This window comes from Nycticebus coucang, chromosome 1, assembly GCF_027406575.1.
Source record: "Nycticebus coucang isolate mNycCou1 chromosome 1, mNycCou1.pri, whole genome shotgun sequence".
NCBI lineage: Eukaryota > Metazoa > Chordata > Mammalia > Primates > Lorisidae > Nycticebus > Nycticebus coucang.
In genome coordinates, this window is record NC_069780.1 from 133629126 (window position 1) to 133876258 (window position 247133).

The 247133-nt window shown below is 38.5% G+C and overlaps 1 protein-coding gene, 1 non-coding gene and 1 pseudogene across 4 annotated transcripts; 2 read left to right on the forward strand and 1 right to left on the reverse strand.

The window, feature by feature from the left end:
• Positions 1-13300: 13300 nt before the first annotated feature.
• Positions 13301-229326, forward strand: ANKRD31 (ankyrin repeat domain 31). 2 transcript variants are annotated; one of them, XM_053596250.1, is made up of 26 exons: positions 13301-13404; positions 30251-30324; positions 35965-36074; positions 54599-54639; positions 59649-59725; positions 65173-65216; positions 67623-68192; positions 70652-70929; positions 71477-71586; positions 77075-77230; positions 86299-86441; positions 129955-130099; positions 140521-140573; positions 141440-142967; positions 143503-143670; positions 148058-148195; positions 149037-149179; positions 165862-166024; positions 167547-167662; positions 169987-170074; positions 181934-182030; positions 185549-186533; positions 201055-201195; positions 208291-208393; positions 220017-220082; positions 229161-229326. In XM_053596250.1, the coding sequence occupies exons 1-26, from the start codon at positions 13301-13303 to the stop codon at positions 229304-229306; spliced, it is 5787 nt and encodes a 1928-aa protein (XP_053452225.1). In that variant the 3' UTR covers positions 229307-229326. The 2 variants fall into 2 exon arrangements, with proteins under 2 accessions (XP_053452225.1, XP_053452227.1); XM_053596252.1 differs by lacking the exon at positions 143503-143670.
• On the forward strand, positions 30556-30694 carry LOC128591836 (U4 spliceosomal RNA). The gene has a single exon (XR_008381676.1). It is a non-coding gene; the product is annotated as a U4 spliceosomal RNA (small nuclear RNA).
• Positions 98454-100593, reverse strand: LOC128589313 (stromal membrane-associated protein 1-like; annotated as a pseudogene). Its single transcript, XR_008380913.1, has one exon. The product of XR_008380913.1 is annotated as a stromal membrane-associated protein 1-like (transcript).
• Positions 229327-247133: the final 17807 nt, after the last annotated feature.

Sequence of the window (247133 nt, forward strand, 5' to 3'; positions counted from 1 at the left end):
GGAGCAGAGGAGGTCAAACTCTCCCTCTTTGCTGACGACATGATCTTATACTTAAGAGAACCCCAAAGACTCAACCACAAGACTCCTAGAAGTCATCAAAAAATACAATAACGTTTCAGGATATAAAATCAATGTCCACAAGTCAGTAGCCTTTGTATATACCAATAACAGTCAAGATGAGAAGCTAATTAAGGACACAACTCCCTTCACCATAGTCTCAAAGAAAATGAAATACCTAGGAATATACCTAACGAAGGAGGTGAAGGACCTCTATAAAGAAAACTATGAAATCCTCAGAAAGGAAATAGCAGAGGATATTAACAAATGGAAGAACATACCATGCTCATGGATGGGAAGAATCAACATTGTTAAAATGTCTATACTTCCCAAAGCAATCTACCTATTCAATGCCATTCCTATCAAAGTACCAACATCGTACTTTCAAGATTTGGAAAAAATGATTCTGTGTTTTGTATGGAACCGGAAAAAACCCCGTATAGCTAAGGCAGTTGTCTGTAACAAAAATAAAGCTGGGGGCATCAGCATACCAGATTTTAGTCTGTGCTACAAAGCCACCCAGCTATTTTTTTTGTTGTTGCAGTTCGGCTGGGGCCGGGTTTGAACCCGCCACCCTCGGTATATGGGGCCAGCGCCTTACCGACTGAGCCACAGGTACTGCCCACTATTTTTAAATCTATTTTATCCTGGCTCAGCACCCGTAGCACAGTGTAACTGAGCCTGGTGGGTTTGAACCAGGCCTGGGCCAGTTAAACAATGACAACTGCCACAAAAAATACCCAGGCCTTGTGGTGGGTGCCTGTAGTCCCAGCTACTTGGGAGGCTGAGGCAAGAGAATTGCTTTAACTCAAGAGTTTGAGGTTGCTGTGAGCTGTGGCATCACAGCACTTTACCGAGGGTGACATAATGAGACTGTCTCAAAAAAAAAAAAAAATCTGTTTTATCCCATTTCAAAGTAAAATTGAGCTTTTCTCTTAAATCCTGCACTAAGAAGGGACATAGCTTTTATCGGTTGCAGTTGGTATACATATGAATCAACTATAAGGATCAATAAAAGCAAATTTAGGTGCTGAGTCAACACCTAATCATGTGTAAAGCTGCTTTTGTGTGTGTCTAACATTTTGGAGTTTTTGAGAAAGGATTTCACGTACCCTAATTATTCAGCAACATATTTATTCCGATTCTTTTTTTAGTTCACATAACAGTTTTAATTTGTTCTGAACACCACATGAATTGCTTGGGTTAAAAGAGCAGCAACTTTTTTTTTTTTGTAATAAAAAGTCTAAATCTGAGGAAATGAAGGCTTTTTGGGAAAGTGTCAAACTTACTCTCTTTGGGAGTCATGTTGTGTTATATATAAATCGAATCTTCCTTGAAAGATCTAAAGTAATCTGGAGAGGGTATAAATAATACAAAACTATAGGTAGGGAAAAATCTTAATTATAAAAGCAAAATATATTGTGTAACCACAAAATAACGAGACCTTTTTCAAAGTCCATACTTGCAAACAAGTCTCACAACATGACACCTTGTACACAACGTACTTCCTGCTTCATGCTTGCGCCTACTCTCCTCCCACTCTTCTCCTTACTTCCCCAGCTCCAGGCACATAGACTTCCTTCTCATTCTTCTAGGATGTCTTAGAGTCTTTGTACTTACGACCGTGCTTTAAACTTTGGGTCAAATGTCACCTCCTCTGAGAAGTGTCCTCTGACCACGTCCTTTATCTCAGCAACCTATTTATTTCTTCCAGGCACGCATCACTCTCTGACTTAACTCATTAATTCATTTATATGTGTATTGTCTGCCTTGTCCACCAGAAGGTAAAGCCAACCTGGTAAGACTCTTACTCTCAGCCCCGAGTCAGGGCGCTGAGCCTCACTGGTCTTTTTGGTTTAGCATCCATGCTATTGGCCCTGATTTTGTAATTTTTCTTTCCAATGAATCTGAGGTAGCAGAGCTGATACTCTATTTTTAATCGACCCTTACCATGAGTAAAGAATTCCCAAATAGGACCTTTTTCTTATAAGACTTATAGCCTAAGTGGAATCAAGCAATTAAAACTTAATTGTAGTCCTTAAAGATTACTTGGTTTAATTTTATGAATTTAGTGCACAACACTATTTCTCAAAGATTCAAATTTTGATATGATATAAATTTGTTTTATTCTGCCTTGTATTATTTAATTTTTTTATAACATTTATCGGTGTAAAAAGGTTAGGTGCCCAAAGTTTTAGGAGTAATGTACTCCAAATTAGTATTTATCTTTTTTTTTTTCTTTTTTTTTTTTTTGTAGAGACAGAGTCTCACTTTCTGGCCCTCGGTAGAGTGCCGTGGCCTCACACAGCTCACAGCAACCTCCAACTCCTGGGCTTAAGCGATTCTCTTGCCTCAGCCTCCCAAGTAGCTGGGACTACAGGCACCCACCACAATGCCCGGCTATTTTTTGGTTGCAGTTTTAGCCGGGGCCGGGTTTGAACCCGCCACCCTCGGTATATGGGGCCGGCGCCTTACCGACTGAGCCACAGGTGCCATTAGTATTTATCTTAACAATCAAGTTTCCTTTTAACAACTTGAATGTTTTTTCCTTCTTTAGTCTTTTTAAATCTAAAATAGTTCCTATTCACTCCTTTTGATCATATAATATTTAATTGTTGAAAGAAACCAAGTCATTTGTCCTATGCAATTTCCCATATTCTAAATTTGGCCAATTCTATCCTTTTCATGTTGTTTAACAGATTGTTCTACCTAATTCAAGTTTTTGACGTATTTTTTGCCTAGAATACTTCGTAGGTAGTGCTATGTATTCCTATTGCATTATGCCAGGAGGAGTATATCTGGTTGTCCTTTGAGTGATGTTAAAATTGATTGGTGGATTGAAGTACTAGGCAGGGCCTCTTGGCATGAGAGAGGGTCCTGTTCCTTGTCTGTAGTGAATGTATCATGCTCTTGTTCTATAAATCTGACTTGCTTGTGCTAAAAAAAAAAAAAAAAAAAAAAAGTTGTCAGCCTACTCATTGTAAAATTCCCCATCATCCTTTTAACCAATGACTTAGCAATTATAATAATCCTTTTCTAGAGACCACTAAGGTGGTCACTAGGGTGGTCTCTAGAAAATGGGTTATAAATAGTGATTTTCCAATTCTATCATATCTCCTGTATTTGTTAGCTATGATTTTTCTATAAAGAAAAAAAAATTTTTTTTTTTTGTAGTTTTTGGCCAGGGCTGGGTTTGAACCTGCCATCTCCAGCATATGAGGCTGGCATCCTACTCCTTTGAGCCACAGGCGCTGCCCTATAAAGAAAAAATTTTTAAGATTATACTTTCAAAGATCATTTCTATAGTTTCTCTAAATGGGTAGAGCACCGAAAATTAAAATCTTATATTGAAAAAAAAAAAAGAAATTTTTTCCCTTACAACTCTAGTTATCCTGAACATAGACTGTGTAGGAAAGGCAGGACAAATACTTTATTTCCCCTCCTTTATTAATTTTAGTATAATAAATGGTGCCTAGCAACCTCCCAAAGTAGCCAATTATTATTTTTTAATGAAGTCCTAGATTTTTGTATGTATGATACATTTTAATCTATCTAAAAAAATTGTTTTTGAGACAGAGTCGCCCTGGGTAGAGTACCGTGATGTCACAGCTCACAGCAACCTCAAACTCTTGGGCTTAAGCGATTCTCTTGCCTCAGCTTCCCAAGTAGCTGGGACTAAAATTGCGTGCCACAGTGCCTGGCCTTTTTTTTGGTTGTAGTTGTCATTATTGTTTGGCAGGCCTGGGCTGGATTAGAACCTGCCAGCTCCAGTGTATGTGGCTGGCGCCCTATCCACTGAGCTACAGGCGCTGAGCCTATTTTAAACATTTTAATTAAGACAAACTCAAAAAACTCTGAGCTCTTTTTTCTTTCAAACACTTGTAAGTGGAACACCAGAACCAAAAGCAAGAGCCAAACACTCATGTGGGTTATGTTGTCCTTTATTACTAAGATTCAGAATCCTACGAAGACAAGATCATTCTGAAAGCCTGCCTTACTTTTAGAGAACTTCACAGAGTTCTTAGACCCTCCCCCAAAGTTATCATTTTTAGCTATACATCATCCTGCCCTCTAATCTCTAGCTGAAGGACTCTGTGTTTGTTACTTTCCCAAGCTGTCTATCTGCTGTTTTCTTTCTTCAACCCAGGGTCCTGATGGGCCTTCATGGTGTCAGAACCAGGCAGGATTGGCAGATGTGACTGACCTATAACTAGTCAGATCATTAAGTAACTTTTACAGTTGAGCAGGAGGTTTGAGGTATTTCTCTTCTTACGTTCCCTGTTCTTATTTCTAGATCTCACATCTATGAGATTTGTTTTAAATTTTTACGGCAAGTGGGTTGTCATAGTGTAGCAGCCCATATAGCCTATGGCTAGGAGGAGTGAGAGTTATAAGAAATACCTGTATAGCTCAATAATGGAACACCTTGGTGAAAATGGCATGGAGAGGGATTTAGCTCTCCTAACAAGCATGAGAGCTCGCGAGATGAGAGCAGTGGTGAAGTGGCCGTCTCTACACCTGTGGTGGTGAGAGGCATGAGATCAGCCTTATATTAGGCTGGAGGAGAAGGCAGTCGGGAGCATGCGCATTCTATCACAAACCTGCTTACTCTGACTGTCTCCTCTCCTGCCTGCAGAATGCCAGCATGGAGTCTCTCTGTTGAAGATTACCAAGCTCTACTCAAGACTAAGATCAATCTATTCTAAGACTGCTTCAATCTAAGACACACTCTCTCTGCTACTGAAGTAGATTGCCCTCAGGTACCTAAGAGAAATTGTTCCTGAGCAAGGTAGCTTAGCAATTCAAGTCCGGAACCTAGTTAAGCCGGCCGAGATCTGGCCAGTCCTGAGCCCTGACATCAGGGTACTTGTAAACTGTCATGGCATTGGTGGGTGTGATTTTTGTATGTTATTGAGGGTAGTTCATTTAGGGACATGTTATCTCAACTGTGTGCATCCCCCAAGACCCTCTATGGAAGCCTTGACGATATCTTTACTTTGTGGTTCCTCTACTTCTTTTTCATTGGTCAGCGCTTAGAGACCCTTTATTATAGACCAAACATCTGGTCAGTCCTTGGGGAGCCCCTTGACACATCATCTGTTCTTTCTTAGGAGCCCCATCCATAGGATCCTGATCAAGCTGTTCCCAGAACAACCCATGTCAGTATGACAACATCTGCCTGTCAGAAAGTCCTGGAACACTGATTAGCCTTTATCTCAAGGCAACCCACCAACAAGTTCCTGTACCTGCAGGCTCTTTATTAGCCCCATTCCTATGGCAACCCAGTGTGACATTTCAGGCCAGTCTAAAATAGCCAAAATCACCTAACTGTATCTGCCACCTATCCTGCTTGTGTCTAACTAACTACCTAACCTAACGTTTTCCCCTCTGATTTGCAGAGCCCAATTCCTTGGAAAATGGGCCACTCACCACTCTGACTGCTTCCGGCTGAAAAGCGGCGTGAGTAGAGGGGGCTCTGCAATCAGCTCTGTCACGGCAGGAGTGGATGCCTGTCCAGAGGGCTGCAGTTGCTCAGAAGTGTGGTAGTTTTCATACAGGTGGGTGTCTGGTTGTTGTCATAAATGTTGATACCTGGTGCTGACTAGCATCTTAGAGGATAGCCTCTAAGTGGGAAAAAAATAAACCTTATTATATAGCTGAAAATACAGGGGCAGAAAATTAGAATTGGTCAATGTTTAGTCATTGCTCCCCCCCTGACCACAGTCTAGTAAAAATGGAAGAGTAGAAATCAAATCCTGGAATACAGTGTAAAATCAAAAGAAGCCAATCGCTAAGAATATGCCCAGCTACTCTACTAGACACAGTTGTGCCAATTAAAGATTTTCACTCATACTGTTAAGCACCTGGAAAAAGCGGCTGAAGTTTCAAAGAGTAAAGAGGACCCTTTTCTTATTTTTGAGTTTCAAATGAGTAAATGGTTGTTTATATTGTTGTTTGCATTTGCTGGTTCCATGTCCTCGAGTTCTCCTCTGAGTTTTATCTCAAAAGCCATAACTTAGCAACCACAGTTTTTAGCAGGCAAAGAGACAGCTTAACAAACTTTGTATTAACTCTATAGTGGTAGATTGACCCTTTTGAGTTCTGAACTTTTTTTTTTTTTGCAGTTTTTGGCTGGGGCTGGGTTTGAACCTGCCACCTCCAGCATATGGGGCCGGCACCCTACTCCTTTGAGCTACAGGTACCGCCTTGAGTTCTGAACTTTTGATATATTTACTCGTTAGTTTACCAGAACAGAAATCCAAGAGGTTTCAAACATACGACTTATAAACTGAGAACACAAAACTATGTTGTTTTTACTAGAGAGTCCACTTTCACTGTAGGCAACCCAATCACATACAAAATTCCTTCTAAATTCATGAACCTTCACAATTTACATGAACAATCTTTGATGTGCTTACCCCCTTATGTTTTTGCCTTAAATTTTCTTTCTTAAACCACTGATTATTGTAGGACACAAATTATTTTACACAAGATTTCTTCTTATACAAAATTATTTTATTTCCTGTTATCCTTCTTTACCAAAAATATATCTTTATACCAATGTCTTTTGACATCTCTCTCTGTCGTTCCCCCCTATTTACTGGTTCCTTTTAACACCAAGTTTAGAAAAACGGAAAAAGAGGTTGTATATAGTCTCAGCTGAGCTTCTCCAACAAGAGTCTGAAAGAAGCCTGTGTTTTTAAAGAAGTTAAGTATTTAGTTTAACCTTAAGACTTCATTCAAATAGTGGGGTAGGGCAATTGGACTTGATTTCCCAGTAGGCAGAGATGCTTTAGAATACACAGGGAGTAGTATTTTTACTTTTTATTCTGATGATGGAGAGGGAAACAGATATCCTAAAAATTCAGGAAGAGCAGAGGAAGTGACTCCAGTGTTATCAAAATCAGTTTGCTTACCTGTAACAGAGAGATAGTTAGCTGAGGCTCAGCCATCCTGGTGTGAAATGTTGTGAGCTGGGGTCTGTTCATCGGAGTGAAGTAGTCCTAAAGGGTCTGTGGGTGTGGAGGATGCCAGCTCAGAGGGTGCTCTGCTAGTTTCAGCTTGAGCTCTGCTGCCTGTGGCATTTCTCTCCAGGGACCCAGATGGCTATCGAGGAAGCAGGGTGCGGCCCCCAGAGCAGGGAGCATTCTTGATGTCTTCTTGCTTTAGCCTCTGAAGGATTTCTACCATAATGTTAGCCACCATTTGAAAAGCTTCTTCTGGTCATGACGCCTGCTGCTGGCACTTCTCTGTCTTCATCTGGTTATCAAAAGACTTTGCTTTTGGAGTTTTTGCCCAATATTGGGGGCTGAATGGGAGGTTAAGTACACCACCAGGATAGGTCTCCCCCTAAAGCCAGGATCTAAATTGAGAAGGAGGGAGTTGAAAGAGACACCTTATCTGAAAAGTGAAGACAGTGAGAGCAGGCAGAATGTAGACCAGAAAGCCCAGCAAACTTAAAACCTTAGCAGGACATAAAGCAAAAAGAAAGAATTAAAACATATGCCTTCTGGCTGGCTCACGGCCAAATTGAGTTCTCTGATGGTTTTTAGATGGGGATGCCATCTCCAGGTCCCCTGTCATCAGGTAAGGTGGGGGTTGACTCTCCAGAGAGTTCCCTTCTGGAACCATTGGGAGCACAGGAGTTTTGACCAGACAAACCTCATTTATCTCACTTGCCAGTTTGCAGTGATCATTCTCATCCTGAACTTATAACCTTTTTCTCCCAAGTAGCTGACTTTACTCCCTCTTTTCTCAGAATCATCAAAAGACTCCCTTCTTTTCATGTATCTGTATTATATAAAGATATAAAAAGCGGTGCATATAGAATTTCACACCATTTTCCTGATCATTGACAAAACAATTCAAGCTGTAAAATCGTATAGTAATATAAAGAATGATTCAAGGGCCATTCTTCCTCAGGGCCCAGAACGTACATAGGCCAAACAGTGTTATGTTACAACAGAATTTTAATTTCCTTTTAGTCAGATGGTAGTACCCATAAGTGGCCCAATCAGACAGGATTCACCCCAGTGCTCTTTTCTTCAGGTATATACACAGAGACAAATATCAGGTATATTTGTCTGGTATACAGTTAAGCAGAATGAGTAGTCATGTAATTAAACCACCTCTTACCTGAATCAGATAAGAGGTGCGTACTCAAGTGGAGACAGGGAGTACCCTGGTAACTATGTGCATGAACAAACAGAAACAGAAGGTGCGCTCGTGATCAGACTGCCCCTATAACTACGTGTGTACACAAACAGAAACAGGTGTGCACTTATTACCAGACCAAAATAAAGGACAGATTTTTCCTTAGGGATGAGGGATGTTGATTTGACCTTCCGAGGAGTCCTCAGGACAAACATTTCATGATGCCAAGTCAGGTTTCTCAAGGTCCTTCTGTCCCTATCACCTGGAGAGTTATGGCAACAAGGGAAAATTTTGATATTTACTCCAAGCCTCCAGGCATCATCCCACATTTGGGCACCAGGTATGTAACTGGGGCACCAGAACCAGGAGCAAAAGCCAAACACTCATGAGGGTTAAAGTTGTCCTTTATTACTAAGATTCAGAATCCTACGAAGACAAGAAGATCATTCTCAAAGCCTGTCTCTGAGAGAACTTCACAGAGTTCTTAGACCCTTCCCCAAAGTTATCATTTTTAGCTATACATCATCTTGCCCTGTAATCTCTAGCTGAAGGACTCTGTGTTTGTTACTTTCCCAAGCTGTCTATCTGCTGTTTTCTTTCTTCAACCCAGGGTCCTGATGGCCTTCATTGTGTCAGAACTGGGGAGGATTGGCAGATGTGACTGACCTATAACTAGTTAATCATTAAGTAACTTTTACAGCTAATGGGGTGGTTTGAGGCTGTTTCACCTCTTACACACTGAGTATCTAATTTCTGTCATAAGTTGGTACCCCTCGTTGGTTTAGTTACATGATTACTCATTCTGCTTAACACAGTTTGAATTGCATTGCAGCCTAGACTCCTAATACAGATCTCCTGTCCATTCTTCAACTTCTGTCTTGCGTTAAAACTTTGGATTTTACAAAACAAACAAAAAAAAGCTTTCTTTAAAATCACTGGCATTTTTGAGACCCATCTCTGCTATTCCGTTATGCTTTGAATCTTACCAACTCTCTTAAATAAGAGACAAATAGAAGATTCCAAACTAACTTTTTTTCCACCAAAGGAAAAAATATTTTAGTAATAAATTTGAATTTGAGGCCTAGAAGTTTTCTCTACAGCAGATCTTCAATTCATATTTCATTGTAACATTGATGAGGAAACATTTTCTCATGTTCAGATACTCGTTTCCTCCTATATCCTAAAACTGTACACTTTAGGTCCCAGTCTGAGTGTGAGGGTGTGTGGTGCACCCTGCCATGGCATGGCCTCTTATCCAGGGCTGGTTCCTGCCTTATGTCCTAAGTTGCTAGGACAGGCTCTGGCCACCTGCCATCCTAAACTGGGCAATTACATTGTTTTTATTAATATTTCTCAAATGTATGTTATAGCTCACATTCATTTCAATATTAATATTAGAAGTGTTTTAGTATTTAAAGTTTGGTGATGTTATCATGACCAGAAATGTGCTATAGGAACTTAACTTCTGTTTATATCAATTAGCCTATGGTAACTGGTTTCTTTATATATTATTTTGATTAAAGTTGCTGTTTCCTGTTGAGAAAGGAAATAGCAGAAGATGTCAACAAATGGAAGAACATACCATTCTCATGGCTGGGAAGAATCAACATTGTTAAAATGTCCATACTATCCAAAGCAATCTATAGATTTAATGCAATCCCCATTAAAGCACTGATGTCATACTTTAGAGAACTGGAAAAAATAGTACTTTGATTTATATGGTTGGAGCCAGAAAAAACCCTGAATAGCAAATACAGTTCTTAGTCATAAAAAAAATCTGGAGGCATCATGTTGCCATATTTCTGGTTATACTAGAAGACTATGGTGGTCAAAACAGCATGGTACTGGCAGTAAAACAGAGATGTAAATCTATGGAATAGGATAGAGAATCTAGAGATGAACCCAACCACTTATTGTCATTTGATCTTTGATATGCCTAACAAAAACATGTAAAAAATAATCTTTATCTAATAATAGTACTGGGAAAAATGGTTATCCACATGTAGAAGACTGAAACTAGACCCACATTTCTCACCATGACAAAAATTGATTCTTGTTGGATAAAAGATTTAAATTTAAGACACAAAACAATAAAAATTCTAGAAGAGAGTGTGGGGAAAATGCTTGAAGATGTTGCCCTGGGAAAATACTTTATGAGGAAGACCTCCCCCCTAGCAATTACAGCAACACCAAAAATAAATAACTGAGATTTGATCACGCTAAAAAGCTTTTGCACAGCTAAGAGTACCACAAACAAAGCATACAGACAGCCTTCAGAATGGGAGATTTTTGCATGTTATGAATCTGACAAAGGCCTGATAACTAGAATCTAAAGAGAACTCAAATTAAACAAGAAAAGCACAATCAATCCTCTCCATAAGTGGGCAAGAGATTTGAACAGAAACTTTTCCAAGGATGACAGACAAATGGCCAAAAAACACATGAAAAAAAGCTCATTGTCTTTAACCATCAGAGAAATGCAAATCAAAACCCCTCTAAGATATCACCTAACCCCAGCAAGATTAGCCCACATTACAAAATCACAAAACATCAAATGCTGGCATGATGTGGACAGAAGGGAACACTTCTACATTACTGGTGGGAATGCAAACTAATACAGCTTTTTTGGAGAGAAGTATGAAGAATCCTCAAAGATCTAAAAGTAGACCTTCCATTTGATCTTGCAATCCCATTACTAGGTATCTACCCAGAAGAATAAAAATCATTTTACCACAAAGACATTTGCACCAGAATGTTTACTGTGGCTCAATTTCTAATTGCCAACTTGTGGAAGCAACCTAAGTGCCCATCTACCCATGAATGTATCAACAAACTGTGGTAATGTATACCGTGTAATATATTATTCAGCTGTTAAAAAAAGATGGAGATGGCTTGGCACCTGTGGCTCAAGCGGCTAAGGCTCCAGCCACATACACTTTAGCTGGCAGGTTTGAATCCAGCCCAGGCCTGCCAAACAACAATGATGGCTGCAACCAAGAAAATAGCCAGGCGTTGTGGTGGGCACCTGTAGTCCCAGCTACTTGGGAGGTGGAGGCAGGAAAATTGCTTTAGCCCAAGAGTTGGAGGTTGCTGTGAGCTGTGATGCCACAGCACTCTACCGAGGGCAACAGCTTGAGACTCTGTCTCAAAAAAAAAAAAAAAAAGATGGAGACTTTACATCTGCATTTACCTGGATGGAGGTGAAACACATTCTTCTTAGTAAAGTATTGCAAGAATGGAAAAATAAATATCCAATGTACTCTGTACTAATATAAAATCAATATGTAAACAATTATATGCTCATAGGAACAATAAAACACAAATATAGTCTAGTTTGGGGGTAGTGGGAGAGGGTGGAGGATGATTGGCAGGAGGGAGGGCATGAGGTTGGATCTCACCTTATGTACATATTGTGAGGGTGAATAACATGCCCCTAGGTGAGGGCTCTTTTACAAATGGAACTTTACCCTGGAGGTGAGAACAACATAACCTAAAACTTTGTAACCTCACATTAATTTGAAATAAAAAATAAATTTAAAAAATTGTGCATAAAAAAAGTTGCTTGGACCTAGCCATATTGTTCTTAAGTCACCAGCTGCCCAAAGCAAGTGCCTTTTGGTGTTGGGCATCTGGAGACACCAACCGTCACACCTCAATTGCTGTGAAAGCAGAAGTAGATGGTCAAAAGAGAGTGTGTGAGCAGGTGAGTGGATAGAAATTTGGGTCTGACTTGAACATGAAAGATACAGATGGACAGATGGGGGCAGGGAAGTTCTTTGCATATGCATTACTGTTCTGTCTGACTTAAGAGCTGAGGTGAGAAATAGTTAAGTTTAAAAAACCACTGGTGTTTTAAACAGCAGTGGCTTAAATATAATCTATGTATTAAAAGCAAAAAGAAAAACAATAATAGTAACATTGGCAAAATCACTCCATGTACTGCAAAGGGCGATGACTAAGAGTCAGGAAACTTTAGCTCCATCCATTTATGCCACAACTCTTTTAAATAGATTTCTTGGGTGCTAGAAGATGGTGACTCCAAGGTGAATACTAAACAGTTGCCCAGGAAAGGACCTCAGTCTTGCTCGGAATCATCTTGTCACTTGGCAAGTGGAAGCTCATTTTGTTTTGAAGTAGTTTGAATTAAAAACTCAAATAGATTGAAACACATCAAATATGTAAAGTTCTCGTCCTTCATTAAAAATAATAATATACTACTTTTGGAGGTTATTTAAAAATTGATAAAGGTTGGGGAAAATAAAGTGTTTTATCCTGCCTTTTTCTGCACAATTCTTTATTTTAGTGCAATCAGTTACTGAAGATAACAATACAAATAAATATATGAATTAGATTAACAATCTAAAAACTTCTGATAAACATATCTGCTTTACCTACCTCGGGGACCTTTGATAAAGGAGTGTCAAAGGGATTAAAGGGAAAGGAAGGTTCAATGGACCGGGTCTAAGGCCACATTCTGGCTACAAAATGCATGATAGCAGGGGCTGCGGGAGCAGGCAAGAGTGGACAGCTCATTTTAGGCGCACTGCAGGTGATTTGATTCAGAACACTCTCCCAGCTGGTGGTGATACGCAGGCTCAGTCTGAGGTCTGAAAGCCGCACGGTACCCTTTGTAGTCCCGCGGCAGCACCCCCACAGCACTCTGCGCTCAGCTAACTAGGATGGGAAACGTTAGCGGCGGCTGGCCACGCCGAGGCTGCTGGGAAATCAGAGCACACCAGCGCGCTCCATCCACCGCTTCCGGCCGCGAGCGCCGGGGCGGGGCCACACGCGGCGTGCGTGCCTGACGTGCGGCGCGCCGCTGCCCCCTGCTGGTGGCGTTCGGCTAGACCGCTGAACCGGGCTTTTTCCCCGACGACGACCCGCGCGGCGTCTGTGGTCTCGGGGCGTCCTCGTCAGCAACCCTGGGAGGCCCGGCTCCCGCTACAAATTTTATTCTTACTATAAAGAATATAGTAAGAATAAAATGAGTTATTCTTAACTCACATTTCTCCTTGCCCTCAAAACGTCCTTTTATTTGGAGGAAACGGGGAGTTAGAGAAGGAGGGTAAAAACCGAATGCGAGGCAAAGATGGAGGAAGGCGGCCAGGCCCCAGACTGGGACAGTGATGAAACCGTGATAGAGGGGTCAGTGACAGACAGCGACCTGGAAGAAGAGGAGCTGCCCTGGAGAAGGTGACCCCTTTAGGCCAGAGCACCTGTAGCCTGAGCCTCGGGCCAGGCCCGCACATCCGCAGCCCGGGCCCCCTCAGAGGCCTTCAGAGTTTAAAGATGAAATTGTGACCATCGGAACGCAGGCCTGTGGGGCTGGCGGGCCTGAGCCAAGAGCTTGTAGTTCCCATCTGTGCCACCTACTCCCACCCCAGCAGGGAAAGGATGGCGGTTTACTTATTGTGGGTGGCTTTATAGCATTTTTAGAAAGCCTTTCCTCTCTCACTGGGGTTTTAAACAACTTTTGGCGGGCAAAAAAGCCCAGGGTCGTAGCTCTGCTCTGGGAGATGGTTAACAATATCTGGAAAAGAAGGTGCGTTGTTCTTTGCTGTCTGTCAAAGCCTTGAGTGTGGTCCCTCTAGACAGCAGGGATGAGGCTACTGTGTTTGAGAAACGTTCAGGCTAGGGAAAACACATTAAGCAGATAATTGCGATGTAATGTCGGAAATCCAGAGATGGAAGTGTATCCAAGGTGGTTTAGAAGCCAAAAGACTCTTACTACAACCTAGGTGAGCATCAGAGTTTGCAAGGGCACATTCCGTACAGAGCCCTGAATACTGGTTAGAATTTAGCCAGATGAAGAAGAGGAGGTATTGTATTCTAGTCCAAGGGAAGTGCATGGGTGAAGGTGTAAAGGTGGGACATAGCATTGTGTTATGTGTTAGAATGTGCACACAGTAACTTATTAAAATATAAAATGTGAGGTGGGGAGTGAAAGATGAGCCTGGAGAGGAAAGCAGGGTGAGGGCACAGTAAAGGACTCATACATAGATCTTGCATATGTCCTTGTAGGGTGCTTGTAAGGTTTTAAGTGGAAGAGCACCGTCATTAGATTTTCATTCACTGGTATGTCGTAGAGTAGGAGTTTCAAATTTTAATATGCTTCTGAATCCCTCCAGATCCTACTGAAATGTGAATTCCAATTCAGGAGTTTTGGGGTGGGGTGTGAGATTCTGTATTTCTAAGAAACTTCCAGATTAAAGCTGGTAATATTAGAGCCAGGATCCCCTCTTGCAAGCAAGGCTGAAGAGGTTAGTTTGGATCAAAGTGTAACAAACTAAGATGATGAGGGTGTAGTGAGAATGGAGCAAAAGGGTCAAATTTGAGAAATCTTTAGAAAGTAAATTTGGTAGCACATGGGGATCAATTAGGGAGGGTAAGGAAGCGCAGCAATTAAGGATGATATCCAAGTTTCTGGTTCTTTTATGAGATACATACATTAGTATTTGCTCTTGTTCGTTTACTGGGAGCATTATGACAAGTGCATGGAATCTTGTAACAACCATCACAATCAAGATCTGGAACAGTTCTAGCACCCCAACAAAACTCCCTTGTAATTAATCCCTCTTTTCCACCATTTGAATATCTGTGTTCTCTCGTGTAATGTAACTTTTTTTTCTGCTTTCAAATTTTTCTTATTTTTGATTCTCAGCAATTTGATTATGATGTATCTGGGCATGATTTTTCTTTGTGTTTTTCCTGCTTAGTTTATTGAACATGAAAAGTCTTTCATCAGCTTTATTAAGTTTTCTATCGTGGTTTCTTTGAATATTTTTTTCTGTACTAACATTTTCTCCTTTCCAGACCTTGTGATACTATCTCTGAGCCTCTATTTTTTCTTTCAATTATTTTTTGTCAATTCTTCAGACTATGTAATTCTCATGCTGTATCTTCAGATTTACTTACTCTTTCCTTTGTCATCTCCATTCTGTTTTTGAGCCAGAATTTTTTTAAAGATTATGCTTTTTTATTTCAAGATGATAATTTTTTCTTTTAAAATTTCCATTTGTTTCTTTATAGTTTTGTTCTGCTGAGAAAATCATTTTTTTCATCCTTTTGATGAGCATTCACATTTATTTCATGGGAAATGGTTATAATAACTGCTTCAGAGTCTTTTAATTCCAACATTTGGATCATTGGGTGGGAGTTCTTTGCATGTTAAGCAATTCTGAATTGTATTCTGGACATTTTGAGTATTATGTTATGGAATCCTGCTCCTGTTAAAATCTAGAGTGTTTTTTTGTTTGTTTGTTTAACAAGCCGTCATACTGATTAGGTTCTGACTGCACATACCGTTTTGCTTTTGCGTGTGGTAGCTACATCAGCCTTTTCCGTGTTATTTGAGTTTGCTGGATACTTGTACCACTCAGCGATTAATCTGAGACTTTGCTTCTTTGGGGCTGCTCCACATGTGGGCAGCTCAATGTTGTGCCTGGGACTTAAATTGGATCATATACAAAAAGTGATTCTCCTTTCCCCATGATGTCAGCCTAGCTCCCAGCAACCTCCTGGGCTTAAGCCATTCTCCCATCTCAGCCTCTCAAAGTGCTAGGGATTGCAGGTGTAAGCCACTGTACTCAGCCTGTTCTAGTACTTTCTATTTCACTTTTTTAAACATTTACATCTTCAGTTCATGCGGAATTTGTTTTTGGAGTACAATGTGAAGTATGGATTCAACTAAACTCTTCTAGATAAGTTTTTCATTGTCCAATGTAATTTTTTGAAAAATTTCATCATTTCCTCATAGTGTGAGATGTCACCTCTTTAATATACTAGATTGCTATACATATGTGTTCCTTCTGATTATTGATTTGTCACTTTATGTGCTGGTATCACATTAAAAAGTAATTTATAAGGCCAGGCTGCCACTAATCCTGGCATTTTGCGGAGGCAGGCGGAACTGTTGAGGTCACAAGTTCGAGACCAGTTGAGCAAGAGTGAGACCCCATCTCTAAAAATTAGCTGGGTATTGTGGCAGATGCCTGTAGTTCCAGCTACCCAGCTGAGACAAGAGGATCTCTTGAGCCCAAGAGTTTGAGGTTGCTGTGAGCTATGATGCCACAGCCTTCAACCAAGGGCAACAAAGTGAGACTCTCAAAAACTCCTTTAGAATCAATTGTTCACTTCAATAAAAAAGTCTTGGTACTTTTATTGGGATAATGTTAAATTTGTATGGTTTCATATGGAATGTCAACATCTTTACATTACAGTGATACCTTGGAATCCAAACTTAATCCATTCCAGAACCCCATTCTGAGAGAGGATACCCGAGAAGTTTGAGGTCTAGGAGAACAGGTCTTCTCAAGGAGACCACAAGGATACACTTGCAGAGTCTTCTCCATGTGATTCAGCTCTTGGGAATTTGTATACTTCCTGGAACTTGGAAGTTCCAAGTTCTGTGAAATCCTATGGTTCTGTAGGGGCTGGAATAGCATCTCACACTTGATTCAAACTGGCCAATGAGAAGGGTACCTGTGGGGTGGAACTTTTTGACTGTCAATAAAAAGGGAAAGACCAAGCCAGTTGGGAGAATTCAGCCATTTGGAATTCTATGCCATAAGCTCCCTGCTGGTGAATAAAGCCCTTCCTCTTACAAACGTGGTGTTTGGGTGTTCTTTCTCTCCATTGGGCCTCATCTTCCTGCAACATTTTTGTTTCCCTGACTGGGAAGCGAGATCACTCTTGGAGAGAACATGCATCTGGTAGTTGCTGCCAATCCTCTGGACACCCACGTGGGGGCCCCTGATCTGCCTGGGTGACGTGAACCAATGAATGTGCCATGGAGGCAATTTGGCCTCCCTGTGTGGATGCCTCAGCTTGGCTAAGAAAGGACCTCCTCGGTGGGTCTTTAAGGAGTCAAACACCAGGAAGAACTGGCATGTAGGAACAGGTGTCTCTACAGGGAGATAGCTAAGGCAAGGTATGATCGATCTGGGGATCCCACTACAGTTTTAGTGGAAGAAGGAGCCTGATCAACTCCTTGGGCATTGGATTGCTGGCAGATTTGTTGAGAGTTGTGATTGAGAGAACTCTGAGGGTGGAGTTGGACCTCCGTTCACAGAGCCTCGGGGAGTGTTGGTTTGCCTCCTATGGCTAAGTGGCAGCTCAAGTGGGAAATGGAGGCTGCCCAGGTTAAAAAATGGGTTGGAATTGTGTGCATGTGAGTGCTTGGAGAATGACTGAGATGGGTAACAAAAAGTGGGGTTTTGCCCCTACCCCCCCCCCCATTCACAGGGTGAAATGTGTGAGTGTGCCCTTCCCTGCTCCAACTTTGCCCCATGGCTATTCTGAGAGAAACTGTAAGTTCCAGGTTTTCCATTTTCTGTTTTTGGAGGTGGCCACTTGGCCATGTGGGTCTTGGGAGAAAATGAAAAGACATTAGAAAGGATGTTGTAGTTTTGTTACTGGAATTTCTTCAGTGTGTGTTTGGTTTCAGGAATTTGAGAATTGAGCCCTTGGGTCACAGATCAGTGATAAAATGGGATTTTGTTGGACTGAAGGGCATGCAGAGGGAGTAGAGAGTGCCAGAACTGTTGGCAGAGGGGACGTGCCTTGGAAAGTGTTGTGGTTCAGGCAGTCCTGGTGAGCTCTGGATGGCCCTCGAAAATCTGGGGGAAGAGAGTGTAAATCTTGTGCCGTGCAGGGCAGCCCGTCCCCGATGTGAACAGCCTCTTGAAGGGAGTAGGAAGCTCAGCTCGAAGATTTCCTGCATGAGTCCTTTGTCTAACAGTAAATGATTGGCCCTGAGAGGTATTTTGGCCAGGACTTGGTAGATGGAAAAATACCTTTACAAATTGAATGGGTGTTCTAGCAAATGAATGAATGCAACCCCTCCCCTTGGACAAGGTTATTAGGTCTTTGCAGTGGTTTTTGTCTGAGGAGGGGATTAGGGTGTGTGCTCCTTAGGGAGGAGCCATACAAAATGTTTCAAGCTGCTTTGTTCATGACCTTGCTGAGGCTCAGAGGGTTTGTACCTGGTGATGGGAGTCTGATGTCTGAGCTCACCTGAGCCTGAGAAATGGGGGTTCTCTGTTCAGCCCTGAGTGGGAAAGTCCTGTTACATCTCATAAAGATGTCATGAAATCAGTGTTATATCTCATAAAATGTCTCTCATTTGTAAAATGTTATAATTTGGTTGTTTAAATTGTTGGGGAATCTGAGTGTTTGTCAAAGGATAAGATTCTTGCCTTTTAAACCTTCTAATTATCAGTTTTGCTGAGTGAATGGGTGTCTTCATAGTAAACTGGGATCCTGTTTTGTGGGAAGTAAGTTTTTGAGAGTAAGAGAAATTAGGCAGAAAGGAGAATGGCATTGTGTAAAGAAAGAATCTTGTGTGATAAATTTTGTCCTGAAACAGAGTGATTGTGTAAGAAAATTAAAGGCAGGGCAAAAATTAAAGAACGTTTAGAATGTTTGTAGATTGTCTGTGCAGGTTAAATGAAGCTCATAAAAGAGAATTTGTGAAAGAATTTACATGTGATCCAGTTGACTATGTATTTCCTTTAAAATCTTTTGGCTTGTAATTTTGTTTAAACAAATGTTTTAGGCCTTTGATATTTAACAGACCTTCTGAATTCAAAACTCTAAATTTGGGGCTTTGTGCCCATAGCACAGTAGGTGCAGCTCTGGCCACATGCACCCAGACTGTCAGTCCAGGCCAACAACAACAACAACAACAACAACAACAACAAAAACCCCAAAAAGCACACCTATAAATTTGGTCTTCTTAAAATATTAAGACCACTGAAAGTCATAAGAAAACAAATTAAACTTATTTGATTTCTTAAAAATGTGTAGGAAACATTGCCAAATATGAAATGGTGATTAATTTGGTATGAGTTATGGTTATATATATGTTCCAATATTATAAAGCATTTGTTGTCCTAATGTATAAAGCATTGGTCTGTTCTCACCTATATAGCATTGGTCTATCCTAACGTATAAGACATTGGTCTGTCCTAACATATACTGTTGGTAATAATTTTAATTCATCTAAAAAAAAGCAAGTGTTTTTTTTATGTAAGTGGCTGAGTCCAAAGTTTGTCCTAAAAAGAAAAAAAAAATATTAAGAGAGGCTAATGAATTCCCTCGAATTCAAATTTCTGATGTCTTTGGAAATTGAATACCTTTGGACTAAAAGCAGATTTTTAGAACTTTCATTGGAAAGTTAACATGTCTATGAGTATTGCTAACCTAACTTCAAACAGAACAGGAATCACTTATGTGGAACTGGGCTAGTTTGTTATGGCTTTTTGTTTGAAATATTGTTGATTCTGTCTATTTTCTGTTTTCCAGAAGTCAAGAAAACCGGTTTCTTTTTTCTTTTCTTTTTTTCTTTTTTTTGTCTTTTGAGCTATTTGTAGCTTTTCAAGCAATGCATGTACTTATGAGCAGGATTTGAAACAATTTTTTTTCTTTCTCCTTGATTTCTCTGGAATTTGAAAGCCATTTGTAAGTATTCTTAATTTCTGACAATATAGTTATTTGCATAAGTTCAATAAGAATCTGTTTTGTTCTATAGGACATGATGAAGGCACTGGTTATTTTACCAAGGCTTTGGCTGGAATAGCATTTACAGAGGTGTCCAGACTGTATTAAGGAATTAAGTTTGACTTTATAAGGCCAATAAAAAAAAAAAAGCCCTTTGGAAAACTGGCCAGATACCCATCAGTAACATTTCCTAATCTGTAGTAAGTAACGAAGGTTGCTTGCTGACGGGTCCTGGAATCGAAATGTGCTTGGGGACCTCAAGAGAAGAGAAATTTACCCAATACATACAGGTATCTAATGGCACAGATGAAACCTAGGCTCATGAAAGGCTTTCAAGAAAGTCCAGCCTGAGATTCCTTATAAAAGGTTCCAGCAAAGCCAATTTTAAAGGAAAGAAGAGCCTAGATGGCTAATAATTAATTATTCTTACTGCACTTTATGCAAATCATCAGACTCAGTATACTGAAGGTATAGTTTATTTTGGCAAATAAGTTAGTTCTACTATAATTTGTTTTTAGTAAAGAGAGAAATTGGAGAGAGAAAAATGATTCAAAGAGAAAAGAGGTTGTGGCCCACCTGTATTAAATCCCAGCCTTGTCTATACTGTCAACTCATAAAATGAGACATAACTATTTTATTAAACTGATCTGTTAAATGGGACTAAGAGACTAGCCAAAGAGTATAGAATTATATACAGTAGTTATATTTGCGCTGAAGCCTTAAGACTCAACAAAGGTCACCTGTTGGTTACACTGGAAAAATGTGTGCAGTATTAAATATTATCTACTGTGTCTATACAGATGCCTCAGGAAAAATTAAAACCTAAAATGAGAATTTCCCAGTAAATGGTGTAACTGTAACACTGCATACTACTGTGCCTAATCTGTATACTCTGCTGAGTCTGCTGCCAGCAGAAGCCAAGTGGCCCACTTGCCTGGACTTAAAAGTTGCCTTTTTCAGTATAAGGCTGGCTCTGGGAAGCTGGAGGCTGTTTTCTCTCCTGGGAGAGACCAGGCATGGAAACTGCGATCAGTACACATGGAACAGGTTGCCACAGGGGTTCAAAACACCCACGATTTTCGGAGAAGCGCTGGCTTGTGACCTCCAGAAATTCCTTGCTGAGGAATTAGAATGTGTGCTGCTCCAATATGTTGATGACCTCCTTTTAGGGCACCCTACCCAAGAGGGCTGTGCCTGAGACATGGACCGTCTTTTATGACATCTGGAGGTATGTGGCTATAAAGTGTCCAAATGAAAGGCCCAGATTTGCCAGTGGCAAATACTTTATCTAGGATTTACTATTCAGCAGGTGTAGAGGTATCTAGGCATGAAATGGAGGCAGGTCATTAATTGCCTCCCCACCCCCACGAGCTCAAAGCAGGTTTGGGAATTCTTAGGTGTAGTCAGCTTTTGTGGTCTTTGGATCCCCACCTTTGCCCTCTAGGCTAAGCCCTTGTATGAGGCAACTAAAGGAGAGGAAGGAGAGCCCTTAGAATGGGCTAGAACAGGAATGTGCCTTATCTGAGCTAAAGATGAAGCTGATAAATGTACCTGCTTTGGGGCTACCAGACTTGGCCAAGCCCTTCACTCTATATATTTCAGAAGAAAGATGTCTTTAGGTGTGTTAACCCAGCTGGTTAGGTCCTGGCCCAGGCCTGTAGCTTACCTCTCTAAGCAGCTGGATAGAGTGGCAAAAGGATTGCCACCATGCTTACAGGCTCTAGCAGCTACGGCTCTCCTTGTGCAAGAAGCTGATAAGCTGACTCTAGGGCAGAATCTCAGAGTGAAAGTACCTCACTCTGTGGTCACTTTAATGGACACTAAGGGACATTTTTGGTTCTCTAATGTAAGAACACCCTGAACCAAGCCACGCTCCTTCTAGTTGGTGGAAGAGAGACTCAGCATGACTGTACAGAAGTTATAGATAATGTATATTCTAACAGACCTGACTTGCGTGACCAGCCTTGGACATTTGCAAACTGGGACTTGTGTGTAGACTGAAGCAGTTATATGATGGCACAAGGTGAGTGGCGGGCAGGGTATGCAATAGTTACCTTAACAGAGACTGTAGAGGCTAAGCCCCTACCCCAAGGAAAATTGGCTCAGAAGGCTGAGTTAATTGCCTTGACTCGAGCCTTATAACAAAGTCAAGGGAAAAATGTGAATGCTTTTCCGACTCTCCCAAGTACGTGGGGCATTGTACAAGGAGAAGGGACTATTAAATTCTGGGGAAAGAACATTAAATATCAGTAGGAGATACTTCAGTTGCTAGAGGCAGTATGGAAACCCTGGAAGGTAGCAGCGATGAACTGTTGTGGACATCAAGGAGATGCTTCCACCAGCACTAAAGGGAACACTAGGGTCGGTACTGAGGCAAAAAGGGCTGCATCTAAATCATACCAGGTGTCACAAGTGGCTCTCCTCATCCTGTGGGTTCTCTCACCTGTCTACTCCCAGGAAGAGAAGTAACAGTTGGCAGTGTAGAGGAGCCAGGAAATGGAGGGAGAATGGATAAAGATGCTACATGGATCTAGCAGTCCCCTAGGTTCTTGGAGCCACCATGGTGACAGGAGTATTTGATGAAGTTGCTGGGCTAGTACCTCTATATCTCCTACCTGGCAGCCCTGGCCAAAACTGTCAGTCTACAGTGTGTCACCTGCAGCCTGTTCAACACACACCAAGGACTGACGGTATCCCCAGGAATCCAGTCGTATGGAGCAGTGCCCTTTGAGGACTTCCAGGTAGACTTTACTGAAATGCCCAGGTTTAGTGGGAACAAGTAGTTGCTGGTGATGGTCTATCAGACTTGGAATAGCATCTCCCACTTGATTCAAACTGGCCAATGAGAAGGGTTCCTGTGGGGTGGAACTTTTTGACTGTCAATAAAAAGGGAAAGACCTAGCCAGTTGGGGGAATGAGCCATTTGGAATTCTTCTATGCCATAAGCTCCCAGCTGGTGAATAAAGCCCTTCCTCTTATAAACATGGTGTTTGGGTGCTTTCTCTGTTGGGCCTCGTCTTCTGCAAAAATTTGAGTTTCAAATCATTTGAGTTCCAAGACAATTTGTCCCCTTTAAAGTAATAGAAACTGGATTAATCCATTCCTGGGTCCCACAAACTCAAATTTTCAAAATGATTTTAATAGAAAATACACTAGATTTTAAGGTAAAAATATTAACAAATACTTGAATAAAGGTGTAAATTAATAAAATTAAAAATATAAAAAACTAAAAATACAAAAAGGCTTGTTTCATCACAATTAAACCCTTGGTTCGAAATATGTCCTTCACTGTTTGCAAACTCCTTAAACTCATTTTCAAACTTTTCTGCTGCTTCTGAATTAGTAGTGGCAGCCTCTCCATGTATAACAACACTACGGATCCTAGTCATTTTCTTAAAGTCTCCAACCACCCACCACTGGTTTTCAGCTCCTCCTTTTGAGCACTAGTGTCAGGCATGCCTTTCACTAAATCATCCTGGAGGATCTTGGCTTTCTCACAAATTATTATCACAGAAATCACCAGCCAGCTGTTTTTCATTAATCCAAACTAAGAGGTGTTTTTCCCATTTCTTCCATACCTTTCGATGCAGGGGTCCTCAAACTGCAGGCCGCGGGCCACAGAGGCAGTGTGATTGTATTTGTTCCCATTTTGTTTTTTTACTTCAAAATAAGATATGTGCAGTGTACATAGGAATTTGTTCATAGTTTTTTTTTTTTTTTTTGTAGAGACAGAGTCTCACTGTACCGCCCTCGGGTAGAGTGCCGTGACGTCACACGGCTCACAGCAACCTCTTAACTCTTGGGCTTACGCGATTCTCTTGCCTCAGCCTCCCGAGCAGCTGGGACTACAGGCGCCCGCCACAACGCCCGGCTATTTTTTGGTTGCAGTTTGGCCGGGTCTGGGTTTGAACCCACCACCCTCGGCATATGGGGCTGGCGCCCTACTCACTGAGCCACAGGCGTCTGGCCCTCCAACGGTCTGAGGGACAGTGAACTGGCCCCTGTTTAAAAAGTTTGAGGACCAGTGTACCCCTTTTGCCACATCAGCTGCTTTGATAGCTTTTTTATTTTTCAAAATTGCATGAACAATTGATTAAGGCATCCTGAACATAGTAGCAAGTTCAGCCACACGTGTACCACTTTCATGCTTAGCAATAAGATCTTTCTTAAATATAATTGTAGCTCTAACAGCTTAATTCTTACTTTCCTCACTACACTTTCTAGGACGCATGGCAATACTCTTAGTTGTTATTATATAAAAACACAAAATGGGCTCAAAAGCATAAAATTAGCAGCAAAAATTACATGACATGCTTTCATTTCAGCTTCCTACAATGAACTGAATGACAGGAAACATAACGCACAAAAGCACAAACAACTGTGCTGGGTGTATTGCTTTGGATTCCAAAGCAGCGTTTGGATTTTGGGCAAAATTTGCTTGAATTTTTTTGTTCAGATGCCAAGTTGTTTTGAGTTCTGGGGCATTTGGATTCCGGGGGCAATACTGTTGTTGTTGTTGTTTTTTTTTTTCATTTTTTAATTAAAATTGTAATGGGGTCAGAAATTCTACTTCTGCCCTCTTAGGGTCCCACCGAAGCCTAAGAGTTAAATGGACTTGAAATAGATTAACAGAGATAAGTTTTATGTGATAGGGGAGCCCTCAAAAGGAAATGAAGACCCAAAGAAATAGTAAAAACTTTGTGATTTATGTGTAGATTGAACAAAGACAGTTGTAGAAAAGTAAATTAATAGGGAGTGTAAAGGAAGATAATTATTTTTACAAGATGTGTTTGTACAGAATTCCCTAGGCTGCGGAAGAATGTTTCTTCTGCTATAGGCAGGATACCTATTATATAGGAGTTTTTATTTTTCATTTTCAGGAGGAAAAGGGGAAGATTAGACTATCCTTCTTGCAACTGCTGTTTTTCAAGTTGTCTTTAGCTCAGAGTAATCCTTATGTCAAAGTGGCATATTTTGGGATGGCATAGTTTGCTGTGAATTTTGACAAGCACGGTTTTGTGCCACAATCATACAGAATAGCTTCATTACACCACATACACTGTATTCTTCCATGTTCTTTCTGTGTAATTTTAAAAATAAAACTAAAAAATTTTTAAGAGGTAAAATAACCCTGATTTTAGGAACGTTAAGATTAATGGATTGGTTTTCTTCTTGGAAAAATATACTACAGTACATATGGTATTATTCTAAAATGAATTTTTCATCTTTGGTAATGGCAAATAGAAATGAACAAAGAAAATGTTTTGTTTTTTTTTGTTTGTTTTTTAATCAGGAGGCTGTACTGCAGTTTTTTTGTTGTTAATTTTGCTGGTGTTGAGAACTATTGTCCTCATAGAGTGCTGTGGTGTCACAGCTCACAGCAACCTCAAACTCCTGGGCTTACGCAACTTTCTTCACTCAGCCTCCCGAGGAGCTGGGACTACAGGCACCCGCCACAATGCCCAGCTAATTTTTGGTTGTAGTTGTTATTGTTCAGCAGGCCCTGGCTGAGCTCGAACCTGCCAGCTTCGGTGTATGTGTCCGGCGCCCTACTCACTGAGCCCCGGGCACTGAGCCAGGATGTTTTGAGTTTTTAAAATGATTATTTTTTCCCCTGGGGTAACCTTTTTTTTTGGTAATGTATGTGAGATTTATGTATGTTATGTATATTTGTAATAGGGAATGGAAAACAAGTAATAGTTTTGTATATTTTCTAAGAGTTTTTTTTACTTCTAAAATCTTTTAAAACTGTCTAAGGATGCACATAATGGGCTTCTATGAATTAGTAAAAAGGAATAAGGGGTATCTCTATCTGTAGAATGATTAATTTAGATATATTAAGGGAAAAAGAAAATAGAGAAAAATATGTATAGAATGCTACTGCTTATTTAAGGGATGAAGGGATGTGTGTGAGCACACATATTTCTTTTTTTTAAAGAAACAAGTGACATTAAATTTAATAATATATTTTCATTAACTCAATAAATGCCAAACATCATTTAAACACTTAAAAATAGAAAAATTATCAAGACTGTCATATTTCTTATATTTTAAAAAAAGTGGAAGGATAAACCATAAAATTTTTAAAAATGAGGGAGAGAAAAGGTAGGTGAAGGGACAGGGATAGAAGCTAGACATCTTAAATCTTGTTTTCTTCATTTCTCATTGGAATGATGTAAATTTTACATAATTATAAAAAAATTAAATGAACATGGAAAAAAATTGCTAAAAAACAAATTAATGAATGAAAGAAAGAAACCTAATTATTGATTTGGTATAATATTTACATGAAAGGGAATTATTTTATGTGTTTTTCATAGAATTTATCTCTACATGCCAAACAAGATTTATGTTAAGAACATAACTTTCTTCAGTAATCACATTGTTAATGACACTATTAGTATTGTGGACTCTAAATATAGTATCCCATTAAAAGGAACCAGGGCTTCATGAGAAATGATGGGTTCTAGGTCTGAAGTAGGAGATGTATAAAAAGATAACATAAGCTATTTAAAAATTTTTAATAATTGTGGATGTGTAATTGTTACATATCTTTATAGAGTACATGTGATGTTTTGATACAGGCATACAATGTGAATTAATTTAATAAGGGTAATTGAGGTATCTATTACCTAGGTATTTAACATTTCTTTCTGTGAGGAACACTCCAACTCCAGTTTTTTATCAGGAGCTAATTTAGAGGCTGCTTACTATAGACTCTAAATCTATTAGGAATGATACACTTTTTCAGGTGTGATAATTATGGTTATTTATTTATTTATTTTTGAGACAGAGTCTAGCTAGCTCTGTTACCTGGGCTAAAGTGCCATGGCCTCAGGCTAGCTCACAGGAATCTCAAACTCCTGAGTTCAAGCAATCCTCCTGCCTCTGCCTCCCAAATAGCTGGAACTACACATGCATACCACCATGCCCAGCTGATTTTTTAAAAAATTATTAGTATTCTTGTAATCCCAGCACTTTGGGAGGCTGAGGTAGGTGGATCGCCTGAGCTCATGAGTTAGAGGTTGCTGTGAGCTATGATGCTAGGGCACTCTGCCAATGGCAACAAAGTAAGACTCAAAAAAATTATTATTTTTATGTTGGATTAATACGAGGGTACAGTGATTAGGTTACATTGTTTGTGATCATTAGGTAGAGTTCAAGTTGTAGTGTCCTTAATTGTAGTGTCCTTAACTGTCCTCACCTTACAGGAGGTTTGCCGTATACCCTTACATTGTGTCCATTAGGTGAGAGCACAACAATCTCCCACCTCTACCCTCTCCCTACTTGAGTTTAATTGTGTTTGTGTGTGTCTGTGTCTGGGTATTCATCTACAAGTTTCATATTAGTTTTGAGTACTTTGGATTCTTTCTTTTCCATTCTTGTGATACTTTACTAGAGTAGAATGTTCTCCAACTCCATCCAGGTCAATGCAAAAGATGTGAAGTCTCCATTTTTATGGCTGACTAGTATTCCCTGGTATACATATACCACAGTTTATTAATGCATTCATGTATAGAGAGGCACTTGGGTTGATTCCATTTCTTGGAGATTATGAATTGAGCTGTGATAAACATTCTGGTGCATATGTCCTTATGGTAAAATGATTTTTTTTTTCTTCTGGGTAGACACTTAGTAATGGAATTGGGGGATCAAATGGAAGATTTATTTTTAGTTTTTCGAGAATGCTCCATACTTCTTTCCAAAGAGGCTGCATTAGTTTGCAATCCTACCAACAGTGTTTAATTGTTCCCGTTTCTCCACACCCTTGCCAGCATCTGCAGCTTTGGGACTTTGTGATGTGGGCTATTTTTTTTGTCCAGGGCTGGGTTTGAACCCGCCACCTCCAGCATATGAGGCTGGCGCCCTACTCTTTTTGAGCCACAGGCGCTACCCTATGTGGGCTATTCTTACTGGGGTTAGGTGATATCTCAAGATGATTTTGATTTGCATTTCTCTCATAATTAAGGACAATGAGCATTTTTTCATGTGTTTGTTGGCCATTAATTTGTCGTTTTCAGAGAAGGTTCTGTTTTTTTCTATTTTTAGTAGAGATAGAGTATTGCTTTGCCTCAGGCTGATCTTGAGCTCCTGACCTCAAGGGATCCTCCCACCCTGGCCTCCCAGAGTGGTAGGATTATAGGCATAAGTCACCACACCAACCAGCCATTATGGCTATTCTTAAAGGTGTGATTATTATGGTTATCTTTGAAAAGAGTTCTCTTAAAATATTTCCACATGAATTGAATTAAGACATCCCTGATTACCTTCAAAATGCATTAAGAGACCAGCAGGGAGCAGAGGCAGAGACAGTAGAAAAGAATCAACATTGATTTTAAACTGATAATTGTTGCACCTAGATAACAGAAACACTATTATTGCTTTTTTTGTTGATGTTCAAAACTTCCCATTAAAAAATGTAAAAAAAAAAAAGAGAACCTTCCTTTGTTTACAAGGAAGTAAACAAATACCCCCTCACCCCCCAATATCTTAATAACAAACTACATATACACACTTCAGTACAAATGATTCCCTGTTGAATCCTAAGATTCTGGAAAGTTTGTAATTTTAATTTTTTTACTGTGATAAAATATAACAAATTTTAACTATTTTTACATGGATAGTTCAGTGGCAACAAGTGCTTTCACATTGTTCTGTAACCATCACCACTATCTGTAGAACTTTTTCATCATTTCAAACTGACATTCTGTACCCATTAAGAAATAACTCCATATTCCCCTCTTCTCCCACCCACAACACCCACCTTTCTGCTTTCTGTCTCTATGAATTTGACTATTCTAGGTATCTCATGTAATTTGGACCATGAAATATTTATCCTTTTGTGCTTATTTCACTTAGCATACTTTCTTCCAGGTTTATCCATCCATGTTATAGCATGTGTCAGAACTTCCTTCCTTTTTAAGGCCCAATAATATTCCATTGCATGCGAAAACTATTTATCCATTCATCCATCAATGGATGTTTAGTTTGTTTCTACCTTTTGGCTGTTGTGAATAATGCTTCCGTGAGTATAAGTATACAAAGGTTTATTCAAGTCCCTGCTTTCCATTCTTTTGTGTGTATATCAAGGAGTGGAATTGCTGGAAGAAACAGTAGTTCTATGTCTAATTTTTTGAGGAACTGTCATGTGTTTTCCACAGTAGCTATACCATTTTACATTCCCACCAGCATATGAACTCCAATTTACCCACATCCTCACCAATACTTGCTATTTTCTGGGTTTTTAAATTAAAATTTTCACTTTTTAGAGCAGCTATTGTAATGAGTATGAAGTGCTTTGATTTGCATTTCTCTATAAATTAGTGATATCGAACATCTTTTTGTGTACTTGGCATTTGTATTTCCTTTTTGCAGAAATGTCTGTTAAAGTCTTTTGCCCAGTTTTGAATTCCAAAACCAGAAAAGATAAATACTTATATATGTGTAGTAACATACTGACTGTGGTATATCATTACTATTAGATCTGTATCCCTTACTAGATTTAGAGCTTCTTGGAAGCAAGGATTATGTGTCTTCTGTCTTTGTTACCAGGGTTCTGCCTTGAACAGCTAAGAAATAAATCTGGGCACCCATAGTTCAGTGGTTAGGGCACCAGCCACATGCTCTGGGGCTGGTGGGTTTGAACCCAGCCCAGGCCTGCTAAACAACAACAACAACAAAATAGCTGGGCATTGTGGCAGGTGCCTGTAGTCCCAGCTACTAGGGAGGCTAAGGCAAAATAATCACTTGAGCCCAAGAGTTGGAGGTTGCTGTGAGCTATGACTGCACAGCACTCTATGGAGGATGACAAAGTGAGACTCTGTCTCAGTAAAAAAAAAAAAAAAATCCAAAAATTAAAGGAATTTTGTTACCATATATTATGAAAATAGACACTCAGATTTCTGGGATTTTAATCTCAGGTTCTGTGTGTTAAAGAGAAATGTGAAGGAAAAAACCACCAGTATTAGCTCTTCAAACAATTGCCTCATTTCATCTCTGTTCAAAACTGTAGTGATATTTGTCCTTTACCCCCAAATATTCAAAAGTTATAACAGAATATTTGTAAAAATGATCATGACCATATGCATGAATCTTTATTTTTCATCTTCAACAATTTTTTTCTTTTTTGTAGAGACAGAGTCTCACTGTACCGCCCTCGGGTAGAGTGCCGTGGCGTCACACGGCTCACAGCAACCTCCAACTCCTGGGCTTACGCGATTCTCTTGCCTCAGCCTCCCGAGCAGCTGGGACTACAGGCGCCCGCCACAACGCCTGGCTATTTTTTTGTTGCACTTTGGCTGGGGCTGGGTTTGAACCCGCCACCCTCGGCATATGGGGCCAGCGCCCTACTCACTGAGCCACAGGCGCCGCCCTCAAGAAGTTTTTAATTAAAGTGTACATTTCTGAAATAACACTTTGGAATAGAAATATGAGTGGTGGTGTAACTAAAACTTTCATTAAGTTTAAAAATGAGTTAAAATGTTAGTCTTTGTTTAAGAAACATGATAATAATTTTTGCCTTCTTTTTTGGATTTGAAAGTTTACTCTTTGATGAAGACACATCTCTTGGATCTGGGTTCAGTCTGCATCCTGATACAAGTGGAACATACAAAGGTGAGAATCATTCTTTTCACTAAGTAATCTCTTTAATTTCCCAAACACTGTAAGTCCTCACTTAATATCATTGCTAGGTTCTTGGAAACTATGACTCGCAAGTTTTGCTATGGGCTAATTGATATAAATAAGAGTTATGTTCCTATAGTGTATTTCTGGTCACAAAAACAAAAACATCATCAGACTTCTAAATAAAGACCAAAATACTTCAAATATTAAAACATGGAAATAAACTTTGTGCAGTGGCAGTATTGTAGCCAATGAGGTTTATCTGAGGTGTGATTATTGCTAATTGAAAACTTCCCAATACCCTGCTGTGATGACTTACAATATAGTCGGCACTGGCAATTTTTGATGGTCTCTACAGAGACTGAATGTGAAAAAAAAAAAAGGAAATAAATGTGAGCTGTACATACATTTAAATTTAAGAAAGGTTAACCAAAACAAGTAAGATAATTTTTCATTCCATTATTCTAGTTCTGAGTCATGGGTGGCCAGTGCCTATCACAGCAGCACTGGGCAGAGGCCATCTGGATGCAGAGCACACTCACACCTATACCCATACTTGAATGGCTCAAGTAGGTCAATTGGGACATGCCAGTGAACGTGATGTGTACATCTTTGGAATGTGGGAGGAAACCAGGATACATGGAGAAACCCCATGCAGACATGAAAAGAACAGACATATTCCACAGATGGTGGCTGTGAATTGACTTTTTTCTTATCAACATTGAAACTGTTTTTGAAGACTTTCTATATTATCATTCTGATTAACTTCTCTTTTTATATTTAGTCTTATTTTCTAATTTTACACATGGTTAGTTTCTTATAGGTATCTGTAGTAGACCATAAGATCTATTAAGGTCTATGACACCAGGGATAACAGTGGAGATTAAAGCTTCCAGAAGATGTTTAAGACTCCTAGAAAGGACCACAGAGGTATTGAAGTGGCACCCAGATAGTTTTTACCTTGAAAATCTCCAGCCTAACCCGAGAACCTATTGGTAAAAATAAATAATAATTTTTAAGCCTGGTGCAGTGGCTCACATGTATAATCCTAATACTCTGGGAGGCCAAGGTGGGAAGGTCATTTGAGCTCAGGAGTTCAGGGCCAACCTGAGCAAGAGTGAGACCCTGTCTCTACTAAAAATAGAAAAATTAGCTGGATTTTGTAGTTGGTGTCTGTAGTGCCAGCTTCTTGGGAAGTTGAGGCAGGAGGCTTGCGTGAGCCCAGGAGTTTCAGGTTGCTGTGAGGTAGGCTGATGCCATGGCACTCTAGCCTGGGCAACAGAGTGAAACTGTGTCTCAAAAATAAATAAATAAATAAATAAATAAATAAAATAATAGTTTTTTGGGAGGCTGAGACAAGAGAATCACTTAAACTTAAGATTTTGAGTTGCTGTGAGCTGTGATGCCATAGCACTCTACTGAAGTTGACATAGTGAGACTATGTCTCAAAAAAAAAAAAAGTCAATCGATAAATAAATAATAGTTTTTAATATCCAGGGTTTAGGGTATGCACATCCTTGGTATGTTTATTATATAGGGGTATCCAATCTTTTCTCTCTTCTACCACACACTGGAAGAATAAGAGTTGTCTTGAGCCACGCAGTAAAGACACTGTAAATACACAAACACTAACAAAAGCTAATGAGCAAAGGAAAAGATCCATGCTTACTTTTCATGATATCCAGCACCACTGGTAAGCAAATTAGGCCTCAGATAATCTGCATGCCGCCCACGGGCCACAGGTTGGACAACCTTGTTTAAAAAAAAAAAAAGTATATATATATATGTGTATATATACATGCACACACATATATGTATATTTTTTACTATATATATATTTTAAAGGTGTCTTTCATCTACCAATTCTCCATACTTCCTGACCCTACCTTTAGGCTGATTTAAACATTTCTAGAAAAATTTAGTACTGATAGTCACTATTCAGAAACATTAATTCTGCAGTAGCTATTTAAATGGTCGGTTATTTGCTTTTATGGTTTTTTTCCTGTGGAGCCCTCTCCCCCTCTTTTTTTTTTTTGCAGTTTTTGGCCAGGGCTGGGTTTGAACCTGCCACCTCCGGCATATGGGGCCGGTGCCCTACCCCTTTGAGCCACAGGCACTGCCCTCCCCCTCTTTTTAATAATTTTGGAGGATGTCTGGCAATAAATTGTAAAATAGAAGAAAAAATTTCTAAAAATAATATGAAGGTCTTCTAACTTTTCTATGTAGTTTTATAGTTCACAACTCCTTTTCATTGTACATCATCTCAGCTGATAACCCCAGTGAAAAGCTTCGGTTTCATTTGGAGTAGTTTTTATTACGTGTAATTGAAAAGCATAACGTGTAGTATTTTCTCTAGAATACCTTCTTCTGATGTATTAAGTGCCACTAGAAAGGAGTTAGAGGTCTGTTTTAATATTCTACCAATGTTTGTTTTTCTTCTTTTCTTTTTCCAAATGATAGATTTTTACTATTTTTGCTGATATGGAAAGTATAAAATGTTTTTAAAATACAGAAGTATATAATATAGAAAGTGAAAGGTCCAAAGCCCCTATTCTTTTCTTTTTTTTTTTTTTTGAGACAGAGTCTCATGTCACCCTCTGTAGAGTGCTATGGTGTCACTGCTCACAGCAACCTCGAAGTATTGGGCTTAAGCGATGCTCTTGCCTCGGGCTCCCAAGTAGCTGAGACTATAGGTGACCACCACAACGCCTGGTTATTTTTTGTTGCAGTTGCCATTGTTGCTTAGCTGGCCTGGGCCAGGTTCGAACCCATCAGCCTGAACTACAGTGAGACCCTGTCTCTAAAAAATAGCCAGCCATAGGCGGTACCTATGGCTCAACGGAGTAGTTGAGATGGGAAAAATACTGTTTCTATGTAAATATCCCTTCTACTAGAATAGAGATAAGAGCTGAGTGAGCATGCTACCAATGCAGAAGGGGTATTTACATAGAAACAGTATTTTTCCCATCTCAACTCGGATATATGGGGCTGGCGCCCTACTCCTTTGAGCCACAGGTACCGCCTATGGCTGGCTATTTTTTAGAGACAGGGTCTCGCTGTAGTTCAGGCTGGTCTCGAACTTGTGAGCTCAGGCATTCCACCTGCCTTGGCCTCCCATAGTGTTGGGATTATAGGGCTAAGGCACCACACCAGCCATCTACATTTATATTTTTAATCTGTTTGGGATATTTTGGCATATGGGAAAGGAACGGCTCTAACTTTATTTTTTCAAATTGCTTACTGGTTGTCCCAATATTATTTATTGAATAATCCTTCTTGTTGCCACTATTTAGTAATGCCATTTTTGCCATATATTAATTACCAGATATTTATAGTTCTATTTCATACTTTTTGTTTCATTGATCTATTTGGACTATTTCTATTTCATCACTGCATTATTTTATCATCCTTGGCTTTTATCACATTTACATATCTGGTAGGGAAAAATGTCCCCCCACATAGAGTAGCTGGTTAGTGCAGTCATCCTAATCTTCTTTGGTACAAATAGCAAGTTCATTGCAGTATGGGAGTTTAACCACCGTGCCCTCTTCCAACTCGTGTTGGTAGGATTTGCTTGGTGTTCCTGGGTGGTTTTTGGAATTCTGAGAGAAGAAATCCATGGGTACTTCTGAGGGAGCCTGTTCCTTTTCCTGTGTTGAATGACAAGATGTGTCTTTCTTAGCTTGGGGTACTATAACAAAATTATTATTATTTTTTAATTAATTTATTTTTTATTGTTAAATCATAGCTTTGTACATTTGTGCAATCAAGGGGTACAATGTGCTGATTTCATATACAATCTGAAATATTCTCATCAAACTGTTCAACATAGCCTTCATGGCATTTTCTTAGTTATTGTATGTAGACATTTGTATTCTGCATTTAGTAGGTTTAGCCTGTACCCATTCTAAGATGCACTGTAGGTGTGGCCTCACCCATTACCCTTCCTCCACCTTGACTTCCCTCCTCCCTTCCCCTCCCTTGGTCCTTTCCCCATATTCTTGTGCTATAGTTGGGTTATAGCCTTCATATGAAAGCTATAAATTAGCTTCATAGTAGGGCTGAGTACATTGGATACTTTTTCTTCCATTCTTGAGATACTCTGCTAAGAAGAATATGTTCCAGCTCCATCCATGTAAGCATGAAAGAGGTAAAGTCTCCATCTTTCTTTTCTTTTCTTTTTTTTTTTTTTTTGAGATAGAATCTCACTGTGTTGACCTCGGTAGAGTGCCGTGGCATCACAGCTCGTAGCATCCTCAAACTCCTGGGCTTAAGCGATTCTCTTGCCTTGGCCCCCTAAGTAGCTGTGACTACAGGTACCCACCACAGCACCTGCTTGACTATTTTTTTGTTGTAGTAGTCGTTGTTTAGCAGGCATGGGCCGAGTTTGAACCTACCAGCCCTGGTGTATGTGGCCGGCACCCTAGCCACTGAGCTACGGGTACAGAGCCTATAACAGAATTCTATAAACCTAATAATTTATTTATTTATTTATTTATTTATTATTATTACTTTTTGAGACAGAGCCTCAAGCTGTTACCCTGGGTAGAGTGCTGTGACAGGTGCCTGCCACAATGCCCGGCTAAGTTGTCATTGTTTGGCGGGCTTGGGCTGGATTCGAACCCGTCAGCTCAGGTGTATGTGGCTGGTGCCTTAGCCGCATGAGCCACAGGCGCCGACCCCAAACATAATAATTTATTTGGATATTTTTCTAGGAACTTGGAAGGGAAGGAAAGTTAAGGCTTCAATTTGTCATTTTGAAAACAAACTATGGTATTTTGGGAATTATATACTAGTGTTAATGTGTCTTAAAAAGTGGCCTAAACTGTTAAAAACAGAAAGTATTGGGGGGCGCCTGTGGCTCAGTTAGTAGGGTGCTGGCCCCATATACCAAGGGTGGCAGGTTCGAACCTGGCCCCGGCCAAACTGTAACAAAAAAATAGCTGGGCATTGTGGCGGGCACCTGTAGTCCTAGCTACTAGGGAGGCTGAGGCAAGAGAATTGCCTAAGCCCAAGAGCTGGAGTTTGCTATGAGCTGTAATGTCACAGCACTCTACTGAGGGCGACAAAGTGAGACTCTGTCTCTAAAAAAAAAAAAGAAAAGGCCTGTCTGTGGCTCAGGCAGCTAAGGTGCCAGCCACATACACCTGAGCTGGTAGGTTCAAATCCAGCCCGGACCCTGCCAAACAACAATGACGGCTGCAACCAAAAAAAAAAAAAATGCCCGGCATCGAGGCGGGCGCTTGTAGTGCCAGCTACTTAGGAGGCAGAGGCAGGACAATCACTTGAGCCCAGGAGTTGGAGGTTTCTGTGAGCTGTGATGTCACATCACTCTACCCAAGGCAACAGCTTGAGGCTCTGTCAGGAAAAAAAAAAAAAGTATTAGTGATGCTTAAATCTATATTATTTTCTATACATATTCTTTGCCTTCATTCATTCTGAGAAAAAGAAATATCAAGTATTGTTTAATGTTTCTTCTTAATTAATTTGAAAACATTAACACATAAAAGTAGTAGTTAAGAAATTATTATTATATGCAAGATGATTTTTAATAACATTTTGCAGTATCTGTAAAATCCTTGGGTCATTTGTCAAAGCAGAATAATGATTTATGATTATATTTTATTCTAGGCATGTCTTCTCCCGAGATTCAACTTGGTTTCAAATTCAGAAAGGATCTGCAAGAGCAAATGAGTGAAAATAAAATGATGTGTGTTCTTAGTGAGGATACATTATTAGAGGTGTGTAACTTGTTGACTGAATACATACTTGTTAAAAATTGGAATTACTATGTCTTAGAGTACCAGATTACTAATGATAATTCTTTCTATTATTTTGCGTGTTTCCTCTTCCCTTATAATTAAAGAGGTTTTTACCTCTTTCTTTTTTTTTTTTTTTTTTTATTGTTGGGGATTCATTGAGGGTACAATAAGCCAGGTTACACTGATTGCAATTGTTAGGTAAAGTCCCTCTTGCAATCACGTCTTGCCCCCATAAAGTGTGACATACACCAAGGCCCCACCCACCTCCCTCCTTCCCTCTTTCTGTCCCCCCCATAACCATAATTGTCATTAATTGTCCTCATATCAAAATTGAGTACATAGGATTCATGCTTCTCCATTCTTGTCATGCTTTACTAAGAATAATGTCTTCCACGTCCATCCAGGTTAATACAAAGGATGTAAAGTCTCCATTTTTTTTAATGGCTGAATAGTATTCCATGGTATACATATACCACAGCTTGTTAATCCATTCCTGGGTTGGTGGGCATTTAGGCTGTTTCCACATTTTGGCGATTGTAAATTGAGCGGCAATAAACAGTCTAGTACAAGTGTCCTTATGATAAAAGGATTTCTTTCCTTCTGGGTAGATGCCCAGTAATGGGATTGCAGGATCAAATGGGAGGTCTAGCTTGAGTGCTTTGAGGTTTCTCCATACTTCCTTCCAGAAAGATTGTACTAGTTTGCAGTCCCACCAGCAGTGTAAAAGTGTTCCCTTCTCTCCACATCCACACCAGCATCTGCAGTTTTGAGATTGTGATGTGGGCCATTCTCACTGGGGTTAGATGATATCTCAGGGTTGTTTTGATTTGCATTTCTCTAATATATAGAGATGATGAACATTTTTTCATGTGTTTGTTAGCCATTCGTCTGTCGTCTTTAGAGAAAGTTCTATTCATGTCTCTTGCCCATTGATATAAGGGATTGTTGGCTTTTTTCATGTGGATTAATTTGAGTTCTCTATAGATCCTAGTTATCAAGCTTTTGTCTGATTGAAAATATGCAAATATCCTTTCCCATTCTGTAGGTTGTATCTTTGCTTTGGTTATTGTCTCCTTAGCTGTACAGAAGCTTTTCAGTTTAATGAAGTCCCATTTGTTTATTTTTGTTGTTGTTGCAATTGCCATGGCAGTCTTCTTCATGAAGTCTTTCCCCAGGCCAATATCTTCCAGTGTTTGTCCTATGCTTTCTTGGAGGATTTTTATTGTTTCATGCCTTAAGTTTCAGTCCTTTATCCATCTTGAATCAATTTTTGTGAGTGGGGAAAGGTGTGGGTCCAGTTTCAGTCTTTTACATGTAGACATCCAGTTCTCCCAACACCATTTATTGAATAGGGAGTCTTTCCCCCAAGGTATGTTCTTGTTTGGTTTATCGAAGATTAGGTGGTTGTAAAATGTTAGTTTCATTTCTTGGTTTTCAATTCGATTCCAAGTGTCTATGTCTCTGTTTTTGTGCCAGTACCATGCTGTCTTGAGCACTATGGCTTTGTAGTACAGACTAAAATCTGGTATGCTGATGCCCCCAGCTTTATTTTTGTTACAGAGAACTGCCTTAGCTATACGGGTTTTTTCCGATTCCATACAAAACGCGGAATCATTTTTTCCAAATCTTGAAAGTACGATGTTGGTATTTTGATAGGAATGGCATTGAATAGGTAGATTGCTTTGGGAAGTATAGACATTTTAACAATGTTGATTCTTCCCATCCATGAGCATGGTATGTTCTTCCATTTGTTAATATCCTCTGCTATTTCCTTTCTGAGGATTTCATAGTTTTCTTTATAGAGGTCCTTCACCTCCTTCGTTAGGTATATTCCTAGGTATTTCATTTTCTTTGAGACTATGGTGAAGGGAGTTGTGTCCTTAATTAGCTTCTCATCTTGACTGTTATTGGTGTACACAAAGGCTACTGACTTGTGGACATTGATTTTATATCCTGAAACATTACTGTATTTTTTGATGACTTCTAGGAGTCTTGTGGTTGAGTCTTTGGGGTTCTCTAAGTATAGGATCATGTCGTCAGCAAAGAGGGAGAGTTTGACCTCCTCTGCTCCCATTTGGATTCCCTTTATTTCCTTGTCTTGCCTAATGGTATTGGCTAGAACTTCCAGCACTACGTTGAATAGTAAAGGTGACAGAGGACAACCTTGTCTGGTTCCAGTTCTAAGAGGAAAAGCTTTGAGTTTTACTCCATTCAGTAAAATATTGGCTGTGGGTTTGTCATAGATAGCGTCAATCAGTTTTAGAAATGTGCCACCTATGCCTATACTCTTCAGTGTTCTAATTAGAAAAGGATGCTGGATTTTATCAAATGCTTTTTCTGCATCTATTGAGAGGATCATGTGATCTTTATTTTTGCCTCTGTTAATATGGTGGATAACGTTTATAGACTTGCGTATGTTAAACCAGCCTTGTATCCCTGGGATGAAGCCTACTTGATCATGATGAATGACTTTTTTGATGATAAGCTGTAATCTATTGGCTAGGATTTTGTTGAGAATTTTTGCGTCTATGTTCATGAGTGAGATTGGTGTGAAATTCTCCTTTTTGTTTGGGTCTTTTCCTGGTTTTGGTATCAGGGTGATGTTTGCTTCATAGAATGTGTTGGGGAAGATTCCTTCTTCCTCAATTTTTTGGAATAATTTCTGCAGTACAGGAATAAGCTCTTCCTTGAAGGTTTGATAGAATTCTGGTGTGAAGCCATCTGGACCAGGGCATTTTTTGGTTGGAAGATTTTTTATTGTTTCTTTGATGTCAGTGCTTGAAATTGGTCTTTTCAGGAGCTCTATTTCTTCCTGGCTGAGTCTAGGGAGAGGGTGTGATTCCAAACATTGATCCATTTCTTTCACATTGTCAAATTTCTGGGCATAGAGTTTCTGGTAGTATTCAGAGATGATCTCTTGTATCTCTGTGGGATCAGTTGTTATTTCCTCTTTATCATTTCTGATTGAGGTTACTAGAGATTTTACTTTTCTATTCCTCGTTAGTCTGGCCAATGGTTTATCTATTTTATTTATTTTTTCAAAAAACCAACTCCTTGTTTCATTAATTTTCTGAATGATTCTTTTGTTTTCAATTTCATTGATCTTTGATTTGATTTTGGATATTTCTTTTCTTCTACTGAGTTTAGGCTTAGATTGTTCTTCTTTTTCCAATTCCATAAGATCTCTTGTGAGATTGTTGATGTGCTCTCTTTCTGTTTTTCGAATGTAGGCATCTAAAGCGATGAATTTTCCTCTCAAAACTGCTTTTGCAGTATCCCACAGGTTTTGGTAGCTTGTGTCTTCATTGTTGTTATGCTCAAGGAAGTTAATGATTTCCTGTTTTATTTCTTCCTTCACCCATCTGTTATTCAACAGAAGATTGTTTAATTTCCATGCCTTTGGGTGGGGTCGAGCATTTTTGTTAGAGTTGAGTTCCACCTTTAGTGCCTTATGGTCTGAGAAGATACAAGGTAAAATTTCAATTCTTTTGATTCTGTTGATATTTGTTTTGTGTCCCAGGATATGATCAATTTTGGAGAATGTTCCATGGGGTGATGAGAAGAATGTATATTCTTTATCTTTGGGATGGAGTGTTCTATATGTGTCTATCAAGCACAGTTGTTCTAGGGTCTCATTTAAGTCTCTTGTTTAATTTCTGTTTAGAGGATCTGTCCAGCTCTGTAAGAGGAGTGTTAAGGTCCCCTGTTATGATGGTATTATCAGATATCATATTGCTCAGACTGAGTAAGGTCTGTTTCAAGAATCTGGGAGCATTTAAATTGGGTGCATAGATATTCAGAATTGAAATGTCTTCTTGTTGTATTTTTCCCTTGACCAATATAAAGTGACCATCTTTGTCTTTTTTGACTTTAGTTGCTTTAAATCCACATGTATCTGAAAATAAGATTGCAACTCCTCTTTTCTTCTGAATGCCATTTGCCTGAAAAATTGTCTTCCAACCCTTGACTCGGAGCTTTAATTTGTCTTTTGAAGCCAGGTGTGTTTCTTGCAGACAGCAAGATGGATGGCTTGTGTTTTTTAATCCAGTCAACCAATCTATGTCTCTTCAGTGGGGAATTCAAGCCATTAACATTTATTGAGATAATTGATAAGTGTGGTAGTATTCTATTCGTCTTATTTTGTGAGAGTCCATTGCTTAGTTTTATCTTTTGCATCAGTGTGGAGGTTTGGTTCTGTCCTTTGATTTCTGAGTTCTTACTTTGCTGCTGATCCGTTGTGGTGGTCAGTGTGCAGAACAGGTTGAAGTATTTCCTGTAGAGCTGGTCTTGTTGTGGTGAATTTCCTCAATGTTTGTATATCCGTAAATGATTTGATTTCTCCGTCAATTTTGAAGCTTAGCTTAGCAGCGTACAGAATTCTGGGCTGGAAATTGTTCTGTTTAAGTAGATTAAAGGTAGATGACCATTGTCTTCTTGCTTGGAAAGTTTCATTAGAGAAGTCTGCGGTCAATCTGATGGATTTGCCCCTGTAGGTCAACTGGCGCTTACTCCTGGCAGCTTGCAGAATCTTTTCTTTTGTCTTGACTTTGGACAGGTTCATCACAATGTGTCTTAGAGAAGCTGGGTTAGAGTTGAGGCGACCTGGGGTCTGATATCCCTCTGAAAGCAGTGTGTCAGAATCTTTGGTGATATTTGGGAAATTTTCTTTTATAATATTCTCTAGTATGGCTTCCATTCCTCTGGGCATTCTTCTTCCCCTTCTGGAATTCCTATAACTCGTATGTTGGAACGCTTCATAAAGTCCCATAATTCTGACAGTGACCGTTCTGCTTTCTCTCTCTTCTTTTCTGCCTCTTTTACTATCTGAGTTATCTCAAAGACTTTGTCTTCTACCTCTGAAATTCTTTCTTCTGCATGGTCTAACCTGTTGCTGATACTTTCCATTGCATCTTTAAGTTCCCTGATTGTTTCATTTCCTTCAGCTCTGCTATATCCTTTTTATATTCTTCATATCGTTCATCTCTTATTTGATTCTGTTTTTGAATTTCCTTTTGGTTATTTTCCACTTTATTAGCAGTTTCCTTCATTGTTTCCATCATTTCTTTCATTGTTTTCAACATGTGTATTCTAAATTCCCTTTCTGTCATTCCTAACATTTCTGTATAGGTGGAATCCTCTGCATTAGCTACCTCATGGTCCCTTGGCGGGGTTGTTCCGGACTGGTTCTTCATGTTGCCTGGAGTTTTCTGCTGATTCTTCCTCATGGGTGATTTCTTTTATCTGTTTCCTTGCCCTAATTTTCCTTTCACTTCCTCTTGCTCTTTAAGTTCTCGTGCCTGTGGACTTGTCAGTTGTGTTTGTATTAGTTTTTCCTTCTCGTGTCTTTTGTTAGGAGGTCTGAGTGCGGAATGGCAGCTCCTCTCCGAGCCCCACAGGTGTGCGGGCTGCTCTCGTGTCTCTCCCACTTTTGAACATGAGGGCCGAGAAACCGGTTTTTACCTCTTTCAACCAGTCATGCTATTTTCTTTGTTGCAACTTTGATGAATGCCAGCTGTTTTAGGAAGATTTAAAATACAGTTGACCCTTGAGCAACTTGAAGGTTAGGGGCACAGGGCACTTAACTACTAATAGCCTATGTTGACTGGAAGTCTTACTGAAAATATAAACAGTTAATTAAAACACATTTTGTATGTTATATATATTGTATACTATATTCTTAAAGTAAGATAAGGAAAAGAAAATGTTATTAAAAACATCATAAGGGCCGGGCGCGGTGGCTCACGCCTGTAATCCCAACACTGTGGGAGGCTGAGGCGGGAGGATTGCTTGAGCTCAGGAGTTCGAGGCTTGTCTGAGTGAGAGTGAGACCCCAACTCGTGAAAAAAATGGCAAAACCCAGCCGGGCGCAGCGACCAGCGCCTGTAATCCCAGCGGCCCCGGAGGCTGAGGCAGCAGGGTGCCCAGAGCCGGAGTCCTAGGTTGCGGTGAGCTCCGACGCCACTGCCCTCTGCTCAGGGCATAGGGTAGAACTCTGCCTCAACAACAACAACAAAAAAAAGAACATCATAAGGAAGAGAAATTAATATGCTAGCTATTCATTAAATGGAAGTGGATTATCATGAAGCTTTTCATCCTCATCATCTTCACATTGAATAGGCTGGGGAGGAAAGAATACGGGTTGGCTTTGGTTTCTCAGGGTTGACAGAGGTGGAAGAAAATCTGTTATCTTAAGTGAACCTGCACCGTTTAAACCTGTGTTCAAGAGTCAACCGCATTTCTTGTTTTCCTCTCTTATAACTTTTACGTAATATATTTCTCTTCCTGATAGAGATGTGGAAGTGAGAAGAACAGAAGTTAAAATAGAGTATAATCATTACAATTTTCATCTTCATTTCATGTCAGAGATTATTTTAAACTTGTGAAGAAGATACTTGTTCGTATGGTGTAATTTGATATGTAGGCCAAAAAAGACTTCTGTTTTCTTGTGTGTGAGGGTATGTGTGTGTTTACGTATTCTAAGAATTTTTATTTATTTGTTTCTATTTGTTTCTTTTTAATGCAAACATCATGGGGAAAAGTAAAGGATGATTCAGTTAGTACCTTGGCACAAATAAGTTAGCTAACTAGGCCAGGTACAGTGGCTCATGCCTGTAATTCTAGCTCTTTGAGGGGGCTGAGGCTAGAGGACTGCTTGAGCCCAGATGTAGTTTGAGACTAGCCTGAGCAACATAGTAAACGTGCATCTAAAAAAACAAAAAAATTGGCTTGGTGCCTGTAGTACACCCAGGCTGGCTGGTTTGAACCCAGCCCGGGCCAGCTAAACAACAATGACTACTGCAACAAAAAAAATAACCAGATGGGCATTGTGGCAGGAGCCTATAGTCCCAGCTACTTGGGAGCTTGAGGCAAGAGAATCCCTTAAGCCCAAGAGTTTGAGGTTGCTGTAAGCTATAATGCCATGGCACTCTACTGAGGGGACATAGTGAGACTGTCTCAAAAAAAAAAAAAAACAAACAAAAAAAACCAGGCATGGCATCATGTACCTGTAGTCCTAGCTCCTCAGAGGCTGGGGCAGGAGGATTGCTTGAACCCAAGAGTTTAAGGTTGAGATGAACTGTGATTGTGCCACCACACTCCAGCCTGGGCAACAAAGTGAGACCCTGTCTCAAAAAACAAAAAATAAGAAAAAAAATCCCTAAATTTGAGTACTTCAGTCTGAGAGAAAGATATTTTAAACACATATTCTCAGCAGTTCATCAATATTATGTACTATATTCTTACATAGTATGAAGATTCATACTAAGATTCTTACACAGTATGAAGTATGAATATTCTTACATATTTTTACTATGTAGGATATAGTATATAATACATATAACGTACAAAATGTTTTAATTAACTGTTTATATTTTACTTATGAATGCCAGTAATGGGTGTTCTGTTCTACCGAATGCGAGGTAGTTTGTGTGAGACATCCTGATGTGTCCTGGAGATCTAGGGTTGGTTGAGCTGATTTGCTTGGCCAGAATCCTTCCACTCCACTCTCAGTAATATGTGATTCAGTGAAAGAGAGAGATCTCATATAGTAAGTAGAAGATTGTTTTTGGTTCAGGATATATTAATAGATTTGTTCCTCTTCCAGATGCTAACACAATTAACCTGTCTTTCACCTCTCATACTCTACCCCAGAAAATGAAACAATAGGAAAACTCTACAGTTTAATGCCCTGGTCAAAATGTTGGGGGATAAGGTCAGGAGAAAAATGCAGTTATATGTATCAAAAAGATACAAAGTAATGTGTGTCCCGTATGAAATAATTTGTTGACGTATGCCCTTGCATATTTTGTTAATTAACAAATGAAGAACTCCAGCCCCCACTGTATTCAGTCACATTAGCTCTTGGGTTGTAGTTTGTATAGAGGAGGAAATAAACTCAGCTGTCAGGAGCAACCTTCCCTCTTACTTACTTCCTTATCTTTTCCATTTACCTTATATTGATATGGTGAAGTGAATAATTTGCCCTCAGTAGGAAAAGTTACTATTCTTTAGTAAGGTAAATGAAATGAATATTATAGGTATTTGAAAGAATTGCTTTGTGGAGGCACAGAAATACATAGTAAGTGTATAAGCAAGCATTAAACTCTTTTGAATTAATTTTTGGAAGTTTCTAGGTTTATCTCTTGAAATTCTTTCTCTCTGGGCCTCTGAGCTTTATGTACATGTGGAGCCAATATAACCTTACATATGTAGCAAAGTATTATCAACAAATAACAGTGACCATTAATTGGAGAAGATAAAGTTCTCAGAGTGATTTATTATTTTGTTATATGACTGTATTAGTGAACACTAAAATGCTTGAAAGTTTACGCTAATGGCTTTATTTTCAGAAAGCTTTTTTATTGATCATAGAAACAAACAGAGGCCTCCCAAAGAGAGGTTTTTTTCCTAAACATCTTCGATGTTAACATATTTAAGGTAAGGATTCCTTTTAAAGTGATGAAAGTGAGTATGCTATGAAATTTTAAAGTGGGGTGGCGCGTGTGGCTCCGTGAGTAGGATGCCAGCCCTATATACCTAGGATGGAGGGTTTGGACCTGGCCCGGCCAAACAGCAATGAAAAAAAAAAAACAGCCAGGTGTTGTGGTGAGTGCCTGTAGTCCCAGCTACTCAGGAGGCTGAGGCAAGAGAATCACCTAAGCCTAAGAGCTGGAGGTTGCTGGGAGCTATTATGCCATGCACTCTACTGAGAGTGATAAAGTGAGACTCTGTCTCAAAAAAAAAAAAAAAAGAAGAAGAAGAAATTTTAAAGTGGAAGCATTTTATCTTTTTAGAAAATGGAAAGGATAATAAAAATCTCAGGACCCCTAACTCCCAAATGTTTATGCAAAAAAATGGAAGGCAAGCTTGGAGGCCGAGTCATGCAAAACCTCTTTACAAATGAATAGCTATGGATAACATTATGCGTTAGTCATATCTCTACTGAAAAGGTAAAAGGCCATAGGCATCTATGAAGGACTGCCCCTGTTGATGGAATTTCTTTCTACAGTAGGTCCTTTGTCTCAGAGATTCAAAGAAGGAACCAATGGACCACAAAGATCAATGAGAAGATAGGCTTTATTAGATAGATAGGAATAGAAGGAATGAAAGGTACCAGAGCCTCTGGCAGAGTAGGGGAGATCCAAGTGGAAAGTCCTATGTGGGTCTTTTTTTTGTCAAGGGATTAATTGTTACACCCGAGATTCGGGGTTCCCAATGACCATATGAGAGAGCCAGACACCAGTGCAACCACACGAGGGCGTTTATTCAAGCTTGAGCTGGGGCTGTCGGCACTCCCAGACACAGTTGGGACGTGGGGTTTTTTATGAGGGGTATATGGGGTGAGGGGCGCGGGAAGCAAACTGTGGCCCTTGGATTGGTTATTTCTTGTGCCTATACTAGAGTTTAAAGCTGATAGGGTCACGGGAGATAGGGAGGGGTGTGGTTTACTAGGAAATGAAACTAGGAACTTTCAGGTTTTCCAAAAATGGAGGATGAAAGCCCAAAAGTCCAAAATGGCATCACGGCATCACTGGGTCCTTCATTCCCCACTTCTTGTAACTAAGAGGACCCAATCATGGGACCTCAGTGGTGGGTCTGGGATCGTCAGGGGAGCTTAAGGGCTGATACTTGGCTCTGAGAGCCATGAGTTGCACTGCCCCAACTCGTTCTTTTATAAAATTTATAGGTCTGTTAATTACACATGGTCCTATTGTTAAGGCTAGTAAGAACAGGATTAAGGGTCCAGCTATGGTAGAAATAAGGGTGTTAAGCCACGAGGGACCAATTAAACATAGCCTCATACCAGCTCTGGGCTTGCTCTCTTTCTTGTCTGTGTCTCTGTAGTCCTTCCCGTACTAAGATCATGGATTCTTTAACTATCCCAGAATGATCAGCATAAAAACAGCATTTCTCGCCTAGAGCAGCACACAATCCTCCTTGGTGCAAAAACAGCAAGTTGAGCCCCCTTCAGAAAGGGAAAGTGAGGGAGTCTTGAAGTAGAATAATGGATTTTTCTATCCTTTCTATATCTAGATCAATGGCCGCTCGTAGTGCCCCATAGTTTTTTTTTTTGTAGAGACAGAGTTTCACTTTATTGCCCTCGGTAGAGTGCCGTGGCATCACACGGCTCACAGCAACCTCCAACTCCTGGGCTTAGGCGATTCTCCTGCCTCAGCCTCCCGAGTAGCTGGGACTACAGGCGCCTGCCACAACGCCCGGCTATTTTTTGGTTGCAGTTTGGCCGGGGCTGGGTTTGAACCCACCACCCTCAGCATATGGGGCCGGCACCCTGCTCACTGAGCCACAGGCGCCGCCCAAGTTGGACTAGAGCTGAGATTCTGGTGCCCGCCCCTGCTAACCCCAGTCCTAACAGGGCAGAGATGGTGAGCGCTGTCATAGGTTCCCTTTTGAAATGAAGGCCTTTGCTTTCAAATCTCTGAAAAACAGTTTCTTGCTTATGGTAAATTAGTGTAGGTATCAGTTGCATAAGGACACAGTAATCTTTGGTTGCATTTAAGATTCCTGACTGTATGCGTGGTGCCAGGCCCATGGAGCAAGCCCACCAGGTGTCTTCAGGGGGCAGTAAATACCTGATTCCGTTCCACTGGTAGATATTATTATATAGGTGCCTGTAGGAGGTGGGCACCCGTCCTACGCAAGTTTCCTTCCCTGAGACAGATTGGAGGGTAAGGAGAGGGTGACCATGTTGATGCCTGCAGCAAGCTGCAGTCTCACCAGGAGTAAAGCTATCTTGGAGGGCTATGCCCTCATAGGACGGGGGTTTCACATCAAGACAAAGCCAGCATGCGTTAGTTAACTCTGGCCGTGATTGATTAAGTACCCGATAGGTGCTGACGAGAAGGTCCCAAATAGGATCTGGGGGCCTGGTGAGGTTAATTGGTGAGGGACTGAGAAAGGAGTTAGGAGAGAAGGGGAGCAGAGGATGTAGAGGGGGAGTAGGGGCGGAGTAGCCAGAACCGGTTGGCGCAGTTGCAAAACCATGTTAGGACCTAAACTAGGTAAAGAGGGGCCTGAGTTTGGGGCAGTATAAATAACTTTTAAGGTGAACGTACCCCGTTTGTCCGTGTAGGGCTTCCGAATACAGGCAAATTCCCCAAGTCTTTCCCCATTCCCATCCTGCTGCCTTTCTCCCTGCTGCCGTGAATCTGATGAAGACGGGGTTGCAAAGTTGATCTGGAGGGCTCTGCGCTCCTGGTCGCTGGCAAGATGGTGGGGCCGCCATGGCTTGCCATACTGTAATGAGGTCCCCTTTGTAAGGGGGATTCCACAAGATTTGGCCCATGGAGACGCAACTCCAAGCTTGGCAGTGCTCAGCTGCGCCACACTTGTCTACCCCGTAACCAGGGCACACATAATAGTGACTGGTATCCCATTCAATGGTTCCAATTAAATCGTCTAAGTCTACTTGTAGATCTGGATACCAGTCGCCCTGAGGGTGTAAGCCCCAGGTCTGGTTTAGAATTCCTCCCTTGGCTCCTCCAGGATCTGCCAGGTGATGTTAAAAGGTTGGTGTGGGCTGCTGAGGACTTGGCATGAGCTTGAGCAAGGGGCACATACAGTTAACAAGAGTGTCAGGACTGTCATCAGGGTGACTGTGTTGGACACTTGAATTTGAGCTTGGGTTGGCAGGGTCTTCCTTGAGCTTCCATTGTGGGATATAATCCTCCTTGATGGCAAACGGGTCTGCCAACCGGACATGGGTGTGATGGTCCCATGCAGTGATGCCGTTGACCTTGAGTGCAGTGGGGGTGGTCAGGATCACAGTGTAAGGCCCTTTCCACCATGGTTCGAGAGTTTCCTGCTGTGTCTCTTGACATAGACCCAGTCCCCTGGCCAGAACTTGTGAGGCTCTGGGATCAGGCCTGCCGCGTAGGCGGCACTCAGGCAGTTCCAATTCTCTTTCTGAACCTGCTGGTGACAGCAGAGGGGAAGGAGAAAATCCTCATCATTTGCCTCTGTTAAAAGATCTATGCAGTTATTTGGAATAATGGGAGGTGGTCTCCCATAGAGAATTTCATAGGGAGAGAGACCTAGAGTATAGGGGGAGTTTCTGACCCTATGTAAGGCAAAGGGAAGGAGAGCCACCCAGTCCTTGCCGGACACCAGGGTTAATTTGGGTAAGGTCTCTTTTAAAGTTCTATTCATTCTTTCTACCTGTCCTGAGCTCTGGGGCCTGTACGCACAATGTAATTTCCAGGTTGTTCCCAGTGCTGTGGCTACTCCCTGAGTTATTTGAGATATAAAGGCTGGCCCATTGTCTGAGCCAATTATAGCCGACAGTCCATACCTGGGAAGAATGGACTGTCGGCAGCTAGCAGCTTTTTCTCCATGGTTTAAGCAGTTTCATGTTTTGTGGGGAAGGCTTCTACCCACCCTGAGAAGGTATCTACAAAGACTAAGAGATATTTGTACCCATACTGACCAGGCTTAATTTCCGTGAAGTCCACTTCCCAATATGCACCAGGCTTGGTGCCCCTTGTGCGGGTGCCTTGAGTAGTAGGTCCGGCTCGGGCATTAGTGAGCTGGCAAGCTTTGCAAGTGTTAACTGTCCGGTCCACTTTTGCATCCATTTGCTTGATCTTAATCCGTGCATGTCGGATTAGATCTCTTAACTTCATGTTGCCCGTATGGGTTGCTTGGTGCATGCGCTGCAAAATGTCTAGCCCCAGCTATGCAGGGAGGATGATTTTCCCTTTGGCTGTGCGCCACCAGCCATTGTACTGGGAGGGATTATGTGCCTGAGGGATGGTGCAGATCCAGGCCAAGTCCTCAGGGGTGTATTTGGGCTCTTCTGGCAGGACTGGAGGCCCAGTGTCAGGTAGATTAACTGCCAGGGCCTGTGTGGCTCTGAGGGATGCATTTCTGGCGGCCTTGTCCGCCTAATGATTGCCCTTTGCCACTGGGGTAGTGGGCTTTTGATGTCCTGGGCAATGGGTGATGGCTAGTTTTTTTGGTAGCCACACGGAGGCTAGTAAGTCTAGTATTTCTTGTTTATTTCTAACAGTCCTACCCTCTGCTGTCAGCAATCCCCTCTCCCGGTAGATGGCCCCGTGTATGTGGCAAATGTGTATTGGCTGTCAGTATAGATATTAAGCTTTTTTCCAGGTGGTCCACAAGTATTATTTCATCCCAGTGGTGCCCTGCACCCAGGATTTCTTGGAGGCTAATTTGCTTCCACTTTTAACTAGGACTGAGTGTTGTTGTGCGCCTGTGTTGACTAAGAAGTCTATTGGCACCCCCTCCACTTTGAGGTTTACCCAGGGCTTGGGGAGGGGATCCAAACTCCATCCTCTCTAGTCACTGAGTTCCCCAAGTTCTAGGATGTGGGCTCGGTTATGAGGGAGATCCTCATTGTTCCATTTTTTGGGACATTCTCTGGTCCAGTGGCCAGTCTCCCTGCAGTATGCACACTGATCTCTCTGTAGCTGAGGTCGATTCCCCCCAGGGCAACTCCCTACCTCCTCCGGTGGCCAATTTCTGCAGTCTCCGCTCTTCTTCTTTGGAGCCGCTTACCGTGGCAGCGAGCAGGATCTTAATGAGGTCGTTGGTTTGCTTGTTGCTGGCACGCATCTTTTTTTCCTCTGGGCTCTCTCAGTTGTTGTATACTCATTCAGCTACCACCAGCAAGTCCTGTGGGGACTTCTCTGCCAACCTGTCTATTCTCTGAAGTTTTCTCTTACTGTCTGGAGCTGACTGATTAACAAAAGCCATCATAACCACTGCCTTACTATTCTCCGCCTCTGGATCCATGGGTGTGTAAGTGCGGAACGCCTCCATGATCCACTCTAGGAAGGCGGAGGGGGACTGATCTTTCTCTTGCTGTACATTACCTACTTTGGCCAAATTAGTTAGCTTCCTTGCCGCTTTACGGAGACCCCCAACCCCCATTAGAGTCTGCCAATAAACTCAGAGACTCACCTTACTGTCTGCCGTATTGAAATCCCAATCTGGCCAGGTCAGTGGGAACGTGGCCTCAATTAATGCTGGGTTTGTGGTAGGCCACCCATTGTCATCCAGGACGGACTTCTGTGCCTCTGCCAAGATTCGGTCCCTCTCCTTGTAGTGAAGAGGACCTGTAGCAGCTGCTGGCAGTCGTCCCAAGTGGGCTGATGGGTGAAAAGGATAGAATCTAATAGGTCAATAAGGGCAGTGGGTTTTTCTGAGAACTTAGGGTTTTGCATTTTCCAGTTGTATAGGTCACTCATGGCGAAAGGCCAGTAGTGCAGGGTTCTCTCCTCAGGAGGGCCCACCACCTGGAGCAGTAAGGCCGTAGAATTGGCTACAGCCCACCCAGGCTGTCCAGATGCATCCCATAAGACCCTCCTGTGGGTAGGCAGTGGACTACCGATAGGTGGCGCTGCCACCGCTTCAGCCTCTCCTGGGGACTAGCTGGGCACTGGCATGCCTGGATCAAGGGAAGGTAGGGCGGGGGGGAAAGTTCTTCCAGGCTCGCCTCGCTCGGCAACACAGGATACGGGGGGTGGGGGGTGGGGGTGCGGAGGTGGGGAGGTTCAGTCTCTTTGGGCTTAGGCTTTTCCTGCAGGACAAGCACTGTGCTGGCCTCGATTTTTTCCAACCGGGGTGGTAAGATACTTTTCAGCCAGGGAGGGGGGTCCTCAACCAGATCCTGTCAGGTGGTAATATATGGGACCTGATCAGGATGGCCCGTCTTAGGCCTATAGGCAATATCCTTAACCTGGAGAATAAAGGGGAGGTGAAAGTTTCCTTCAGGTGGCCATCCAACGTTGAAGGTCGGCCATTCACTCCTGCAAAAGGTCTCAAGTTTATTTTTCTTCACCACTAAATCCAGTTTCTGGGCTTGGGCCCAGAAGTCCTGGAAGGGTCAAGGATAAGTGAAATGGGAGTTGTCTGAGTCTGTCCCACCGTCAGAATCACCCAGCCAACACATAACACAACACACACTATACAAAAACAAAGGCAGACATGGCTGTGGGCTGAATTGAAGCAAAACTGAAAGTGAATGGACGGCCAGCACTTGTCCACAGGCGTAGCCTGCTCCTACTCCAAAGCCCTAAGGGGATAGATTCCATGTGATCCCCACTGTAGGAGGCTGGGGATTCCATGTCCCAGCCTTCCCCCAGGGAGGTGGGAATGTCTTCCGCTACCTCTGGTCGGTAGCCCTCCAATGCGTCCACCTAGGCCGTCTTCCAACCACAACCCAAAACCTGCACAGTACAGAAAGAATCCACATAGACAAAGACACGTACACTTACCAGCCCTCCAGGTTGGGGCTCTTGGGATCTTGGGGAATCCCGGACGAGCCCCCAAAGGTTACACCTGAGATTTGACCACAAATTGTGGTCACAATGACCACACGAGAGAGCCAGACACCAATGCAATCGCATGAGGGCGTTTTATTCAAGCTCGAGCCTGGGCTGTCGTCACTCCCAGATACAGCTGGGAGCACGGGGTTTTTATGAGGGAGATATGGGGTTAGGGGTGTGGCAAGCAAAGTGTGGCCCTTGGATTGGTTATTTCTTGTGCCTATACTAGAGTTTAAAGCTGATTGGGTCCCACCAATCTTAACGGCTGGGGGATGGGGGGAGGAGGCAGACACTCTCCAGGAGATAGGTAGGGGTGTGGTTTACTAGGAAACGAAACTAGGAGAAACTAAACTAGGAACTTTGGTTTTCCAAAAATGGAGGATGAAAGCCCAAAAGCCCAAAATGGCATTACGGCATTACTGGGTCCTTCAATATACTGTTTTGTAAATAGGGAGATCTTGAGAATTATATTTGGCCAGGATTTGGCAGACTTCAATGTTCTTTAGTGAATGAATGAGTGTATTAACAAATGTAGTCCTTCCAGCTCTGGGCAAAATGACAAGGAGTCCACTGTAGAAAAGGCCCAGCTTACGTGTAATACTAGAAAAAATTCTTTTCTCACTTCTTGCTTGTATTCAGAGAGTGCAGTGTGGAGAGAAAAAGTCTGTTTGCTTCGGCCTAGAAAACAGGGACTCTTGTCCAGTCCTGAATGGCAGGAACCTTGTATCATTTATACATATCACTCATAAGGAAATTCTTTGCTGTCATAATTGATTCTTCCTTTACTCCCTTTTTCTCTTCAAACATTTACTTTATGTAAAATATAGATTTCCTGGACCTCACAAGAACGGAACCATTTGCTTCATTAACCACCCCTCTTCTTCTTTTTTTTTTTTAAATGCCCTCTCCCTTTAAATACTGAGGTCCTAAATCCCTCTTTGGAAAAAAAAAAAGTCACAGATGTATGTGTGGCTTGTGTTTTTCCAAGGTGAGTCCTCAAACTTTGGCATAATAAACCTCCATTCATTGAGATCTTTGCCTTAATCATTTAAGGAACACAACTGTTAGGGTGGAGAGCTAGTGCATGCAGGTTTGGGAAAGATTTCTCCAGACAAAGATTGGGATATAAAAGTGTAAAGTAAAATTTATTTTATCTTAGAAGGAGAGGGAGTGAAAGTGAAAGATAGTGGGGAGAGAGAAGGAAAAAGACAGCAGGGAGATGACATGGCATCCCAAAGAAAGAAAAGAGAAATTCCAGCAATGAAGAAAGAGGCTTATTGTATTTATAGGACAAAGAGAAAGAAAAATAGTGATTGCAGTCAAATTAATAAAGTACTATGAAACTGTGATAAAGATAACTCCTTTATCTTGATGGTGGTTGGATGATAAGCAGCTGCCTTGCAGTTGGAGCTGGACTTATCACAGGTGGTTTTGATCCTGTTGGTGATTCTGTCCTCAAGATATGGCTAAGGCCTAAAACTTACACTTTTATTTGTTCATCCAGGCCCTCCTCAGGTACTCCTTGACACTATAAACAGATTCTAAAGGGCAGTGAGCTGGTGAATGTAAAAGAAAGATTTACATTTCCTTTGTCTGTTTAACTCTTTTCAGATGCTGTGAAAATAGAGCTCCAAAGGGTGTCTGCCAGCTAGAGAGAGAGAACAGAAAGAAAGCTCATGACTGATTTTAGCCCTTACTAAAAAACTATGAATTAATAGATTTTTTGCTATTAAGATCAACCATACTATCAACAACTTCAGATTTTCTGGTCTGATTGAGAATCAGACCAAATCTGTTTAGAATTTAACACTAATAGAGATATCATATAATTTCTGGTTCTTGGGAAATATTAAATTAGAACTTGACAAGAATGGCTCCTCAGAATCATTGCAGATGAATGAAAAGGATAAAAACCTAGGAATAAAAAAAAGGAACACTTCCCTTTCTCTTCACTTAAGTTTCACAAATTTTTTTATAGAAATTAGTTATAACAAAGACATAAGTCCAAAGCTATAAAACTCTTAGAAGAAAACAAAAAGGAAAAATATTGTAACGTATTTTGGCAATGATTTAGCAATGATTTCTTGGATATAACACGAAAAGCACAGACAACAAAAAATAAGTTAGATTTCATGAAAATTAAAATTTTTGAACATCAAAAGGCAATATCAACACAGTGGAAAAGCAGCTCTTGGAATGGCTAGAAAATAATATCAAATGAGTTGATATCCAGAATATATAAAGAATTCTTACAACTCAACTGCAAAAAGAAAAAAACTGAAATGAAAAATGTGCCAAGGACTTGAATAAACCTCTCACTAAAAGAGAGAGACAAATGGCCAATGAGCATGTGAAAAGATGATCACTGTCACTAATCATTAGCGAAATGTAAATCGAAATCACAATGACATACTACTTCATACTTAATAGGATGATTATTAGTAAAAAAAAACAAAAAAAAACAGAAAATAGCAAACATTGGCAAGGATGTAGAGAAAGTGGAGGCCCCATGGTTTGCAACTGGGAATATGAAATAGTGCAGCTGCAGTGGAAAATGAAATGACGATTCTTCAAAAATTATTACCATATGATCTAGCAATTACACTTCTAAATATATACCCAAAAGAAGTGAAAGCATGGACTTGAAAAGATATTGGTACGCTCATGTTCATAGCAGCATTGTTCCCAATAGCCAAAAAGGTGGAAGCAGTGCCAAAGTCCATTGGCAGATGAATGGATAAACAAAATGTGGTTTTGAGACATATATACAATGAAATACGATACAGCCTTAAAAGGAAGGAAATATAGATACATGCTACAACATGGTCACAAAGTGATAAATATTGTATGATTATTCTTATACGATGTTTCCACAGTAGTCAATAAGAGACAGGAAGTGAAATGATGGCTGCCATGGGTGAGAAAGAGGGGAATGAGGAATTCATGTTTAATTGGCATAGAGTTTCACTTTGGGAAAATGAAATAATTCTGCATGTGAATTCATCAGTGTGAATATACTTAGTACTACAGAACTGTACATTTAAAAATAAATAAAAGTAAATTTTATGTGTATTTTACCACAGTTTTGTAAAAGAGGTGAAGAAAGAGTAACACCCTGATTATCTTAAATGTTAATTTTTTTCCTTGTTGCATTGGATTAATACTTATCAGTTAGAAAAAAACTGTTTTTCTTCCTAGCAACCTCAAGATGAATCAGAACAAGATGAATCTCTGTTACAGTAAGTATAGTAATTTTTGGCTTCCTTATATTGGTGGGGTTTTTTTTTTTTTGGCTATTTTGCACATCTAAGATGAATATTCATTTTTTAGGAGTTTTAGAATTATGTATATTTTTGAATAATTGTCCTGTTAGCAGCATAAAAATTATTTTACAAACATTCTAGATCAGTGTTTTTTAACCTTTTTTATTTCATGGCATACTTAAACCTACAGTTAAACTTCTGTAGCACACAAATTATGTTGATCAAAAAAAAAAAAAAAGACTAAAATAAAGAATATACTTACTGTGCTTTGAACTTCTTTCGAAAATAATTTAGTTAATGATCTTTAGAAATTTTCATAGCTGTTGAATCCCGTTGAAAATCACTGTTCTAGATGTTTAATTTCATAAGAGTTATTGAATCAGATTAAGGTAAGCTGATTCTCTATAATATTATTTAAAAAACAAATTTAAAGCATAGCATGAAGGAGGATTTCTACTCCTCCTCCTCCTCCAACTCGTCCTCCCCCCCTCCCTTTTCTCTCCTCCTAAGATAAAAATACAAAGGACATAGTTGTCACGACTCCTAAGGCCCTGGTCTCAGTTGGTCCACTGCAGGAAGGAACCAGGTGTGACACGGATTAGAAATACAAGCTTGCAGAAGGCAGGCTAACCTTAAGTTCAGGGTAGCCCCGAGCTCCCTTCGCAATGGCTATTTATTAAGGTTATACACAACAGGTGTGGAGAGTTAAGGTAATGACATATGAGGGCTACATGCATAAGGATTGCCACATGCTCTTTCCTCACATGTTCTTTCCCCAGGTGTTCTTTCCCCACAAGCCTCGTGAAGAAGTACTAAGCATCAGTGTTTAACACATGCTTACTAGTGAGTGACTGATCTTATCTCATTCTGGAACACTGAGTTACTGTGACTTGGGGATTGCCCCCAAGTCACAGAACGTCCGTAGGCTTGCCAGGAGATTGTCCTGTTCTCAGTGTTTCCTTTTAATGTGATAAGAATCAGTAACTGTTCTTTGCTTTGCAAGCATGGTGTCCATTGCTCTACACATAGTTAGCCCACCCCTGAAGTTCACACCAAAGAACCCTAATTCACTAAAGCCTTCTGGGAAAACTGTGGAATTTGCTTACTCCCTATAGCCCCATATAAAAGGAGTCTCTGACTAACCCTGGGTGCAGATACCTCCTTTGTACTGCCCAGGCAGTTTATACTCCCTTTCAGAAAGCCTGGCCCAAACCTGCACCACTGCACACCTTTCACATGGTGCTGAAAACCTGGGACTGACAGCTGATTGGAGGCTAGCTGTCAGCCTCCCTAGTCACCCTAGTTTTCTCAGATCCTAGTCAGATTGTGCCCAAACCCAACTCTGCTGACATGTTAGAGAACCCTAGAGGATTTTGCCTCAACTGCCACGTAAGGGTGAACAAGTTCCCTAAATAGTTTCAAACAGAACCTCCCTTGGCTCGTTCTTTGGATTGCTCCATACCTTTATGTCCTCATGTGCCCCTCTCTGCTTCTTCCTTCATTCATTCGTGCCTAACTAGAGGGTTGTATTTTAGCATGGTGCTTTCTTCTTGAGTCCCAGGAACCTCAAATCATTTCAGTTTTCACTTCAGGCCCAAAGCTGGACTCTAGTTTAGGCTTCTAGCTGCTTCTTCGATCATTCATTCGCTACTGACTAGAGTGTTGTATTTCAGCTCTGTGCTCTCTTCTGGGGTCCTAGGGACCCTCAAATTATTTCATTTTTCACTTTGGGCCCAGCATTGGACCCTCATTTAGGCTTCTAAAGTCCCAGGGACTTCAAATTTTCTGAGAAAAAAATAGGGATGCCTGACTTTTCTCACTCTTTCTTTGTTTTTGGCTCCACCATGCCCTGGGTCTTAGAAAACCAGAGACACTTTCTTTTCTCCCCAGGTAGGGGAAAGAAATCTGAGATATAGGAGCTGACACTTCTATCCCCCTCAGCGACATCCCATGGCTGTCTCCTTTGAGCTCAATACAAATTAGAAAATGGGGCCTTTCAATATCTTAAAGAACTTAATTTCCTCCAAAAAAAAAAAAAAATGGCACATAGAACAAAATCCCCTATCTTCAGGCCTTTTCTCTCCCTCTGCTCTTACCCTCCCTATATTTGCTGGAACACCTTCCCCTCTATCTTCCCTGATCTTTTTCCCTATCTTCCTTCCTCCAGGGATTCCTCCAACTCCTACCCTCCTCTACCTCCTAGCCCACCCTGAAGCTTCAAGGCCCTTCCCCTCCTCCACCCCACCAATCCTTTCATGCTCCCTCCATTGCAGACTTCTCACAACTTCCTCCCCTGCCCAATAGCCCCAAGCCCTTCCCTCCAGTGCAGGCAAGACTATGGGTGCAAGATTCGGAACCAGGGGGCTGCAGATCTGGCAACCGGGGTAGGAGGCCATATGCACTCCCCAGGCTGCGGCTGGCATGGGCATGTGAGCCGGGGCAGGGCAGAGTGAGCTCACAGACCCGGCAACTGCCTTGCTGCCCCCACTTCACCCAACTTCTCTCTGCCCAGCTGGCTTCTCTTTGCACCCCCTGCCCGCTTCCCTCCAGCTGCTGGCTTTGGGTGGTGACAGGATGGAGAAAGAGAAATGGGACTGATAGCAGCTCTGAAATCAGTAAAGTTTTTTTTAATAGTGGCTACCACTTTAATTCTTCTCCAGAGTTAGTTACTCAGAAGGCCCAAGTAAGAAGGCCACACTCTTCTACAGAACAGTCCTGTCCCCACTACAACTCTGGCTCCCTAAAATAAATGCCCCAGAGCCATCTTTTGCTAGAACCTCAGAACTGTGTCCTCTCAACAAAGAAGAAAGGCATTAGAAGGGAGAGTATAATCTCCTTAACACAGGAGATTACATTCACGTCTAGAACTGATGGTCCCCTAAATCAACATCCTCTATACCCATGGACTCATGGGAATGGCTTTCAAATGACTGACATGGGCTCGGCACCTGTGGCTCAAGCGGCTAAGGCGCCAGCCACATACACCTGAGCTGGTGGGTTTGAATCCAGCCCTGGCCCGCCAAACAATAAATGACGTCTGTAACCAAAAAATAGCTGGGCGTTGTGGCAGGCTCCTGTAGTCCCAGTTACTTGGGAGGCGGAGGCAGGAGAATTGCTTGAGCCCAGGAGTTGGAGGTTGCTGTGAGCTGTGATGCCATGGCACTCTACCTAGGGTGACAGCTTGAGGCTCTGTCTCAAAAAATAAAAGTTCAAATGATTGACATGTGTGACTTGAAAATGGGATCAACTTCATCACATGAGGATGGCCTTAAGTAACTTACTCTCTAACACAGGTAAGTAAATTAACAAAGCTACCCTCCTGTGATATCAAAATGAGGGACCCTGGTTCATCAGCCCATGAGAACACTGGATCTTACTCCTTTTGGGTCCCCTCACTGTAATACTCCTGTTATTAACCATTGCCCCTTAGGTCATCCAATTCCTGTTGTCATTTATTCAGGACAGGGTAAAAAAGATGTCAGCCACAGTTGCCACCTAATTTCTACCACTCCCAAACCCTCCCCAATGTGTCCCAAACTGACACAGTCCTGCCAACACCCAACTCATCCCACTGAGGACAATGATGACCCTGTTCAGCCAGAAGCAATTTTGGAAGACGATCATCATTCCCATCACCCCTTTAACAAGAGTTGGGAATGTTGGGGGGCCTAATACAGCCACACACAAACTATTTCCCTTCCTCCTCTCTCCTTCTAAGAAAAAGACACAAAGGACCTAGTTAGCTCCATCCCTGAAGTTCATACCAAAGAACCCTAACTTACCAAAGCCTTCCCGTGAAGCTGTGAAATTTGCCCATCCCCTACAGCCCCTTATAAAAGGAGTCTCTAACTGACCCCAGGTGCAGACGCCACCTTTGCACTGCCCAGGTGGGTTAACCTCCCCTTACAACAAACCTGGCCTGCGTCTCTCCACTCCAGTCTTGTCTCTGCTTATGCCTTTCATTGCCAAATGTAAATAAATATTTGTAATAATTCAGATGGAACTCTACTGTATTTTTTGACTTAGGTCTTAAATACTCTTTTGCAATCAGGGAAAATGTCCTGTTAAAGTAGATTTTATTTTGTTTTCAGTCAGTCTGTTCTTTCTGAAGAATCACATTTGAGGGAAAAAATCAGCATTCATCTCTATTTGCCTTATAGTACTTGTCATTCTATACGAGCAGTTTCATGTCCATTTTCAAGACAGCACATACTGATTTCTTTTTGCACAGGAAAGAATGCACAATTTATGCTTGCTTAGGATTCAAATAGCTATACCTGTTGCATAAAAACTGCTCTTAAAACAGCTAAAACAAGAGGCTTTTTTTTTTTAAAGGAAGATATCTTGATTGCATTTGTGCAGTAAATTAGGCTGAGAAAAAAATAGCTGATTGCCTTTCTTCAATCAATTTTTAATTATCAAAGGGCAGATGATCAAAATTGCAGATTAGTCATGGCCCTTATTTTGCATTCAATGTCTTCTCTTCAGTATTTCTTACCTTTTCGTTGCCTATTGTCAAATACAAGTATGACAAGTAATGTGTGAGGGACTTCCAGTTAATGACTTTCATTTACATCTAAAACTATAATGACAAACTCTCAGTGTATTTGAGAATGTACATAGTCAAACAACATAATTTTTTCCCTGACCCTTCCACCCTCTTTGCAAACAGTCCCTTCCAAAGTTGCTTTCAGATTTAAGCGTACGCTCCTTAATTCATCCATTAATTTTTCAGCTCTCTTCTTCATTTTTACAATTACTTGAAATGTTAACGAATTGTAATAATTATAAAAATAATTAGGATGATGTAGTAAAAATATATCCTACTTGGAAAGTCTTTTGAAAGGTAAAATATTTATACAGTCTGAAGGGAAAAGAGTTTGGAAAGTCTTTTAAAAGTGAAAAACAGTTTAAATTGTATTTGAGAAACACTGTTTTTTTCTTTCATTTCAAAATTTATTTTAATTCATTCATTCATTTTTTAGGACTAAAAATAATTATCTAACATTTACTGGGCCATTTCCCCAGGCTGGACTTCCACTGAACCACCAAAACTTTAAAGGTATGTTTCATGGGTAGAATCATATAAAGAAAATTTGTCTTTGCCTAGAAGTAGAAGGCTTAGTTAGATATGAATTTTTTTACAACTAGGCAATCTATTATACTTTTTTTTTTCTTTTTAAGAGGCGGGTTCTTGCCATGTTGCTTAGGCTGGCCTTGAACTCCTGGGCTAAGGAGTTATCCTGCCTCAGCCTCCTGCATAACTGAGACTAATGCTTACGATACATTTTTAAATGTAAAATCAGTTTACTCTTGACCTTGGATCATGGTACATAGAATTGCCTATGGGAGCAGCAGCTCAGGTACAATCAGTACCTACTACTTCAAATGTGACTTGGGGGCTCAAATTTGAAAACAATGTTTGTTTCCTCTGTTCATAACATTTGAAATACATATTGTGAAGGCTTTCTTTACTGGCCTTCTTGACAAGGCCAGTTTTGCCTTCCTGTCAACTATACTAGAGGATGGGTCTTTTTCTTCGAGGTATCTCTTAGTAACTGATCCAAAGTGAATGTCATGTATGTTGTGTCATAGTGTAGTTAATTATTCATAGTGTTCAACAAAACCTTGTATTATAAGACAAGGGCGTGATAAAAAATTAGAAAAGATACATTTAAAAATCTTGATCTTCTCTTGATTTGTTGCTGCTATGATAGGCAGTACCACTTTTGCCCACCATGAGCTCTTATGTTTGTTTTTAGTGCATAGAGTTTAGTCTGTATTATTTTCTTCCTTTAGCAACTATTTGTTGAGCAGGTATATGGGTGCTACGAATGTAGGAATGCTAAATAAATCAGAGATTCTTAAAGGATAGCTGATCCATCTTGGAGTATGAAGATAATCATGACGAGTTTGAACATCCTGTCATTGCTAAAAAGACAGGATATTTTCAAGGTTGTCAGCGGCATTGCTGAAAGAATAAAGGACTAGCTCAGTAATGCTTCCATTGGACAAACTGTGCCAAATTCAGTAGGGAAAAAACCCCAATAATTTATAGTTTGTGGAAATAACTTTGAAAGGACCACAAGTTAATATTGATATTTTAAAAATGTTAAGCATGTACAGAACATTGTCTCAAGCGTTGGTACCTATAGCTCAATGGGTAGGGCGCCAGCTATATACACCGAGGCTGGAGGGTTCGAACCTGGCCCAGGCCTGCTAAACAATGACAACTATAACAAAAAAAATAGCTGGGCATTGTGGTAGGTACCTATGGTCCTGAAGCAAAAGAATCACTTAAACCCAAGTCTTTGAGCTTGCTGTGAGCTGTGACTACACAGCACTCTGCCGAGGGCACCATAGTGAGACTCTGTCTTACACACACAAAAAAAAAAACAAAAAAGAAAATATTATCTTTGGCTTGGCACCTGTAGCTCAGTGGCTAGGGCGCTAGCCACATACATCGAATGTGGTGGTTTCGGATCCAGCCCACGTCTGCCAAACAACAATGACAACTACAACCAAAAAATAGCCAGGTGTTATATTGGGCGCCTGTAGTCCCAGCTACTTGGGAGGCTGAGGCAAGAGAATCACTTAAGCTCAAAGATTTGAGGTTGCTGTGAGCTGTGATGCCGTGGCACTCTACCGAGGGTGACAGCTTGAGACTCTGTCTCAAAAAATAAAAACAAAACAAAAAACAAAAACCCAACACATTATCTCTGTACAAAAAGTGTCTATAGTAGGATGTTTAAAAGTTTTGATGATGTTATGAAATACATGTGCATTTTGGTTTTTAAATTAAATATATGTCTGTTTAAAAAACCTAGGATATTTTTGTTTGTCACTTATTAGTAGAGAAAGAAGACAACAGAGAACTATGAGTGAGTCAAGTAATCCTGGAACAAGTAAGAATTGTACCCAGGAAAGGAAGGCCTACTTACAAAGTATAAGTAGAGAGCCATAAAGACATGTAAGAAGTGGGATCTAACCAGTCCCCAGATAACAAATTAATCTGATACCAAATTAGGGAGACTTTTCTGCAGAGACTAGATCCTTATTTCTCTTGTCTCTTAGGAAATAAAAGCCTTAGATGGCCCTGCTTATCATGATAATATAGTAAATGGCTGGCATAAGTTTCCACTAATACTAACAGAACAAATCAGTATATAATAATGACAAGACAAAAACTTTTGTTACACTGACCAAGTACAACTTAAAGCATTCTGGGGCAAAACATTAGGTTACGAAGAAGAACCTTTGTAAAGTTTAAGGTGTTTTCTTATGACGGTAAAGCCAGATAATTCACTGTTCGGGTTTGAATCATCTTAAGAGAAATAGTCCCATACCCCAACAAAAAATCTGATTGTCCCTAACCTAGATCCTGTCATCTAGGTTGGTCAAAGAAGTTATTTGTTTTCTTTTGGCTCTGATAGAATTTCTGTATTCCCAGGAAGATATCACAATAAGTATTACTTTAATCTTAAAGGCTTAGCGCCTGTAGTTCAGTGGTTAGGGCACCAGCCACATGTACCTGGGCTGGTGGGTTCAATCCCAGCTCGGGCCTGCTAAACAATAATGACAACAACAAAAATAGCCGGGCGTTGTGGTGGGCGCCTGTAGTCCCAGCTACTTGGGAGGCTGAGGCAAGAGAATTGCTTAAGCCCAAGAGTTTGAGGTTGCTGCGAGCTGTGATGCCACAGCAGTCTACTGAGGGCGATATAGTGAGACTCTGTCTCAAAAAAAAGGAAGGTATAGGAACAAGTATAGAAATAAAGAATGAATTGTACCAAACGTACTGTTATTTTAGAATTAGTTTAGGTAATAAATTTTATAACTATTATATTTATGTGTCCATGTCTTTTATATAAGATATTAAAAGTGGTAAAAATTAACCATGTCAAAATTAGACTAAAATTTAGTTTAGATTGTTTGAGGGAATTTAAGTTTGTAATCAATGCTAAAGAAACAGTAATTTTCAAGTTTCCATGTATTATATGTAGAATTCGTGTCTCCGGTCATGCAACAATTATATATATATGTTTATTAAATTGACCATTAAACAAATGTAAGTATAAATAGTAACTAATGTTCCTCTCCAAATACAAAAGATTTTATGATTTTAAGAAAGATTAATGTCGGGCGGCGCCTGTGGCTTAGTGAGTAGGGCGCCGGCCCCATATGCCGAGGGTGGTGGGTTCAAACCCAGCCCTGGCCAAACTGCAACAACAAAAAAATAGCCGGGTGTTGTGGCGGACGCCTGTAGTCCCAGCTACTCAGGAGGCTGAGGCAAGAGAATCACATAAGCCCAAGAGCTGGAGGTTGCTGTGAGTCGTGTGACGCCATGGCACTCTACCGAGGGCAGTAAAGTGAGACTCTGTCTCTACAAAAAAAAAAAAAAAAAAGAAAGAAAGAAAGATTAATGTCAAACAGCCTAATAAATTCAGACAGTGACAAAAAAATGCTCAAAATTTAGTAAACACCTATTTAGCACCTTTTATAACATATAGTGATAGATAAACTGAAAGAATCATGTTTATAAAGCTATAGAGTTGCCATCATAGAGGCTGAGTCCTTTTTTGTAAGGATGTCTTGATCAGTTTGAGACAGAGGTATTATGTGTGATACCATGCCTTGGGCATTCCTTATTCTCCATTGGGTTTTGACTATGCTAACCCATGTCATTGATAGTTATACAAATGATCTATTTCCATTTTTCTCATATCTAATTCTACTATGTATGAAAAACAGGGTTTCACTATGTCTTATATTTACCATAACTCCAGCCTCTTGCCCATTTGGCCTTCTGATCGCCATTGATCCCTTGTGATGCTATTGGTATCTGTGTACTATTATCACCACCTTCCTTGAATTTCTGAGTTACATGTCTTAGTGGCCTTTCCTTTAAAAGTGCCACATGCACAAGGATTATTGCTTTGTGGTGTTTCTTGCTGCCCTAAAGCTGCTGTACTAGAGACCCGTAGATTTGGTATTTCACTGTAGTTGCCTCCTTTTAGACTGTTCATTTTTAACAAGAAGCTCATTTTATTATAATCCCAGAATGTAGGTTAAATCACATATAAGTAAACTATTCAATTGTTAGCTTTTATAGCTGACTTTGTTGTAGAACAGTCTTCTCTCTCCCAATTCAAAGAATGGTTGTAACCAGATTGTAGAAAGATAGAAATAAGCAAACTATCTTAAACTAACATAATAGCATTGTCCTTAAAATGCTTGTGTATAAATTAAACATTATGTGTAGGTTCAAACTTAGGTCTTCTGTCCAGTTCATTGTGTTTGACACGTTAGAATTATTTCTCATATATACCACTACATTTTGTCTTTCTCAGGTACTAAGTAGAAAATGTACAAAACCTTTTAATAATTTATTAAAGGATAGAGAAGACTTCAAGAAGAATTCTTTCTGTATTTGTAAACACTCTTAAGTTAAATTTATAGTTAGAAAAAATAATTCCTTCCAATTACTATAAAATATTTTGTTAATATATCAAATTTTAGAAATAGTAAGTTGAAAAACAAAGTAAATAAAAATAGTAAGTTGGGGCTGAGAGAGGTGGCTCATGCCTGTAATCCCAGCACTCTGGGAGGCCGAGGCTGGTGTATTGCCTGAGCTCAGGAGTTCGAGACCAACCTGAGCAAGAATGACCCCATTTCTGAAAATAGCTGGGTGTTGTGGCATCACCTGTAGTCTCAGCTATGTCAGAATACCTAGGTCTTGATGGTAAAAGTAAGAAGGCAAAAGGAGTAGAGAAGGAGAAATATTTGTATCTTTTTTTCCAGATCTTTTGTAGCCTAACTTGATGTGAATTGCTTTCTACCAGTTCATCTCAGAGGGGGCAGGTTTAGAGTAGACGGTGAAGTTGAAGTCACAAAGGCAAAGAAGCAGTCCTCCATATTCTCTACAGTGTTCTGCTGATTCCTTTTGGCCCATACACTGGGTGTCCCTTTTCATACCTCACTTTGGGCAGCATCAATTCATTTGATCTTCTTACCTATAAAAGAGGAGAATAGTGACACTGAGAAAGTAGATACAATTTTTTCTTATGTAGTTACAAAAACTACACTTAGGGGCGGCGCCTGTGGCTCAAGGAGTAGGGCGCCGGTCCCATATGCCAGAGGTGGCGGGTTCAAACCCAGCCCCGGCCAAAAACCACAAAAAATAAAAAAATAAAAACAAACAAACAACAACAAAAAACTACACTTAGCATAATTCAATCAAAATAGTTATATTGATTTTTAGTTAAAACAATTTTAAATAATTACAGATTATTTGGGTCAATGTAAAATTTTTTTAAGAAATGGAGGAATTTTATAATTTCAATCCCCAAATAGTAATACTGTTGTGTTAATACATTTGTGTAATATCAATGCAGTACTTGATGTGTCATTTGGTATTTGAGGGAGTTCAAGTTATATGATTATGAATATTGGATAATAGGATATGTTTCAGTCCTTTAATAAAACTAGAATTAAAACATTGTTCTTTTCCAGAGCCTGAGGCTGAAAATCCTGAAGTTTTGTCAGACATAGAAAAGGTTGGTTTTTATAAGAGAGATTAACTATGTAAATCATGGATTTAGATTTTTTAAATTATGTTGATAAAAAGTATCAAGCTTGTTTAAACTTTCTCTTAGGCAGGAATATGACTAAATCATTTCAATAGAGAGAAATCTGTTCTTGTTTGGTCACTTCTTCCAGTATTTATTCCTCCTTATATCTAATAAGTATTTATTGATTCATGTTTCTTATCCAGTATAATAAGTCTCTTATTCTTTATCTAGAGTAGAAATATATATATATATGTATATATGACTTGTTATAAAAATAGTCCCTGAGATGATATTACAAAATTTCTTCTTTTGATTTGTCTGTTACCCTAGTTCCTTTAATATTTTGTGCTTTTCCATGTTCTAGTTGCTAATCAATATCAGGTGACTACTTTGGTTTTGCTTTCTGTTTGTTGCTATGGGGAAACAGAGGACTAAAGACTGGCTGTGCACAGCGGACTGACACTCTCCTTAGGGATACCAAGAAATCAAAGACCTTCCCAGGCCAGCCCTACCGTAATGATGGTGTACGATATCGTGGCATAAAATGTGGAACCAGATGGGACGAGGTGCCAAGGATAATTCTTGTTTACATCTATAAAATACCAACAGCGATATACATTTCACAGAGTTATTTGGAGGACTGAGTAGTAATGATGTTTGGCATCTACTTGGTGCTTAATAGACAAGTGTTCCTCCTTTAACTCTTCTGCAATCTTTAGTATCTGGCTAATGTCCCTTCTCTTCTGTGTATCTGTTTCAGATGATTCTAGTGATCTTCATCAAAGTAATTGTTCTCTTTCTAACATTCATTGTTCATTGATTATATAAGCATTTCCTAACCATTTGCACCCTATGACATTTAGATCTTCTAAGAAAGAAGACTTCTTGGACAAAAAAAGTTGGGAGAACACTGTGTCCTAAAGTCTCCTCAGAGATTTACAGTGCATGTACTTTGAAAAATCCTATGCTGAAGTAACCTGTTTAACTTTGTTTAACTAAGCATTTTTCAAACAACTGTGAAAATCATTCCTTACATTTCCCCACTTCCCAGAAAATTTTGATTCTTGGAAGACACTAGGCTCTATGGAACTGCTTCATATATACTGGTTTATGCTATACATTTGATTTCATAATTGTTCTGTGTCATTATTTGTATTCTGTTTAATGTCTTAGGCATTTATACCTTGAATCATCAGTTAGACATTAAGTACCATTAGCACAGAGCCTAATGTACATACACCTAGAGTCTTGAATTTAGTAGATATAAAGAATTCAACTGGGAACAAAGCTTTGAACTGCGACTTCCAGAATGAGTAGGATGTGGTTCTTGAATTTCTTTCAAATCCTATTATCTTTCTGAGCAAATTATAGTTAGCATTACTAATAAGCAAATATATCTTCTTAAGTTCTGTATGCTATATAGAGAATTATAGATAAATGGTGGCAGGTAGAAAACACAGGAGGAAGAATAAAATGGTTTTCGCTTCTCTGATTCAAATCAGATCAGAATGTTAGAAGGCTTACAAATTATAGACTATCCTGTCAAAAAGGAGGTGGATTTGATTTTTGGAAAAAACAAGTCAATGAAACCTATTTACTTAAGGCCAATCAAATTAACAGTTTGTTAGTGTTGAAAAAAATATCAGTAACTTTAAAGCACATTATTTTCTTCAATGGCTTATAAACTGATTTTGAAAGCAATTTCAAAAAGAGGGATTCTAAAAATATTTTGAGCATTGGAAACATTGTAAGAATAGGTATAAACTATTAAGGTGATATTGGTGAAAAGTAATATTCAGAAACGTTAAGTTTTGTGTTTTTTGTTTAAAATAACCACAATACAGAGAGCCATTAATTTATTGCCAGGGCTTATAATCACTGAACTGTGCCCTCATTTCTCCTCATTTTCTTCCTCCTTGGCTTTTTTGTTTAACATTTACTTATTCATACACAGATGGGGAATAAAAAGAATGACACCAATTTTATTCCTAGTTAATAATTTTTATAAAATGACATAGAATTTTTTTGCAAGGGAAAATTTTATAACCATTATTTGCTGTGAAGTTTTGAGATCATCTGTTAATTTAACTATTTGTCCATCTCTGCCTCTTTAGTTAGATAATTTAAACATAGTGGAACAATTTACCACTTGTAATTATGGTCCAGCCAGTTTTACCCTTGGTTCATTATTCAGTGTTTAACCATGTATTCAGTAATTAGTGATTTGTTATAGGAAAGTAGTAAAGAGTGTTTGTTGTTTTATTTATTAAAGAGGAAGAATGTTGATAAAACTTTGGGGGGGTAACGATAAACTATGAAACTGTAAAGTTTTCATTTTAAATACTTTATTGTATATGCTATAATGATGTAGTTTCTATTTGGAATACACAGGATCTAAATGAAGAGAGAGACTCCCCTGAAGCTAGCCTTCTTTCAGGTACTGCTACTACAGTATCTGATATGGTTGCTATCAAGGAGAAATCATTAATAACACCAGAGACAATCTTAGCAGTACCAAATACATTTTCTGAGCCTGGAAAGGAAGTCCCATTGACCTTGAGTTCTGAAGAAACTAAGGATGAAGAAAGTTCTCTTGAAACTTTTGTGTCTGCCTTAGAAAGGTTACTGACATCACCAGAAAGCACCCAGGAGGAAAGATTGTTTGAAATAATGAATGATTTTGATCCTAGAGAATTGATGAACCCATTGAGTGATTCTCAGAGTTCTGTATCAATACCTTTGAATGCCTTGTCAGCATATCATAGAGATTTATTAGAAAATACAAAAGATGATGCATTGCCAGCTGAATTATTGGCAGCTCTCAACACATTGTCAGAAGACAAGACGGCACCTGTCTCTCATAGAAAAGAGGGAGGCAGTCTTATCAATGCTGGAAATGAATGTTTAGAAATGGAGTTCAATACATCTCAGACTAATGAAGATTGTACACAAATAGCAAAGGTGAATTTTTATCTATGTGTTCTACTCCACCATTTGAGCAGGGTTCCATGTGAGCTGAACTTCAGGACAAACATCTATCAGTGGAGCAAATTGGTACAAATATGAGTCTATGGTTTTGCCTTTTACCTTTATCATATTTTCATTGTGTTAAAATCTGCTACCCAAATATAAATACCCAGAAGATACTTTGTGACTTTAAAACAGACAGTGATCTTTTTAGAAATTACTGAGGTAGAGTTTTCAAGTAGTTAGGAAGTTAAAATGCATAGTTTTTTTCTGCAACAGACCTGAGAAGGGAAGACATACCAGTAGGCTGCTGGTATATAGGAAGAAAAGAATTCTTTACTAGAATTTTCTCTTAGCTCAGAAAATCACTATGTCTACCTGGAAGTACAGTAGAGGTGGGATACCCCATATGCATTATAATTGGACATACATTATATGCAATTAAGCTATTTGGGGAGGTAAAACTTATGCCAAGCTTAAGCAGAACCTTGCCTCATTCGAAATACTGATCAGATTGCTTAGCTCTTGGGGTTTAGACTTCCTATAATATTATTGTTAAAGGTTCTGTAATGGCCTACCATTCACCAAGTTCCTTTTTCATGTTGACATAATCCTTGTTTGTTTATTTTTTTCCTAATCACAATAGTAATGCATTCTCATTATTAAAAAATTTCAACAATTACAGAATTACATAATAATATAGTGACAAAAAGCTCTCCACAATTCCACTCTGTATCTGTATAGAGTATATCTGTCTCCAATTATTTCTGTCATATTCAATATAAGTTTATTTCATACAAATGAGATATTATCCATAATTACAAACAAATGAGATTATATTATACATAATGTTTTGCAACTTATTTTCTAAATTCATATGTATAATCTTATACATATTATACATAATATTTTGCATCTTATTTTCTAAATTCCATAATATAGTTTATCTTTCAATGTCAATAAATATAGCACTACTTAAATCCTTTAACCTGCTGAGTGGTATTCCACTGTATAAACATATTGTAATTTTTAACCAGTTCACTATTGATGGTCATTTGGGTTGTTTTCTTTCTTTTCTTTTGGCCATTACCAAAATGCTCTTATGAACACCTTGGGAAGATTAGATAACATAATGCTGAGCTCATGTTGCATTATGTACACCTGGAATAATACTGCATACAGTACTGATCAACACATCTAAAAACTGACAAATATGAGTAATAAAATCCAGAAAAAGAGAAACTAATCATGGAGATGGGACACAAAGATTAAACATTCCATTGTTTTAATCTGAAAGGAGGGAATATGAGTAAAATGTAGGAAATTATGACTGGTATTGATAAAGTGAGTATAAACTCAGCAAGTTTTCAAAAGGAAAGGAAAAAGAACCCCCTTTAAAAGTAGAAATGAGACTTATTTAGAATAGATCGAATCAAATGCTCTTTTACTTGGCTGTAATAAAATATGGAACTTGTTACCTTAAAAAGCTTTGCAAACTAGATATGTAAATAAGTTCAATAAAGGTTTAGAGGATATGTGTAAAAATATCCTCATGGAAGTTAAATCTATAATGAATTATTGAGGGACAGGTAGCACAATTCATGATATACCTTTTAGAATCAATGTGATGGAGGTTATGTACCCTGTTCCACAAAATATCATTTAACTGCTATTGTCAGATAACAAAATACTAGGCTGAATAGACCTTTGATCTGGCCTAGTGTGATATTTCTAATATTGTATGGGTGTCTCATTCTAGGTTCCCCATTTCCTGCAAAATTAAAGTGCTGAGAGTGACCATAATCTTGCCCTTAAATTTTAAGCATAAATTTCGATCAAATCATTTTTATCTATGTTGTTCTTGAACTTTTAAATCTGCATTGTCCATTATTAAATTATTATAAAAATTTTCATTATGTTCACATATGCCTATGAATTTTTTTTGCAGTTTTTGGCCAGAGCTGGGTTTGAATCTGCCACCTCTGCTAAATGGGGCCAGCACCCTACTCCTTTGAGCCACAGGTGCCGCCCATGTCTATGAATTCTTACACTTTCTTCCTATAAGAGATAGTTTAATCAAAGGACAAGATAAGCTGGGCATGATGGCTCGCATTTGTAATCCTAGCACTCTGGGAGGCTGAGGCGTGTGAATTGCCTGAGCTCAGGAGTTCAAGACCAACCTGAGCAAGCGCAACCCTATCTCTGAAAATAGCCAGGTCTTGTGGCAGGCTCCTGTAGTCCTAGATACTTAGGAGGCTGAAGCAAGAGGATCGTTTGAGCCCAAAAGTTTGAGGTTGCTGTGAAGGTATGATGTCACAGTATTCTACCCAAGGGTGACAGAGTAAGACTCTGTCTCAAAAAAAAAAAGAAAAAGACAAGATGAAATTTAATTTCTTCTAATTTTATTTTTTGTTACGTTGTAATTATTTGCAGGTGTATTTATATCTTTGCAGGTCCTAGAAGACCCAGATTCATTTAGATCACAAACTTTGGTTCATCAGAGTGTCACCTCTTGTGAACCACTAAATAATAAAGGAAATTCAAATTTAGTGGAAAATAGCTCTGACCAGGGAACTGCATGTGTGTTAAGGAGATCATCCAGACTGGAAAAACGGAAAGTAAGCCAAGGTGCAAAGCACACAGAGGACATGTTTAGTATGCCAGAAAAGAATTTACCAAAAATCCTTGGCTGTGAAGATCTAACAAATAATAACTCAACTAAGAATTTCAGGTATGCTACCAAGTTATGTCCCTTCCTAAGTATGCTTCAGACCTTTTAGATGATTATATGGTTGGGGACATTAGAGTCAGTAAACAGATACCCCAAAGTAAAAAGCTTTATTTTTTTATTTTGCTGCTCTTTTTGTTTGTTTGTTTTTGCAGTTTTTGGTCAGTGCTATATCACACAGCAAGCTCATTTTCCTTACAGAGATCATGCCTCTCTTTCACTAGGTGGTGGATAGAGTGGATAGTGGCATACCAATTTGGGGATTAAGGGGCAGGAGACTCAGAGTACTTATACACTTGTAGGTAACCACCTCTAGAGAAGAAAAACCCACAAATGCCACAAAGAAATGGCTAGAACCTAAATCACTGACATGCTTGTCACAGAATTATCTGTAGTTTACTCAGGAGCCATCTCCATATTTAAAACTGCCATGCCATTTGGGAACATTTCAGTAAAATAGCCTTGAGTTATAAAATTTTAATCAAAATTTTGTATTCTCTATGAATGCTTATAGAAAACATAGTAATTTCAGAATACATTATTTTTCAAGAATACAGGATCGTGCTTTAATGATTGAAGCTAAAAGGAAGAATATGCATTCATCCAGATTCAAGAGTGGGAAACAAATCAGGAAAAACAAAAAACTTAAGAGAAAAAATGGTGAGGCATTTTTTAAGTATTTCTTTATTTCTTTAATTTACAGAAACATATAATTTGGGTAGAAAGGGTTCAGAGATTATCTATCTCAACTTTTTCATTTTACTAATGAGAAAACTGAAGTTCAGAGAGGTTAAGGATTTTTCCTGGCATCAAGTAACTGATTATTAGCATAACAGATTTGATCCTGATTCATAGTCTGGTATTTTTCCTGTGTTTATACTCTGAGGAGAGTAATTACAAGGACTAGGTGCCTATAATCCTAGCACTCTGGAAGGCTTAGTTCAATCCCTTAAACTCAGGAGCTCAAGAGTGAGACCTCATTTCTACTAAAAACAGAAAAAAAAAAAAAAAAATTAGCCAGGTGTTTTCCTGCGTGCCTGTAGTCTCAGCTATGTAGGAGGCTGAGGCAGGAAGATCCCCTTAAACCCAGGAGTGTGAGGTTCTGTGAGTTAGGCTGAGGCCCTGACATTCCAGCATGGGGCAACAGAGTAAGACTGTCTCAAAAAAAAAAAAAAAAAAAAGGCAGAGAGAAAGAGTAGTTGCAGAACTCTTGACCAACCTAGCATACGGCTAAAGAAAGCATACAAAGAGGAAAGGACAAGGGAAAATTATTATTCTTAGATCTTATTGCTGTATTTTTTAATCCAAAAAATTAAACTAAAAAACTCTCGGAAACAGTAGGAGAATTTTGAAACACTGGTTAAAAAATGATAGTGGAGAAACTGGCAAAATTGAAATGTGGATTATAGATAAATAATACTGTATCACATTAAGTTGTCTCAATTTGATGATAATACTGTAGTTATGTAAGAGTATGTTCTGGTTCTTAGAAATATGCACCGAAGTATTAGAGAGTAATAGAACATGATGTATAATATAAAAGTCTTGTGTATTATGTGCCTAGGTGTATATGTATGTATATATGGGGTCTAACAATTAAGTTTACAAATTTATCATAGAAGTGCTACATAACTGCTGAATATCACTAAGGTCACCTTTGAAGTACTCCCCTTGGGAAGCTATGCACTGATGCCAGTGCCTAGTCCACCTTTCAAAATAATTTTGGAACTCTTTTTCTGGAATGGCCATCAGGACTTGTTATTCTATTACCCTGATGTCCTGGATGTCATCAAAATATCTTCTTTCAAAATTTTCTTTATCAGAGGATAATTTAAAAAGTCACTGGGGGCCAGATCAGGTGAGTTAGGAGGGTGTTTCATTAAATACCAGTTTATGTCATAACAATTACAGTTATTTCTTTACTGGCTAAAAACTCCCTCACAGACAGTGCCATGTAAGATGCTGTATTGTTGTGATACAAGAGCCATGAGTTATTGGTGAAAAGTTCAGATGATTATTATTTTGAGAGCCTCAAGCTGTCACCCTGGGTAGAGTGCCATGGCATCACAGCTCACAGCAACCTCCAACTCTTGAGCTCAAGTGATTCTCCTGCCTCTGCCTCCCAAGTAGCTGGGACTACAGGCGCCGCCACAACGCCCGGCTATTTTTTGGTTGCAGCCGTCATTGTTATTTGGCGGACCCAGGCTGAATTTGAACCCGCCCACTCAGGTGTATGTGGCTGGTGCCTTAGCCACTTGAGCCACAGGTGCCAAGCCAGATTATTTTTATCTAACTTTTTTTGTGCAATCTTTTCAGCCCTTCCAAATAGTAAACTTAGTTAACTATGAACTAAATTTGGTTAACCAACTGCTTTGTCCAGTTGGTATAAATTCATAATGAATTATCCCTATGATATCAAAAAAGGTTAGCAACATCATTTTGACTCTTTCTTTAGACCGATGGAAATTTTTTGATTGTGAAATTGGTTGACTTCCATTTTGCATTTTGATGCTTTGTTTCAGGATCATATTGGTATACCCATGTTTCATCACCAGTGATAACATGGCCCAAAACATCATTTTGCCTCTCCTAAGGGTCTTGGCAAACTCTGACTTTCCTCTGCTTTTGTTCATTGGTGAGCTCCTTTGGGACTGTTTTTTGGGGAGTTGATTTTGCACACAACTTTCTCATGCAAAGATTTTCAGTTAAGATTTTCCTGTTTCTCTATCAATGTTTACTTGGTCTGCTATGCTTCTCACAGTCAGCCAACAATTTTGATACACAATTCAATGAATGTTTGCGATGCTTTTGTCAGTTCTGCTCATTACTGGCTGCACTGATCTCTCTTCCTCAGTGATGCTTTCTCTCCCCTCAGAAAAACATTTAACCCATTTGTACACTGCCGTTTTCTTCATGGCATTATACCCATAAACTAGGTCTAACATGACCCTGATTTCACTTCTACTCTTGCCAAGTTTAACAAGAAATTTACAAATGTTTGTTCATTACTTAATTTTTATGTTTGTTTAAGATTTTATACAAGCTCTGACATTATCATGACAGCACACAAAAACACACAACAGCAATAATGAATGTCACCCAGCAAGAGACTGCCACAGGACCACAACTGTGAGACACTGATATACTAAGGTTATGAAATCTTACCAAGTCATTTGTATACTGATAGAACGTAAGTGCACAGTGGCAAATTCACAAACTTAGTTGTCAGACCTCGTATAAAGAGGGAGAAGGAATAATTTAAAGCCATGACAAAATGTAATAAGGGATGACTCCTTTGGTCTATTTTTACAGCTTTTCTATAGGTATGAAATTATTTTAAAACAAAAGGTTTTACAAGTTTAATAAATTGAAGACAAAAATTAATACCTTTCATATATATTTAAGCATTAACTTGTTAGAAAATATAAGAGATGATTTCACTTGTAATTGTTATAAAAGTGAGAAAATAACCAACTTACATAACTAATAAGAAATATACACACATAAGAAGAGAGCTTAAAAATTCTTCTGACACATTAAAAAAAGATAAAAAGAAGAACCTTCTTCTTGAAGAAAGATTTAGCAGTGTGGAAAACTTTTCCCTAAAATTACTCTACTAATGCATGAGATCTCAATCAAAAACAGATTTTCTTAATTTGTTAATTGTTACTGTTTTATTTTGTTTTGCTTTATAGGGCTAAAAGATAACTATAAGAATGTTACAAAATGACTAGCCAAGAAAATTCTGAAAAATAAAAAGCAAATAGAGGATAGAGTGGCAGGATTCTGTTCTATATAATATGAAAGCATGTTAAGAAGCTATTGAAATTAAATTCATTTGGCACTGGCATAGGAATAGATAGATATATTGAGGAAACAGAATAGAGAGTTTAGATGTAGAAGCCAGACATGATAGGAATATGGGACAGGTATATTATAAAGATGACATCTCAAATTGGGGGTCAAAAAAACTAAGCAATAAATAGTGAAAAGTACAAAATACAAAATTAGATTCCTATAACATTGTATCCATTAAGTAAGTGTAGCTTTTTACATGCCATATAATAATAATAAATTAAAAGTTCTTGGGCTTAGGTGATTCTCCTGCCTCAGCCTCCCGAGTAGCTGGGACTACTATAGGCACCCGCCATAATGTCCGGCTATGTTTTGCTGTTGCAGTTGGCTGGGACTGGGGCTGGGTTCAAACCGCCACCTTCAGTATATGGGGCCGGTGCCCTACTCACTGAGCTACAGGCGCTGCCTCGTTTGTCTTACATTTGAAAGCCAATCACTATAATTCACTACAATAACAAGCTAAAAAATTAAAAAAAAAAATGTTCATCTCAGTAGTTGCAGAGAAGGCATTTGACAATACCTAACCTCTATTCCTGGTGAAAAATCAGCGAACTAGGAATAGAGGGGGAACTTCCTCAACCTAAAAAAGGGCGTCTGCAAAAAACATACAGCTCTTATATTTAATGGTGAAAGACTAAATTGATCTTTCCCTCAATATCAATTACAGTGGCAGGTGTGTTTGGCACAGCCAGATTTGGAGTAAAACCTACTGCTTCTTGGTAAGCATACAACTTATTTGGTAGGAGAATGCTCTGTAATCTAGTGTGTAGCAAGGCAGGCTAAAATGTTAAGCAATTTGATTTTTTTTTTGTTTGGACTGAATAGAGTTAGTCAAAAAGCAACATACTTAAATTGTGGTCCATTAAGAACACAGGTGTAGGGGCAGCACCTGTGGCTCAAAGGAGTAGGGCGCCGGCCCCATATACTAGAGGTGGCAGGTTCAAACCCGGTTCGGCCAAAAAGAAAAGAATGTAGGTGCAGTACTCAGTTGCCTTTGTGTGGTTTAGGGTGGGGTAGCTTAACTAGATCAAAATTGGAAAACCTGTTCTTAAAGCTGTTCTGAAATTCAGAAAATCCAAATGAGTGTTGCCCCCCAAATTGACAGAATTTGAGAGAAAATACTCATCTAAATGAGATGCTTCAGAGTTTTAAGAGACACGGTGGAGAACTGATACTTGGTATTCATCATCTGGAAAATTATTTGTCTTTTGAGACAGGGTCTTGCTCTATTGCCCAGTCTAGAGTCCAGTGGCATTATCATAGCTCACTGCAATGTCAAACTCCTGAGCTCAAATGACCCTCCTGTCTCAGCCTTCTGAGGCAGTGCCAGTACACTCAACTAATTTTTCTATTTCCTGTATAGATGGGGTCTCCCTGTTGCTCAGGCTGGTCTTGAGCTCCTGGCCTCAAGCAGTCCCTCTGCCTTGGCCTTCCAAAGTGCTAGGATTACAGGTGTGCACCACTGGCCCCAGGAAAATTATTTTAATCGTGCATTTTCTGGCTTAGCAAATCAAAACTATTACACAGATCAAGGCTGTGATTCTTTTCTTACTGTCAATACAGTTATTTTTAGCAAAGAAAGAAAATCTAGCATTCCTTTTTCTGAACTCACTGGGATTGCCCTTCTTCCTCCCTCCCTCCCTCCTTTTCTTCTTTGTCTTTTTTTTTTTTTTTTGAGGCAAAGGTGTCATTCTGTAACTGCTGCCCTCACCCTCACCCTCCCCCACCCCACTAGAGAGCAGTGGCATTGTCATACCTCACTGGTACATCAGACGCCTGGGCTCAAGTGATCCTCCAGCGTCAGCCTCCCAGTTGCTGGGACTATAGGTGCGAGCCACTGGGCCCAGCCTAGTTGTAGCTTTCTTACGTGCTTCTGAGATTTTTCTCCTCATGGTTTAAGACATGGTATTATAATATTTTATCAAATTTGATGGTACACAGTTCTAAATGTAAATAATCCTTTTCACCAAACTTTTAAAGAAAATCGTCTTCTCATATATGCACTTTTCCTGGGTTTCAATTGACATATACTGGTTATCATGATTTATAATGAACTACAAATATTTTTAAACTAATGACATGTGTCTCTTTTTTCTTTTTATATGTAAATAGCATTGTTGGATTAATGGATGAAATCCTCTTTTGTACTATATATACCTCACTTCCAGACTGTTGATTAAATTAATCAATTTAATATCTACATTGATGAAGTTTGTAGCTTCAAGTCTATAGTTTCTATTATTCCTGATATTCAAATAAGGATTTTTTTCTTTTGTTCATTCCCTTATTCCAGAAAAAATGAAGATAAATAAAATATCTCTTTCTAACATTAACCGGAGAAATGTTTTTGGGGAAAACTTACTGTATAAGGCTGCCCTGCACGATGATGCTGATCTTGTACGTCATTATATAAAAAAAGGTGGAAATGTTAATCAGCCAAGTTATGCTGGTAAGTTAGGTTTAACTACTGACAGTCATCTTGAAAGTAGTTTATAGTTTTAGCTGAATCACTCCTATGAAAGTATAGCAAAGTGGCCTTGAGGCAAATCCTAAACAAGAAGGCTTTTAAGTAATTTTCTTATTAAGTAGCTATTCACCATTATCTTCTTGGGATGAGGGTAAGGTGAGAGGAGTAGATAGCAAAAGAGGAACATTTTATTTTTTCTTGACAAATTATGACAGGTAGGTCACTTGCAGTTCCATACAGAAGGATGGGTCCTGGAGATGGCTTTGCATGGTCATTGTTACTAAGAGACTCACCCGTTAATGGAGGTGAACTGAGGTCAAAAGCTGGAAGAAGCTGATGGTACACAACAATAGGAGAAAATTTATAATGAAACGGTAGAGCAGTGGCCAGGGGAATGGAGAGAATAGAGTATGGAAGAGCAGAAGGTGGGAAGAGCAGTCTTTTTGCGAGGCTAGTTCTCTGGTGCAGTCTTCTTATGGGGAGAATCTGACATGTTCTCTTGGACAGGAGTGATTCCTTAAAGGTAGTTAAGGACAACGCTGGACTAGCCTGGCTGTTGCTTGTGGGTGTCCATATTTTTCCTATTATTTCTAGGTTTGTTTAGTTTATAAAATAGTGCAAAAAGTCTTATGCACAGAAATGGCACAGCAAAATTCATGGACAAGCAGGTGATTACAAGTACACCCCCAGTAATTGATTTATCAAGGTCTAGGTTTACACCATAATCAGCGTGTTATTTTAAATCTCATATGCAGGTCATCCATCATGGTCCTATATCCCTCAACCTTAGATCCTTATTTGCTAGCCAAAGCATGTGGTCTTTTGATTTCAAGTGATATGTGGTTCTTTCTGTTCGTACTCTTTGCCAGTTGAATTTAAATGCAGCCAATTTGACTGTATGGATTTCCCAAAAGTCTCTTACTACATTTTTTATTGAACATTTTCTTTTCTGTGCCAGCATTAAGGTTTGCAGTGGCTGTGTTACCAGATGAAGAAGGTCTGGCCACCTGTCACTGTCAGCCAAATTCAGAGATGGGGATTAAGTCTAATAAGCTTTATTGTCAGAAAGACAGCAAGAGAACAGCAAGAGTAGTCTCTCAATTCTGTTAGTTACAATTCTAATAATTTTTATAATGAAATACAAGCAAACAAGCATAGAAAATTTAATTTTATCTGATAGAAAACAACATCAGAACGGTCTTCACTCTAACAGTGTGACATGTTTAAACAATATAAAAGTAACCTTTGGTCCAGATGGAGTGTGGCTCATGTCTGTAATCCTAGAACTCTGAGATGCCGAGGTGGATGGATTGCTTGAGATCAGGAGTTCGAGACTAGCCTGAGCAAGAGTGAGACTCCATCTCTACTAAAAATAGAAGAACTAGCAGGACGTCTTGGTGGGTGCTTATAGTCCTAGTTACTAGGGAAGTTGCTGTGAGCTGTGATCTCATAGCACTGTACTCAGGGCAGCATAGTGAGACTCTGTCTCAAAATAAATAAATAAAAGTAAGTAAAAGTAACCTTCATCTTAACAATATAGTAATAAAAATAACCTTTATACCCTAACAAAATATCTAAGAGAATCATCAAGGAAAACAACATCAAAACAATTTTTATGAACTTTTGCTTTAACAGTATAATAATACTGAATTGTTCATGTGTGACTATCTCCCTCAAAGTCTTTTGAAATAAACATCCTCACAATCATGGTGAAACCTTAACTAAATAATTATGGAAGGTATGTGGGGAAAGCTAAGCAGACTAGGTCAGCTATACTGCTTCAAGTTAGCTTCTCAGACCCTATCTTGTACGACATTTGCTGACTTTAGCTGTGCCCTGCTTGTTTTCAGCCAGTTAACATATGTTTCCTAACTGCCCCAGGCACTTCTGTGACTTTCATGAATTCTTTACCATATTTCCCGTGCTTTTTGAACTCTTGTTTTCTACTTTTTCTTCTCAGTTTGCAACTTAGCTCTCTCTTTATTTCTGGGTACCATATCCCACAGAATTACAGAGGGCAGTGTTTCCACAGGGTTGCCTGCAAACCATTTTCAATGCAATGTACATTTAAAATGTAACTATCACTTCACCTCCCCAAACACATTTTTTTCTCTCTCTCTCTAATCCCCCCTCCTCCTCCCATCCACAACTGTTGGCAAGAGATACATGGTCTCCATTTAACATGTCAGTTCAATTCAGTGTGCTTTTACAGTATGCCTCCTATGTGTCAGATACTGTGAAACTAAAATGATTAATGATTCTACTAAGAAGATTTAAATATATTTATTTTGTGATTTTTTTTTTTTTTTGAGACACAGTCTCACTTCGTCACCCTCGGTACAGTGCCCTGGCATCATAGCTTACAGCAACCTCAAACTCTTGGGCTTAAGTAATTAACTCTTGCCTCAGCCTCCCAAGTAGCTGGGACTACCTGCTACAGAACCTGGCTATTTTTTTGTTGTAGTTGTCATTGTTGTTTTGGCAGCTCTGATGTATGTGGCTGGCGCCCTAGCCGCTGAGCCATAGGTGCCACACCTATTTTTTACTTTTAATTAAAACAATAATTATGCATATTTATGGAGTAAGGTTTTGATACATGTATATATTATGTAATGATCAAATCTGCATTATTAGCTTATTATTTACCTCAACATTTATCATTTATTTGTGGTGGGAATCCTTTCTTCTAACTATTTTGAGGTATACAATACCTTGTTGAATCTAGTCACTCAGCTGTATAATGGGACACAAGCACTTATTCTTTCTTTGTAATTGTAACTTTGTATCAGTTGACCATCCCTTTCTGATTTCCCCTCCCTTGCCAGGTTGTGGTAACCACTGTTCTGTTCATGATTTCTTTATTTTTTTTTTAATTTCAAAGTATTAAGGGGTGTGCACTATTTTTATGAGGTAAACTTACTTTAGATTCTGCATATAAGTGAGAACAGTATGTATCTTTTTGTGTCTGGCTTATTATACTTAATATAATGCTCTCCAGATTCTTTGATGTTGTTATGAATGACAGAATTTCATTCTTTTATATGACTGAATAGTATTCTGTTGTGTATGTATACCATATTTGTTTCATTCATTCATCTGTTCATTAATGCTTAAGTTGACCATATCTTGGCTGTTGTCAATAGTGCTATGATGGGGATGGGAATGCATTGATTTCATTCAGATTAATGTGGGGGTTTGCATTTGTAAGGTTAAACTCCAATTTGTAGGTGTGTCCCATACCCAGGTAGTGTGCCATATATCTTGCAATGTATCTATTAGGTGGGAATTTACCCAACCCTTTCTCCCCACCCTGCTTAAGTTTCATTGACTTTTTCTTTCAGGTGAGCATATAGGTGTAATCTCTAAGTTCCAATTTAGTACTGGGTACGTGTGATGTTTGTTTTTCCATTCTTGAGATACTCTGCTTAGGAGAATAGTCTCAGATTCCATCCAGTTGTTGGAAAAGATACATAATCTCTATCTTTTTATGGGTGAACAATATTCCATAGTGTATGTACCCAACAATGTATTAATCCATTCCTGTGTTGAAGGGCTCTTGGGTTGTTTCCATATCTTTGCAATTGTATGAATTGTGTTGCTATAAACATTCAAGTGCAGAAGTCTTTATGATAGAATGCCTTTTTTTTCCTTTGGGCAAATGCCTTGTAATAGGATTACAGGATCAAATAGTAGGTCTACTTTTAGCTATTTGAGGAATTGCTATACTGCCTCCCATAGAAGCTGTACATCTCTGCAGTCTTACCAACACTGTATATGTAAGTATTCCTTTCTCTCTACATCCATGCTAGCATCTGTTGTTTTGGGACTTCATGATATAAGCCATTCTCTCTAGGGTTAGATGACATCTCAGTGTGGTTTTGAATTGCATTTCTCTGATGATTAGAGATGGTGAGCATTTTTTATATGTTTGTTGGCCATTATTAGTCTATTTTCATAAGAAAAGTTCCTGTTCATGTCTCTTGCCCACTTTTTATTTATATTTCATGTTAATATATGGTACAACTGATTAGGTTACATTTTTTCACATTTGTTAGGTAAAGTCCAAGTTGTAGTTGAACCCAGGAAGTATACCATATTCCCCTACATTGTACTCATTAGGTGAGAGCTTACCAAACACCCTCTCTTCTTTTTTCTCCCCCTCCTTCTTCCTCTTCCCTTCCTACTTGAATTTAGTTGTGTTTTTCTTGTGTGGGCATGTAGTTGTTCATATTCTAGTTTCATATTAGTGTTGAGTCTGCTGGGTGCTTACTTTTCCATTCTTGTGATGCATTACTTAGGAAGATGTTTTCCAAATTCATCCAGGTAAATACAAAAGATGTAAAGTCTCCAACTTTTTTATGGCTGCATAGTATTCCATGATATACACATACCATCATTTATTTATCCGTTTGTGAGTTAATGGGCACTTGGGTTGTTTCCAAATCTTGGTCTTGCCCACTTTTTCATGGGTCTGTTTGATTTTTTTTTTTTTCTTCTTGATGATTTGCTTGAGTTCTTTATAGATTCTGGTTATCAGCCTTTTGTCAGATGAGTACTATGCAAATATCTTCTCCCATTCTATAGGTCATCTTTTTTGCTTTGCTGATTGTGTCCTTCACTGCACAGAAACTCTTTAACTTGATTAGGTCCTATTTATTGATTTTTATCATTGCTGTGATTACTAGTGGGGTCTTCTTCATAAATTCTTTCCCTAGACCAATAAAAGTTTTTCCCACACTTTCTCCTAGGGTCTTTATAGTTTCATGTCTTAGATTTAAATCTTTTATCTATTGTGAGTTAACCTTTATAAATGGTGAGAGATGTGGGTCCAGTTTCAGTCTTTTACATGTGACTAACCAGTTCTCCCAGCACCATTTGCTGAATTAGGCATCTTTTCCCCAGTATGTGCTTTTGTTGGCTTTGTCCACTTAGCCTCATATCAGATGGCCATATGAGGCTAAGTTTTAACTCTAGATTCTCTGTTCTGTTCCATAGGTCTAAATCTTTATTTTTATGCCAATACCAGTATGGCGATACATTTTTGATCACTATAAACTTGTAGGATAGTTTGAAATCTGGTAAAGTGATGCCTCCAAATTTGTTCTTGTTTCATAGAATTTCCATGGTTATTTGTGTTTTTTTCCAATTCCACAAAAATCACAGAACTATTTTTTCTGGATCTGTAAAGTATGATGCTGACATTTTAATGGGAACTGCATTGCATGTGTAGATCACTTTGGGTATTATAGACATTTTAACAAAATTAATTCTGCTGAGCTATGATCATGGTATGGTCTTCCATTGGTTGACATCCTTTGCAATTTCTTAGAGTTTCTCTCCATAGAAATCCATCCATCCTTTGTCTTTATCAGTTCCAAGAGATTCTTGGTTGAATCTTTGCAGTTTTCTAGGTATAAGATCATGTCATCTGTGAACAGTGATAGTTTAACCTCCTCTGTCTCCCTATTTGGATCCCTTTAGTATCTCTCTCTTGTCTGGTTACTTTGGCTAGGAGTTCCAGCACTATGTTGAATAGCAGTGGTGATAGTAGACAACCTTGTCTGGTTCCTGTTCTAAGCGGAAATGCTTTCAGTTTTTCTTCATTTAGATGATGTTGGGTGTGGATTTGTCATGGATGGCTTCTATCAATTTTAGGAATGTCCCATCTATGTCAATTTTCTTAAGTGTTCTTATCAAAAAAGGCATTGAATTTTTTCACATGCTCTTTCTGCATCTTTTGAGAGGATCATGTGGTTTTTGTTTTTGCCTCTAATTGTGTGGTGTACACTGAATACAAATATACAAATCTGTACATTTACAGATTTGTGTACACTGAATCAGCCTTGCATCCCTGGGATGAATTCCACTTGGTTGTGATGAATTTTTTTTTTAATGTGTAGCTGAATTCTGTTTGCTAAGATTTTATTGAGCATTTTTGTATTTATAGTCATTAAAGATAATTGGTCTGTAGATTTCTTTTTTTGTTGTGTCCTTTCCTGGCTTAAGTATTAGGGTGATACATGTATTAGTTTCAAAGAAGGATTTGGGAAGGGTTCCTTCCTTCTCAATGTTTTGGAATAGATTCTTTAATATAGGTACCAGCTCTTTTTTGAAGGTCTGATAGAATTCTGGTGTGAAACAATCTGGTTTAGGCTTTTTGTTGTTGTTGAAAGACACTATGGACTTCCTCTAACACAGAGTGTCATCAGATTGTGGAGGAAACAAGAAGAAAAGTTTCTTCAGTCGCTGAGAGAGAGAAAATCAATGTGAGGGAAACCTCCAAAGTAGCTGGAGGTTAGCAAACTGGGATCTCTGTTTTGACCAAAATAATACAAGAAGAGGGTAAAAAGATTGCATGCGAAAAAAACATTGGTGATTTCTCAGGGACATCTAAATGGTGGTTTAACTTTATGAGGAGAGAAGCTTTGTGCATGACAACACAAACAAAACTTGCCCCCAAACTTCTAGCAGCCTATGAGAATTGAGTTTTGGAATTTCATTGTTATGTTATCAATCTTTGAAAGACTACTTTGAGCTGTCCCAAATCACCAGTATGGATGAGGTCCCACTCACATTTGATAGACCACCCAACAGAACTGTGGACATCAAAGGAGCAAAGATGACGGCTATTAAAATTAGTGGACATGAGAAAACATTTTACTGTTGTTCTAGCCTACCATGCAGGTGGGACAAAGCTACCACCTATGATCATCTTTAAAAGAAACACATTTTCAAAAGAAAATATTCCAAGTGGAGTTATTGTCCTCATGAATGGAAAAGGATGGATGAAGCAGAAAGGCATGAAGATCTAGTTTAACACAAAGACCTGTAGGATTACTTTAAAAATCAGCTTTGCTTGTTTTTGAAAGTGCAAAAGCAACTGCAGTGGACCTGACAACCCAACTTGCTGTGATACCTGGTAGGCTAACGGGCCAAATGCAACCTCTTGATGTGTCACTAAAGAAGCCTTTTAAAGGCCCTAAGGAAGAAAGAGAGGATGTCCTGGATGCAGTCAGCTGGTGATGATTTAACACCTACGATCAGAATTAAGAAAGCATACATTGCCCAGGTTTGTGATTGGATCCTAAGATCGTGGAACAGAGTCAAGAACAAAGTGGTTAACCAGGCACGGTGGCTCACACATGTAATCCTAGCCCTATGTGAGCATGAAGCGGGTAGATTGCTTGAGCTCAGGAGTTTGAGACCCCATCCACTAAAAATGAAAAACTGAGGCAAAAGGATCACTTTAGCCCAAGAGTTTGTGGTTGCTGTGAGCTATGACGCCATGGCACTCTACCAAGGGCAATAAAGTGAGACTCTGTCTCAAAAAAACAAAAGTGGTTGTGAAATCATTTTAAAAATGTGGCATCAGTAATGCTATGGGTGGAACTAAGGACAATGAAACTTACTGGGATAAAGAAAGTGACTGTTGACAAAACACCACTAATATAAAAATTGAAGATCATATGTCTGATAGTGACAGTGACAAGGAACTGTTGGCTTCTAATATATATAAATACTGTAAATATGTTACTGGTACATAAAATTTCTCATACCTTGTATCTGTTCTCATGTTTTATAATTATTTGTGACATAAATTTTCTTATACTAAGGTATGTTAAAAAAAAAAGCTAAAATTCCCTTAAATTCAAGAACAAGTACCCAAATATAAACAAATAAAAATTTGAATTAAAAAATTAAAATAAATTTTTTTTTCCTGAAAGTATGGGCCAAAAATGTGTGTGCACATTGTATATTGGAGTGCACTATACACAGCAAAATACGGTAGCTATCAGATGTATCACTTCTATTTACTCTATAAATACCAAAACATAATAACAGGTTCGAGATCAGCCTGAGCAAGAGCGAGGTCCCACCTCTAAAAATAGCCAGGCATTGTGGCGGGGGGCTGAGATGAGAGAATCACTTGAGCCCAAGAGTTTGAGGTTACTATGAGCTATGATACCACAGCACTCTATCAGGGACAAAAATGTGAGACTCTATCTCTAAATAAATAAATAAATAAGTATTTGCATTTTATGGAATTGTATAGGGAAAAACTCTTATTAACTATTTATCATTTTTGGTGCTCTTCATTTCTTCTTAAGATTTTATGGGCAGCGCCTGTGGTTCAAGGGTGGCACCTGTGGCTCAAGGAGTAGGGCGCCAGTCCCATATGCCGGAGGTGGCGGGTTCAAACCTAACCGCGGCCAAAAACAAAAACAAACAAACAAAAGATTTTATGATTAATACTGTAGGAGAAACATTTTATGGTAGTGGTTCTGAACTTCCACTTTTTGGAAGTTTAGGGGAAAGTGTTTAGTTGTACAACTAGGATGGAAGTTGCCATTGGTATCTGATAGGTTGAGGCCAGGGTACTGCTAAACAGTCTATGATGCTTAGAACAACAAAGAAACATCAAGCCCGGCATATCATTGCTGAGATTGAGAAACCCTGGTTTATAGAGAATGCTTTGAAAAGCATTTTAATATGCAACCTTTAGGTTTCCTTACATCTATAATATGATTTATTAGGATTTAATAAGTATCTGTAACTTATGCCATTTGTCTTTGGCTAACAAAGAAAAAGGGCGTTTGTCTATATGACAGGTTGTAAATGAGGAGAAAAGAAGTACTCTATGTACTTTAGAACTGACTGGCATGTAATCTAGCTAAATGGATTATTTTAAGGGAAGTACCTTGAAATAGAAATAAAGCATTTTTCCCTTTATGTCTGCAGAAAAGTAGCCTATAACCAGAATTCTCTGAGTTGATAATGACCTGTGTACAACATTTTTATTTGGAGAGGTCAGGATTACTTTCAAATATTTCACTTCTTTTCCACAAGCAAGGTGAGGTAGGAATTTGACTTGCCCCTCAGATTTATTGAACCCACTGAATAATATAGTATACTTTCACAGTGATATTATCTTGCCTTACATAATCAAAATATTTTTAAAGAAAGCTAGAATTAGAGTTGGTTTTTAAGTACAAGCATAAAATACTAAGATGCTGAATGTAAACAAATGCCATATTGTTTTCGTGTAACAGGTTGGACAGCACTTCATGAAGCTAGTGTAGGAGGATTTTATTGGACAGCAAGTGAACTGTTGAAAGGTGGAGCAGATGTAAATGTCAAAGGACTGTACCAGATTACTCCCCTTCATGATGCTGTGATGAATGGACACTATAAGGTAATTTGTTGCTTTTGCTTGCAGAGTAAATAATATAGTCTGCAAATATTAAATATCTCTGGGACCATGCAGCAGAAAAACATACAAGAATTTCAGTTGCAGTTCATTCTGCTAATGGAAACTCAGAAATTATAATTGAATTTTACTGTGTGGTGGGTTTGTTGTGTGTGATATGGTAGATTTAATTTTGTATATTACTTTTAAGAATTATACAGATATTGGTTACACATGATATGTTTTCAACTTGCTCTCTTTTAGTACACTTTTCCTTTGGTGCTTTATAAGCAATAGAAGCACGTTTTCTTCTTATAGAGCATTACACAATGATGTTGAGTCCTGATCGGAGGTTTATAGCTTTATGGAGTCTAGTGCCACTGTCAGAAGCAGCATAAGACATGAGAATCTCCCAGAGTTAACAGCTGGTACACATGAGCATGGCTGTACTACTGGTTAAAATATCAGAATACTGTAACTGTACCTGTTGGTTATGGTAACTGCAATCGATGGTAACATTAAGGTTATGAATTCTAGTATACCCAGTTTATCTCATAAATCACATATAAAAGCTTCCTACATACTTTATTTTGGTCTAGGTGCAACATTGCAGGGCTGAGGCACTTGCTGAAATATTTTGTCATTTATTTCAGTTATTGGAAATTGCTTCTGGGATCAAAAACTCCTAGGGTGGGGGATTAGTCAGCTGGATTCAGGAAGATTAGCTGTATGTATTTCTAGAAAAAATGTCTAACAGAAGCAGAGGTGGGGAAGGCTGCTGAGAGCCATGAGCATAAACAGCATATTTTTCATAGTGTAACAGTACTTCAGGAGAGTTTAGGCAGTTTTACTTTTTTTGATAGTGTGTTGTTTGGTGGAAGATGGTTGTTTCTATACATTGTATAGAGTGAAAAGGGGAGGATATTCTACCTGGACCCAAATTAATGGCCAGGAGAGTGCAGGCTTGGACAAGAGACAGTGTGAACCCTTTCTTTCTCTCTCTTTTTTTCACCTTTCCTTTAAAGCTGGCCTTGAGCAGAGAAACCTCATGTCAAAGCACTTCTCTCTAGTCTAGCCCGATGGACCATTTGTTCCTCACTTCCTAGAGCTGACTTTTCCTGGTAAGAGTCTTTTCTTCCAGTGGAAGATGAGAGCCTTGAGCACTTTACTTTTTTTTTCTTTCCTTTCTCAGTTCTTCCTTTGCCCCATTTGATAAATTGACTTCAATCAATTTCCGCTTCATAGGCTAGGACTGGCTATCTCCTTTTTGGGCTTTGTAGATATGTAGTCATCTCTCTCTGATTCCCGCAGTGAAGTAAAAGGAACCAAAGATTCAGGCCACCAGCTCCAGAATCTAGTTTGCTACTTACCACACTCCTTCTTCTCAACCTCCAGTCTTCCTACAGCTCGTGGTCTCCTGGCACCAGGGCATATCTTGACCCAGTCCAAGATAGATTGATGTAACTCCAGGTTAGTACTTGACTGACTCAGCAACTAGCCTTGAGAATGGAAGTGGGATAAGTCATGGTTTTAGAGGATGGGGTAGGGATGGTGAGAACATCAAGGGAGGATCTATTCCTGCCTTGGGAAATCTCTTGCACGAGGCAAGGGTAGAAAAATGGCCTAGACCCTGGATATTGGATTGCTCTGATGCTTTAAGTGTCACATGACTAAAGATGTCAAATAGGGAAGACTTGGAAACCTGATGCTCATCCTGGTACCTGGAGAGTGTGAGCTTCTTTAAACATTCCAGAGAGTTGAAGGAACTTTATATTGTCTTACAGCCATTGAAAGTTATGTTGGAGAGATGCTAAATGATAATATTCTAATTTTCTAAAAAGTCAGAAAACACATATATGATTCCATTTATTTGAAATATCTATAATAGTCAAATCTATACAGACAGAAGGTTAGAGATGGAAAGTAGAGAGTGGGGAATGGGGAATGACAGCTAATGGTTAAAAGGGTTTCTTTCTGTGGGAATGAAAATGTATCAAAATTAGATGGTAGTAGTATTTATACAATCATCAACATACTAAAAAACAGTGACTTATAGTCTTTAAATAGGTGGATTGTGTGGCATGTGAATTGTATATTTTTTATTTTTTATTTTTAGAGACAGAGTCTCACCTTATCGCCCTTGGTAGAGTGCTGTGGTGTCACAGCTCACAGCAACCTCTAACTCCTGGGCTTAGGCGATTCTCTTGCCTCAGCCTCCGGAGCAGCTGGGACTACAGGCACCCACCACAATGCCCGGCTGTTTTTTTATTGCAGTTTGGCTGGGGCTGGGTTTGAACCCACCACCCTCAGTATATGGAGCCAGTGCCCTACCAACTGAGCCACAGGTGCTGCCCTATAGCAAGGTTTTATTTGAATCAGGATCCATCAAGGTCCATACATCATATGTGTTCATTACTTTTGTCTCTTAAATATTTTTTAGGTTTGGCGCCTGTAGCACAGTGGTTACAGCACCAGCCACATACATTGAGGCTGGCAGGTTTGAACCCGACCTGGGCCAGCTAAACAACAATGACAACTGCAACAAAAAATAGCCAGGCATTGTGGCAGTCACCTGTAGCCCCAGCTACTTGGGAGGGTGAGGCAAGAGAATTGCTTAAACCCAAGTGAGGTTGCTGTTGTGATGTCACGGCCCTCTACCCAGGGTGACAGAGTGAGACTCTGCCTCAAAAAAAATAAATAAATAAATAAAAATAAATAAATATTTTTAAATCTAACATTTCTACCTATATTTTACAAGGTCAGACAATTAAGTTTGCAAACTCATCCTAAAAAAAGTTCTTCTAGTATGAGTCGTGAATTTAATTGTCTGACCTCATATATAGGAAGGGTTAGTTTTTTAATCTCCCATTTGTTGAAGAAACTGGGTTTTTTGTCTTATGGAATTGCCCGAATTTTGGATTTGGCTGATTTTATATTCGTGGTGTTACTTAGCTTGCTTCTTCCTACATCTTCTGTAAATGTTATGTTTTAATGGGAAATAATGCTTAGAGACCACAGTCAACTGAGTACTAGGTATGCTTATTGCTATTATTCTTAGGCATTTTCAGTGAAACATATACTTAAGAAAGAAAAATCATTAGCTCATGCTGCTTTTCTATTTCAGACTTAATAGTATAGATTTATGCTTCACTTTGGTTCTCTATTTCTGTCTCATTTGTGTGTTAAACTGTTAGGTTTTTTTTTTTTTTTTTTGGAGACCGAGTCTCACTTTGTCGCTGTTGGTTGGGTGCCGTGGCATCACAGCACACAGCAACTTCAAACTCTTGGGCTCAAGTGATTCTCTTGCCTTAGCCTCCTAAGTGGCTGGAACTATAGGTGCTCATCACAAAGCCTGGTTATTTTTAGAAATGAGGTCTCATTCTGGCTCAGGCATTCTCGAACCTGTGAGCTCAGGCAATCCACCTGCCTCTGCCTCACAGAGTGCTAGGATTATACGCATGAGCCACTGCGCCCAGGGACTACTAGATATTTTTTTTTATTGTTAAATCATAGCTGTGTACATTAGTGCAATCACCTGTACCCATTCAAAGATGCACCATAGATGTGGCCCCATGCATTACCCTCCCTCCACCAAAACCTCCCCCCTCCTTTCCCCTTCCTTGGCCCTTTCCCCATAGTCTTGTGCTATAGTTGGGTTATAGTCTTCATGTGAAAGCTATAATTTAGCTTCATAGTAGGGCTGAGTACATTGGATACTTTTTCTTCCATTCCTGAGATACTTTGCTAAGAAGAGTATGTTTCAGCTCCATCCATGTAAACATGAACGAGGTAAAGTCTCCATCTTTCTTTAAGGGTGCATAATATTCCATGGTATACATGTACCGCAATTTGCTAGTCCATTCGTGGGTCGATGGGCACTTGGGCTTCTTCCATGATTAGCAATTGTGAATTGGGCTGCAATAAACATTCTGGTACAGATGTCTTTGTTATATTGTGACTTTTGGTCTTCTGGGTATAAACCTAGTAAAGGAATTACAGGATCGAATGGCAGGTCTATTTTTAGGTCTCTAAGTGTTCTCCAAACGTCCTTCCAGAAGGAACGTATTAGTGGGCATTCCCACCAGCAGCGTAGAAGTGTGCCCGTTCCTCCACATCCACGCCAACATCTCTGGTTTTGGGATTTTGTTATGTGGGCTACTCTTACTGGGGTTAGGTGATATCTCAGAGTAGTTTTGATTTGCATTTCTCTGATGATTAAGGATGATGAGCTTTTTTTCATGTGTTTGTAGATCTTGCGTCGGTCTTCTTTAGAGAAGTTTCTCTTCAAGTCCCTTGCCCACCCTGAGATGGGGTCACGCGTTCTTTTCATGTTAATACGTTGAGTTCTCTGTGGATTCTGGTTATTAAATCTTTATCGGAGGTATAACCTGCAAATATTTTCTCCCATTCTGAGGGCTGTCTGCTTGCTTTAGTCACTATGTTCTTGGCTGTGAAGAAGCTTTTTAGTTTGATCAGGTCCCAGTAGTGTATTTTTGATACTGCTTCAGTTGCCTGGGGAGTCCTCCTTATAAAATATTCACCCAGGCCGATTCCTTCAAGAGTTTTCCCTGCACTTTCTTCAAGTATTTTTATAGTTTCATGTCTTAAGTTTAAATCTTTTATCCAGTGAGAGTCTGTCTTAGTTAATGGCGAAAGGTGTGGGTCCAGTTTCAATCTTCTACAGGTTGCCAGCCAGTTCACCCAGCACCATTTGTTAAATTGCCAGCCAGTTCACCCAGCACCATTTGTTAAATAGGGAATCTTTTCCCCACTGAATGTTTTTAATTGGCTTGTCAAAGATCAAATAACGGTAAGTAGCTGGATCTCTTGGTTCTCTATTCTGTTCCAGACGTCTACTGCTCTGCTTTTGTGCCAGTACCATGCTGTTTTGATCACTATGGATTTATGGTACAGTCTCAGGTCTGGTAGCGTGATTCCTCCTGCTTTGTTTTTATTGCTCAGTAATGTTTTGGCTATTCAAGGTTTTTTCTGATTCCATATAAAACGAAGTATTATTTTTTCAAGATCTTTAAAGTATGACAATGGAGCTTTAATAGGAATTGTATTAAAATTATATATTGCTTTGGGCAGTATGGACATTTTACCAATGTTGATTCTTCCCAGCCGTGAGCATGGTATGTTTTTCCATCTGTTAACATCTTCGGCTATTTCTTTTCTTAGAGTTTCATAGTTATCTTTGTAGAGATCTTTCACGTCCTTTGTTAGGTATACTCCCAAATATTTCATCTTCTTTGGCACTACTGTGAAAGGACTAGAGTCTTTGATTATTGGTTATTGTTCGGCTTGGTTATTGTTGGTATATATAAAGGCTACAGATTTATGGGTGTTGATTTTGTAGCCTGAGACATTGCTATATTCCTTGATCACTTCTAAAAGTTTTGTAGTAGAATCCCTAGTGTTTTCCAGATATATGATCATATCATCTGCGAAGAGTGAAAGTTTGATCTCTTCTGACCCTATGTGGATACCCTTGATTGCCTTTTCTTCCCTAATTGCAATGGCTAAAACTTCCATTACAATGTTAAAGAGCAATGGAGACCATGGGCAACCTTGCCTGGTTCCTGATCTAAGTGGAAATGATTTCAATTTAACTCCATTCAATATGATATTGGCTGTGGGTTTGCTGTAGATGGCCTCTATTAGTTTAAGAAATGTCCCTTCTATACCAATTTTCTTTGTTTTTTTTTTTTTTTTTTTTTTTGTAGAGACAGAGTTTCACTTTATGGCCCTAGGTAGAGTGCCATGGCATCACACAGCTCACAGCAACCTCCAACTCCTGGGCTTAAGCGATTCTCTTGCCTCAGCCTCCCGAGTAGCTGGGACTACAGGCGCCCGCCACAATGTCCAGCTATTTTTTGGTTGCAGTTCAGCCGGGGCCGGGTTTGAACCCACCACCCTCGGTATATGGGGCCGGCGCCTTACCAACTGAGCCACAGGCGCCGCCCTATACCAATTTTCTTAAGTGCTCTGATCATGAAGGGATGCTGGATATTATCAAAAGGTTTTTCTGCATCAATTGAAAGAATCATATGGTCTTTAGTTTTAAGTTTGTTTATGTGTTGAATTACATTTATAGATTTATGTATATTGAACCAGCCTTGAAACCCTGGGATAAATCCGACATGGTCATGGTGTATAATTTTTTTGATGTGTTGTTGAATTCTGTTTGTTAGGATCTTATTGAGTATTTTAGCATCTATATTCATTAGTGATATTGGTCTATAATTTTCTTTTCTTGTTGGGTCTTTCCCTGGTTTGGGGATCAAGGTGATGTTTGCTTCGTAGAATGTGCTGGGTAATATTCCTTCTTTTTCTATATTTTGGAAGAGGTTTAGTAGTATAGGTACTAGTTCTTCTTTAAATGTTTGGTAGAATTCTGACGTAAAGCCATCTGGTCCTGGGCTTTTCTTTTTAGGGAGATTTTGTATAGTTGATGCTATTTGAGAACTTGATATAGGCCTGTTCAACATTTCCACTTCATTCTGGCTAAGTCTTGGTAGGTGGCGTGCTTCCAGGTATTGGTCAATTTCTTTCAGATTTTCATATTTCTGAGAGTAGAGTTTCTTGTAGTATTCGTTAAGGATTTTTTGAATTTGTAAGGGGTCTGTTCTTATTTCATCATTACCATTTCTGATTGATGAAATTAGAGATTTTACTCTTTTTTTCCTGGTTAGATTGGCCAAAGGTTTATCTATTTTATTGATCTTTTCAAAAAACCAGCTTTTGGATTTATTGATCTGTTGTATAATTCTTTTGTTTTCAATTTCATTTAGCTCTGTTCTGATTTTGGTTATTTCTTTTCTTCTGCTGGGTTTGGGGTTGGAGTGTTCTTCCTTCTCCAGTTGCTTGACTACTAGATATTTTTATTATATTTTATAAAATTTTTAAGATGCGGGCTGATGTTACATTTTTTGGAAAAATCCAGTGAAACCAAAGTCTAAGCTGTTGTTGGTTGTTTGGGGGGAGAGGGGTTTAAGGAACATTTTAATCTTTTCCATAAATTTTGTATACATACGTAATTTACCATCTTTACCAATTTTAAGTATACTGTTTGGTAGTAATAAATACATTTATATTCTTTTTCCCTCCTTTGTTTCCCTGTTTCCCCTTCCCCTTCCTGATCTCTGGTAATCTATTCTCTCTCTTCATCCCCCACTATATAAACATGTAATACTTGTTTTTCTGTGCTTGGCTTATTTCACTTAACATAACTTCCGATTCTATCCATTTTGCTGCAAATGACAGGATTTCATGTTTTCGTGTTTTTTATGGCTGAGTAATATTCCATTGTTTATCTACCACTTTTTAAAATCCATTTGTCTATTGATGGATACTTAGGTTGATTCCATATTTTGGCTATTGTGAACAGTACTGCGATAAACATGGGAGTGCAGATATCTCTTTGATATATTGATTTCCTTTTTAGGGGATATTTATCCACTAGTGGATTACTAGATTATATAAAAGTTCTATTTTTAGTTTTTTTAGGAACTTCCATATTATTCTCTATAGTAGCTATACTAATAATTTATATTCATCCCTTTCAACAGGGTATGAGGGTTCCCTTTTCTCTACATCCTCACTAGTATCTGATTTTTTTTTGTTGTTGTTGTTTGTTTTTTTGATACAAGCCATTTTAACTGGGGAAAGATGGTATCTCATTTTGATGTTGATTTGCATTTGTCTGATGATTAGTGATGTTGAGCTTTTATTTATGTATCTGATGACCATTTATTGTCTTCTTTTGAGAAATGTCTATTCAGATCCTTTGCCCCTTTGATAATCAGATTATTGTTTAGTTGAGCTATTGAGTTACATAAGCTTCTTATGTAATCTGGTTATCTATTATCAGCTAGATAATTTTCAAATATGTTCTATCATTCTGTGGGTTGTCTTTTCACTGTGTTGACTGTTTCCTTTGCTGTACAGAAGCTTTGTAGCTTAATGTAATCCCAATTGTCTATTTTTGCTTTGGTTGTCTGTGCTTTTGATGTCTTAAACACAATTTTTTGCCCAGACCAGTGTCTTGGAGCATTTCACCCAAAGTTTTCTTCTAGTAGTTTCAGGGCTTACATTCAAGTTTTTAATCCAATTTTACTTTGATTTGTGTGTATATGGACCCCTCCATATGGTAGAGAATCCAGTTTCATTCTTCTGAACGTAAGATATCCAATTTCTCTAGCGCCATTTACTAGAGAGATGGCCCTTTACCCCTTGTAAGTTATTGGTACCTTTGTTGAAGATGAATTGGTTCTAAATATGTGGATTTATATCTTGATTCTCTATTCTTTTCCATTGATCTCTGTGTCTGTTTTTAATGTCAGTACCATGCTGTTTGATTACTATAGCAGGTAGTATGATGTCTCCCCCTATGTTCTTTTTGTTCAGGAACACTCTGGCTAGTGGGAATCTTCTGTTGTTCCACATAAATTTTAGGATAATTTTTTTTCTATTTCTGTGAAGAATGTCATTGGTATTTTGATAGAGATTGCATTGAATTTGTAAATTGCTTTGGATAGTACTGTCATTTTAACAATATTAATTCTTCCAATCCCTGAGCATAGAATATCTTTCCATGATAGAAAATAGAATATACCTTTTATTTTTTTCATCAGAGTTTTCCTTGTATAGATCTTTTACTTCTGTGGTTAAAGTGATTCCTAGGTATTTTATATTTTTTGTAGCAATTATAAGTGGGATTGCTTTCTTGATTTATTTTTCAGATTGTTTGCTATTGATTTTTTTTATGTTGATTTTGAATCACACGACTTTACAGAATTCATTTATCAGTTATCAGCTTTTTGGTGGAATTTTTAGGGTTTTCTAGATATGAGACTATGTCATCTGTGAGCAAGGCCCATTTAACTTCTTTCTTTTCAATTTAGATGCTCTTTATTTCCTCCTAATTGCTCTGGCCATGATTTCTAGTATTGTCTTAAATAATAGAGGTGAAAGTAGGTATCCTGGTTTTCTTCCAATGTTTAGGGACAGGCCTTCAAATTTTCTCCATTCAGTATGAAATTAGCTATGGGTTCATCATAGATGACTTTTATTTTTTGTATTTTGAGATATGTTCCTATACCATACCCATTTTGATTGAGGGTTCTTGTCAGAAAGAGATGTTACATTTTATCAAATGCTTTTTTGGCATATGACATACTTATATACTTTTTGTTCTTGATTCTATTAATGTGGTACATCACATTTGTTGATTTGCATATGTTGAACCATCCTTACATCTGTGAGGTGAATCCCACTTTATCTAGGTGAATGATCTTTTTAATGCGGTGGTTCTCTACCTTCCTAATGCTGCAACCCTTTAATACATTTCCTCATGTCGTGGTGACTCCCAATCATAAAATTATTTTTGTTGCTACTTCATAACTATGATTTTGCTACTGTTATGAATCATAATGTAAATATCTGATATGCAGGACGTATTTTCATTGTTATAAAGTCACTACCCACTGGTTGAGAACCACTGTTTTAATATGTTTGTTAGTATTTTGTTGAGGATTTTTCCATATATGGAACAACATTCCATATATGTTCCTCAGTGATACCGGCCTGTAGTTTTCTTTTTATGTTGTATCCTTGTCTGGTTTGGGGATCAGGGTAATGCTGGCCTTGTAGAATGAGTTTGGAAGCGTTCTTTCCTTTTTAATTTTTTGAAAAGCGTTTGAGTAGGATTGGTGTTAGTTCTTTTTTAAAATGTTTGGTAGAATTCAGCAGTAAATTCATGAGGCCCTAGGCTTTTCTTTGATGGGAAACTTTTTATCATGACTTTCACCTCATTATTCATTATTGGTTTGTTGAAGTTTTATTTCTTCAGTGTTCAATCTTGGTAGATTGTATGTATCCAGGAACTAATCCATTCTTCTGAGTTTTCCAATTTGTTGGTGTGTAGTTGTTGATAATAATCTCCGATAATTCTTTGTCTCATAGGTTTGAGTTGTTATATCTTCTTTTTCATTTCTGATTTTATTTATTTGGGTCTTTTTTGTTCTTAATCTGGCTAAAGGTTTATCAGTTTTGTTTATCCTTTCAAAAGAACAGATTGTTGGTCTTCTGTGTTTTTTTAAGTCTCAATTTATTTCTGCTCTGATTATTATTCTTATTTTGACACCCTGGTTAGAGTGCCATGGCATCATAGCTCAAAGCAACCTCAAACTCTTGGGCTCAAGTAATTCTCTTGCCTTAGCCTCTCTAGTAGCTGGGACTACAGGTGCCTGCAACAACACCTGGCTATTTTTAGAGATGGATCTTACTCTTGGTCAGGCTGGCCTTTAACTCCTGAGCTCAGTCAATCCACTTGCCTTGGCTTCCAGAGTGTTAGGATTACATCCATGAGCCACCATTTCCAGCCCTGCTCTGATTATTATTATTTCTGCCCTTCTACTTATTATTATTTTGCCTTTCTGGTTTCTTGAGGTGCATTGTTAGTTTTTTTATTTGAAGTCTTTCTACTTTTTTTGATATCAACATTTACTGCTATAAACTTTACTGTTAGTACTGCTTGTGCCATATCCCAGAGATTTTGGCATGCTGTATTCTCATTTGATCTTTTTCAAGAATTTTTTAAATTTCCTTCTTAATTTTTTCATAAACCCATTGGCTAATGGGTTAATGGTCATTCAATGGTGTGTTAATTTTCATGTGTTTGTGCATTTTCCTAGGTTCTACTTGTTATTGATTTCTAGTTTTATTTCATTGTGGTCAGAGAAAATACTTGATATGATTTCTGTTTTTTTCCATGTACAGAGGCTTGTTCTGTGGCCTAAGATATTCCATATGCTAATAAAAAGAATATGAATTTTGCAGTGGGTGAGATATTCTATAAATGTCAGTTTAATACCACTCTTTCTTTCTTTTCTTTCTTTTATTTTTTTGAGACAGAGTCTCACTCTGACGCCCTGCGTAGAGTGCCGTGGCATTATACCTCACAGCAACCTCAAACTCTTGAGCTCAAGCAATCTTCTTGCCTCAGCCTCCCAAGTAACTGAGACTACAGGCACCGCCACAACAACTGGCTGTTTTTTAGAGACAGGGTCTCCCTCTTGCTCAGGCTGGTCTCAAACTTGTGAACTTAAGCAATCTACTGTTTCTTTGTTGAGTTTTTGTCTGGATGATTACGTCCATTACTGAGAGCAAGGTGTTAAAATCACCCTACTTTGATTGTGTTGACTGTAGACTGTCTCTCCCTTTAGGTCTGTTAATGTTTGCTTTATATGTTTAGGAGCACTGGTGTTTGTTGCACAGATATTTATAATTGTTATACATAGTATCCTCTTGCTGAATTGATCCCTTTATCATTATATAGTGGTTCTCTCTGTTATTTTTTCCAGTCTTTGATTTGTAATCTATTCTATCTGACATAAATACAGCTATACTTGCTCTTTTTTGGTTTCTGGTTGCATGGAATATCTTTTTCCATTCCTTCATTTTCAGTCTATGTGTGTCTTGATAAGTGAAGTAGGTTTTCTTGAAGGCAGTAAATTGGGTTTACTTTCTTTCCCCATTCAACCACTCTATGACTTTTCATTGGGTCATTGAGACCATTTATATTCACTATTACTATTGATAAAAGTAAGGACGTCCTCCTACTGCCATTTCTTTCGCTTTTTTCTGGTGTTTAAAGACTCTTTTCTTCCTTTTTTATTGTCTTCTTTTGTGGTTAAGTGATTATCTCTGACAGTATGTTCTAATTTGTTGTTTTTTATTTTTAGTGAATCTATTATAGGTCTCTGTGCTGTGGTTACCATGAGGCTTACCATAAACATTTTATACATATAGCAAATTGTTTTTAAGAGATGATAACTTACCTTAGATAACAAATAAAAGGATAAAAAGAAACAAAGGCAAAAAATGCACACAAAAAATTCTGCATGTTAACTTCTTCCCCTTGTGTTTTGACTTTTAATTGCCTCAATTTACATATATTCATGTTACCTCTTCTCTTAATAGGTTGGTGTAGGTATTATTGTTCTTTATTTTTCCCTATGGATTCATCTGTTTAATATAGAGAAATAATATTTTGTCAATACTAGGCACCATAAAATGTAAACGCAATTACTGTCGTAAACCTGGATATACCTTCAAGGATTCAAAGTGGCTTTGTTTTAGTTACCCTGTGCACATATAGTGCAGAAAAAGGTCTTCATGTTAGCACTATTTACATAAGAGAAGATCCAAATTTTGAGAGGCAGATAAAATTTGAATTATTCAAACATTCATTAAACTAAGTTTCGTAGTAATATCCAGGTTTATCTTGCTTTCACTAACCACGTTCCCTGTTAAGCACATCATAACAACAGCACAGTGAAGTGAATGATGAAATAAAAGAATTTTGATACACTAGAAAACAGTGCTCAGTGATACATTTACATTCTATTTAAATGATTAAACATTTGATCATACAGTACCTTCCTACAGGATTACTGGCTAATTTGGGGGTGGGGTTTATACCGTTAGAGGTATTACTAACATGATAACTACTTCCCTTATATGCAAACATTAGAGCTTTAATTTTATTGAGAGTAAAACTAATTATGCAAGTTGACTGAGCAGCTTCTCAAATAATGGTCATTTATGAAATCGTGGGAAATATGAGCAAAGCTGCCTTTGACATAAAATGGTTTACCAACTTGCTTTTACCACATCAAATTTAATCAGTACAGACCAACACGGTCAATCAGGTAATTTGTAATATGAACAAATGGGTAAAAAGAAAAAATATATATGTACATGAATAAACAGGGGAACTAGATGCGTTTTAGCAAGGAATGTCAGGTAGTCATTCTGGATGAAACTTGTATCTCAGTTTTCACTTCCACAGTTGTGTGCTCAGAGTCTGACCTGATGAGCTTCCAGACCATCCTGCTGTGGTGGTGGGGGGCTAGCCAAAGCCTGCCGCGGGGTTTGCACTACTGACACTCATGCTGGCCATTTGCTGATTCATCTGTGAAAGGCTCCAATGGGACTGTTGTGCTTGTGGCAGGCCAAACTTACTCTGGGGTATGCCCATTTGTCCCACCATTCCTCCTTGTGGACCAACAACATTCTGAGGAAGTGGCATCACACCAGTCTGTGCATTTCCCATAAACCCATTGGGCATGGGCATGCCTACCATCATGCTTGTACTCTGTCCCATCACATTTCCTATAAGGCCAGGAGCTGCAGGCACAGGCACACCCCTTGATGGGAAACCTTGAAATGCAGTCGGTACTTGTGAGGTAAATGGTGTATTTGTGGGTCCCATTAAAACACCAAGAGTACTTTGCTGTTGAATGGTTCCTGTACCATACAGAGGTAAGATGGAGTCTTTGGAGAGCTGTTTCTTTGCCCCTTCGTCCGATTTTGTAGTTTGCTTGTGAATAGATCTAGATCCCCAGATGTTACTGTAGAAAGCATAGCAGCTGCTATTACAGAGGATGTCCCCTGAGCTGGAGGCATGACAGTTGCAGGTAAGGGATTAGAAATCATCCGTCCAAATTTGTCCAGATCATCATTCAGGGCTGGCACTGTTGTGTTTCCATTGGTCACTGCTGCCTCAGAAGGGCCATCAAGCCCTAAAAGATCAACCTGGGCTCTGCAGCTTTTTTAGGGCTGGTACTTTTTTTAGGCTCCAGTTGCCGATCTTCCTTCTTCTGTAGCTTTTCAGTTATAAGTGGTTTTGCAGGCTTTTCTGGCTCCTTTTCTCTCTTTTTCTCTCTCCCCCCCCTTTTCTTTATTTGTAATAGCTATAACATTTTTATCATAGTATTTCTTCTTTTCATATTTATATCTGATGAAAAATTCCACTGCTTGATCTGTCTGTGGTCTTGGAAAGTTGTCTGGAAGATTCGCTTCATGGAGTAGTCTTGCCTTAGTATTTCCCGTATCTTGCATGCACGGTATCTGTTCTGGTGTCCATTGGTCTAGGTAGACTGATTTGACCTGGATATGTGAACCCCAAGATTTCTATGAATTCCAGCACATCTGATGCAAATAAACACAACGATATTCCAGGAAGCCAATCGGGGACCTTTGGCCTCGCAGTCCGCACAGTACTTGTCCTCCTCCCTCAGCAGCTTGGACAGGATGAGCTGGTGCTGCTCGTTCAGCTTCTGAGACTTTTCCCGCAGGAGCGTGTGGCCATCTCAGCAGCGGGGCCAGGGCGGCGGAGGCCGCGGATGCTGGCGGCAGCTGGGTGAGATGAACGCACCTGGCGCCGCTGGGACCGCGGGCGGACTCAGCCCAGGAAGAGGCGGCCGGGGCGGCAGGTGGAACAGCGGTATTATTATTCTTGATAGATTTGTCTTTCGAGTGTCATACTAGCATGGATAACACACCACAAATAGTAATAGGGTAGTCTGGGTTTGTCTGTGTACTTAATTTTAGCAATGTTTTTTTTTTTTCTTTTAGAGACAGAGTCTTACTTTGTAGCCCTTGGTAGAGAACTGTGGCGTCACAGCTCACAGCAACCTCCAATTCCTGGGCTTAGGCGATTCTCTTGCCTCAGCCTCCCAAGTAGCTGGTACTACAGGCACCCGCCACAACGCCTGGCTATTTTGTTGTTGCAGTTTGGCTGGTTCGAAACCGCCACCCTCAGTATATGGGGCCGGCGCCCTTACCCACTGAGCCACAGGTACTGCCCTACCAATGGGTTTTATACTTCGAGAAGTTTTCTTTTCCACATTAGTATTTTTTTCCTTGAAACCGAAAAATTTCCTTTAGAATTTTTTGTAAAACAAGTCTGGTTGTAGTGAGTTCTCTCAGCTTTTTGTCTTTCTCTGTATTTCACATTTGAATTAAAATTTTGTTGGATACAATATGCTTGGGTGATAATTTTTATTCTTGGAGCACTTTGAATATGTTATTCTACTCCCTTTTGGCTTGTATGGTTTTAGTTGCAAAATTTGTTACCAGGTAAATTGGAGCTCCTTTATTTGTTATTTGCTCCTTATGTCTCACTGCTTTATCCTTGACCTTTGAGAGATTGATTATTAAATGCCCTAACAGTCTTATTTGTTGTTGTTGTTGTTTGGTTTGGTTATTTTTTTTTTTTTTGAGACAGAGTCTTTCTCAAGCTATTGCCCTGGATAGAGTGCTGTAGTTTCACAGCTCATAGCAACCTCAAACTCTTGGGCTTAAGTGATTCTCTTGCCTCAGCCTCCCAAGTATCTGGGACCACAGGCACCCACCATAATGCCCTGCTATTATTTTTTGTTGTAGTTGTTGTTTCAGCTAGCCCTGGCTAGGTTCGAACCCTCCAGCCACAGTGTATGTGGCCAACACCCTGCCCACTGAGCTACGGGCATCATCTCACAGTCTTAATTTGGTTGAATCTGGTGTTGTAAGACCTTCCTACACATGAATGTTTATATCCTTCTTAAGTTTAGAAATGTTTTATGTTAGTTCTTTGAATAAGCTTTCTACTCCTTGTTCTTGCTCAGCTCCTCAAATACCAATAATTCTTAGATTTTGTCTTTTGTGGGAATTATCTACATACTATGGGTGGTCTTTGTTCCTTTTTTTCCTTCTCTAAATTTGTAATTTTGAATAGCCAGTTTTCAACCTCATTGGTTTTGTTTTCTGATTGGATCTCTTTGCAGCCTTTTAGACAGCATCTAAAGAATTCTTCAGTTTAGCAAATGTACTTCTCAGTTTTGAGATTTCCATTTCAACTTTTAAAAATGATTTCAATCTCTGTTAAATGATCTAATAAATTTGTGAATTGCTTTTCTATGTTATCTTGGAGATGACTGAGTTTCCTTAAAACTGCTACCTGGAATTTTTTTATTTTAGCATTTTTTCATTGGTTATGAAATCATAACTGTGAACATTAATGCATTTATGGGGTACAGTGTGCTGATTTGATATACAAATGTGGAATGCTTACATCCAGCTCATTGACATAACCATCTCTTCACCTACTTATTTGTTGTGGAAAGACAATTATACTCCATTCTTAATAGTTACGAGATAGATGTACCATTGCATTATGCACACCATGTGAGGTTCCACCAAATACCCTCCCTCATCCCAGCCTCCCCCACCTTTCTTCTCTCTCTCTGCTTCCCTCCTTCTTTCTGGACTATAGTTATGTTTTACCATTCTGTGAATGTGTAGGTGATTATATATTGATTTCATAGTAGTATTGAATACATTGGATACTTTTTCTTCCATTCTTGAGATACTTTACTAAAAAGAATATGTTCCAGCTCCATCCAGGTAATGTAAAAGATGTGATGTCTCTATCGTTTTATGGCTGCACAGTATTCCATGGGATACATATACCACAATTTGTAATTCATTCATGGGTTGATGGGCATTTGGGTTGCTTCCATGACTTGTCAATTATGAATTGGGCTGCAATAAACATTCTGGTGTAAATGTCGTTGTTGTAAAATGATTTTTGATCATCTGGGTATATACCTAGTAGAGGAATTGTAGGATCAAATGGTAGGTCTACTTTTAGTTCCTTGAGTATTTTCCTAACTTCTTTCCAAAAAGGCCGTATTAGCTTGCATCTGACCAGCAGTGTAGAAGTGTTCCCTTCTCTCCTCATCCACACCAACATCTGTAGTTTTGGGATTTTCTGATGTGGGCTAATCTTACTGGAGTTAGATGATATCTCAAAGTGGTTTTGATTTGCATTTCTCTTGATGATTAAATATGATGAGCATTTTTTCATGTGTTTGTAGGCCATGCACCTGTCTTTTCTTCTTCTTTTTTTTTTTTTGCAGTTTTTGGCCGGGGCTGGGTTTGAACCTACCACCTCCGGTATATGGGGCCAGCGCCCTACTCCTTTGAGCCACAGGTGCTGCTCCATGTACCTGTTTTCTTCAGAGAAGTTTCTGTTCAAGTCTCTTGCCCATATAGAAATGAGGTTATTTGTTCTTATTGATTAGTTTGAGTTCTCTGTGGATTCTAGTTATCAGACCTTTGACAGAAGCGTAACCTGCAAAAATCTTCTCACATTCTGAAGGATGTCTGTTTGCTTTACTTACTGTACTCTTTCTTGGCTGTGCAGAAGCTTTTTAGTTTGATTAGATCCCAGTAATGTATTTTTGGTGTTTTTTCTTTTTTTTTTTTTTTTTGTAGAGACAGAGTCTCACTCTATGGCCCTCGGTAGAATGCCGTGGCCTCACACAGCTCACAGCAACCTCCAACTCCTGGGCTTAAGTGATTCTCCTGCCTCAGCCTCCCGAGTAGCTGGGACTACAGGCGCCCGCCACAACACCCGGCTATTTTTTGGTTGCAGTTTGGCCGGGGTGGGTTTGAACCCGTCACCCTCGGTACATGGGGCTGGCGCCTTACCAACTGAGCCACAGGCGCAGCCCCGTTTTGGTGTTTTTTCAATTGCCAGGGGCGAGCTCCTCATAAAATATTCTCCCTGGCCAATTTCTTCAAGTGTTTCCCCTGTACTCTCTTCTACTATTTTTATAGTTTCATGTCTTAAGTTTAAATCTTTTATCCAGTGAGAATCAATTTTTGTTAATGGCAAGAAATGAGGGTCTAGTTTCACTCTTCTACAGATTGCCAGCTAGTTCACTCATCACCATTTGTTAGGGAATCTTTCCCTCAATGAATGTTTTTGATAGGCTTATAAAAGATCAAATGACAATAAGTGGCTGGGTTCATCTCTTGGTGTTCTGTTCTGTTCCATAAATCTACCTCTCTTTTTTTGTGCCAGTACCAAGCTGTTTTGGTCACCATAGATTTATAGTATAGCCTGAAGTCTGGTAATGTGATACCTCCTGATTTGTTTTTATTTCTGAGTAATATGTTTGCTATTCAAGGTTTCTTCTGATTCCATATAAGTCAAAGTATTATTTTTTTCAAGCTCTTTAAAGCATAACAATGGTGCTTTAATAGGGATTGCATTAAATCTCTAGATTGCTTTGGGTAGTATTGACATTTTAACAATGTCGATTCTTCCCAGCCATGAGCACAGTATGTTTTTTCATTTGTTAACAACTTCAGCTATTTCTTTTCTCAGGGTTTCATAATTCTCTTTATAGAGATCTTTCACATCCTTTGTTAGGTAAATTCCCAGATATTTCATCTTCTTTGGCACTACTGTAAAAGGAATATAGTCCTTGACTATATTTTCAGCTTGACTATTGTTGGCATATTTAAAAGCTACTGATTTGTAAGTATTGATGTTGTATCCTGAGACACTGCCGTATTCTTTGATCACTAGTAAGAATTTTGTAGTTGAGTCCCTGGGGTTTTCCAGGTATACGATCATATCTGCCAAGAGTTAGAGTTGGTTCTCCTCTGGCCCCATTTCGATACCCTTGATCACCTTCTCTTGCCTGATCGTGATGGCTTAAGACTTCCATTACTATGTTGAATGGGAGTGGAAACAATGGGCATCCTTGCCTCGTTCCTGATCTGAGTGGAAATGTTTTCAATTTTACTCCATTCAGTATGATATTGGCTATGGGTTTGCTGTATATGGCCTCTATCAGTTTCAGAAATGACCTTTCTAAGCCTATTTTCTTAAGTGTTCTGATCATGAAAGGGTGCTGGATACTATCAAAAGCTTTTTCTGCATGAATTAGGAGAATAATACAGTCTTTGTTTTTTTATTTTATTTATGTGATATATTGTATTTATGGATTTATGTATGTTGAACCAACCTTATAACCCTGGGATAAAACCAACTTGATCATGGTATACAATTTTTTTGATGTGTTGTTGAATTCTGTTTGCTAGGATCTTACTGAATAGTTTTGCATTGATATTCATTGATGATATTGGTCTATAGTTTTCTTTCTTTGTTGGGTCCTTTCCTGCTTTGGGGATCAGGGTGATATTTGCCTCATAGAATGTGTTGGGAAGTATTCCTTCTTTTTCTCTGTTTTGCAAAAGTTATATTATATAGTTACTAGTTACTATGTTTTGGAAAAGGTTATGTAATTTATTATTAAATCATAGCTGTGTACATTAATGCAATCGTGGGGCACCATACACTGGTTTTATATTCCATTTGACATATTTTCATCACACTGGTTAACATAGCCTTCCTGGCATTTTCTTAGTTATTTTTTGAGACATTTACATTCTACGTTTAGTAAGTTTCACATGTACCCTTGTAAGATGCACAGTAAGTGTGGTCCCACGAATCACCCTCCCTCCGCCCATCCTTCCCCCTTCCCTCTCCCCCTTCCGCATATTCTTAGGTTATAAGTTTCATAGTAGGGCTGAGTACATTGGATACATTTTATTCCATTCTTGAGATACTTTACTAAGAAGAATATGTTCCAGCTCTATCCATGTAAACATGAAAGAGGTAAAGTCTCCATCTTTCTTTAAGGCTACATAATATTCCATGGTGTACATATACCACAATTTATTAATCGGTTTGTGGATCGATGGGCACTTGGGCTTTTTCCATGACTTAGCAATTATTAATTGGGCTGCAATAAACATTCTGGTACAAATATCTTTGTTATAATGTGATTTTTGGTCTTCTGGATATATACCTAGTAGAGGAACTGTAGGATTGAATGGCAAGTCTATTTTTAGATCTCTAAGAGTTCTCCAAACATCTTTCCAAAAGGAATGTATTAATTTTCATTCCCACCAGCAGTGTAGAAGTGTTCCCTTTTCTCCACATCCACGCCAACATCTCTGGCCTTGGAATTTTGTGATATGGGCTAATCTTACTGGAGTTAGATGATATCTCAAAGCAGTTTTGATTTTCATTTCTCTGATGATTAAGGATGATGAGTATTTTTTCATATGTCTGTAGGCCATGCACCTGTCTTCTTCAGAGAAGTTTCTCTTCAAGTCCCTTGCCCAGCCTGAGATGGGATCACTTGTTCTTTCTTGCTAATACCCTGTTTGAGTTCTCTGTGGATTCTGGGTTTTTAAACCTTTGTCAGAGACATAACCTGCAAATATCTTCTCCCATTCTAAGGGTTGTCTGCTTGCTTTACTTACTGTGTTCTTGGCTGTGCAGAAACTTTTTAGTTTGATCAGGACTCAGTAGTGTATTTTTAATGCTGCTTCAATTGCCTGGGGGGTCCTCCTTATAAAATATTCACCAAGGCCGATTTCTTCAAGAGTTTTTCCTGCACTTTCTTCTAGTATTTTTATAGTTTCATGTCTTAAGTTTAAATCTTTAATCCAGCGAGAGTCTATCTTAGTTGATGGTGAAAGGTGTGGGTCCAGTTTCAGTCTTCTACATGTTACCTGGAATTCTTGACCTGAAAATTGCTATCTCTTTGGGATTAGTCACTGGATTTTTGCTTTGTCTTTTTGAGATCATGATTCCCTGTTTGCTGTTGTTTCTTATGGGCATATGTCTTTGCACTAAAGATTATTTATTCCAGTTTTCTCTGTCTGGCTTACATTAGTTTTTATTGAATGTATTTGCTTAGAAAATCTTCTCTGCTAGGTCATTGCCTCCTCTCTTTTTCATCTGTAAATGGTACCTAAGCCCAGTCTCAACATTGGCTATAGTAAATGGAGGGAGCGCTGTCCCAAATGGAGGAGTTCCAAAACTGATTATCTTGACATTGTGGGAAGGCTGACTAGGTGTTTGTGCCAGGGGATCTAGGGACTATGCCTCTTATAGCATTCTGATTTGGTAGCTCCTTTGGCTAAGTTATTGGGCAGGGTTTCTGGGCTGGGGATAGTAGTCCCACCCCCTGACCCCCATTTGTATCTGCCTGTTCTCAGGGATATTTCTCCCTTCAGGCAGTTATGATACTACTGGTGGCTTAAGGCAAGAACAGGTCTCTCATAGGGGAACCCAGGAAGGTGAGGAAGCTGGTTGACCACCTCAGTTTCATTTTTCCACTGTAAAAAACATGAGAGATTATTTTCTGCCCGGTTGGTTCCTGGCAGAATAGGGGGAGGGATATCATGGATGTGGAAGTCTTGTTTTCTTCCATCTCCTTGGAGTTTTTCTTCTTTTCTGTGTCCCTGGGAGCTGTCTGATCCTCATACATGAGCTCTGGATTGTTGGTGGTGAAGATCTCAGTACTGTATATTTGGTTTTGGTGTTTTGCTGTGGAAAGAGAAGCCAGCTTACTTCTACACCATCATTTTAGAACCAGAATTCTCCACAGTCTTTGTTTTATTGATCAATATCTCTTTTTATTTCTTATGTTAAATATACAGCAATTATCACATAACATATATACAATATTACCGCTAACAATGCAAGTATTACTATTAACAGTGAAAAACTAGTAAAGTTTTTTTGGAAGCTCTTTTTATTTTTAGAATATATCCCATTAGGGATGAATAATCAGAATACTGTCTTTCTTAGAGTAGTTTGAGTATCCTTTACTGAAATGCTTGGGACCAATGGTGTTTAGGATTTTGGATTTTTAAAAAATTTTGGATATTTGCATTACACTGTATTCATGCAGGGCTTTTTGACATTTTCAATAATATCTTTACACCACAGAGTAGAGAATAAGCAAAAATAATTAGTAATACAAATAGGTCTTAGTCCCATGTGAGGCATTGTGGGTAACTTGTTCGTGTGTCTGGTCTGCACATGTACCATTGTAGGTGTGCTTGCATGGAGGACTCTGGGCATGTGCATAAAAGCTATATTGTACCTGAAGGAGGCTGGGAGGGTCTTTTTTCCCTTGTGTTTACTAGATAAACTGTATGTGTCGGTGTTCTGACTACAAGCCCTTTACATGACATCAGGTATGGAATTTTCCACTTGTAGCATCATGTCAGTGCTCAAAATTTTTCATATTTTGCAGCATTTTGGATTTTAGATTTGGGGATTAGGAATTCTCAACCTGTACTAGAAAAAATTCACCCCCTGTCCTATTGGGTGATTCTAGAGGAAAGAAAGCACTTGAATGAATAGTATGACCAAAGGTGAAAATTTACAGTAAGGTTTAAATAGAACTGTATTTCCTTAAGGAACCTACTGTTTGAGCTGAATAAATGAGGATTTTGATGCCAGGCACCTAGTGAAATTGCTCTGCTTGTTCTGTTTAAGATCCTATGGTAGCTTTAAAATATGTCCAGAAATTTTTTTAACATTCCTCCTTTCCAAAAGTAAATAGAGGCTGATTCCCCTCCTTAGGAGTATTGGTTGGAGTTTTAGTGACTTGCTTATAATAAATAGGATATGGAGAATTACCAGAATGTGACTTCTAAGGCTAGGTTAATAGGTATTGTAGTTTCGTCCTTGTTTTCTATCTTGGATCATTAGCTCTGAGAGAAGCCGGGCAGCTACTCAAGCAGCTTTATGAAAAGGTCCACATGGCAGTGAGCCTGGCTCTTGCCTATAGCATATTAGTGAGCCATCTTACAAACAGATCATCTAGCCCTAGTCAAGTTTTTAGATGATTGTATTCCCAGCCAACACCTTGACTATAATAACCTCATGAGAGATCTACTCTCCTATGTCACTCTCAAATTCCTGATTCACAGAAACTGTGAGGTTATACATGTTTATTATTGTTTCAAGCCACTAAGCTTTTGGGTAATTTGTTAGTTTGCAATAGATAACCAGTATAGAACCTAAATGTAGGCTTAAAGTGTGGGGGGGAGAAACCTCAATTAAAGTCATTTACTTCTTACTTTTTGGTTAAAAGAGAGTTTTTTTTTCTTTTTTTAAGTTAGAGGCTTTAGAATTTCTAGTAACAGGCCATAGAAGGAATTGGTGAATGTAGATAGTCACAAATCCACAAAACTTTGGACTGCCAAAGTTTTAGCTGTTGGCAAAGTAATAATTTGCTCTCTTGGGATCACCAGCCTGGATTATGCTCCTTACCAGAAGAGTAAGGCTGTCACCTCTGTCTTCTCCCTTCTATTCCTCTTTCTCATGCTTCTTCGTCCTGAATCACTCTCATACTGCATGGTTTATTATATGACACAAAACTTCTGGTGATAAACACCACAACCCTTTTTGGCAACTTTCTTGTAAAACCACTTTTCCTAAAAGAAAGCAATGTATTCTTTATTTTCTTTTCTGAACAAAATGTAGAGACCCAGGTATAAATTCTTTATCTTTTCCTGTATATGCCTTGTTATACAAATTATAGATTTTATTGTGTCTACTGTTGCTCTTAGTTTTCCTATATAGCATTATATTCCCATTGTAAAGTAGCTTCAAAAGCAGAATTATCAGTTGCTGAGTCTTATAATTGTTAAAGCATTTGCATCATATTGTCCCTTGATATGGTATGGCATTTTGGACATTTTGTAGCTTTTCCAATTACATAGTGTCCTCTGTTATGACTCAATATCTTACACTTTCACAGCTGTAATTTTTTGTACCTCTTCCATGATATGGATCATTTGATCATAAGGGTTGAGATGATAAAAACAGTAGGAATGAATAGACAGTAGCATTTGGAGTTACCATAGAGTTTCCAGTGCAGTTTTCTCTAGTAAACCACATTGTTTGTGTTTTTTGTTTATGAAAATTGGTAGGAGTGATAATACTGCCATCATTTCTATCACCTGCGGCACATATGTACATGTGATGATACCATTATTTAAAAATAAAATATGTCTTTGTATAGGCTATACAGAGAGAATCTTTTCTTTTTAGTTGGGTCGGATACTGTGCATCTTTATCTCCCTTCATAAATCAAAGGACCAGGGGTTTATAAGTTTTTCCTATGGCAGAAGACAAAAGTGAAAAACGTATCAAATATTAGTTATAGATCAAATCTCTTACACCATTCTGACCTAACTTCCATTTGTAGGAAATAATGGAATAAGTAATGTCCCCAGAAATAGTCAATGTATCCAGAATGCAGGTTATTCTATAAGAAAAACTGACTTAGACTTTACAAAAAAGTTAAAACTTAAGAAATGAAAAAAATAAAAGTAGTATATAATATATAAACTATGATTTAATACTATTTCATCAAAAAAGATATTGCATGTTTATGGGGTAATTGGGGAAATATGAATATGGACTAGTTACTGAAAGATATTATAGAACTGTAGTTAATAGTCTAAGTTGTGGTAGTGGTATTATGGTTGTGTTAAGAATATGTGCTTAGGATTTTGAAACCAAGAACAAGCCCTCACCAGACACTGTATCTGCTACGTCTGGATATTGGACCTCTCAGCCTCCAGAATTGTGAGCAGGTGAAAAGTGCTTTAAAGAAGCAGTGAGGGCACCCGCGGGACCTCTGGAAGGGCTGCACCATGACCTGCGATCACTCCCCGACCAGACCTCTGGAAGAGCTGGGCCGCAACCCGCAATCAGCGTCTGCCTGGACCTCCAGAAGAAATCTGCCTCGACCTGCGATCAGTGCCCGACGGACCTCCATAAGAGCTGCACCGAGACCTGTGATCGGAGTCTGCAGGACATCCAGAAGAGCTGCTCTGCGACCCGCCACCTGCCATCGGCACCAGCCTGGACCCAGTAAGAGCTGCACTGTGACCCAAGACTGCCACCTTCCTGGATGTCTGAATGAGTGGTGCCGCAACCCGCGATTGGACCCCAGTAAGAGCTACACTGCAACCTGTGACCCGCACCTACCCAGACTTTCCTACAAGTGACGCTACAATCCATGACCGGCGCCTGCAGGGCCTCTGCATGCCGTGACCAGGAACTCCGGGAGCTGCGTCCTCCCTCCTATACCCTCCCTGCCTCCACACCAGCCCACTTGTCTGGCCAAGGACTCTGATAGCCCCGTGCCCTCCGGAGCCCTCCCTGCCTCTGCACGGAGCCCTTCTCCTGGCCAGAGACTGCTGGAGCCTTGGGCCCTCTGTGCCAAAGTCACTGGGTACCAGGCACTCCCAGAACTGTGTGCACCACCCCACCCCACCCCCGCCCTGTTGCTGAATCCGAGTGTGTCACACTCTGGAGCTGCTCCCACAACCAGAACTCCCTGGCTGGGGCAGCCCCAGAGGAGCTACAAAGAGTCACTCTCTACAAAGATCCAGCAACAATAGAGTGATCCCACTGGGATCTAATCTTGGAGAGACACCTCCCCAACTCTGAGGACAGCCAGAGGCAACGGTGAAAAACAATCATGAGGCGAAATCAACAGAAATATTCTGGCAATATGAATAATCAGAGTAGATCAACTCCCCCAAGGAACAATGGGGCAAACATAGCACAAGATCCCATGCACAAACAAATAGCTGAGATGTCAGAAATCGCATTCAGAATCTGATTGCAAATAAGATCGAATTAGAATTCCAAGCAATAACCCAACAGATGTCTCAAGAATTCAATGAATTCAAAGACCAAATGACAAAGATTTTGATACATTGAGACAAGAAGTTGTAGCCCTCAAAGATCTGAGAAACACAGTAGAATCCCTCAGTAACAGAATGTAGGAAGAGGAAGAAAGGATTTCTGACATTGAAGACAAAGCTTTCAGATGCTCTCAAACTCTCAAACAGGAAGAGCAATGGGAGGGCAAAAACAGATCACTCTCTCGAGAGCTCTGGGATAATTCTAAGAAAACTAATATTCGTCTTATAGGGATCCCCAAAAGCAATGAAGTGGCTTCACAAGGCACAGAGTCTCTTCTTCATGAGATTATGAAAGAACTTTCCAGACATGCCAAGAGATTCTGAAATTCAGATAGCAGTTTCAGAAATCCAGCATGACTCAACCCGAATAAGACATCCCCTAGACACATCATAATCAATTTCACTAAAGTTAATATGAAGGAGAAAATTCTGAATGCAGCCAGACGAAAGAAAACCATTACCTACAAGGGGAAGAATATTAGAATAACTGCAGATCTCTCTGCTGAAACCTTTCAAGCTAGAAGAGGATGGTCATCGACTCTTAATCTCCTAAAACAAAATAACTTTCAACCCAGGATCCTGTACCCAGATAAACTGAGTTTCATTTATGATGGAGAAATTAAATACTTTAATGACATTTACATGTTGAAGAAATTTGCCATAACCAAACCAGCTCTCTAGGATATTCTCAGACCTATCCTCCATAAAGACCAGCGTAATCCTCCACCACAAAATTAAACCCACCCAGAAAATTTTGATCAAATTCCAACTTCCATAGTCGCAAAAGGATTAAAAATGTCCACCTAACTCTCAAAAGGCTTATCAATATTCTCAATATGAATGGTTTAAATTGTCCTCTAAAGAGGCACAGGTTGGCTGAATAGATACAAAAACTCAAGCCAGATATCTGCTGCATACAAGAATCTCACTTTACATTAAAAGACAAATGTAGACTCAAGGTGAAGGGATTGTCATCTATACTCCAGGCAAATGGAAAGCAGAAAAAAGCAGGCATTGCAATCCTATTTGCAGTTGTAATAGGCTTTGAACCAATCAAAATAAGGAAGGATAAGGATGGACACTTCATATTTGTTAAAGATAATACTCAATATGATGAGATTTCAATTATTAATATTTATGCACCCAACCAGAACGCACCTCAATTTATAAGAGAAACTCTAACAGATGTGAGCAACTCGATTTCCTCCAGTTCCATAGTAGTTGGAGATTTTAACACCCCTTTAGCAGTGCTGGATAGATCCTCCAAAAAGAAGCTAAGCAAAGAAATTTTAGATTGAAACTTAACCATTCAACATCTGGACTTAACAGACATCTACAGAACATTTCATCCCAACACAACTAAATACATATTCTTCTCATCAGCCCACGGAACATACTCCAAAATCGACCACATCCTAGGCCACAAATCTAACCTCAGCAACTTTAAAAACATAGAAATTATTACTTGCATCTTTTCAGACCTTCTTAGAATAAAAGTTGAACTCTAACAACAGGAATCTGCATACCCATACAAAAACATGGAAGCTAAATAACCTTATGCTGAAGGATAGATGGGTTATAGACGAGATTAAGAAGGAAATCGCCAAATTTTTGGAACACACCAACAATCAAGACACAAATTACCAGAACCTCTGGGATACTGCAAAGGCAGTCCTAAGAGGCAAATTTATAGCACTGCAGGCCTTCCTCAAGAAAATGGAAAGAGAGGAAGTTAATAACTTAATGGGACATCTCAAGCAACTGGAGAAGGAAGAACATTCCAACCCCAAACCCAGCAGAAGAAAAGAAATAACCAAAATCAGAGCAGAATTAAATGAAATTGAAAACAAAAGAATTATATAACAGATCAATAAATCCAAAAGTTGTTTTTTTGAAAAGATCAATAAAATAGATAAACCTTTGGCCAACCTAACCAGGAAAAAAAGAGTAAAATCTCTAATTTCATCAATCAGGAATGGTAAAGATGAAATAACAACAGACCCCTCAGAAATTCAAAAAATCCTTAATGAATATTACAAGAAACTTTACTCTCAGAAATATGAAAATCTGAAACAAATCAACCAGTACCTGGAAGTACACCACCTACCAAGACTTAGCCAGAACAAAGTGAAAATGTTGAACAGGCCTATCTCCAGTTCTGAAATAGCATCAACTATACAAAATCTCCCTAAAAAGAAAAGCCCAGGACTAGATGACTTTATGACCCGGCCCGTGGGTCAGTCGACAGGGATACCTAAGGAGGGGGTGAGAATGGGAAGGAGCAAGGGGCGCGAAGAATGGAGACAAGACAGGAGTCTGATCAAGTCTCGTTTATTACAATGTTGTCTCAGGGTATATAAGGGTGGGTGAAGGATGAGGTTTGCGTCACTGGGTATCCAAGCAACCTGGCCACAGCACCTGGCCACACAGAAAATTCTCACCGGCAAGTTTCCAAGTTTTGCTCACATGATTTATGAGAAGAGGCCTAGCGTTTGCAGGAAAATAGAAACATAAGTCTGTTAGTATGGGAAATGGCACTTGGCCTACAAAATAGATGCTGTGGTGTCAGCCTTCCACAACTTTACATCAGAATTCTACTAAACCTTTAAAGAAGAACTAGTACCTATATTATTAAACCTCTTCCAAAATATAGAAAAAGAAGGAATATTACCCAACATATTCTATGAAGCAAACATCACCTTGGTTCCTAAACCAGGGAAAGACCCAACAATAAAAGAAAATTATAGACCAATATCACTAATGAATATTGATGCAAAAATACTCAGTAAGATTATAACAAACAGAATCCAACAGCACATCAAAAAACTTATACACCATGACCAAGTGGCATTTATCCCAGGGTCTCAAGGCTGGTTCAATATACGGAAATCTATAAATGTAATTCAGCACATAAACTAAAAAATAAGGACCATATAATTCTTTCAATTGATACAGAAAAAGCTTTTGATAATATCCAGCATCCCTTCATGATCAGAACACTTAAGAAAATTGGTATAGAAGGGACATTTCTTAAACTCATAGAGGCCATCTACAGCAAACTCACAGCCAATATCATATTGAATGGAGTTAAATTGAAATCATTTCCACTTAGATCAGGAACCAGGCAAGGTTGTCCATTGTCTCCATTGCTCTTTAACATTGTAATGGAAGTTTTAGCCATTGCAATTAGGAAAGAAAAGGCGATCAAGCGTATCCACATAGGGTCAGAAGAGATCAAACTTTCACTCTTTGCAGATGATATGATTGTATATCTGGAAAACACTAGGGATTCTACTACAAAACTTTTAGAAGTGATCAAGGAATACAGCAATGTCTCAGGCTACAAAATCAACACCCATAAATTTGTAGCCTTTATATATACCAACAATAGCCAAGCCAAGAAAATAGTCAAGGACTTTATTCTTTTCACAGTAGTGCCAGAGAAGATGAAATATTGGGGAGTTTATCTAACAAAGGACGTTAAAGATCTCTATAAAGAGAACTATGAAACTTTAAGAAAAGAAATAGCTGAAGATGTTAACAAATGGAAAAACATACCATGCTCATGGCTGGGAAGAATCAACAATGTTAAAATGTCTATACTACCCAAAGCAATATATAATTTTAATGCAATTCCTATTAAAGCTCCATTGTCATACTTTAAAGATCTTGAAAAAATAATACTTCGTTTTATATGGAATCAGAAAAAACCTCGAATAGCTAAAACATTATTCAGCAATAAAAACACAGCAGGAGGAATCACGCTACCAGACCTGAGACTGTACTATAAATCAATAGTGATCAAAACAGCATGGTACTGGCACAAAAACAGAGAGGTAGATGTATAGAACAAAATAGATAACCAAGAGTTGAACCCTGCTACTTGCCGTTATTTGATCTTTGACAAGCCAATTAAAAACATTCAGTGGGGAAAAGATTCCCTAATATTTAACAAATGGTGCTGGGTGAACTGGCTGGCAATCTGTAAAAGACTGAAACTGGACCCACACCTTTCACCATCACCTATGATAGACTCTCACTGGATAAAAGATTTAAACTTAAGACATGAAACTATAAAAATACCAGAAGAAAGTGCAGGGAAAACTCTAGAAGAAATAGGCCTGGGTGAATATTTTATGAGGAGGACTCCCCAGGCAATTTAAGCAGTATCAAAAATACATTACTGGGACCTGATCAAACTAAAAAGCTTCTGCACAGCCAAGAACATAGTAAGTAAAGCAAGCAGACCACCCTCAGAATGGGAGAAAATATTTGCAGGTTATACCTCCGATAAAGGTTTTAAAAACCAGAATCCACAGAGAACTCAAATATATTAGCAAGAAAAGAACAAGTGATCGCATCTCAGGGTGGGCAAAGGACTTGAAGAGAAACTTCTCTAAAGAAGACAGACACATGATCTACAAACACACGAGAAAAAGCTCATCATCCTAATCATCAGAGAAATGCAAATCAAAACTACTTTGAGATATCACCTAACCCCAGTAAGAGTAGCCCACATAGCAAAATCCCAAAACCAGAGATGTTGGTGTGGATGTGGAGAAAAGGGCACACTTCTACACTGCTGGTGGGAATGCACACTAATATGTTCCTCTGGAAGGATGTTTGGAGAATACTTAGAGATCTAAAAATAGACCTGCCATTCGATCCTGTAATTCCTTTACTATGTATATACCCAGAAGACCAAAAATCACAATATAACAAAGACATCTGTACCAGAATGTTTATTGCAGCCCAATTCATAATTGCTAAGTCATGGAAGAAGCCCAAGTGCCCATCAACCCACGAATGGACTAGCAAATTGTGGTACATGTATACCATGGAATATTATTCAGCTTTAAAGAAAGATGGAGACTTTACCTCTTTCATGTTTACATGGATGGAGCTGGAACATACTCTTCTTAGCAAAGTATCTCAGGAATGGAAGAAAAAGTATCCAATGTACTCAGCCCTACTATGAAGCTAATTTATAGCTTTCATATGAAGGCTATAATCCAACTATAGCACAAGAATATGCGGAAAGGGCCAAGTGTGGGGAAGGGAGGGCGGAGAGCAGGTTGGAGGGAGGGTAAACGGTGGGGCTGCACGTACGGTGCATCGTAGAATGGGTACAACTGAAACCTACTAAATGCAGAATACAAATGTCTACATACAATAACTAAGAAAATGCCATGAAGGCTACGTTGAACAGTTTGATAAGAATATTTCAAATTGTATATGAAACCAGCACATTGTACCCCTTGATTGCCCTAATGTACACAGCTATGATTTAACAATAAAAGAAAAAAAGTAAGTGCTTAGGAAGTGCATACCGAAGTATTTAGAGATAAAATGTCATTGTATTTATAGGTTATTTTCAAATAGGTTGCCGTTTTTATGTATATATTTATGTATTCACACATGTAGATAAGTGTATGCATATATGTTTATAGGGGAGAAAACTAAATGTTAATTGTTGACTCCAAGTGGAGAGTATATAGGTGTCCATTGTATTGTTCTTTCAGCCTTTTATGTGTTTGAAACTTTTCAAAGTAAAGATTTGGGGAAACAAGATTAGGTATGGAGAAAAGCTATTAGAATTCATTCACCTTTTGAAAATGTATTTATTATTATATAATTCACATATCATAAAATTCACCCATTTGAAGTAAAAGTCTGACAATTAAGTTCATGAACTTGTCCTCGAAAAAGTGCTACATACCTCTTGTTAAATAACACCTCCAATGTACTCTCCTTGGGAAGCAATGCACTGACACCAGTTCCTAGTTCATCCTTCAAAGCAATTTTGGAACTCTTTCTGGAAAGGCCATCAGAGCTGTGGTCAAATTACCCTTGATGTCCTGAATTTCATCAAAATGCCTTCCTTTTTTAGGAATGAGTATGATGACTCATGCCTGTAATCGTAGCCTTCTGGGAGGCTGAGGCTGGTGGATTGCCTGAGCTCACAGGTTTGAGACCAGCCTAAGCCAGAGCAAGACCCCATCCATCTGTAAAAGTAGCTGGACATTGTGGCAGACACCTGTAATCCCAGCTACTTGGGAGGGCTGAAGCAAGAGAATCACTTTAGCACAAGAGTTTCAGAATGCTGTGAGCTATGACACCACAGTACTCTACTGAGGGCAAGAAAGTGAGACTCTGTCTCAAAAAAAAGGTGTTCCTTTTTGGCTAGGTGCAGTGCCTCACACCTGTAATCCTAGTACTCTGGAAGGCTGAGATGGGCAGATTGCTTGAGCTCAGGAGTTTGAGACCAGCTTGAGCAAGAGCGACACTTTGTCTCTACTAAAATTAGAAAAAACTACTCAGGGATTTTGTGGGCACTTGTAGTCCCAGCTGCTCGGCAGGCTGGGACAAGAAGATTGCTCAAGGCTAAGAGTTTGAGGTTGCTGTGAGCTATGATGGTACAGCACTCTACCCAGGGGGACAGAGTGAAACTTTGTAAAAAAAAAAAAAAAAGTCTTCCTTTTAATAATTCCTTTATCTTCAGATAAAGAAAAACTCATTGGGAGGAGGGGGCAGATCAGGTGAGTAGGGAGAGTGTTTCAGTATTTGTTTTTTTACTGGCTGAAAACTTCCTCACAGACAGTGCCATATGAACTGGTGCATTGTCATGATTCAACCACACCTTTCTTGTGCTGTTGCAGGATACAAGACCTGATGGAGTGAAAGAAACACCCATGTTTAAAAGAGGAAGGGATTTATTTCAGCTGGCAGAGTCCGAAAATGACTGAGCTCCCCAACAGACTATCTCTGTCCTTTCCTTTCTACAGGGTTCCTTGTCCACGGGTACCCTTCTCATTGGTCAGTTTGAATCAAGCTGAAGAAGGCAGGTGCAGGCTTTTACAGGATCGTAGGCTTCTTCAGAAGTGAAAGCAAGCATCAGTTTCAAGGTCCTAGGAAGTGAAGTTTCTGCAGATTCCTAAGAGCAGAGTCACCAGAGAGAGGACTTTGCAGGAGTGTCTTTGGGCTCCTGTGAGAAGCCTTTTGTTCTTTCAGACCTTACTTTTTCTGGGTATCCTCTCTCAGTGCCAGAATTTTCAGTCAAGATTTTTAAAACTGTTTTTCTATTGGTGTTTACTTGATCTACTTTACTCTTGAAAGGGGTTCAGCAGTGCATCCGGAGATGAGACTAGGAGAGGTTCAGGACAAGTTTCATGAAAGAGGACGGAGGCCCACCTGGGCAAAGATGGCAGTTATACCGAGAATATTTGGGGGCTTGTCTTTATACTGAGCATAGGGGGAAGGAGATCCCACGGGTTGCTGGAAGGCTTTGGTGAGCTAGGGTCTTTTCTGGCAGAACTCTTGGGGCAGGGCCGGGTAAGCCTTTTGTTCTGGGAGGGGAAGTTTGGGAAGAGTTTCAGCACCTAATACTTTACACAGTCAGCCAATGGTTTTGATGCACAATTTGATGAATTTTTGCAATGTTTTCATCAGTTCTGTTTGTTACTGTCCACTCTGACCTCTCGTAATCAGTAATGGTTTTTTTCCCCTCAGAAAAACATTTAATCCATTTGTACACTAATACTTTCTTCATGGCATTATCCCCATAAACTTGGACTAACATGTCCCTGGTTTTACTTTCACTCTTGTCAAGTTTAACAAGAAATTAAATGTTTGTTGTTTTAATTCAGGTTTCAACATTTTCATGATAGCACAAAAAAGCACACAATAATAATAATAAATGCCACTCAGTAAGACACCACCACATGTTGTATGCAGTGAGATGTATGAATGCACCAAGGTTATGAAACCTTATGGAGCTGTTTGTGTAGTGCTGCCAATGTAAGCTCACAGTGGCAAGTTCATGAACTTAATTGTCAGGCCTTGAAAGCAATTTGGTTGTTTTCGTGTATGCACAGAGTTGTACAGCCATCACCACAATCTAAATTATAACATTTTTATTATCTCTGAAAGAAAACCCATATTTTTATGCCATTTTTTAAATTGGTTAAGGGAGTTAGGGAAAATAAATATGTAATCATTTTGTCTTACATAATTACCTTTATTGGTGTGCTTTGTTTTTTCCCTTTTTTTTTCTTTTTTTATAGACAAAGTTTCATTATGTCGCCCTTCGTAGAGTGCCGTGGCATCACAGCTCATAGCAACCTCAAACTCTTGGGCTGAAGTGATTCTCTTGCTTCAGCCTCCCAAGTAGCTGGAACTACAGGCACCCGCCACAACACCTGGGTATTTTTTTGGTTGTAGTTGTCATTGTTGTTTAGCTGACCTGGGCTGGGCTCGAACCTGCCACCTCCAGTATATGTGGCTGGTGCCCTAGCCGCTGAGCTACAAGCTACAAGCACAAAACAAAGTGCTTTGTTTTTTTTCATGAGGATTTGAACTATCATTACTTGCTTTCAACCCAAACAGTTACCTATATTATTTCTTTTTTAAAAAATTTCAGACTATTATAGGATGCACAAATGTTTTAGTTATATGGACTGCTTTTGTACTGCTTGAGTCAAAGTTATAAGTGTTTCCATCACCCAGATACTGTACATTGTATCCATTAGGCATGATTTCACTCATTCCTTCCTCCCTCTCCTCTCCACCTACTTGATTTCCATTGACTTTTACTTCCATCTGTGCACCTGAGTGCTAATCAGTTAGTTCCAATTTAATAGTGAGTATATGTGGTGTTTTTTTTTTTTTTCCATTCTTGCAATACTTCACTTAGGAGAATGGTCTGCAGGTCTACCCAGATTGTTGCAAAAAGTATAAATTCATTTTTAATGGCTGAATAGTACTCCATGGCACACTACATACATATATCACATTTTATTAATCCATTTATGACTTAAGGAAAAACTTGGGTTGATTCTATATCTTTATGATTGTGAATTGTGCTGCAATAAACATTGAAGCGCAAGTGTATCAAGATGTTACTGACTTCATAGAACAAGTTGGGAAGGAGTTCTTTCTTCTTGATGTTATGAAATCATTTCTATAAGTATGGGTACCAGTTCTTCTTTGCAGGTCTGATAAAATTCAGCTGTGATGCCCTTTTGTCCAGGGCTTTTTTTAGTTGGAAGAGGTTTTATTGCTGCTTCAATTTTGCTCCTTGTTATTTGTTCAGGAGTTCTATGTGTTCCTGATTGAGTCTTGGCAGTTAGTGTAGTTACAGGAATTTATTCATTTCCTCAATATTTTTGAGTTTATGTGCCTAGAGATTTTTTTTTTTTGTCTTTTGAAACAGTCTCACTCTGGCCGTGGGTGGAGTGCTGTGATGTCATAGATCATGGCAAGCTCAAACTTTTGGGCTCAAGTGATCCTCTTGCTTTACCCTTTCAAATAGCTGGGACTATTGGTGCTCACCACCACACCCCGGTAGTTTTCTATTTTTAGTAGAAACAGGGTCTTGCTTTCTCTTGGGCTGGTCTCAAACTCCTGAGCTCAGGCAATCCATCCACCATGGCCTCCAAGAGTGCTAGGATTGTAGGCATTAGACACTGCACCCAACCTGTGCCTAGAGATAGTTATAGTATTCACAGACAATTCTTTGTATTTCTGTGCTATCAGTTGTAATATCTCCATCTTCATTTCTGGTTGAACTTATTTGGGTCCTTTGTTTTCTGTTTGTGGTTAATCAAACAAGGGGTCTATCAGTTTATCTTTTCAAAGAACCAACTTTTTGTTTCATTAATCTCCAGGGGGTTTTTGTTTTTAATTTCATTTGGTTCTGCTCTGACTTTCGTTATTTCTGTTTGGTGAGTTTTGGGTAAGTTTGCTCTTCTTTTTCTAGTTCCTTGAGACAGTTCTTTAGATTGTTTGTGATCTTTCTGTCTTTTTGATATAGGCATTTAAGGCTATGATTTTTTCTAGGACTGCTTTTGCAGAATCCCATTAATTTTAATAACTTGTGTGCCCATTGTCATTTAGTTCAAGAAATCTTTTCATTTTCATCTTAATTTACTCTTTGATCCCCAAATCATTCAGCAATAGTGTTTTTGTTTTTTTTTTTTTTTGAGACAGAGTCTGACCATGTCACCCTCGGTAGAGTGCTGTAGCATCGCAGCTCACAGCAACCTCCAACTCTTGGGCTTAAGTGATTCTCTTGCCTCAGCCTACCAAGTAGCTGGGACTATAGGCACCCACCATGAATGTCTGGCTATTTTTTTTTTGTTGCAATTGATTAGCTGGCCCAGGCCGGGTTCGAACCCACCACCCTCATTGTATGTGGCTGGTGGTGTAACCACTTTGCTAAGGGTGCTGAGCCATTCATTCAGCAATAGTTTAATTTTTGTGACTTTGCATAGAATTGAGTGTTTCTGTTGGAGTTATTTCTAATCTTATTCCACTGTGATCTGAGATTATGTTTGGATGCATATCTCTGTGTTTATCCTATTTGGAGCATGTTGAGCTTCTTAGATGTTTAGATTGATGCTTTGCATCAAATTTGGGACATTTTGAGCCATTATTTTTTCAAATATTTTTCTGTTTTTTTTTTTCTCTTTCTTGTCTTTCTGGAATTTCCATTATGTCTATGTTGGTATGCTTTATGCTGTCACATATTTCTCTAATTTTATTCATTATCCTTAATTATTTAGTCTGTTCTCCTAATTGTTTAATTTTCATTAATCTATCTCCGAGTTCACTAATTCTTCCGTGAGCTCAGACCTACTATTGAAACCCTCCTGAGGACAGGCATGGTGGCTCACTCCTGTAATCCTAGCACTCCCAGAGGCCGAGCTAGGTGGATTGCCTGAGCTTACAGGTTCGATTCCAGCCTAAGCTAGAGTGAGACCTCGTCTGTAAAAATAGCTGGGCTTTGTGGCAAGCACCTGTAGTCCCCGCTACTTGGGAGGCTGAGGCATGAGAATCACTTGAGCCCAAGAGTTTGAGGTTTCTTTGCGCTATGACACCATGGCACTGTATAGAGGGCAACAAAATGAAACTCTGTCTCAAAAAAAAGAAAAATAAAAAGAAAGAAAGAAAGAAACCCTACAGTGAATTTTTCATTTTTGTTATTACACCTTTCAACTCCAGAATTTCTATTTGGTTCTTTTAAATTTCTATTTCTTTACTAATATTCTCTTTTTTATATATCATTGTTGTCCTACCTTTCTTTAACTCTTTAAACATGGTTTTCTTTAGTTCTTTGGATATATTTATAATAGCTATTTTGGAGTGTTTATAAATATAGGCCCTTTCAAAGAAGTTTCTATTACTGCTTTTTATCCTGGGTCACACTTTACTCTTTCTTTGCATGTCTATTTTTTTTTCCTGAAAACTTGACATTTTAGATAACATAGCAACTCTTATGCTTATTCCCCCACAACCCATATTCCCAAATAGGCCTGTTGTTTGTTTCCTTTTTTTTAGTGACTGTCTGAACTAAGTCAGTGAAGTTTGTTTATCCAACAGTGTGCAGACTTGTGACCCTGTTCAGAATTGTTTTTTCTTGTTTTTATCTTTAAATTGGTTTCATATGGAATACTCTTGGTTCAAGACTATTTCATGGTTAATTATTGAGTGGTCAGATGTTGTGTTTAACCTTCTTGAACCAGGTTTTTCACTCTTGGATTTGGTGTGGCTTCTGGACTATGTGCACTATTTGTGGAATTTTTGAGTTTCACCTGCATTCAGCCAGGGACTAATAATTGGGGTGTTTACAGTCTGTCCTCAGATGATACACCTTTGAGCATACACATAGATAGTCTTCCTGACCACTAGGAAGACTGTAGTTTTAGCTGGGCTCTCTTTGACTATCTTATTCCCTGATCTTCCTATTACATTTCTGGCTAGTCAGCCTTTGTTAAGTCATAGTCAGCTGTTTCCCTCCACTTATTGCTAACTCTCAGCATGAGATTCTGCTCTTAGGATGATCCTTCTTTTTCTTTTGAAAGGTAGCACATATTTGCAGGTGAGATGTTTTTTAATAACCAGTTTCCTGCCTTTAGAATTTTGGTAGTCTTTCATTTCATCCTGTCTCTTCCAGTCCATGTGTGCAGTGTTTCTGCTGACCTAGCATTTTCGAAATCCTTATAAACCTTGTGAGTTTCCTGTGTATGTCAGGAGGAGACAAGGGGGCCTTTCACAGATCTTTCCACAGCCCCATCTATATTCCTGCCTTGCTAGTGCCTACTTTCTTCAGCACTAGCAAAAACTTTCTAGCTACATCCTTGGCCTCCTCTCCAGAGCTCACTTTTCTTACAGTGAATCTCTAATTTTGTCATCTTTTCCAGTGTGGACAGACTGAGAATTTCGCAAATCATTGAGTTCTAGTTCCTTTTTGCCTAACAGTTTTCTTCCTCAATTTCTCTCTTTCTTCTCACATTTTACTACAATCCCCAAGAAGAAACCAGGTTGCATCCTCAATGCTTTACTTGGACATCACCAAAACTACATATCCAAGTTTATTACTTATAAGTTCTCCTTTTATTCAACTTGTTAGACACATCTAGAATTTTTTTTTTTTTATTGTTGGGGATTCATTGAGGGTACAATAAGCCAGGTTACACTGATTGCAATTGTTAGGTAAAGTCCCTCTTGCAATCATGTCTTGCCCCCATAAAGTGTGACACACACCAAGGCCCCACCCACCTCCCTCCTTCCCTCTTTCTGCTTTTCCTTCCCCCCCAGTAACCTTAATTGTCATTAATTGTCCTCATATCAAAATTGAGTACATAGGATTCATGCTTCTCCATTCTTGTGACACATCTAGAATTTTTATTTTGTGATGTAACAAGGGATATCCTTTCCTCTAGTTTCTAAAAATGTGTTTTAGATTTCCTTCTGAGCCCTTGCCAACAGTGCCTTTAGTGTTCATTTTCTTGCCAACATTCTATTTATGATGATATCTGTAATCTCTATATGATACAGGGTTTTTCTACTGTATTCAATGTGAGCCCTCGCTGCTAGAGCCTTTAAAGGGTTTTTCTACTGTATTCATTGTGAGCCCTCGCTACTAGAGCCTTTAAAAATCCGTATTTCTACCAAGTATCTGTTTAAGGTGGTTGAGGCTTTTCTTTAATTTGCCTTTAAGTTCTTTTAACTCTATCCGTCTTGCAGTTCCAAACCACTCCCACATTTTTAGGTATTTGTTGCAACAGCACTTCACTTCCTGGTGAAATCAAAATCTGTATTGGTTTCCTGTGACTACTATAGTATCACTGGGCTAAAGTCAAAGTGTTTAATGGGACTTCATTCCTTGCAGAGGCTGGAAGGAAGTTTTTGCTAGTTGCCTCTTTCAGCTTTTGATGGCTGAGGGCATTCTTGACTTGAGGCTGCATCACTTCAGCTCTTCCTTTGTCTTTACATTGCCTTTTTCTCTGTGTGTGCGTGTAAAATCTCCTCACTGTGTGACCTGATGAAGAGAGTCAAGGTCCGGCTGCTTGTTACTGTCAGTCAAATGTAGAGACGGGGATTAGGTCCAACAAGCTTTATTATCAGAAGGCCAGCAGTTCTGGAAAATAGTGAGAAAAATCTCTCTTTTTTTTTTTTTTTTTTTTGAGACAGAATTTCACTATGTCGCCCAGTGGAGTACCACGTTGTCACAGTTCACAGCAACCTCCAACTCTTGGGCTTACGCAATTCTCTTGTCTCAGCCTCCCAAGTAGCTGGGACTACAGGTGCCCGCCACAATACTTAGCTTTTTTTTGGTTGTAGTTGTCATTTTTGGTTGGCAGGCCCGGGCTAGGTTTGAACCCACCAGCTCCAGTGTATGTGGCTGGCACCCTTGCCACTAAGCTATAGGCACCAAGCCAGAAAATCTCTTCTAGGCTGTTCTGTCCTCGTTACAATTTTAATAGTTTTTATAATGAGATACAAGGAAATAAACCTAAAAATGTAAACTTTATCTAAAAGAATTATCAAATAAAACTAAAGTAGCCTTTACTCTAACAATGTAATAATATTTAAACAAAATAAAAGTAATCTTTACATTAATTAATATAACAACACTTAGGTGGCGCTTATGGCTCAGTGGATAGGACGCCGGCCCTATATACCGAGGATGGCGGGTTCAAACCCGGCCCTGGCCAAACTGCAACAAAAAGATAGCTGGGCGTTGTGCTGGGCACTCCCATAGTCCCAGCTATTCGGGAGTCTGAGGCAAGAGAATCACCTAAGCCCAGGATTTGGAGGTTGCTGTGACTACCATGGGCGATAAAGTGCGACTCTGTCTCTACCAAAAAAAAAAAAGTATGTGTGTGTGTGTGTATATATATATATATATATATATATATATATATATATATATATATATATATATAAAACAACACTTATCTCTAAGTGTTACTACTTCCCCAAAGTCTTTTGAGATAAACATTTGTGGTGAAAACTTAACTAAATAAACATGAAAGGTATGTGGGAAAAGTATGTGGGCTGAGCAAACTAGGTCAGCTATACTGACTGCTTCAGCTTAGTTTCTTAGATCCATTTTATAGATCTAATGTAAACATTTTTCTGGCTTCATTTCCCCACTGAAATTAAATGTAATAATAATAATGTAATAAAATCTATGAAATAGATTTTAATTGGAAATAATTATTATGATTTACCCTATTTGTCTGGTTATAAAACTTAGGGAAGGGATAGGTTCAAAGTTACACTCAGAACAACATGCAGCACGCAAATAGACCAGGGGCACACTGAATACAACAACAAACAAAGATATCTAAAAGTAATATACTTCCTATCTCTATAGCTAAAGCTCTTTTTTTTTTTTAAGACAGAGTCTCGCTTTATAGTCCTTGATAAGAGTGCTGTGGCGTCACAGCTCACAGCAACCTCAAACTCTTGGGCTTAAGCGATTCTCTTGCCTTAGCCTCCCAAGTAGTAGGATTACAAGCACCTGCCAGAACACCCGGCTATTTTTAGGGATGAGGTCTCGCTGTGGCTCAGGCTGGTCTCAAACCTGTGAGCTCAGGCAATCTATCCATCTCAGCCTCCCAAGTGCTGGGATTACAGGCATGAGTCACCATGCCCTGCTACAGCTAAATCTCTTAACCATCATCTCTGCACAGTTCTGTTGTCTGCTGGTCAGGCTCAGATTTGTTGGTTTTCTTCAGGTGTGAGGCTTGATGTGGGAATGATATAATCTAGCCAACTTGATAGCCATAGGGAATAGTCAGGATATCCCAGAGGCCAGTCTGCTGTCCCTTGAGTTGTTCATCAAGTCTTCCCTCTAAGTCTTGAGGAACCTGGTCACGGGCTGAAATGTCTGCAGATTTCACAAAGCAAGGCAAGGAATCTCTTTTTAAGCAATTCAGAGTGTGGCAAAAATGTAGCTCAGGTGGTGTTGGGACGTGCCGTGACAGAGATCAAGGGTCATCTGCTGGAATCCTTGTAAAAGGCAGGAGGGCTGTCTCTCGGGTGGAAGGTCCAAGACCAATTGAGTAAGTTCCTTATTCTGGAATGTAGGACCGGGAAGATACCTCAAAAACTACTCCATGGTAAAGAAGCAAACAGAAGCAACAGTGATTATTATCGAGCAAATGAGGGGACAATGGCTGATTTCTGTCATTACTTTAAGCCTACTCCGTTGTAGAGTTCTGTGGGCCCTTACTCCATTTTTCACCTTGTACCCCTTCATCAATTTGTAAGGGCGGTTTTAACTGCCTCTTGTAAGGACACTTGTGGCGGTGTTTAGGTTCTACCCAAATAATTGGAGATAAGTGCTTCATCTCCAAATCTTTAATTTAATCACATTGATAAAGATCCAGCTTCCAAAGAAGGTAACATTTACAGGTTCTAGAAGGGAGGACATGGATGCCTTTAGGGGTGGGAAGACATTTTCAGCCTACCATGGTAAGTATGAGAGGGACCTTTACTTTCCACTAAATACCTTTCTGCAATTTAAATTTTTTTTGCAAAATGGAACTACTAACACATTTATGATTTCAAACATTAGATTAACACTACCATGATAAAGGGACATGGGCACAGACACATACACATTCCTCAGAATACAAAAGTGATTAAAAAGTAGCCTCAAGGGGCGGCGCCTGTGGCTCAGTGAGTAGGGCGCCGGCCCCATATGCCGAGGGTGGCGGGTTCAAACCCGGCCCTGGCCAAAACTGCAACAACAAAAAAATAGCCGGGCATTGTGGCGGGCGCCTGTAGTCCCAGCTACTCGGGAGGCTGAGGCAAGAGAATCGCGTAAGCCCAGGAGTTGGAGGTTGCTGTGAGCTGTGTGAGGCCACGGCACTCTACCGAGGGCCATAAAGTGAGACTCTGTCTCTACAAAAAAAAAAAAAAAAAAAAAAAGTAGCCTCAAAAGAGATGTGATATATTATAAATCAATTGGTCATATGAAAAACATTTATCTGGGGGCAGCTCCTGTGGCTCAAGGAGTAGGGCACTGGCCCCATATACCAGAGGTGGTAGGTTCAAACCCAGCCCCGGCCAAAAAAAAAAAAAAAAAAGGAAAAAAGAAAAACGTTTATCTTCCAATAATTAAATAAATGTAAATTCACACACACACAAAAGAGATGTCATATACCTGAGACCACCTATTTATTATCTCAAAAGAGAGATGATAACTTATTTAAAAGGATGACATAATATACATTTATGATAGTCATTTTATTATGGGAAGATAGAGAAAGGATACATGTTGTGAATAGCACAAACTTGGAAGGTTATCTAATATTAGAGGTGAGAGAAAAGGATTCAAACTATTTTAGTAGGCTAGGATGCTTTCTTATAAAGGCAGATATGTATATATTTTTAACTTTTAGGTACATACAATATACAGAAATTCAGGTCCTTCCTTTCATTTCAGACACTAATACGGTAATTTAGGATTCTTTTAGTGTAATGTTACTTAAAGACTACTCCCCACATCCTCCCTGGCTATATTCATTCTTTTATTAAACAACAGTTTTAAATATTTACTTTATGCCAGATACTAAGATAGTCGCTGATAAAGACAGTTATGAGATATATCTATAGCAAAAGCTTTGAAGCAACTTAAACATTCATTAATAAAGTTAAATAAATTATATATTCATTTAGGAAACCATCACTCAGCTGCTGAAAAGGATAAGGAAGTGCATTCTACACTGACATGGAATAATCTCTAGACCAGTGGTTCTCAACCTTCCTAATGCCTCCTAATGCCGCGACCCTTTAATATAGTTCCTCATGTTGTGGTGACTCCCAACCATAAAATTATTTTCGTTACTACTTCATAACTGTAATTTTGCTACTGTTAGGAATCGTAATATAAATATCTGATATGCAGGAATATATTTTCAGTGTTACAAAGGGGTCATGACCCACAGGTTGAGAATGGCTTCTCTAGACTATTGTCGATACAGTGGGAGAAAGAAGGCAAAATACAGTATATATAATATATGGCCACTTGTGTAAAACACACACACATACACACACATATGTGTGTATATATGTGATGTGTACATACATACATACTTACTGGATTAGACGAGTGCTTGGAAAAGTTCAGAACAAACTAGTGCTCATTCAGGAAACAGTAGATGACTAGAGGACGGGGTAGAAGAATACTTACTTTGTATTGAATACTTTTCTGAGCATTCTGTATTTTGAACCATATTCATTAATTTCCTTTAAAAATTTTTTAAGTTAATTTTAAAAGAAAAACATGCCATCCTCAAGAAACTTAGAATACAGTAAGGGAAACAGATATATAAGAGCTATAAATAAGTACATGTATAATACAGAGTGTATCTGGCAGTATGATAAAATACATACATGAGAGGAGGGAGAGGTCATTTTTCTCTGGGGCAGCAGGTGTGTGTTGGGGGTGGGGTGGGCAGGGATAGTGCATAGAGTATTGTACTTGAGGAGTAGTAACCAATTAAGGATTGACTAATTTTTTCTTGACAATCTGAAGAGAGGCAACAGCAACACAGGTATAGATGGGAAGATGTTGACTATCTCCTAGAACCTGTTCAAATTACATTTACTACTACAGAATTCAATGCTAATTCTTGGTATATTTGCTAGTTTCATTTCACTAGCAGCTGACCCACAGAAATTTCTGCCCCAACTTCTTCTCTGCCTGCCTACCTTCTCACCTTCTTTCTTCCTTTCCTCTCTCTCCCCTCCCTTCCTTCTTTTCTTCTCTTTTCCTTCCTTTTCTTTTTTTTCAGTCTTTTTAAATAAGAGATTTGAATACCTATAAATTATGATTTAATAACAACTACATTCATTCTTTTTTTATTGACAAAAATGTGACAGACCCAAATTCTGTGTTGTTGAAAAAAATATTTAATCTTAATTAAGATTTGTATACTGGCACACAGTTACAGTAATATACCCTTAATCTGAGTTTCCTTACATGAAAATTGTTTTTTAGGTGGCACAATTACTTCTTTTGAATGGAGCCGATCCATTATTTAGAAGTGACAGTGGAAAGTGTGCTTTGGATGAAGCCAAGGATTCACGTATGAGGCGTCTCCTTGAGAAACACATTCCTAAACATCTAAAATATCTTATATCAGGTAAGATCAAACAGCCCTGTTACAGCTATTCATCATACCAGTAAAAAGTTATAGAAATTTAATTTAAAATTAAAGAAATAAAATTTTTCCCTACAGTTTTTTTTTTTTTAGGACACATTAAAATTTGCTTTAATACTTTTGGGAAAAATGTCATATTTTTAGTGAATGAACAAGAAACATTTTTACAGTAGCAGTTGGCTATTATTTTTATCTACCATGTCATGAATTCATAGGGAAGAAGTTCCAGTAGCTCAGGGAGGCACCTTGCCATTGAATGTGACAAAGTGTTGATTAACTTTTGAATTCATGGAAAATAGGTTCCAGCACCTGTATCACTGTTACATGGGGGCTATTGGTTATTCTGTGTGCTATGCTGTACACCTATTATGCCATGAGCTCATGAGGAATACATATGTTCTTGCACCTAAAAACATGGGTCCACTGGTTCTCCTGTGTGCTATGTTATATGCTTATTATGCCATGAATTCATAGGGAATGGGTTCCAGGAGCTCAGGCTCCTTTCTGTTGGTTCTCACAAAGTGGGCTTCTCTGGGTGGAGCAGGCTGACACTTGAGTTGAACCCACGTACCTTTCTCTTTGTGTTCCTTCTTTTTCTGAACATTTTCTTTTTTTTTTTTTGGCTGGGTTTGAACCCGCCACCTCCGGCATATGGGACCGGTGCCCTACTCCTTGAGCCACAGGCGCCGCCCTTTCTTCTGAACATTTTCTTTCACACATTTCAGGAAGCTATCGTGGCTCTTAGATTGCTTAATATGCTCAATATGAACATTATTCCTCTTGGCAAGGATCTTGCCCTTAACTTGTTTGTTTACAACAATGCCAATAGCATGCTGGGTAACATTGTAGACTCTTCCAGTTTGCCATGGTAACATTTGTGTGGAATGCCTTTTTGAACAGTACCCATTCCCTTGATTTCTACAATATCACCTTTCTTGTAGATTCACATATATTTGGCCAAAGGAACAACTCCATGTTTTCTAAAAGGCGTAGAGAACATGTATTGGGTGCCTCTCCTCTTTCCCTTTGTGTTTGTCATTTTGGTGAATTACTGGAAGATGGCGTCTTCCTCCCTACAAGTTTCGAGAAAATCCATCCACTGTTATCTTTGCTCCATTCTTTTAATAAAAGAAAGATAATACTTTTCTCCAGGTTTTACATTGCCAACACTTAAGAAATCTATGAATTTCTGTTTTTTTCCCCATTGTCATTTTTTTAATAACATGATGTGATATAAATTATATTTTTTTGTATCTTTTTCAGGGAATGTGGCCAGGATTGGTTATATCAGTTGCCTGAGAATCTTTCCTTTTTTTTTTTTTTTTTTTTTGTAGAGACAGAGTCTCACTTTATGGCCCTCGGTATAGTGCCATGGCCTCACACAGCTCACAGCAACCTCCAACTCCTGGGCTTAAGCGATTCTCTTGCCTCAGCCTCCCAAGTAGCTGGGACTACAGGCGCCCACCACAATGCCCAGCTATTTTTTGGTTGCAGTTTGGCCGGGGCCGGTTTGAACCCGCCACCCTCGGTATATGGGGCCGGCGCCTTACCGACTGAGCCACAAACGCCGCCCAAGAATCTTTCCTTACAGCTATACTCTAGCCCAGCGGTTCTCAACCTGTGTAACACTGAAAATACATTCTGCACATCAGATATTTACATTACGATTCCTAACAGTAGCAAAATTACAGTTATGAAGTAATAATGAAAATAATTTTACGGTTGGGGGTCACTACAATATGAGGAACTGTATTAAAGGGGCGGCATTAGGAGGCATTAGGAAGGCATTAGGAACCCATCCATCCATAGCTCTATTAAACTGAAATACAAAATAACTTGATCTATAGTTGTCAATAAAAAATGTTACATACAGATAACTTAATACATGGTGTAGTCTTCATACTCACTTTAATACGTGTGTTAGAATTTTTGGCAACATCACATTACTCTGCCCAGAGCCCTACAATGGCTTTACCTTTAAACTCCTTATAATGGGCCTATAAGTTCTTCTATCGGCTGGTTAACCCCTTCTCCTACCACTTTCTAATTTCCATTAACTCAACTTCAGATATGCTGGCCTCGTTATTGTTTTTCAGATATTCCTCCTGGACCTTCTGAAGTCTAAGTTTGAATGTCACCTCAGTGAGACCTAGACCACCCTATTTAATACTGCAGCTTCCCCTTTCCCTCTCTCACCTATGTTAGTTATCTTTCACTCTATAACAATTACCCTAATATTTTGCAGCTTTTGGCACCAAGAGGCAATTAATTAATGGTTCTTAGAGACAGATGGTAGCCAGATCACATCAGAAGAGAGCTGACGGTAACTTGTTGAGGCCAGGTATATAAAAGTGCATTGAGATAAATTATTAAAACAATCATGTTATATTTCAGACCATCTGAAAAATAGGAAATAAAGTATCCAGTTGGAGGCAACTGTATATTATATATAAAAGTGCATGTGTGTTTGAAGATCTCCTTAATTGCTTGCTTTCTCATTAAATAATCATGGCATACATTGTTTTGCTCTTTTGGGAATGCTTTCTCCAGCATTCTAGCCCTTTTTCAAAACGTAGAATCTCCTGTTCACCAATGCCCACTTCTATACCTACCCAAGGGAAATTCTTTCATAAAAAAAAAATCCCAAACTTTTCTACTTAGGGCTTTGCTCCACTCTTTCTTTGTGAGAGCTTTACTAAGCTCATTGCATTATCATGCTTCATCAGATGGTTTGGATATTTCTTAAGTTTAAACATTCAAATTCTATCATTTACTATCGACTACTTTTCTTTCTTTTTTTTTTTTTTGTAGAGACAGAGTCTCACTATACCGCCCTTGGGTAGAGTGCCGTGGCGTCACACGGCTCACAGCAACCTCTTAACTCCTGGGCTTACGCGATTCTCTTGCCTCAGCCTCCCGAGCAGCTGGGACTACAGGCACCAGCCACAATGCCCAGCTATTTTTGGGTTGCAGTTTGGCCGGGGCTGGGTTTGAACCCACCACCCTCAGCATATGGGGCCGGCGCCCTACTCACTGAGCCACAGGCGCCGCCTACTATCGACTACTTTTCAATATAAATGCAAAATTAGTTTACCTAAAAGATATCTACACACTTATGCAAACAGTATTCATTTTTAAATCTAGATGAAGAGCTTTTAATTATGGAAATGATAAAGAATTCCTCAAAATAATATATTTTCACTTTTTTATCTGAGAGTAAAATATGTTAACATTGGTGTAGGACAAGATTTTATTCATACTAACTTTATAGTCTTACAGACTGTAAAGCCTGTAGAATAAATTAACAGCCCTAATTTTCTTTTTTTCTTTTTTTTTTTTTTTTACTTGAGTAAAGTCAATCAGGTGAGCCTTTATTTCTGGGCACATTCCACAATCATGGTTTTTAATTTTTTTTTTTTACTGTTGGGGATTCATTGAGGGTACAATAAGCCAGTTTACACTGATTGCAATTGTTAGATAAAGTCCCTCTTGCAATCATGTCTTGCCCCCATAAAGTGTGACACACACCAAGGCCCCACCCACCTCCCTCCTTCCCTCTTTCTGTTTCCCCCCCCATAACCATAATTGTCATTAATTGTCCTCATATCAAAATTGAGTACATAGGATTCATGCTTCTCCATTCTTGTGATGCTTTACTAAGAATAATGTCTTCCACTTCCATCCAGGTTAATACGAAGGATGTAAAGTCTCCATTTTTTTTAATGGCTGAATAGTATTCCATGGTATACATATACCACAGCTTGTTAATCCATTCCTGGGTTGGTGGGCATTTAGGCTGTTTCCACATTTTGGCGATTGTAAATTGAGCGGCAATAAACAGTCTAGTACAAGTGTCCTTATGATAAAAGGATTTCTTTCCTTCTGGGTAGATGCCCAATAATGGGATTGCAGGATCAAATGGGAGGTCTAGCTTGAGTGCTTTGAGGTTTCTCCATACTTCCTTCCAGAAAGGTTGTACTAGTTTGCAGTCCCACCAGCAGTGTAAAAGTGTTCCCTTCTCTCCACATCCACGCCAGCATCTGCAGTTTTGAGATTTTGTGATGTGGGCCATTCTCACTGGGGTTAGATGATATCTCAGAGTTGTTTTGATTTGCATTTCTCTAATATATAGAGATGATGAACATTTTTTCATGTGTTTGTTAGCCATTCGTCTGTCGTCTTTAGAGAAAGTTCTATTCATGTCTCTTGCCCATTGATATAAGGGATTGTTGGCTTTTTTCATGTGGATTAATTTGAGTTCTCTATAGATCCTTGTTATCAAGCTTTTGTCTGATTGAAAATATGCAAATATCCTTTCCCATTGTGTAGGTTGTCTGTTTGCTTTGGTTATTGTCTCCTTAGCTGTACAGAAGCTTTTCAGTTCCATGAAGTCCCATTTGTTTATTTTTGTTGTTGTTGCAATTGCCATGGCAGTCTTCTTCATGAAGTCTTTCCCCAGGCCAGTATCTTCCAGTGTTTTTCCTATGCTTTCTTGGAGGATTTTTATTGTTTCATGCCTTAAGTTTAAGTCCTTTATCCATCTTGAATCAATTTTTGTGAGTGGGGAAAGGTGTGGGTCCAGTTTCAGTCTTTTACATGTAGACATCCAGTTCTCCCAACACCATTTATTGAATAGGGAGTCTTTCCCCCAAGGTATGTTCTTGTTTGGTTTATCGAAGATTAGGTGGTTGTAAAATGTTAGTTTCATTTCTTGGTTTTCAATTCAATTCCAAGTGTCTATGTCTCTGTTTTTGTGCCAGTACCATGCTGTCTTGAGCACTATGGCTTTGTAGTACAGACTAAAATCTGGTATGCTGATGCCCCCAGCTTTATTTTTGTTACAGAGAACTGCCTTAGCTATACGGGTTTTTTCCGATTCCATACAAAACGCAGAATCATTTTTTCCAAATCTTGAAAGTACGATGTTGGTATTTTGATAGGAATGGCATTGAATAGGTAGATTGCTTTGGGAAGTGTAGACATTTTAACAATGTTGATTCTTCCCATCCATGAGCATTGTATGTTCTTCCATTTATTAATATCCTCTGCTATTTCCTTTCTGAGGATTTCATACTTTTCTTTATAGAGGTCCTTCACCTCCTTCATTAGGTATATTCCTAGGTATTTCATTTTCTTTGAGACTATGGTGAAGGGAGTTGTGTCCTTAATTAGCTTCTCATCTTGACTGTTATTGGTGTACACAAAGGCTACTGACTTGTGGACATTGATTTTATATCCTGAAACATTACTGTATTTTTTGATGACTTCTAGGAGTCTTGTGGTTGAGTCTTTGGGGTTCTCTAAGTATAAGATCATGTCGTCAGCAAAGAGGGAGAGTTTGACCTCCTCTGCTCCCATTTGGATTCCCTTTATTTCCTTGTCTTGCCTAATTGTATTGGCTAGAACTTCCAGCACTACGTTGAATAGTAAAGGTGACAGAGGACAACCTTGTCTGGTTCCAGTTCTAAGAGGAAAAGCTTTGAGTTTTACTCCATTCAGTAAAATATTGGCTGTGGGTTTGTCATAGATAGTTTCAATCAGGTTTAGAAATGTGCCACCTATGCCTATACTCTTCAGTGTTCTAATTAGTAAAGGATGCTGGATTTTATCAAATGCTTTTTCTGCATCTATTGAGAGGATCATGTGATCTTTATTTTTGCCTCTGTTAATATGGTGGATAACGTTTATAGACTTGCGTATGTTAAACCAGCCTTGCATTCCTGGGATGAAGCCTACTTGATCATGATGAATGACTTTTTTGATGATAAGCTGTAATCTATTGGCTAGGATTTTGTTGAGAATTTTTGCGTCTATGTTCATGAGTGAGATTGGTCTGAAATTCTCCTTTTTGTTTGGGTCTTTTCCTGGTTTTGGTATCAGGGTGATGTTTGCTTCATAGAATGTGTTGGGGAAGATTCCTTCTTCCTCAATTTTTTTGGAATAATTTCTGCAGTACAGGAATCAGCTCTTCCTTGAAGGTTTGATAGAATTCTGGAGTGAAGCCATCTGGACCAGGGCATTTTTTGGTTGGAAGATTTTTTATTGTTTCTTTGATCTCAGTGCTTGAAATTGGTCTGTTCAGGAGCTCTATTTCTTCCTGGCTGAGTCTAGGTAGAGGGTGTGATTCCAAATATTGATCCATTTCTTTCACATTGTCAAATTTCTGGGCATAGAGTTTCTGGTAGTATTCAGAGATGATCTTTTGTATCTCTGTGGGATCAGTTGTTATTTCCCCTTTATCATTTCTGATTGAGGTTACTAGAGATTTTACTTTTCTATTCCTCGTTAGTCTGGCCAATGGTTTATCTATTTTATTATTTTTTTTTTTCAAAAAACCAACTCCTTGTTTCATTAATTTTCTGAATGATTCTTTTGTTTTCAATTTCATTGATCTCTGATTTGATTTTGGATATTTCTTTTCTTCTATTGAGTTTAGGCTTAGATTGTTCTTCTTTTTCCAATTCCATAAGATCTCTTGTGAGATTGTTGATGTGCTCTCTTTCTGTTTTTCGAATGTAGGCATCTAAAGCGATGAATTTTCCTCTCAAAACTGCTTTTGCAGTATCCCACAGGTTTTGGTAGCTTGTGTCTTCATTGTTGTTATGCTCAAGGAAGTTAATGATTTCCTGTTTTATTTCTTCCTTCACCCATCTGTTATTCAACAGAAGATTGTTTAATTTCCATGCCTTTGGGTGGGGTCGAGCATTTTTGTTAGAGTTGAGTTCCACCTTTAGTGCCTTACGGTCTGAGAAGATACAAGGTAAAATTTCAATTCTTTTGATTCTGTTGATATTTGTTTTTTGTCCCAGGATATGATCAATTTTGGAGAATGTTCCTTGGGGTGATGAGAAGAATGTATATTCTTTATCTTTGGGATGGAGTGTTCTATATGCATCTATCAAGCACAGTTGTTCTAGGGTCTCATTTAAGTCTCTTATATCCTTGTTTAATTTCTGTTTAGAGGATCTGTCCAGCTCTGTAAGAGGAGTGTTAAGGTCCCCTGTTATTATGGTATTATCATATATCATATTGCTCAGACTGAGTAAGGTCTGTTTCAAGAATCTGGGAGCATTTAAATTGGGTGCATAGATATTTAGGATTGAAATGTCTTCTTGTTGTATTTTTCCCTTGACCAATATAAAGTGACCATCTTTGTCTTTTTTGACTTTAGTTGCTTTAAATCCACATGTATCTGAAAATAAGATTGCAACTCCTCTTTTCTTCTGAATTCCATTTGCCTGAAAAATTGTCTTCCAGCCCTTGACTCGGAGCTTTAATTTGTCTTTTGAAGCCAGGTGTGTTTCTTGCAGACAGCAAATGGATGGCTTGTGTTTTTTAATCCAGTCAACCAATCTATGTCTCTTCAGTGGGGAATTCAAGCCATTAACATTTATTGAGATAATTGATAAGTGTGGTAGTATTCTATTCGTCTTATTTTGTGAGAGTCCATTGCTTAGTTTTATCTTTTGCATCAGTGTGGAGGTTTGGTTCTGTCCTTTAATTTCTGAGTTCTTACTTTGCTGCTGATCCATTGTGGTGGTCAGTGTGCAGAACAGGTTGAAGTATTTCCTGTAGAGCTGGTCTTGTTGTGGCGAAATTTCCTCAATGTTTTTATATCCGTAAATGATTTGATTTCTCCGTCAATTTTGAAGCTTAGCTTAGCAGCGTACAGAATTCTGGGCTGGAAATTGTTCTGTTTAAGTAGATTAAAGGTAGATGACCATTGTCTTCTTGCTTGGAAAGTTTCATTAGAGAAGTCTGCGTTCAATCTGATGGATTTGCCCCTGTAGGTCAACTGGCGCTTACTCCTGGCAGCTTGCAGAATCTTTTCTTTTGTCTTGACTTTGGACAGGTTCATCACAATGTGTCTTGGAGACGCTGGGTTAGAATTGAGGCGACCTGGGGTCCGATAGCCCTCTGAAAGCAGTGTGTCAGAATGTTTGGTGATATTTGGGAAATTTTCTTTTATAATATTCTCTAGTATGGCTTCCATTCCTCTGGGGCATTCTTCTTCCCCTTCGGGAATTCCTGTAACTCGTATGTTGGAACGCTTCATAAAGTCCCATAATTCTGACAGTGACCGTTCTGCTTTCTCTCTCTTCTTTTCTGCCTCTTTTACTATCTGAGTTATCTCAAAGACTTTGTCTTCTACCTCTGAAATTCTTTCTTCTGCATGGTCTAACCTGTTGCTGATACTTTCCATTGCATCTTTAAGTTCCCTGTGACTGTTTCATTTCCTTCAGCTCTGCTATATCCTTTTTATATTCTTCATATCGTTCATCTCTTATTTGATTCTGTTTTTGGATTTCCTTTTGGTTATTTTCCACTTTATTAGCAGTTTCTTTCATTGTTTCCATCATTTCTTTCATTGTTTTCAACATGTGCATTCTAAATTCCCTGTCTGTCATTCCTAACATTTCTGTATAGGTGGAATCCTCTGCATTAGCTACCTCATGGTCCCTTGGCGGGGTTGTTCTGGACTGGTTCTTCATGTTGCCTGGAGTTTTCTGCTGATTCTTCCTCATGGGTGATTTCTTTTATCTGTTTCCTTGCCCTAATTTTCCTTTCACTTCCTCTTGCTCTTTAAGTTCTCGTGCCTGTGGAAGTTGCGGGCGGGTTTAGACGGATTGAACATACGCGACCACTTGCCGGTTTTCCACTGTTTTAGTCCTCCACTTGGGGTCCAGAAGTCTCTCGCTGACTCCCTGTATCCTCTCAGGGGTGATGATAGGCAGATCCTACCAGCCAGAGATGCCTGGAGTCCTATATCCCCAGACTCACAGTGCCCAGATGCAAGGAAGCTGTTACTCGGCTGCCATCTTGCTCCTCCTCCGGTTTTTAATTTTTTAAATGTGGTCTAGTTGTTGTTTCCTGAGATCTCATGCCCACCTTAGTCTCACACCCGCCGCTCCCGGAGTCAGCCCTAATTTTCTTATTTGTAAATTTGGGTTCATAATATCTACTCATTTACCTGCGTGTCTGTGGTATTTTTAGTGTGAAGATTGTTATTAATACATGTAAAATTCCAGTACCTGGTACATTGTGGGAGCCCAGAGTAGCAGGGGGAAAAAAATACAGCTGTTATCACCAAAATTCACCACCTCAGAATTTTGTATCTGGGTGTTAAGTTGGTTATATATACTAGAGGATGTAAAGTCTCTTAGGAACTATGTCTAACAGTGATGTCTGAAAAGTATTGGTTTTCTCCTTATTTAAGAACAAAAGTTTGGAGAAGGCATAGTGTCTTTTACGATCTTAGAAAATAACAATAACAAACAATAATAATGAAGCACTTTCTCTGTGCCCAGGAAGTCCTCTAAATTCTTTACATGGATTATATCATTTAATCTTCACAACAATTCTGTAAGGTTGGGACTATTATTAACTTTCATTTTCTGAAGGCAGAGACACTAAGTAACTTACCCAAGGTCACCCAGCTGGTAAACATATGAGTCAGGCCTAAAACTCAGAGCTGTTTCCTTAGACTGTGCCCCTAGCCCCTTTGCTTGATAGAAGGATATTCCATGTGCTTTTCCTCACCTGAACAAGGTGAATGGGTAAATGTCAGGATTCATCATGTGCATCATAATTTGATTACTATCATGAAAATTAGTCCCAAGAAATAAATTAAATTGCTCTCTTTTCCAATTATATCTTTATTGAAATATTTTACATTTCTATCTTATAATATATTTAAGGAAATTTTTATTCATTATCACATCTAAGATGTTCATTCATAAATTCCTTCCTCTATCAAATTCATTAAATATCTCCTATGTGGATTCCATTATTTCTAGTTTTTTTGTGTGGCCAAATGCATATATAGGTAACTATAATTCAACCTTCAGTATTTAAAGGAAGCAATGAAAGAAACACTAATGTACTTAACTTTTATTCTCAACATAGGTGTTTTTTTCACATCAATTTCCCCCCCCATGCCTTCACAAGATGTTGACCTTTTGCATGTGTCTATGTTTCACTTTGAAGAGAATGCAGCATTCAAACTAGGACTTATTAAGCATATGTATTAGGAGATGATAACATAATTAATTATGAAAGAATGTCTTGCCTTATAAAAGTTATCTTACATATAGTTATGTAATCTACTAAATGAAGAGGGCATACTGGATATATCAGTGGGGAAAATAAAAAGTACTGAGGTCAAACAATTCTTGTTATTAGTTATTTTGTTAGGTCTGTTTTGCTTTTTCTACAGAGATGTTTTTAGCTCTCTTAAGATAATATTTGGTTTCTAATATGGAAGTTATAAATTATAGGCATATTATATGTGCCAATTTTAACATAAAATGTTTGCATAATCATCTTACTCCATTTGGTTTTCTCGTGGTGAAGGACTTACGGGTTTTAGAAGTCTGGAGTTGATTTTCTCTTTTTGTTTACAGGTCAGAGGAATACCACTGATCCATTAGATGCAGAGGATGTACACCAGCACAAGGTATATCTGTGCTTAGTAATAAACATTTTTATGAGATGTAACTGCTGGTTATTGTATAGCCATTAGAAGGAAAAGAAAGACTTCTGGAATATTAGCAATAGCGATTTCACATTTGCTTCTAAGCAAATAATTACATGAGATCAAAGAGTTTTGGGCTGTTAGCTTGGGAAGCAGTTGAGTAAATGTAGCATATCTGGGCACACTAATCTACTGGTAGCCATTTCCTTTCTCATCCTCTTTATGGAGCCTGAGGTTTTTCAACCATGTCACATTTCCTGTGGCCTAAATATAGTGCCACCATCAAAGGTGTCAGTCCATCCCGTTAGACTTTACATGGTACGCAGTTACTCTTTATCTGGTGCTTAAGTTGTGGTGAGTCAAAGGAAGCAATGTTCCTGTTTTAATCTTAGCAGCCCACAATAATCCTTTCATGCCAATTTAGGAGCATATTTGTGTTCTTATATTTAAATCCCTTTACTACTGAGGAAGAAATCTTCCTAATTCTAGGTTTAGCTACATAACAACTGGGAAGAGTTTCTCTAAATCATTTTCTTGTAAAGAAACTTTGATTAGTTTAAAAACCTATACAGTTTAAGTAGATTTTGTATTATGTATAAGATTAATAAAAAAGGAATTAAAATGTACATTAGGAAATAAAGATTAGTGTACATACTGACTCTAAATCTATTACATTTATCTTTCTTCTATTAGTCTACTTTTTTGAAATAATGGGTTAGCTATATCACTGCAGGTCCCGTGGTCAGATATAAAATTGAATGGAATAATAATTTATCAATAATATACATTGAATTGAGTATAGAACTGCAAATGAAAATTAAAGCTAACTATATATTTTCTTTCTTTAGAAACCAAAATTCAGTTCTAAAAATTGCATTTGGTTTGTTCATAATGAAAATTCCAACAGACAGAAGCCAGAACACATAAAAGTCAATAAAGAAAACAAAGAGGATTTATTTATAAAAAAAGAAGATGTATATGAACATTACCACAAAGATTCCAAAAACACAATATTGTATAAATCCAAGCATAAACAATCAACTGTTAACCAGATATACTCTACAGGACCCAGAAAAGGCAATTTTTGTAACATCAAAGATCTCAGCACAAAATTATCTAAAGGTAAAGGAAGAAGAAACACACAACATAAAAGGACTCAAGTAGATGATGGAGACAGCAGTCCAAGAAAAACACTAGCTGTCTCTTCTTCCAGGAGAATAACCAGGGGAAGAAGCAGATTGGTTACTTGTCAGCAGCGTATTCACCAAACTCTTGATGGCCTTTCAGAAGAGGCAAGTAAACATTCCAGCCCAACTCCGTCAAGCTTGAAAAATAAATTAGATAATGATATTGAGGCTTGTTCAATTTCCAAAGAGACACATACTCACAGTATAGATTTATCAGATAATCAAGAAACACAGTTCTTGGAATTAGAACCCATTGATCAAACTGAAGCTATTTCTCTCTCAGGACTTTCATTACATAAAGAAATCAAGTTACCAGTTGTTACTACAGATCAGCCACCTTATACTCTCCAAGAACAACACAGTAGCCCTTATAAATCTCATGAAAACAGTAACTCATTTCAAAAAGATAAGAGACTTAATAAATGGGAAAGTTCTTTCCCATCATTTAGAAAGAGAAATTTTCATGATGACAATGATGGTGATGATGATGATAGTGATTGCTCTATTTCTGAGAAGACTGTAACATTTAAAAAACTGATATGTTCTACAGATTACAAAAACCCCTGTAATGACAAAAAGAATGTAAAAAATAGAGAAGAAACAGCTTTACAACAATTTTCGCCTTCTGAAGACCATTTTTCACAGGAAAATGAGTTAAAAGCAGACAGCCTAACCACACTTCCACACCAGGAAGCTGTTGATTTTTCTGATTCAGATAATACAGTCATTTCTGGGCATGTAACAAATTTTGAAGAATGCATGTATGAAATTTCTCTTGATCACTCAAACAGCAATCCTAAGCAAACTCAGATGAGAACACTTTCAACACATGAGGTTTCAGAGTTGACTAGTCATGTGGATTTATTCAAAAAGACTCAGGATTACAGCCTCAGAACACCAACTGCTTTAATGAATCAAACAGATACACATATTGTGGAAAAGGTGACAAAAAGACTAATTACTAAAAGGAATTGCATTGAAAAAGGCCAGAAAACAAGTTCTTCAAATGGGCCTTTATCCACAATTGTTCACTTAGAAACAACTAAAGTTGAAAAGGGGAGACAAAATCTTCCAGAAAGGGAGATGATGCATAATATAGATTTTCATTCTACTGATAGTATGAATAAAGAATTGACAAGCATAATACAACTTGATCAAAGAGAAGAGAAAGAATCTTCTCACAAACCAGGTATAAGAAGTATTACTCAATTTGTACAATTTCCTATAGATTTACTTATTTTTATAGACATTTTTAACTGAATTTTACTTAACCTATGTCCAAACCAAGAAAAATGAGGATATGTGGGCCATTATTGGTGATGCTGCTATGGCTAATAGTTAAGTGATAGTGTTTACTTTGAAAATCAGATCATTATTAGAAAGATGGCTACTAAACTGATATTGATAAGTTAATAAACAATATTTCTACCAATTTTATATTTCCTTTTAATATAGCACTTATTTGTTATCGGGAAACAACATTTTAATAGCAGGAAATTGTTAGTGCTATTGATTTAAACTATTTACTGAATTCCCATCAGAATTGTAGTCAGCAAAGTTTACACTTTTTATATAAAAACATTTTTAATAGCTTCCATTCGCTTAAACAATCTAGCTTGTTCACAGAATAGAAACTCTAAAAAATGTGCATTTTCTCTTCTAGTTATATAACCAACTGTTAAGGAGAACTACAACACTGATATTGTAAAATGTTTGTGTTTCAGATGAGAAATTAACTAATACCAATGGAGGTGAAAGTTCTATAAGAAATTGTAAGGAGAAAGAAGAAGGAACAGAGTCAGAAATTCACATGCCTACTGATATCCAAGAACACAAGAAAGTTCAGAGTTTCAGAAAAAGACAAAGGTTTTTGAAAGCTCCCTACAACCAAGGTTTGTATTCCTGTAATTATAGAGGTAAAAGTTTACATAATCAAACCCAGCAGTCCACTCTACTCATAGAATTTCTAAACTTTCAGATATACTGTGTTTGTTTTTTTAGGTACTCACTAAGTTATAAGATTATTTCAGAGATATTTATTGTTAAGGCGCCGCTTGAGAATACTTTAGTCTTCAGATATATTCTTGCTTTCAGATGTATTTCTGCCTATGACTTCTAGTTCTCTATATTAGAGGAGATAAGGAAAATAGCAGAGACGTTAGCAATATTCAGTGGTGGCAGCAGGGATACATTGTGCCAGATCCCCACTTCTATTCAGCCCTTGCAACATAAGGGGACTTAAAGAAGCATAGCCACTAGTTTCTTTGTATTGGATGAATGAACTATGTGTGTTTGGCAATATGGACAAGCTAACTATCATTTGATAGTTCTTGGAGATAGTTCTGTGATGACCAATAGGCAGGTCCACTTCAGCTTAAATGGTAAGCACTAAAAGTTGATTTATCTACTGTCTGTTAAGGTGGGAAGGATACTGGATTAGTCATTCTCTATGATTTTCTAAGATTCTCTATGAATCTTCTATTCTCTCCCTCTCCTATAAACTGAAGCCCATCTTTATACTGAACTTCCTAGGCTGGGTTGAATGGTGGCCCTCCAAAACATGTCCTGTCCTAATCTCTGGAACTTGTAAATACTCTCTTGCTTTTGAAAAAGAATCTTTGCATATGTAATCAAGTTAAAGACCCTGAAATAAGGAGATCATAGAGGATTATCCAGGTAGCCCCTAAATGTAAGATAAATAGGAGAAGAGATGATGATCTGAAGATACAGGCAAAGGAGCAATGTAGCCAACTAGCCAAAGAAGCCAAGAAGTTGCTGACAGCCATCAAAAGCTGAAAAAGGGCGGTGCCTGTAGCTCAAAGGGGTAGGGCGCGGGCCCCGTATGCCAGAGGTGGCAGGTTCAAACCCAGCCCGGGCCAGAAACTGCAAAAAAAAAAAAAGCTGAAAGAGGCAAGAAAGGATTCTGCCATAGAGCTTCTGAGGGAGTGTAGTCCTTCTGACCCTTGGTTTTGTCTGATCTCTAAATCATGACAGAATAAATTGTTTTAAGCCGCCCAGTTTATGGTAATTTGTTACAGCTACCACAGGAAACTATATACCTCCCTAGCAGCACCTAATCATTTTTAAATGTACTTTTTTTAATATGTCTGTAACTCCAGTAGACTGTGAACCACTTGAGCAGAAAATTGAACTGCCCCAGAAGTAAGAATTGCAGATATTCACATCTATTTAGCAACACGAACACAGGCTTACCTCCTGATCATCCAACAGTGAATTTAACGAGGCTAAGAGTTCAGCCCCCTTCTCTCACCCTCCATAGATTTCCACTCAGAATTTTAGTTCCTTTCATTTAAATACGAAAGTATAGCCAAAGATTAATAAGTATTTGCAGAAAGCCCTTGTCAAATTAAACAGACCAAAGGACCTCAAAAGTAACAGAAACAAAGTATAATAAGAATCAAAATATCGAAAATGTAAAAAAAAGAAAAATAGAAAAGGACAGAGAACAATACAGAGCTCTGAGATATTAAAAACATAATGGCAGAAATTAAAAAAAAAAAAACAGTAGATGAAGCTCTAAAAGTCTCCTACAAAGGACAAAAGAAGAAAAAGCTAGAAAATAGAGAAAAGATAAGCAAATTGGAAGATCACGCCAAGAAATCCAGGGAGAACAGTGATCAAAAATCATCAAAGTAATAATACAAGCAATGAAAAGACACGAGTTTCCACATTGAAAGGCCCAGTAAGTGTCCAGTACAATGAGCAAGGCCCCTCACTGTGAAATTTCAGAACAGGGATAAAAAGAACATCCTAAAAGTTTCCAGAGAGTAAAAAACTGGTTATATACAAAGGAGCAGAAATCTGAATATTTCTTATTTCAGATTTCACTTTGTACTTATTGATAGTAACACCAGATTCCAAACTATGGTGAACTTTGTAAAGAGATTTAGTGTAAGTGCTGTTTGCTTCCTTTGAACTTCTGCCAGATTTTGTTTTAAATTTTCAATTAAATGCTGTAGAGATGACAGTAGCATTGAGTTATTTTTGAGTTTTTGCTCCACAATGTTTTATCACATGGCTACCTTCTTTGTTATAAACATATCAGGGACATTCACAGAAAGAAATAATAATTGGGGGAGGCGCCTGTGGCTCAAAGGAGTAGGGCACCAGAGGTGGCAGGTTCAAACCTGGCCCTGGCCAAAACTGCAAAAAAAAAAAAGAAAAGAAATAATAATTGGGAGGGGGTTTTAAATTCAAACTTGTAATCTGCAGGCCCACCATCTTAGATATTTTATGACTTTGAAATATATTTGCCCTCTCTCTGTTTTTATACACACACACACACACATGCATGCACATGTCTTTAATTCTTCCAGTAAAGAATTTTTGAGTGCCAGTCTCTAATGAGCAGTATGTTTTTGGTGGATTTGAGTGGATACTACTATCAATCTTCCCTATGATTCATATGAATCTATTTTTAGAGAATAATCCCCTAAGTTTTTATGTCTTGCCCTGAAATTATATGCATGGTTGACAACATTTAGGAAATAAAGGGCTAGAAGAGTCTCAAAGTTTAATGCAGTGGCTCTCAATCCTTAGTTTGCATCAGAATCTCTTGAAAAGCTTGTTAACACATAGATTGCTAGACCTTACCTTCAAAGGATCTAATTAGTAGGTTTATTAGTTGTCTGTGTTGCTGCATAACAAATTACCACAAACATAATACCATGATTTAAAACAATACACATTTATTATCTCATAGCTTCTGTAGATTAGGAATTGGGCATGACTTAGCCAAGTCCTCTGACAGGAACTTTCATAGTCTGCAGTCAAGGTGTTGGCCACGACTAGGGTGTCATCTGAAGATTGGACCAAGGGAAGATCCACTGTCAACCTTATGTGGTTGTTGGGAGAATTCACTTCCTTGAGGCTAGTTGGACTGAGGGCCCCATTTCCTAGCCAGCTATTGGCTGGTGGCCCTCCTCAGTTTCTTGCTGCCCTGGCTTCTCCAGAATGACTTCTTGCATCATCAAAGTATAGAGACTGAAGAAAGGACAGAAAACATTTCAATCTCTTATAAACTAATCAAGGAAGTGAAATACCCTCAGTGTTGAAGTATTCTATTGGTCAGAAGTAAATTATTCAAGAAGAGGGGAGTACAAAGCCATAAATAGCAGAATATGAGGATCATTAGGAGCCATTTTAGAGTCTGCCTTCCAGAGTAGGTTTGGGGTAGACTGGAGAATTTGCAATTCTAACAGGTTTCCTCAGTGGTACTGATACTACTGATTTAATGAATATTCTTTTCCATTTCATCTTCCTAACCCTTTATTTTGCCTTGCTTCTTAAGTTCAAAGTTTCTCTGATACAATTTTTACAGAAAATAAACTTCAGATTTCTGGTTTTAGATTGGTGAACTGGGATAAGAGAAATCAATTCAGGGGTGGGGAAGGTAACTTGGAGTCCCAACTTTTCTATATGTAAATGTTTTGATCATTCTCCCTATTTCCTGCCCCAGTCTATACACCTGCCTTTCATGGTACCTGATGCCCCAAGTTCAGAGTGCCTAGATTCAGACTGGTCCTATTTATAATGCTCGTTGTAGGTACTTTGGGTGGGACATTCCCTACTCTGCCAAGTTCATTCACTTTTCTCCATTAGTGACTTTACAATTTCCCCAAATTTATTGACGTCTTTGTTCTCTGTTGTTTCCTCTTCTATTTTCTATATATAGTACTTTTAAAATTCATTTCAGCATGGTTTGGGCAGGAAACAGGAAAAACACAGAATTATATGTTTTTTAGTCTTGCCAACTTTTCATCGCAAAGAAAAGATTAAATAAAAAAAAGAATCCTTGGACAATGGATCCAAATCCTTGTACTTTTTTATGAAAGAAAAACAGAAAACCCAATAGGCCATAGATTGCATTTGTTACCTGGGTAATTAGGAATACACCTATTGACATACAGAACAGGATTTTATAATACCACAATTCATTTTAAGAAACATTTTAGCCATTGCTAAACGACTGAGAGTGAGATAAGCGTAGAATGAAAGCAAGTGTGTTTTAATCAAGTGTTTGATAGAATGACTAAACACTAGAGTGAATGCAAGTAATGTGCTGAGATGCTCTATAATTTCTTCACAAGTTATACTTTAAAACAATAACAGCAATAATAATATTAATTGATTGATGTTTCTGTGTAGTCCACTCTGCTTATGATATTTTGAGAAAATTGTTATGTATTTTCTAAGATCCTTTATAGTAATCAGAATTTGGTAGAAAAGACGCCTCTATTTTGCTTGTCAAATTTACAGGAATGAAAACAGCTGGGATCAATAAGAGGCATGCCAAAGGGGAAAGTCAGCTTCATTTGGCTGCCAGAAGAGGAAATTTGTCTATGGTAAAATCTCTAATAGAATCTGGAGCAGATGTGAATCTTAAAGACAATGCAGGTTTGGATCCTTTTAGTTTGTTTCTATAATCTGAGCTCACTAAAATACACATTTCAAAACCTCCTCCCAAATTTGAGCCTAACTAGTGTATAACTGATAACTTTGAACAATCTTTTTTATATTATAATTTAGTTGAATAGTGAGATTTATCATTGCTAAAGTAACTTTCTCCTTTGGAAAAGTTTTTAACATCCATTTGGGAGCATTCAGTGAGGTCATACAGAGTAAGGAATTTTCCTTGAAAACTTTAATTCTATCCCCTAACCTTGGAGAAATTGCAACATTTCTCATTTTACTGTCCTTTCTTCTCTTTTGTTTTTTCTTTATAATGTTCCTGTTTCTGATTTCCCTTATTTTCATTTTAAACCTCCATTTAAAAAAATTATCTTCTTACATTTTGCTGAAGCACAAAAGAATCTTGTGTGAAGAATTCCACAGGGAAATACTCAAAGGTTTATCACATCAGATGTCATTTTAAAAGAGAAGTGTGATGATGATGCAAATATACAAAGATGAATGTCAGATATTTTAATATTTGAGTTAAAACAAATTGAAACGATTAGTATTTACTGTGGTGTCATTATGTTTTACATTCCAAGAGTCTTCTGCTTTGGTACTTATTTCAAGTATTTGTGATGAGATCAATCTGTTTTCAAAAATGAAACTTACATATTTTAAACCCATAGTTTTTAGCATTATTTCTTATTCAATGCTTAGTATGTACATATGAATCAGCATAGATATTAATTCAACAAAACCTAGTACAAAGATACTACATGAATGTTGATTTGTAAGGAGCAGATTGGTCTTGGTTTTGTTTTGTTTTTTTTTCCTTTTTTAGGTTGGACACCACTTCATGAAGCATCTAATAAAGGATCTAATGATATAATTGTGGAATTATTAAAAGCTGGTGCTAATGTTAATTGTGAAAATTTAGATGGAATTCTGCCCTTACATGATGCTGTTGCAAACAATCATTTAAAGGTATAGTGCACATCAGATTAGATTTCTATTGCTTTTCTTAGGAAAATGAGTGAAGAAAATGAATATATTTTAAGCTGAAAACTAAAATAATCTAAAAACCTATTTAAAATTATAAATGAACATCCAATATTGTATATGGATTGGAAAAACAACATATATTGCTATCATTTTTCCATTGTTTCTTCATTACATAATTCATGTAAGTTAGAAGAAAGAGTAAGCACAGGCTATAAGTCTAATACATTCCATTTTAACATGGTCAAAGATGATATGCTGTCATACACAGACTCTAATTATAGTGATGATACATGTTACAGATAGACTTTTTTTTAACTCAGAATTTCTCAATGGGTTTAGAGCAACAACATGAGTTGTTTGTTTCCTGGATGTTTGTTGTATCCTTTTCTCCCTTATTTTTCATTATTCAAGCAGCTGTGGTAAAATTATCACAAGAGAAGATCTCTAGGGTCATTATTTTAGGGCACTGAATTTCAAATCTAGACCTTAAAACTCTTCTCATATTTAAGCTCATCTTTTTATTTGACAAATCTTGGGAGGAAATTTTTATTATTATCAATAGGCAATATATACTTTTGAGGAATAATTTATTGGTTTTGGAAATTAGTAAAGGAAACCACTACCAACAACAAGAATAATGTCCATAGTGACTACTTTTGACTGAAAAAGCCCTTCGGCTTTTAAGTATTTAAATTTATAAAGAGTAGACAAATTCTCAAAGCTTGGGAGAGAATTTATAAAGAATAGACAAAATTCTTAGGGTTACAAGATGAAGAAAGCAAACAGACTCATTAAAGTGATGAACCTACTGGTTATTTGTATGGGGAAAAGGCCACTTAAATGAAACCACTTAAAGGTCAAATTTTCATAGTGGGAAAATCATGTTTTGGGACATTATCCCAAAAATGTCTCATAAAACAAGAGAAAATTAATTCTCTTTTTTGTATTGGTGTTGGGAGTCACCAGTATTACCCCTTCATTTGGAGATTTGTTAGGACTTTTAGAACTTAGTATATAGTTGTGCTATGGCCAAGATTTATTATACCAGTGTAGACCAGGGTTTTGTAACCTTCACATTATTGACATTTGTGGCTGGATATGTCTTTACTGTGGTGTACTGTCCTCTACATTGTAGAATGTTTAGCTTAGCAGTATATCTTACCTCTACCCACTATTTGCTAGTGGCACCCACATTTTCCAGTTATGACAACAAAAAATGTTTCCAAAAATTGCTGTTTATATATGGGGGACAAAATCATTCCCAACTGAGAACCACTGAGTTTTATATATAGGACATTGAACAGAATAAAGCATCTAGAAATAGACTCTCACATATGTAGTCAGTTGATTTTTGATAATAGTGCTAGGCAGTTCAATAGAGAAAGCATACTCTTTCAACATATAGAGTTGGAACCTTTGCATTTCCATTCGCAAAAAAGAAATAAATCTCAAAAAACTGAATACTTGGTTTTTACCACATATAAAAATTAATTTAAAATGGATTACATCCACTTGGCCTGGTTCTACATACCCTCTGTGCTATCTGGAGGCCTGGAAATTACTCTGCCCTAGTCCCCACAATTTGCACCTGTGTACTTCTCCTGGAGGCCTGAGGACAGGCCCACCCAATCTGCAGCTACCAGCACAGCTGGGACCCACCCATACATGCTGCCTGTGTGCCTGGGAACTGCTCTGTTTTAGCCCATTGCAGTAATACCAGTGTGGACTGCTTAGGAGCCAGAAGATTGTTCCATAATTGTTATTGCCATTGTCTACACCACACCCAATACACAGGGGCTTAAGGAATCTCCACCTGCCTAGTTTACTGCTGTCACTAGAAGCATGCGAAAAAGCCCCAAATTCAATCTCCCTGGATCTGTTAACACTAGCTCCAGCAGTACCACCTGAGGTCCGCAAAAAAGGCATGTTCGATGTACCACCGCCACCACTGGAGACCAAGAACTTGGCCTACCTGGCATCCCCATCCTCAACAAAACTTAAGCACAGCCTCTATCCTAAGCAACAGAGGAAATCCCAGATACCACTGAGGATGTTTCAGCCAAAGAAATTATGGAGAGATTAACACTACTACCTATACCTAGAATCAAAGCCAAAATCCCCTACTCAAACAATGCCATAGATAACATCTTCAGAAAAAAGTCCTCCCCATAAAAACAAATTCAAAATATTAAAAGAAGCAACTCTTATACCAGATGTGCAGATATCAAGGTAAGGACATGAGAAATATAAAAAAGCAAGGAAGGAGGCAGCGCCCATAGCTCAGTGGGTAGGGCATTGGCCACATATACCTAGAGTGGCAGGTTTGAACCCAGCCCAGGCAAGCTAAAATAACAGTGACAACTGCAACAAAAAAAAAATAGCCGGGCGTTGTGGCAGGCACCCGTAGTCCCAGCTACGTGGGAGGCTGAGGCAAGAGAATTGCTTAACCCCAAGAGTTAGAGGTGGCTATGAGCTGTGATACCATGGCACTCTACCCAAGGCGACAGCTTGAGACTCTTGTCTCAAAAAAAAAAAGCAAGGAAGGAAACATGACACCAAAGGAACACAATTAATTCTTCAGCAACAGATTCCAATGAAAAAGAAATTTAGAAAATCTTCAAAATGATATTAAAGAAGCTCAGTGAGATACAAGAGAATACCGATAAACAATACAAAGAAATTAGAAAAACATTTGGAATGAGAAATTTACTAACAATAGCTATTATTATAAAGAAGAACTAAATAGAAATTCTGGAAATAAAGAACTTATTGTATAAAATAAAAAATATACTTGAAAGCTTTGATAGACTAGATCAAATAGAAGAAAAAATTTAAGAACTTGAAAATCAATTATCTTGAAGTAACCCAGTCAGACAAAACAAAACAAAAAAGAGTGGGGAGGATAAAAAAGAATAAACAAAGCCTACATGACATATTGAACATCATACTTGACCAAATATTCAAATTTTCAGTGTCCTTGAGGTAAAGAAAAGACAAAAAGGATAGAAAACTTATATTATGAAAATAACAGCTGACAACCTCTGATGTCTGGGAAGAGATTTAATCCAACATAGGAAGCTCAGAAATCTCCAAATAGATCCAATTCAGAAAAGTCTTCTTGATGGGACATTATCATCAAAGTGTCTAAAGTTAAAGAAACAAGAGAAAAAGCATCTAGTCACCTATAACAGAACCCCCATCAGACTATCAGTAAATTTCTTAACAGAAACCTTATAGGCCAGAAGAGAATGAGATTATATATTTAAGGTATTGTAAGGAAAAAAACCTTGCTATCCAAGGGTACTATACCCAGCATTGTGATCCTTTATAAATGAAGGAGAAATAAATTCTTTCCTAAACAAGCAAAATTTTGAGGGAATTCATTACCACTAAGCCAGCCCTACAAGAAATGCTTAAGGGAGTCCTACATGTGGAAGTAAAGAATAATATCTACTGTCATAAAAACATAGTGAAAGTATAAACCCACTGGTTGAGCAAATACACAACTGAGAAAGAGAAGGTCCTTAAATGTTACAACTATAGAAAACCACCAACCGCAATGATACACAATAAGTGATAAGGAAACAAAGAATATACAGAACAATCAAAAATCAGTTAATAAAGTGATAGAAATAAGTCCTCACATATCAGTAATAACCAGGAATGTAAGTAGATTAAACTTTCTACTTAGAAGATACACTCTGGCTGATGAGATTACAACAACAAAAATAACCCAACTGCCTACAAAAAATCCATCTCACCTAGGAAGGCACATACAGACTGGAAGTAAAGGGATAGAAAAGAATATTGCAGGCAAATGGAAACCAAGAGTAAGTAGGAGTAGCTATACTAAGATAGACTATAAGTCTAAAACAGTAAAAAGAGACAAAAAAGGTCATTATGTGATGATAAAGGTATCAATTCAACAAGAGGACATAGTAATTCTAAACATATATGCACCAAGCACTGGGGCACCCAGATATATTAAGCAAATAGTGGATCTAAAAGGGTAGATGCCGATGCAGTAATAGCAGGAGATTTGATAGACCACTCTCAGCATTAGATATATCATCTAGATGAAAAATTACAAAAAAAAATTTTTTTAACTTAAATTGCATTTTAGACCACATAAACCTAACAGATATTTATATAGCATTTCATCCAACAGATATAAAATATACATTCTTTTCATCTGCACACAGAACATTCTCCAGAATAGACCACACATTAGGATGTAAAACAAGCCTTAACAATTTTTTTAAAATTCAAAATTAAGTATCTTCTCAGACTACAGTGGGCTAAAACTAGTAATCAATTAACAAGAGAAACTGTGGAAACGTACAAATAAATGGAAATTAAGCAACATGCTCTTGAATGAAATTGGGTCAAAGAAGAAATGAAGGAGGATATAAAAAATGTTCTTGGGACAAATGAAAATCAAAATAAAACATACCAAAACTTAAAGGATACAGCAAAGGAAGTGCTAAGAGTGAAGTTTGTGGCAATAAATGCCTACATACAAAAAGTAAAAGGATTCCAGATAAAAAAAATCTAAAGATGCACCTCAAGGATCAAACCAAACCCACAATCAGGAGAAGGAAAAAAATAATGAAGACCAAACTAGAACTAAAAAAAAAACAAAAGAGAATTAAAAAGCATGCAAAGGATTGTCACTTGAAAAGGTGGTTTTTTTAAAAAGATAAAATATATAAAAGCTAGGCTAACCAAGAAAAAAATAAGACCCAAATAAACAAAATCAGAAATGAAAAAGGAGACATTAAAAGTGATATCACAGCAATACAGATCATTAAAGACTATTATAAACAACTTTACACTAACAAACTAGAAAACCTGTAGGAAATGGATGAATTCCTAGTCACATATAACCTAACAAGGTTGAATCAGGAAGAAATAGAAAACTTGAGCAATCCAATAACAAGTAATGAGATTGAATTAGTAATAAAAATTCTTCCAATAAATAAAAGGTCAGAACTTAATGGCTTCACTGCTGAATTCTAACAAATTTACAAGGAACAAACATCAATTGTCCTCAAACTATTCTAGAATAGTTTAGAATATTCTAGAATATTCTCTCTAACTCACTTACCTGTGCCAGCTAAACCATGATACCAAAACCAGAGAAAGACAAAGAAAGAAGAAAAGAAAAGTATAGGACAATATCCCTGAAAAAACACAAAAATCTTCATCAAAATACTGGTAAACCAAATCAAATAGCACACAAAGCAGATAATATACATCACAGCAACAGCATGAAGGAAAAAAAATCATATAATCATATCAATGTACTCAGAAATAAGCGTTTGATAAAATTCAGCATACCTTCATGATAAAAAAAACCTCTAAACAAACTAGGCATAGAAGGAATACTCCTTAACATGATGAAGGCCATATGTGACAGATCCACAGCCATCATCATACCAAGTGAAGAAAAGCTGAAAACCTTTCCTTTAAGAACTGGAAGAAGACAAGGATGCTTACATTCACAACCTCTATTCAGCATGGCACTAGAAGTCCTTGCCGAGCAGTGAAGCAAAAGAAAGAATTAAAAGGCATCCAAATTAGAAAAGAGGAAGTCAAATTGTGCTGTTTTGTAGATGATATGTTCTAGAAGAACCTAGAGCAGAGGTCCTCAAATGTTTTAAATGGGGCCAGTTCACTGTCCCTCAGACCGTCAAAGGGCGGACTATAGTTTAAAAAGAAAACTATGAACAAATTCCTATGCACACTGCACATATCTTATTTTGAAGTAAAAAAACAAAATGGGAACAAATACAATATTTAAAATGAAGAACAAGTAAAGTTAAATCAACAAATTTACCAGTATTTCAATGGGAACTATGGGCCTGCTTTTGGCTAATGAGATGGTCAATGTTCGGTTCCTTATTTGTTACTGCTAGTCGTAACAAGTGATGCAAGTGTGCATCAGTTAGTCTAGATCTGGTTGGAGATTTCAGATGTTTCATTCTGGAAAAAGTCTGTTCACAGACATAAGTGCTGCCGAAGATGGTTGCCATTTGGAGTGCATGGTTCCTGAGATTAGGATATGTCTCAGAGGGGAGAGATGCATAGAAATTAGGAAGGCTGCTTGACTTGAATGCATCTTTCAGAGAGTCACAATTCTGCAGTTCAGCCAGTTCCATTTGGTAAATTCTATCCACATTTTCAATGTCAATAGAAAATGGGTTACGGAAAAGCTGTATGTCCTGTTCATGGAGATGAAGCTCTTTAAATCTAAATTGGAACTCCTTTTGCAACTTTTCCAGTGAATCCACACATGTTTTGTTTGGGAATGCAACCAATGGTATTTCTGCTAACAGATTTTGAGTTATGGGGAGACGGCAGAATTTTTCCTCCTTCACTTGTTTGATGAGGAGGCCTAATTTTACTTCAAATGCTTTCACATGTGATTGCATATCACAGATGAGCTTCCCCTTTCCTTGAAGTTGCACGTTGAAACTGTTGAGTAGCTCTGTTACATCAGTCAGAAAGACAAGGTGCCGTTTCCATTCTGCATCATTGAGTTCTGGTACTTCTTTGTTTTTTGAAAGCAGAAAAGCTGTAATCTGTGGAAGTAAGTCATAGAAATGTTTCAAAACTCTCCCTCAACTCAGCCAACAGACTTCTGTGTAGTACAGAACATCTTCATAGGCAACATTTAGCTCAGACTGAAATTGTCTGTGGTTTAGTGCATTAGCTCTAATGAAGTTAACACAAGATACCACAGTTTTCATAACAGAGTCACACTTCAGTGATTTACTACACAGCGCTTGTTGGTGGATGAGGCAGTGTATGGCTGTTGGATGAGAGTGGTTATGTTTGTCCATCTCTTGGTTAATGTGAGCAATTACTCCTTTCTTAGACCCCACCATGCTGGGAGCACCATCAGTTGTCACACTGGCTAGTTTAGCCCAGTCCAGCTCCAAACCCTTCACAGTTTGACAAACCTTTTCATCGATATCCTCTCCTGTACTTGTTCCTTTGATGCTTTGCAGTGAAGCAAGCTCTTCTGTGACTTTAAAATAGTCATTCATCCCACAAATAAAAATTAGAAGTTGTGCAGAATCACGAATATCATTACTTTCGTCGAGTGCCAAGGAAAAATGGGAGTTTTTTTGCGGAGTTTTGCAAATGCTGATGGCAGTTGTCTCCCATTTCTTCAATTCTTCGTGTAATTGTAGGTCCTGAAAGATTTACTGTACTAAATAAATCAGCCTTCTCTGGACACATCTCTTTGGCAACAGAAAGAAGGCATTCTTTAACAAATTCTCCCTCCACAAATGGTCTGCCAGTGCACGCTATTAGCTTGGCAACTTGAAAACTTGCTCACAGTGATGAAATATTTAGCTGCTTCTGCTTCACAAAAGTATTTTGCTGAGTTGTCGATGTATTTTTCAGTTTTAATATTTTATCTTTTCTCACTTCTCCGACCAAACAATCATATTCATCTTTATGTTGAGTTTGATAGTGTTGACGCAAATTGTATTCTTTGAACACAGACACTATATTCTGGCACATCAAACACACAGCTCTTTCCTTGTACTGCATGAAAAACTAATGATAAGTCCACTGTTCTTTGAATATCCTATACTCTGACTCAATTTTTCTCTTTCTTGATATCATTGTTTTCTAGGGATTCCAAATTGCTATTAGTAAAATCATACATATATATATACAGCACTACAAAAACAATATACCAGCAATAACTTTGCCCACACAGAGACATATAAACTGCACTGCCCATCAATGCAGTCTGATCAATGTCCATCAATGCAGCCTTGCCAGTCCACATCATTTCAGCCTCACCAGTGCCCATATTGGTAGAAGTCCGCTTTTACCTCAGGCTCACACTGGTGCAGTGCAGGAACTGGCACGATTATAGAGCCGGTTCCTCCATCACCTTTTCAGTTCACACTACCCTGTGTGAACTGCACTGCGATTTGTGAACTCACACAGAATCTGATTGCATGGGTTAGAAGACCCACGCGATCAGATTCCACTGCAGGAAAAAAGAAGGCATGTATGCCTTTTTTCTTCCTAATCTAAAGCGAGTTCAGCAATACAAGCATATGGCTGAACTCGCACTGCTCAGAGATCACAACAGTGTGAACTGGGGCTTACACAGCACACAACATACAATATCATACACAACTGAATAACAATCAGAATATAAATTCACTTACTGTCAATTAAATTGGATTTCCTACTCCTTGGCTGTCTGCAGAGCCGGATTAAGTTCCCATGGGGCTCTAGGCAGATTACCAGTTTGGGGCCCCCATGCAGTAACACTAAGACTGACCATTTCTGATAACACTGACGGCTGACAGTTTGCATTAATACTGAGCACTGACCATTTGCATTAACACTGAGCATTTACAATTATCATTAACACTGAGCACTGACTATTTGCATTACCTCTGAGCGCTGACCATTTGCATTACCTCTGAGCACTGACAATTTGTGTTATCACTGTGATGCAACCCCCCCAGAAACCACCCCCAGTCAACTAACCAACTTTAAAAAAAGGCTCTCCTAACTTCAGAATACAAAGGCCCCCCTTAACCGCAAAAAAAGGCCCTACTAATTGCAAAATAAAAAAAAATAGACCTCCTAACTTCAAAAAATAAATAAATAAATCCTATCTTGTTCTTACCTCGGTCCTCAGACAGCAGCAGGCTCTGCACAGGCAAACTCGTGACTCATCCAATCACTCCTGAGACTGAGAGGAGTTGAGAGACTTGAGAGAAGGAGGGGTCGGAGAGTGCGGGCACATTCCACACATATGCACTGCAGCCCAGGACGAGTCCTGGCTGCTAAGCAGGACAGGCAGCAGTCCTAAGCAGGACAGGCAGCAGTGGCAAAAACACCCGGCGGGCCAGATAAATGTCCTCAGTGGGCCGCATGTAGACTGCGGGCCATAGTTTGAGGGCCCCTGACCTAGAGACTACCAAAACACTCCCAGATATGATAAATTTAGGAAAGTTGCAGTGTTTCTATACACCAATTATGAACTACCTGAAAAGCAATCAAGAAGGCTGTGTCATTTACAGTAACACCCCAAAAATCAAAAACGACAACAACAACAACAGAAACCCACCAAGGAATAAATTTAGCCAAGGATGTGACCTTTATAGGTAAAACCATAAAACACTGATGAAAGAACTTGAAGAGGACACAAAGTCTTCCAACAAAGGTCAGGACTGGATGGCTTCACTGCTAAATTCTACCAAACTTACAAGGAATAAACATCAGTTGCCCTCAAACTATTCTAGAAAATTAATGGTCGGAATTTATTGTGTAAAATAAAAAATATACGTGAAAATATATTGTGTAAAATAAAAAACATACCAGACACCACTGAGGATGTTTAGAGCCAAAGAAATTATGGCAAGATTACACTACTACCTGAACCTAGAATCAAAGCCAAAATGCCCAACCCAAACAATGCCATAGATAACACCTACGTATTATGGATTGGAAGAATTAATAACATTAAAATAATCATACTACCCAAAGCAACCTATAGATTGAATGCAGTCCCTATCAAATTACCAATGTCATTTTTCACAGAAATAGAAAAAACACTCCTAAAATTCATATGGAACCAAAAAAGAGCCTGAATAGCTAACATAATTTTAGCAAAAAGAACACAACTTAGAGGTATATCAGACTATCTTACTCAATAATATATTACAGGTCTGTTGCAACAAAAAGAGCCTGGTATTATTCTAAAAAATAGACACATAGACCAATGGAACAGAATAAAGAAACAAGAAATTAGTCCACATATCTGTATCCAACTGATTTTCCACAAAGGTACTGTGAACATACAGTGGGGAAAGGATACTCTCTTCAATAAATGGTGCTAGAAAAGTTGAGAGTTCATATGCAGAAGAATGAAACTGGACTGTTTGTTTTTCACCAAAAGTCAACTGAAGAGGAATTAAAGATGTAAGTGTAGTACCTAAAACTATGAAACTACTGGAAGAAAATGTAGGGGAAATACTTTACAAGTATTTTATGGCTAAGATCTCAAAAGCACAGGCCACAAAATCAAAAATAGACAAATGTACCATATTAAATTAAAAACCTTCTACACAACAAAAGAAATAATTGACAAAATGAAAAGACAGTCTATTGAATAGGGGAAAATATTTGCAAACTTTTCATTCAGCTATAGGCTACCCAGAATATACAAGGAACTCAAAACTCAACCATAAAAAAATTGCATTTAAGAGTGGAGGACATTTTTCTCAAAAGTAGACATAACAATGGCCATCAGGTATATGAACAAGTGCTCTTTGTCACTAATAGGCAGAGACATTCTGATCAAAATCATCTTGTCCTAATTAGAGTGGTTATCATTACAAAGACAAAAAAATAACAGATTTTTGTGAGGATGTAGAAAAAAAGAACTCTTATACACTGTTGGTGGGAATGTAAATTAGTATAGCCACTCTGGAGAACAGTATGGAGTTTTCTCAAAAAACTAAAAATAGAACTACCACAACTCAGTAATTCCACTACTGGGTATTAATCCAAAGGAAATTAGTATATCAGGAATACTTGTACCGTCATGTTTATTGCAGCACTGCAACAAGAGCAAAGATAGGGAATCAGTGTAACTGTCTTTTCAGTGGATGGGTGGATAAGAAAATGTGGGGTGCACGCGCGCACGCACACACTGGAATACTATGCAGCTTTAGAAAAGCACAAAATCTTATCATTTTCAGCAATATGGATGGAACTGGAAGACATTATGGTAAGTGAAATAAGCCAGGCACAGAAAAACAAATATTTCATGTGAAATAAAGAACACAAAGACAAATATTACATGTTTTCACTTGCATATGGGAAATAAAATAGTTGACCTCACGGAGATAAGAGAATAGACTTATAGATACCAGAGGCAGGGAAAAGTGTGTGGGGGAGACTGAGAGAGGTTGGTTAGTAGACACAAATACATAGCCAAATAGCAGAAATAATCCTATTGAATAGCAGAGTAGGGTGACTACAGTTAGCACCAATGTATTACATATATCAAAATAGCTATTAGAGAGCACTTGAAATGTTCCCAACTCAGAAATGATAAATACTCAAGGAGATGGATAGCCTATGTAGGCAAAAATTTCTTTTAAAAAACATAAGAGGTAAGAACTCTAAGTGAAAAATATTAATAAATTAGACTTCCTAAAAATTAAAAAGCTGTTCTTTAAAAACAGTATTCAGAATACGTAAAAACAGAAACTTGTGGTTCCGAAATGGTGACATAAAAGCAAGTTGGCTTCCCCACAGACAATCAAAACCAATTATTTACAGTTCTGAGATTATCACCAGCAACATCCCAGAACTCAGATATGAGGATGAAAAAGTTTCTGTGGCCACAGAGGGTGAAAAAAACTCCAAGCAGACATTAAAAGCTGACCTTTCGCTTAGTATGCCTGGCAATAAGTGAGCAGAAAATTTCCTCCCACCTCATGGTTTCTATACTGGCGAAAGTGAACCCAAGTTAGGCTACCAGTTTACCCACCCTTTTAGGTTTCTTGGCAGGAGAACTGTCTGTACCTCAACCCACGGTAAGTGTTGAAAGTGCCTAAAGGGAGAAATATCCCAGAATCTAGCCAGTAACGAGGAGAAATGAGACCACCAGCCACAGCCCTGGAAACTCTACTCTTGTTATTCAGCTAAAAGAGACACCAAGTAATTGTTGTTTAGCAGCACCACACTGTAAGAGATTCATCCCACAGGTCTCCTAGGCAGGAATACCTAGCCAGCCTTCCCACACTGCCAGGGTATCTCATTTGGGAACTACCCTATCCAGGACAGGTAACACTCTGATTGCTTACTGGAACCAAGGCAAACCTGGGCATATCGAGTCCATTGAGTCCCCGAGAGGAGGCAATGACTTACTGGGAGAAAAAAAGAAAGAAAGAAACTCAACAGATAATTACAAAGAATCTCCAAGCAAACATATCCAGTAAAAAAAATCTAACTAAGATACACAGAAAAAACGGGGATGAATAATTAATACTTCAGTGTGTACATTAACATACATCCAAAGAAACAACAGCAAACAGAGAATCACAATCTCAAATGGGCAAAGCAGGTAATCACTGATTGACTCTAATGAGATGTTAATATGTGAACTCTCTGGCCAAGAATTCAAAATAATAGTTTAACGGGAAATCAGTGATCTCCAAGGTAACACAGAAAAGCAATTCAGAAATTTACCAGAGAATTTAACAAAAAGGTTGTAATAATTTCTTCATTAATAAGTAAAACAGAAATCTTGGAAGTACAAAATACGTATGTTGAACTGAAATACTTATCAGAAGCTCTAAACATCAGAATGGATAAAGCAGAGGGAAAAAATCAGTGAACTTGAAGACAGGCTATTTGAAAATACACAGAGAAGAAAAAAGAGTGAAAAAGAATGAGCATCACTTAAAAGACTAAATGACCAGCTCAGCGCCTGCTCAGTGGTTAGGGCACAAGCCACATACACTGGGGCTTGCGGTTTTGAACCCAGCCCGGGCCTACTAACCAACAGTGACAACTAGAACAACAAAAATAGCCAGGCATTGTGACAGGCACCTGAAGTCCTAGTTATTTGGGAGGCTGAGGCAAGAGAATTGCTTAAGCCTAAGAGTTTGAGGTTTCAGTGAGCTGTGATGCTATAGCATTCAATTGAGGGCAACATAGTGAGACTGTCTCAAAAAAAATAATAATTAAAAGAAAAATTAAAAAATAGATAAAATTACCTTATTGTACAACTGTTAGCAGTGAGAAAAAGGGAAAAAAGAAAGAAAATTACCTTAAACAATTAAGAATTATTGGTGTTGAAGGAGTTGAACAAGAGCAAGGGGTAAAAAGCTTAATCAAAGACATAATAACATAAAACTTTCCAAAACTTGAGAAAGAAATAACCAAGTTTTAAAAGGTTAGAGAATACCAAACAGATTTGGTTCAAATAAAACTTTTAAAGTATATACTAATTTTACTGTCTAGGTTAAGAGAAAACAGAGTATTCTAGAAGAAGTAAGAGAAAATACTGAGTCCATTCATATGAAATTCTACCAAAAGCAAAATATAAAGTTAAGAGAGTAGTATTTTTCAACCTTTTTTTATCTCACGCACATTTGAACCTATAGTTAAACTTCATGGTACACTTAAATTATGTTAATGGAAAAAAGGGTTAAAAAAAGAATATACTTACTGTGCTTTGAATTTATTTTGAAAATAATTTAATTAATGATCTTTAAAATTTTTTGCAGCACAACGATTCAAAATCACTGTAAAAGAGGCAGACCACTTGTTGTCAGGAACCAAAGTGTCTTGGGAAGCAATTGACTGCAAAGAGGCAGAAGGGAATTTTTTTTTTGAGACAGGGCCTCAAGCTGTCACCCTGGGTAGAGTGTGGTAGCATTACAGCTCACAGCAACCTCCAACTCCTAGGCTCAAGTGATTCTCCTGCCTCTGCCTCCCAAGTAGCTGGAATTACAGGCATCCGCCTCAACACCCAGCTATTTTTTGGTTGTAGTTGTCATTGTTGTTTGGCAGGCCTGGGCTGGATTCAAACCTACCAGCTCAGGTGTATGTGGCTGGCACCTTAGCCGCTTGAGCCACAGGCGCCAAGCCAGGGCTGATTTTTTTTTTAACAGATGTTTTTTCTTGGTTGCTTAATCTTTGCCAAGCTCTTGTCCCTTAGACCCACTCCATCATGTTACCTAGAACTCTCTCTGAACTTTAGGTTTCACCTTTCCTGTTTAGTGTCTTCCTACCCTGTGGCTGTTCTACTAGACTTTTCCTTATCAGTGGTATTATTGAAAAACAACTTTTTAAGATCCCATTCTTTCTATGCTGAATTATTTGTATCCTCAAAACTAATATATTATGTGAATCTTTGCTAATATATTAAAGGCAAGGCCTAGACAAGACCTCATCTTAACATACTGGCAGAATAATCATTGTTGATGTGGCATAAATTTTCAAAAGTCTAGAAAAGTTATTTTTCTTTTCCAAATATAACTTTCTTTCCCATATAATTTTGGAAATAAATGTCCAGATTTATTAATCTAGGCAGATTAAGGCCTAGATCTCCAGTTTGCTAAATTAATCTCTAGGAATGGTCTGTGGAATGTGTATTTTTAAATAACAAGTGGATTTACTGATCAGTCAGGCTTAGAAACTACTGGTTTGAGGTACTGTTAACCCCATGTTTGAAAAATTGATATATAAAATTCCCTTTCCATACCTTTAATCAGACTTCACTAAGATGTATATATGCAGATTTTATCAGAAGTCTTTGCAAAACACTTTTTCATATGTCATCAGCTACTCTCTCATTACCAGTTAGTTTTTTCACTCTCTAACTTGCAGGGGTCCTCAGACTACGGCCTGCGGGCCACATGCAACAGTGATTGTATTTGTTCCCATTTTGTTTTTTTACTTCAAAATAAGATGTGAGCAGTGTGCATAGGAATTTGTTCATAGTCTTTTTTTTTTTTTTTTTGACTTTAGTCCGGCCCTCCAACGGTCTGAGGGACAGTGAACTGGCCTCCTGTTTAAAAAGTTTGAGGACCCCTGCAAGGAAGCAGGGGATTAGAGGGCCAGTTTTACTGGTAGCCTAATATGTGACAGATATTTTATAAGGACTCAAATTTAATCCTTGTAGATGTTAAAAAATGAGGTTCAAAGATGGTAAGTAACTTGTCCAAGGACTTAGCTCATAAGTAGCAGGAGTGAGTATTTTATGCTTGACTTTAAAATAAAGATGTTTTCCTTTGTGCTGTACTATACCTCTTGGCTGATAGAACAAATAAGGGGCTATCCTTAATAATTTCTCCTGGCCCCTACCCGAGGGCGGTACAGTGAGACTCTGTCTCTACAAAAAAAAAAATAATAATAATAAAATAATTTCTCCTGGCCCATTTGCTCCTGAATTTCTCTGCCTTGCATGCAAGGAAGAAAATAAAAATAAATAAAATAAAAATAAAAATTCACTGGCACATAGTATGTTTCTATTTTAACAAAATCTTGACCATCTTCCTAATCAGAATGGGCTTCAGTGGTTTGAGTTGCTTGCCTCTGTCAAGTAGGATCACTGGCTATTCTTTTACTAATTGACTTGTACTATAACCTAATCAATAACCATTCTTAACTTTGATCAATTACAAATTTACTTCTAATATACAACTTTGAGTTACTCAAAGCAACCTCATTTATACTAGAAACTTTTCCTCTAGAAAAAAAATGTCACAACCTCTTCGGCCATAGTTTCCTTTTTGGTAAAATGATGGGGTTGGAACAGATTATTTCTAAGTTTCCCTCTATCTTTAATCTGTGAATATAAGTCTGTTACTTAGGGTACATATTTCCAAAAGGAGATTAGGATGGATATTAGATTCATAGGCTAGTTCACAAAACAAGTAATATACCAAAATATAATCCACGTAGAGCTTTATTCAACTGCATCTAATGGCAACTTATAATACAGTTTTAATGTGATATAGTCCTGAAGCAACTTTGACCCCCTTTTCTATTCTATCCTCCAGCACCTTGGGGAAGGACAAGCGACTATGTTAAAAGAGATAGGATATGGCTTGGCACCCATAGCTCAGTGGTTGAGATGCCGGTCACATACACCAAGGTTGGCAGGTTCAAACCTAGTCCAGGCCTGCTAAACAAATGACAGTTGCAACAAAAAAATAGTCGGGCATTGTGGCAGGCACCTTTAGTCCTAGCTACTTGGGAATCTGAGGCAGGAGAATTGCTTGAGCCCAAGAGTTTGAGGTTGCTGTGAGCTGTGATGTCGTGGCACACAGGGTAACAAAGTGAGACTCTGTCTGAAAAAAAGATGGGTGGGGGTAAAAATTGGAACTAATCAGTTAGCACTTATGTTCACATAATGGAAATGAATCTCAATGAAAATCAAGCTGGCGAGAGGAAGGTGGAGGGGATGGGTAGAGTCACATTTTCTATGTATAGTGCACGTGTTCTGGGTGAAGGGCACACTTACCTATATAACTTTGACTCAATCTATAGAAAAACAACGTATGTAAACAAAACATGTATACCCTTTAACATTCTGGAAAAAAATATTTAATTGAAAAAAAAGAGGGTAAATCATTCTGGGCGTTAATCCACATTTTCATGCAAGCAGAAAGCTACCTATTCTGTCCAATGTGGTAGCTACTAGCTTCTTTTAACTATTTAAATATAAATTAATTAGATAAAATAAAAAAATTCATTTTATCTGTCACATTAGCCACATTTCAAACACTCAGAAGCCAGAGGAAACTAGTGGTTACCCTCGTAGACATAAAACATATTATTATGGCAGAAAGTTCTACTGGGCAGTACTGATCTAGAACTGGACCCAGCTATGCTAACCTCTTACTGAAATGAAGGCAGCATATTGTATAATACATTGATGTCATTGTGTTTGGTTCTCTTATGAGGACAAATCAGGCCAGATTTATTAATCAATTTAAAGTGATCATATCAAATTTAATCAAAAGCTTTTGACGAGAGTTTGAAAATTTTTTTGGATAACTTTTAATGCTTTGTAGTAGTGTCATGTGATGAAAGTAGAAATGATTCATCTTAAGTGTTTATAGAGATAACTTTGAAAAAATACCTTGTAGGCAGCTGAGGTTCTACTACAAAATGGAGCAGACCCTAATCAAAAAAATCAAAAACAAAAGACTGCTTTGGATGGAACAGATGATGAAAAAATGAAAGAGTTGTTAAAATCTTATGGTGCTATTGAGACCAATAATAGAGATGAGAGTAATGTTATAATCAATGGTATGTATGTCAATATTGCTTTCTATTTTATACAGGTATATACCATGTTTGCCTCTACTTGAGAAAATAAAATCTTCCACTTTGTAAATAGTTTCACAACTGAGGATAGATGTTTTCTATGTTAATTAAACTCTTGAAAAGCCATTATTTATTTTTAGAAATCAGCATTTTCAAATTTGTTATAATTAATAAATTGTATAATCCTGTTGCATTGGTATACATGTTGAAATGAAACATGTATCATTCACCAGTCAAACATTAATATATCTAGCATTGAATATGAAATAGAGATGTAACTGAAACTGGGTAGCGGGGCTGAAAAAGGGTGACATTATACTGAAATCCTTGCAACTAATGCTCCATTACTCAAAATTTGTAATGATTTATACATTAGTTGAATTCATGCCAACTATTGAAGAACCTAATAGTGGTATATTAATCTGTTAATATACTTGTATATATATAGTATTTATTATAGTGAAAAGAGTATTTTAAGAGAAAATTTTGTAAACTATTTTTAACAATAGTTTGCATTTTATTAAATGTTGAGGAGAAGGAATTGTTCTTCCTTTTCCCTCATGCTCAAACCTTCACTCATAGAAGAAAATACTCAGAAACATACCTGCCCTCTCTATGAGAGAAAATGCCAGGGAGATAAACCCTGTCACTTCTTTCCTAGCCTACCAACATTCTTACCAACTGTTGATTTTCAAAAGATGAAGAATTATTGATATGATTGGTCATAGCTAAGGATATTTGTTTTGTTATATTTTACTAGCAGACTAGATCACATGCAGGTTAAGGCCAAGACTAATACAAATTTCCTTTTTTCATTGACTACTACTATAGAGCAAATAATAGGGTCAGAGCCTTTCTCAGAGCCCCAGCTATTTCACTCTCCATCTCTATAAACATATTTGAAGGTTCTGTGATTTAGAGCAACTTGGCTTACCAAAGAAGCCTTACATTTAGAGTTACTGGATCCTCTGGTAGAAAGTACTGTATCTATTCCTACATGTCTGTTGTTTCTTGTTTTCTTGATCAAATACCCAAAAGGAATAAAGGAATAAAGTATAATGGTAATAGGGGAAAAAAGAATCCAGAATGGAAAGAGGATCCAAGAGAACTTTATAGAGGCAATGAATCACATTAATACTGACTAAGAGCATGGAGTTTGGAATCAGATGAAATCTGGTTTTAATACTAGCTGTGTGATGCTGAGCAACTTCCTGAACCCCCCCGTAAGTCTCACTTTCCTCTTCTGTAAAATGGGGATAATAAATAAACTACCTTAAAGGGTTTATATAAAGATTAAATAAGATGATTCATGGAAAGTGTTTGGCATCCAGCATGTGACAAGTGCTCAGTAATTGTTAGCTCTAAGTAGTTAGTTAATAATGAGGTGCTAATTAACATGAAGATTTTATAATAATTGTGGACTTAATTTATCCTTCCCATCTTTGTCACCTTTAAACTGATAAAATGAAGCTAAATTTTCCACATTCTTACTATATTTTTTAAGTAAAAATTCCTGCTGTCCAGTCAAAAAGACATAAACAGTGCTTTTGTGATGATGGAATAACTGTTGATCCACCTTCCTTTTCACACCAAGGAGAAATGAGAGAAAACCTTCCTGTGGTGAGTAAAGTTGAAATTTTTCATTCTTCATCCTAGAAAATTGCATTCCTTTGGGCGACCCAGGCATTGGCTATTGGTAGCTTTCTTTTCATTTTTAGGACACAACAGTCCAAAATAAGATTATTGTAAGAAAATACAATAGCATAATTGAACAGAATGAGCCAAGAAGGATGCTATGTGGTTAACTCTTAATTATCTGAATTAAATGCAGAATTGTGGATTAGCTGCTGTCCTTCATACATAGCTTGAGTTCTCTGGCTGTTTCGTGTCCCACAGACCTTGCAACTGTATGAATGTGTCTTCACTCACTCCTAAAAGCATCTAGGATACATAGGATGTAGAAATGATTCTGGAACCCACTCACAGAAAAGGAAAGCAACTGATTTAGCTTTTCTGGATTCCAAATGGTTTATAAGTGATATAATTTGCTTTGAAATCCACCATTTAAAGGTAGATTTTTGCAAAAATAATGTAACTGTTGCTCAATAAAATGTATGTTGATTGATGAGATGGGTAGTTTAGTTTGACAACACAAAGCTTAACTACCTGCAGACTTCTTAAGCAGGGTAGCATACTCAATGAAATATTATTTTGAATGATATTTGTTGGCCCATAGCGGCCAAGACTTAAATACATCCACAATAAGAGCAAGACAAAAGGGAAAGTAGGCACCAAAAGATGTTTTGTTTTGTGAATAGAGGCTTAGCTGGGGCACAAGGTTAGGCCTTTAGTTTGCTTTTATAACCATAAGCCACAGTGTTAATAGGTGAACATTAGGGTTTTTTGTTTTGTATATTTATATTTTATAGTTGCACTTGGATGCATTTAATAAATGGCAGCCATAAGATTGTTTTACTACATACTCAGATGATTTTATTATGTACCTTTTTTAATATCCCTTGTGGGCACCAAAGTAAAATTTCAGAGAAACATAGTTTAGAAAGTTTCGAAGACCTACATGTTTTAGAAATGAATGTGTATCAAGAGTATATTGAAAGATAAGATAGTTCAGTCCAGTGACCATTATGCAGCAACAGCTATGTGGAAACCATACACAAATATAAAAGCCATCTTTCTGCCTTGATGAGGAAATATAACTATAAGACATAATAATATACATATATGTTATGTAGCAATGAAATCCTTAAATAATTCTTAGAAAAGAGAAATCGATATGGAATAGATAAATCATAAGTTTTGTATGTAAGATGGGTTTCATATATAAGCAGTATTACTGAGCTCTTACTTTGTATTGGTGCTATCCTTAGCATTTTACATGTATTATTTAATTTGGGTATAGATAGGATAAGCAACTTGCAGAGTCACCCAGCTAGAAGAGGTGGAGCCAGGATTCATATACAGGAATCTAGTTCATGTCAGAGGCCCCTCTACAATCGTCTCTCTCTTGAGAGAGAAAACGATCTGGGGATAGTAAATTGAAAGCATTCCAGACAGGAAGGTTATGTTAGTACTAACAAGGGCTTGAAGAGGTGGTATAAAGTCCCCTTCAAGAGTTTTTGAGGGAGTAATGTTTTTATTTCTAAGATTATCTGCGAGATTTTAATAGTGTGCAATGAGAGTCATACAGCCTTCACTTTAAGGCTGTGTTGCATGCATGTGATCTTTTTTTTTTTTTTTTTTTGTAGAGACAGTCTCACTTTACCACCCTCGGGTAGAGTGCCGTGGCGTCACACGGCTCACAGCAACCTCTCATTCTTAGGCTTAAGCGATTCTCTTGCCTCAGCCTCTCGAGCCGGGACTACAGGCGCGCGCCACAACGCCCGGCTATTTTTTTGTTGCAGTCTGGCTGGGGCCGGGCTTGAACCCGCCACCCTCGGCATATGGGGCCGGCGCCCTACCGACTGAGCCACAGGCGCCGCCCCGCATGTGATCTTTAAATATCATTGCTGAGTAGTTTATTTTTTTTCTCCTGTGACTATAATTTTGTTACAGTCAAGGAGAAAAAATTCATGGCTGTTGCATGCATGTGATCTTTAAATATTATTGCTGAGTAGTTTATTTTCTTCTCCTGTGACTAATTTTCACAGAAGTCAATGAAAAATTATGATATTTTTATATAGTTGCTGTTCTTGCATTCTGTTTTCCAGGAGAGCTACATAAATCAAGATATATTTATTTTCGTTCAAATTTCCAACATCTATACAGTTGAGGCTGTACAAAGCATGAGTAGATTTTGAGCATAAAGAGAAATGAGCATTTTTAGGAGCATCTTCTTTAGCTCTTTATTTACTGTGTGTTAGTAGCATGTCAGAGAACACATCTATTCCATTATAATGAAGGTACTAATATTTTCTATCTGATAGCATCAGACGCTTAGTGCCATTCTACAAGATATAGAAGAAAAGCAAGAAGATTTATTAGCATTTGAAATACTAAACCCTGAAGATGCAGGTAAATATGAACTCATAAGTATGATTATTTTAGATATCCAAGGTCATTGCTACCTCATCTTCTTAAGGTACATGTTTACTTCAAAGCTCACAAGGGCTGAAAAATAGTGTTCTGTTTTTATGTGAGAGTATTTAAAGTGCCAGGAATTATCAATAGTCAATGATGCAAACCACTAGTTTGTGTAATTATTGATAAGGGTAATTCTAGATGCAAGGTGTAGCATGAGTAATATGAGAGACATTCAGAACCCTGATGAGAGATAAGCTACAACTGCCAATGTGTTTAGATGAAGACATGACAGAAAGCATAAGAGAGACTAGGGATGAGATTATATTACCCTCTGGTTCCACAGCTTTACCCAGCCCTGGTAACCCTTAAAAATAGATCAGAAGAGGAATGTGCAGTGAAGACGCAAGCAAAGCAAATCCTCATACTTTTCTTTTCTTATTTTTTAATTATTAAATCATAGCTGTGTACATTAATGCAATCATGGGGCACCATACACTGGTTTTATAGACCGTTTGACACATTTTCACCACACTGGTTAACATAGCCTTCCTGGCATTTTCTTAGTTACTGTGTTAAGACATTTACATTCTACATTTACTAAGTTTCACATATACCATTGTTAGATGCACCACGGGTGTAATCCCACCAATCACCCTCCCTCCGCCCACCTCCCTACTCCCTCCCCTCCCTTTCCCCCTTCCCCCTATTCTTAGGTTATAACTGGGTTATATCTTTCATGTGAAAGCCATAAATTAGTTTCATAGTAGGGCTGAGTACATTGGATACTTTTTCTTCCATTCTTGAGATACTTTACTAAGAAGAATATGTTCCAGCTCCATCCATGTAAACATGAAAGACGTAAAGTCTCCATTTTTCTTTAAGGCTGCATAATATTCCATGATGTACATATACCACAATTTATTAATTCATTCATGGATCGATGGGCACTTGGGCTTCTTCCATGACTTAGCAATTATGAATTGGGCTGTAATAAACATTCTGGTACAACTATCTTTGTTATAATGTGATTTTTGGTCTTCTGGGTATATACCTAGTAGAGGAATTATAGGATTGAATGGCAGATCTATTTTTAGATCTCTAAGTGTTCTCCAAACATCTTTCCAAAAGGAATGTATTAATTTGCATTCCCACCAGCAGTGCAAAAGTGTTCCCTTTTCTCCACATCCACGCCAACATCTCTGGTCCTGGGATTTTGTGATATGGGCTAATCTTACTGGAGTTACATGACATCTCAAAGTAGTTTTTATTTGCATTTCTCTGATGATTAAAGATGATGAGCATTTTTTCATATGTCTGTAGGCCATGCGCCTGTCTTCTTCAGAGAAGTTTCTCTTCAAGTCCCTTGCCCAGCCTGCAATGGGATCACTTGTTCTTTTCTTGCTTATTTATACGTTTGAGTTCTCTGTGGATTCTGGTTGTTAAACTTTTGTTGGAGACATAACCTGCAAATATCTTCTCCCATTCTGAGGGCTGTCTGCTTGCTTTACTTATTGTGCTCTTGGCTGTGCACAAGCTTTTTAGTTTGATCATGTCCCAGTAGTGTATTTTTGAAACTGGTTCAATTGCCCAGGGGGTCCTCATAAAATACTCACCCAGACCGATTTCTTCAAGGGTTTTCCCTGCACTCTCTTCTAGTATTTTTATAGTTTCACGTCTCAAGTTTAAATCTTTAATCCAATGAGAGTCTATCTTAGTTAATGGTGAAAGGTGTGGGTCCAGTTTCAGTCTTCTACAGGTTGCCAGCCAGTTCACCCAGCACCATTTGTTAAATAAGGGATCTTTTCCCCACTGAATGTTTTTAATTGGCTTGTCAAAGATCAAATAATGGTAAGTAGCTGGATTCATCTCTTGGTTCTCTATTCTGTTCCAGACACCTACTTCTTTGTTTTTGTGCTAGTGCCATGCTGTTTTGATCACTATCGATTTATAGTATAGTCTGAGGTCTAGTAGAGTGATTCCTCCTGCTTTGTTTTTATTTCTGAGTAATGTCTTGGCTATTCGAGGTTTTTTCTGATTCCATATAAAACGAAGTATTTTTTTTTCCAAGATCTTTAAAGTATGACAGTGAAGCTTTAATAGGGATTGAATTAAAATTATATATTGCTTTGGGTAGTATGGACATTTTAACAATGTTGATTCTTCCCAGCCATGAGCATGGTATGTTTTTCCATTTGTTAACATTTTCAGCTATTTCCTTTCTTAGAGTTTCATAGTTCTCTTTATAGAGATCTTTAACGTCCTTTGTTAGATAAACTCCCAAATATTTCATCTTCTTTGGCACTACTGTGAATGGAATACAGTCCTTAACTGTTTTTTCAGCTTGACTATTGTTAGTATATATAAAGGCTACCGATTTATGAATGTTGATTTTGCTGCTGTATTCCTTTTTCACTTCTAAGAGTTTTGTAGTAGAATCCCTGGTGTTTTCCAGATATACAATCATATCATCCGTGAAGAGCAAAAGTTTGATTTCTTCTGACCCTGTATGGATACGCTTGATCACCTTTTCTTCCCTAATTGCGGTGACTAAAACTTCCATTTCAATGTTAAAGAGCAGTGGAGACAATGGGCAGCCTTGTCTGGTTCCTGACAAGGAATTGAATGATTTCAATTTAACTCCATTCAATTCGATATTGGCTGTGGGTTTGCTGTAGATGGCCTCTATCAGTTTAAGGAATGTCCCTTCTATACCAATTTTCTTAAGTGTTCTGGTCATGAAGGGATGCTAGATATTATCAAAAGCTTTTTCTGTATCAATTGAGAGAATCATATGGTCTTTGTTTTTTTATTTGTTTATGTGCTGAATTATACTTACAGATTTATGGATATTGAACCAGCCTTGAGACCCTGGCATAAAACCGACTTGGTCATGATGTATAATTTGTTTGATGTGTTGCTGGATTCTGTTTTTTAGGATCTTGTTGAAAATTTTTGCATCTATATTCATTAGTGATATTGGTCTATAATTTTCTTTTCTTGTTGGGTCTTTTCCTGGTTTGGGGATCAGGGTGATGTTTGCTTCATAGAACGTGTTGGGTAGTCTTCCTTCTTTTTCTACATTTTGGAACAGGTTGAGTAATATCAGTACTAATTCCTCTTTAAAGGTTTCAGAGAATTCTGACGTGAAGCCATCTGGTCCCGGGCTTTTCTCTTTAGGGAAATTTTGTATGGTTGATGCTATTTCAGAACTAGATATGGGCCTGTTCAACATTTCCACTTGATTCTGGCTAAGTCTTGGAAGGTGATGTACTTCCAAGTATTGGTCAATTTCCTTCAGATTTTCATATTTCTAAGAATAACATTTCTTGTAATATTCATTAAGGATTTTTTGAATTTCTGAGGAGTCTATTGTTATTTCGTCTTTGTCATTTCTGATTGATGAGATTAGAGATTTTACTCTTTTTTTCCTGGTTAGGTTAGCCAAAGGTTTATCTATTTTATTGACCTTTTCAAAAAACCAACTCTTTGATTTATTGATCTGTTGTATAATTCTTTTATTTTTAATTTCATTTAATTATGCTCTAATTTTCATTATTTCTTTTCTTCTACTGGGTTTGGGGTTGGAATGTTCTTTCTTTTCCAGTTGCTTTAGATGTCCCATTAAGTTGTTAACTTCCTCTCTTTCCGTTCTCTTGAGGAAGACTTGCAGTGCTATAAATTTCCCTCTTAGGTCTGCCTTTGCGGTATCCCAGAGGTTCTGATAATTCGTGTCTTCATTATTGTTTTGTTCCAAAAATTTGGCAATTTCCTTCTTAATCTCATCTCTGACCCAGCTATCATTCAGCATAAGGTTATTTAACGTCCATGTTTTTGTATGAGTATGCAGATTCCTGTTGTTACTGAGTGCAACTTTTATTCCATGGTGGTCCGAGAAGGTGCAGGGAATAATTTCCATTCCTTTAAATTTACTGAGGTTAGACTTGTGACTTAAGATGTGATCAATTTTGGAGTATGTTCCATGGGCTGATGAGAAGTATGTGTATTCAGTTTTGTGAGGATGAAATGTTCTGTAGATGTCTGCTAAATCCAAATGTTGGATGGTTAGGTTTAAATCTAAAATTTCTTTGCTCAGCTTCTTATTGGAGGATCAATCCAACACTGCAAAAGGAGTGTTGAAATCTCCAACTATAATGGAGCTGGAGGAAATCAAGTTGCTTATGTCTGTTAGAGTTTCTCTTATGAACTGAGGTGCATTCTGGTTGGGTGCATAGATAGTAATAATTGAAATATCATCATATTGAGTATTACCCTTAACAAATATGAAGTGACCATTCTTATCCTTCCTTACTTTTGTTGGTTTAAAGCCTATTGTATCTGCAAATAGAATTGCAACACCTGCTTTTTACTGATTACCATTTGCCTGAAAATATGGACGACCATCCTTTCACCCTAAGTGTATATTTATCTTTTAGGGTAAGATGTGACTCTTTTATGCAGCAAATATCTCACCTGAGTTTTTGTATTCAGTCAGCTAACCTGTGCTTCTTTAGAGGACAGTTTAAGCCATTTACATTAATGAAGAATATTGATAAGTCTGGTAAAATTGTGGGTATCAAGTTTTTCGAAAGCCCAGTGGACATTTTTAATCTTTTCACCACTGTGGAAGTTGGAGTTTGATCAAAAGTTTCTGAGTGAGTTTACTTTTGTGGTAGAGGATTGGGCTGGTCATTATGGAGGATAGGTCTGAGAATATCCTGAAGAGCTGGTTTGGTTATGGCAAATCTCTTCAACATATGAATGTCATTAAAGTATTTAATTTCTCCATCATAAATGAAACTCAGTTTAGCTGGATACAGGGTTAAAAGTTATTTTGCTTTAGGAGATTAAAAGGCGATGACCACCCTCTTCTGGCTTGAAAAGTTTCAGCAGAGAGATCTGCAGTCATTCTAATATTCTTCCCTTTGTAGGTTAATGGATTTCTTACTTCTGGCTGCTTTCAGAATTTTCTCCTTCATATTAACTTTAGTGAAGTTAATTATGATATACCTGGGGGATGTCTTATTGGGATTGAGTCATGCTGGGGTTCTGAAACTGTCTGCTGTCTGAATTTCAGAATCTCTTGGCATATCTGGAGAATTCTCTTTCGTAATTTCATGGAGAAGGGCCTCTGTGCCTTGCAAGGCCACTTCATCACTTTCCGGGATTCCAACGAGACGGATATTAGCCTTCGAATTATCCCAGAGCTCTCTGAAAGAATGATCTGTTTTTTGCTCTTCGTTTCTCTTCCTCGTTGAGAGTTTGGGAGCGTTCAAAGGCTTTGTCTTCAATGTGAGAAATCCTTTCTTCTGCTTGCTCCACTCTGTTACTGAGGGATTCTACTGTATTTTTCAGATCTTTGAGGGCTGCAAATTCTTGCTTCAGTGCATCAAAATCTTTGGTGGTTTTGTCTTTAAATTCGTTAAATTCTTGAGACAACTGTTGAATTTCTGCTCGAATTTCTAATTCCAAATTTTCCTCCATTATATTAATCTTGTTTGCAATCCAGATTCTGAATTCGATTTCTGACATCTCGGCCAGCTGTTTATGAATGGGATCTTCATTTACATCTGCCATATCTTTCCTTGGGGGGGTTAATCTGTTCTGGTTATTCATGTTACCAGAGTTTTCCCGCTGATTCCACCCCATGATTGTTTTACACCATTTGATTTTTCCCCTGGAGCTTTGTTGAGGACACGTACAGTTCTATGGCCTGAGAAACTGGGGACCTGTTTGGTGTGGTGGGGCTAAGTGGTTCTGTCTTGTTTTCAACTGGTCTCTGTTTGACCCTAGTGAAACAGTTACTCTGGGTTGAGGTCTCAGCTGTGGAGAAATACCAACAATTAAGTCACCCTGCCCCCCACAGGCAATGATTGGAAAAGGAAAATCAAACCTTCCTACAACCACACACCCAGGGCACCACCTGAATAGTCCTCGGGCAACTGGCACAGTTCAAAAAGTCCAAATCAATTGTCTCAGTCAGCACCTGTCTCAGGCGGGAGAGTTTAAAAGGTCTCTGGCAATTGGATTGCAGGGGTCTGGTGACTACTCAGATATGGCTTGCTTTGGTGCTCCGTGGAGTCAAGAGGACCCACCCAGCAAGTAGATCAGTCTGGGAAGGTTGATGCCTCCTTCTCGACCTTGCACCTCTGTCACACCCAGTCACTGATAGCCCCGCAGGGCTGTGACTCAGTTGCCTGTAGTTAACATATACTCCAGGGGTTTGCACCTGCCTGAATCACAAGAGAAATCTATTTCTGCTCAGCCAGGCCGCTGCACTCTGCCTCTGTCTAGCAGGGGGAGGTGAGGCCTGACAACCTCGGGCACTTGTCAAAGGCTAGGGGGTGTTCACTCAGTTCCAGCCCCACCTCTGATTGATGTTACTGACAGAACAGAACAACTTTGCGGGAGTTTGTTTCTGTCCCTGCTAAATTCCCCTGCAGAAGCGAAGCTGTTTTGAGTTCCCAGAGCCTACGCCTCAGGCCCTGTCTTTGCTCCTGCAGGTTTGTGTTTGGTTAGCTGTCAGTTCTAGCCACCTGTCTTCCTTTGTCTAGAGGCTGACGATCCCCTGAAGGCCGGGTGCATCCTAGGCTTAGTAAAGCGGTCCTCTGGGTCAGCCTTGCCCTGGGAACTTCCCAGCTCGTGCGTGCATTTCTAGTCCCTGCGCTCCACCCAGGCCCGTACCACCTCAGGCAAACCCTTTACTCACAGGGCCTGCTTTTCCATCCCAGATCTGTTCCGTCATGGTTGACACCTGAGTAGATGCCCAGCCTCGTCTGGTTACCCAGGGAGACAGGGGGTGTGGTTTCGGAATATCCAGGAGTGAGCCCTATTGTTGCCAAAAGACGGCTGCTGCTCTGCACCTCTGGGCACTGCCACTCCGGTGTGGTTCCCTCTCAGCAGACTATCCTCTCCTCACTCCCGTGCCATAGAGTCAGCACTGACCAGCTGCAGGTTAGGCCCTGTCCACACCCCTCAGGAAATCACCCAAGAATCTGGACTCCTGGGGGACAGGCCTCCAGACCTCAGAGTGAAAGTGGAGGGGAGTGCTGGGAGCTCAAGAGTTGCAGGTAGAGAATATATACAGTTTTATGCCTGGCAGGAGAACGCCGTGGCACTCTAGTAGGGGAGGTAGGTCCAGTTTTTAGAGGGTCTCTCCCGTGGAGTGTAGTGGGAGGACCTTTGAACTCTGCTCGTTTGTGGGGCACTCTGAGTCGTTCTCATGGGGGAGGGGACTCCTGTCCACTTGGTGATTGATTTTGTACCTTTTGTTTATATCCTTGGGGTCGTAGCTCACCTCAGTGGGGTTGATGTGCGTCCTTTAACCTTCTCTCTTGGTGCAGCTCTAATCCACCAGGTTACTTGCTAAATTTCTGTCCTTTAACTCTCCTTGTGGATGGGAGCCTCTGTGGAAAGCTGGCTTCAGTCAGCCATCTTGTCTCCGCCCCCACCCCCATACTTTTCAAAAGAGCACATATACCAGGTGGATGTTGTACTGCAAAGATGTTTGCAAAATGATTCAAAATAGCAAATAATCATGATTTCTAATAATCTTAATTTCTCAAATTTCAGTGAATATTTACAAGCACCTAATGATTCTCATTTGTATTTTTTAAGCTATAATTTCTAACTCCTGATGTGAGCTATCAACTCCTGACACAGTTATGATTTATAACTCCTGAGCTATGAAAATAGCTCCTGATATATTCAGATCTGAATTTTTTAAGTTATTAGAAGTAGTTAGCTAAAAGTAAAGAATTGGCAATACCTCATCAATCTTTTGCGTAGCAAGATACAACTGTTCATCTCTTATCCTAACTCATGTTTGGATAGCCTTAAAAAAATCATTTTGTTTTAAATTATACCCATTCTACTTTTTATCCTGGCCCATCATGTGTTAGATGTTATGTTTTGAGGAAAATATTATAAAATAGTTTATATACCTATAGTTAGTATTAGTTAGTATGTCTTATTTATTATTTATAATATCTTATGTATCTAAGATGATTTTTTCCAAGTTTATATTTTTTTTATTATAAAAGGCATACAGATACATTTCAAAAAATAATAAAGAGGAAAAATGCTAATATTACCTATTGTCCCACTGCAATATTTTGTGGTATTTGTTTGTAGGCCCCCTTCTTTCTCCCGTACCTTGGTCTAAGAACATAGTTATGCAATTAAACCTCAATAAAACTGTTAAAAACATACTTTTAATCATGCTAGATTTGCTGTTTTTGCATTCTTTCATTCTCATAAACTTCATTCTTGGTGATTATATAGTATTCCATTCAAGAAATATTCCACAGTTTATAGAATTTTTTTTCATGTAACATTTACATTATTTCTCAGTTTTTGCTGTTACACTACAACATGCAATTTTCTCTGGACTTAACAATTATCTTCTTTGGAAAGATTAACAGAATTGGAATTATTGGGCCAAATTATACAAACATTTTAAAATCTATTGATTTATATTGATAGATAGTATTATATACTGTAATAATTTTCACTTTGTAGCATAAGTATATTCATTTTAAATAACCTTACTAGTTTAATAAGAAAAATGTGCCTCATATTTTCATTTGCCTTGATTACTAGTGATTTTCACTAGTTTTATTACCTATTTTTTGAATCAACTATTTCTATTTGTTTACTCATGAATTGGAGCCTATTTATATAATAAAATTGATCCATTTTTTGTCATAACTACTGAAAATACATTTTTAGCCTTTTGACTGTCTTTTTATATTTTTATTTTTATTTATTATTATTATTTTCTTTTTTTTGTAGAGGCAGAGTCTCACTTTGTCCTCCTCAGTAGAGAGCTGTGGTGTCACAGCTCACAGCAAGCTCCAACTCCTGGGCTTAGGCGATTCTCTTGCCTCAGTCTCCCAAGTAGCTGGGACTATAGGCGCCTGCCACAACGCCCGGCTATTTTTTTGTTGCAGTTCAGCCAGGGCCGGGTTTGAACCCGCCATCCTCTGTATATGGAGCCAGCACCCTACTCACTGTGCCATAGGCGCTGCCCCAACTGTCTTTTTATTTTTAACATGTATTAGTTTGTGTTTAAATACAGAGGGTGTCAAAAAACTGTACAGACATTTTAAGAGATGTTATCTATGTATTACTTTTTGAACTTGAATTAAAGGTACCATTACTGATCAAATGTACCTAGACATGCTCTGCACAACCATTTTACCTACTTTTTATGCACTTTTTGAAAATGATGGATTTTACTTCCAACAAGATCTCTTAAAATACATATATATTTTTCTGGTACCCCAAGTATATAATCTTCAAATCCTGTATAGTAAAAATCTATCAGCCTTTTTCTTTTTCTTTGAATGCTTCTAAAGTTAAACACTTTTCTTCCCCCTACATCCAGGTTTTATAATTTAATTTTATTCTCTTCTATTTAACCAATATATTGGGTAATCATGATCCCTTTGAGAAACAAAGCCAAAGTAAAATGAATAGCAAGCATTTAGCATAAAAGAAACAAAATTTTAGGTAAAGTTCATGTTGTAATTGAGCCATTCATGCAGTGTATGTGCTGTGTACCCTTACATTGTGCCCATTAGGTGATTGCTTACAATTACCCTGCCTCCTTCCTTTTCCTCTTTCCTTCTTCCCCTCTCCCCAACACTTGAATTCAGTTATGTTTTTCTCTTGTGTGGGCATATAGTTGTTTATCTATTGGTTTCATATAAAGTATTGAATACATTGGATACTTACATTTTCATTCTTGTGATATTTTACTAAGAAGAATTTGCTTCAACATCCAGGTAAATACAAAAAATGTAACGTCTTCATCTTTTTATGGTATTCCATTAATATTAATACATTCAGGAGTTGATGGGCACTTGGATTGAATCCATGTCTTGGTGATTGTGAACTGAGCTGCAATGAACATTCTAATGCAAGTACAAACAATGTAACCTAATCATTTTTACCCTCATATTAATCTAAAAAAAATTTTTTTTGGAGACAGAGTCTCACTATGTCACCTGGGTAGAGTGCCGTGGTGTCATAGCTCATAGCAACCTCAAACTCTTGGGCTTAAGCAATTCTGTTGCCTCAGCCTCCCAAGTAGTTGGGACTACAGGTGCCCACCACAACGCCGGGCTATTTTGTTGTTGTAGTTGTTGTTTAGCAGGCCTAGGCTGGGTTCAAACCCACCAGCCCAGGTGTATATGGCTTGCACCCTAACCACTAAGCTAGGGAGCCGAGCCAATCTAAAATTTTTTGAAAGCTTTTTTTACAAATACCTTTTTGGGTTAAAAATAGTAACACAGTAATGCCACATGTAAAGTGCTCAATAAATGGTAGCTATTACTGGCATGGTTATTACTCTCTACGTAGCCTTAGAGACAGGAGACCTGGACTTCAGACTCAGCTGATACCCTTACTCATGATGTATCCTTGGATGATGTATAAAAGTTCTTGGTAAGTTTTCAAAGATTATCCAAAGAATAGTAGTAGTATCTAGTAAAATAAGAGTGCATAGGAAAATCAATATGTACCAAGCACTTTATATACATTATCTTTTTTTTTTTTTTTTTTTTTTTGAGACAGAGTCTCACTATGTCTGCCTCAGTAGGTGCTGTGGCGTCACAGCTCACAGCAACCTCCAACTCTTGGGCTTAAGCGATTCTCTTGCCTCCGCCTCCCCAGTAGCTGGGTCTACAGGCACCTGCCTCAACACCTGGCTATATTTTTTGTTGCAGTTGCCGTTGTTTAACACAGGCCGGGTTCAAACCTGCCAGCCTCAGTGTATGTCACGGGCGCTGTAACCACTGTGCTACGAGCGCCAAGCTGACATTATCTTGTTTAGTTCTCACAGTAACTTAAAAATAACTTAGGTTGAGATAATTTACTGTGTGTCTTTTGTGAAATCTCATACAATTTTGTTGCTTCTCAACCTCAGGAGCCCAGCCTAGAGAAAAACAATCAAATTCAAGTCGGAGTGATTTATAAACTCTCACCTAATAAGCACAGTGTAAGGGTACATGGCACACCCCTTTGGTAAAGGGCTTAACTACAAATTGGAATTTACCTAACAAATGGTAAAGGATGTAACATAATCGTTTTTATGCTAGTATTAATCTGAAATTTTAAAAAAGGAAGGAAAATAAAATTTTAAAGGCTTTCAGTTGCCTATTTGGGAATCTGGATTAGGACATGGTCCGTGTTTATTTGTAAATCCTGTGGATTTGTGATGGGAGAAAGGTCATGATGCCTTTACTTGGGAAGCAAAGGAAGAAAGTAGGAAAGAATTAACTATAAGATCTGTAAGCAACTTTAGGTATATCTAAGTGTTAAGTACAAAGAAGAACTCATGATTCCAATTTTGAAGTGCATTTATTTATAATTATATATCATATAAATATTTAAAACAAATTTTATACACATACCCTCAACATATTAATAGCAGTCTCCTTTGTGGAATAAAATAGAGGAAAATGAGGAAAGGGTGGGGAACTTGTGGCTTTAGGGCCACATGTGGCTTTCTGGATCCTTGAGTATTGTCTTTAGACTGAATCCAAACCCTTTACTGGGATTCGTTCTGTGAAGTTTAGATTTTATCAAGGGGCCACACTTGGGGATCTGGAGGTCCACATGTAGTCTTCAGGCTGCAGGTTTTTTATGTGCTTAGCCATACATCTCAAGGTATTTCCATAGAGTAACCTAATTAAATAAGCTTTAATTTGGATATCTGAGCCATTAATATTGGGGAAGAGGGGTGGGAATAATGCCTTTTAAAATTTAACAGTAGGACTTAATCATATGTGGCCAAATTTAATATTTGCTATTCTTCAATTAACTAACTTTTTATTACCATATTTCTAGAACAGTACATTGAAAAAATGTTAAAGATAAAAGAGGTTATGGATAATGTGCTTGCCAAACAGAAAGCAGAAAGGGATGATCTGGCTAAAAAATACAGGTGAGTGAAAAAATAAGAGTGCTTTAGCGTGTCTACAGTTTATTTTTAGCCTCAGTAGTGAGGCTTAGATTTTCTTTTAGAATACAAACATTGTTTAAGACAAAAAAATGACATTATGAGGTTGTCTGTTACCTCAGTGGGGAATTATACTTCCTGGAAAGATATTTTTCTACTTTATTACTTAAAATATTCAGAAAAGAGCATTTTTAATGTCATAAAAGTTTGTCTACAGTGAAAAATTTCATGAAAGCTCTTCTGGTCATAAATCCCACAAATAAATTTCTTTCCTTAATTAGCACTCTCAAATTTTCTACATTGAAATTTTTTTCATTTCCTGTCACAAATGTTGTCCTTCTAGCAGTTGATTAATTGGTTGATTAATTTCATGTTTTATTATATTCTCAGAATCTCAGGGTCTTTAAGGAAGGAGTTTTATCTGGATTATATTGGTTATATACCTCTATTCATTTTTTTCTTGAAAAATGTTATATAATTCTTATTCGGGCATTATTTTTATCAGTTTTTTATAGACTTGGCTACATAAGTCCCCCCCCCTTTTTTTTTTAAGATAGAATCTCACTCTGTTGCCCAGGTTAGAGTGCTGAGTCATCAGTCTCCCTTACAGCAACCTCAAACTCCTGGGCTCAAGTGACCCTTCTGCCTTAGCCTCCCAAGTAGCAAGGACTAGAGGTACCCACCACAATGCCCAGATAATTTTTAATAGAATTGGAGGCTTGCTCTTGCTCAGGCTGGTCTCAAACTCCTGAACTCAAGTGATCCTCCTGCCTCAGCTTTCCAGAGTGCTAGCATTACAGGCATGAGCCACAGTGTCCAGCCCTTAAATCCCTTTTTTTATTTGCATTTAATACTTCTAAATGTTTTCTTATTTATTCTTGTCTTACAATCATTTGATATCTATTACGTATTCAGTTTTTTCTAAACTTATTTAACAGTTGTCTGTTTGTACTTAGAAATGTACTGTCTTTTATCCCTATTTTGCCTTCCTCTCCACTGAATAAGTTCTACTATTTCCTGACTTAATTTCCTGTCAATATAAAGCAAGTGTATGATCTACAGAGAGATAATTGACTTTACAATATTTTCTAGGGTCTTTGGAGAGGCTTGTTTCAATATTTCTTTAGTTTTCTATGGTTAATAATGGAATTTTGGTTACCTAGAATTTTGGTAAGTTCCTGATCAATTGGAGTTTTAGGTGTATGTAAATTCTTACTGGTATTGCTATATGACTTTACATCTTGGTCTGTATATCTAAAGAGAACATCTTTGTGTTTTTGTCTGAACTCCTTGTTTTATATAATTTAAGTATGATATTATTTATTCCTTTTTTTTCTCTTCTGTATAACATCTGCATTTTATACCACCAGTTTTTCCTAAACTGATTTCTTCTTGATACTGTTTCCAGTTACATATACCACTACTTCTAACATCAAGCCTGCTGGGAGTTTAGTGTCAACAACTTTAAACTTTGATAGGAGAGGCAAGATAGCTATGCTACAGGTATTGCTTTTCCTTAAAACAGTGGTCCAGAGACCCTGGTAGATCTCTGAAACCAGGGAGTCTGTGAAATCAAAACTATTTTTATAGTAATGCTAAGATGTTATTCACCCTTTTGGCTTTCATTCTCTCATGAGTGTACAGTGGAACTTTCCAGAAGCCAAGTGATATATGTAAAATAATATCATTACTCTAAAGGCTAATAAAATGTGTGCTTATGTATTCTTCTGTTTTAAAAAATGTCTCAGTTTTGCCTAGGCATGGGGGCTTATACTTGTAATCCTAGTGTAATCCTAGCCCAGCCTCTGGGAGGCTGAGACTTGAGCCCAATAGTTTGAGGTTGCTGTGAGCTACGATGATGCCACTGTACTGTAGCAGGATGACAAAGCAAGACTCTGTCTCAAAAAAAAATTTCTTTTTCAGTTTTAATTTCTAAAACAGTAAATATTAATAGATATAATACATATACACAAAAGCTCTTTGGATTCCTTAATAATTTGTTTGTTTTGCTTTGTTTTTTTAAGACAGAAACTCACTCAGTTGCCCAGGCTAAAATACATCAGCCTAGTTCACAGCAACCTCAAACTACTGTGTTCAAGTGACTCTCCTGCCTCAGCTTCCAGAGTAACTGGCACACGCACCTGCCACAACACCTGCTAATTTTTCGATTTTCAGTAGAGATGGTGTTTTGCTTTGCTCAATTTGGTCTCAAACTCCTAAGCTCCAGTGATTCTCCACCTCAGCCTCCCGGAGTGTTAAGATTATAGGCATGAGCCACTACACCTGTCTTTCCTTTTTAAGAGTATAAATAGGTCCTGAAGCCAAAACATTTGAGAACCATTAGAAACAAAGTGTCTAATAGCCTGAAGGTCAGTGTAGGATGGGTGGGCATAACCAAAAGACAGAGGTGTGGAGGTGTGATAAGCCATTTCTTCTTCCTCAGTCCTCAGGATCAAATTTAGTTTGAGGAACTTCACAGGATGATGTTTATCTAGGTAGTCCCTCTAGACTTGAAAATGGCCCAGTACAAGTTCAAAGTGCAATTACCATAATTAATTGGTGAACTGGCACTTCTCACTTCTAGCTGAGATATGATTATTTCCAAAACAATCCTTTGTAACTAAGAGAACCTGAGTGGAGATTTTACTTCATAGTATACTTTCCATTTTAAACAGGTAAGCCAACCCCAAACTTAAAAGAGTGGTAGGCCTCCTTAGCCAAACTTTGCTACCTTCCAGCCAAAGACTAATGGATATAGCTGAAGTTCTGTTTGTCTTTTAGAGTTCACTCAGAACTGATAAATAATGATATGATTATAAAATCTAGATAGCCAAACAATTGCCTCCTTTAAAAAAAGCAGAATCCCTTTGAGCCACAGAATTTACAATTGCCAAAATGTGGAAACAGCCTAAATGCCCACCGACCCAGGAATGGATTAACAAGCTGTGGTATATGTACACCATGGAATACTATTCAGCCATTAAAAAAAAAATGGAGACTTTACAGCCTTTGTATTAACCCGAATGGAAGTAGAAGACATTATTCTTAGTAAAGCATCACAAGAATGGAGAAGCATGAATCCTATGTACTCAATTTTGATATGAGGACAATTAATGACAATTAAGGTCACAGTGGGGAAGGAGCGAGCAGAGAGAGAGAGAGAAAGAAAGAGGGAGGGATGGAGAAAGGAAGAGCAGAAAGAGGGAAAGAGGGAGGAGTGGGGCTTTGGTGTGTGCCACACTTTTGGGGGGCAAGACACGATTGCAAGAGGGACTTTGCCTAACAAATGCAATCAGTGTAACCTGGTTTGTTGTACCCTCAATGAATCCCCAACAATAAAAAAAAAAAGCAAAATCACTTACCTTAAATAAAGGAGTCAGTTTCCTCTCAAAGGAAATATATTGTAAAATTAGTCTTTTGTATATTTTGAGCTGATTAAAATTGAAACGGTATTTTTAACATTTAGTATTTATTGCATTTTTTCCCTCTGTTTCTTCCTATAGGGTATCCATAGAGTCATTTAAGCATGGAGCTTTGAGAGAACAACTGGCTGACCTGGCCACAAGACAGAAGAGGCTTTTAGTTGCGGCAAAAAAACAGAAAGAAATAAGCCTGAAAATTCAAAACTATAAGAATGTTACATCGCTATCTGGTCTTGGTTTGAGGAAGCTGCCACCCAGCTCAGAAACCTCCAGTGAAAAAGACAGCCAAGAGCCTACCAGTCTAGAAAATTCAGTGCAACCCCAAACAGGTTCACTTTCTCCTGTCAGCTTTGTTTATGGAAGCATGCAGGAAACACAGTTGTCTCTAGAAACTTGCAATTATAACCACAATACCAAAATTTGTCTAAATTCAGAAGCAGTGAGAAGGGAAGAATTTTCTGGAAATGAGGTGAATTCTAAACAAAATGCCAACAATTATACCTTGGACGCATTATCAAAATCCAGATATTCAGGTGACACTGAGATTAAATTGCCATCCCAACCTGTTGCTTTTATTCTTCAAACAGAATATACACAAAAAGAAAATGATCTTACACAAATTACCGCCAAAGAGCATGAAGTCTATAGTCCTTCTGCAGTAAATGGCACATTGAATATTTCAGAAACCACAAGTGTACTTGCCCAAAATGATGCCCATTTATCAACTGTTATTTGTAATCAGGACCTTTCCAGTGATCCAAAAAGAGGAAACAGAAAGACATCTTTCCAGCAACCACCTAGGGAGGCATCAGAATCCTTGGCACATCAAGGGATTGCTGTTTTAGGTACAGCACATCAGATGAAATCATGTCTTAAAAAATTAGCTTCTACTGATCCACAAGCAAAGGACAGCCAGATCTCTTCCTCTGGGTTTGGGCATCAGCATACTATAAAAAAGCCCTTACACTCCAGTACAGCTCCTAAGAAGAAATGTATGCAGATAAAAGATTTGATATTACTAGGAAGAATTAATCCAGGAAATAACATTCTGGAATTCAAAACACAGGTATTCTATTATTTCTTCCTCTAAAACTATGCACATTTCATAAACAAGTGAGTAAATGTTACTATCACATGGTGTACACAGTTAGCTCTGATTAGGTAAATGGGTTGGTTAGACTAACTAAATGGAGGGATACAACCATTGTATTTTTAGCAAGTGAAATCATGCTTCTGGAATTGCCCCCATACATTTTAGATACAAGCTTCTTCTCAGAACAGAACTAGATTTTGTTGCAGCAGGAAAGATTTAAGAACAACACAAAAATAATAAATCGAAGCTGTCTTTAATTTCAGAATTTTAGGAACTACAATTGTACTACTAAAGGATCCCCTAAAAAGAATAAATACAGGTTGGCCATATAAATATTAAATTGCACATGAACTGTATGGCCACTGTGTATAAATTCATCTTCCATATAAGCTCAATTTAGAACAAAAGAGTTACTTGGAGTTTGGGTAAGTATGACTCAATTAAAACAGTATCATATAGACATGAAAGTAGAGGAGGAAAGCAAAGGTTCAACATAAACCAATTTTTTGCTAAATAGTACCTCCCTCAAATTAACCAAAGCAGCTCAATTTTTTTTCTTTTTTTCTTTTTTTGTTTGTTTTTTAGTGTCCAATCTGTATGTGAGAACAGCTGGGTTTTTTTTTTTTTTTATTGTTGGGGATTCATTGAGGGTACAATAAATCAGATTACACTGATTGCATTTGTTAGGCAAAGTCCCTCTTGCAAACGTGTCTTGCCCCCAAAAAGTGTGGCACACACCAAGGCTCCACCCTGCCCTCCCTCTATCTGCTCTTCCTTTCCCCACCCCTCTTCTTTCTCTCACTGCAGAGAACTAACTCAAATTTTAAGTTAGTTACATAATTCAAATTTTGACGTTTACTTTTTGAGATTAGCTGCACTAAAATTTTAATTTTATATATTTCAGTTTTTTCCTTCCTTTAACAGCCTTATTGAGATGTAGTAGATATATAGTACACTGCACATACTTAAAATGTACAGGTTGGGCAGCACCTGTGGCTCAGTTAGGAGGGCACTGGCCCCATATCCTGAAGGTGGCGGGTTTGAAGCCACCCCGGCCCAACTGCAACAAAATATAGCCGGGCATTGTGGTGGGCGCCTAAAGTCCCAGCTACTTGGGAGGCTGAGGCAAGATAATCGGATAAGACCAGAAGTTTGGCGTTGCCCTGAGCTATGATGTCACAGGACTCTACTGAGGGCAATAAAGTGAGACTCTGTCTCTAAAAAATAAAAATAAAAAAACATAAAGTGTACAGGTTGACAAGTTTGGCACCTGTGACACCATGACCACAAACAAGATAATGAACATGTCCATCATCCCCCCAAATTTGTAATTTTTGGAATCCCTCCCTTCCCCTGCCAATCCCCAGACTATTACTGGTCATCTTTCTGTTCCTATATATTAGTTTGCATTCTAAGAATTCTGTGTAAGTGGAATTATATGTATTTATTGTTGTCTAGCTTCTCTGAGCATAATTTCATCCATGTTGTAGCATGTATCAGCACTTCATTCCTCTCTTGCTTCTGAGTAATAATCCATTGCATGTATATATCATCTTTTGTTTATCGATTCACCTCTTATAGACATTTAGCTTATTTCTAGTTGTTGGCTATTACATATAAAGCTACTATGAATATTGGTGTACAAGTTTGAGTATGACATAGATAATTCATTTGGGGGACTAAATACCTAAGAGTAGAGTGGCAGAATCATATGGTAGATGTATATTTAATTTTTGAGAAATTGCCAAAATTGTTTGTAACATTTTATATTTTCATCAGTTGTGTATGAGAATTCTAGTTCCTCTATATCCACACCAACACTTAACATGATCAGCCTTTTAATTTTAGCCATGATAACATGTGGTATAGATGTATATAGTTAACATGTACACAAAGCTTGTGTTTTATCATTGTGGTTTTAATTTGCATATCCATAATAATTAATGATAATGAGCACTTTTTCATGTGCTATTTGTTATCCATACTCTTTGGTGAAGCGTCTTTTCAAATCTTGCCCTTTTTTTTTATTAGTAACTGATTTTCTTACTGAGTTTTGAGAGTGTTTTTAATGTCCTTTATCAAACATATTTTTAAAAATATTTTAGCTGGACTGTGGCTTATCTTTTCATTCTGTTAGCATCATCTTTTAAAAATCAGAAGCTTTTGGCTCAGCATCCATAGTACAGTGGTTACGATGCCAGCCACATACACCAAGGCTAGTGGGTTCGAACCTGGCCCTGGCCAGCTATACAATGACAACTGCAAGGAAAAATAGCCAGGCATTGTGGCAGGCACCTGTAGTTCCAGCTCCTTGGGAGGCTGAGGCAAGAGAGCCCAAGAGTTTGAGGTTGCTATGAGCTGTGACACCGTGGCACTCCACCAAAGGAGACATAGTGAGACTCTGTCTCAAAAAATAAAGTAAAATAAAATAAATCAGATGCTTTTATTTCTGATGAAATCTAATTTATCAGTCTTTGCCTAGAATAACAATGATTTTCTCCTGTTTTCTTCTACAACTTTTATCATTTTAGGTTTATATTTAGGACTATGATTTATTGGAATTTATTTTTATATATGGTTCAAAGTCGGATCCCCATTCATATTTTTTAATTTGGGTATCCAGTTATTCCCATGTGTTGAAAAAAAGTATCCTTTCTCAAATTGCCTTATGTCTTTGTCAAAAAATCAGTTGTTCATATTATTATATATCTATTCCTAGACTACCTATTCTATTTCATTGATCTTTCTATCAGTACTAAACCGTCTCAGTTGTGTAATAAGTCTTGAAATCAGGTTGTGTTAATCCTCCAATTTTATTCTTTTTTTTTTTTTTTGAGACAGAGTCTCACTATGCCACCCTCAGTAGAGTGCTGTGGCATCGCAGTTCACAGCAACTTCAAACTCTTGGGCTTAAGCGATTCTCTTGCCACAGCCTCCTGAGGAGCTGGAACTACAGGCACCCGCCACAATGCCCAACTATGTTTTGGTTGCAGTTGTCATTGTTGTTTAGCAGGCCCGGGTTGGGCTCAAACTTGCCAGCCTCAGGGTATGTGGCCGGCACCCTACTCACTGAGGTACAGGCACTGAGCCAATTCTTTTTCAAGCATTTGGCTATTCTAGGTCCTTTGCAATTCCATATCAATTTTAGAATAAGTCTGTCAATTTCTATTCAGAAAATTTCTATTATTTTATTGATATTTCATTGAATCTATAGATTAATTTGGGGAGAAATGACATCTTAGCAATTTTGAGTTTTCCAACTCAGGAAAATAGTATCTCTCCATTTATTTAGGTCTGTCTTGAGTTTTCTCAGCAGTGTAGGAGACAGTATGTAGGTCTTTCACATCTTTTGTCAGATTTTATCCTGAAGGGTGTCATATTTTTTATATTATTGTAAATGATGTTGTTTTCTAAATTTCTTTTTTTGTTGTTGTTGGAGAATTATTGAGGATACAATAAACCAGGTTACACTGTTTGTGTTTGCTAGGTGAGGTCCCTCTATTAATAGTGTCCTGCCCTCAAGACATGTGTCACACACTATGACCCCCCACCCCTTTCCGCCCTTCCCTCTCTCCCCATGAAATTCCTGGTATTTCATTTCCTTTGAAGCTACTGAAAAGGAAATTCTGTCTTTGAGGAGCTTCTCATCTTGGCTATTCTTGGCATATACAAAGACTACTGATTTGTGGACATTGATTTGATATCCTGAGACATTACTGTATTTTTTCACTTCCAGGAGTCTTGTGGTTGAGTCTTTGGGGTTCTCTTAAGTATAAGATTATATCATCGGGGTGGCGCCTGTGGCTCAAGGAGTAGGGCGCCAGTCCCATATGCCAGAGGTGGCGGGTTCAAACCCAGCCCTGGCCAAAAAACCACAAAAAAAAAAAAAAATTATATTATCAGCAAAGAGGGAGAGTTTAACTTCTTCTGCCCCCATTTGGATGCCTTTTATTACCTTCTCTTGCCTGATTGTACTGGCTAGAACTTCCAGCACTATGTTAAACAGTAGTGGCAATAGAGGACAACCTTGTCTTGTTGCAGTTTTGAGTGGAAAAACTTTCAGTTTTACTCCAGTCAGTGTAATATTAGCTGTGGGTTTGTCATAGATGGCCTTGATCAGTTTAAGAAATGTGCCACCTGGGCAGCACCTATGGCTCTAAGGAGTAGGGCACTGGCCCCATATACCGGAGATGGTGAGTTCAAACTCGGCCGTAGCCAAAAACTGAAAGAAAAAAAAAGAAAAAAATGTGCCACCTATGCCTATATTCTTCAGAGTTTGAATTAGAAAAGGATGTTGAATTTTATCAAATGCTATTTCTACATCTATTGAAAGGATCATGTGATCTTTGGTTTTGCTTCTGTTGATATGGTGAATTACATATATGGACTTGTGTATGTTAAACCAGCCTTGCATCCCTGGAATGAAACCCACTTGATCATGGTGTATGACTTCTTTAATGATAAGCTGTAATCTATTGGCTAGGATTTTATTGAGAATTTTTGCATCTATATTCTGTAAGAATATAGGCCTAGGTGGCATGACTGTAGTTCTCCTTTTTAGTTGGATTGTTGCCTGGTTTTGATATCAGGGTGATGTTTGCTTCATAAAAAATGTTGAAGAAGATTCCTTCTTTCTCAATTTTTTGAAATAGTTTCCGTAGTATGAGTATAAGCTCTTCTTTGAAGGTTTGATAGAATTCTGCTGTGAAGCCTTCTGGACCAGGGCATTTTTTTGTTGGGAGTTTTTTTATTGTTTCTTTGATCTCAGTCTTGACATTGGTCTGTTCAGGAGATCTGTTTCTTCTTGATTAAGTCTAGGAAGAGGGTGTGAGTCCAAGTATTGATCCATTTCCTCCACATTGTCAAATTTGGGGGCATAGAGTTTCTTGTAGTATACAGAGATAATCTCTTGTATGTCTGTGGCATCTGTTGTTATTTCCCCTTTATCATTTCTGATTGAGGTTATTAGAGATTTTACTTTTCTTTTTCTAGTTAGTCTGCCCAAAGGTTTGTCTATTTTATTTACTTTTTCAAAAAACAACTTTTTGTTTCATTAGTTTTCTGAATGATGTTTTTATTTTCAATCTCATTAATCTCTGATTTAATTTTGGTTATTTCTTTTCTTCTTTTAGGTTTAGGGTTAGATTGTTCCTCTTTTTCCAATTCCATAAGATAGTTTGTAAGTATGCTGATACACTCACTTTCTCTTTTTTGAATGTAGACATCTAGTTCAATAAATTTTCTTCTCAGGACTGCTTTTGCTGTAGCCCACATGTTTTGATAACTTGTGTCTTCATTGTTGTTATGTTTGAGGAATTTAACAATTTCCTCTTTTATCTCTTCCTGAATCCAACTATCATTCAGCTTAAGGTTGTTTAATTTCCTAGTCTTTGTGTGGGGATGAACATTTTTGTTGGAGTTGAGCTTCACCTTTATAGCCTTGTGGTCTAAAAAGAGACATGGTATAATTTCTGTTCCTTTAATTTTGCTAAGATTTGATTTTGTAGTAAGTGCCATGAGCTGGCAAGAAAATAGTATATTCTTTTTCTTTGGGATGGTGTGTTTTATATATGTCTATTAATCTTGTTTGTTCTAGGGTCACATTTAAGTCCTTTATATCCTTGTTTAGTTTCTGTTTAGAGCAGCGGTTCTCAACCTGTGGGTCACGTCCCCTTTGTAACAATGAAAATACATCCTGCATATCAGATATTTACATTATGATTCATAACAGTAGCAAAATCACAGTAATGAAGTAGCAATGAAAATAATTTTATGGTTGGGGGTCACCACAACATGAGGAACTGTATTAAAGGGTTGCGGCACTACAAAGCATTAGGAAGGTTGAGAACTACTGGTTTAGAGGATCTGTCCAATTCTGACAGAGGGGTGTTGAAGAACCTGACTATTATGGAGTAATGGGATATTACTCAGACCCTCAAGGTCTGTTTTGTAAATCTGGGAGCATTTAAGTTGGGTGCATAAATATTTAAAATTGAAACATCTTCTTGTTGTATTGTTCCTTTGACCAGCATGAAGTGTCCGTCTTTGTTTTTCTTAACTATAGTTGCTTTGAAAATGCTTGTATCTGAAAATAAGATTGCAATCTCTCCTTTTTTCTGATTTCCATTTGCTTGAAATACTATTTTCCATCCCTTACTCCTTAGGCTTCATTTGTCCTTCAGGGCTAGGTGTGTCTCCTGGAGACAGCATATGGATGGCTTGTACTTTTTCATCCATTCAGCCAGCCTGGGCCCCTTCAGTGGTGAATTCAGTCCATTGACATTTATTGGGAGAATTGATAAGTGTAGTGGAGTTCTGTTCATCTTATTTTGTGAGAATCCATAGTGTAGTTTTATTCTTTGTGCCATTGTGAAAACTAAATTTTGACCTATAGCTTCTGGGTGTTTACTTTGCTGGTGGTCCATTGTGGTGGTCAGTGTGTAAAATAGGTCTAAGTATTTCCTGGAGAGTTGGTATTGTTGTGAATTTCCTCAGTGCTTGTATATCTGCAAAAGATTTGATTTCTCTGTCAATTCTGAAGCTTAGTTTAGCAGGATACATGATTCTAGCCTGAAAATTATTTTAAGGATGTTGAAGATGGATAACCATGCTCTTCTGGCTTGGAAGGTTTCAGTTGAAAATCTACTGTCATCCTAATGGCTCTACCCCTGTAGGTCAATTGGCACTTATTCCTAGCTGCTTGCAGAATTTTCTCCTTAATCTTGACTTTGGACAGGTTCATTACACTGTGTCTTGGAATGACTCTGTTTGAATTGAGATGACCCAGGGTTTGATACCATCTGAAAGGAGTATGTCATGGTCTTTAATTAAAACTTGGGAAGTTTTCATTTATGATAGTCTCCAAGAGGGCTTCCATACCTTTGGGACAATCTTCTTCCCCTTTAGGGATTCCTGTTATCCGTATGTTTGAACACTTTGTGGAGTCTTGTAGTTCTCTAAGTGCCTGCTCTGCTTTCTCTCTCTTCTTTTCTGACTCTGTAACTACCTTTGTTAACTCGAAGACTTTATCCTCTAACTCTGATGTTCTTTCTTCTCCATGATCTAATCTATTTTTTTTTTTTTTGAGACAGAGCCTCAAGCTGTTGCCCTGGGTAGAATGCCGTGGTATCATAGCCCACAGCACCCTTCAACTCCTGGGCTTAAGCAATTCTCTTGACTCAGCCTCCCAAGTAGCTGGGACTACAGGCACCCACCACAATGCCTGACTATTATTTTTGGTTGCAGCCATGATTGTTGTTTGGCAGGCCCAGGCTGAATTCAAACCCGCCAGCTCAGGTATATGTGGCTGCCACCTTAGTTGCTTGAGCCACAGGCACCAAGCCATCTAATCTATTTGTGATACTTTCTACTGCATCTTTACATTCTCTGATTTTCTCTTTCATTTTCTTAAGCTCATTCATGTCCTTTCTATATTCTACATACTTCTCATCCAACTTTTGGTTCTGTGTTTCTATTTTCTCATCCATTCCCTTTATTGTCTTAATCATCCATATTTTAAATCATCCTTTCTGTCACATCCATTAATTCTTTATAGGATGAGTCTTCTGTAAAAGCTGCCTGTGGTCCCTTGGAGGACTTGCTCTATTTTCTCATGGTGCCTGAATATTTTTTTGGTTCCTCCTCACATGTACTTTCTTCTTCTTCACCTCTTTGTGCACCTTTTTCCTTCTCAGTTTCTCCTTTGGTTCAAATTACCTTGTCTCAGAGTTTATGTGATGAAGAAACTTCTTGGTGTAAGGCCAAAATGAGGAGAAAGGTAAGGAGCATGGCAGGGAGAAATAGGGGGGAAAGAAAGAGAAAAAAAGAAGGAAGGAGTAAAAGAAAGGAAAAAGAAGAAAAGAAAAAAGAGAGAAGGGAGAGTAACAGAAGAAAAAAGAAAAAAAACTTGGAGAACAGGAGAGAAGGAGGTCAGGAAGAGAGACTGAGAGCAACAGAAGAAATGGAATTGATCAGCATGGTGGTAAGCCATGCTTGTAACTCAAAAGTTTTGAGGAGGCTGGACTGGGAGGGTTCCTCAAAATCAGGCGGTCCTTACCAGCCTAAGCAGAGCCAGATTCTTCCTCTGCCAAAACTAGGATGGGAAGAAAAAGAGCAAAAACAAACAACACTAAGGAAAAATTAAGTAAGAATGGAAACAAAATAGAAAAATTCTGCAGTGTGGTCTTGCTGCTGTGTGAAGGCCCTTCGGGTGGTCAGTGACGCAGAGGTTAGACCTGATTATTGAAATAGTATGAGGCAAAGAGGACTACAAGCTCTGGTGGCATGTAGCAAACTTTTTTATTTCTACCTGGCTTATATAGCCAGTTCTGCACGTACGCACTGTTAATCAATAATCACATGATCACTTTATAGGTATATTGTAAAAGCAAATTAACCTTTTCCTGGAATCTGCTAATCTACTGATCAGTTGATACTCATTCTTTTAAACTTTCTATTATATTTAAAAATAGTAGTCCCAGAAAAACATGCTTTTAGCCATTTTTCCCATAAACCGCTAAGTCACAAGACTGCTGAGGGGAAAAGGTTGATTATTCCCCTGCTCTCTGGAAGCCCAAATCACCTAGAGGTAGAGATCTTATCTTACAAAACCACAGCCCGGAGATTCATAAGACTTACCAATGATGTGTCTGCACGCCTCGGCCCCCATGGCCAGCTTCTGAGCACTGGACTTTTACCTTCAAAGCACTCAGGCTTGGGGTGGCGCCTGTAGCTCAAGGAGTAGGGCGCCCGTCCCATATGCCAGAGGTGGCAGGTTCAAACCTAGCCCTGGCCAAAAACCAAAAAAAAAAAACAAAAAACAAAGCACTCAGGCTTAACAGCCAAGTTAGAATTCAGCCCTGGTTTCAGCCTGGTGCAAACTAAGAATTTGTCTCTGCTCACTCTCAGAATGGTGGGCACAGAGGCATATAGGCTTTTCACCTTTATCTTGCCAATACTGTCTTCCTCGGGCCAGAGGTAGAAAGGTCTCTTAGCCCCCTTGAGCCAGACTAGAGCTGTGGCCTACTTGCTAGACCACAGCTATGTCCCCAAGCTCTCAGCAATAAAAAAAATAAAGAAAGGAAAAAGATATAATAAGAATAGATAAAGGAAATTTAAAATACCATTGTATCTCCTAGAGGAGATAGAGGGAAGTGGAATAAAGAAAGAAAGGAGAAAGAAAAGAAAAAAAGGAGGGGATATCTTAGCTGTTGCAGAAGTGATTAATGTGGGAGAGAGAAGGAAGGTAGAATAGTCTCTGTCCAAAGAGAGAAAGTACAGAAGTGGAATAAGGAGAGAGAATAAATGAGTTTAAAATACTGTAACCAAAAAGTTGAGGAGCACTTGCTCTTGATGTAAGTAAAAATAGAAATTAAGAAAAGAACCAGCCATACAAGTAAGCAAGAAACAAGACATATCAATACAAAATAATGAAAATCTGTAATAACCATAAATAAGTGACCTCAGGAACAAATAAATGAAGGAACAACAACAACAAAAAAAAAAAGAAAAAAATTCAAAAAGAAAGAAAAAATACTAACAACAAGAAAAAGAAAAAAAAGAAACTAGTTATATATATATGTTTATATATGTGTATGGCCAGAGGGTCTGACTTTAGAATTCCATTTGTAAGAGGAGGAGTAAGATGGCGCATTTGTGTTGCAATATATTGCTGGGACATCAGGTGGCGCTATAGTTTTAGGGGATGGACAACACAGCCAATAACCTCTCTATAGATCCCAGACATAGACCTGATCCCCAACTTAAAGTCCACAGTGATCGTCTGATTATTTCTTCAGCATTCAGGCTCCATCTGGTTCCCCAGAGGCAGGTGTTCCCCTGAGGTGCAGGAGTCCCTGAGCCTGTAATGACTGGAGGTCCAATCCCAGCAGGCAGAACTAAGATGGCTACATTCCTGTAGGAGGCCCGCCCTCACAACCTTCTCACAACCTTTCCATAATGGCTGAGCCCTTGCTGCCAGGACCTTCCCAGAATGGCCTTCTCTACCAAACCGGTGGCAAATCCACTCCAACTAGCCCTCAGCTCTGGCTGCTATTTATTGTTGGGGTGTACCCAGTCTTCCAGGCTATCCACTCAGCACACTTCTCCCAAGAATGAAAAGTAAAACAAGGCTTCCTCATGACCGGACCTTCATGGCTGCTGCCCACCGCTCACAACACTTGCCTAGTGAGTCACTAGTCTCCACCCTGGCACTCCCGCAACATCCTGCTGCCTTGCAGCACATTCTGAACCACAGCTCCAGACAAAATTTTCTCACCAAATGCCCGACTAATACCCATTTCTCAGTTGATTTAGGAGACCTCAGCCAAATGTTCTTCCTGATTGCCGTCTTGCTCTTGTTTTCTAATTTTCGATTCTAGTTTATTACTAATATGTAGAAATACAGCTGATTTTTGTATATTGAGACTTGACTTTACAAACTCATTAAAAAATCACTTATTCAAGTAAATTTCTGGAAATTCCATTGGTTTTTCTATACAAATGATCATGTTGTCTACGAATGAAGATAATTTTGCTTCCTTAATTCATTTGAATACCTTTTATTTATTTTTGTTGACTGACTACACTGGCTAAAACCTCTAGTACAAAGCAGAAATAAAGTGATAACAGCAGACTTTTATTTTGTCCCAAGATAAGACCACTTTTTTTATGGAGAAAAAAATACAATGTTTTACTATTAGGTAGGATGTTAGCTATAGGTTTTTCATAAAAGCTCTTTATTAGGCTGAGGAAATTCTCTTCTATGCCTAGTTTAAGTGCTTTTTTAATCACATAAAGGTACCAAATTGTATAAAATGTTCTTTCTATACCTATTGAAATGAAATGATCATGTAGTTTTGTTTTTTGTTCTATTAATATGGAGTGTCACATTAATTAACTTTTGGATATTAAACCAACTTTGCATTTCTGAGATAAATGCATGGTAAACAATTCCGGTCATATAAATATTTTTATTTGTTCCTGGATTTGGTTTGCTGGTATTTGTTGAGGATTTTTGCATCCATATTTGTTAAAGAATATGGCCTGGTAGTTTTTGTGTGTTGTCTTTGTCTGGTTTGGGCATCAGGGTAATATAATACTAACCTCAGAGAATGGTTTAAAAGTGTTTCCTCTCAGGGTGGTGTCTGTGGCTCAAGGAGGAGGGTGCCGGCCCCATATGCCAGAGGTGTTGGGTTCAAACCCAGGCCCAGGCCAAAAACTGCAAAAAAAAAAAAGTGTTTCCTCTCTCCTGTTTTGTGGACGAGTTTGTGAAGAAATGGTATTAAGTTGTCTTTAAATGTTTTGTAGTATTCCACAATGAAACCATCTATGCTTGTGCTTTTCTTTGTGGTAGTGTTTTTATTATTAATTCAGTCGTTTTTATTTGTTATAGGTATATTCAGATGTCTGTTTCTTCTCACTTGTTTTCCTTGGTCAATCTAGCTATAATTTTGTTCATTTTGTTGATCTTTTCAAAAAAATCAACTTTTGGTTTTATTGATTTTTCTTTACTGTTTTCTACTGTCTGTTTTATTTCTTGCCCCTCTGTTATTTACTTCCTTCTGTTTGCTTTGGATTTAATTTGCTCTTCTTTAGTGTCTTAGGTTGGAAAGTTAGGTTAGTGAATTGATTTCTTACTTCTTTCTCAATGTAGGCATTTTTATACCTATAAATTTACCTCTAACCACTGATGTTGCAGCACAATTATATCTTCATTTGCATTCATCTCAAAGTGTTTTCTGATTTTCCTTTTGCTTCTTTGATCCATTAATTATTTAGGATATATAATTTGATTTCCATATAACTTTTGAGTTTCTTACTTTTTTGTTAGTCATTCTAATTTTGGATTTATTCTATTAATAATTTGTATTATTTCAGTCTTTAAAAAATTTTTTTTAATTGTTTGGGATTCATCGAGAGTACAAAGAATTAGGTTACACTGATTGCATTTGTTAGATAAAGTCCCTCTTATAATTGTGTCCTGCCCCCAAAAGATGTGCCCTACACCATGCCTTTTAAATTTTTTGAGATGTATTGTATGGGTTACCTAATAATATGTGGTCTATCCTGGAGAAGAATGATCTATGTGCACTTGAGAAGAAAGTGTATTGACCTGTTGTTAAGTGAAGTTTTCTATATAAATGCCTGTTAAGTCTAGTTGGTTTATAGTATTGTTCAAGTTTTCTCTTTCCTTGCTAATCTTTTATTTGGTCTATGTAGTAGTGGCTTTTCATTGGCAGAGTACATCCCAAGACTACCTGTGGATGCCTCAAAACGCAGATAGTGCCAAACTCTACATACACTATGTTTTTTTGTATACATATATACCTTTGATAAAGTTTAATTTATAAATGAGACACAGTAAGACAGTAACAACAATAACTAATAATAAAATAGAACAATTATAACCATATGTCACCATTAGTACTTTTGTGCTTGGGAGCCATTATTAATCAGATAAAGGTTACTTGAATGTAAGCACTGCCATGCTACAACAGTTGATCTGATAACCTAGGTGGCTAGTGACTAATAAGAAATTAACATGTACAGTGTGGATATGTCTGACAAAGGGATGAGACCTAATTTGAAACTTATGAAATGTTTACTGCTGGAATTTTTGTTGATATGCTTTATGGTGGCCCACATTTAAGACATTTTCATTTTTCTTCTTTTTTCTCTCCTTTCTTTGTCTTGTGCAATCTCTATCATTCTATCTTCTAGTTTACTAACTCTTTCTCTGCCTAGTTCAAATCTCTTGTGCCTATTTAGTGAATTTTTCATGTTATTATGTTTTTTAATTCCCTAACCTTTATCTGGATTTTTATAGATTTTTTCTCTTTATTGATATTCTCTATTTGATACAACCTTATTATCATCCCCTCCTTTATGTCTTTAATAATGGTTTCTTTTACTGTGTTGAATGTATTTATAATGATTATTTTCAAGTCTTTGTTAAATCCAATATCCCTATTCTCTTGCTTGTTTTTTCAGATATTTGTGTCATACTTTCCTATTTCTTTTTATGTCTCATAATTTTTGTTAGAACTGTGGCTCAGTGAGCAGGGCGCCGGCCCCATATGCCGAGGGTGGCGGGTTCAAACCCAGCCCCGGCCAAACTGCAACAAAAAAATAGCCGGGCGTTGTGGCGGGTGCCTGTAGTCCCAGCTACTCGGGAGGCTGAGGCAGGAGTGCCATGGCACTCTACCAAGGGCAATAAAGTGAAACTCTGTCTCTACAAAAAAAAAAAAAAAGAACTGAACATTTTAGAAAATGTATTGTACCAACTCTATGTACTAGCCTCTACCTTCTCTTAGGCTTCTTGATGTTATTTGCTAATTTGTATAGTTATTGGCTAGATTTTTTTAGTAAAGTCTCTTTCCCTCACTTTAGTGTTAAACTTGGATGGTCTGGCTCTCTTCTCTTGACCACATACAATAATAGCTCTACTTGTTTTCCACTGATCTATTGTTTTCAACAATGTTCAGAGGCATAAATTGCTTTACAGGTCAATGAAATTTATTATGATTCCCGGAAGGCTTCTGCCAGTTCTTTTCCCAGTTGTCTCTTGAAAACTAGCCAACCTATAGTTTAGCCTATTTTCTCAAATGAATCTAGCAGTCTACTCTTAGTTGACTTTTACCACAACTTCTGCTATTTCTGATAGTATCCTTGAGCTTGAACTTCTCCTCCGAAAGCATTACAAATGAAGTCAATTCCTTTGAGAAGAGGTTAGGAACTATCTGCTTTAAGGCCTTCCTCTCTTCCCAGGCAAAATCAGTGAGTCATGGCCCTGGAACTGGGGGTGGGGACAATGATTTCTCTCTGAATGACATCTCTGCCTTAGGAAGTGAGCACTCACTGGAGAGGGGGCAGGGGCCTCATATCTTTTCAACTTGTCTCTCCCAACTTAAATCTACCCCCTTACAAGCCAAGGCAAAGGTGCTTGAATTCCCATGAGACTCAGTGATGCCATGTCAAAAATAAAGCCTGTCTCATCATTCAGAGCTGGGCAAAAGAAGGAAGGGCTCACATTCTAGCTGGAGTTGTCTGCAACTTAGCCTTAGGAACAGATAGCTGAGGACAGATTGAGAAATGCTGAGGTTTTGTCCCTTTCAGGAAGATAGTCCTCCAACAGGACCTCTGTGGTCTGACTATAGCAATCTAGAGTAGAGTCTCCACCTGACTGAGCTGGAAGTGGGGAAGAAGGAAGCACACTCTCACCTTTTAAATGTAAGTTTTGTAGATTTTGTTGAATAGGTGTTTCTTTATTTGCTGCATGCCCTCATGACCATTTCCAGATGCTTTAAATCTTCATCTCTCAGTCTCATTCTCTCTCTCTCACTCACATACATACATGACAAAGTATGTAATACACACACACACATATATATATATCAGGTGTTAGGGTAAATCTGGTCCCTGTTACTTTGTCATGGTCAGAAGCAGAAGTTCACATACTTCAGCTGATTTTCATTTTTTTATTTTTTCATTTCAGGAGGCTACCTACAAAGCCAGTATTTTATTGAGTGGTAAAATTAAGGTAGAAAATGGTCAAATTTATCAAAACCCAGTTACTTGGCTTAAAGATCTTCTGGGAAATGACAGTTATGTGACCTGGAATTATGCTTGGAGTAAGGTGAGTCTTTTTAAGTTTATCTTTAACTTTATATTCAAATGTAAAGGTACATTTTTTAAATGATAGAACTATTTCCTTTCTTCTTTCTTAAGAAATCTGAATGATCTCTAATCTAGCTTTTGTCCTCATGTTTCCCTTCTGTGATATGCTACCTGTTTCCTCTCTCAACTCCTATTTATCAGAATTCCCCATGGTCAATGTTACAAAAATGCCTGTTCCTTCCCTTTCTTGCTCCTCATCTAGTATCCGAAAGTTAAATACCCCTCATTTTCCCCTTCTATCTGAGGGATTTCAGGTCTTTGTGACTCCACATAGAAAATATGGTACCACTGGCATATTGATAATTTAGGTAATATGTTATTATTTTAATGAAATAAAGTAAAATCTCCTAAGTACAAAAAGAATGGGCAAGGCTCCCATTCTTAGTGTACTTTTATGTTTGAAAATATCTTTGTTCATGAATTGCTAGCCCTCCGAAAAGAAGTATTTTCATTCAGACCTCCCAGACTTAGTAGCCTCCTCCTGAGTTCTAGCTTCTGAGTTAGAAGCCCAAAACCCTTGGAGTCCAGTATTCTTCCACTCTTAGATGTCCATGGCACCCTTTAGGGACAGTCTTAAAATGATTGACCCAGGAAAGTGGAAATCATCAGGCATCCACTCTTACTGTTTTAGAGAATAGAAGATACAGTTGACTTCTAGTAACCATTACAGGCAGCTTCAGTGCCCCAGTAATAGGAGGCACAGCTTCTTCTCTTTTTAATTCATCCCATCTCTGCCCACTGTCCCTCCTAGTCCTTGTTGTGTCCCAACTCTGCATTCTGGTCTCCTAGACCTTTTAGGCAGATGCTTCTTAGCACTGTATTTCAGTTCCTTCCCTTACATCAGCACATTCTGAAATTTGTCTGCTATATAGTCTCTCTGACTTTTTATTATCCTAAAGTTTTATTTTTGTTTTTTTTTTTTCCACCCCTGGGGTTACCAAGCCATCTGCTCTCAGTTTACCTTAGTTCCTTTGCTTAATATTAGGAATTAACTTCTTTGCCCATGAAAATCCCTTTCTATTACAAAGTTTCTTAAATTTGTGGTAGATTATACTGTTTTGTTGAAATTGAATCTTGCTCACAGGACAGATACTGTATGAATTGCTATAGCTGCGGTTCCTTTGAGCTTAATATTCCTGTGGTATAGTGTGCCCAGTGATGGCACAGGTCTCCCACTCTTTTTCTGTATTGGAACTTCAGAATTTCCTGCCTTTGAATAGTGGGCTGTGACATGATTTGGCCCTGACTCTGTACTAATGCCTCATGTGCATATCACATTGCCTCCAGTATTTTCTCATCAGCCGTGTCAATTAGAGTCATGCTATTTAGCACTTAATGTGATAGTGAAGCCTCATGCAAATGTGGGCACAAAAAGTAAAGCAGTTTTTGGATATAAGATATTCATACAGATTATCTGATCAGGATTTGTTTTTCTTTGGATTAAACAGAAAATGAAAACAGAACTTTTAAAATTACTGTGGGCAGGGCGGCGCCTGTGGCTCAGTGGGTAGGGCGCCGGCCCCATAGACCGAGGGTGGTGGGTTCAAGCCTAGCTCTGGCCAAACTGCAACAAAAAAATAGCCGGGTGTTGTGGTGGATGCCTGTAGTCCCAGCTACTCGGGAGGCTGAGGCAACAGAATCACCTAAGCCCAGGAGTTGGAGGTTGCTGTGAGCTGTGTGACGCCACGGCACTCTACTGAGGGCGATAAAGTGAGACTCTGCCTCTACAAAAAAAAAAAAAAAAATTAAGGTGAGAAATGTTACCCTAGTATGTTTCTTTATAATATTTAAAAGACTCTTAAATTCTTCTTTAAAGTTTGCCACAGAAACCTTTACCTCTTCTTGTCTTAGAGTAACTTCTGAAATCACATCACTTCTTGGTGAAAGGAGCTTTTTGCTACATTGGTAAATATGAACATTTGTACTAACTAGTTCTGAGTATGGTGGTGGAGGTATGGGGCCAGGAGTGGGTGGTTGGTTGTTAGGCAGGAAATCCCAGTAAACTTGATCTTGTCCTGCATCATACAGAGTGGCAGAACCATTAGACACAGAGGTGACTCAGGCTTCCTTGCCAGGGAAATACTAATGCTTACTCCCGGCAGGCATCACTGACTTCTCTTGTTCCTGCAGCCTTCCACTTGTTAGTTACCATTCTTATGTAGCAGAGTGATTTTTGGAAGACAGGCAGAAGACCACACTAGTTCCTTGTTCCAGCCTTTATACATTATATGATCTGAGCAATGGCTTTAAATCATGGCTACACATTAGAATCACCTGAGGGGCTTTTAAAAACTACTGGCATCTAGTGGACTCCAGCCCCATAGATTTCGATGTAATAGTCTGAGTTTTATTTTTAAAGGCATTCTAGGTTTGGCACAGTGATTCACACCTGTAATCCTAGTACTTTGGGAGGCCCAGAGGGGAGGATCATTGGAGGCCAAGAGTTCGAGACTAGCCTGAGCAAGAGTGAGACCCCGTCTCTGCAAAAAAAGTAGAAATATTAGGCAAGCATGGTGATGCACACCTGTAGTAGTTCCAGCTACCTGAAGGGCTCAGATAGGAGATCACTTAAGCCCAGAAGTTTGAGGTTGTAGTGAGCTCTGATGATACAACTGCGCTCTAGTCCAGGTGACCAAGCTGTGGAACCCTGTCTTGAAAAGGAAAAAAAAAAAAATCATTCCAGATGGTTGTAATGTGCAGTCTATTTGCTTATGTATAAAATAAGGAGTTCTAGATGGTCTCTAAAGACCTTCCAACTTGGAGATTCTAGGAATGACACTGGGTGGTTTATAAAGCACTTTTACACAACATCTTTATGAGACAAAAAGATTGATATCGCTGTTTATGGATGTGAAACAGTGTTTTTCGAGGTTAAGTTCATAAGGCCACTAGTAAGTGCCAGAACCAGGACTAGAACTTGATTTTCTGATTCCCTATACATTATTTTCTACATTTATAACAATGGCACAAAAGAGGTCCACATTTCTTTTATTTTAAATAGGTTGTCCTGAGCTCAAAAAAGCATGCAGTATCATCTAGCCACCTTTATGAATGAAAGCCTCAGTCTTAGGCAGCAAAAATTGCCCACTTCCACAGGAAAAATGCCTTTCTTTGACACGATTCCACTGTGAATGTCAGTAAGAATCATAATAATGGCAAAGACAGTTCAATTTTATGAGTACCCAGGATTGGATTGATGCAGATGAAAAGTGGGCTGCTATTTTATGTAGTGATTCAAGGAGTACTAGACAGATCTCTTCTGCAGATATATTTCCTGTCCAGATATCTCAATGAACTTCAACCCTATTTGTACTCTTTCCATTCTTTTGAATTTAGTATTGACTTTTCTATATAGTCCTTTCCCTCCATCCCCCACTTAAAGAAAAATTCCTTCCACCACCATGTTTGGAATATCAAGATATGAAAAAGTTGGGTAGGAATATAGAAAATGATTAAAATTGTTCATCTGGAAACAACCAAATTCATTCGGTCAGTTACTCACATTGTTAATGTGTCTTAAATCACCTATCAACCCTGGTTCTGCTTAGCTCCATTATAGAAGGGAAGGAAGGAAAAAAGACGATTAAAGATATGGACCTCTTTTAAAATACAAATATCTAGGAGTTATAAATCTTGAAAACAAGTAATATGAAGAGTCTTCTCTTGCCTCCGGCTGCATAGAGTGTTGGGGATGTGGGGAAGAAGACTCTGGAATGGGGAGGTGGATACTACGAAGGTAAACTTCATCTACATCATTTCCCTAGAATCAGCTCATCCTAAGCAGTTATTATACATTGAAACTACTTTCTGCCTTTTATTCTGAATTCCTAAAGAAATATTTTAAGAAACATTTTTATTAACCAAAATGTCTTTTGCATTATAATGAACTTAAAAAAAAACTCTACAGTTTTCTTTTGTTTCCTTCCCTTTTGTTCTACCCTGAGATTTAAAAAATCAATTACCCCTTCTTCTTTCTCCACTTAGGGTGGGAAAATTTGTAACACTTGCTTCTTAAAACTTACAGTGCAGGCTCGGTGCTGATAGCTCAGTGAGTAGGGCACCAGCCACATACACCGAGACTGGCAGGTTCAGGCCCGGCACAGGCCTGCTAAACAACAATGACAACTGCAACCAAAAAATAGCCAGGCATTGCGGCAGGTGCCTGTAGTCCCAGCTACTCGGGAGGCTGAGGCAAGAGAATCCCTTAAGCCCAAGAGTTTGAGGTTGCTGTGAGCAATGATGCTATGGCACTCTACCCAGGGTGACATAATGAGACTCTGTCTCAAAAAAAAAAAAAAAAACTTACATGCAATAAAAATAGTCACTTAATGATCTCTGAGCAGATTTCTATTAGTCAAAACTTAAATGGTTTTTCTGAAGATGTGAAAAATCGACTAATACTTTCAAACAAAATGGAATCCAGCAGGAAAATATATTCTTGGATACGTCTTTATTATTCAAAGGCAGCTTATGTTTTATATTTTTTGAGGCATATTAGTACATAGGGCGTAGAGAAACAATTTTTACAACAATTAATAATGATAATTCCACACTTTATTTCCTTCAGAGACCTAACCAAAATAAAGTTAATTGATAATTTTTACCTGGCTTATTAGCCACATTTTCAGAATAGTGGCTGACTGGGTCATCCATCCACCTCAAACACACCTTACTGTCTCCATATACCTTACTTCTTCCTAAGTCTGACACAATATTAAGAATCCACGTAGTCTCATTTCTGAGGAATAAGGAAGATTTTGCCGGAAGAGCTTTGGGAAAGCATCAGTGCTTTAGGACAAAACACCCCTGCACTTCTGCCTTTTGGAAAAATAAAAGGGGGCAAGAGCAAGATAGCAGCCTAGAAGCATCTTATTAGCCACATATACTAAGCTTCATTTGTCTTACATGGTCTCCTCTGGGGAAAGATGGCATGCCATCAAATGCCCTTCATCCAAATGGGTTTTGGATGGTGAAGTTGTTGAGATCACTGGAGTTTATATAGTCCAAGAGTCTAAGAGCCTCACCTCCGGTTTCTCCTACCATAGAATTAGATTCAATGACATTTAGTTCAGGATTCAAAGTTTGAGTCATATGCATATGTGATGACCATTTGCTCTTATGCTTTAGCCAACTGGAAGTTTTGCACAGACACTAATATGAAATGTACTTTGTAGAAGTGCCTATTTGTCTTGAAGTCTGTTCATTAACCTGTTTACTCCTACCTTCTGGAAAGTAGATTTTTGACTCATTGCATTTTCTTAAGGCTGTATTATTTTTATGTCTGAATCACCCCTACTGGTATGTGTAAGTCACCTTATATTACCCAGCACTAACTGACAAAAATATATTTTAAGTCTGAGGTACAAGTGAGAACATATTGAGCATGATGGGTGTGTAGGGTGTGTTGGGCATTGTCAGGGCATAACACATACAAAATTCATTGTTCCCAATGGTTGTTTGGAGAAGAACTGACAAACAGCATTCAGGGGTCTCTCCTCTACTTTCTATGACAAGTGAAGAAGGCCTGGCACACTGGGTGAGCCAGATCTGTTCTATTTCCATTACCAGGCTTTATTTGGTCATGAGATTGAGCCTGGAGGGTGCCTATACCTTCCTGATCCCTTACACCTTCCTTACTTTGTTCAATTTACCAAGCATTTATTGAGCACTTGGATATACTTGACAGTATGCCAAATGCTTTTCTTGCATTATCTCTTTAAATCCTCACAACAGCTCCATAAACTGGAGGTACTTGTTTTACAAACACATAAACTGAAGTTCAAAGAATTTAAGAATCTTGCATAAGAACTGAGATTTCAAGGCTGGGCGCAGTAACTCACATGTGTAATATTAGCACTGTGGGAGGCTGAGGCGGGTGGATTGCCTGAGCTCATGAGTTTGAGACTAGCCTGAACCAGAATGAGACCCCTGTCTCTAAAAATAGCTGGGCATTATGGGAGGCTCCACCAGTCCCAGCTACCAGGGAGGCTGAGGCAAGAGGATCACTTGAGTCAAGAGTTTGAGATTTCTGTGAGCTATGATGCCACAGCACTCTACTGAGAGTGACAAAGTGAGACTGTGTCTCCAAAAAAAAAAAAAAAAAGAACTGAGACTTAAAGATTTTTTCCCCAGTATTGTCAGGCACTATGTGAAGTGCTAAGGATATAAAAATAAATATGGCATAGGCCTTGCCCTCAAGGAACTTATGGTTTAATGGAAACAAGTATATTACAATATAATTTCATTTAAATGATATATATATATTAATATGAATTCAGAGGTTATGAGAGCCTGAAAGAAGATCATTACTTGAGCTTAGAGAGCACAGGAAGACATTCTTGAGGAAGGAATGTTTGAGCTGAATCTTGATGCTTTGCCACAGAGAACCCAGCCTCTGAAAATATATTATCTTAGATTACCCCATAGCTAAGATTGGAGACCCCAAAGATTCTTAGGGTGCTGAACATTTCTGACAGGTATTTGCCAGTCTGCCATTCATGTGTACATATTTCTAAGCTATGATCTTTTGTCCTGATATCATCTAAGTTCAAAAACAGACAAAAACATGGCTACGCAGACATAAAATATTATTAATTTAATAAGTTAAATATCTGATTTCTTGAAAAGTACCATTACTTTTATGGCTTCATTTCATTAATGTAACATTAATTTTTTTAAGTTATCAAATAGCAGGTAGTAGATTAATGGTTGTTGAATAAATGAATGGATGAAACAATTAATGATACATAATTTTTTTCTTTAAAGAGCCAGATTGTAAATATTTTGCTCTTCATAGGCATATGGTCTATCATAGCTACTCAATTCTGTTGTAGCATGAAAATAGCCCATAGACCATAGATGTAAATGAACGAACCTCACTCTATTCTAATAAAACCTATTTTAAAAAGGAGGTGGCAGGCTGGCTTTGCTATAGTTTCTTAATCCATGATATACAACAATCAATACTTTGCAAAAATTACAATTTTCATGTAGTAGATATATTTGGCTCTTATAGAATATATGATTTTTAAATTCTGTACTTAATTATGTGCAGGTAACATACCTTGGGAAGGAGCTTTTAAAGTATGTTTCCGAAGAAGTACCCATACTTCCAGAACCAAACTTGGAATCTCAGCAGCATCAACCTTGTCTTCCAGGTATGTGTAGACCAACACCTATTTCTTGATTATGAGAAATGATGATAAAAACACTCAAACCTAGCTCAATACCCGTAGCACAGTGGTTACAGTGCCAGCCACTTGCACCGAGTCTGGCAGGTTCAAGCCCAGCCTGGGCCAGCTAAAGAACAATGACAACTGCAACAAAAAAAATATCTGGGCCTTGTGGTGAGCACCTGTAGTCCCAGCTACTTGGGAGGCTGAGGCAAGAGAATCACTTAAGCCCAAGAGTTTGAGGTTGCTGTGAGCTGTGACGCCACAACACTCTACTAAGCGTGATATAGTAAGACTCTGTCTCAAAAAAAAAAAAAAAGTACACACACATACATATATATATTCCATTGTATGGATATGCCACAGTTTGTCCACTCATTATTTAATGGACATTTAGGTGGTATTCACATTTTGGCTGTCATGAATCATACTTCTATGAGTATGCATAGGCATGTATTATTTGAGAATACATGATTTCAATTCTTTTGTGTATTATTAATACACAATTTAATAATTTCCAAATGCTTGGAACCATTGAAATAGCCATAGACCATAGATGGCTATGGTCTATGGTATAGCAATTTCCTATAGGAAATAAAATTTCCTATAGGAAAGTGCTATAGGAGTGAAATTGCTATACAGGTTTAGCATCTCTAATTTGAAAATCTGGAATCCCTCAAAATCAAAAACTTTTGAGTACTTCCACGGTGCTACAAGTAGAAAATTTCACATCTGACCTATGTGGTTGATGGTTGGCAGTCAAAACACAGTTAAAACTTACATTGTGCATGCAATTATTAAAAATACTTTGTCAAATTACCTTCAGGCTTTGTGTACAAGGTGTATAGGAGACATAAATGAATTTCATGTTTACACTTGGGTCCCACCTCCAAGATATCTCATTATGTTTATGAAATATTCAAAAATACAAAATCCACAATCCTTTGGTTCCAAGCATTTTGAATAAGGTAAGGGATACTCAACCTATATCATGTAGTAATTCTGTGTTTAACCTTTTGAAGACTAGCCAAACTGTTTTCTTTTTTTTTATTTTTATTAAATCATAGCTGTGTACATTAATATGATCATGGGGCACCATACACTTGGTTCATAGATCGTTTGACACATTTTCATCACACTAGTTAACATAGCTTTCATAGCATTTTCTTAGTTATTTTGCTAAGACTTTTACATTCCACATTTACTAGGATTCACATATACCCTTGTAAGATGCACGGCAGGTGTAATCCCATTAATCCCCTTCCCTCCACCTACCTCCTCCCCCCCTTCTCCCTTCTCCCTATTCTTAGGTTGTAACTGGGTTATAGCTTTCATGTGAAGGTCCTACATTAGTTTCATAATAAGGGTGAGTACATTGGGTACTTTTTCTTCCATTCTTGAGATACTTTACTAAGAAGAATATGTTCCAGCTCCATCCATGTAAACATGAAAGAGGTAAAGTCTCCATCTTTTTTTAAGGCTGCATAGTATTCCATGGTGTACATATACCACAATTTATTAATCCATCCGTGGATCGATGGGCACTTGGGCTTTTTCCATGACTTAGCAATTATGAATTGGGCTGCAATAAACATTCTGGTACAAATATCTTTGTTATGTTGTGATTTTTGGTCTTCTGGGTATATGCCCAGTAGAGGGATTACAGGATTAATGGCAGATCTATTTTTAGATCTCTAAGTGTTCTCCATATCTCTTTCCAAAAGGAATGTATTAATTTGCATTCCCACCAGCAGTGCAAAAGTGTTCCCTTTTCTCCACATCCACGCCAACATCTCTGGTCTTGGGATTTTGTCATATAGGCTAGTCTCACTGGAGTTAGATGATATCTCAAAGTAGTTTTGATTTGCATTTCTCTGATAATTAAAGATGATGAGCATTTTTTCATATGTCTGAAGGCCGTGCGCCTGTCTTCTTCAGAGAAGTTTCTCTTCAAGTCCCTTGCCCAGCCTGTGATGGGATCCCTTATTCTTTTCTTGCCAATGAGTTTGAGTTCTCTGTGGATTCTGGTTATTAAACCTTTGTCAGAGACATAACCTGCAAATATCTTCTCCCATTCTGAGGGCTGTTTGCTTGCTTTACTTACTGTGTTCGTGGCTGTGCAGAAGCTTTTTAGTTTGATCTAGTCCCAATAGTGTATTTTTGAAGCAGCTTCAATTGCCCCGAGGGTCCTTCTCATAAAAAACTCGCCCAACCCAATTTCTTCAAGGGTTTTCCCTGCACTCTCTTCTAGTATTTTTATAGTTTCATGTCTTAGGTTTAAATCTTTAATCCAGTGAGAGTCTATCTTAGTTAATGGTGAGAGGTGTGGGTCCACTTTCAGTCTTCTACAGGTTGCCAGCCAGTTCACCCAGCACCATTTGTTAAATAGGGAATCTTTTCCCCACTGAATGTTTTTAATTGGCTTGTCAAAGATTAAATAACAGTAATTAGCTGGATTCATCTCTTGGTTCTCTATTCTGTTCCCGACATCTACTTCTCTGTTTTTGTGCCAATACCATGCTGTTTTGATCACTATTGATTTGTAGTATAGTCTGGTAGCGTGATTCCTCCTGCTTTGTTTTTATTTTTGAGTAATGTCTTGGCTATTCAAGGTTTTTTCTGATTCCATATAAAACAAAGTATTGTTTTTCCAAGATCTTTAAAGTATGACAGTGGAGCTTTAATGGGGATTGCGTTGAAATTATATATTGCTTTGGGTAGTATGGACATTTTAACAATGTTGATTCTTCCCAACCATGAGCATGGTATATTTTTCCATTTGTTAACATTCTCAGCTATCTCTTTTCTTAGAGTTTCATAGTTCTCTTTATATAGATCTTTCACGTCCTTTGTTAGATAAACTCCCAAGTATTTCATCTTCTTTGGCACTACTGTGAATGGGATAGAGTCCTTAATTGTTTTTTCAACTTGACTATTTTTGGTATATATAAAGGCTACCGATTTATGAATGTTGATTTTGTAACCTGAGACACTGCTGTATTCCTTGATCACTTCTAAGAGTTTTGTAGTAGAGTCCCTAGTATTTTCTAGATATACAATCATATCATCTGCGAAGAGCGAAAGTTTGATCTCTTCTGACCCTATGTGGATACCCTTGATCGCCTTTTCTTCCTAATTGCGGTGGCTAAAACTTCCATTATAATTTTAAAGAGCAATGGAGACAATGGGCAGCCTTGTCTGGTTCCTGATCTGAGTGGAAATGATTCCAATTTAACTCCATTCAATATGATATTGGCTGTGGGTTTGCTGTAGATGGTCTCTATCAGTTTAAGAAATGTCCCTTCTATACCAATTTTCTTAAGTGTTCTGATCATGAAGGGATGTTGGATGTTATCAAAAGCTTTTTCTGCATCGATTGAGAGAATCATATGGTCTTTGTTTTTTAATTTGTTTATGTGCTGAATTAGATTTATAGATTTACGTATATTGAACCAGCCTTGAGATCCTGGGATAAAACCGACTTGGTCATGATGAATGATTTGTTTGATATGTTGCTGGATTCTGTTTGTTAGGCTCTTGTTGAATATTTTTGCATCTATATTCATTAGTGATATTGGTCTATAATTTTCTTTTCTTGTTGGGTCTTTTCCTGGTTTGGGGATCAGGGTGATGTTTGCTTCATAGAACGTGTTGGGTAGTCTTCCTTCTTTTTCTACCTTTTGGAACAGGTTGAGTAATATAGATACTAATTCTTCTTTAAAGGTTTGGTAGAATTCTGATGTAAAACCATCTGGTCCCGGGCTTTTCTTTTTGGGGAGATTTTGTATGGTTGATATTATTTCCGAACTTGATATGGGCCTGTTCAACATTTCCACTTGATTTTGGTTAAGTCTTGGAAGGTGACATGCTTCCAAGTAATGGTCAATTTCCTTCAGATTTTCGTATTTCTGAGAGTAAAGTTTCTTGTAATATTCATTAAGGATTTTTTGGATTTCTGAGGAGTCTGTTGTTATTTCGTCTTTGTTATTTCTGATTGATGAGATTAGAGATTTTACTCTTTTTTTCCTGATTAGGTTGGCCAAAGGTTTATCTATTTTGTTGACCTTTTCAAAAAACCAGCTTTTTGATTTATTGATCTGTTGTATTATTCTTTTGTTTTCAATTTCATTTAGTTCTGCTCTGATTTTGGTTATTTCTTTTCTTCTACTGGATTTGGGGTTGGAGTGTTCTTCCATTTCCAGTCTCTTGAGATGTCCCATTAAGTTGCTTACTTCCTCTCTTTCCATTCTCCTGAAGAAGGCTTGCAGTGCTATAAATTTCCCTCTTAGAACTGCCTTTGCGGTGTCCCAGAGATTCTGATACTTTGTGTCTTCATTGTCGTTTTGTTCCAGAAATTTAGCAATTTCCTTCTTGATCTCATCTCTGACCCAGCTATCATTCAACATAAGGTTATTTAACTTCCATGTTTTTGTATGCAGATTCCTGTTGTTACTCATCTCAAGTTTTATTCCATGATGGTCCGAGAAGATGCATGGAATAATTTCTGTTCCTTTAAATTTACTGAGGTTAGACTTGTGACCTAAGATGTGATCAATTCTGGAGTAAGTTCCGTGGGCTGATGAGAAGTATGTGTATTCAGTTTTGTTGGGATGAAATGTTCTGTAGATGTCTGCTAAATCTAAATGCTGGATGGTTAGATTTAAATCTAGAATTTCTTTACTCAGCTTTTTGTTGGAGGATCAATCCATCACTGCCAAAGGAGTGTTAAAATCTCCGACTATTATAGAGTTGGAGGAAATCAAGTTGCTCATGTCTGTTAGAGTTTCTCTTATAAATTGAGGTGCATTCTGGTTGGGTGCATAGATATTAATAATTGAAATCTCATCATATTGAGTCTTACCCTTAACAAATATGAAGTGACCATTTTTATCCTTCCTTACTTTTGTTGGTTTAAAGCCTATTGTATCCGCAAATAAAATTGCAACTCCTGCTTTTTTCTGGTTACCATTTGCCTGAAATATGGATGACCATCCTTTCACCCTGAGTCTGTATTTGTCTTTTAAGTTAAGATGTGACTCTTGTATGCAACAAATGTCTGGCCTGAGTTTTTGTATCCAGTCAGCTAACCTATGTCTCTTTAGAGGGCAGTTTAAGCCATTCACATTAATGGAGAGTATTGATAAGTTTGGTGAAATTTGGGGTATTGAGTTTTTCGAAAGTCCAGTGGGCATTTTTAATCCTTTTGCCATTGTGGAAGTTGGAGTTTGATCAGAAGTTTCTGAGTGAGTTTACTTTTGTAGTAGAGGATTGGGTTGGTTATTATGGAGGATAGGTCTGAGAATATCCTGAAGAGCTGGTTTGGTTATGGCAAATTTCTTTAGCATATGTATGTCATTAAAGTATTTAATTTCTCCATCATAAATGAAACTCAGTTTAGCTGGGTACAAGATCCGGGGTTGAAAGTTATTTTGCTTGAGGAGATTAAACGTTGATGACCACCCTCTTCTGGCTTGAAAAGTTTCAGCAGAGAGATCTGCAGTCATTCTAATGTTCTTCCCTTTGAAGGTAATAGATTTCTTTCGCCTGGCCACTTTGAGAATTTTCTCCTTCATATTAACTTTAGTGAAGTTAATTATGATATGCCTGGGGGATGTCTTATTGGGGTTGAGTTATGCTGGGGTTCTGAAGCTATCTGCTATCTGAATTTCAGGTTCTCTAGGTATGTCTGGAAAATTCTCTTTCATAATTTCATGCAGAAGGGCCTCTGCTCCCAGTGAGGCCACTTCATCTGTTTCAGGAATTCCTATGAGACGGATATTTGCCTTCTTCGAGTTATCCCAGAGCTCTCTGAGTGAGTGATCCATTTTTGCTCTCCATTTCTCTTCCTCTTTGAGAGTTTGGGAGCGTTCAAAGGCTTTATCTTCGATGTTGGAAATTCTTTCTTCTGCTTGGTCCATTCTGTTGCTAAGGGATTCTACTGTATTTTTCTTATCTTTGAGGGCTGCAAATTCTTGTTTCAGTGTGTCTAAGTCTTTGGTGGTTTTGTCTTTAAATTCGTTAAATTCTTGAGACAGCTTTTGAATTTCTCCATGAATTCCTCATTCCATTTTGTTAATCTTGTTTGCCATCCAAATTCTGAATTCGATTTCTGACATCTCAGCCAGTTGTTTGTGAATGGGATCTTCAATTACATCTGCCATATCTTTCCTTTGGGGGGGGTTGATCTATTCTGGTTATTCATGTTACCAGAGTTTTTCTGCTGATTCCGCCCCATGATTGTTTTACACCCTTTGATTTTCCTCTGGTGTTTTGTTGAGGACCCGTACAGTGCTGTGGCCTGAGAAACTGGGGCTCTGTTTGGTGTAGAGGGGCTAAGTGGTTCTGTCTAGTTTTCAGCTTGTTTCTATGTGACCCTAGTGAAACAGTTACTCTGGGTTGAAGTCTCAGCTGTGGAGAAATACCAGCAATTAAGTCACCCCACCCACCACAGGCAACAAATGGAAAAGGAAAATCAAACCTTCCTACAACCACACACCCAGGGCACCACCTGGATAGTCCCCAGGTGAGTGACTCAGTTCAAAAGGTCCAAGTCAATTGTCTCAGTCAGCAGCTGCCTCGGGTGGGAGAGTTCAAGAGGTCCCTGGGAACTGGATCACAGGAGTCTGGTGACTGCTCTAAAATGGCTTGCTCCAGTGCTGCGTGGAGTCAGGAAGAGCCACCAGTAAATAGATCAGTCTGGGAAGATTGATGCCTCCTTCCCCACCTTGCAGCTCTGTCACACCCAGTCGCTGCTAGCCCCACAGGGCTATGACCCAGTCAGTTGTCTGCAGTAAGCAGATACTCCAGGGGTTTGCACCTGCCTAAGTCACAGGGTAGTCTGTGTCTGCTCGACTAGGCCGCTATTCTCTGTCTTTATCCAGCAGGGGGTGGTGTGGCCTGTCAACCTCGGGTACTTGATGGAGGCTGGAGGTGTTCACTCAGTTTCAGCCCCACCCTTAGTTTATGTTACTGGGTGAAGGGAACAACCCTGTGGGAGTTTGCTTCTGACCTTGCCAGATTCCTCTGCAGAGGAGAGGCTGATTTGAGTTCCCAGACCCTGTGCCTCAGGCCCTGTCTTTAGTCCTGTGGGTTTGTATTCGCAGCACAATCAGTTGTTGGCTGTAGCCTCTTGGCCTCCTTTGTCTATAGGCTGGTGACCCCTTAAGGGCCAGGTGCGTCTTAGGCTCAGTAGAGAGGTCCTCTGGATCAGCCCCACCCTGGGAATTTCCCGGCTCTGCGGGTGTGTTTTCTAGTCCCCGTGTTCCACCCAGGTCGGTACCATCTCAGGAAAACCCTTTACTCACGGGGCCTGTGTTTCAGTCCCGGGTCTGTTCCATGGTGGTTGCCATCTGAGAAGATGCTCGGCCTCATCTGGTTGCCCAGGAAGACAGGAGGAGAGGCTATGGGTTATCTTGGGGTGGGCCTTGTTATTGATGAAGACAGCTGTTGCTCTGTACCTCAGGGCACCACAGCTCCAGTGTAATTCCCTCTCAGCCGACCGTCGTCTTCTCGCTCCTTTGCTACAGAATCAGCACTGGCCAGCTGCAGTCCAGGTCCTGTCTACACCTCTCGAGAGTTCACCCAAGAATCTGGACCCTTGGGGGGGCAGGTCTCCACATCACGGAGTGAGAGTGGAGGGGAGTGTTAGGAGCTCAGAGTTGCAGGTCGTAACACCAAGTTCATTGAGACCAAATGAACAAATAAACAGATACAAAGGTTACCAGGCACATGGGCCCATAGATACAGAGACAGACGGAGACACATAGACATACAGGCAACAGCCACGACAACAGCAATATCAGAACAACTGCAATAAAAATAGTGATAATCGTAAAATAATTGAAAGAAAGGAAAAAAGAGAGAAAAAAGTGGTGTTAGAAGGAATGTTAAATGAGAAGAAAGAAGAAATTAAAATTAGAAGACATAGAAATAAAAGATATATCTATATAAAAAGTAATAATAAAAAATTATTGAAATCTCCTCTAAGAAAATGGTGAGGAAAAAAACAGACAAAAACAAAACAAACCAAAAAAAAACACGAAAACCAAAAACAAAACAAAAAAAAGTCACCAACTATAAAAATATTCTTGTGTGTAGAAATATACCTATAAATATCTATATGTCTGCTGTAGGGATCAACTTTCATAGGAATATATTCATACTGCGATATACTTTCTGAACACCAGGTGGCGCTGTGAGTGGTTCCCAGACTTATACCTGATTTACAGTTTATACCGTTACCATGGTAACCACCTTCCATGGCTGATCGCCATTTTGGAGTTTCCGTAAAAGATTGTCACCTAAGAATTGTGCAACCTCGGCTGTTCTTTTCCAGACAGCACTTGCGACCGACTTTCCCACTCAGTGCAGGTGTCCACGCTTCCTAAGTCCCTCCACTCTGTTCCCAGGTTCCCCTGCAAACTGGTGACTGCAATCGGCCATAAGGGGAGTGGTGCTGAGTTAGCGCTTTCATTGGCGGGCTCCCAGCTCTATCTCCTGTCGCTGGTTCCCGCGGTTTCAGCAGCCAAAGCTGGTCCGCAGCTTCAGTAGCTTCGTGGCTCCAGAAGCCAAAGCCGGGTCCTAGGCTTCAAGCCGGTTCCTGTGGTTGGAGCGCTCGGGGGACTTATTCTGAGTTTTATGGATCAGAGTTTCCCTTTTGGATGGGCGCCCGCCAGTTCGCCGCACAGCCTGAACCACCAGCCCCCTCCAATGCCTGGGGGAAAGGTGCCCACCCTTTTGGGTAGTTCAAAATGTCTGTTTCCCAGGCAGGATCCCTTCCCTTCAATTGTCCAACAGTTTGCCCAGCTCCCCGTGGTTTCAAGTGGCTCTCCTTTGGGAAGCCTCCCTCAGTTCAGGATTAATTATTTATCAATTGGATTTTGTCAGCATTTACAAGCTGCTGACCTCCGTAGGGGAGGGGCCTGCTGGCCTGCACGGCCGGCCGAGCAGGGAAGAATCTCTACAACAGAGTCTGTGATTTTAAATTACCCCTCATATATAGCAAACCGCCAGTTCGCTGGGCGTCTCCAGCTGTCTGTCCACTCCAATAATCCACACATAGGGAAGGTCCAGACGGCCTTTCCTCTCACCTGGTGGCTTGGGAGAGGTGGGCTACATGTCCGTCCTGTCCGCCATCATGCTCCGCCTCTGCCAAACTGTTTTCTATAGCAGCTAAACCATTTATGTTCCTACCAGCAGTGTGTCAGGGTTCCACCTTCTCTACATCTCTACCAACAGTTATTATTTTCTGGGTTTTGTTTGGTTTTGTTTTACAGCCCTCTTTTCAACCACAGTTGATTCTAAGAGAATATAAGAAATGACACCATCCCTCAATTCTTTTCTATGAATCATTCCTTCTAACACCACTTTTTTCTCTTTTTTTTCCTTTCTTTCAATTATTTTACAATTATCACTATTTTTATTGCAGTTGTTCTGATATTGCTGTTGTCGTGGCTGTTGCCTGTATGTCTATGTGTCTCCGTCTGTCTCTGTATCTATGGGCCCATGTGCTGGCTTTACTTTAAGTAGTTTGTTTTAAAGGAAAAAAGTGGTATTTTTGCTCCTACCCAAAGACTTGACTCGGTTAGTTTTACATATTTTTCTAGGAATAGATACTCAAATAAATCTTAGCTTATTAGAGTAAACTAATATCTTTTGTCAGATGGAACAAACTATAGCCTGAAAAACTGAAGAGGATGTAGTTTAACCAGTGAGCAGCAGATTTTGAAATAATTTGGGAAAGGACAGCACATATTTCTGAAAAATGGACATAATTAATGTTATGTTACACTCCTCTGCTACAGTGGCCTCTGTTTCCTAGGGTCACTTTCTCAAATCATTTGACAATAATATAGAAGAGAAAATGATGATAGTATGATTACCAAGGACAAGAACCAAACAGGATTTCTATCACCAAGTCCCTACTCAGGGGTTCCTTGGGATTATTCCTTTTCTTACAACAAGCCACAGTAATTCAAACTATGTTACTTTCCTAACTTTAACACTTAATCCACCCCCTAACCTCTTAGGAACTCTTTCTTTCTCAACAACTTGCTTCATAATAGGGTACATTCTCGCCAGTTTTCTGAAGACAGCCTCAAAAGTGCTTTTTCATCACTTTCGAAAAACAGACCAGGTAACAACAGTAATTATAAAGGGCTTAAGTAACTGGAAGGATTTCTTGTATTAATTCCTGGTCTTTGGTTCCTAACCTGGTTAAAAATGTACCTAATTGAATCATGAGATAAGGCCCAATAACTGAAATTTTTAGAAGTGACACTCAGCCAGCTTACTATAGATTTTTAATGTCTAGTATTTGATTTCTTATACAGATGATAATTTGACAACCCTTAATATTCAGCACTTTCTCTTCCTCTACCCCAGCATAGTTAAAGGAAAATCAAGCAAACCCTGTCTACTAGTTTTTAACCTGAAGAGTCAAAGAAGAACTGTATGTAGGTTCTTAGATCATAAAGGTTATCACCTCCTCAAATTTTCTTGTTTTAGGCAGTCATTTCCAAACTCAATCAGGTAATCAGGCATCTTCTTCACAGGGCACACAATTCCCATCAAGTGTGCATGAAATTAGAAATGGGTTCTGAATTGTTATAATTGTTATAATATAAAGCCTGTCTTGTTATTATGGGGCCTGGGAATCTATAGGCAAATCCCCACTATTATCCCATAGGCTACTGTTAGAATTTTGTTTGATTAGGATTTTTTTTTTAATAAAAGAAAAAGTGTCAGGCTAGAGTACAGTGATGTTGTCATAGCTCACTTAACTCACACCTGGCTAATTGGCTAATTTTTAAAAGTTTTTTAGAGACAGGTTCTCACTGTATTGCCCAGGATAGCCTCAAGAGATCCTCCCACCTCAACCTCCCAAATCTACTGTGATTATAGGTCTGAACTACCATACTCAGCTTCGATAAGATTCTTTGATAGCTATTTTAACGGTACTTGACAGAAACCCAAAGACTTGACAAGTCAGAAAATGTAAAACTCTTTATTCCTATCACAAAACAACCATTCAAGAGAGTCTGTCCCTCTTCTGGATATAAACATACATGTATGGTCATGGAAACCATGACTCTGACGCTGAGAGACAAGATAGTCTAAAAAAAATAAGTCCATGTGGGTCTCACCAGCCTACCTGGGATTACAAATATAATCTGTTATTGTATGCTTTTTTTTTTGAGACCAGAGTCTCACTTTGTCACCCTCAGTAGAGTGTTGTGGCATCCCAGCTCACAGCAACCTCAAACTCTTGGGCTCAAGTGATTCTCTTGCCTCAGCCTCCCAAGTAGCTGGGACTACTGGTGCCTGCCACAATGCTCAGCTACTTTTAGAAACAAGGTCTCACTCTTTCTTAGGCTGATCTCAGACTCCTAAACTCAGGCAATGCACCTGTCTCGACCTCTCAGAGTGCTGGGATTACAGGTGTGAGCCACCGTGCCTGGCTGTCTGATGTTTTTGATGATCACACTCTTCAGAATAGTATTTTGGGCGAGTAAAGGTCACCCATAGCTAGGATAACCATACATCCTGGTTTGCCCAGGGCAGTCCCAATTTCAGCAAATTTTTTACCAACATTCCCTTTCACTTTCAGAAGTACCTGATGATCCAGTACAAGAACAAAGAAAATTGGTGTCTGAGAAAATGGAATTTGGACAAGGTAACAAAAAAAATTCAATTTCATTTGCTTATATAAGAAACAGGTAGGGTAGAGTGGTTCACACCTGTAATCCTAACACTTTGGGAGTCTGAGCCAGGAGAATTACTTGAGCTCAGGAATTTGAGACCAGTCTGAGTTGGAGTGAGACCCCATCTCTACTAAAAATACAAAAATTAGCCGGGTGTTGTGGTGGGCACCTATAGTTCCGGCTACTTGAGAGGCTGAGATAGGAGGATTACTTGAATCGAGTTTAAGGTTGCTATAAGCTAGGCTGACACCACAACACTCTAGCCTGGGGCAATAGCATGAGACTGTCAAAAAAGGAAGAAAAAAAAAGAAATGTTTAGGGAGGTGCCTGTGGCTCAGAGGGATAGGGTGCCATCACCATATACTGGAGGTAGCAGGTTCAAACCCAGCCCCTGCCAAAACTGCCAAAAAAAAAAAAGTTTCGATTGTACATATTGTGCAGATAGATCAAAATAGGTCAAATCTTATGCATATCACTCTATAAGTGATTGCTGGTCACCTCATTTATATTTCCTGATAGAGTAAGAAACTTACTGAATTCAGAAACACTTTGATGGGCTCTGCTTCTTCCTATATTCCTCATTGCTTGTCACACCATAGCTTTTCAGTAAACATCAGTGAATACTGTTCAGTTAATAAATGATGAATGAATGACTAAATGGGAAACTATGAGTCTGATCCAAAGGAGTGCTGTTTTACAAGTGGATTTACTTGGCTTGATTGTCTTAATAGACGGACATGCCTAGAACTTATAGGCAATAATAGAATTTGTAGTGAAGAATCCAACAAATGGTAAATAGGATTTTGTTTAGTTAATATTATCTCCTTTGAATTTCTGTTTCTAATCATTAAATATAAGAGTGATGGTCCATTAAATTTTATCAGCCAGAAATTTTAAAAAGAGCCTTCTCTATAACTCTCCCTCTTTATGAGAAATCATAAAGAAATCTTTTTAGCTTTGTTAATATTTCCTAAACTAAATTAGATGATATCTGTCAGCATTCCATAGAACAAATAGTAGGAGCCTCATTATTACACATTATTTTAGATTCATGCTATCAGGAAAATCTTGAGTAATGAAAATAAATGATAAAAATTTTAATCTTGCCATCTTAAGGCTTTCTTCAGTGAATTAGAGACAATGAAAGAGCTTTCTTCTGAATTCTACACAAAAACTAAATCGGCTACTCAAGTCAATGTAGTAATGGACTGCAGAGTGTTAAAACATATTATTTTAACACATTTGAGGGTATGTGAAAGTCTATGGTGCATTTTCCCTTTGAAATTTTATAACTTCTTCCTAAGCCTCTCACCTTTTTTGCCCTCTTAAATAGAATTCATCTTCTGTGTTATTGAGGGAATTCTCCCTGACACTTCAATCTAAATCAGAAGAGAAAAAAAAAAATTTACCAAACTTCCATGTAATTTGTGATCATTTGATATGGACATATTTACTTATTTTTCACAAAGTTATTTATTCAGAGGGGATAATAATTTTTTAATTGACAAATAATTATACATCTTTGTGGGGCACGCAGTTATGTTTTGATATGTACAATGTATAGTGATTAGTTTGCAGAGATCATTGCAAACTAATGGTTGGTTTTTCCCTTGGTTGGTTCACTGAAATATCAACTCACAATCACAGCAGATTAATATGCGCATGGGGGGAACCACAAGGATGATTACCCAAAGTCTCAGTGATAGTCAGAGACCTTTATCGATGCCTTTTAGAAGAGAGAGGGGAGAACGTGGAGAGGATAGGTGCCCCAGTGGTTGCTAGGGAGGATGAATAAATAGAGGGGGAAAAGATTGACTTATAAATTAACCTGAAAGACAGGTATTGTGTTTTAAATGATTTGGGGCCAGGTCTGTTAGCATTCAGGGGAAGAAAAGGAAGTCAGCAGCCCCTTTTTATTCCCAGTCAGGTTAGTTGGGTTTTATGCAGATAGAGGGAAGGCCTCTTCCAGAGCTTTCTGATCATGAATGGCCTTTAATTCAAAATATTCTTTATACCACGGAGTCATATTTGGGGCCAAAATTTCCTTAGCTCCTTCAAGATCAAGATAATTAGTATATCCATCATCTCAAACATTTAAAAAATTTTTAAGATAGATCACATCTCACATTTTACCTGGAAAGCCAATTTTTTATATTAATATTTATGTTCCCTGTTACCATATGACCAAGATATTCAAAACATATTAAGCAAAATGTCTTTGTCAAAGTAAAAAAAAAGTATCAAGTATTACCTGAGGTCTTTCAAGCCATCATTTATTTCATTTTTTTATTTTAAATTTCTTTATTTTTGATGTTTTCTCATTTCTCCAAGAAAGAAAGGAACTTTTAAAAAATTAAAATTTTTCCATTGTTCTAATTTTTTTATTTCAATAAATTTTAGGGGTATAAGTGGAGTTTTGTTACATGGATATGTTATATAATGGTGGTCTGGGCTTCAGGTGACCCATTACCCAAATAGTGTACACTGCACCCAATAGATAATTTTTAATCCCTTCCCCCCCATTATTCCTTGTGTCCAATATGTCACTCTGTGTGACGCTTAAGCCCAAGAGTTTGAGGTTGCTGTGAGCTGTGACACCACAGCACTCTACTGAGGGTGACGTAGTGAAACTCTGTCTCGAAAAAAAAACAAAAAAAGAAAGAAAAAGAAACTGAGAATGAGAAAAATCAAAATTAATGGCCCTAAAGTAGGAAATAACCAAGGCCAACATTCTTACATGCATGTGCCTCCTTTTTCTGCTGTAAATAAATCTAAGGCTCAGCAATTTTGGAGGACTATTGCAGCTAAAGAATTAATTTGGGATTGTAGGGTGACTATAGAGTATGCTACCCTTTCCATATCTTGGTTAAGTTCTAGGGAGAGTTGGTGGTAAAAGTGGGTTGATGTACTATAAAGCCTGAAGTGCTCGTGCCAAGTCCAGCCACTATGCCTATTCGGAAGAGTACAGGGAAGAAGATGCCTCTTTTGTGTGTGGAAGTAGGGGGATGCTTTAGGGCCTGAGTTAAAGAGGAGTCATTTACCAAAGAGACTTCGGTGGTGAGGAAAACTCGGGTGCAAAGACCAGAGTGGTTAGCGTGCGGGCACCGATAGGGGGAGTGGCCACAGAGGAAAAATATTCCCGGAAGGTACAGAAGGAATCAGATAAGGGAAAAGTTGAGTTGAGGAAACAGAGATCAGGTTTTATAAACCCTACAGTCTCCTGAACTATTGAGATTGAAGCAGGTTAAATTGGGGGAGGCTGGGGGTGGAAAGTCTGTAGTTATGGGACTCAACAGATCTGTGTTATATTCTGCTGGAATGGAAGAGTTATATTTGTCAGGTACAGGTATGGGATTGAAAAGATGTTGGTATAAAGAAAGGCACATTTAGCATCCTGAGGAAGAGAGGAGGAATTGTTCAGGGCAGCTGAAAAGGAAGTATTTAAAAGCCTGGGAATGAGGGAATGTTGTTGTAGGTGTTACATGACATTGAGGTCTAATCCTTTATAGGGTGGAGGGGTTATACTAGAAGAGGGTTTTTTTAATGATTTGTCTTGTTTCTTGCTGGTGTGCTATGTCCTGAACTCCTCCTCCATCTGATAATCCTACAAGTGTGAGGTGTGTCCAGCAGACAGTAGTCCTTATTCCACTGCCAGTGCATCCAGCACCTGTTATTTCACCAGTCCAGTACCTTTTTCCTCCATAAGAACATTCAGAGGCTTTGGTAACATCATAACAGTATGATGGCATGTAAGTGTAGCTAGTGAGAAAAGGGGTCTGAGGTAAGAATCAGGCATAGTTGATTTGGGAAGGGGTTGGTAAGGTATTCGCAGATAATATGAGGTTAAGGTAGCAAGATAACTTGCAACTTTCAGTCAGTGTTGATGGGGAGGGGCGAAGGGCCAAGATTGACAGGAGGGGTAGCTAGAAGAAAAAGAAGTAGGAAGAGGATGCAAGAGCCTAGTGCGGTGGTGGGAGAAATATCAGCAGGATCCATGCTACTGCTAGGGGCAAGGGAGATTTGAGGAAAACTTATTGTCTTGCCAGTTGGTCTCTGAATTTCTCTGCTGAGAGAAAGGGTAGGTTGGGGTAGGAGCTGGTTTATTATTTTTTCCCTAAGTTCATCCCTGGTTTCCTGGAGAATGGGAAAATAATTTCCTATGGTAGATAGTCTGAAGGGGGTGCTAGAGCCATCCTCTTGGATGACCCCAATTGGAATTACCAAACTGATGCTCCTTCCCTTTTCTTTTTCACCCATGTGTGGCAGAAGCAGGTGGGGAGGATGGAGAGAGGGGGGATGGAGTGGTATTCTGTAAGGAGGAGACTGGGCGGGTGGGGGTGGGGGGGTAGGTTGCAGAGGAACAGACGAAGGAGGGTTGTCTGTTGGGTCCAAGGAAGACAATGAAGAAATCAGGAGGCTCAGAGAGGACTCATTTGGCCAGTGCAAGGAAAATTTGAGAAGGTTCACAAGACAAACACAAGGAATGTTTTGTCCAATCTCTGACAGTAATTGTCAAGGTTAGTGAGTGAGGACTGAAAGGTCAAAGGTTCCATTTTCAGGCCATTCTGAGCCATTATCTAGCAGTATTACAGAAAAAGATGAGGTGTTTAGGTTAAGGTCAGGATAAAGGTGTAGAGGCTTGAGGTGAGTTAAGAGGCAGCCTGAAGGTGAAGAAGGGAGACTCTGTGACTGAGCAGTCCCCATATCAGAAACTGGAGTGGAAAATAAATGAAGTTAAAGGGAGGATGAAAAGAGAATTTACAAGGAGGAGGAGAAAGGAGGTGGCCAAGGCTAGGGCTGGGGAGGTTACCAGGCATCCCTGAAGGACCTTTAACCAGCCTGAAAAGAGTGGTCCAGGCCAATGTCAGGGCTTCCCTATGCACGAGGCACTGGTTGGGTGAGTCTGACTCCCTGGTGTTAATTCATGACCAGTGCCAGATTTAGGAGGCATGGACTACCGGAGTTTTTGGCCCAGAGTAAAAAAAGGGAAAAGAAGTTGAAAGGCTCAGAAAGGGGCTATAGACAAATGCTCACCTCACTAATAAATGGATGAATTCCAGGCAGGGGTCAGAGGAGTCCTCTTGTTTCCCTTCCTGTCTGTGGGAACAAGAGTCCATCTAGTTAGAAGTGGGTCCCATGAGCTGTAATATCAGCCCCCCAAGGGGGCTTCTTCCTGTCCCGGGTTTTGGCACCAAAATGAAAGGTTATTCTAAGACATGAACGAAAGGAATCAGATTCCAGATTCTATGTGGGCAATGTGGCCTTTATTCACTCAGGTGCCCGGGGGCTGATTTTGAAAAAGAAGGCAGCCCATGGGTTAAGGCATGGGGGATGGGGATTGGTGCACTCATTGTTTCCTGGGTGGGTCTTGTGTGTGCCTTTCTCTGTCCCAGCCCTCAGTTCTATTTGGGCAGGTCCCTACATTCAGCCATATAATGAAGATCTAATATTATTTGTGCATTTGAAAATAGAACATGTTTTTCTAGGAAAATAGGCTCTTTTTTGTTTTTGGTGAAACAGCCCCTAGGATATTTACAATCTGTTGTAAATAAAGACGACTTTAAAGACAGAGTTTTCTTCATTCTAATGTTGTTGCTGTGTTTCATTTCTCTCTAAAAGTATATGTAACGAGCATAAACATTCACAGGTGCTTCTGTTTTATGTGGTTGAGAACTTTTAAAATCTTAAACACCCAGGGAAGATGGGTACCTAATAGCAGTGCTGAGGGTGTTTATTTCAGCATTTATTTACAACTCTTGATTCTTTTTATTTCAGTCGTAATATTTTTTCATTCAGGTATCATGATTAACACTCCTTTAACCTAATTCATAAAGTACATAATATATTTACGGATAGGAGAATGCAGGCTCAGCACTTATAGTTCAGTGAGTAGGGTGCCGGCCACATACACCAAAGTTGGCAGGTTCATGCCCAACGAGGGCCTGCTAAATAACAATGACAACTGCAATCATAAAATAGCCGGACTCCTATAGTCCCAGCTATTCAGGAGGCTGAAGCAAGAGAATCACTTAAGCCCAGGAGTTTGAGGTTGCTGTGAGCTGTGAAGCCATGGCACTCTACCAAGGGTGACATAATAAGACTCTGTCTCAAAAAAAATTTTTTTTGATTGCCCCAGGCTAGAGTGCCAATGGTATTGGCCTAGTTTACAGCAATCTTAAACTCCTAGGCTCAAGGGATCGTCCTGCCTCAGCCTCCCAGGTAGCTAGGAGTATAGATGCTTGACACAATGCCTAGCTATTTTTTTCTATTTTTAGAAGAGATGGGGATATCACTCTTGCTCAGACGGGTCTCAAACTCTCAAGCTCAAGCAATCCTTCTGCCTGGGCCTCTCAAAGTGCTAGGATTTCAGGTATACGCCACTGTGTCCTGGCAAAAATTATTTTTAATCTAACCAATTACCTTGTAAAGATTCCAAAATAATAATAATAATAAAGAGGTCAGGAATAGTGGCTCACACCTATAATTTTTTTTTTTTTTTTTTTTTTTTTGCAGTCTTTGGCTGGGGCTGGGTGTGAACCTACCACCTCCGGTATATGGGGCAGGCACCCTACTCCTTGAGCCACAGACGCTAACCTCACACTTGTAATTTGAGTACTTTGGGAAGTTAAGGCAGTAGGATTGCTTGAGGACAGGAGTTCAAGACCTGCCATGTCTCTAAAAAAAAAAAATTTTTAAAAATTAAAAGCCGAGCGTGGTGGTATATACCTGTAGTCCCAGCTACTTGGGAGACTGAATCAGGGGTGTCATTTGAGGCCTGGAGTTTGAGGTTGCAGTGAGCTATGATCACCCGACTGCACTCCATCCTGGGCAACAGAACAAGACCATTCTCTGAATAAATAAATAAAATGAATAGAGAAATTTTCTTTGGTATCAGAATAGCAAAACTTAAAAAGCTGATAATATTCAGTGTTATCAAGGATGTAGGAAAAGAACTGGTACTCTTAGAGGTACTGTCATATACTATTGGTGACAATATAAAAGGATACGTTTGGGAAGGCACTGTGGCAGAAACTTTTAAAATTTAAAATGTTTGGGTGGCTCTTGTGGCTCAAAGGAGTAGGGCGCCGGCCCCATATGCTGGAGGTGGCAGGTCAAACCCAGCCCCAGCCAAAAACTGCAAAATAAATAAATAAATAAATAAAATGTTTACAAACCCTTCAACCCAGTACATCTGCTTCTGAGTATCAATCCTATAGAAGTTTTTGTACATGTCTTAATAGTAAAAATTGACGAATAAAGTATGAATTACAAATAAATGAAACTAGGTACAGATACACTAAGTTGGTCAAATCATAATCAAAATGGGGGCAATATCTCGAGAGAATGACTAGTAGAAATGATAGTATTTAAATCATTAAGCTAATTTTGATGAAATGAACTTAAATTAACATTTAAAGCTTTATTTCTATAGGGTTTTCCTGAGAAAAGAAAGTTCCTAATTTTGTAGAATACTTTGTTACAGGAGTCTTTAAAACAAAGTTACTAATAAAGGAACTATTATGTTTACATATGGATCAGGCGTAAAAAAGTTAAAATTTTTTGGATTGTAAGTAACAATTTAAAACCCAACTCAGATTGGCTTAAAACCCTCCAAAATGAATTTTATTGACACATGTACATGAAAGACCAGGAACAGTCTTCAGTTTTACCCAAGATTCAAAGAGCATGATGAAGAACCCAGTTTCTCTTGCTTTCCATTTCCCAGCTGTATTTTCATTTTGGATCCATTCTAATAGCCTTTCCTCTCATCATCCGAGGACTACATGCTTCCAGGTTTAAGTCTCGAGAAGAAGAAATATGTACATTATGTGACTTTTCCTCAAAAGACCCAACAGGGATCTCATTGCAACTCCCTTACCTCTGAATGGCTTGTGTTCTCATGTCTGAGTCACTGCTTATTCACTGATTGGCCTAGATCTAAATCAATCAGGACTTGAGAACAACTCTGCCAAAAGCACATGGGCTAAATATGGGGGAAAGGATGGTCATACTGAGGCAAATTATAGTGGGTTGCCACAGGAAGGATAAATGGGTACTGAGCATCAAAAACAGCAGATGTCCTGCAGATGTATGATTATATAAAATGTTTGTATTGTGTAGAATTATATACAAGCTCTTGGACCATATAGTCTGGACCATATAGTATGTCTAACTAAAACTGCCTGATGGAGGTCACACTCTTATTAGTGCTGTCAGGTGGATGATATGTAGCCAGTCTTTGAGAAAAAAAGTTTCTCTGAGACCATCAGGGAGCTTGAAGAAATGAGTTTTAGAGTCACTGACTCCTTAGATTGGCAGAGCGAACAGGAACCTTCCTTGATCTTCAGCTTTCTCACCTCACATAGGAAGCCTAGAGAAGTCATACAACTTACATGAGATCACACACGAAGTTTATGGCAGAATCAGGATTAGAAAACTGATCATCCATCTGCTAGCCTAAGACTCATTTTAGTAATAAATAATAATAAAAATGATAGCAGCTAATATTTATTATCTGTTATATGGCCAGACAGTATACTAAGCATTTCACGTATAAATGTAGAATATAAATGTCTTAACATAATAACTAAGAAAATGCCAGGAAGGCTATGTTAACCAGTGTGATGAAAATATGTCAAATGGTCTATAAAACCAATGTATGGTACCCCATGATTGCATTAATGTACACAGCTATGATTTAATAATAAAAAAGGAAAAATCTCATTTCATCTTCATAATTGTTTTATTCTCTATTGATTGGAAATTGAGGGACAGAAGACCTTATACAACTATCTTCAAAAGTTTCCATCATCCTTTTCTTCCTGGTATTTTAGATTAAAAACAGGCTTCTGTCCCCCAAAATCAGCCAGTGCTGGTTTATAGCTTTGTCTCAGGTGCAGAAAATGGAATTTGTGAAGAAGTTCTTGGTCAGAAAACCTCTTATGTGTGCTCTCTCATAGACTTTACTGGATTATAGGATTTGTAATAACTAAATTTAACTCTTACATTTTAAAATGCAGTTTTTAATTTGTTGATACTTCTTTAAATAGGAACTTCCAGAGAGTCAATGCAGAGCATCCCACATTATCTACAAATAAATGAAATACTGTTAATCAGCGATCAAGAATTTCTCCCATGCCATATAATGGACCAGCATTGGAAATTCTATGTGGAATGTGAGGAACTAACATTCTAAAGTATTGTTTTCTTAATAATTTAATAAATTATCAACAAATGTTTATATTTTTATGTAGTGTTTTGTGTGGTCTGGTAAGCCTATTTAACATACACTTTATGGATTACTACTTAAGATGTGTGTTTACTGTTATAAGGAAAAATATAGCTCTTCAACTATTATTGTAAAATTAATAGTTTGCTATTGAAATAAAGGCATGTTTTAATTAGACAATATTGACTCTGTGGCTTTTCTTTTACTAACGTAAACTTAAAACCAACATTTGAATCAACACCTCTACCTAACATTTGAATCAACACACACACACACAAGTGTTTATATATATTTTTTTTTATTCTTCCTTCCCTTAAGGAACAATGGTTTTTGTTATACAGTGTTCCTTAAGGGAAGGAAGGATACAGATAAGAGTGATCTGTGGATAATTGGTCCTGGAAGGCCCAGGTTAAGTGAATCCACTTAAAATAATAACTTAAAGCCCCTACTCTTTCCCCCATTTACTTAGAAGTTTATCTCAAAACCAAAATGTAAAATTATGAATGAGGCTTATCTTAAGTTTTATAAAATTTAGTGTACATACAATTGTAACTATAAAATCTTAGATCAAAAAAATGATTAAGTGTTCATTTGGAATATATACCACCTTTGTTTTTTGCTACATTGTTGTGAAGGGTTTTGGGGGGGTATAAATTTTATTTTGCTTAAATTTTCTTTAAATTTTTTTGTTTTGTTTGGGATTCATTGAGGGTACAAGGAATTAGGTTGCACTGATTGCATTGTTAAAGTCCCTCTTATAATTGTATCCTGCCCCCAAGAGGTGTGCCATATGCCATGACCTACCATTCTCCTCCCTCCTCCCCTCTCCCCATTTACTCATTCTCCTAACCTCCCCCCCTTGTGATTAGCTCATCTACTGCCTAAATATAAGAATAGAGTACATTGGATTCTTGCTTCTCCATTCTTGTGATGCTTTACTAAGAACAATGTGTTACAACTCCACCCAGGTTAATACAAAAGATGTAAAGTTCCCATCTTTTTTTAATGACTGAATAATATTCCATGGTATGTATATATATACCACCACTTGTTAATCTATTCCTGGGTTGCTGGACATTTAGGCTGTTTATACATTTTGGCAATTGTAAATTGAGCTGCGATAAACAGTCTAGTGCAAATGTCCTATGATAAAAGGATTTTTTTTCTCCTGGGTAGATGCCTAGTAATGGGATTATAGGATCAAATGGGAGGTCTAATTTGAGTTCTTTGAGGATTCTCCATACTTCCTTCCAAAGAGGTTGTATTAGTTTACAGTCCCACCAGCAGTGTAAAAGTGTTCCCTTCTCTCCATATCCATACCAGCATCTGCAGCTTCGAGACTTTGTGATATGGGCCATTTTTACAGGGTTAGGTGATATCTCATGGTAGTTTTGATTTGCATTTCTCTGATGATCAGGGACAATGAGCATTTTTTCATGTGTTTGTTAGCCATTTTTCTTCTTTAAAGAAGGTTCTATTCATCTCTCTTGCCCAGTGATAGATGGGATTGTTGGCTCTTTTTATGTTGATCAATTCAAGTTCTCAATAGATCCTAGTTACCAAATTTTTTTCCAATTCTTAATATGCAAATATTGACACTCAACAAAAGGGTGTGAGTGTCAGGCCTCAGGATCAGAAACACCTATGGTAAATCTGTCTCCAAGGGCTTATCATCCAGCTGCTAACAAGAGAGAAGGTGCAGATGCCAGTTTCACCACAGTTCCCTCAACATGAAAATAATGGGTGAAGCTGATAGTCAAGAACAAAATGACTTTAGAATTGTGGGAAGATGGCTATACCTTCGCCAGGGGCTCATGCCCAAAGGGAGAGATACTGGACTGAAGTGGATGGAAGCCAAATGTGAGGATCTCTGCACTGAAAGGACTGCGTGAAGTACACATCACCCAAGCTGAATCAAGGGGCAGAAACAAGAAAGTGGAAGAAAAACAACAGGTACAAGTCCAGGTGCCAGAGGAAGGGAGACTCCCTTCCCCCAAATGGGAGCTCCATAGCAGACAACCAGTCCATCAATGAACTGGGTTCAAAAGTTCATGGGCAGTGCCTGTGGCTCAGGGAGTAGGGCGCCGGTCCCATATACTGAGGGTGGCGTGTTCAAACACGGCCCTGGCCAAACTGCAAAAAAAAAAAAAAAGTCTCCTCACCCATGGAAGAGCGGTTGCTAAGACCCAGTCCTCCTTCATTATTGAGGTCCCACCACTGAGACGAGACCCCATTCTCTCTGGCACAAAAGACCAAATATTTTTTCTGCAATCCTGAGCACCCTGATTGCCCTTCCCCCACCCTAGTTATTGGGAGGACTGCCCCTTGTAGAGTTCAGAGTGTTTGGTGAGCTCACTGAGAAACTCAGTAAGTCTGCTGGCCACAGAACTTTAGCATGAGAACAGTAGCATGGCAGTACAAGCTTTTGTGGGGAGAAGGTGAACTACCCATCTCCAGCTCCTCGGGAATTCTCAGGTAGCTCTGTTTTCTGCCCTTCAAGACTACTTCTGAGCTCCATTTGGTGGGCAGGACCAGTGCTTAAATCACTTTGACTTGTGACTAAACTTTGGATCTGCCCCCTCTGCCAGGCACGGCTCTGAGCTTGACTGGATGGGCAAGCAGGTATCTAAGTGACTTTGGACTGAACTTTGGACCTCTGGTCTCCACCAGGTGGGGAAGTTAGTCCTGACTACCTGCAGCTCTGTGGTTGGTCAGGACCAAGGTTTAAGTGACTTTACACTTAACTTTGGATCTCGGGCCTCCACCACGCAGGGCTTTCTGAACTCAATTGGGTGGGTGGGGCCAGGGTTTAAGTGACTTTGAACTAACTTTGGACCTCTGGCCTTCACCAGGCTGGACTCTCTGAGCTCAATTGGGTGGGTGGGGCTGAGGTTTAAGTGACTTTGGACTAAACTTTGGATTAGCACCCTCCATTGGATGGAGACTCTTTGAGCTCATTTGGGCAGGTGAGGTCGGGGTTTAAGCAACTTTGGACTGAACTTTTGTGGGGGGGGGGGTTGTTTGTTTGTTTGTTTGTTTTGAGACAGTGTTACTATGTCGCCCTCGGTAGAGTGCTGTGGCATCACAGCTCACAGCAACCTCAAACTCTTGGACTTAAGCAATTCTCTTGCTTCAGCCTCCCAAGTAGCTGGGAATACAGGTGCCTGCCACAACACCCAGCTATTTTCTGGTTGCAGTTGTCGTTGTTGTTTAGCAGGTCTGGGCTGGGCTTGAACCCACAATCCTTGGTGTATGTGGCCGATGCCCTACTCACTGAGGTATGGGCACCAAGTCTAGACTGAACTTTTGGATTAACACTCTCCACTGGGTGGGGGCTCCCTGAGCTCAATTGGGTGGGCTGTGCCTAGTGCCTGAGTGACTTATCTGAACTTTAGACCTGCGCCCCCTGCTGGGCAGCAGTTCCCTGACCTTGATTGGGCAGGTGGTGCCCAGTGCTTGAGTGACATTGTCTGAGCTCTAGCCCTACACTGTCCCCAGAGCCGCAGCCCCCAGCACTCCATTAGCTGGATGGTGCCCAGTGCATAAGCAGCTCTCTTGAATTCTGGACCAGTGCTGTCAGCTGGGCTGCCTCATGAGTTTGATCTGGTGGGTGGAGCCAATGCTGGCAGAGCAACTTTGATTGGAACTCTGGACCAGTACTGCCTACTGATTCTTGTTCCCCTGGAGACACTACTGGGGCTGCAGATTCACCTCTTGTCTGCCTTTATTAGTGCAATGGTGAGGAGTGGACTCATCAGAGACAACCTATCAATTCAACTAAAAAAGTATAATTAACATTAAAAAAGTAAAAGAGGAAGAAGCTGAAAATACTCATGAGGAGGAATCAACTGAAGAACTGGGGCAACATGAAAAATCAGAGCAGATCAACACCTCCTGGGGATGTCAAAGAAAATACAACAGAGAATCCCATCCACAGAGAAATTGCTGAAATGTCAGAAATGGAATTTAAAATATGAATGGCAAGTAAGGTAATTGGAATGGAGGAAAAGACAGAAACAGAGAACAAAAAAATAGTTCAGCAATCGTCTCAAGAAATTAATGAATTCAAAGACAAAGTCACCAATGATGTGGACATAATGAGGAAAGATATAGCAGAGCTTAAAGAATTGAAAAAGGTATTTGAGGAGCTTCAAAATATAGTAGAGTCCCTCAGAAATAGAGGGAAGAAAGAATCTCAGATAAAGAAGACAAAACTTTTGAACTATCCCAAATATTCAAAGAGTTAGAAAAATGGAGAAAAACAACAGAATATTCCCTGAGAGAGTTATGGGATCATTCCAAGAAATCAAACATCCGAATTATAGGGATTCCTGAAGAAGAGGATGGTCCCAAAGGCACAAATTCTCAGCTCCAAGACATTATGAGCTGACATTCTCAGCTCCCAAGTATTGCAAAAGACACAAAAATTCAGATAGTAGATAGTTTCAGAACCCTAATACAACTCAATCCAAACAAAGCATCTCCTAGACATATTGTAATTAATTTTGCCAATATGAAGGAGAAACTTCTGCAAGCAGCAGGGTGTAAGAAAAGTATTACTTACAAAGGGAAAAGTATAAGGATGACTGCAGATCTTTCAGCTGAAACTTTCCAAGCCAGAAAAGGATGGTCATCGACCTTCAACCTTGTTAAACAAAACAATTTCCAGCCCAGAATCAGTAGGCAGTACTGGCCCAGAGTTCCAATTCCAGTTCCTATACCCCACTAAACTGAGTTTCATTTGTGATGGAGAAATAAAATATTACACTGACATCCACATGCTGAGGAAATTTGCCATGACTCGACCAGCTCTACAGGAAATACTCAGACCCCAAAAATACTCAGACTCATTCTTTTTTTTTTTTTTTTTTTTTTTTTGGTTTTTGGCCGGGGCTGTGTTTGAACCCACCACCTCCAGCATATGGGACCGGTGCCCTACCCCTTGAGCCACAGGTGCCACCTGACTCATTCTTCATAACAATCAACAGGAAGGAACACCACCAAAGTAAACCTACCCAGAAATTAAAGAACAAAGCCTAGCTTCCCCAATGGTAGAGAGGCATAAAATTAAACTCTGGACTCCTGATACACAAAATGACCCAAACTTTGCCACATCTATCAGTTCTCTTAATCAATGTGAATGGTTTGAACTCTCCTTTAAAGAGGGAAAGGCTGGCTGACTGGAAAAAAAAAATTCAGCAGAGATATCTGTTGCCTACAAGAATCTCACCTTACCTCAAAAGATAAATCAAGACTCAGGGTGAAGGGATGGGCAATGGTACTCCAGGCAAATGGAAAGCAGAAAAAAGCTGAGTTTGCAATCTTGTACACAGCTACAATGGGATTCAAACCAACAAAAGTAATGAAAGACAAAGATGGACACTACCTACTGGTCAAGGAAAACACACACTATGAAGAGATTTCAATAGTTAATATCTATGCACCCTATCTGAATGCTCCTCAATATATAAAAAAAACCCTAAGTGATCTAATATTATGATATCTTCACACACTATAATAGTTGTAAATCTTAACACCCCATTGGCAGAACTGGCCAGATCCTCCAAGCAGAAACTAAACAAAGAACTAATAGACTTAAACAAGACCCTAGAACTAATGGTCTTAACAACATTTACAGATCACTTTATCCTAACAACATAGAATGCACATTCTTCTCATCAGTGCATGCATCATCTTCCAAAATTGATCATATCTTAGGTCACAAGGCTAACCTCAACAAATTCAAAAGAATAGAAATTATTTCCTGTATCTTCTCAGAACATCAGGGAATAAAAGTTGAACTCAATAGCAATAGAAATTTTCATGCTCAAATAAATTCATGGAAACTAAATAACCTTATGCTGAATGATAGCTGGGTCATAGACAAGATCAAGAAGGAGATCATTAAATTTCAGGAACAAAATGATAATGAAGACACAAACTATCAATATCTGTAGGATACTGCAAAGGCAGTCCTTAGCAGGAAATTTGTAGCATTAGATGCCTTCATCAAAAAAACAGAAAAAGAGCAAGTCAGCAACCCAAATGGACCATCTCAAGCAACTGGAAAAGGAAGAACAATCTAATCCAAAACCCAGCAGAAGAAAAGAAATAACCAAAATTAGAGAAGAACTAAATGAAATCGAAAACAAAGGAATTATTCAGAAGATTAGTGAAATAAAAAGTTGGTTTTTTGAAAATATTAATAAAATTGATAAACCCTTGGCTAGAATAACTGGAAACAGAAAAACAAGATCTCTAATAACTATAGTCAAAAAATAATAAAGGGGGAATAACAAAAGATGCCTGTGAAATACAAAAGATTCTCAACAACTAATACAAAACACTCTATTCCCAGAAATATGAAAATGCAGTAGAGATGGATCAATATCTGGAAGCACAATGCCTTCCAAAACTCAGCCAGAAAGATTTATAAATCTGGAATAGACAAATATCAAGTACTAAAATAGCATTATTTATACAAAATCTCCCCAAAAAGAAGAGCCCTGGACTAGATGGTTTCACAGCAGAATTCTGTCAAACCTTCAAAGAGAAACTAGTTCCTATAATGCATAAACTTTTCCAAAATATAGAGAAAGAAGGAATCCTCCCCAACAAATTCTATGAAGCAAATATCACCTTGATCCCCAACCAGGAAAAGACCCAACAAAAAAAGAAAACTGTAGATCAGTATCATTAATAAATATCGATAAAAAATATTCAACAAGATATTAGCAAACAGATTACAACAACACATTAAAAAGGTTATACACCATGATCAAGTGAATTTTATCCCAGAGACACAAGGTTGGTTCGACATATACAAATCTATAAATATAATACACCACATAAATAGAATCAAAAACAAAACTATATGATTCTTTCAATTGATGCAGAAAAGGCTTTTGACAATATCCAGCATCCTTTCCTGATAAAAACACTCAAGAAAATAGGCTTAGATGGAACATTCCTGCAGTGGTTCTCAACCTTCCTAATGCTGCAGCCCTTTAATGCAATCCCCATCAAAGCACCAATGTCATACTTAAAATACCTTGAAAAACTAGTACTTCGATTCATATGGAACCAGAAAAAAACCCAAATAGCAAATACAGTTCTTAGACATAAAAGCAAATCTGGAGGAACCAAGTTGCCAGATTTCAGGTTTTATTACAAGGCTATAGTGATTAAAACAGCATGGTACTGGCACAAAAATAGAGATATACACCTATGGAATAGGATAAAGAATCTAGAGATGAACCCAGCCATATATCATCATTTAATATTTGATGAAGCCTAACAAAAACATGAAATGGGGAAAAGAATCCTTATTTAACAAATGATGCTGGGAGAACTGGTTATCCAAATGCAGAAGACTGAAACTGGACCCACACCTCTCAACTTTGACAAAAATTGATTCTCGTTGGATAAAAGATTTAAATGTAAGACATGAAACAATAAAAATTCCAGAAGAGAGTGTGGAGAAAACACTTGAAGATATTGGACTGGGGAAAAACTTTATGAGGAAGACATTCCACCCCACCCACCCCCCAGCAATTGCAGCAACATCAAAAATAAATAACTGGGACTTGATCAAACTAAAAAGCTTTTGCACAACTAAGAGTACCACAAACAGAACAGACAGCCCTCAGAATGGGAGAACATTTTTACATGTTATGAATCTTGACAAAGGCCTAATAACTAGAATCTACAAAGAACTCACATTTAACATTAAGAAAAGTGTGAACAAGGCAGTGCCTGTGGCTCAAAGGAGTAGGGCACTGGCCCCATACACCGGAGGTGGTGGGTTCAAACCCGGCCCCAGCCAAAAAAAGAAAGTGCAAACAACCCTCTCTACAAGTGCGTGAGAGATTTGAACAGAAACTTCTCTGAGGATGATAGATAAATGGCCAATAAACACATGAAAAAGTGCTCATCATCTTTAATCATCAGAAAAATGCAAATCAAAACCACTCCGAGATATCACCTAACCACAGCAAGATTAGCCAACATTACAAAGTCCCCAAACACCAGATGCTGGTGTGGATATGGAAAGAAGGGAACACTTCTACACCACTGGTGAGATTGCAAACTAATACAGCCTTTTTGGAGAGAAGTATGGAGAATCCTCAACAATCTAAAAGTAGATCTTCCATTTGACCTTGCAATACTATTAGTAGGTATCTACCCAGAAGAACAAAAATCATTTTACCACAAAGACATTTGCACTAGAATGTTTATTGCAGTTCAATTTTATAATTGCCAAGTCATGGAAGCAACCTAAGTGCCAATCAACTCATGAATGGATCAACAAACTGTGGTATATGTATACCATGGAATATTATTATTCTTAGGAAAGTATTGCCAGAATGGAAAAATAAATATCCAATGTATTCTATTCTAATATGAAATCAATATATAAACAATCATATGCCCATAAGAATAATAAAACACTAATATAGTCCAGTTTGAGGACATATGGCAGCATGAGGTGGGATCTCACCTAATGTGCACATTGTGAGGGTGTATAACATGCCCCCAGGGTGAAGGGCTCTTCTACAAATGGAACTTTACTCTGGAAGTGAGAACCTAAATACTGTACCCTCATATTAATTTGAATAAAGTTAAAATAAAAAACTACCTTATAAAAAATAATTATAATATGCAAATATCTTTTCCCATTCTGAAGTTTGTCTGTTTGCTTTGGCTGGTTTTTCCTTACCTGTACAGAAGCTTTTCAGTTTAATTCAGTGTCATTTGTTTATTTTTGTTGTTGCAATCGCCATGAAAGTCTTTTTCATAAAATCTTTCCCCAGGCTGATATCTTGAAGTGTTTTCCCGACACTTTCTTCAAGGATTGTTATCATTTCATGCCTTAGATTTAAATCTTTTATCCATCTTGAATCAATTTTTGTAAGTGGTGAGAGGTGCAGGTCCAGTTTCAGTCTTTTACATGTTGTTATTCAGTTCTCCTAGCACCATTTATTGAATAGGGATTTTTTCCCCAGTGTATGCTTTCGTTTGGTTTATCAAAGATCAGGTGGCTGTAAGAGGTTAGTTTCATCTCATGGTTTTCTATTCTGTTCCAAATGTCAGTGTCTCTATTTTTGTGCCAATTCCATGCTGTTGTGATCTCTACGGCCTTGTAGTACGGCCTAAAGTCTGGTAGGGTGATACCCCTGGCTTTGTATTTATTACTGCTAAGCATTGCTTTGGCTATATGGGGTTTCTTCTGGTTCCATACAAAATGAAGAATTTTTTTTTCCAGATCTTGACAGTATGATGATGGTATTTTAACGGGGATTGCATTAAATGTGTAGATTGTTTTGGGTAGTATAGACATTTTCACAGTGTTGATTCTTCCCAGCTATGAGCATGGCATGTTCTTCCATTTGCTAATATCTTCTGCTATTTCTTTTCTTAGGGTCTCATAATTTTCTTTGTAGAGGTCCTTCACCTCTTTTCTTATGTATATTCCTAGGTATTTTAACTTTTTTGAAACTACTGTGAAGGGAATTGTGTCCTTGATTAGCTTCTCATCTTGGCTGTTATTGGCATATACAAAGGCTACTGATTTGTGGACATTGATTTGATATCCTGACACATTGCTGTATTTTTTGATCACTTCCAGGAGTCTTATGGTTGAGTCTTTGGGGTTCTCTAAGATCATATCGTCAGCAAAGAGAGAGAGTTTCACTTCTTCTACCCCCATTTGGATGCCCTTTATTTATCTTCTCTTGCCTGACTGTATTGACTAGAACTTACAGCACTATGGGGTGTTTTATTTTGTTTTGTGAGACATAGTCTCAAGCTGTCACCCTGGGTAGACATAGCTCACAGCAACCTCCAAGTCAGGCTCAAGTGATCCTCTTGCCTCTGTTATTCTATTTTTAGTAGAGATGGGGTCTCGCTTTTGCTCAGGCTGGTCTTGAACTCATGAGCTCAAGCGATCCACCCTCCTTGGCCTCCCAGATTGCTAGAATTACAGGTTTCCAGCACTATGTTCAATAGTAGTGGTGATAGAAGACAACCTTGTCTGGTTCCAGTTCTCAGTGGGAAAGTTTTCAGTTTTATTCCATTCAGTGTTATATTAACTGTGGCTTTGTCTTAGATGGTTTTGATCTGATTCAGAAATGTGCCACCTATGCCTAAATTCTTAAGTGTTATAATTAGAAAATGGTGCTGAAGTTTATTGAATGCTATTTCTGCGTCTGTTGAGAGGATCCTATGGTCTTTGTTTTTGCTTCTGTTAATATGGCGAATTATGTTTATGGACTTATACATGTTAAACCAGCCTTGCATCCCTGGGATGAAACCTACTTCATCATAAGGAATGATTTTTTTTGTGTTGTTGTTGTTTTTGTAATGGAAACAGTCTTCACTTTGTTACCCTCAGTAGAGTGCTGTGGCATCACAGCTCACAGCAACCTCAAACTCTTGGGCTTAAGCAATTCTCTTGCCTCAGTCTCCCCAGTAGCTGGGACTATAGGTGCCCAACACAACACCCAGATTTTTTTTTTTTTTTTTTTTTTTTTTTGCTATAGTTGTCATTGTTGTTTTGCAGGCCTGGGCCAGTTTGAACCTGTCATCCCTGGTGTATGTGGCCAGCACCCTATCCACTGAGCTATGGGTGCCAAGCCGATGAATGATTTTTTCTTTTTTTTCCCCAGTTTTTGGCCGGGGCTGGGCTTGAACCCACCACCTCTGGCATATGGGGCCGGCACCCCTTTGAGCCACAGGCGCTGCCCTTTTTTTTGAGACAGAGTCTCAAGCTGTCACCTAGGGTAGAGTTCCATGGGTTCACAGATCACAGCCACCTCAAACTCTTGGGCTTAAGTGATCCTCTTGCCTCAGTCTCCCAAGTAGCTGGGAATACAGGCACCCACCACAACACCTGGCTATTTTTTGGTTATAGTTGCCATTGTTGTTGGTGAGCACGGGCTGGATTTGAATCCACCAGCTCTGTTGTATGTGACTGGTGCCCTAGTCACTTGAGTTATAGGCCCCGAGCATTTTTTTTTTCTTTTTTTAGAAAGAGTCTCACTTTATCACCCTTGGTAGAGTGCTGCGGCATCACAGCACACAGAAACCTCCAACTCCTGGGTTTAGGTGATTCTCTTGCCTCAGCCTCCAGAGTAGCTGGAACTACAAATGCCCACCACAATGCCTGGCTATTTTTTTTTTGTTGTAGTTTGGCTGGGGCTGGGTTCAAACCCACCACCCTCAGTATATGGGGCTGGTGCCCTACCCACTGAGCCACAGGCACCGTCCCAATGAATAATTTTTTTAATGTGTAACTGTAATCTACTGGCTAGGATTTTATTGAGAATTTTTGCATCTATATTTATTAGTAATATTGGTCTGAAATTCTCCTTTTTAGTTGGGTCCATTCCTGGTTTTAGTATCAGGGTGATGGTTGCTTCCCACAGAATGTGTTGGGGAAGATTCCTTCCTTCTCAGTTTTTTTGAAAGATTTCTTAAGTATGAGTATAAGCTCTTCTTTGAAGGTTTTGTAGAATTCTGCTGAAGCCATCTGGACCAGGGCTTTTTTTTTGTTGTTTTTGTTGTTGGGAGATTTTTTTATTGTATCTTTGGTCTCAGTTCTTAAAATTGGTCTGTTCAAGAAATCTATTTCTCTTAAGTCTAGGGAGAGAATGTGATTCCAGGTATTGATCCATTTCCTCCACATTGTCAAATTTCTGGATATAGAGTTTCTTATAGTACTCAGAGATCGATCTTTTGTATCTCTGTGGCATCTGTTGTTATTTCCCCCTTTATCATTTCTGACTAAGGTTATTAGAGATTTTACTTTTCTGTTTCTAATTAGTCTGGCCAAAAGTTTATCAATTTTATTTATTTATTTCAAAAAACAAACTTTTTGTTTTATTAATTTTCTGACTGATTCTTTTGCTTTCAATTTCATTAGATCTCTGGTTTAATTTTGGTTATTTCTTTTCTTCTGCCAAGTTTGGGATTAGATTGTTCTTCTTTTTCTAATTCTATAAGATGGTTCATGAGTTTGTTGATGTGCTCTCTTTCTGTTTTTTTGAATGTAGGCATCTAATGCAATAAATTTCCCTCATAAGACTGCTTTTGCTGTATCCCACAGGTTTTGGTAACTTGTGTCTTCATTGTTGTTATGTTTGAAGAATTTAATAATTTCCCCTTTTATCTCTTCCTGAACTCAACTATCATTCAGCATATAGTTGTTTAATTTCCAAGTCTTTATGTGGGGATGAACGTTTTTGTTGGAGTTGAGTTCCACTTTTATTGCCTTGTGGTCTGAAAAGATACAAGGTATAATTTCTATTCTTTTAATTTTGCTGAGGTTTGATCTGTATCCTAGGATGTGGTCAATTTTAGAGTATGTACCATGGGCTGACAAGAAAAATATATATTGTGTAGCTTTGGCATGGTGTGTTCTGTATATATTTATTAATGCCATTTGTTCTAGAGTCGCATATAAGTCCTTTGTATCTTTGTTTAGTTTCTGTTTAAAGGCTCTATACAGTTCTGTCAGAGGGGTGTTAAAGTCCCCAACTATTATGGTGTTACAGGATATCATATCAGACCCATCAAGATCTGTTTCATAAATCTGGGAGCATTTAAGTTGGGTGAATAAATATTTAAAATTGAAATGTCTTCTTGTTGTATTGTTCCTTTGACCAGCATGATGTGTCCGTCTTTGTCTTTCTTAACTATAGTTGCTTTGAAAATGCTTTTTTATCTGAAAATAAGATTGCAACCCCTCCTTTCTTCTGATTTCCATTTGCTCGAAATACTGTTTACCATCCCTTAACCCTGAGTCTTGATTTGTCCTTCAGGGCTAGGTGTGTCTCCTGGAGACAGCATATGGATGGCTTATACTTTTTTCATCCATTCAGCCAGCCTGGGCCCCTTCAGTGGTGAATTCAGTCCATTGACATTTATTGGGAGAATTGATAAGTGTAGTGGAATTCTGTTCATCTTACTTCGTGAGAGTCCGTTCTGTAGTTTTATCCTTTGTGCCATTGTGAAAACTAAATTTTGACCTATAGCTTATGGGTGTTTACTTTGCTGGCGGTCCATTGTGGTGGTCAGTGTGTAGAATAGGTCTAAATATTCCCTGAAGAGCTGGTCTTGTGAATTTCCTCAGTGCTTGTATATCTGCAAAAGATTTGATTTCTCCATCAATTCTGAAGCTTAGTTTAGCAGGATACAGAATTCTGGGCTGGAAATTATTTTAAGAATGTTGAAGATGGATGACCATGCTCTTTTGGCTTGGCAAGTTTCAGTTGAAAGTCTGCTGTCAGGGCGGTGCCTGTGGCTCAGTGAGGAGGGTGCCAGCCCCATATACCAAGGATGGCGGGTTTGAACTGCAACAACAACAACAAAAATAGCTGGGCATTGTGGCGGGCGCCTGCAGTCCCAGCTACTCTGGTGGCTGAGGCAGGAGAATCACCTAAGCCCAAGAGTTGGAGGTTGCTGTGAGTTGTGATACCATGGCACTCTGCTGAGGGCAACAAAATGAGACTCTGTCTCAAAAAAAAGAAAGAAAAGCCTGCTGTCATCCTAATGGCTTTGCCTCTATAGGTCAGTTGGTGCTTACTTCTGGCTGCTTGCAGAATTTTTTCTTTCATCCTGACTTTGGAGGGGCTCATTACACTGTGTGTTGGAAAGGCTCTGTTTGAATTGAGATGACCCAGGATTCGATATTCATCCGAAAGGAGTGTGTTGGGATCTTTAGTAAAACTTGGAAATTAAAAAAAAAAGAAAAAACTTGGGAAATTTTCATTTATGATAGTCTCCAGTAGGGCTTCTATTTTTTTGGGACAATCTTCTTCCCCTTAAGGAATCCCTATTGTTTGTAAGTGTGACTGCTTCATGGAGTCTCATAATTCTCTACATGCTTGTTCTACTTTCACTCTCTCTTCTGCCTCTTTTACTACCTGGGTTAACTTGAAAACTTCATCTTCTAGCTCTGAGGTTCTTTCTTCATGGCCTAACCTATTTTTGATACTTTCTACTGCATCTTTACATTCTCTGATTGCCTTCTTCATTTCCTGAAGCTTCACCATATCCTTCCTATATTCTACATACCTTTCTTCCAACTTTTGGTTCTATCTTTCCATTTTTCTCATCCATTCCTTTTATTGTCTTTATAATCCATATCTTAAATTCCCTTTCTGTCAAGTCCATTAATTCTTTATAGTTGGACTTTTCTGCAGTAGCTGCCTCATGGTCCCTTGGGGGAATTCCTCTGTTTTGGTTTTTCATGTTGCCTGAATTTTTCTGTTGGTTCCTCCTCTTAAATTCTTTCTTTTTGTTCACCTCCTAGACCTCTTTTTTACTTCTCACTGCCTCTTTTGTTTCAAACAGGAGTCCTTACTCTTGGTGACAGTATATTGCAATATGTTGCCAGGACCCCACTGTGTTTTTTAGGAGACAGAGCACAGCCAGCAACCTCTATGGCAGTGGTTCTCAACCTTCCTAATGCTGGGACCCTTTAATACAGTTCCTCATGTGGTGGTGACGCCCAACCATAAAATTATTTTAGTTGCTACTTCATAACTGTAATTCTGCTACTGTTATGAATCGTAATGTGGATATCTGATATGCAGAATGTCTTAGGCAACCCCTGTGAAAGGGTCATTTGACCCCTAAAGGGGTCATAACCCACATGTTGAGAACCGCCGCTCTATGATCCTTATTCCAAAATTAATTTCCTTTAGTAAATGCCTGATTGTTTCCTCAACATTCAGACTCTGCCAGGTTGGGATCTTAAAGCTCACAAGAATCCTTCAGGGACAGGTCTCACAGTACCCCCTGACTCCAGTTCCTGTGGAGTCAAGAGCCCCTCAGCCTCTCCCAAGAGTGAAGTTCTGATCCTGGTGGCATTAGATGGCCTCACGTTAGGCCCCTGCTAAGACCCTCTCACAACCTTCCCACAATGGCAGCCCCCTGGCTACTGAGACCTCGTCAGTACGGCTGCTTTGCCAGCCACCAAAACCTATGGCATATACACACTCCAACCAGCATTCAGATCTGGTTGCTATATAGTGTTCGAGTCTGCCTAGTCTTCCAAGCTTTCCACTCAATGCACAGATTCCCCCAACAACCGAAAACTCTGGAAAGGCTTCCTCCCATGCCAGACTTCAGTGGAGAGCCATCCAATCCCAACCAGTCACAATCACTTGCCTACTTCATCAGATTTCCTCTGCTCCATATCATATGCTATATCCAGCTCACTACCTCCTCACTGTGCTCCCGGAGCTATGACTCTGGGTAAGGTCCCCGTGCGAGGGATGGCTGGGTTCTCTCTTCCCCCAGTCATTCTAGGAGTACTCAGCTGCACAATCCTCTGTCATGAAGTTTTTAAAAAAAAAATACATTAAGAACTTTATCAGTTTCCTCAAGGGTCTTTCTTAATTCTTTGATGTTTTGCCTTTTCTGGGTTCTAAGTGAAAACTTTAAGCTTCTGATCCTAAATCACAGATGAAGAATATCTAATGATCCAATCTCTGCCTGATATTTTTATCCTTCCTATAAAACTGACTTATTGAACACCTCTGGGATTCTCCATACCCAACAAGGAAATCTATTCACATTGACTCTAGTAGTCCTAAATGTTAGAAAGCTAAAACCTTTATGTCCTAGGCCTCATAACCCCACCATGATAAAACAATACTTCTTTTTAAAAGATGAATAACTATGGCACAAGTTTGAAGTAGCTTCATGGTTGGAAATATACAGGCATACCTTCCTCTGTTTTGATTGCTTGTCTCCTCTGAAACGCATGTTGAAACTTAAACCCAGGCTGGACATAGTGACTCATGCCTGTAATCCCCACACTTTGGGAGGCCAAGCAGGAAGGATTGTTTGAAACCAGGAGTTCGAGGTTGTTGTGAGCTATGTTCATACCACTACACTACAGCCTGGGTGACACACTGAGACCCTGTCTTTAAAAAAATAAATAAATAAAATTACCCAGTCTCATGTATTGAATTATAGCAACAGATGACAAACTAAGACACGTACATTGTCCTTTTCTTCTCAATTTCTCTTTTATTCAATCCCTTCAACTTCCTCTCTTGAGTTCAGTTCTTATCAGTGCTGGTCTAGATTATATGCAATAGCAATCCTAACCTATCTCTCTTACTCCAATTCTTTACTGTATTAAACACCCATGACACACTGTTGTGCCATATTCAAGCACATTGCTGTGCCCAATATTCTAGATCACCTATTGGGTCCTAACGTAACTTTCAAACTTCATCTCCCAATAATCTCTAACGTTTGAGTCACTGTTAAACTCCTTTTCATTCCTGTTATGGAATGAATTGTGTCCCCCTGAAACTCATATATTGGTGTCCTAACTCTCAATATCTTAGACTGACTGCCTTTGAAGACAGAGAGCTTGCAAAGAAGTGATTAAGTTCAAATAAAGCTATTAGGGTGGGTTCTAATCCTCTGACTGGTATCCTTGTAAGAAGAGGAAATTTGGGCAAATGGAAACCAGAAAAAAGCAAGGGTTACAGTTTTAGTAGCAGATACAATTGGCTGTAAACCAAAAAAGATAAAGAAATATAAGGAAGGTCACTACATATTCATCAAAGGAAATACCCAACATGAAGAGATTTCGATAATTAACATTTATGCACCCTACCAGAATGCATCTCAATTCATAAAGCAGACCCTAATGGATATGAACAACTTGATATCTTCCTGCACTATAATAGTTGGAGATTTTAACACCCCTTTGACAGTATTGGATAGTCTCCAAGAAGAAACTAAACAAAGAAATATTAGACTTAAACCTGACCCTAGAACAAATGGACTTTACAGACCTCTACAGAACATTTCACCCTAATAAAACTGAATACACATTCTTCTCATCAGCCCATGGGTCATCCTCCAAAATAGATCATATCCTAGGACACAAGTCTAATCTCAGAAAATTTAGAAGTGTCCAAATTATTCCTTGTATCTTCTTGGACCACCATGGAATAAAAGTTGAACTTAACAGTAACAGGAACCTTCATACTCAAAGTCATGGAAGCTAAATAATCTTAGGCTGAATGATAGCTGGGTCAAAGATGAGATTAAGAAGGGAGTCACCAAATTTTTGGAACAAAATTATAAAAAAGACACAAATTATCAAAACCTGTGGGCTACTGCAAAGGCAGTCCTAAGAGGGAAATTTATAGCATTTGAAGCCTTCATCAAGACAACAGAAAGAGGGCGGTGCCTGTGGCTCCAAAGGAGTAGGGTGCCAGCCCCATATGCCAGAGGTGGCGGGTTCAAACCCAGCCCTGGCCAAAAACTGCTAAAAAAAAAAAAAAAGAAAGAAAGAAAGAAAGAAAAGAAAACAAAGAGAGGAAGCCAACAACTTAATGGATCATCTCAAGCAACTGGAAAAGGAAGAACATTCCAACCCCAAACCCAGCAGAAGAAAAGAAATAACCAAAATTAGGGCAGAATTAAATGAAATTGGAAAAAAAAAAAGAATCAGTCAGAAGATCAATGAAACAAAAAGTTGTTTTTTTTTTTAAAAGATTAACAAATTGATAAACCTTTAGCCAACCCAACCAGAAATAGAAAAGTAAAATCTCTAGTATCATCTATCAGAAATGATAAAGGAAAAATAACAACAGACACTTCAGAAATTCAAAAAATCCTCAATGATTACTACAAAAATCTCTATTCCCAGAAATATGAAATCTGAAGGAAATGGACCAATACCTGGAAGCACAATACCTTCCTAGACTCAACCAGAAAGAATTAGAGATCTTGAATAGACCTATATTAACCACTGAAA

Bases quoted from the DNA above. Each gene is read 5' to 3' on its own strand.
- ANKRD31 (XM_053596250.1), top strand. From the start codon at position 13,301: ATGGAGGAAGGCGGCCAGGCCCCAGACTGGGACAGTGATGAAACCGTG. The intron at 140,574-141,439 runs GTATATCTGTGC...TTCTTTCTTTAG, and splicing joins AGGATGTACACCAGCACAAG to AAACCAAAATTCAGTTCTAA. The intron at 167,663-169,986 runs GTGAGTAAAGTT...TCTATCTGATAG, and splicing joins TGAGAGAAAACCTTCCTGTG to CATCAGACGCTTAGTGCCAT.